We start from the raw sequence: 288358 nt of genomic DNA, 5'->3' as shown, positions 1-288358 counted from the left end.
ACAACTCCAGTAAGTGTTGATATGTCTGTTATGTGTTTTGTTTGCTGGTGATGTGTGATGGACTCCTGTGTGTTAAACACATAGTAAGGTATGATGCGCTGGCCCATCATTTGTCTTGTTCCATGAGTGGGATTTCATTTTCTAAGCATTTTGGAGTTTGCCAATGCTTATCCTATTGTCTTATCTAGGGATTCTAGGTCATTCCTGTAGGCCCCGCAATGTGAACTGGGGTGAGTCATGTGGATAACACTTGTATCAACAGAAGTCGCACTGGAACTAATCTCAGATTTAGTCTGCCTGTCAGACCCACATTCTTCCAGAATGTGGCTGCAAAATGCTTACCCACAGACTTCTGCTTCCCTATTCACCAAAGTACTTATGCAACTGTAGGGTGAACTTCCTAGCAGCATGTAGCTCCACATGTAGTGCTCCAAGTATGTGGCACTTGAGTGCATTGGCCTAGGTGTGCATGCAAATCATGGCCATGAGTGTTCTTGCAACTCTGTGTCTGTTGTAAGTCATGCCTTACTGGAAGTATATGATGTGGACAAAGGTCTGCATTTTCAGACGTGTGGCGCTGGGATTGGTCAAGGGTTTGCTGTCACCTATTTGTTGATACACCTTACCTGTGGTGTGTGTGTAGAGCCAAACACATGTCCAGCCTTCTATAGCTTCCTGGGTGTCCATGTTGTTTGAAATTATTAGTTGTTTCTCCACCCCCCACCCTAAAAAAACGGCATGGGTTTGTGAATAGTGTACCTAGGACTGATGATACAAGTATGTTACACAGACATGTAAATCAGTGAATGTTTGGTCGGAACCTAGTATACACACTCAGGTATAGCACATGAGTACTATACTAGCAAGTCCATTTACAACTTGCAGATCATGTGGCCCTAGATTTCCATCCCGTACACTGACATTTATAGCCTTGGCATTGGCACATGATGTGCTGCATGATTGTTAGCTGACAACTGGCAGAATTCTGATGCCAAATTAATGCCAGTTGTTACCCACCTTGTAGGGTTTGGATGTGCTATGTGTGATACGACCTTTGTAGGCTGGCCTGCCGTGTACTTCCTCAGGGACATTCAATGATCTGTATGATGATAGGAGCTGTTACAAGTACAGTAGATGTACTGACTGATTTACTTCTTGTGCCATTTCACACAATACAGTTCCTAATGTAATTTTTTGCCTTTTGCTTCACAGCTGCTAACATGACACCCATCCAGGTCTGTGAGTTCCAGAGGTGGGCAATGCGCTACCAGAATATCCTGCTGGTAGAGTCAGGGTTCAGATGGATGGCCCGAAGATACAGGAACGAACGGGCCACCGGAGCATGGAGGGCTTTCCCACAGGGTGGCCCTACTTTGCCCACCACAGTCACCACCAGCACAATCACCACTTCCACCCTTGGTGGCACCAACCACAGCTGGGACTGTTGTCCCAACAACATCTGCAGTAGCTCCAGGCCCTAGAAGTGGAACACCTTCAGGGCAGCTCACAGGCATAGACTATACACACCCACACACATCCTCAGCTGGTACCCAGACCGCCCCAGCTGCTACAGTTGACCCTGCAGCTTTTCAGGACATGCAACACAAAATGGACCGTGTCCTATGGAAAATTAGTCACCTGAGCCCGGATGTCCGCCATATGAACAGGCGTGTGCGGTCCATAAAGCGGACCCTCCGGAGGGCCAACCTCTAGACTTTTTATATGGACATGATTCCCTCCCTCCTCTTTCCTTGTTCTTATACTTAGTGGGCTTAGGGGGCTTAGTGTTAGGTTAGTATAGGCAGTTAGTTTAGTTAGTGTTAGTGTTAGTGGGTGAGGGTCCTGATTATTTGTAATTTTTCTTTCTGAGTGTGTGGGTGGGTGTGTGGGTGAGGCTATGTTGGGGTTCTTGTGTGTTTACAACAACAAAAAATACAAAATATCAACAAATACAAAAAAATATATATTTGTTGAGTATAGGATAGTATGTGTTTAGGTTAGTATCTGTTGTCCTCCATGTGTCCCAGCTCATAAGGGGGGTAGGGGGCTGATGTTTAGAACATTTTGTCACATGTGATAAGTAAGTTTAGCTTAGGTTAATCAGGGACAGTTGTGGGTAATGAGTAGTTAGGGTAGATTAGGGAAGGTAAGACTTTTCCCGTAGTTTCCTCTTCTGTTATTTCCGTTTAATAAATATATAATGAACCCTTTACAGTATGTGTTGAATGCTTGTTGATCAGGGCCTTGGCATAAGTGTACATGAATTTTGTTCTATTACATTTGTGTCCTATGCTACGAACAAATCACAACTGAGCTGCAAGATTGGCAGCTACCCCAGAGCTACCTTACAAAGATTCCACCATTCATTGCAACCACCAATCACAGTTAACATGGATCCCAGCGTGTTTTTTTCAATAAGTATGTTTTCAAAGTCACAAACAGTGCTTCCAGATTTGGTTTTGGGGGAACTGTTTTAGGTCTGACTGCAGTGTGATGTTCAAGGAAACCCTTATAAGGTGAGTGGTCGTAAGCACTCTTGTAGTATCATCTTCATGACTCACAGACATCATTTGTGACACTGTTCAGCATGATTACTTATTTGGATGGAAACTCAGACACCTTCATTCATGCAGTTTTTTGAGTGTTTGCTTAGATTTGTGGGCACTGCTATATGTGTTAGTATTGCATGGTGACAACATTTTGCTGCCACTATTTCATGACTTAGATATCCCTTGAGGAAGCATTATTCTGTCCAACACAGCATGATGGTGTATGTTTTCTCTTTTCATCAGATATTACTCTCAGGAAGGGCAGAGTATGATGCAATCCAGGCCACTGTGCAAAGTTATCTGACTACATAATTTCAGGACAGTTGTATTGACAAGCTATGTTATTTGACAGAAGGCACATTTCAGTTATCCACTGCACAGTTGATGTGTCACATTACACAAAGACAAAGTGGTTGTGTAAGTGCTATTTATTGAAAAGTGCCGTAGTGCTATATGTACATTGTCCATGATTGTGAGTCCATTATAGCGACATCTTCCATTGTGATCCTACACAAGTGGTAAAGGAAAATGCATTTGACATGCTGGGATGATGTGTCAGACAGTGCAGAGGGACAGGATTTGCCAATGAGTAAGTGTGAGACAATCACTGGGCAGGATGACAAGATAAACAGTGGTTTGCAGAACAGTCATTGAGTACAGTTGTTGTAAGACTGGCATGTTACAAAGCGCTGGACCTTGGTAATAGTTGGCCATGTGGCAAGGACTAGTGCTTCAGGGTACTTTTCCGTGTGAAGGTGATCTGTTCCATGTCTTCTTCTTCTGATGTGTGTGTTGCCTCCTCTGTTCTTGGTAGTGGTGGTTGTGAAGTGTTAGAAGAAGTGTAGTCAGACATCCCGGTCGCTGCTACCTCTGAAGGTCTTAAGGGCAGTACTGCTGCAAGAAGGATGTGTTGATTCTTAAGAATAGCAGCCACATCACGATGGTAGGCAGCCAGGTCATCCCTGAGGGGGTCATGAATGCATTTGTGCATGCTGTGGAAGGTTTGGGGTGCGAGGTGTTGTGGCAACTCCCTTACTGCAGTGGTGAATTCCTTGACAGTTTGTTGTAGTCCTTGCAGGATGGATGTTAGGGCTTGCATGGCTGCTACCTGATCTGCAGATGACATCATGCACGAACGCACCCCCTCTAGGCTGGCTGCCATAGTTTGCATCTCCACCCACACCTCCTTGGCCAGCTCCCGCTGTACTCCGACTACCGTTCTCTCAAACCTGGTGCTGGTGTCGCCTGAGTCCTCAGCTGTATTGGAGCTGGCAGGTCTCACAATTGGTGTTGTGGGTGGGTCCTCTGTGATGGCTGCTTGTTCTGAGCTCCTGCTTGTGACTGAAGGTGGGGTCTGGAGGGTGCCAAGGACATCTTGGATGGTCTGCTGGGTGATGTTTGTCAGCTCGTCATCCATGTCATCAGGGTAGTCCTGGACAGGCAAATCCGCAGGAGATCCATCATCCTCTGCAATGAAATAAGGTACAATTAGTGCGTCTGTGTTGTGGCATTGGTGAAGTGACATGCCTGCCTTGTGATAAATTCACATTGTGATCTTATTTCCTGTCCATTGCTCTAGTCTTTTAGATGGGCATTCTCCCAGGCCTATGGCCCACCTGCATGTCACATGTATTGTAGTTACGTTATTAGACTTGTCGGCATCATCTCCTCTAGTGTTGTTTTAGGCCAAATAGTGAAGTGCCACCTTCTTGTCCTACTCAAGCCTCTGTCTACATCCATTCTCATGGTGAGGCCTTTCACTGGCTGTGGGTGCTCTGATGGCAGTAGCAGCACACTTAACAATCTGGACCTGCCCCAGTCTCTGATCTTTCACATCCACTTATATGTAGTTGACATGTAGCGTATCCTATGCATAGCATTGTTATGGCACGATATGGATGTTACCATTGGTAATGTGTACAGCTGATGTAGGGGAATGTGTGGTGATTGGATTGCTCTGATAGTCGTAGCAGTGTCCTATTTCCTCCTCTGACTGTGCAGGTGTATGTCAGTGACCAGTTACATGTGTCCTCCCCTTCAATGCTGTTGTCTGAGCAGTATGACATTTGGGATGTTGTATTGTGACCCAGGAACAGGATGGACCCTGGCATATGCAGCATGGGTGTGCCATTAGTGCTGTGTAGCTCCTACTGTTGATGACATTGGCTGATGTTTGCAGCAACTATGATGGGCATTCACATTTGACAGGACTGGAGCCTTTGTCTTGTTTCAGGGGATTGTTGAAGTTGTCATCCTCAACCCACTAATTTAGGTGTGTATGATCCATGCGGATGTTACTGCCATTGGCTACTTGAGCTGCACACAGAGCGGAGGTGGTAGTGGCAACTGTTGTCACTGTCACATTCCAGTTGTTGGTATGGCTAGAGGTTGTTAATTGGGCCCTAGGTAATGTAGGGGGTATAGTGGCTGACGTGTGATGGGATGTTAGTTTGACGTTGTGCCCTTCCCTCCTGGCGTGGCTTTACCTTTGCTCCATCGTTGGCATGGCAGCATGCCCCCATGAGACTGTTGTTGGTGTACTGTAATGGTGTGCCCCAGCTTCTCTCTGTGCAGGCCATGCCCCCATGCCATACCCCTTTACCCATGCCACTCCATGTATCTGATGACTTCCATGCATTTTGTGGTCGGTATCCCCCCCTCCTGCTTACAGTTGACATTAGTGCATTTTAATTCCCCATGCGACTTACCCTGCATGTGCTATCTCCTTGTAGTCTGTGCTGTCCTGTCCTTGAATCCCTGTGACGATCTCCTCAGGGATGACGGCTGTGACAATCTCCTCTATGTGGCCCAGGGCCTCCTGGTGTGCTGGACTCCCACCTCCAGTCTGAAGTGCTGCCTTCCTGTTCCTGGCCATGTTTTCCTTGGTCCTGCGCTTGCAGTCATGCCAGCGTTTCTTGCACTCGACTGTTCTGCGTACTTCTGCCACACTGTTAATCTTGTCAATAATTTGTTGCCATATTGCCTCTCTCCTACTGATTGGCAACGATGAGGTGACAAACAGTTGGTGCTGGTGTTCCATCACCTCTTTAACCAGAAATTCCTGTTCCTCTGCACTGAAGCGACACTTTCTTTTCACCTTAAAACTGTCCTGGGTCTTTGTGTGGGCCCTCCTGACTGGTCTGTGGTCTGGGTCTGTACAGGCATATGGGATCCATTATGGCTCTCCTCTGCTGAAATGGCTGTGTTTGCGGGGAATTTTGACGCCATTGCGTCAAAAAACTGCGCATATCTGGTGTGCGGTGTCGTTAATCGACCCACAGTCATTTCCGCCGCGTTAACATCGTTTTGCTTTACGACTTGATGCTGCGCTGTGTATAAAAAAAAATGACTTACATCTGTGGTTTGCGACACCGGGCGTCAAAGTATAAATTTGATGCCCGCACTGCGCACAGAAATGGTGTTAGCCGGCGGTAATATTTTTGACGCAAAACTGCGCTGGCGCAGTTTTGCATCAAAAAGTATAATTATGGCCCAAAATATATTAAATACACATAAGGCCCTGATTAGGAGTTGATGGGACACATATTCCCAAGTGGCATACCGCTCTTCCCAATCCCAACTGCCACAGTGATCCCACACACTAATGCCCTCATTAAGAGGTTACCCCCATTGAACTACAATGTTCCTGCCAGGCTGTCCGGCGGGAACATTGTATTATGACATTCCCACCTGCTGACTGTTGGGAACAATGCAGACGGTGCGTATTCCGATGGTGCTGGGCATGGGGGCCCTTGCATTGACAATGCCCTGGGCATGGGCAGTGCAGGGGACACCTGTGGCCCCCGGCACTGGCTTTCCAACAATCTTTCCATGGCGTGGTCCCTACCATGGAAAGGCTGGTGGAAAGCTGAGTTGTAATCAGCCAGGCGGTGCTGAGTTCAGCGCCACTCTGGCTAAGTACAACTCAGACCGCTGTCACCCCGTCAAACCATGTTCTCGCCAGGGACGGCGATCATCTGGTGGGTGCGCGCACCAGGGTTGTAGTGTCAGTCAGATCGTCACTGAAATCCAGTTAGTGTAACTACATGATGATGATTTAGGAGTGGCAGGCACAAGAATAGGTCGGTATGGTGGGCTCCCTTGCTGGCACCAGCCTTCCCTGCTCCCTGATATGCCGACTTTTTCTCTATTTCTCTCCTTCCTTTATTTTGTTTATTCTACAACAACTTTCATTTCATAAGGTCCCGTTACACATTTCAAGGCAAAGGTATTTTAATGGGGAAGATGCTTACTCCTGTAATGTAAATACGTGAAGAAATTGAGAAGTACAGTACTTGGGTCTGATCCACAAAGTACAACATACTCTTTTGTGTAAGTGTGTGATTGTTTGCTATTCACAAATGTATTTTACTAGTATAACCTCACGTCTGAGGAGTCTCCTATCTTTTTATGCGCGGAGACTCCGCAGTCGTGAAGATACTACTAGTAAAATACCTTTATGAATAGCAAACAATCATAAACTTTCACAAAACTGTAAGTTTTCCTTTGTGAGTCAGGCCCTAAGTATTTCAACATATTTTTTTCTGTTTTGTGGAGGTAAGGATGATTTTCTTTTGACTAAGGAAAGCAAATTAGGCAGCGTCTAGAGGCATGATCATGATGGAGAATTATCTCTCAGGTTCTGCAGCCACAATTGAAACTGGAAAATGTAAATGTAACTTTCAACATTCTACATAACAGGTCTGGCAGTTGCTGTTGCCAATGAGCTGAATGCAGTGACTCCACAGGGTGGGGAAAAAACACAGGGCACTAAGAAGTTCAGCAATTAGTAATCGGTTATTCCGGATAGTAACAGTATCTGTTCTTTCCCAGCTGGCCATAATGTAAAGTTGGTAGCTCTGTTTGTTTCTATCACAGTATTGTCCCATCCCTGTCGCTTTTCACCTATTATTTCAGCGCCTTTTTTCCCTTCAGAGTGCCCCAGATGTCCTTAAGCACCATCATGACTGCTTGTCACTTACCTGTCCTCCATTAGCCACCAGCCTTCCTGGACAACCAAACAAATGTGGCATGTTTACGATCATACCAAAATTGTGATTCAACTGCTTAGTCAGACCTGTGGTGGGGCACCATAATCATGTTCTTTATAATTTAGATGTTCATACACAAGGAATGAGTAAACTATCGTATCAAAGAATGATCACAAATTCTGTGGTGCAGAAATAACATCAGTTGCCTAGAGACAAACATACGTACATTTCACAATTCAATGGACTGCTTACTGAGTCAGAGAAGTGCAAAGACAGAACCCCTGCACTACTTTATCATTAATTTCAGATGTCGTTATGGGGTTCTACTACTGAATATCGACCCTCCAAAATATCGCGGTACAAGACTATCAAGAATAGAATTTCGAGGGACAAAATATCGAAACGTAAGTGCATATAGAGGAGCATAGATTTACTGTTCCTAATTCTACATCTAGGTACCTTGAAGATATATATATCGCCATGATACATCTGTGGAGTTAGGTATAGAAAATCTAGATTATTTTACTCTCAATATTTTGCCCTTGATATTGTGTCCAATTGATATTCTGGTGTCTATATTCGGGGTGGACACCACTTATGGATGTTTCGACAAGGAGAGCATTTCAGAAAGCATCATAATATAGAACAGGTACTTCAGGTGGAATGTCATGTGTCCACTCATAAGAGGATGTGACTAAAAGCCCAACTCCGAGGCTACTTTATCCAACACATATACTGGATGTTGAGTCACACTTTCTGTTTGTTACTGTCAAGGTCATGCGATTTGTCTGTCCTTTGGGTCATTTTTTCCCTTCAGAGAGCCCAATATATCCTTTAGCTCATTCATGACCCAGTCAATATCACTTACATTTTTTCTGCATCTGCGATATAACTGCTTGGTTCATCAAGAACTAGTATATTTATCATTAGGAGACTTCCAGACAAGTCATGAATGACATATATGATTGAACAATGATTGTGAACTGTGTGGATAAGGAATAGCAAAAATTACATCATTTATATCTTTCATATAACTGGTTATTAAGTCTGTGTGGCTCATATAAAAAACAGCTGCGCTGTATTATTGGGAGTTCCAGATGGCATTGAGGGTACCATGACCCAGTGGGTATCACAGTGTGTCATAAGAGGGGCTGATTAAATTGTTCTTTCTGCTAGAATTGCATATATACAAGCATTAAGGACATAATAGCACATCCCTAGATCCTTGGGTTTAAAGCACTGACAGGGGATGAAATGAGACCCTCCAACTTCAGAGTTTGATAAATATGCACCTGAAGTCACACAGATAGGCAACATTACGGGGCCCACATAGAAAAAAGGCAAAGCATAATGGAGCCTATGCCAGTACCGTGAAAAGGGATATTTTACTAAAGATTATCCCAAGAAACCCACAGCAATGTCTCCGGAACGTGACAAAACATGATATAGCTAGTGGTTTGACAATGAGCAGAAGCAGATTGTTGCTGAGGCAGGGACATAGTGTCAAGCCACCTCTGACTATCACTCATCTCCTGTAAATATAATTTCTGATCTCACACTTCTAGGTTTCTCAAACATTTGTGATAATATGATAAATCATAAGACAATCATCAACGACTGTAGGGTGAGGTACATACTACGCAAGACTTTTACTATCCCTACTCTTATCAAAAAATGATCAAAAAGCAATAGCAATGAAACGTTACCTAGTTTTCCTCAGCAGAGGTAAAAACGCAAACTGATGTTTTGACTACGACGCACTGTGGTAACTATTTTGACAACACTGCTTTCAATGCACTCGAAAACTGAATGGACGATTGTGCACAGGTAAGACACAAACTGGATAACTGAGAAATTCGCACTCACATCACTTTTCTGCTTTACTCATTGCTTTGAGGTGTGGATTGCCCCCCCCCCCCCCAACACCCTGCTCAGCCATCTTGTTTGTAAGCACGAAGAGCACATTAATGGGACAGAACCCACCTAATTGCAAACAGTATATCCATATTTCTGGGAGTTGCTCAGCCAATGGAATCTAGTTTTTGGCTAAAAATAGATATTTAAATTGTGGAATTTACCTCTAGTGAGGAGAGGCTACTGTGTGTGCCTGCAGCCACACAGTGAGTGTAGCATAGATGGCAGATCTTTCAGTACATCCTGAAATGCCAGATCAGGTCCTCCCTGGACCTGAAACAAGCCTCCTGGGACCAGTTTCAGAGTATCACCCCTCATCAGCCATGCTAGCTTGAATCCAGTGGCACAGTGAGCCCAGGAACCATGACTGGGCATATCCACTGCATTTAGGGAGATAAATGCAAAAAAACAGCAAGGTGATAGATGGAATTCTTGCATTAGTTTCAGCCGCTGGCAATCACATGGGGCTGCATCCCAACCCATTGTTTTTTTGCCCACCATGCCACCTCAGTTTGGACTCCACCATTTGCAAATCAGTATTGACCCTGCTCCCATGGGAACAGCCCAGCCCGAATTGCCGGGGAAGGTCCTCCCTGGACTGAAAACTAGCATCCTGGGACCAGTTTCGGGTTATCACCCCTCATCAGCCAGGCTAGCTTGAATCCAATGACACAATGTGCCCGGGACCTACATCTAGGCATATCCTTTGCACTTAGGGTGCAAGTGCAAAAACAACAAGGTGATGCATAGAATGCTTAAATTAATCTAAGCCACTGGCAAGTGCTCCAGCCATATCCCAATCCATTGTTTTTTTTGTGATAACATACACCTAGCTTTGAACTATATTTTGATTAATAAATGTTGGCCAGACATTGTTAATAAAATAGAGTAGATAGTCTCTGTGCAAATATATTGGACTCACTAGATGCCCAAATGTTGTTAGATGACGTGCTGCATTACGGATGTTACAGGTGAAATGTAGGCTACAATGTGGATTATAGGTCCAACACTGAAGGTGCAAGACTGTCTGAAAGATGCACTATGTTACATTACAACTGGCTATGGCTAGTCACAAAGACATATGAGGCACACTCAGAAATTGACTGAGAGCCCAAGACCATGCTTGCTGATTCAAGAATTGCATGAATTGATTTAGGCCATGACATATATATCACACATAAAGTAAGACCCCCCTTATTAGACCAGATGTAGGAAGATTGTGGAGTACTGACAGAGAGATAAAGCATAGACCCATCTAGCTCAAAATTTATGGAGTTAAACTAATTTATTGGATGTGGAAACATACTTTGAGTCAATGAGATGCAAGGTAGGTGTTCCTGTGCAAAAAATGACTCTATAGCCTTAGCGCCATATTTATCCCCCCATGCTAAAATCACACACGGGGAGAGGAGGGGTCAAATAATGGTGCAAAGCTTGCTTTGCCCCATTATTTAACACCTGGGTCAGGGCAGGCTTTAGGGGACCTGTGGGCCTATTTCCATGGTGGAACACCATGGAATAAGCCCACAGGTGCCCTCCCCAGGCCCCAGGGACACCCCCACCCATACCAGAGGGATAGCGGAGGATGGGGGCCCCCTCCCAGGTAAGTATAGGTAAGTACAGGTAAGTATTTATCTTTTTTAAGTGCAATTTGGTGGCCCTAAAATAGGACCCCCTACATGGCACTGGGTGCAATGGTCATGCCCAGGGATCCCTGGTCCCCCGTGCTGGCCATTGGGGTGGTGGGCATGACTCCTGTCTTTTCTAAGACAGGAGTCATGTGTTATGGATGGTTTTGCATCAGAAAATGATGCTAGGCTGGTTAGAGTCATTTTTTTTACTGCCTAACGTAATTTTTTGGAGCAACACCCCCTTTTTCCATACTGCCATCCCCACCCGGCTAATGTAATTTTTTTTTACGCTAGCCTACCCTTTGCACCGGCTTGCACAATTGCATAAATATGGTGCCCTCCTGGTGCTCAGAAATGGTGCAAGCCGGTTCTAAACATTTTGGTGCAAAAAAAGTATAAATCAGGGCCTGGATGTCTTATTTAATACCATTAATGTGCATGCTTGTAGAACTGTACACACTTGAAAAAATGAGCAGTTACTGCAGTGTAGACAATGAACAACAGGAAACTAAGGGCCATATATTATTGACCCCACTTGCGTCTCACTTGCACCACACAATGTGGTGAATGCATGACACAACTCAAAAATAAGATTTATGAAGCCCCACATGGCCATGAGTGGCTTCATAAATCTTGAGTAAAGCACTGCAGCACATGTTGCTGTGTTAGCTTACTCTGCACCATCAAAGTGTTCCATGTGTTGAGTGGGTGTTTCCAAACAACATTCATGGATTTTGGTGCATTCCCAGATTTACCAGAAGTGGTAGACCTGGAAATGCACTAAAAATGCTTGCCTCTCCAGGTGAGGTATAATGGGGAGAAATATCTGTATTTTGCCTTGTTTTTTCCTCTTTCTATATGTTCTGCAGCGCACATAGAAAGAGGAAAAAGCCTCAGGGGATTTTTTTTGTGCAGGAAGTCACCCCTTCATGCACAAAAACAATCCTACATGCAATAAAGGCAACCTTGCTCCATGGTGCGAGGGCACCTGCATTAATGATAGACATCCCATTGTGTGCCAGTGCTGGACAAAAGACAGGAATGTGCCATATTGGGATAAAACACGCATTCCTGTCCTTTCCCTGTGATGCTGCATGGTGACTTGCTGCGCTGTGCCACTTGGCCTTTTCTGTCTGTTTGCTACTGGTCTATGATATTTGCAAAAAAAAACTAATAAAACAGTCTTAAAATAAAATATATAAAGTAAGGAAAGCCTAGCTGCCATCTTTATCTGATACCTCACCTTCATTTATCTTGGTAGCGAAGAATAGTGTAGAGTTACATTATTGTATAGATTTTGGAAAAGTAGCAACCATAAAAAACAAATATCAGCTGCCACTGATTTCCGGATTTCCAAAGTAAATGAAATCTGCTCAGATTTGTACTAAATTGGATCTCCAAAAACTTTACAATTTCATGGGTTTGCAAGAGGTTGATGATTAGAATACTGCTTTAAGCATTACAATGATATTTTGATATGAGGTCATCATGCCCTTTGAATTTTATAAGGCCCCAGTTCGCTTTACATCTTTTCATAAAACTGGTGTTACAAGAGTTTTTGGTTCAATTTGCTCTTGTTTACATCAACAAATTACTGATTCAGATCAGGAACAGGTCAACAATCACAGACTGATGTTCAACTGCAAGTGACATATAATTACATGAAGATCAAGAAGCAAAAGTATCCCTCTGGGATTCGTAGTGTTCCCACCAGGATTTCAAATGAACCTAAACAATTCAGGCACTTCTTGCATGGTCCAGTACTAGAATACCACCACTACATTGCCACCATTAGATTGTCTGACTAGTAGATTGAGGTTACGATCACATCATGGGCCACTACATTGTCAACGCTAAATGGACAAGAAATCAAGGTATGTTCATCCAATTAAAATTAAGAAAAAATATTTTGTGGGGTGTGGCCTGAAGCCTCAGGGTGGCTGCTAAAAGTGGGACCTCCAATTCCTTGCCCACAAAATCTGCCAGCATCCACTGTCCTATAGGGCCGATTCCTGCACACACTGTAGCCCACCATGAGGCAGCAGTTAGCCTATTGAAGTCAAAATTGTGGCCACTCTGCCCCCCACGGCTGCTGAATTTGACAGAGAAGGAGTTGTGTCTGGTGCTTTATGGCGGGAGGCCTGCAAGTCATCCTCCAGCCTGAAACTAATGCCGGTGCCAGTGCCAGTGTCAGTGCCTTAAAGAGGTCACAGCAAGATGTGGGGAGCCCAAAAGAGCCTACATTATAGGTCACTCCATCCTGCTGCCGCCAGGGGCATGATTGTTCTGGCCGGGGAAGCTGTGGGCTAGACCCTAAGGCTGACAGAAGAGGTGAGGTGCTGCATCTGGGCCTGCTAGTCTGCAGGGTGGAGGGCAAGGAGCTGGTCGGGAATACTCATGGTGGCTCTCTGCCTGTGCTGGCCTGGGGCTGGGACTGGGTGGTGGTGCTCACCTTGATTTGACACCGGGGGCGAGATGAGAGGTGGCTGGAGGCTTTGAGTCTGGCTACAGTGGGGACCAGTGGATGCCCTGGAGGTCCCTTGCTCCCTTGCGCCTGTGCTGTGTTGGACGGGCTGGAATGGGCACTGGGCACAATCCAGGTTTGGGCATGCAGCCTCAAGCAGCACCTGTGGGCCGTAGGACATGCTCCCCCTTAGCGCTGATGCAAGCCTCTGGAGAAGAGTGATAGACACACCTGTGGAGAAGACTCTGTAGGCCTTGGGCAGTGGGGGCCTCACATTTGTTGTATCAGCCTCTCCGGACTACCTTACTCAGTGCTAATATTCTCTGAAACCTCTCATTTTTCTGCTAGTCCACCCTACGCCACCTCAAATGTCAGATGCTGCAGGGTACCACTGATTATATGATTTGGGTCTACATTGCTAAACACAATATTTCCTGCATATTCAGTTACTGTTGTTATCGACCTTGGCGCTTGGATGATATGAACTATATTCAAGGTTGGATTCTGCTTTCATAGATGATTACAGTGGTATGGGTGCTGTGGTGTGGCTATGTCAGTAGTGCCTCCCACCTGCAATCCACTGCCAGACCTCTCTCCCACTGTGACTCCCTGAGGCCTCCCCTTGTATCAATAATGACCCGAGACTGGGTGCTGTACCCATTCATTGTCCTGACTTGTGGGCTGGAGTGGAAACTCCTAGAGGCTTTGTTGTACTGCTAACATCAATGCTAATCTTTCTGACTGTGTTAGAGGGAGAAGATATGGCCTGCCAAGACATTGTAACTGTTCTCTGATGACTCTCAGCTAGCTGATGGGCTTCAGATATGTGTTGACAGACCAGGGGCCTTGCTTGCCGACCCACAGCTCCTGGCTTCTTGGGTATGACAGATCTCAGGCAACCCAAGCTTGAGTTTGAGCCCAGCAAAGATACATTGTGCAGAACCAACAAATCAAGCACTCTGGTAATGACTGCTGACACCCTTGCCTCTGAATCAGACACACAATCTGTGTTACTCCAGATGAGTGCTAGTCTCTGGTGCATAGACTCTGCGCACTGAATTGCTAAATGTGGCTGCTCAAACTGAGGACCCGTAGGCCCACTCTAGGCAAAACAACCTGAGCCTCATAGACGTCCCTGAATCCACTAATACTCCAAATACTTTGCAGTGGAGTTTGTCATCGCTTTCTGGGCTCCCGCCTGGTCTCTGGTGCACCTCTGCTCCCTATTGTATTCTGACTCTTTAAGTATCATGACCGAGATGCAGTGCTTCGACTGGCTTGAGAAAAGGGCAAACTCATATACCAAGGCTCCACTCTGTCCATTTTCCTGGACTTTACCCTCAGGGTACAGGAAACCTGTGTGCTTTCTGAGAGGTCAAGACATTACTCCCTTACATAATGAGCCCTACGCCATGCTTTATCTAGCACGTCTCTGCTGTAAATTGAATGGGAAAACAACTAAAATTAATATCACTGGGGGAGGCCCTCACAGCATCAAAACTGCCTTCGGCCTGCGCAGTGTCATCACCACAATACTCAGTCCTTCACACCTGGCAGTGACACTGGCCTCTCGGTTATGACAGCTTCTGACACTTGAGATTACGGGGCCCTTTCCTCCTTATCTTCCTCTGGACTGAGGGACCAGATACACATCAAAATTAGACTCTTTAACGTATTGTTCCTCCATTATGTATGATCTTCATAACTAGTTGAAGTGAATTACAATGCTTGTGACTCCTTTTGACCATGTGCACTTGACCGCTTAGTGTCACCCATTGTCTATTAGTTGCCCCCTTAGCTCCCCTCCCACCTGTGGCTACTGACATCACAATGTTCTTTCATGGGGTAGGTGGCCGTTCTTGAATGTTATGTGGATGTGGTGGTTGGCTGAAATGAGACCCTCCTTGCTGGTGCACTGCACTTTTAATCTGTTCAATTTTGCGGATTTATTGTAAGGTGCTTTTTGTTAATGTATTAATGGCACAGTTTCTGCTTCTAGGGTATGCACTGATGATGGGGATGATCAGTGTCGGAGGTGAAGGGAGGGGGAGTGTTCTGTTTAGGCTTCTGTTTACTTTACGATTCTATATGATGGCTGCTGACCCCATATCACTTACTGGAGCTCTGGATGCTTGCCTGGGTGGGATTGATAGGTGCTACCTGGAGCCCTCTGGGACCTCCCACTCACCTGGGTCCTCACATATGTCCCATTTGCATGCTTGTATGCCAAGATCTCCCGTCACTTGGAATGTGTGAGACCTCAATGATCCATGGAAAAAGCAAAGTGTGCTAGCCTATTTGGCACATCATAATATTCAGACTGCATTGTTGCAAGAAACACATGTTAGGTGCCTTTTGTGGGTAATTGGGTAGCTCATGGGGTGTACACAAACTATTCAGCCTATGCTAGTGTGGTGATCCTGCTGGTGAGGAGGAGCCTCTCTGTTCACCTGTTGGTTGAGATTTCTGATCCACAGGGCAGACATGTCATACTGCAACTGGTCACTTTACCATAATTAAGACATATTGGCCCAACATTGATGATCCAGAATTTGTCCGGACTGTCCGGAGATGCTGTTGAACTGTTTAGTTTTATTTGGGGTTGAGATTTTAACCTTGTCCAGGCCAGAGATATGGGCTGCTCTAATCTCACATCTCACGCAGGCAGAGCTGCAGCAAGTGATCTGCGCGATCTTATGAATGTCAATGATCTGCACGATCTTTAGAGAGCCCACCACCCTGAGCTTAAAGAAGTCACACATATATCCACAGTGCACAAATGCTGGGATAGGCTAGATTATTGGCTGGGCACCCCTTATATTTATAGCTGGTTTATGAGATCTGACTACTTGCCACTCCCCGGAGATTCTTACCTTCACCCTCCCTGCCTCTACACATACTACCTTCATGTAGATGCTTTTCTCCCAGGTGCTATTAGACTGAGTATTTTGATTGATATCCAATGCAACATATTTGACTTCTTTGAGACTAGTGAGGACTCAATGGAATCAGCAGGAACGGTATGGGGAAAGTTTAAAGTTTACATAAGGGGTATGTGCATGTTCAAACAGTTCTCGATTCAGAAAGAACTTTGGTTTTAATTGGAGCTATTAGAGCTCTGCCTTCACCAATTGAAACATGTTCTGAAGTCTGCCTATCAGCTGTGGTTGATGATTTAGTTTCAAGCAGCTTTAACAGAATCCATTGCCCTGTTTAACCATGAAAGGAAGCATTTGCATCAATATAATACAGCACAAACCTATGGGGAGGGAGATAGGCCTAGCTCCGCACTAGCTCACATACTGAAGTGGAGGCGGGGACCCCTGGTTGTTACTCACCTGACTCGAGATGATGACACAATTGTTTCTGATGCTGACAATATTATGAAAGAGTTTGCATACTTTTACACTAATCTCTATTCTCCCCAGCATTTATGCAACCCAGCAGACCACATCACCTATCTCGACCGTCTAACATTGGCCTGGTTAGAGGGATCTTGTAGGACATTTCTGGTGCGGCTCATAACTTGGAATAGATTACTACAGCCATAGGGGGATTACCTACTTGCACATTCCAGGGGATTGACGGACTCCCCTCTGAACTCTACAAGCCTTCTTGGTCCTTGTCTTTTGCAGGTTTATAATGAAGCTCTGCACACTGGCGTTCTGCCCACCCTCTTTGTGTGAGAGAATCCTCGTGATGTTTTTAAAGCCAGATAAGGCCCCTGAGTGCCTAGACTCGTACCACCCCCTCTCATTAATAAACACTGATGCTAAAATCCTAACTTAAGTTTTGGCCATCCGGGTAACGCGTCTACTCCTTAATCTTGTCCTGCCTCACCAGGCCGTATTTATTCCCAATAATTCCACCTCACTTAATATCAGGACCCTATTTTCCCTCCTACACCAACTAAGACTAGATGAAAAAGCAGTGGCCATCTTCCTTGACGCCACTAAAGCTTTTGGTTCTCTCAAGTGGCCCAACTTATTTGCAGTTCTGCTTCAACTTGGGATCCCTGATCCTTTTTTACATCTAGTACAACTACCCATCATCTCGGATCCAGTTTAATACATTGGTGAATGAGCCAATGGTTTCTGCCATTTGGCAATTCCGTGGTCATAGGGGTCTAGCCTTCTCCATTTGAAATACTCCCCCACCGCGTCAATTCTTCCAGACCCTGAGTACTTTTAAGGTGCATCTTGCTTGGGTTGGGGGCCACACTCGACTCGGCTGGGAGAACCTGATTCTGCCTTATAACATAGGCAGCCTTGTGGCCTCTGATTTTGAGCTGTAGAAACCTTTGTGCTCAGGCCTCCTTCACTTAATTTGGGCTCAGACCTCCTCCTATATGACGCATGTGGGATGCATCTGAGTATGACCAGGTACATCCTACCTCTCTCCTGGCCCTGATCCGACAGGCCACAGACCAGTTCTGTGGGGAAGTAGATACGGTTGAGTGCACGCAACAAACCTGAGGTCACCTATAGACTGAGCTTGGTCATCAGACGATGTACTCCCTGAAAAATATTGTCCCTCTTCCATGATATCTGTTAGACTTGGCATCCTTAGCGTGGTCTCCCCTAACATTTTGCCTGTTTACCAGGTTGTTGATATGCACTGGACTCTGTTTTTGCTGTTTTTGTTACTTTGGGCACTTTACACTGCTATCGAGTGCTAAAGTGCAAGTGCTCCTATGTAAACTGTTTATGTGCAATTGGCTTTCCATGATTGGCATATTTGATATAGTAGCACGTCCCTCGTACAGTGCACTAGAGGTGCCCAGGGCCTGTAAATCAAATGCTACTCATGGGCCTGTAGCACTGGTTGTGCCACCCACATGAGTAGCCCTATATACATGGCTCAGACCTGCCACTGCAGTGTCTGTGTGTGCAGTTTTAAACTGCCAGGTTGACTTGGAAAGTGTACCCACTTGCCAGGCATAAACCTTCCCTTTTCTTACACGTAAGGCACCCCTAAGGTAGGGCCTAGGTAGCCCCATGGGGAGGGTGCAGTGTATGTTTAAGGTAGGATATATACTAATGTGTTTTATATGTCCTGACAGTGAAATACTGCCAAATTCGTTTTTCACTGTGCAAGGCCTATCTTTCCCATAGGTTAACACGTGGGCTGCCTTTAAATATTATAAAAGTACAGATTCCCTAGGGGAGCATATAGATATATGGAGTTTGGGGTGTGTGAACTCACAATCTAAAAATACATATTTTAGCAACTTTGTTTTTAGATTGTGTGTTTGAAAATGCCACTTTTAGAAAGTTTAAGCCATTCTGTGACTCTGCCTGTTTGTGGATTCCCTGTCTGGTTTAGTTTGACCGTTGGATTGTTTGCACCTCTCCTCTAGACAGTGGTACAAAGGGAGCTGGGGTGTAGCCTGCATATCCTGATGAGCCACTTGTGCTGGGAGGGAGGTGAGGAGTGGTCATTCACACCTGAAAGGGCTGTACCTGCCCTCACACAATGCAGTCTACAACCTCCTGGTGTGTGTCTGGGGCCTGGCTTGGGCAAGGTAGGATCTTACAAACAAGAGAGACTTTCCTTTGAAGTTTGCCTACTTCAAAGGCAGAAAGGAAAATAAGTAGTGGACCCAAATCCCCTGAAAATTAGATCACTTCTCTATCAAGAGGGCCCTCTGCCAAGTAGAAGAGCTGAAGAGCTGAGGAGAAGTGCTGCTTGTGCTTTGTTGGGCTATCCTGCAGTTGCTGCTTCTGCCTGTGAAAGAGGAAAAGGACTGGACTCTGTTTTGCATTCCTGCTTGAGAAGACTCTCCAAGGGCTTGAGTTGAGCTTGCCTCCTGTTGTTGAAGTCTCAGGGCTATCATAGACTTCCCCTACCAGCACCTGGACTCTCTGCCAAGACTCCTGCCCTGCCCAGGGCCCTATCAAGTCGCTGGGCCCTTGAAAGGTGAAGCTGGCAGACACAAATGGATAATCCATGCACAGAATGCCATGCGGGAAATTTACGATGCACCTTCCGCAACGCAGCTGATAAACGATGCACCACCGGCTTCGCGACTAAAATCAACACTTCACCTGCTTCGCAGCTGGGAGATCCACACATCATGGCTGGAGAAACGACGCACAACACCCACGTAGGGAGGCTGATAATGACACAAAACACACGTAGTGTGGTTTTCTCACACCCTGCGACTGGATTTCAACGCAACATCGCTGGCTTGAAAGATAGACGTAAAGCCTGCCTGGATCCGAGGTGCCTCATGCGGATAGCAACACATCGCTCTCTTCTGAGGGACAAAAACGATGCATCACCGACCCACCCGGAGAAGAAAATTACGCACGGCCTTGCATGCGAGGAAGGAACCGACGCATCACTGACTTTTCCGACGCAGGCTCGCCTGTGCAGCTTTTTTTTATGCTAACCAGGTACTTTGTGTAATAACAGCATTCTCACTGTTTTCTAAGGATTAAGACACTTGATTATGACCCTGGCGGAGGGTGATAAAGTGGCGGTAACACTGCCAGCAGGCTGGTGGTATGTATTGCCACATTATGACCATGGCGGTGATAACTCCCATAGACAGCCAATGTACCAAGACGGAAACAACAGCCACCACAGCGGTAGCTGCCAACAGCCATGCTGGAGACAAAGTACTGCCCACCATATTAAGACACACTAAACCTCCACCTTTTCCTGGGCAGTACCAACGCCAACAAAAGCCTGGCGGAAACAGAGCTTAGAAGTGAAAGGACTCACCATTGGAGGCACAGGGAAGAACTACACCACCATGGAACCCGAAATGCATGCTTTCCCGATGATCTTCTATGTTATGCTCCACTTGAAACACCAACGTCGATGAAGATGACAACAGTGAGTACAGCCATCTATCACACAAGGGAGGGTGGGAGGAAAACGAGAGTAACACACACATGCACAACACACACCCAAGACACACACACCGTACACACAACCAGCTGCACATGAAAATCAATTTGTCCCCGAAAAACGGCAGAATAATGCAAGGACAACATGAATGGACGAAAGTGATTGTAATCAGATAAAAATCAAAATCAATAAGTGGATTTGTCAATGAAACAGATATGTACACATTACACAAAGGGACACTGCCCAGTCCAATGTTCAAAGGGCCCACATGGCCACAGGGCACAGTCTAAGGCCCAACTTGAATCCTGACCACATCCGGATAGTGCACTGCAGGGGCTTCAGTTTGCAAATAGGCAGGCACCTCAGGGGGAGAGGGGTGCACCTCAGCCGGATGCGGGAACAAGCCCACTGGTTCTGGAGGGGGCAATATGCCCATTGCTTTGTCCTGGGGAGTGAAAGGCCACAGTCTCTGGAGTGGGTGTCTTTCCCACTAGTTCTGGAGGGTGCAACATTCCCATTGCTTTGTCCTGGGGAGTGCAATACCACAGTCTCTGGAGTGGGTGACTTTCCCACTGCTTCTGGAGGGGGCAACATGCCCTTTGCCTTGTCCTGGGGAGTGCAAGGCCACAGTCTCTGGAGTGGGTGACTTTCCCACTGCTTCTGGAGGGGGCAACATGCCCTTTGCTTTGTCCTGGGGAGTGCAAGGCCACAGTCTCTGGAGTGGTGGACTTGCCTACTGCTTCTGGAGGGGGCTGCCTGCACAGCAGCCCCTGGAGGATGGCCTACATGGCGTCCGCCGGCGGTGATGCCTGCACTGTGGTGGTGGGTGGAGGAGGCTCATGGGCAGTCCCTGTACTCACTGATGGCTGCATGGTGGCGGTTGCTGGAGGAGGCCCCTGGGCAGCCCCTGCACTCACTGATGGCTGCACATCTAAAGCTGGTGGTGGGGGCCCCGTGACAGCTGGTGGTGATGGCAGTGTTTGACTGACAGCTTCCGCTGGCATAGAGTGCCCCGTCTCCTCCTCTTCATGGGTCAGGGATCCCTTACTCTTCCTGGCAGGCGTGGATGGGCTCTTCCCCTCTCTGCCTGGTGATGCAGGCTCCTTCCCCTTCCTCACAGCTGGGTCCTTCCCCTTCCTCACAGCTGGTGCAGGCCCCTTCTGCTTCCTCACAGCTGGTGCAGGACTCTTCCCTTTCATCCCTGGTGGTGCTTGCTCCCTCCCCTTCAGTGTCGTAGGTCTGGTATCCTTACCAGCACGAGTAGGTGGTGCTACCACTGTCCCCGTGGACTGTTTGGCTGAGGTGCTGGGCTGTGTTCTTTGAACACTGCCCATACGTATAGGAATGGGGGGAGGAGTAGGGAAGAGGTCAAGTTGGGCATGGAAAAGTTTTTTAGGGGCGTTGGGGCAGGAGGAGGGAGGAGTAGTGGGAGAGGAGAATGAGGGAGTGGTTGTTGGAGGTGTATTCCTGCTGGATGTGTGTGCAGGTGCATAGGCTGTATGCTGATATGAGGTGGATGACTGTTGGGTGTCTGAGTGCTTGCGTTTGTGTTCTTTAGGAGGGGGGACAGACACGATGGGAGAGGACACAGGGGTAGCATGCATGGATGTTGTGGAGGTGTCTGCCGATGTGGTGTGTGTTCTGTTTGGTGATGCCGATAGTGGATGTAGTGCATGCAGGTGTGAGTGTGAACGTAACTGGGAGGGAGGTGGAGGAGGAGGGGGGAGACAGTGGAGACTGTGGATGTTGTTGTGTCTGCAAAAGTATGTTGTTTGTGTGAGTGCCTGTGGGATGAAGTGTGGTGCTTGTGTTTGCCTGTGCCACTCTTGGGTGTTTCCTTGTGTGCTTGCTCATCTGTCTGTGTGCTTGGGATGGGTTGGGGTTGAGGAGAATGGGACTGGGAAGTGGAAGTTGGAGTGGGGACGGTACAAACAGGGACAATAGCTGCCAACAGAGAGGAGGCCAGTGCCTGAATCGATCTCTGTTTAGCTGCCAAACCACAATGAATGCCCTCCAGGAATGCATTGCATTGCTGCACCTGGGATGCCAGCCTATGAATGGCATTCACAATGGTTGACTGCCCTACAGAGATGGATCTCAGGAGGTCAATAGCCTCCTCACTCAGGGCAGCAGGGCTTACTGGGGCAGTGCCTGAGGTGCCTGGGGCGAAGGAGATGCCACCCTCCTGGGTGAGCGAGCACAGGCATCTCGCTGAGGGGCTACAGGGAGGGCGGTGCTAGTACGGGCGTGGCGGCTGCACCTGCAGGTGGGGTGGTCACAGAGATGTCCGCCACCACCAGGGAGGTCCCATCGGAGGAGGTATCAGAGTCTGTGTTGTCCCCTCTGCCGTGGTGCCCCCCTCACCCTCCTTCCCACTTGTTCCCTCGGCGTCAGTGGCCTCTGCCTCCAGGGTCCTGTTGGATGCAGCTCTCTTCGTCGCCGGTGCCTCTGCCCCTCCACTAGATGATGCTAATGCACACAAGGACAGGATGACAAAACAAGAAAGGGGGGGAGACAGACAAAGGATACACTGAGTCAATGACTGCACCAACACCACAGTTGGCGTACACAGCACCCTCACACACAGGGAACAGGCCTACGCACTATGCATTGCACTACCAGTGAAATGGCTATTCACCAAGGCATGAGGAGGAGCACACACTGCCAACTGCAGCACAAGTGGGACCCACGCAGCCCTGCCTAGAAGTGAATACTAACAAGCTAGGTTAACTGTATTTGCCATGCAACCATTACCCTGCTGAGGTCCCACACTGCTATGTCTGGCATGGCCTTAGGGGCACCCGCTAACACACAACCACCACTCGGATACCAGTCCACCAGCCATAAATTGTAAATACCCACTGTACTCACACCCTTGTGGCTGCTGTGATTCTCTCAAGCGCCCATCAGCTCAGGGTACGCCACCGTCAGTATGCGGCCCATCAGGGGGGTCAGGATCCGACGGGCACCCGTTCCTTGTTGGGAGGCCATCCCTAGCTGGGACTCCATGGTGTTCCGTGCCCAGCATCTCAGGTCCCCCCACAGTTTCTGACAGGGGGTGCTCCACCTTCCATAGACGCCCAGGGTCCGCACGTCTTTGGCGATGGCATGCCATAATCCCTTCTTTTGATGGGTGCTGACCTGCAGAGGTAATACAGACAGAAGAACTCCATTAAACAAACAGTCCAACCTGTCACACACATGGCCCACCATACCCAATTCCATCACCATTGCAACACACATATGCCAGCTCACAACATGTACACTGCCAAAAGACATTCCCCCACCCCCACCCACCCTTGCACGATTTCTTCACACACATCTCCATGCATTCATGCCACATGTATCGTGCCCACAGTGTACTCACCTGTTAGTCTGGAGGCCCATATAGCAGTCCGTACTGGGTAGGACCCCATCTACCAGTCACCCCAACTCCTCCAAAGTGAAGGCTGGGGCCCTCTCCCCGGTCACACGGGCCACTGTAGGTTCCAGACACAGGTCACAGCAGCACATGCAGTGTAGGTCTTCTCCTGTGGAAGGTCAGGAAACAAGTGACAATTGAGATAGAAAATGGCAGTCACGTCCGCAGCGGTGTACACCGTTACCGCCTGTGTAGATCCCCATTGGCCACTGTACCTCATAGGGCCCAATATTATCCAATGAGGAATTGCACAGCGGTTCACGACCGCCCACCGCCACGGTGCACAACGTCGGCTGAATAACCTCACTTCCACCTGTCCCTCCACACAGGACAGGCGGTCGCAATTTCAGGGGAGGGTGAACAGGCCTATTGATAATTTCTGCGTCACAGGATAAATAGGCACATACTTTTAAATTACACTGTCCCAAAACATGATTGCACAATGTGGACTGCTGTTGTGGTTTTGTTGTTCAAATTGTGACAGCCTACTCACTCTTGTGTCCCTTAGATTCATACCGCTGCAGATGAAAAGGAGATGGAGACATATAACCCTGCACAGACCCCTGGTGTACTTAGCTACACTGGCGGACAGGCACATAATACTCACCTACAGACTGGACAGGGCCACAATCACAGAGCTGTGTGCCCAGTTGGAGCCTAACCGGATCTCAACTATCCGTCACCCCACTGGGATCCCCCCTCTTGTGCAGGTTCTATCAGTGCTCAATTTCATGGCAACAGGTTCTTTCCAAGTGACAATGGGCTTGGCAGCAGGAATGTCACAGCCAATGTTCTCAATCATGCTGACAATAGTCTTGTCTGCCCTGCTAAAACACATGTGCAGCTACATTTCTTTCCCCAGGTGGAACATGTGTCCACTGTGAAGGCCGGATTTTATGCAGTGGGACATATCCCCAATATCATTGGGGTGATTGACGGTACACATATTGCTTTTGTCCCCCCCGGCATAATGAACAGGTGAACAGGAATTGTAAGAGCTTCCACTCCATGAATGTGCAGATGGTGTGCCTGGTGGACCAGTACAACTCCCACGTCAATGTTAAGTATCCTGGGTTGGTGCATGATGCCTTTGTCCTGAGGAATAGCAGCATCCCAAATGTGATGGCCCAAATACAGAGGCACAAGGTGTGGCTTATAGTTGAGTCTTGGTCCCCAGCCAGTGTATGTTGGTATATGCCTCTGCTGTTAGCGAAATAGAATAGTGTGTGGCTAAATGTTGTACCGCAATACTTGCAGGTGACTTTGGCTACCCAAACCTATTGTGGCTGCTGACCCCTGTGACGAATGCCAGGACAAGGGCTGAAGAATGTTATAAAGAGGCACATGGGTGAACCAGAAGGATAATTTGATAGAACCTTCGGCCTGCTGAAGGCCAGGTTCAGGTGCCTCCATCTGACAGGTGGATCCCTGTGCTACTCACCCGAGAAGGTCTGCCAGATCGTAGTGGCATGCTGCATGTTGCACTACCTGGCCCTCAGATGGCATGTCCCTTTTCTGGGGGAGGAGGAGACTAGAGATGCCCCTTTGGCAGCAGTGGACCCTGAGGACAGTGAGGATGAGGATGCAGAGGGTGAGGATGTGGAAAACAGAACATTAGTGATCCGTCAGTACTTCTAATGACACACAGGTGAGACAATGTAACTTCACATTTCTATGACTATTGTTGTATTCTGTGGCATTGGCATGCTGGCAATACCCACTTGTTTCCTCTTCTTACTGTCACCTGTGGATTATCATTTTACAGATGTTGCTGATATGACAACAATGTCGTGATGTGATCACAACAGCCAGCAACAGGTCATTCATTCTATGATCTAACTATGTACAGTTCATTTGCAATGGATTTAGCTGTTTCAATCAATCCAAATTTTCAATACATGAAATACTAGTAGTCGAGTTTTGTCCAAGGGTGTTTATTGTAATGCTAAGAAATTGAGGGTTACTGTTAATGGAATGGGGTGATGATGGAGGAAAGTCCAGGATATTGTTCTAGTCTGTTTGTAGCACAGGTGCAGTGTTCAAGGGAAAATAGGAAAGGGAGCAATGGCAGTTCAAGGTGGACAAGATGACAGGGAGGGACACAAGGGGGACAATCAGGAGAGTCTAATTTCCTGTTGGTGGTTTTGGCAAGTGTCTCTGGCTCCTGTCTGGGTCGCAGGGAACATTTGTGGGGTGGTTCACCTTCTGCAGGGGAGGGATGCTGGTGGCCTGTGGGTCCTGTGGCGGGGCCTCCTGGCCACTAGCAGCAGCTGAAGTGGAGGGATGTTCATTTGACTGGCTAGTGGTAGGGGCCCGCTGATGTGACACTGCCTCCCTCATGATGTTAACCATATCTGCCAGCACCCCTGCAATGGAGATCAGGGTGTTGTTAATGGCCTGCAAGTCCTCCATGATCCCCTGATACTGTCCCTCCTGAAGCCGCCTGTTCTCCTGCACGTTGTCAAGGATTTGGCCCATCGTGTCCTGTGAATGTTGATAGGCTCCCAGAATCTCAGAGAGTGCCTCCTGGAGAGTCGGTTCCCTGCTCCTGTCCTCCCCCTGGTGCACAGCAGTCCTCCCAGTGTCCCTGTTGGCCTGTGCCCCTTTCCCCTGAACAGTGGGCCCACTGACTCCAGGTCCCTGATTGTCTTGTGGGCGAGGTGTGGCCTGGGGTCCCTGTACAGGTGGGCACACTGCTGATTGACATGTCCTGGGGACAGAGGTGTGGGTACGCTGGGTGAGTGCTTTGGTGTGGGATACTGAAGGGGTAGGCTCTGTGGTGGTCTGTGAGCAGGCTTGGGTGACCGGCTGTCCAGTGGTCCCTGCTGGGCCAGGTTGATCCTCCAGATCCAGAAGTATAGAGTTACTGTCATCACTGGGAGCCCCTTCTGTTGGGGTACTGGATATTGGTGGCACCTCCTCTCCACTGACATTGGCTGGGGTACCTATGGGGATGTAACTGATGTATTATGCTTCAAGTACCTGACATTTGAACTGCTGTAGCTTCCCCTCTGTGGTTGGTGTTACCCTGCCAGCTTTTGCTTGTGTATTCTGGGTATGTTAGTTTCCCTATGCTGTACATGCATTGGTGATAAGTGTCCATGCAGGGCTGGGAGGGCTGTCCATGCATTGGTATGGTATGCAGGCCTAGGCATTGTGGTTAGTCAGATGTGTAAGTGCAGTGTGTGGGATGTTTTGGAGTGATGGGAGTGAGGGTGAGGGGTTGTGATGGCATGCAGGTATGGGGGGGTGATCAGTGTTAAATGTTGACTTACACATGTCCAGGCCTCCGGCTACTCCAGCGAGTCCCTCAGGATGCAGTATTGCCAGTACCTGCTCCTCCCATGCTGTGAGCTGTAGGGTGGGGGTGGGGGTCCACCGCCAGTCCTCTGTATGGTGAGCTGGTGTCTTGCTGCTATGGAACGTACCTTCCCCCGTAGGTCATTCCACCTCTTCATGATTTTTTTTTTGTAAACATATTTTATTGTAGTTTCATTCAAGTAAACATAATACAGTATCATACAATACAGAATGATCCTGTTATCCACTGCCTAATGCCAATTTTAATCCTAGTAATCCGGTCCCCCCCACCCTACCCCCCCCTCCGCCCTTTAGGTGAGCCATCAGTGCTGTGTCATAGCTACAGTGCACCTAGCTGTGTATTGTCTGGGATTTGAGCTTCCACTCCCTATCTCTGAGGATGAAGATCTCCCTCTATACATTCATATCTCCTGAGCCTATACTCGTGGGTGAAGTCCCCTAGTAGTGGAACATAGGAGTGGTTCAGTTACCTATCCGACTGCCCCTCCGTCAGGGTCGGAATCCGCTCGGGTTTCCTCCCTAAGGGCTTCCAACACTATTTCCCAGCCCTGCGCCACATCTGGTGGTCTCAACCCTCTCCTGGCCTACCCATGAAGAATTATCCCCTCACACTCAGCCCACCTGGTCAATTCTCTTGTCCATTGGGGTATTCTTGGACCTACTGGGTTCTTCCAGGACATCGCGATTTCCCTTTTTGCCAACGTATAGGCTAGGTCTTGGAACTTGTTACTGGCCTTGTACATGGCAGAATGCGCGAACCAACCAAGCAGGCAGTGGCTCATTGTACAGGGGATGACCCTTACCATGGATGTGGCCACGAACCTGCACACCGTCGTCCAGAATATTGCCACCTGAGGGCAGTCCCAGAACATATGTTTAAATTCCGCTCCAGTCAATCCACATCTCGGGCATCCTACTTCTGCGGTTCCAAAATACCTATTGATCCAGCCGGGTGTAAGGTATGCTCGATGTAATACATAAAAGTTAATAAGCTTAAACCTGGCATTCCGGGTTGATTTTGGAATCCCCTCTAGTATGCATCCCCAGTCCGCATCAGTAATGTCAGTCCCCAGATCCTTTTCCCATGTCGATTTAAGTTGGGTCAAGGGTGGGGTCCTTGAATCCTGCTGTATAGATTTGACACTGCTTTATATTTGCCCGAGGATCTCGCCAAATATGTACATGTTGCTTGAGCCGGAGGCTCACCCATTCCTCCCCGCCAATGCTTACGAATACTGGCCGCAATGCCACCATACAATAAAAACTGACCTCTTGGCAACTCGAATTCTGCTCTGAGGGCATCAAAGGGTATTAATGTCCCCTCTTTAAACAATGTTCCTACTGTCTGAATTCCTGCCTCCACCCAAGTCTGAAGTCCCCCCAATCGCCGCGATGCGGCAGAGCCTGCAATGACAGTAAAGGGAGTTCCAGGGAATATGGGGTTTTAATCTTGATTTTGTGGAGGAAACTTTTCCAGCAATGAATCAGAATTTAGAGTTCTGGGGAGTCTTGTCTCTCATCACCCGGGCATCCCAGCAATACCTCAAATATCCTAGCCCCTGTAGGGGTGGGCAGATGTACTCTCGCCTCCGGTTCTGTTCTACCTGCAATCCGTTGTGCCAACCATTGGAGCTGCGCTGCCAAGTAGTAAGCTTCAAAATCCGTGGAATAACTCTGCAGTTTAACCAAGGTCACTCTCCTCCGTCCACCGCCCCACAGAAACGCAACGACCATTGATTCAAGCTCTTTAAATATGGCCTTGGGTATCCACACCGGGAGGACAGTAATGTGGTATTGTAGTTGTGGCAGCACTATCATTTTAAGGATCGCTACTCTTCCTGCAACAGATAAGGGCAAGGTTTGCCAAAAGGCCATACTCGACCTTAGTGACCTCAGTGAACCCCCCACATTACTCTCTAGTATATCCTGCGGGTCGTGAAAAATCTTAACCCCCATATAAGAAAGACAGCTCAGCACCCACTTGACCGCTCCCAGTCCCAGCGGAGGCTCCACTGATACTCTCAAAGGGAACAATCCAATTTTATCCCAGTTCACTCCTAATCCGGAGAGTCTACCGAACTGAGCAAGCATCTGCCGTGCCCGTGGCAGATCCCTTTGAACATCTTCCAAAAATATCAATAGATCATCTGCATATAAGGCTATTTGGTGTCTCTCCCTCCGCTAGTATTCCAGGACCTCCTCCACTGTTTCTTGCCATAGCCGCCAGTGGTTCCATTGCCATTGCAAACAGCAATGGCGATAGAGGGCAGCCCTGTCTAGCACTCCGCCCAAACATATAGTTTCGGGATATTGTCCGGCCAGTACGTACCCTGGCAGTGGCTTTAGTATACAACAGTCTTACCCAAGCAATGTACTCTGGCCCCAGTCTGAGCCTGGCCATCACTGCATAAAGAAAGTCCCATTCTAGACTGTTAAAGGCTATCTCTAGGTCTACTGCCAGAACCCCGGCTGTTGTACGGTCTACCTTCTGATCCCTCATGATTGCTACCAATCTGCGTATGTTGTCCGCCATATTCCGCCCGGGAACAAATCCTGCCTGATCTGGGTGTATTAAGGTTGTCATATATGGGAGCAGTCTAGTGGCTAAGATTTTACTGAGGATCTTATAGTCCAGGTTCAACATAGAAAGAGGCCTATACGCCCATGTCTCCGTATGATTTTTCCCAGCTTTTAGCAAGGGTATTATTATTGCTTCCCGCGCAGATGCTGGTAATACTCCTTGCTCCTTCGCTGCCCTATACAGGATTTCTAACTGCTGAACTAACAAGTCTATGTATGTGGCATAGAATTTGACAGGGAGGCTATCCGTCCCTGGTGTTTTCCCCTCGCTAGATCCCCAATGGCCTTCTTGAGTTCCGTCTGTGTAATAGCCCCACCCTGATGCTCTGCAACATCTGGCGACAGTGACTTAAGTTGCATCTGGGATAAATACCGCTCAGTAGCCTCTCTATCATATTGGAGTTTACTTGCATATAGTCGTTCATAGTAGGTCATAAAGTGTGCATTAATTTGTTCCTGGTCATATATTATGCTCCCCTTGTTCTGAAATCATGTCAAGTATGGTTGAGTTCCTATGAGTATGTGACACCACCCATGCTAACACCCGACCAGCCCTGTCTCTCTCCCTGTGTGCTCTGGTGAGGTAATTTCTGTAATCAAAGCATCAGACCCGCTCTACACATTCTGCAACTGTTACTCTAAGCTCTAATAAGGAATGCTGCATAAGTGGTTTTCAGGTATAAGTTTTTCCACCGCTCTCAGCCTAGCCTCTGCCAGCTCAGTGTCTCTAAGAAGGGTCCTACGCACCCCCACTACTCCCGCTATGCACCTCCCCCCTTATCACCACTTTAAATGCATCCCATTCAATCAAGGGACCACTAGTCGAGCCCTCATTATCCTTGAAGAATTGGGTGATATGTTGTCTCAACTCCCCCTGAAAGTGTGCTTCTTCTAATGATTCTGGCTTCAGTCTCCAAGTGGGGATGCAAGGTGGGGGCGAGCCCCATCTCAAAGAGAGCAGAAGAGGATTATGATCGGACACAGTACAGGCTAGGTACTCAGCATTAGATATAAGCAGAAAGGTCTCCGGGGTACAAAAAAACATGTCCAATCAGACATGGAGCTTGTGTAAGTAAGAGAAGTATGAGTAGTCCCTAACTAAGGGGTGCAGCCGTCGCCATGCATCTATCAGTCCCCAATTTGTTTGCCAGGATGAGAATTGTCGTGCCACCCTCATCATAGGGAAGTCATGCAGCAGGGGTGCAAGCAGTCCATATTGGGATTTACCACACAGTTAAAATCACCTCCCAGCACCGAGGGGCATTGTAAATAAGTAGCCAGGAGGCCTGATATGTGAGTGAAGAACTCGCCCTGGTCTGAATTAGGTGCATATACATTAATCAATGCTAACTCTCTGCCCTCTAACCGACCCCTAATGGCTACAAAGCGGCCTTCCCGGTCTATAAGACTGTCCAGCAACTGAAATGGGAGCCCGGCCCTTATCCAGATTAGTGTCCCTCTTGCAAATGCTGAGTATGTAGTGCAATATGCCTGTCCTCTCCAACGCTTTTGTAATGCCTTCCCTTCTGTGTGAGTTAAATGCGTTTCTTGGAGCATTGCAATCTGAATTCCCCGCCGCTGTAAGCATGAAAAAAACTTGTATCTCTTGGACATCTTGTGCACACCCCTTATGTTCCACGAGATGAGTTTGTATGTGTCTAACGCTGCCATTTCAATGTCTCCCATTCCTCCCTGGCTAAGCTCCCCATTGTGTGCTCTTCTGAGATTGAGATCTCTGCTCTCACAGGTTGTCTCTGCAGCTGCATTGTTATTACGTTCCGTGCCTCACCTAACCCTTTAGATTGGCCCCAACAAATAACATCCCAACTCCCCTTCCCCAGGACAAAAGTGTGAATGTCTCTCATCCAAACTCATTTAATATTTCAACTAGTCTATCGAAGTGGGGGGTGCTCCTAGTGTGTCAAAGGAGAATGCCAGAGCGCCAATCTCCACCCTCGGACTGCCGGTCTTCACATGGAATTGTGGACCCAGCTTCTTCCAGTTTGGGGAGTCTTTGCAACGTCGAAATAGCGTGCCTTCCTGCGGCGACAGTCATATTTGCAACGGTGCAGAAGATTTTCCGGGCCCCTCCCAGCTTGTGCTATTGAAGCTCCGAGGTGTGCCCCTCAGATGATACAGTCCGATGTGCCCGGTGTCACGCCTGGGCTGGACCTGTCCGACATGCGCAATGTTACTGATTCCTGATCTGAACCTGACTGGTCTAGCTCTTCAGATATCCGTACTGGGGCTCCAAATTCTGATTCATTCAGCGAGGCGGGCGCCTCCATTGCTTTTTGTCTTTCCTTTTGAATCTCAGTATGGGACAGCTACTTACTTTCTGGGGTTTAGTCTGCCGCCTTCCCCTTTGCCGTTCCGTGAGCAGGCCCCTTGCCTGGAACTCACCCTTTATTGGTGTTTGCCGATACAACCATTGCCATACCTCTTCGGACGTAGTGAAAAACTGTGTGCCCTCTTTAGTCACTACTCTGAATTTTGCGGGAAACAGCATCCCATATTGGAGCCCTAGTTAGCGCAATTTTTGTTTAGCCTCTAGGAAAGAGGCCCTCTGTCTCTGCACTTCCCGAGAGAAGTCAGGGAAGATGCGAATCATGTGATTATCCAAATTGCAGTCTACGTTTTTCCTGCTTTGGCTCAACAAGTAGTCCCTTTCTTTGTAATGAAGAAGTTTGCGTACTATTGGTCTCGGGGGGTCCCAGGGCGCACCGGGACCCTGTGTGCTCTTTCAATTGCGAAGAAAGGAGAGAGTCCTTCATCTGCCACTTTTTCTTTTAGCCAAGTCTCTAGGAACTCCACCAGTCTGGTCCTACCTACACTTTCAGGCATGCCGATCACCCGAGTGTTATTTCGCTGTGATCTGTTTTCTGTGTCGTCTACTCGTAGTTCCAGATCACAAATTCGCTTCTCCATCTGTTATGTCTTTGTAGTGGTATCTTTAACCTCTGGCAGCAGTTCCTTTAGTTGCCTATCTGTAGTGGTGACCTTTTCGGCAAAGCGGTGGTGGTCGTCCCTGAGTACTGTGAGGTCTGTGGCCAGGGCATCAATTTTTCCTTCCAGGGCTACTCGAGAGGCTGTTATGGCCCGCAGCACATCTTGAAGCGTGGGATCACCGCTCTGTTCTTCAGAAGAGGTGTTCTTTGATCCTGGCCGGTCCGTCATCTCTTCCATGCAATTCTCACTTCTTTGTTCCCCGTCTCTCTTTCGACCAGTCCGACCCATCTTCTGGGGCACCTTCCTAATCCCTCTCGCCGTTAGGGGTCTGGCTGTCACTTCCCCCGGTTCGTTATGGGTTTCTGTGCGCCAATTTTGGTCAGTGCTGATGAATGGGATGTGCTGTGTTCCCAGTCTTTTATATCGTCGTGGAGGCCGTCTCCTGTCGTCAGGTGGAGCAGCTTGTGTCTCCTGTGCTCTCCTTTTCTAGCCCGGGGCTTCTTCTGGGCCCTCCCCCTGACCCGAGCAGCAGCACTTCTTTACTGGGATGTTTGAGGTCTCAAGAGGCTTCTGTCCTCTTCTAACCAGTCCTCCTCATTGTCCGTCTTAACAGGTGCCCTGTCGCTCCATTCTTCAGGGTTCTCCCCTGCACTCCGGGTTTTTTACTCATAGCCCCAGGGGCCCCTCTTTCCCCGCTGCGCAGCTGCCGCGTTTCTGCCCAATGGTCCTGCCGGTGACAGAGGCAGGGGCCGAGGCGACCCAGACCAGGCCTGGGGGCTTCCCCCCCTCTGGTTCTCTATCTCGGGGCCCCCAGTTCAAACCGGGCGGCCACTGCAATGGCCGAGGATCTCTGCTCCCGGTCCTGCTCACTGCTGTCTTCCCCCTCGCCTCAGCTCACCTCGAACCTCTCTCTTCGCCGGGTCTCCGTCTCCAGGTGCGTGGAGACCCGGGCCCCTTCACCGGCCCCTCTCCTCCACCACCAGTGACGCCCTCGTGGGCCAGGTAAGCCTCGGCGGTCCCCTCCGATTTCAGCGGACCGCTGACTCCGTCTCGCCTATCTCGGCCACCATCTTGATCTCCGCGCCATTCGGCCGCGTGGGGTTCCAACTTCGTTTCTCTTGCTCTGCCCGGACCGATCGTTTCCGCAACGGAATCGGAGCCCCTCCGCACCTTCCGTCGCACTCCCAGCTGCTATGGGGGTCCTCTGTGACTCAGGATGGGCCGGGGTAAGAGATCATATGCGGGAGCCTCACGGAGAGGCTTCTTCCGCCATCGGCGCCAGGCCACGCCCCCACCTCTTCCTGATGTTGTTCCTGTCCGACGGCATTGACCCTGTCCACGATTCTCCACCATAGCTCCATCTTCCTTGCTATAGATATCTGCTGTAACTGTGCTCCAAACAGCTGTGGCTCTACCCTGAAAATTTCCTCCACCATGAACCTTAATTCCTCCTCAGTGAGACAGGGTGTACCTTTTGGTGCCATGGGTGTTGTGTGATGTGTTTTGGTGAGGGTGTGTTGAGTAATGTGGTGGGGTGTGTGATGTGGAGTGCGTGAGGGGTGTAAGGGTGTATGTGGTGTGTGTGTTTAGTTGAATCTGTGCTCTTCCTCTCAGTCTCCTGACAGTAATTTTTGTTTGTAAAGGGTTGTAGGTAATGTGGGTGTGTGTTTTATGGGGCTGTGGGTGAGTGTGTGAGTGTGTGTATGGTTGTCAGGTGTGTATTTTTTGTATTGGCCAATGGAGTGTTCTTTTGTCTGTGGATTTCCATTCTGAGCACGGCGATATGTACCGCCAATGGTTTACCTACGTTGAATGTCCGCCGTGGTGATTCGTGGGTCATAATGTGATGGGCGTTGTTTTGTTTACGTAACGGTATGGGTTTTGAGACCAACACTTTATCACTGACCTTTGGTCTGGCGGATTTGTGTATGTGGCTGAATTCTGTCAGACTGGTGTGTGTGTGTGTCATAAAATGGTGAACAGATATCCGCCACAGCGGCGGTAAGTTAGCGGTAAGTTGGCGGCCGTTAGCGTGGCGGTAAGCAGGATTTACCACAAGTGTCATAATGAGGGCCTTAAAATTCATATCTTGACTTTTGTATGTTGGATTTGTTTGTTGTTTTGGTCTTGTTTTGTTTAGATAAATATTACCTATTTTTCTAAACCTGTGTTGTGTCATTTTGTAGTGTTTTCACTGGGTTACTGTGTATGTTGGTACAAATACATTACACATTGTTTCTGGAGTTAAGTCTGCCTGCTCGTTCCAAGCTACCATGGGGGTGAGCGGGGGTTAACTGAGTATGATTCTCCTTTACCCTGACTAGAGTCAGGGTCCTTGCTTGGACAGGGGGTAACCTGACTGCCAAACAAAGACCCCATTTCTAACAACATCCACAAGAAAAGGTGGCGTATCTGAGGATGTTGCCATGCGGTGTGCTGGAGATGGATGATCTCTTCCCTGATGGGCACGTCTGTGATAAATTGGCCATCAGTGTGGTGAACCTCTAGACTCACTCGATCTATTCATCTTTTTTGCATCCGGGCAAAGTTCCGTGAGTGCTACCCAGAGTTCCCTGCAGCTCTTGCAGAATGTAAAACGTTTGCCTTTCTCTTGACAGCATCCTCCTTTCAATACCTCCTGTTTCACCTTTATGCATCTGTGCAGTGTGAGATGCCCCTGGGCTTGTAGCTCACTGGGAGATCTCCCTGGGCAAACCTATCTCTGATAAAGAGTGGACAAACATATGGTTTGACACAATCACTGTCCCCCCCAGGTAAATTGTGGTATCTTCATCAGAAATATTACACTCCATCTAAATTGTACAAATACAAATTGTGAGCCACTGATGAATTCCCCAGATGCCATGGGGTTGGAGCTGCCTTTGTGCACGGGGCCTGATTCTGTCCTCCAGTTTCTGCCTACTGGACTGTAACAAAAAACGAATTGCTTTGCCATTGTTGCTTGCCCGGCCTAGGGTGTCTTGCGTGTGGTGCCGTGGATGGGTACCCATGAGCCGGGAGCGGCTATTAGACGTGGCTTATTGTCAAGAGCAGGTAACACTCTATTGTACTATGCTCCCTCCCACTAGCAGGCCTAGAGACATCTGGGAGCCCTTCCAGACACATCTGTTGATGCAGACACTGCCCTCCTCTCCTGATCCTGCAACTGCCCCTGTAGCTCATTTATGTGATCATGTGCATGATCCTAGTGCAAAATGTTTTACTGAGACATGCACTTCCAATATGAATCATTGGGTAATGTCTTGCCACTGCTTATTCTGTTATGTGTGAATTATGCCATATGTGTCTATCGACTGCCCTAATGCGGCACCCAATGGATTCTAATTCACTGATTTATTATGTATGGCTATGCAGCTATATGTTGTTGTTATGCTGGTTTTAAGCTTGAAAATTATAAATACATTGTATAAAAAAATATTTAAAAAAAGAATAACTTTTTTTATTTACACATAAATTAAGTATAGAAAAGTGGCTTTGAGGGATCCCACCAAAGTATAATATTCATGACGTATATATTAATGTTGCTTGATGTGACCAATATGAGTATTAATATGAATATTATGATTATTTTTAATCATGATTTTTTTAAAAAATATATATATATTTATAGGTATATATATATATATATATATATATATATATATATCAATATATATATATATATACACACACATATATATATATATATATATATATATATGTATATATATATATATATATATATATATATGTGGCTTTAGGGAAGGGGTTACCTATGAAATATATGATTTATTCCTTTATAAATTAGTAATTGTGCCTATGTTAGCCATAATAATGAATAAGTATGATTACATATTTATTATTACATAATATTACATAGTTTATCAATGTATTTCTGGACACTTCTAAATAAGATAATCTGCAGAAAGAAGGAAGAATGTTAGACAAATGGATTCATTGAGAATATATATTTAATTAAGATAAAATGAATCTTACAATAAATTTGGGACGTGAGTATTATAAGGTTTAGAATGATGAATACATTGACAATCAATACAAATAAATATTTTATGGGTTTATAGCAACAGAGGTTGGTTAAGCACAACAAATAAAATCTAATAATTTATTTTTAATTACGTGCTGTGATAAACATGAACACTTGCAATTCTGCACTGGCCTTGGCTATCCATTGTACGGCAGGGTAGACAAGGTAATAGAATACTGGGTACAGAGCTGCCCAGGATCACACAGAGAGTCAGAGGAAAAAGGAATCCAATTTAATTAAAATGAAACGAATCTTAAAATAAATTTGGGGCATGATTATTATAAGGTTTACGTTTATAATGACTAATACATTAACAATGAATACAAATAAATAATTTATGGTTTTCACGAAAGAGGATGGTTAAACATAACGAATACACTCAAATAATGTGTGTTTAGTTACGAGCTGTAATAAACAAGAACACTTGCAATCCTGCACTGGCCTTGGCTATCCATTGTGGATATTTTGCCAGAGTGTGTAAACCCTGTTACTCCTTAGAGTCAAGAACTCAGTCAGTTACGGAGTAACTTAAAATATGAGTCAGATACTGTTGTTAATGCCATATAAACTTTTTGAAGTCAATAGGTACATTTCCTTAAGTAAAGTAAAGATTATCAGGGCTATTGACAAAAATAACATACACTTTCGAGTAATTTTACTTCTTTTGGCTACTCACAAAATGTGTAAAGTTTCTCAAAAGTGTAGAATCTTAAGCTAAATTTACAAGAGTTACTACTGCCAAAAGGAAACAGTAGGAAAGTCCAGCTCCACACATGCCAAACCACTGATACTGCAACACACTCCACAGAAAATAATGGAGCTGAACTCTAGGAGTTACTATAATTACATAACAAATGTTTTATATCTAGATTTTTTAACAAGAGATTATATTCACTTATATTTGTACATATTTTAAATAATTTCATTGACTGGAAAAAGATTAGTGGCAGGGTAGACAAGGTAACATAATATTGGGTACAGAGCTGCCCTATATCACACAGGGAATCGGAGGAGAGAAGGGATCCAAAGAGGAAGGTCTGCACAAGAGGACTAGAAGTTCAAAGATCAGAAAGGAAAGGCACGCAAAAGGCAATTTGGCAGCCAGACTAACACCCAGGACAGAGGTGCAAGACGTGTATATTACCAACATTAATAATAAGGGGAATGTCAGGTAAAGCACTCGGGATTTCCACACGATAAGATTGAAGCTCAGTAAGTTCTTGGCTCACAATTGTTGTTACAGATACTGACTGCAAATACCTACATGTAGGATCGACATGCAAAGACAGGGTCTGTGAAGCTGATAGTTATGATGATGTTGTGAAAGTAATTCAAAGACAATACTCATAGTGGACAAAGAACACCACCTTTCAGCTGTGTCCATGGTTCCTGGTAATCAAAGATGAACACACAAGACAGCAAAAGCAAGGGTGTAGAACTAAATGCACAGTCATGATAGCCAAGGTCATAACAAAGAGAATTACTGAACAGGAAAAGAGGGAAAGCAAATGGCACACTTGCCAGGAAGAAATAACAATCACACAAGGAAACTACAAGTGAAGACAGCATGAAAGGGAAGGTAGCAAACTAGAAACTGGAATAAAGGGAAAGGGAAAGAAAGCAGACTCAGGGAAAAAAGATAAATACAGAAGGAGAAAGAGGTCAAGGGTGCGCTTAAATCGTGCTGGCTCTTCATTCAAGGGAGCACTGCAGTCAGTGATATTTCAGGAACAAGGATTAGCCACAGCTCAGGTATCAGGAATCAGTAATTTGCTATAGCTGAGGAACTCTGGAATCAAGGATAGCAAAAGCTCAAGAATCAGGAGTCATGGAATAAGGATAGCAAAACAAGGACTAGCAAAACCTCAGGAAACAAAGAGTCAATCTAACAGAAACACTGCTACAATGACCAAACTCTGGACTTATGGACCTGGGGTCATAAAAGAGCTAACTGTGATCACATTCATCAAGCATGAGCAGGCTACCACCTGCCAGCCAAAGGTGTGCTGAATTCCGCCACCCATTCTTAGCCCACTAGGGTGGAGACAAAGCAGTGAGCAGGGAATTCTAGGTAAGCAGACTCACTTCTGCAAAACCCAGCATTGATCAAAACTAGATGGAAATTTCCAAAAAGTATTGAAGAGTCTGGAAATCAGTATACCGATACAGTGGAAGGCCTAAAAGCTTAATAGTACACTGGAGAGTCCTACAGATAGTCCCCCTGACGGTGGGCACGATAGTGACCGAATAGTGACATTCATTTTTTTAACATTATTTATCTACTTATTTTAAGTCCCTACCGTCAGTATCTTTTATGGGAGGGTGAACAGCATCAGTGGTTGGCCAGGTGTAGTGGTCGGCTCATTCCAGCTCTGAGATGGATGTCCCTCCCATAACCCACTTCTCACCATCCCTACTCCCCACCTTACTCCTCCCTAAACCTGTCTCATTTAGTAGCAAGAGTGCCCATGTTTCCAGTCACTCTTCTTGGTCCCTCCTACATGTACCACTAAGAAGTAAAAATACATATAGGATGATCTCCTGACAGAAAAGATAGAAGAGGTAGAGGCAGAGATTTATATTTGCAGGTTTTTGAATAGCATTTGTAGTACTTCAGTAGCACCATTATAGTGCTACTAAATATTCCCCAAAAATGCAGTTTGTCAGCATGCCCCCTATATTTTTCAAAAAGAATAGTGCCGCTTGGTCAATCAACTTTTTGTGTGTGACACATGTGCACCCATATAACCTTCGCCTAATCAACGGCGTAAGGCTCCCCTGAGCTCTCTGGGAACAAGGGGCAAGAAAGAGGCTTCAATTACCTCTTCCCTATATGGGAGCTTACTGACAAATTCTAGTGACCAATTTTTTCCGGCCAACAAAATATCCTAAATGTTAACTATGCAATCCAAAAAGATAGCATCTATTGTGCTCTCAATGTGTCCTTCAAACTGTATTGTTACTTTATATACTCTATCGGGTGTGGAGTCACCCATGTCGGCAGTCTTGACTTGTAAAAATTCATCAGTTGCTTTCACCTCAAGAAGCTCTTGAAGATTCCGGTGAGCTATTGTGACCTCTACTGTGCTGGCGCTGTCTAGCAGGGCCATTGCCCATTTCCTGTTCTTTAGTAAATCTCTCATCCTGAGTGGCATTTCGTATAGAAATTGCTGCCACTTTTTCTTTTTGAATTAGGGTTTTTGTTCAGGAGGTTTCTCTTCTTTCTTAACAGAAACTTCTGACAAGCGTTGTGACTCCTTTCTTGGTTTCATGTACTCTGTTCCCTGCTCTGACCACCCACCTCTCCCACTGGATTTATCCTGTGAGTCCTGAAAGGAACACGATTGGCGTATTCCAGTATATTGATAGCTATCAGATGTTTGTATATGATCTCTATTTCTAAGATTACAGTGGTTTTGAGGGGTCTCCGTATGCAGTGATTCTCCCCTTTCTTTTTTAGGTGTTTGTTTTTGTTTACCACAGTGATTTTTAGAACCCTCAGGTGCTTGTTTGGTAGAGTCCTTATTGGATTTACCCTGTAATTTTGGTTTAGTAGGTCTGGCTCCCAGACTGTCCCGACCGATACTAAAGTAGGTCTCAGTGATAATCTTTGGCAGCTCGAATTCTTGATCCTGTACAGGAACGTCCAGGAGCCGCATTCACACTGCTAGTGCTACTGTTTCCCTTTTAAGATTGCTTAATATTATTGAAGATACACTGGCAAAATTGCCCATTAATTACATCCGCAAATCCAGGGCCAGGACAGCCTAGTATTCATCTTGAATTTGTTTGAACATTTCCACGATATTCTCAAATGTTGGTGTGTGGTAGTGTAGAGCATGGCAAATACTGTGCCTCAAGTATTGCAGTTATCTACTGTGGGAAGCATCCAAAATGCCAAGCACATAGTGACAATTCTATGTTTATCCTGCGTTCCCGTATGGGGAAGGAATGCTTCCAGAGCGTTAATTTTTTGAGCTAACCAAAACAGAATTTCTTCTCGTTTGGCGGGTACCTTACCCATGATCGAATTACAGTCACAGGGTTAATGCCTTCTGTGACTATATGTAGTTGCGCTGGGGCTGCTTGTACTTGGATAGTATTTAATGTTTGCATTACAAACTGTACTAACAGTCTGTCAACTGCTGTGAGCTCAACGCACAAGAGGCAAACCTCAGCTACTGCTAAGGTTGCTGCATCAGGATGTGGTGTGTAGGTGGCCAATAGAGGCCAGTTAGGAACATCATTGCTCAGAGGACCTAACCTAACATGTAGTATTGTGTGTAGTAGGGGGTCATCAAGCCAGGTATTATGGTCTTGAAAGGATAGAGGACTCTCTCAATAGGTATAAGCTCTGTATTTTGCAGTTGTGTTAGCAGGAGTGTAATGATGAAATGTATTAGTGTTCCCATCGACTGCTGGAAAAATGACCAAAGAGTAAAATATGTCTGTTCTGTAGGCTGGATGAGCCTCAAATAGAAATGTTAAAGGACCCACCTGAGCTGTGAGGCCATGAGCTAGCAAATAAGTGGTAAGGAAAGGTGGCATGTTTACTGCAATTGCTAACCGTCGTGGGTTCGCCATGGTGGATATACCTGTTCAGAGATAAGGACACCAAAATGGGGATTGATCCTTTTAAGGTTCAAGCTACAGTGTTGGAAAGGTACTACCTACGTAGCTGAGGAGGAAATCCTCAATGCCACAGACGTTTCCATATATAGTATTGAGGTATCTTTAGTAAGTAGTGAGACAGAGATACTCAGGAGGATCTGAAAATTAGTGCCTGACCAAGCGTTGGTGGCACCATGTCATGTGGGCTCTCATTATCCTAATGAAGCTTCTGGATTTGGGTGACAGCATCACCTGAATTGTGGGGAACCAAGTCCAGTCCCACTCCATGTAACAACTGTCAGCCTAATCCATTTCTGGCCACCTACCAGCGCCTCATCTCTGCCCAAGAGCAGCAATGATTTGTGGCAACCGGGCACCTGACAAGATGACTTCTCAGGGAAATCACGATAAATCAGATCTCACCCTTTTCCTCTCAGTTACATTAGTCTCACACATGCAAAGACAAACAGAGGCAGATGGTTCAATACGATTTATGGAATCAGCTGTGTCTTAGATAAAATGGCATGAAATGCAATAATAAGAATGATGAAACACACTAAAAGCAAAATGGTGACAAGGAAAATAGAACACAAGAAGAGTCTCACCATACTGTCACTAAGCATAACAAAGTCAATCAGCAGTGGTTCTGGTCATCTGGCTGGAATTTCCCTCTGTTTTTATAATAAAACAGCTGGTGTTCTGGGAAAATGTCTTCACTTCAAAATATGTGTGTTTCTGTGTATGTTAGATGCAGTTTTCTACTTGTACTGACAATCCTATCTTGCGGCAGCCTTGAGGAATGCACAGGGTGAAACAGTGTCACGCTAAAAGACTTAGGCCCTCATTCCAACCCTGGCGGTCATAGACCGCCAGGGTGGCTGTCCACGGAAGCACCGCCAACAGGCTGGCGGTGCTTCAAGTGGTATTCCGACCGCGGCGGTAAAGCCGCGGTCACCCAGCCGGGTCCGGCGGTTTCCCGCCGGATTAGCCCGGGCTGGGAGAATCCTCCATGGCGGCGCTTCAAGCAGCGCCGCCATGGGGATTCCTACCCCCTTCCCGCCAGCCAAACCGCCAGAAAACAGGATGGCGGGAATGGGTGTCCTGGGGCCCCTGGGGGCCCCTGCACTGCCCATGCCACTGGCATGGGCAGTGCAGGGGCCCCCTAACAGGGCCCCAGCATGATTTTCACTGTCTGCATAGCAGACAGTGAAAATCGTGATGGGTGCAACTGCACCCGTCGCACCCCTGCAACACCGCCGGCTCCATTCGGAGCCGGCTTCTGTGTTGCAGGGCCTTTCCCGCTGGGCCGGCGGGCGCTCTCTTGGCGGGCGCCCGCCGGCCCAGCGGGAAAGTCTGAATGGCCCCGTGGTCTTTTGACCGTGGAGCGGTCATTTGGCGGCGTAAGTTTGGCGGGCTTAGAATGACCCCCTTAATGCTTTCCTAGGTGAAAGGACAAGTAGGTAAAGAAAATAAAAAATCACCACAAATGTGACAGATTCTAAAGTAATACAAATAAAGCAGAATAAAATGTTACTAGGCTAAAGGACACAACAAGCAGGCAGGCCTAGTTCCTAAAATAAGGTGCCAAGAGACATCATTAAAATGGCTATGCAACAGTGCAAAATAACTTGACTTATCTTGTCTCTTCTCTTCAGTACCGATGAGGTCACAAAGAATCACTTTTCGGATTCTGCCAGCACAGAGGTTTCTACAGTTAAATCGAAATGTACTTTTTTATGAGCAGACGATGTTAGATGAGGAGCAATGAGATGAATACATAAAATTGGCCATAACATATTAAGCAGGACAGCCAACAGAGTTAATGTGAAAAGATTAATAATTTTAGAATTAGAGAGGGAGTTCCTCTGTTGTCATTAAACAGTACTCTAGACAATAAAGATTTTTCCATGACATTTTGTCTGAATTCCGAGCAACCAATATGTGGATATTTTTCGAGAAATACCGTACTTGGCAATGAGAAAGAAAACAATGGACTGGTCTATTGACTACGTTTTGTTATTTTTCATTCCATGGTGGCCAAAACACTTGAAAAGAATGTCAACAGCCATGAATCTCATGTTCAATACACAAAGTCTTTATTTATGATGCGCTAAAAACTTGAGAACGTGAATAGCTCTCCATTGGTAGCTTCTGCACCTTCAAGAACTCAAATATGAATCCATCTATAATGATTTCACACTACAGCTATTCTCCAACCAAATCTTACTACTAATTTTGAAATAACGTAAACTACTTACTTTGAGATGGTGGTGGCAGGATGAAAGGAGCAGATGGGGCTCTGGGAGAGAAAAGTAACAGTACACAGAGCCAATAAGGATAAAAAAAGGATTTAGAAATTGGTGAAAATGTTAAAATGCATTTTACCAGGATCTGGATGTCTCCCTCTTGCCACAATGCACGTAACTGACATGCCCAAACCCTAAAGTTTGGTGATCTTTCGCTGACCGAAATCTGTCTGCACCTCCAATTTTCTGAAAAACAATTCCTTTATTAGCTCAGACTTGCACCAGTCTTCTTACCTGATAACTTCTAAAACTAGACCAAGGGCACTTGAGGATGGAGAATGAAAAGAAGTCACTTTACAAGCTTTTTCAGACCAGACCACTATCATTCTACTTTGCCAAACTTAGATTTTTAGAGAGAACATTCTCCTAATATTAATTAACCAGGATTGAGCAGGAGTTATACAGCCTAATGGAACATTTCATTACAACCAAAGAGTAATTATATCCAAATTGCAGATAATATACTCAGTAAACCCCCATAAATGCACACAATGTAGGAAATCAGGTAAACTTGTGATACCTAGAAGATGACTTTAAGAAATCTGGCTTAGGCCCAGCACTCACCAAACTGGTATTTATGAATAAGTGCCCCTTTTTGTGTTCACCCCAATGTATTTAACTTGATTTTGCTTATTTTGATCTGTGTACATGGACACTGCAAATCAGGTCTTGGTGCATGTGCTCTGACCCCTAAAATATGGTAAAATTTGATAACTCCTAATTGGCAGATTTAACTTTCCTATAAGATCATAGTACATGGGGCAGAAATAAACCCAAGGCATGGACTGCAGCACTTATTGTGCCATCAACTCGTATGGCACTGGAAAGCATGGCTTCAGATCTACAATTGTAGCCTGACTGCTGCCGTTTAAACCTGCAGTTCAGCTTTTCAAAATAACCTTTTTGACATGGAAAAACCTTTCTTTTGAATTTCATGGTCACTGTTATGTAGGTCTTATAGCTAACAAATTGGGGAGAATTGTATTTAAAAGTGGGACATATAGAAAGTTTATGTTGCCATGTTCCTACAGTGACAAGTCTGTAAATACCATTTTCACTATGGAAGGCCCTGGCTCTTCTATGAGGAAATCTAGAGTGCAGACTAATATATTAATTTTGCAATCTTGGAGTTGGGACACACACGAGAACTCGTTCAGCCAGTATTTTTAGGATTTATTAAAATCCAATTTAATGATGAACTTACATTTTTAATAACTATTTAGAAAAAATAACTTTTAACAAGTTAGCTTTCCCTGTCTTAAAGCTCATTGAAATGTATTTGCATTAGCCTGCCAGGAGATGCTGTACGAGTGCTTGACCTTAACATGGTGGAACAATTGCTGAAGACCTCAGACAATGGATTAGGCCTGGTGGAAGGATGGGCTGGGTGTGAAGCATGTGTTACCTATCATCTCTGAAAGGACCATTGGGGGAGGTTCCAAGACCTTAATTAACTTTAAAAGGACAGGGTAAGGCCTATTCATTCACAGCTAAGTGTAAGCGGAGATCTGAGAAACGGAAGGCCTTTGTTCTTTAGGCTCTCTGTAGACAGTTGGGCACCAGATGAGTAGGAGGTGAACGGATTTCAAAACCAGATACATGCAGCTTAGGGGACGGGACTGCTCATTTTCCTAGACACTCTCTTGGGTGGGATCCTGCACTCCTGTCCTGGTAGAAGGGGTCTAGCATCTTTGATTGCCCCAGAAGAGTGCATTCTGGGCCAGTTTGCAATTCCACAATTCCATTATTTTCTTATTGGTTAGGGAGTGTCCTTGCTCGCCCTCACCCACTGGGTACTGAACTGTACAAAAGCTGACTTTACCACCAGCCCTTCAGACACTTTCTGAGCCCGCAGAAGAACAAAAGAAGGATAGAACCTGCTGTTTAAGACCTGTGAGAAGACCTGAAGGGCTGGACATGCTCCCACCTGTACCCAGTATCAAGAAGCGGACTCCAAGGTTCAGTTGGCTGATCTGTGTGGCTACTGGGACAACACTAGCTGCAAGAGGCTTTTCTTTTAAAAGATCAGTTGACAAGTTGCAACTGGACATGGAATGCACCCTGCTGGTGGCCTCTGCTGTAGTAAGTGCTTTCCCTGAGGTCTTGGACTCTTGGCTGTGTTCATCTGGACTTCACCAACAAATTCCAGAAAGTTGGGACTTGTTTGAACTTCCAAGACCTCAGGAGCATTAGTCGGACTTCACAACAAAGGTGCCCTATTTTGCTGTGACTTCTTTAGATCCAGCTTCAGGCTTGCCCTGCTGGAGGATTTTGAGCTCTAGAAATAAGACTAGGGTATTCATTATGGCTTTGGTGGTCTTGTTTCAAGACCACCAAAGCCGCTGCAGACAGCATACCGCCACCTTATTAGGAGTTTTTCGCTGGCCCACTCCGCAAAAACAGTGTTTACGCCCGCTGGCACAGTGAAAACTCACCACAACATTGACGCCAGCTTGTAATCCAGCCGGCGGCAATGTTGTGGTGCGTCGGGTGCGACAGCACCCGTTGCGCATTTCACTTCCCTTAATTCGGCTGACCTCCCATTTCCGTCAATCTTTGCATGGTTGTGAGACCGCCATGCAAAGGCTCGTGGAAAGGGGACTCATGAGCCCCAGGGTAGTGCTTCTTGCAGCACTGCCCTGGCAGATTGTGACCGTCAAGACCTGCCAGGCTGTCGACAGGCGGCAACCTGGCGTTACCACGGTCATAATAGGGTGGTCGTATCACCCTTTCTGCAGCGGTCCAACCACCATCGCGAGTGTGGCAGTTTTGAGAACTCCACACTCGAAATGATTGCTAAGTCTGAAGAACTCTTGACCAGTGAAAGCACCTAAAGTATCTGCCCAATGCAAGGATTTAATCACCCAGGAAATTCGAATTTATCCCACTCTGAGCTTTTACCACCAAAACCAATGGCGTCTGCAGGACTATATGCCTTTGAGAGGACTTCAGTGAATATAATCGCAACCTTGCCCCTTGGATGATTTTGACTTTCGTCTCAGAAACTAACGGCCTCATTTAGAGTTTGGCAGAGGAATTACTCCGTCGCAAATGTGACAGATATCCTGTCCACAGTATTACAAGTTCCATAGGATATAATGGGATATTGTAATACGGCAGACAGGATATCCAACACGGTTGTGACAGAGTAACCCCACCCAACTAAGGCCCATATTTATAATTTTTTTGTGCCACATTTGCGTCATTGTTTAATGCAAAAGCGGTGCAAACGTACAAAATATAATTGTATTTTGTAAGTTTGCGCGGCTTTTGTGTTAAAAAGTGATGCAACTGTGGCACAAAAAAAGTATAAATATGGGCCTAAATGCTAAATCAGGCCCTAAGTCAGAAGGTAAATCACATGATTTGGCATTGTTTGTGAACACGGTCCATGTCTTGTTTTCCATGAGAAAAGTAGACATAGGGGGTCATTCAGACCACGGCGGGCGGCGGGAGCTGCCCGCCTGGAGGGAACCGCCATATGGCCGCTCCGCGGTCGAAAGACCGCGGAGGCCATTCTGGCTTTCCCGCTGGGCTGGCGGGCGACCGCCAGCAGGCCGCCCACCAGCCCAGCGGGAAACCCCTTCCCACGAGGAAGCCGGCTCCGAATGGAGCCGGCGGAGTGGGAAGGTGCGACGGGTGCAGTTGCACCCGTCGCGAATTCCAGTGTCTGCTGAGCAGACACTGGAATTCAAAGTGGGGCCCTCTTACAGGGGCCCCTGCAGTGCCCATGCCATTGGCATGGGCACTGCAGGGGCCCCCAGGGGCCCCACGACACCCCTCACCGCCATCCTGTTCCTGGCGGTCGGAACCGCCAGGAACAGGATGGCGGTGAGGGGGTCGGAATCCCCCATGGCGGCGCAGCAAGCTGCGCCGCCATGGGGGATTCCCAGGGCAGCGGAAAACCGGCGGGAGACCGCCGGTTTTCCTGGTCTGACCGCGGCCAAACCGCCGCGGTCAGAATGCCCTGCGGGGCACCGCCAGCCTGTTGGCGGTGCTCCCGCATCCCCGGCCCCGGCGGTCCTTGACCGCCGGGGTCGGAATGAGCCCCATAGTTCTTCTAGAAATACTACAGGAATTACTATGATTATTTTTTATCTTAGGGTCTTATTTATACTTGTTTTGCGCTGAATTTGTGTCATTTTTTTTTCTTGCAAAACCCGTCTAGCACCAAAGTTATGGAGTTAAAGTCAGTTTTTGAATATGGAAACCTACTTTGCGTCAATGAGATACAAAGTAGGTGTCCCCTTGCAAAAAATTACTCTATGGCCTTAGCGCCATATTTATCCTCACATGCTAATTTCATGCACAAGGGGGAGGAGGGGTCAAATAATGGCGCAAAGCTTGCTTTGCACCATTCTCTAACATCTGGGTGAGGGCGGGGTAAGGCGACCGGTGGGCCTATTTCCATGGTGGAACACCATGGAAAAAGCCCACAGGTGCCCTCCCCAGGTCCCAGGGCATCACTACCCACACAAGAAGGACAGCAGAGGATAGGGTACTTCATCCCAGGTAAGTATAGGTAAGTATTTTATTTTGTATTTAAAGTACCATTAGGGGCCCTGAAATAGGCCCCCCTACATGGCACGGGGTGCAATGGCCATGCCCAGGGGACCCTGGTCCCCTGTGCTGGCCATTGGGTTGGTGGCCATGACTCTTGTCTTTTCTAAGACAAAAGTAATGTGGTATGGATGGTTTTGCATCCGAAAATGACGCTAAGCAGGTAAGTCTTTTTTTTTTTACTCTAACCTGCCTAACGTCATTTTTTGGTGCACAACCCCCTTCTTCCATACCACCAGCCCCACCCGGCTAACATAATTTATTTTTACGGTAGCCTACCGTTTGCACCGGCTTGCACCATACCATAAATGTGGTGCCTGGCAGGTGCTCAGAAATGGTGCAAGCCGGTGCTAAACTCTTTAGCAGTTTTGCACCAAAAAGTATAAATCAGGGCCCTAGTCTTTGAATTCACAGAAAATCTAAAAAGCTTCATATAGCATAACATGAACTCACAATTGATGCCCTTAAAAAAAAGATAACTGACATAGAAGGTACATAAAATATCTACAAAGAGTATTCATTACAATAATAGTTCCCCTTGGGCTTGCTGTCACAGTTTTGTAAAGATGTGAACAGATGGATAAAGAATTAAGGGTCAGATATACAAACCAATTTCGATTCGGTAATTGGGTGCAAATAGGTTAGTGACTGTTAAAATGTAAATCTGGAATGTATCAACTCCCGTCGCAAAAATAGAGATGCGAACTGAATCTGAATGACTCACAGTTTTTGTTACTGGAATTAGCAGTTACTGATTACCAACCTGCATTTCTTATTTTGGAACGTACTATTTATTCACACATTGCAAACAGTTGCAAAAACTGTTTTTGCATTTGTGAATTAGCATCAAGTAGGAGCAGGTAGTAATCAGGTGAATCTTCAAGGGTCAGAAACATAAATATTTTCCCACAATGGGTGCTCTGCATGCTTTGGTGGGATAAGACAGATGAGACAGCTTTCTGAACACCAGAAGAGAGTAAGCAAAGAGAGTAGTGCATTTTCAGACCCAGGGTGACTTTGTTTCAGCAGACTGAGGAGGGGATACATAGCATACATAGGCTCAGCAGCACTGTTATTTTAGATTCAATAGCTGAGTTTGATCCTGTGGGAGTGTTAGTACACTAAGGGGGTTATTCTAACTTTGGAGGAGTGTTAATCCGTCCCAAAAGTGACGGTAAAGTGACGGATATACCACCAGCCGTATTACGAGTTCCATAGGATATAATGGACTCGTAATACGGCTGGTGGTAAATCCGTCACTTTTCCGTCACTTTTGGGACGGATTAACACCTCCTCCAAAGTTAGAATAACCCCCTAAATCACATTCAGGTACTTTGCTGCTTACACCTTTTAGCCTAGGGAAGCAATTAAGAAGTTGGTGCCACAACTGTAGGGTTCCCCACGGTGCTCTTTCATGATTTTTTCCCAGTTCTCTAGATGCGATGCTGCAAGTAATTCATAGATATATTTGCCCAACTCACAAGATTTGCAGCAAACAAAACTAGATTTTTTGGTGTGGCACTTTTCCCACAGGTTATACGCTGTGTTGATGGGACACATCTTAATTTTCCCTCCTATTGCTGCTGAGCTTTGGTATAAGAATTGGAAGAGCCAGCACACCTTAAACGTTCAAATAGTTTGCAGTGCTGACTGTTTAATTACTGACCATTTGGCAACATTTCCAGGTTCCACCAATGAATCCTATATATTTTGCAACTGTGCCCTATACAACCCTTTGGAAGAGGAATCTTTGGGGATAATTATGTTTTAGGTATTTCTACATTTTACATTCACATGTAATCATTCCTTACTATATAGAAGTGTTTTAATTGTATTTTCATGTGTGCTAGGTCACAGTGTTTATACACTATGCACATGGATCTTGACCCCATTGTAGGAGGCTGACTCTCTATGTAGTGTGCAAAACCAGATACACCGTGTAGAGGGTCTGGGCAACCACATGTTGGTTTACAATGGTACAAACTAGATCACCTAATGCTATAATTTTTATGGTAGCTTGGTTGAGCAATTAGGCTACTCTTGGACTAGGGCAAAGCATTTGTTGTACTCACAGTATCAATCAATCAATCAATCAATCAATCAGTAAATTTCTAAAGCGTGCTACGTACCCGTTAGGGTTTCAAGGCGCTGGGGGGGGGGTAGCTGCTATTGGTCGAAGAGCCAGGTCTTGAGGAGTCTGCTGAAGGTGAGGAGGTCCCGGGTCTGGCGCAGAGGGTTCGGGAGGGAGTTCCAGGTCTTGGCGGCGAGGTAGGAGAAGGATCTGCCCCCGGAGGTCTTGCGTTGGAATCGGTGAACGATGGCAAGGGAGAGGTTGGCAGAGCGGAGTTGGCGAGCGGGGACGTAGAAGTTGAGTTTGTTGTTCAGGTAGGCGGGTCCGGCGTTGTGGAGTGCTTTGTGCGTGTGGGTGAGGAGTTTAAAGGTGATCCTCTTGTCCACGGGGAGCCAGTGGAGGTCCTTCAGGTGGTGGGAGATGTGGCATCGGCGGGGTACGTCGAGGATCAGGCGGGCGGAGGCGTTCTGGATGCGTTGGAGACGTTGGATGTCTTTTGCTGGGATGCCTGTGTAGAGTGCGTTGCCGTAGTCAAGTCTGCTACTGACGAGGGCCTGGGTCACCGTTTTTCTGGTTTCCGTCGGGATCCACTTGTAGATTCTACGGAGCATGCGGAGGGTGTTGTAGCAGGAGGAGGAGACTGCGTTGACCTGTTTGGACATGGTGAGAGCAGAGTCGAGGATGAAGCCGAGGTTGCGTGCGTGGTTGGTTGGTGTAGGGGAGTTCCCAGCGCGTTGGGCCAGCAGGAGTCGTCCCAGGCCGTGGGGGTGCGTCCGAGGATGAGGACCTCCGTCTTGTCGGAGTTTAATTTCAGGCAGCTGTTTCTCATCCACTCGGCGATGGATTTCAATCCCTCATGGAGGTTGCTTTTGCCGGTGAGCGGGTCATTGGTGAGGGAGAGGATGAGCTGGGTGTCGTCGCCGTAGGAGAGAATGCTGAGGTTGTGCTGACGGGCCAGTTGTGCGAGGGGTGCCATGTAGACGTTGAACAGCGTCGGGCTTAGCGAGGAGCCTTGGGGGACGCCGCAGATGAGCTTAGTGGCTTCAGAGCGGAAGGGTGGGAGTCGGACTCTCTGGGTTCTGCCGGAGAGGAATGAGGAGATCGACTCAAAATAATAACTTGAGTTCAATTTACAAAAATACTTCTGATTTCTATAACATTTTTAAGAATAAGATCATCAAAATCAGGTAAGTACTTCTTAAGTTATGAATTTTCAAAATTTAGAAAATGTCTCCGTTCTGTGCGCAGTTACACACTATAGGAATCAATGGAGAAATACTTTAAAAATGCATATAGAATCAGGCAATGCACTTCATATTCAGCAATTTCTAGAAGAGTGGAGGTCATCTGTTTTTTTTTAGTGTCTGTCTGGTGTCCAACCACCCCCTCAGCAGCGAATGTCGAGTCCTGGGTCCAACAGGCAGGGTTTGGAGTATTTTTCTTGGTGCAGCAGGACTTCGGTTTTCGAGCCTTGGGTTTTCTTTGTTGCTGGTATTCTTGCACCCGTGAATCTGAATCTCTGGTCTAACGGTGCCCACTAAATACTGTATTTAGTGCTTGTTCAGGGGAATACCTAACAGTGACCAATGGGTCATCCTCCTTAGGGTGGATACACCCACTAAGTGACCACTTCCTATGGGCAGAGTTCACTTCTCTACACCTGATTGGCTATTTTGATTCCATACAAGATGGAGGAAAATGAAATGGAGGCGTCACCTTGCCTGCAACATCTGAAGGGTGGTGCAAGCTTGGGCTGCCCACTTCTCCTGTCCTTTGTGTGCTTTCCCGCTGTTTCTCCTTCCAAAATTGGGGGTTTGCAATCGGGGTGGCAATCTGCTCCTAGCAGCAGAGCTGGGGTCGACTTTCAAAGGCAGCAAGTCGTTTGAGCTTGCAGGCTGGGCAGTGCACATTCCTGAGGGGAGGAAGTCTAACACCTCTGCCCAGAAAGGGATTTGTTCTTTGGACCCACTGAGCACAGGTTCTCACAAAAAGGGTTCCAGAATCTTGACTGGTGATGGCAGGCTGGTTGTGACTGGCCAGCAACCATGCCAGGGCTGGGTAGATTTGCAGGGGTCACCTCTAAGGTGGCCCCTGTGTACATTTGGTGATAAATCCAATACTGGCACCAGTTTGGATTTATCATTCTGAAATGTTTGATACCAAATAACCCAGGTTAAGAGTAGCCAACATGTAGCTGGGAAACTTGTGCTGACCAGTGTCCATCACATACATTTAAAATGGTTGCTATGTTCACTTACTATGTCCCAGGTTTGGAAAGGGCACAGTAGCGGCATATTGATTATGCATCTATGCTCTCACATGTAGTAAAGGCACCCTGCCTTAGGGCTGGAAGGCATGCAGAGAGGTTACTTACTGTCGCAGGATGGGCGCTAGCAATCACACAGGACTCGTTGATTCTACAGGTAAGTGGTTTTTATTGTTTGTATATAACATTTTCTGGAGATGAAAGTCTTTTGTATTATGTTTCTGTTCTCCAGACAGGGTTTAATGATCTTCTTTCTGTATTCTTAGTAGGCCTCTCGGGAAGCATGTGTGGAAAGAAGAAGAAGATTAGTCTTGGTAAGTGACTGTGGAAGTCCCTTCCCTTATTCTCTTTTCTGTCTATGTCTCTGTCTTTCCCTTTTCCTCTTCTGGCTCTTATCCTGGTCTTTATGGAGGGTGGGGGGGGGGTTTCTTTTGTACTTGTCTCTTCTCTCTCGCTCTTCTCCTGTTTCTGCTTTTCTCAGTTCTGTCCTGCAGAGGTTGTTTCTGGGCTTTCTTTTATTTCTTTTCCTGTGTTCTCTCTGCTTTTCCTGAGCCTATATTCCCTATAGTTGAGGTTCCTCATCCTCACTTTTCTTTCTTTTACCGGATCCTTGTTCTTCTATTTTTCAATGCTTTCCTGCTTCTTCTATACTTCCAAACCCTTTTCCCTCTCTTGATCCTCCCCAATGTGTGCCCCAACCCTTTTGTGCTTTCCTTTATATCTCGTGTCCCTTATAACTTTCAATAGTGCAACCCGAAGTGCTGTCTCCCTTCCATCCTCCCTAACCCTGCCCCGGCCACAACCTGACTCTGCCACGCTTCTCCTGAAGCGTGGCGGGTGTTAGAGTTCTGCTTCCCGGAGCCGACTTTCCTTGTCCCTGGTCGGGACCGCAGCAGTCCTTGTCTTCTCTCCTGTACCGCATTTGAGGGGTGCAGATGGTACTAGGAGTCCCCTCGGTTCCTGGATCCTGGCGAACCTTCCAAACTCGTCCTCAGCGTCCTCTGTACTCGCCGTTCCCACACTTCCGATCCTCTTCCTCACACCCGCCGTCTCCCTTCTCTGCTGCGCGACCTGGCTCTTTGACCTCCCAGGTTCCCGCGGAGACGGACTCGAGCGCACTTCATTTGTTGAACCCGGAGACACATCCGGGTCAGCCCAAGAAGCGTCAGCGCCGGCCGGGATATTGTGCGGGTCAGCCCGGTCCGGCCCGTCACACTTACCTATTCTGCATGCAGTTTGTAGTGGATAGGTCACACAGGCTAATGGCAGTGATAGGTGCATCTGGATGCATGGCCCTCAAAGATGGCCCAGTCTGTGCTTCCCTCAGGGGCCTTCCCTAAGTACTCCAAGCCCTAAGTACCTAAATACCATTTTCTAGGGATTTACAATGAAGGTATTGTCAATTGTATCAATACCTTTGTAATTTTTAGGGAAAGAACACTGGCACTGGGGAACCGGTTAGCAGGATCCCAGTGCACTCCAGTCCAAGTTGAATCCAGAAACCAGTCAAAAAGTGGGGCAGGGGTACTGCAACAGGATGCCAGTTTCCCACACCCATACCTCAATGCAAGTACAAGGAGTGAATGCTGTTAAAATATTGCCCACAAGAGCAATTATAGAGCACACTTTTGGCCTGCTTAAGGTGAGGTTTTACTCCCTTCATAAGAGTGAGGGAACCCTTCAGTACTTACTTCTAGTTGCATGAAAGATTGCGGCAGTGTGTGCTATACTGCACAATATAGCAACACCTAAGGGCCTGTCAATGCAGCCTGATCAGGGCAGCTCTGTTGAGGAGGAAGACCAACCACCCCACCAAACATATCAAAAAATAGCAGTAGAGCTGCAATGAAAAAGAGAGATGCACTTACATTAAAAACAATTATTTGTAACTATAGTTCAAATAAACCAAGCAATGAATAGTGAGGTAGTCACAGTCAAAATGCAAAAAAGTAATTTTTATTTCCATGTTTCTTCTGCGGAAGTATAAAGCGTCACAGCAAAAACAGTGTTGGTTTTTTTTCACAATGTTTTTAAATGCACCTTAATGTAACAAAATAAAATTCTCCTTTGGCTTACACAAAGCATACATACAATACCTCTTTCTTTGTTTGCTTGGAATGGGCCTCTCTATATTAGTCTGTTTCTAAATCATCAGCCTTACTATGTGTAGACCTAGATCTTATAGCACCAGATATATGCATACTACTGCGGCCAGATGCCTCCGCACTCTCTATGCAGTGGTAGCCCTAGTCCTAGAACATGGTTGAGTAGTTTGGAAAAAAATTCAGGACATGATGTAATCTGCCTTAAACGTTTTGCTACATCTTTGTAAGAGTGGACCATTGCTTGCTGAATATATTTGGTGTGAAAGCTGAGTATCCCTTTTGCAGTTGCCAATTTTTCTATACCTGTGTCAGTGTCTTCTGTTTTGTTGCTGCGTCTTCTTTACAGCAGAATATTATAATAACCTAATTATTTCATTTAAATAGTCAATACTATCATTCATTGCAGACATGCCCTTATGTGTGTTTCATGAAAGCATGTTAATGGAATCTAATTCTTTTGTTTGAATATCTAACTTTGATTTTTCAGTTTTCACAAATTCTGATTTAGATATTGTAGCACCTGTATCAGCAGGTCTGGTTGGAAACAATGAGTGGAATGGTAAAAGCCTGTAACTCCTGAGTCTCTGGATAAAATATTGTGTTCTACATTATGTAGTTGCCTGCCATTTCTACTAGATCTTGTTTTGTCGCTTCTTGTAGGCAAAGTTGTTTCAGACAATATTGTTATTGGTGTGATGTTCATTTTTTGAAGAACATCATTTATGTTACACCACTGATCAGCAACATATTCCACAGTGTGAGCACCATGTTCCTCTGTAATGTTGTCTTCTGTTTCTGTATACAAATTGTCATATTAGTTTAAGTATATGCACATTTTTGAATGACACATGACAGCCTATGTTGAAGTGTAAGCCACTAAAATCCATGATGCCTTAATTATTTTTTATTCAATCATGATACAAGTGATTTCTGGTTTTGTCTTTAGTTAAGTAATTTCAGTGGAACAAAATATTTAAATTGGTAGTCTTTTGATCTGCTAAAACCCCTGAAACTTTATTTGGAATTGCGAATACCATAATGTATTTTATTGAACATAATAAATGACAATTGATTGACCAGTTTTGTGAGACCAAATCAAATTGTATCTGTTTAAAATAATTTAATTAGAGTTATAATAAAAATATTTTAATCTACAATATTTGTATTAGATTAAGCATACATTAACCTGTTTGTTGCTGAGGAGGGTCTGAGGTATCAATATTAGTAAGCCCAGATATGGCCTATGTAGTGAGGGTGCTTTCAATGGATTTGTCTATTGCTGTTGGTGGTGGCTTGGTAGAAGGCCCCCTTCCACTGCCAGCAGCTTTCTTTCTTCTACTGGACAACTTTTCCTCCATGCATGTGTGACGGTCTTACCACCAGTTCTAAATTTCAGGAACAGTGCAAGTTGTTATGCTCACAGCATAGATCCTTTCTTGGACATGGCTCCAAATCCTGTTTATGCGTGGAATAAGGCACAGTTAGAGAGGCTTTACCAAAATGTTTGTCAGATTTTACTATGCGCTCTTCTATCAGTATAGCTATCTCATCATCTGAGAACTTGTGCTTCTGCTTACGTGAGGTGTCCTCTCCCTGTCCTTCCTGACTTGCCATGTTTTAAAAACAAAAAAAAAGTAGGAGGTCCTCACTGCATGCTCACATGCTTCAAAATGTCAGTGCAACAATGTATTTCCTGAATGTGATGTCATCAGTATGTGTCTGGCACCGTTTGCAATTTGTGAACACATAGAAATCACTTTTTGCGTATCAGTTTTTTTTGGAAGCTAATTCTAAGATATTGCTAATAGGAACATGTATGTAATAGCACATTTCATTTACTGCGTCCCAAAATGTGATTCCTTACGAACCAGAAATTACAATTTGGTAAAAAGGCAATAGAAATCTGGCTCTAGATCTCTTTAAGAAACAGAACATCGAGCATAACTATAGACCTAGACCTCCACCCTGGATTGCTTTGTATGATGAAGGTCATCCTAATCCTACACATATGGAATTATTTGGAAAAAAAATTATATGATTTATATTACAGAAGAGAATGTCAGAAACATTGAGGCACATATTACCCATATCTCTTCAGATGTGTGGCCTGGCATTTTTGGATATTAAGATTTATCAACTTGCAGTCCAGTTATGAGCACAAATAAACGGAACCAAGGTTTCCTGGCAGACGATCTGAATAGCTTTAGAACAGGACAAGAAATGTGTTGTTTTTTCTCAACAGAGGAAGAGTATTGGCTTTGTTCCATTCAACAAGATTGTACAAAGAAACCTGGACTTCTTTTGTGCCACTATTACCCTATCTTGAGGCTAACTGAAGCCCAACACATAGAGGCCAATTAAATGGAGAGAAACAAAGACATACAGCTTATTGCCATTTCACAAGAACTTCAGATAAACTATGTTTTATAGACAGGTTTTTGACTTTGTTCATCCCCTGTAAAGAAGAGATTTGTATGAACTGTAAGCATGTCAGATGTGTCTATCTGTATGAGTAGTTACACAAATAATTATTTAAATAGCACTACTAATTGAATTAATTTTATTGTTATTCTTAAATAGCACTACTCATTCAATGTTGATTTTTTGTGTTCTACATCACATGCACTCTTTACACAGTGACAATAAATCATACAAGTGTGTAAATTAATGTACAGGAAATGTTACACATGACAATCAGGGTTACACTGTAAAGGAGTCACATATCATCCATACTAGTAGGCGTTAAATGTTTACAATGCATGATCAGAAGATCAGAAATTCAGAATGAAAAACATAAAGTTGTGGTTGCAGCTGTCTGCACTATTAAGACTTTATTACTAGCCAATGAAATGCTTTTAAGCAACATTAAATTATTACCAGATTGAGAAAATAAACAATAAGGTTCTAAATCTTTGCGTGCATTTGGCATGTAACTCCTTGAGGCCAGTTCATAGCTTACTGCGTCATATTTGAAGGACTGCAATTTATGAATGCAGGTGTCTCTGTATCAAAAGCAGTAACCCACTCATCTGTTTATACAAAATGTTAGTTTGTGATCTGCATGTTTCACAATATGCTTTGCAGTAGGCATATTAATCTGCTGTGCTACTTTTTAAGTCAACACATTGACTATATATACACACACACACAGGTTTCTCGGGAAAGTGCATTAACCACCAGAGCTAGCTTACCAGTATTATTCCCTCAAAATCACTGGAGACATAAAGATCTCACCAGCAAATCCACTAACCAGAAAATATATTTTAAAATGCAGCCTCTTTCAGACCAAGTAATTAAGGAAGAACAGATTTACTGGCAAGCTTGTCTTTGTTGTCAACTCCTTTGTGACAAAGGTTTTAAAAAATAAACGTATAAGTTAACCATCACTCTCTACTTTTTATGAGTACGTTCCTTGTGACTTCACCACCTGCCACATCTTCGCCACCTATTTTTGGGCTCCTGGAGTAAATATTCTCCAGTTCCAGCACTGGCACAGATTACGAAGATGCGTGCCAAATATACCTATAGTGTTATCTAACACTATGCAGACCAATTGAATGATTCTTACTTTGTCTAACATGTGTTGGAGAAAATATGGTACGGTTCACAAAATGGTACACATTTGGTGGAAATTATCAAAATAGAAACTACTGTGATACCACCCTGGGAACAGTTAATGACATCAAGCATATACAATTGCCAAATATATGTAGCCAGTACCACTGTGGGACATTAATTAATCAGGCACATGCACCAAAAGCCTATCACTCAAGATAAGTAATCAGCCACTTTGGACCCAGGTTAAAGCCACCTCAATGAGCCATGTTTTTGGCAAATATCTAGGAACTGTTAAGTGTGGAGAAGGTATTCTTCACCCTTAGAAATACATATGCAAAATAGATGAATAGTTCATCTTCTTGATACTGAAGAAGAAATATATTCTATTAAGTACATATAACTGAAATGGTATTCTCCTTTTACTTAAATTGCACTTAAATCAGGGAATAGAAAATCCAGTATACTTTGGGTAACCCAGAAAGTTTCCTGAGCTGAGTTAGTAGCCTATTGATTCCAAAGGTACAACTCTATGTCTTTCGCCAACAGATGAGTTGAGATGCCAAATTTGGAAATTTTAATTTACAGGGTAAGCAAGTAGATTTCTTTCTAAGTGCCATAGCAAGCCCTATCACGAGACTCACCTTCTGAACAATTGCATGTGTTGTATTCTCAGCTTCCTGACCATAGCCATCTTCCAGCAAACATCAAAGCAGGCTTTGCACTAGAAGAAAAATATCTTTAAGCGGGGTGTCAAGGAGGGTTGGATCCATGATAGATTTTTGGTATAGTCACACAATCTAAAAGGGACTAATTTATGTAGACTGTAGTTATCCAGAAAATCTGACATATCTTTGACCCTGTGAGACATATGTTACACACCTCTGTTTTATAGGAAACATTGAGTAGCATACCACTACACTGTGAAAATGGTGCTATCAAGGGCAATTTCAAGTCAGACAGAAGAATGTTCAGGGTAGGAATTAAGGAGTTATCAGCAGGAATCACAATATTTTATCATCAGAACAAAATAAAGGCAGAATTTGCCTTTTCTATGGTACATAATAGCAATGGCCATGAGAAAAGATGGAATTGTAAATTGTGTTTTCTTTCATACTATATTCTACAAAATAACTTATTGGCATTTTAGTTCGCACACCTCAACCACATAGGGACATTTACTCAGACAGCTCAAAAAGTGATGATTTGTAAGTGTGAATTATTCTGAGCCACTGGTAATCAACCAGGGCCCCATTTCATGCCATTGTTTTTTACATTGTCTGTGTCATTGCCGACAGGGACCAGCCATATTCAAATATGAATTAACTGTAACAGCGAGCCAAAGGCAATCGCACCTCCCCCTTGTCCACTGTGTCTCTTTAAGTTGTGCTCCCAACCTCCGCACCTGCTGCTCCAAAGGTATGACCAAGTTGATCCAATGTTACATATTAGAGATGGAGGGGCACCAACAAAATGTCCAAATAATATGAGATCCAAGTATGTTGCTCCAATGTAGCTTTTATTAGCTTCAATATGCCAAATAGAAACCAGCCAACAGGTTTTGTTCACCATCCGTGAACTTCATCAGGGCAATATAATAAAATCGTGAATCATGCAGCCATGATAAGCCATTGTTTAGCCTGCTCTCCAAACACTCAATGAGGTGCCATAGGGAATTGCTTAGCTAATAAAAGCTACATTGGAGCAACATACTTGGATGATCTCATATTTTTGGGAAATTTCGTTGGTGCCCCTTCATCTCTAATAAGGGACCAGCCACATGTAAGTAAGACTAGGCTCTGCCCCAAAAGGGATGGACCAGAATAAAATGCCAGGTTAGGTCACATCTAAATGGGAAAACAAGCAACCACAGGTGGGTTCTGTACTTTTTCAGCCTTAGAAATGAAAATGTGGTCAGTCACTACCCTTGTCTACCTCCTCTCAAAAATTAAAAGTTTAAATACTATGAAACACTCATGACTTAAAGCCAGTTTGAAATACGTGTCACTTGCCAATTGTGAATTTTGTTAAACTGTATAAATAGATTTGGCTTAACAGTTTACATCATTTTTGGAAATGTTGAATTCATGACCTTGAAATATGTAAATAACTAATATGTTTCTCTGACCACCTGTATTCTGTGAGTCAAATGCAATCACTAATTAAATGACAATTTTGTACATGCTGAGGTAAAATGGAATTGGTCACAAAGCTATCCATCTGCATTGCACCCACCTAATGTCAACGTACAAAAATAGTGTGTTCATATAATGGCTAAGAGCCTGATTTAGGGATTGATGGACAGGATTCCTTCCCACAAAACTGTTTCTGATTCCGCGCTCTTGGGTCCATGCACTAGATAGAACAGAAGCCTCATTTCTTTGACATGGAACTAGATACCGAATTGCACTACAACACTTCCAGAGGGGGGTATACGACGGGGGGATGGGCATGGCCAACACTTACTTATATTATTTAGAGACACAGCTCTTGGTTCTTCTTGATTGATTTAATGGGGGTTCGGCCAACCCGGCATATCAACTTAAATTAACCTCACTGAGATCCCCACAAATTTTAGATCTCCTCTATGGTTCCCCACTTCCTGCAAACTAAATCCAGTGACTAGAGTGGTTTTCACTGCCTGGCACACAGCCCTGCGTCATACACTTTGGGGCAATGTCATCACCCTGCAGACTCCCAAGTCACGTGGCTGAAAGAATCGGCTACCTTGTGAGGGTTCAGGAGATGGGACTTGCTGGGCATTTCACAGTTGGGAGATGTGTGGAAGGAGGGATCAATGCGGTCCTTTCAGGACCTAAAGACTGTGCATCAATACTTCCATACACATGTTCATAAATACCTCCAGCTTCACCATGCCCTGAGTGTAAACCTGTAACACACTGACACATTACCTGAATATAGTCCACTGGAAGCCAAATTGCTCATGGGGGCTTTGGGGAAAAAAGGTGTCTTCCACATTTATATAATGTTAATTGATCATGCCCCGTGTGACCTAGACCATCTCAGAGCTAAATGGGAGGGATGGCTGGGCTCCCTTGAAGAAACGGACTGTGACGATGCACTGATGGTGCCAAGACTAATAGCTATATCGTCTAGACTGCAACTGGTACAAATGTATTTTTGGTATGGGTCATACCTCTCTCCTGTCTGGCTGTATCGAGTGGGACTCCGTTCCACTTCCTGCTGTCCTAGGTGCTGGGAAGCCTCTGCAGACTTCTTTCACATGGTTTGGAAACTCCCCGCATATAAAAATCCTGGGGACAGATATTCCATGAACTTAATGCAGTGATGGGGTGGGAGCAACAGATGTCCCCCGCAATGGTCTTAATGGGTATAATGCAGGGAGTAGATTGTTCAAGGGCAGACCAAACATTTATAGGAACTGCTCTAATGGTGGCAAAAAGAGATATTGCAGCCAACTGGAATTCCTCCACTGCACCGTCCTTCCAGAAATGCAGGCGTGGGATTGACTGGTGTGCAAGTCAGAAAAAAATGGTTTATGAAAAGAGGGGATATCCTCACAAACATACAAAGGTATGGGGTAAATGGTTGGATCTCCTCCCATGAACAATCAACGATGTTGAATACTTGTTGTATAAAAATAACAGGTCATAAGTGTGTTTGGGTGTTGTACTGAGAATTTCCCAGCTGCCTATATACTGTTAATTTTATACTGACAGAAAAAGTGTCTTCCCTGTGTATTCTTTCTCTTACAAAACCCAAAAAAAAGGTGGTGTCAGGATCCTTTGATCCTGCCATTAGGTGGTGCTAATTGAAAACCTTATGTGATATTGCTTCCATCATGAACACTAGTTTAAAACCTGTGCTGCACTTTCATGTTCATTCACAGACTTTACAAATCCTTTTGGAAATCAGACCCTCTACAAGGTTTGCTTACCGACTCCTGATGCATTTTAGTACGTGTATTCCTATGCATTGTAGCTGGACAGGAGCCTTTTGATGAATCTTATTAAAATTGGCACTAAGGCCCAGATTTATACTCTGTTTGCGCCGAATTTGTGTAATTTTATTTTTTACGGAAATTCGGCGCAACCCTAACTCCATATTTATACCGTGGCGCTAGACCCATCTAGCGCCAAAGTTTTGAAGTTAGCGTCATTTTACACTTGCAGGAAACGACTGTGTGTCAATGAGATGTAAGGTAGGTGTTCCAGTACAAAACATGACGATATGGCCTTAAAATCATGCATGTGGGCTAAGGGGGCCTTAAATAATGGTTCTAAGCTTGCTTAGCACCATTAGTTAACGCCTGGGTCAGGGCAGGCGTTAGGGGACCTGTGGGCCTATATCCTTGGTCAGAGACCATGGAATGGGCCCACATATGCCCTTTCTTAGCCCCAGGGACACCCCCACCCACACCAGAGGGACACCACAGGATGGGGGAACCCATCCCAGGTAAGTAAGGTAAGTGCAGGTAAGTATTTTCAATTTGTTTTAAAAGTGTCATAGGGGGACCTAACTTGCCCCCCCCACATGGCATGGCCATGGGGGTGGTGGGCATGACTACTGTTTTTACTAAGACAGGAGTCATGCCCATTGGGGTTGTGTGTCAAAAAATGACGCTAGTCTGGTTAGAAGCATTGTTATGCCTCTAACCAGACTAGCGTCATCCTTTCAAGCACAACCTCCTGTTCACCCTACGCCCCCTCCTCCCGGCTAGCATCCTTTTTATGACACTAGCCTGGCCTTACCGCTGGCTACCATCATTCCATAAATATTATGCCCGGCTGGAGTCTTGGAATAGTGCTAGCTGGCGGTATACTTTTTGATGCAAAACTACTAAGTCTTTCTTTTTCCACCCTTCCCATGCACTCCCTTGTATGAATTCCTACCATACTCTGAAACACAATGCAATCCTTGTGCGAAGCTGGAGTTTCATTCTGCCCAGCAGTTGCTTCTAAGTACTTCGGGCAGTGAGGTAGAAGAGGAACGGATCTCACCTGTACTGTCCTGCAGCTAGTTCACACCTGTCCTGAGTTCCAGTCACCCTGTGTTGCTGTGAGCTGGAGGATGGATTCAAGACTGACTTTTGCATCCAGAACTTGTGCTTCTACTGCTGTTACTGGGAGCACCTGTGTTCCTCGCCTGGTGCGTGATCTACTGAACCTTTGAATCCTGAGAGGAATACTGTTTCCTGCCACTTCTTTTTGCAGTGTCCTGCTTTCCAGTGGAGTTCTTGCCCTCTAATAAAGAAAAATGATTGATCCGGAAGTACACCAAACTTGGCATGAAAGTAGAACTTTACCAAAGGACGTGCCTTTGCTTGGTTTAGTGTAAATTAATTCTGTACTCTCCACAAATTAGCATTTAATACTTTTTTGGGTGGCTTGTGTGTGTCAAAAAGGTATAGATATGTGGACCATTACTGCACATAGATCTGCAAACCCACTTTTATGGAGCTTTTTTATGGAATGCTTTATCCAGAATGATAAAACATTCAACTCTGATTAGACAAGGGATCTTTTTCTCCTATCATCCAACAGAGGTCCATGAACCCAAATTCAGATCAGCAGAATCAAAGCTCTCAGATTGTTTTGCCACAATTTGAGGAAACTGTTGCATCCACCGTATATGACTTCGGACTTGGCCCCCAAGTCTGAAAAACATATTTTAAAAAAGCCATAACGGGGCAGGAGCAGCATCACTTGATGCTCCTTCTCAGGTGGTTAGACACCAAAGGGCTCCCTTCTTCAGTCAAGATAATGAACAAAAGTTGCCACAGAGTTTGTGGAAGCCAGGGCAGGGTTCATAGCTCTAGCGCAGCCTGCACGAGATACATCTATGCATGGTATGGTCCACAAACCACCAGCAAGACCTCCTGAATTCTATTGTTGGACTGCTTGGCTGCCCACAGCAGATAGGGCACAGGGAACTGCCTGATGTGGTATGTGATAAAAGTAAATCACTGATACATCTTCATTGCAAAAATAAAAATTGCCAACAGCAGTATCCTGGAAGGTGCTATCACTGATGTCATCAATGAGGTAATTTGCTGTGTATTCAGTGATGTCGTAAACTATGTCATTGAACATATCATCAGTGACATCACACATCAGTTCATTAGTAGCATAAGTGGCAATGGCTTTCAGGTGTAGTTTTGTTACCATTAATTTGTCTCATCAATGTACTTTTCTTACAGTTTCTAACGTTAAAGCTGGAATGTACTTGCCCAAAACCTGCTGCCACGTCCCTCATCCAGTTTTCCCCATTCCTGCAAGACATTTTCTTCTCACAGGTAAAAATTCCACAAAAAAACATAAGTGGAACAACGTATACACTATACAAAATACTAAAAATGTATCTGTGATTTCGCATGCATAATGAAACATTTTGCCTAAGCCTAGACTGAATGTGTAAACAACCCTGTAAATGGAATCATTTCTCCCAATTGTTCTTAATATGTCATTATTATGATATCATCCCAGTAGACAAATTGTTGTGGGGAATGGACTGGAAAAACTCTAACCTGGTATCAAGTGAAGAAGGCAGAGCATTGAATGTTTACCACTCAAACTAAGAAACAAGTATGCATGGGTAGAAACAGTTGCCAGCTAAAACTGTGGGTAGTGGAAAAAGTACCTCATTTACTACTCAAGACAAGTAACAAAAGAGTTGGGTAGAGCACAGAGGATTTCAGCACCCCTCCTCCCACACCGTCAAGTTAAATAAGGTAAGAAGGGGATGGACTACTAAGTGTCTACCTATAATATCACAAGGCAAATGAAAGATGTACATGTGGATAAAGGGGTGTATCACTCTCTCAGTGACCTAAAGACAAACAAGGAATAGACAAGAGCAAGAAAGATATCAACTGATAATTGTGATGGCCAGTTGGGTGGGGAGGTTGTTTTGGGATAAAGTGGAGTGGTGGCATATGTACTAGGCCAAGTGATCAAACCTAAACTCTTAGGTTAGTGTTGGACAGGAAGAGCCTTTTCAGTTCAGTCATTAATTCAGAATTTATGTAGCTATTATGCTCACGACAATGACATAGGGTTATGAGAATAGGCAGAGAGCAGAAATAATACCACCTGGGTGTTATTTTTAAGGATGCTGGAGCTTTGTATCAGGCATTTTAAGAAGAAAGGGAATGTTTGGATAATTAGTTGTGATTCTGCAGAAATTGTGTTCCTATGTCTCTTCATTTGTCTAGAGCAATGTTTCCCAACCTGTGATCCGGGGACCCCTGGGGTTCTGCGAAGCCTCTTCAAGGGGTCCACGCTTGCTTAGAAAATCAAATAATATTAGCAGATGTATAAAGTGTATTTAAATAAAGTGGTCAAATGTGCAACTGAACATTTTTAAATGAACCAGAAATGTAAAGGAATTAGAAATTGCAGGCAAAAAATTAAATTAATATCCTCAGACTGATTTGTGTGAGCAGTGCAGGTGCATCAAACAGAATATAGTATGGGTGATGTCTGCCTTCAGTTGAATTTAGAAAAGCTCCAACCTTGCTATTAAAATTACATTTTATATTTTTTATTTATATTTGTATGCAAACTAAATAAAATGTTTTATCATTTGTGTATGTGTTTGATGAATGCGTGTTTCTGTATTTTTTGTGTATTATTTTGCATTTCAAATTACTGAAATGTTTAGGCCGGAGTCCGGCTTCCAGTAATGACTCGGTGGGGGTGGGGGCAGGATTCCAATAATTATTCAGTGGGGGTCCCCGGGTTCCAGTAATGACAAAGTGGGTGTCCACAAAAGTCAAAAGGTTGGGAACCACTGATCTAGAGCTATGGAATTAATTACTGACACCAACTCCCTCCTACATTAGAATTGCTATCATTCGAATGCACAACTGTGCAGATATTTGGCTACTGGTCAGTGTGCACCCTACCTTTCCTGCTCTTGAAAAATATACTTCTAGGTTCATGTAATAAAGTCCTGAGGGGTTGGAAATAGACAGATGTGAGATAGAGAGGGAGTTCACCTTCCTATGGGGCCCTCTGGACATAGGGTCAATGGGCAAGATTGCTCTGTTGCTCAAAGTTCAATCATAATAAAACAAATCATTTTTTAAATTCAAATGTATTGTTGATGGGGTGGCCCCTTTGCACAAATAGTCTTGGGATGTGGGATGGTGTATGACGTGAACAGGAGACTTTCAGAGCATGCACCTGAATAGTTTCTCTCACAGGCACTATTGTTTGATTGCACCTAAAGGAAATATTTGGCATATCCGAACACCTTACTCCTTGTGACTTTTCGGGAGCACAACTATGTGGGCTTTTTTAATGAACATTTTACGGTATGTGCTCTGCCAAATAAATAGCCGACTAAAGCAGCATGTGATCAATGAGCTGCACTCATAAATCATAAACCACTCATTCCTAAAGCAAATGGCAATTTCACGGGAGGTTGCCTTGCTATTATCCCCACGTTTATTACCAATATCCCTCCTAAAATGCGTGAAGAGAATGTTTATACAGATGCAATGATATTTCCCTATTTCAGGGTGCCTTATGACTAGCAATACTTTCCAAGACGTGAGCTTTATCATTACCTCAAATCATATATAATGATGTTTAAAGATGCTCGTGACCTTTTGATACCCCTCCTCACATCCCACCGCAGTATGATAGTTATATGGGTAGAAACAGTTCGCAGCAAGCAAGATGCACTAAACCCATGGTGCTATTACAAAAGCAGACATGCAAGTGGCCATGTTTGTTATCTAACGAACGGACTTTGCAATACATCAAAAATATTTGGCCCACTTTCAAGTGAAGGTTGTCCAGGCACTCAAGCGACGCAACTTAATTCATGTTGCGCATTTGGGTCTTTAAAATGGTAAGTAAAAGGATACCATCGTTTGAAAACTTCAGTAATGTGGGCCCTCGATTCTCAGATTAACTGTAGCCACTCTCCAAGTGGGCTTTCCCCCTGCTTGTGACCTGAGAACACAGGGGCTGTGCCGCTGTTTGTGAATTATCAGCAGGCCTGTAAACATCACGCAAATGCTGCATTGTTGAAAATGATTCTATAACCAGTCATCAGGCACAGTTTGCAAAGAGGGAGTGGCTTACAGTGAGCTTCTTCCACCTTACCTGCAAAGGCAGCCTGAATATAAGGAGTAAGCAGCATTTATCCTGGGATCCTGCCTTCTCCTCTTCTCACTTCACACTGTAGCCCTAGCTGTAACACGTTTCTTAAAGGGACAGGAATCAAAACAAAGGCATGTATTTCGAGACAACTGTATCACGTCCTATGCAAGTCGCTTATGTGCAGCCCTGAGCTCACAGGTTTCATCACGCTTGCTTACGGTATATATAGCACAGTTCCCTAAAGAAGAACGAATTCTCCCCAAACGGCACTGAGTTTTTCACTATATCTGAAGTAGACCACACACCCATCTCCCCAGAACCAGAAATGGGGTTTGGAGAGCCTAAGATCTTTCCAAACTTTCTAGCAGCTCTGGCCCTTCTACTGCTTGTGGTTTCAACTTTAGTACCCTTACCTTATATATATACCATATATATATATATATATATATATATGCAGAAGGAGCAAAGGTGACCCTTCCTGCACAAAAGCAACCTGTCCCGCAACCCAGCCATCCTTGTACCATGGCGCAAGAGAGAGATAAATAGATAGATAAATAGATAATATATATAGAGAGATATTTATATATATATATACATATATGTATATATATATAGCTCCTGTTACTTCTATAAATAGTCATAATAAATAGATATGTAGAGAGATATTGATATATATATATATATATATGTGTGTATGTATATATATATATATATATATATATATATATATATATATATATATATATTTCAAATAAAAAATACTTGTGTTTGTGATTAAATAGTGGTGTGCTTTTCCTTGAATCCTGAGTGTGCGATCAGTATTTTTTATTTGAATTATTTATTACCGGTCTGCTCGTGCCGGTTTCTCGCACCACCCCTCACGGGCCATTGCAGCTCGGAATCAAGCATTTTGGATGTGAATATATATATATATTTACATATATATATATTTATATCTCCCGTTACTTCTTCAATAAATAATCCAGGCGCAGACCACAAATCCAATATAACACCGGCGCACTGGAAAACACAAGGATGCACAGTATTATTTTAAATATTAACCGATTCTGTGCTGCGGACGTAATGGTTATGTCCCACGGCACAATGCTCCTTTGCTGAGGACGTAACCATTACGTCCCGGCACTGGAGCTCTCTGTGGGTTTCACCCCCAGGCCCGCAGGGCAGGGCTGGAAGGGGAATCGCTTCCTATTCCACCCCTTTGTCCCCCGCCCCTCCAGTTACATCTGATGACATCAGCATGCGATCGTGTGCCGTCCTCATTAGAGGTCACCTCCCTAAGCCACTAGACACCAGGGATTTTTTTTTCCGTGTTTGTTTTGTTTTATAAGGGGAGCGACCCCTTAGGCAAGGGTCACTCCCAAGGGGCAATAATTTTGTTAGGCCTTTTCTGCACCCCTGGGGGGAAGATCGGCCTATATTGATTAGGCTGATCTGCCCCCAGGGGGGGAAGAATCCATTAGACATCATGGATTTTTTTTTCCTTATGAAATTGGCATAAGGAGAGCTACCCCTTTGGCAAGGGTCGTTCCCCGGGGGCAATTTTTTATTAGGCCTTTTCTGCCCCACCTGGGGGCAGATCGGCCTATACTGATTAAGCTGATCTGCCCCCCCCGGGTGGGGCAGAAGCTACTAGACACCAGGGATTTTTTTGCCGGGTTTGTTTTGTTTTATGGGGAGTGACCCCTTAGGCAAGGGTCACTCCCCAAGGGGCAATAATTTTATTAGGCCTTTTCTGCCACCCCAGGGGCAGGTCGGCCTATATTAATTAGGCTGATCTACCACTAGACACCAGGGATTTTTTTTTTAGGTCAGCTTCACGCAAGGGGACCGACCCCTTAGGCAAAGGGTTGTTCCCCTGGGGGACACATTTATTTTAGGACATTTCTGCCCACCTTGAGGGCAGATTGGCCTATTTTTCTTAGGCCAATCTGCCCCCAAGGGGGTGGAGGCAGAAACCACTAGACACCAGGGATTTTTTTTTTGCACCAATTTCACGCAGGGGGAGCGACCCCTTTAGACCATTTCTGCTCCACTTAGGGGCAGATCAGCCTATTTTTGTAAGGCTCATCAGCCCCCAGGGGGCCGGAAACCCCACCAGACACCAGGGAAGATTTTTTTTCAAAAAAAGAGGGTGGGGGTTTGGCCATACCCCCACACTAAATAAATGGGGACAAAGTTGAGGGTGGGGGTATGGCCAAACCCCCCACCCTAAATAAATGGGGACAAAGTTGTTCTGCACACCGGTGGGCAGATGGGGCAATTACCCCAGATCCACTCCCGGGGGGAGAAAGCCTACTAGATGCGAGGGAATTAAAAAAAAAATACTGGGATGGTGGCTACCAACCAGTATGGGCATGGTTATACCCTCACCCCCACTGAAGGGGATAACAGTCTCTCAGCTCTCCCCCAGTACAATAAAACATCTTATTCCATGGCAAGCAAGAGGAAATTTGAATATTTTGGGTTTTGGTTTTGCATTTGGGCCATGAGAGCTTGCCTAACTCTCCAAATCATCTCACTTGGAATGGTGAGGGCTGAACTTTTTGGACTTTGGGTCTCTGCCATGTAGAAAAATCTACGAGACCTAGACACATCCGAAAACTAAACATCTGGGTGAGTTCAGGGCCGCGTGCTTCACATGCACCTTGCACCATTTCCTTACCCACAATGCCCTGCAAACCTCCAACTTTTCTGGAAATCACACATTTTTCCCACATTTTTGTGATGAAACCTTCTGGAATCCGCAGGAATCCACAAAATTCCTACCACCCAGCATTGTTGCATCTATACCGATAAAAATTCTGACCCACTTGTCATCCTAAAAACATTTTGTTTCAAAGTGCCCTTTTGGACCTGCTTTATTTCCCCCCTCATGTTTTTGGCTCTTTCCTGCCACAGGCACTTGGCCCACCTACACAAGTGAAGCATCATTTTTACTGGGAGACTGAGTAGAACATTGGGTGGTGGGAAATGTGTGCCGGTGCGGTGATCCCACACAGAAATGGGGGAACAATTTGATGTTTTAGCTAAATTTGAGGTTTCTGGGGAAAAAAACTGGGGGATCCATGCAAGTCATACCTCCCTGGACTAGCTCAGGTGTCTAGTTTTCAGTTTTCAGAAATGTTTGGGTTTGGTAGATTTCCCTATGTGGCTGCTGAGCCCAGGACCAAAAACTCAGGTGCCCCCCCAAAAATAGGTAGTTTTGTATTTGATAACTTGGATGTGTCCACATAGTGTTTTGGGGCATTTCCTCTCGCGGGCACCAGGCTTACCAACACAAGTAAGGTACCATTTTGATCGGGAGACTTGAGGGAATGCTGGGTGGAAGGAAATGTGTGGCTTCTCTCAGATTCCAGAACTTTCTGGCACAGAAATGTGAGGAAAAAGTGTTTTTGTTGCCAACTTTTGAGGTTTGCAAAGCATTCTGGGTAACAGAACCTGGTGAGAGCCCCACAAGTCACCCCATCTTGGATTCCCTTAGGTGTTTCGTTTTAAAAAATGCACAGGTTTGGTAGGTTCCCCTAGGTGTCGGCTGAGCTAGAGACCAAAATCCACAACTAGGCACTTTGCAAAAAACAGCTCTGTTTTCTTTGGGAAAATGTGATGTGTCCACGTTGTGTTTTGGGGCATTTCCTTTCACGGGCACTATGCATACCAACACAAGTGAGGTACGATTTTTATCAGGAGACTTGGGGGAACGCTGGGTGGTAGGAAATTCGTGTCTCCTCTTAGATTCCAGAAGTTTCTGTCACCAAAATGTGAGGAAAAAGTGTTTTTTGGCCACATTTTGAGGTTTGCAAAGGATTATTGGTAACAGAACCTGGTGAGAGCCCCACAAGTCACCCCATCCTGGATATCCCTAGGTGACTAGTTTTAAAAAATGCACAGGTTTTGTAGGTTTCCCTAGGTGTCGGCTGAGCTAGAGGCCATAATCTACAGCTAGGCACTTTGCAAAAAACAAGTCAGATTTCAATGTAAAAATGTGATGTGTCCATGTTGCGTTTCCTGTCGAGGGCATTATGCCTACCAGTGCAAGTGAGGTACCATTTTTATCAGGAGACTTGGGGGAACACAGAATAGAAGAACAAGTGTTATTGCCCCTTTTGTTTCTCTACATTTTTGGCTTCGAAATGTAAGACAGTGTGTAAAAAAGAAGTCTATTTGACAAATGGACTGTAATTCACATGCTAGTATGGAGACCCCGGAAATCAGAGATGTGCAAATAACCACTGATTCTCAACACCTTATCTTGTGCCCAATATGGAAATACAAAGGTTTCCTTGATACCTATTTTTCACTCTTTATATTTCCGCAAATGAATTGCTGTGTACCCGGAATAGAATGATGACCCATTGCAAGGTGCAGCTCATTTATTGGCTCTGGGTACCTAGGGTTCTTGATGAACCCACAAGTCATATATATCCCTGCAATCAGAAGAGTCCAGCAGATGTAACAGTATATTGCTTTAAAATATCTGACATCTCAGGAAAAAGGTACAGAGTAATACGTGGAGAGAAATGGCTGTTTTTTTACCTCAAGTTAATTTTATTTTAGCTGTTCTTTCCTGTAGGAAAACCTTGTAGAATCCACACAAAGACCCCTTGCTGAATTCAGAATTTTGTCTACTTTTCAGAAATGTTTAGATTTCTGGGATCCAGCATTGGTTTCACACCCATCTCTGTCACTAACTGGAAGGAGGCTAAATGTACAAAAAATAGTAAAAATGGGGAATTGCTGAGTAAAATGCCAAAATTGTGTCAAGTCAGCCTGTTCCTGAAAGCTGGGAAGATGGTGATTGTGGCACCACAAACCCTTTGCTGATGCCATTTTCAGGGAAAAAACCACAAGCCTTTTTCTGCAGCCTTTTTTTCCCCATTTTCTTTTAAAACAAAAATGTTGCTGTAATTTGGCTAATATCTTGGTCTCCTTTAGGGGAAATCACAAACTGTGGGTACGTCTAGAATCCTTAGGATGTTGGACAAAAAGGACGCAAATTTGGTGTAGGTAGCTTATGTGGACAAAAAGTGATGGGGCCCTAAGCCCGAACTGCCCCAAAGAGCCAAAAAAAGGCTTGGCACAGAAGGGGAAAAGGCCTGGCAGCAAAGGGGTTAAGGGCCTCATTTACTAGAAAATAGCAGAGCTCGTGCCACAAGCAATTTTGCTGTGCTGCATCATTTTCAGAATGCAGGGATGCAATGTATTACAAAAATACAAGGCGCCATATTTACAAGGCAGCTTTAAAGCACAAAAAGGGCTTTTGTCACCTTTTAAATATGGAGAAAGGCACATCATCACTGGAGCTACTGAAAGTGATGCTTCGGTGTCACTGCAGGCTTGTTAATGAACCACTAAGTGTTTTGCACACTTCTGTCATTGGGCTATACTTGGGCTACATTTGGGTGATATTTGTGCTACATTAGGGCTCTGGTAGTCATCTTGGAAGCCTTATTTGTTCCCTAATTTCTTAATTTACTGCAGTACCTCAGTGGGAAATGTTTTCAGTTTTCCACTTTTATTTTATCAAGATGGATTTCAGACGTGTCACACTTTTGGCATAAATTCAGGATGTCAGCACTCTAGATGCACCTTAGAACACTGTAGTAAAGCCGCTGATCACCAGAGAGTTAACTAGCAGTCTGCTGCTGGTGTTGGAAGTGCATGTTTCAGTCTGCATGTCAGAATGTTTTAATGAAATATAAGAGAAAGATATTAGAGAAATCACTTAAAACGTGTCCTAATTTTAATTTCTACATCACTAACCATAATTTCTATGACAAAATAAACCCCTTCATTTTGTTCATTTCTATATTAAATGTTTTATGTTCTTCCAGTTTGATTTAATCAAGATGGCTTCAGGTGCGCCACACTTTTGTCATAAGTAAGAAGGTTAGTGATATAGTTGTTCTTCAGAACACTCTTTGAGGCTGAAGTAGAGCACTAGGGAATCAAAGGACATGCTCTTCTGCAGTGTTGCCAGAATGGGAAATTTCCCCCAGAAATAGGTGAGAATTTTCCAATTTGTGTGGGAAAAAACACCCCAGGTGGGCTGGAGAAAACTGGTCGATATTTGCCCCTTTCTGTGCAGAATTTGCCAGTGCCCACGGACACTTTAGCAAAATGAAAGCAGGCTGTGAGGCTCTGCTGACCCCAAGCTCTTAAATGAGGGTTTTTGTTGCATGCCTCATAGTGTGGGCGGGCCTCAGAGTTCTGGTTACTGGTGAGCCCTGCCCGTCCACCAGTCCACACCTGTGCTGAGCCCAAGTGTTTAGTAATAGTGAATGGACATAAACAGCAGTAAGATAACTGGTGATTATAACTTTCCATTAACTGCACTGCAAAAGCAACCTTCATTTTCAACAAGCCTTTCCTCCTTTTGTATCAATTATCGGTTGTGCATGATTAAGCCAGTTCTAGAGCACATTTTAAAGTGCTTTCTTGTTACATGTACTGTTAAAGCTATGCACTGATGAGAGGAAAAATATAGTTTTTTCACAATTTTGCACATTTTTCTACTCACTGGGACCTTAACGTATGGCTCATGCTCGTAAACTTCCTACCTGCTGGCAACTCTTCTTGTAACATGCAAATCCTGATTAGTGATGCGTTTAGATCGCTCAGTGGTTTACTTTATTTGTGAGAGAGACCCCTTACTCACTTGAAGTTAACATCCTTGTAATGCAGCACAGTGAGCTGTGAACTGACATGCAGCAGATGCATGCAGACTGAAACTAATAGCCTTAGACCTTTTTTTACTCAAGCTTTCATTACTCCAAGCTTGTTAAAAAGGGTTCCTTTAGGTAAAAATAAAGTCTAATTAGCACTGGCAGCCACTACATCATGTTTTGAATCCCCACTTTGTGTTTCCCCAGACTAAGTTCTCTTAACCAGTGCTTAATTTCACCTGGTTGCTGCCAGTGAGGCCCAAACGGCACACGTTTGTGATGACTGTCATTTATATTTCCTCATCAGATATTGACTGTGAGCAAGACAGATAAAAACACACAAACTAGAAAGAGAAAGGGAGAAAGCAGGGGCTGACAAGAAAGAAGTAAATGGACAGCAATGTCTAGAAGTAGATTACAGAGGCCTAAGGTAAATTCTAGAGTATTCAGCCTCAGTATTTAGGGTGCCAATTTTTAAAAGTACCTTTGAAGCAGACCTTTGAGCACCGGACCTCATTCTTTTAAAAATTAAGCACTGCTCTTAACATATAACATTCTCATTGCATTATGTAAAACCTCTTGCACATTGATTTGCACACTTGTATGATTCATTGTCTTTGTATAGTATGCTTGTGTGAAGTGAAGCACTCTGACACCCTACACTAGGATGAAAAGCATTCTAAAATAAATTGAATAAAAAATAAATTAGTAAGCCATATTTATACCGTTAATGTAATTACTCGTTCCAACATACATTTGACATTCTTACAGTACATGTATATATCCTATATATCGGAAAAGAATAAAGTCAAATCCTCCCTCCAAATCACAGTTTTGGTTAAGCACCTATGTAGTGACAACAAGCTGTCTGTTTACCTCCATTGCATAAATATTTAGCTGTTAGGCTCCACATAGTGCAGAACCGGGACGGGACACCAACAAAAGGAGGGCTGATGACCCATTAAGTGAAGCCATAGTTTTGGGCCCAGATGGAAGTGAAAATAAGAACCCCCCCTATAAGTTGCTGCTCTCAAATTGAAGCAGACACTGCATGGCTGATGCCGAATGTGTCCTGGTGTCGGCAGATTACACCAGGACAAATTCAGTGTATTTCACTGATGTTGGCCCTATCTCAGAGCTACCTCAACAGTAGCTGCCAGATCCTCCTCATTTTCTACACCAATTAAAGGAAACTATGCACAAGGATAGAGTGGAAACTGGTGCTAAAGAGGAAAGAAGTGACGTGAGGTATGCAAATGGAGGATTTCAGAAAAATATGGGGATAAAATGGCCCCCACAGCCCAACCCTCACTTCATCCAGATGGGCAAGCAAAACTGGTCATGATCCAGCATCCTGTTGCACATGTGATGTGGTGCTTTCATTTGCAATAAGAATATATGTGACCATCAATCTGTGCACTCTGCAGAGAGGCCAAGATTGCATGTGAATTTAGTCTAAACTCTTTAGTGACCCATGGCAAGCACTATGAGAAACCCATACCACTTTCAGCCTCTGGGCTCGCAATTGTGCCCATCATGAACACCCACCCAAAATCTAAACTTACCAGACTCCAAGTCATGGGACTCAGTTCTGAATATGTACTTAATGAAAATAAAACTACATAAACGTAACATCTGGAAGAAGGAAATGTTCATATGGATAAGGTTAAGCATGTGCAATGTCAACAGGGACTGCTTTTCTGCCATGGATTACCTTAGGGTTTAAATAGTTATTGTTAAGAAATTGATCTGTGCATTTGCCTTTAAAGTTAAGAACATGAATGTAGGTATCCTTTTCAAAGTCAGTTTTAGGATCCACACCAGGTAAATTCCATTGTTGTTGATGGTTATAAAGGAGCTGCACAGTCTCATGAGACTGCTTAGGTCAGTGGTTGTGTGACAGCAGTAGAGCCCAAATGGTGAAGTGGTATGGATTGTGATGGGACAAGGTTAATGATGACAGGGTCAGCAGTGTTGAGGGTGCATCCATTTTCAGGTGTTGGGGAGAAGTTGTTGCAGTATGTTTTGAGAAAGGGGCTCTTCTAGACACCAAGCAAACACATTTGCTTCATGCCAAGCATTAGTCTAGTTTTTCAGCAACACAAAGGCAACAACACATGCCCTGTCTAGCTTTTAGTGCCAGTGCTTGTGGTCATGATCAAGGACTTTGAAGTGGAGGGCAGGGAAGGGAATTGGTCAGAGAAAGTTAATGTCTCTTTTCTGGCTTTTTCAGACATTTTAACTTAAGAGGTGTGGGCCTCTGCTCTTACTGCAGTGACCCTTGTAGATCTCGAACAGGACACTGCTCCTAGTCTTTTAAGTATGTTCACATGGTCACTTCATACTTAAGCACACTAGCTACTTATCTGCCTCAACTTTTATGTTTATTTTTTTTCCCAAAGTGCCGTATATACCTTATAAAAGATACTTCTTTGTTTTAATATCTTCAGTTAGATATAATGCAAACCTTGTCAGACAAATCATACTGGTATTATTTTAACTCAAAGGTCATTTCATTATACATGTATCATTGTGTGGTGTTAATCTGTTCAATATTCATTTTTTGGAGCCACATTGTTGAAATAGCTTTGATGTTCCTGTTCTTAGATTTAATTGAAAGTTGATTATAATCTGCTTTTGTAGATTTATTTCATTCCTAAATGAGTGTTTTTAATAGACATTTGGTATGATTGCAGAAGTCCATTGGTGTCCATTGTATCTCCTCTAACTATATGTATATTGAATAAACTTTAGAATGATCCTTTATAAAGCTTTGGAAGCTATTTCTGCATAATTTGAGAGTTGCATTTTCTGGGCTGGTTTTCAGGCTAATACTGCTCTGCATTGGGCTGAATTTGGGCTTGTACTCGGACAGATTTGGGCTTTGAACAGGTCTCAAAATCTGGCAACACTGCTCATCTGTTGGAAGAACATGTTTTACAGAGAATGCCAGACTTCATTCTCATATGGCTGAGAAAGACAGCGTGAATTTACAGAAAATATGCTCTCATTTCAGCTTCTGGAGCACCTCCATAACCTCTATGAGAAAATCAGGAGAAAACAGTTTTCTCTCTAACATGATTCATGACATCCCAGCAGGGAAAGATCAAATCTGAACACACAATTCCTAAAAACAGTATGTTACCATCAACAAATGATTTAGATTGTAAATAAAGAACTGTCATCACCCTTTAGATGTTCTGCTTTTTGTGCAAAACTTGCAATTCACCACAATGCATTTCACAGGGGTGCTATCATATATATTTGACCCAAGGTGGCTGTCAGCACTTCCTGGTTGAAGTGCTGACAGCCAATCACATCTCACTATGAGATCTGTGCTTAGGCTTTGCCCAGATATACAAATTCATTTTTCCTTTAATATCTTGAAAGCTACTGGGTGAACTTACATCAAATAATAACAAGTGTGCTTTCAGGACCAGGAGCTACCTTTCGGCCAAGGTTGGTGTAATTCTGTCAAGTGGTTTGGGCTGTAGTCGTGTTCCAAATTCCCATGGGCATTAACATGGGCAAAGCACTTTTTTTGACCTCCTCCCTTTTTTCTCACACCCCCGCTCGATGGATCATCCCAAAACTTTCCATGCACAACATGACCCAACAAGACACTTTTGTGGGAAAACTTCATGAAGATTCATAAAACAGAGTCAAAGATATAGCCAAGTCAAAAAACGCTTTCCCTATGGGCAATAGCTCCTAACTTTGACTATTATATATATATCTATCCTGTGATTAGGCTAGGCCCCAGGATATGGGGTCCCAAGGGCCAAAATTGGCCAAGGAAGGGGTCACGCAGCCTACCTCCACATTCCCATATTTGGCTGGGCCCCCCAGGGAATGGGGTCCCCAGGGCCAGAATTGAACCAAAAGCGGGGCCACATGCTCCCACTCCCCTTCATTATAAAAGTATGTTCCCCCCAGGACCTGGCCCACTAAGGGGCTGAAAGCAAAGCAAACACAGGAAACCGTGCTCACTTTTTAAAGAAAATAGCTTCCGATGGATTCACAGAACTGCCACAAAGTTGTGGGATTTTTTTTTTTAAAACACCCCATTTTTCTAGGTCCCCACTTGACGGATCACCACAAAACTTGAATGACAGCAGCTGAACTGACCAAAGTATACGTTTTGAAAGTTTTGTCAAGTGGTGCCAAAGTTATAGGCAAAACAGAGATTGCTCCGTCTATGGAAACTAGGTCTTAACTATAACCCACTGGCAAACACCAGTAGGTAATATATATAGATAAAGATTTAAACTTGGGAACTACCCAGAGTTCTTTCCTCTGTATTGCATAGTTTGTGCATCTCTCTAACCCTGAAAGGGTGTTGTTTTTACCTATAGTGGGTGCTCCATTGTGTCTGGACAAAGCTAACCCTCTCTGAAGAAATATAATAACATCAAAATACGTGTCAGAGGATGCTTGTGCTCATTCCAGGTAGGCTTGGATGGTATTTTACCAGTCCAAAGCTGTAATACTGTGCCTGGAGTGGTGAAAGGTTTTTGCCATTTTACAACTCAGCTAGGGTGGCACTGGGCCAATCCTATGCTTAAAGATTTTGCTGCATAAATGGCAAAAGATTTTGTCACTTCCTCGCTTGGTGTGGATGGCACTGTGCCAGTCCTATGCTTAAACTTTTGCTAGGAAAACAGACATTTGAGGGAAACAAATGTAGAGTGTTGCAGGGTGCTCCTTACTGGAGCTACTCACCACCTAAACTTGGGAACTAACCAGAGTTTTCTTCTCTGTTTTGCATAATGTTTGCATCACTCTAACCCTGAAAGGGTGTTGTTTTGACTTATAATGGGTGCTCTCATGTTTCTGGACAAAGCTAAACCTCTCTGAAGAGAGGCATTGACATTGAAACACGAGTCAGAGGCTGCTTTTGCTTATTCCAGGTTGGCTTGGATTGTATTTTATTAGTCCAAAGCTGTAATATTGTGCCTAAAGTGGTGAAAGGTATTTGTCATTTTACAGCTCTGCAAGGAAGGCACTGGGCCTGTCCTATGCGTAAAGATTTTGCTGTATAAATGGAGAAAGACTTTGGATGAAATTTAAGAAAAGTTAGCGTTGGTTTTGCAGAATTTTTTCATCCAAAAGCAGTGATAACGCAGCACCATATTTAGATAGTGTCGCTAGAACAGTCTAGCGACAAATTTCAGGAGTTAGCGTAATTTTTTTAGGAGTGCCTCCTCACCTTGTGTCTTTTTACGAGAATGTTGTACAAGGAAGAAGTTACCTCCTAAAAACAGCTAGCGCCAAATCTACAAGCCGACGGAAAAGCAATGTACGCTTAGGATCAGGCTGAAAAACAATGCTAATTCTGATTAGCGTAAAACATTTAACGCCTGGTCAGACCAGGTGTTAAAATGAGGCCCAGCCACAACTAGATAAGGAAAACACACAGAAGTAACTCTGGGAAACAACTGGACAACATGGACCTGTTAGTGCTACAGCTTGGCACACAGAGAAGATGACGATACCAAGTGGCACCAGCACCACGGCAGCAACCACAACCACCACCACTGCAGCAACATAGACAGCACCTAAGGAGGGAGAGAATATTTCAACCACGTGCATCCATCCTTGGCCTCAGGGAGGAAGAGGTCATCAGACTGTATCATCGCAAGCAGGAGCCCATCATATGGCTGCTCCTCCACATTGCTCCTAACATCACAGCAAGAGTGGAAAGTCCTACAACCAAAGCACCCATGACCAAACTCCTGGCTGTCCTCCACATCATTTCAAACCACTGCAGCAAAAGTGGGTGGTATCTCATAACCATCCTTGTCTGCGTTCCTCCCCATGGCCCTGGACGCTGTCATCTGCCTCACACCCCACCACATCAGGTACACCAACACCCAGCAACTGCAGCAGGAGATCAAACAAGGCTTCTACCAAATTGCTGGATTCTCTCATGTGCTGGATGCAGTGGACTGCATACATATCCAACTTCTCCCTCCTGCTGCAATGGAACACCTCTTCATTAACAGGAAACAAATACACTCAATTAATGTCCAGACACTGTGGACCATCAATGGATATTCACTAACATCCTCACCAAATTTCCAGGCAGAGTCCATGATGCCTACATCTTCCAACAATCAATAATTAACCAACGTTTTCAGGATGGACAATATGGCAAAGGCCTATTCATAAGCAGCATCATAACACAGACAACACACTTGACATGTGGGATGAACAATACATACACCACACTATACACATGGACAACAGATATTTGTACAACAACACATATGCCACATGCTTCATTATACCGCATTCAATGCACATCACCCTCACATACGCCCACATGTACAAGTCCTTAGCACCACTTGACTGACACTTTTAATGATGCACTGGTGGAGCAATGTCCCCTCTGCATTCAAAAACTAAAGTCAAGCCACTACATGTGCCCACATGTTTATTACAAAATACGGATCCTTCACACATAACACTTAGCATGGAATAGCTCAGCTATGTGTATTGCATTGGCCATGCCACCGTCAAACAACTCCCATTTTGGCACTGCCCCACATTTACCATGCTGTAGACACCTGAGGCAGCACCGACAATTAATGCCACACAGAAATACCTGATATTCTCATAGTGTTCATCTTTCCCATTTGTGGTGCATAGTTCAGTACACATTGAAATAGGGCATCGTCATCATTGATAGGTCATGCGTAGGAATGGACACCTCACAGCACACCAACCATCATACCCATAAACCCCACATCTCCCTACCATGATACAAGGGTGCCTACAGTGGAAAGTGGCAGATGAACCACTGGTATAGGCCAGAAACACACAGGGGCTGATTTATGGAAAGTGGTGCTGCACCCAGGGCAGCACCACTTTCCTTGTGCCCCTTAGCACCCCTCTATCGCCACCATGTGTGCGCCGTATTCAAAAATCGGTGCACCACGGCGCAGGGTAGGGGGCAATAGCATAATTGTTTTTACGCTATTGATGTACTCTGCAGAAGTAGTGCCAACATTTTGAGTACATAGGGCCCCATTGTATTCATTGGCATGCCTCCTTTTAATGCCTGCTCTGAGCAGGCGTTAAAAGTGCTGAGAAAAATGGTGGAAGGAAATCTCTTAGATTTCCTTGCACCATTTTTTAGACCCCCTAATGGGGGAACGCCCCCTTTGCATACATTATGACTGGTCCAGGCATAATGTAGCACAAGGGGGTTACAAAGTGGAGCAATGCATGCATTGTGCCACTTTGTAAATATGGCGTGGCGTTTTTGGCCATCTAACTCCACATTAGCATAAAACAATGACCCTAATGTGTCATTAGGATGGCGCTAGGGGCTCCTAAATCAGACCCATAATATTAAGATATTAAGGAGACATGGGATTGTGCAGGGCTGGAGTGGTGATGCCGGCAATGCAGAAAAGCACCTCATGTCCTGTCCTGTCCCACAGATGTCTGCAAACTTGTTGCATACATCACAACACATCCTATATAACTGTGCCAAACTGTGTATATGAACCACATGCACATATGCATGCTAGCCAGCAATTGGCAATAGCAACACTTTGTGCAAGGGAGGTATTTCAAGGCCAAGGGGTGGGATTTATAGGCAACACACAGCGCAACACCTGTCTCTTGGCACACAACACACAAAATAGGTACAAATTAAGCCAAAATCAATCTTCTGCAGGTCTAAAGTAATGGGACTAGGGGAGAAATACAGACACCACTACATATATTCTGCATGGGTGAACTGTCAGACCAGAAAATAACCAACAATCACCAGTTGCCTGAGGCACAACCTACGACTGGAAAGGGCACCACCACACACCAACACAACCATACATTCAAACAGGAACATACACAATACCAGTTGCAGATCTGAATCACCACTCTACTGAAAACAAAACTGTTTCATGGCATACAGAAAAAAACAAATATGCATGTCTGACACTTTTTCTCACATTCCATTGCAGCAGACAAAGGTTACGGCATCCAGCTATGGGTCCTGACCCTGTATGGAAACCAGTAACTGATTCTGAGCAGGCTCTGTGGTGAAGAGGACTTTTGGAATGCTGAAATTGCAGTTCAGGTTCCTAGGTCTAACACGAGGAAGCCTATTATATTCACCACCCTGTGTGTGCAAAATAATACTTGTCTGTGCAATTTGCACAACATTTGTGTCCGCACCAATGTCCCCTGGGATGAACAGGTAGATGTCCCCAGTGAGGAGGAGGAAGACAATGATGCACAACAGGAGGATGGGTGACACCGAAACTGTATTGCTGGAGCACGCAGACAAGACCATATTGTGCACAACCTTTTCACTAAGAGACTGTACGCCAAGCATTATAAAACAAAAATGTGTAAATAAATCACTTTAACTGTGATTTCTCATGGAGTACTTCTTTTCGCCATCACATACCTATTTAACTCACCCATATCTCGGATAGCATGACTAGACCACAAAAGATATAAATAATTTAGGAATATAGTCAGGAAAAAAACAGATACAAACAATGCACTACAACATGCAGGTGTGGGTGAAATGTAGTCATAGTCTGTAACGCTAACAAATGACATTGTCACATACATATCACACAAGTGTGTTGGGTTGACATATGCCTGCAATACAGGAAATACGCATGAAGACTGCTGTACCTATGTCTGGCCTAGGTAGAAAAAGAGTAGTATTACCTGCATCACTAGCTTTGTGTCTGCTATGTAACAAACAAAGTCTGGATGGCACTAACATATGTGACAACTGAAAACATACTCCTCAATGGCACTCATATGTTTGACCAAGAGATAGTGAAATAAAGAGACAGGAACACCTAAATGTCTATGTCTGTCACCCTCAATCCAGTTTGGAATGTGTATGCAAGTCAAGCAATGTCTAAATAAGTCACGAACCCTTGCCAAATTGTACCTGTGATGAAGGGCACAGATATGTTGCATGTCACATCTTCTCTACTGGTACCTGTCATGAGAAATCACACCATCTAAGTACACTCATGGTGGATGTGATAAAGGTTGTAGAACGCAGATGTGTGTGAGTGCCCACCTCAAATTATGTGGAAGGACAGCTGAGAGGCTTCCTTAATTTACTTTGAGATCTAATATGTGGAGGTCACTTGGACACTACACAAGTGCTGTGGCTGCTGTTCAGTGATGTATGGGTTCAGTCATGCGATCTTGCAAAGCCAGGGAAAGCGAGGGCAAATATTGCATAGCCTGTAGAAGAAGCTATGTCCATCTACAAAGCTCACAAGTCTGGCTTAGTATGCTGTGCATGAATGAAGGGACAATGTTAATGATAAAAATGGGGATTAAGGGTAATCTGCAGAAAGTATGCCAGCAATGTTGAACTAGAAGCATACCTGATAAAATATGCCCTCAATGTGTGTGAAGGAACACACATAAGGCTGAATTTAGGAAAGGCGGCACTGCATCCAATACAGCACCTCTTTTCTTGTGCCCCTGCGCCCCCCCTAAGGCCAACATGTGTGCGCCATATTTAAGATACAGCACTCCACGGCAGTATTAGGAACAATAGCGTCAACATTTTTGGCACTATTGTAGCGCTTTGCTCCACTAGCGTCAAAAATTCTGTTGCTAGTGGGGCAAAGTGCAAGGAGGCCCACAGATTCTAATGGGTGTGTCCTTTTAACACCTGCTTTCAGCAGGCATTAAAAATCATGCCAAAAATGGTGCAATGAAATCTTGTAGATTTCATTGTGCCATTTTTGTGGGCCTCCTTTCGCCGGAACACTCCCTTTGCATACATACATGCATAAACTGGAGCAAAGGGTCATAAAGTGGTGCAATGCATGTATTGTGCCACTTTGTAGATATGGTGTGGCGTTTTTGGTAATATCGCCACATTAGCGTCAGAAGCATTACCTAATGTGGCGTTAAATAGCGCAAGGCCATCCTTACATTTGGGCCATAGACTAATACTCACTGTACAACGCAACAATGTTTACATCTAACACCACACACATATTCACAGAGATTGTGTAGGTCTGTACATACTCCAGTCACATTGGTAACAACTACAATTATGTGCTTGGCCAGCACAAACAAAGGTGACAGAAGCAAGTGACAACTGACAGAATGTGTACCCTGGGTCTACAGATATGACCCAGTTCCATAAGCTATCATTTAACTAATCAAGCATCATAGGAATAATGTCATCTATGTATGCAAAGTCATGTAAACCCTAGCAAATGATAAGACATGTCCAACACAAACAAGCTATAAGTCTCTAGTAAATAACATGGCAAGCCTGACATCAACAACCTCAAAGACAGCAACCATAGTTGGCTAGAGGACCACAATTGTGCAGGAGTTTGTCTGCAGGTGACTGTGATTTGCAGTGCTGATGATTGATCTTGAGGATGGCAACTTCCCCTGAATACCTAGAGGAGGCTACATTGACTCTTGACACTGCCTGCTGCCTGGGGACAGTGAACTGTGCTGAGGTGACCACAGTCAACTTGGGTCAATACATGCAACAATGGGCCTACAAAGTGCCACTAGAGCACTGATGACTAAGCTGCCATCACTGCCGGAGAGCTGCCTTGCCATACAGATTGCATGCAAAAAGGGATATCGGGCAAAAAAATGGAGAGTCTTGTACAATCCAAGCGTATGTGCTAATCATATAATGCCTCAATTTTAGCACACATGGACCACCTAGGTGGACCAAGCTATGTGTGGTCTATTTGTGTACGGACAAAAGTAAACAATTTACATATGAAAATGTGTGTTTATAAAATATTTACTTACAAACTTATAGGCACAGTACATATGTATCTAAATAGGGAAACATAGTAAACACAGATATGAGTACACAGCTTTGCTACAACGATCTACATATATCCATGCTGGAATTGAGAATTGGAGTTGGCATATCCCTAATCACACAGTATACTATGCGATATTTATCACACATGATAAATATGTTTTCACACACAAAGATGTCACATACATAACAATTAAGACACAAGTTAGCACACCATCTTCATGAGTAAGCATGCAAGGGGAATTATATGTTACATGTGTTGCATTGCATCATGAAGTCTGGCCATTAGAACACACCACAGTGTGACATACAATTATAGTTACATTGTTATGGGTTACCGGATCATAACCCAGCATTAGTCAACAGCATCCTTAGGTACACATTTGTCAAGGGTATCATATGCATGAACATGTTTCGTACACAGCCCACCTATCTTATGCTGTGTTGTGAAACGAACAGTGGGAATTCTGACATAACAATGTGTTAGACCTACAATATTAGTTCCATCACCTATGTACACTCACAGTACACACACTGGACACATGTGGAAACTTGTATGTGGAAAAAATCTTCATACACATGCACATTTGCAAACGGTGTCTGGCCTTCCATGTATCACACACACCTACAAACTTACAGTCTTGCAGTCTGTGCTTGGGAGAGGTTGTGTGGTGCTTGTGCTGGTGTGAGGAGTGGTGGATTTGGAGACTTTTGTGCTGTGTGCTGTCTGTGTCTTGTTCATTTAGTAATTGTTCTCTTTGTATTAGTAATATTTGTGCTGTTATTTTGTCAGTATTGTGGGGTGTTTGTCTTAGGGGTAGATAAGTTTGTTGGGGTAGTTGGGTTAGTTGGGGAATACCATATTCATTTTTGGGGCTATTTAGTTTGCAGTGGAGGGATACTGCAACATGTCAGGGAAGGCAACGCAGACAACTAAGGATGAACTTGGAGGCTTCACCTGGTTGGTCTGCCACCACATCCCTAACATGGTGGCCGTGGGTGGCCGTGTGATAATGGGCTACGTGATGGAGGCACAGAAGCTGTGCTAGGTCAAGGTGCTGTACCAGCTGGCACGCATCTTCTCTGTGCAGCACACTGACCACCAGTTGAAGCACCAATGGGCAGACCTCATCTCCCGTGAACGGGATCTCCTGGACCATCTGGGGATTCAGGTTGGTGGAACTGTTAGTAAGTACCCCTTAAATGTTGCTACATCCTTATTTGCCTTAGTATGACAGTAGGACATAAGGATTACTTCAGCAAGTCATGAGAAAGGTGAGGGCAGCAAGTTCTGTGTCTCAGCAAACCTACATTCGTGAGAGGTTCACTGGGTACTGACAATTATCACATTCCTCTACTTGTACCTTGTGTATCGCATATACATTTTGAAGTGCAGAAATCTAAACACACATGTGTAATGATGCAAGGGTTCATGGTTTCCAGACACACTATCTATGTCCATCATGGGCTTGACACTGTGGAAATTTGCAATGTAATGTTTAAGTGATGACAAGCATGATGTTGGAGTATAGGTAGTCATGGATGTGCATGTTCCTTGAGCCATGAATGTGCAGAGTGGCACAACAAGGGCCCAAATGTAAGAAGGGCTTAGCGGCTCCTACTGCAACATTAGTGTCACATACTTAAAGGTAATGTGGCTGATAGAGGCATGTATTGCTGCACCACAAGTCAAAAGTTTCGCAATACGAGCATTGTGGCACTTTTAAACCCTGGTGCCCCATAATGCCTGCATCAGCCATGATGTTTGCAAGGGGTGTGTTCTGGTGGTAGGAGGCACACAAAAATCTAACAGTCAAATCTACTAGATTCTACTGCACCTTTTTTGGAGTTAAATTGAAGGTGTGCCTAAGGCAGGTTGGTAAAATGACACGCCCATTGTTTTCAATGTGCCTACATTCACTTAGCAGGTTTGGCCCCTTCATGTATGGTGTAAAGCATGCAAAATGCCACAATAATGCCATCGTTTACAATGGTAGTGTCCTCACATGCGCCATGGTGCGCTGTATGTCACATACATCACACACATGGTGGAGTTAGGTGTGATAGGGAGCCGCAGAAAAAGTGGAGCATCTGAGTTGATGCTCCATTTACACATAGATTTTCAACAAAGTCCTAACCTTCAGACAATTTAAAGTGTCCTGTCCCCAAGAAATTGTTACGTATGTATTTGAGACATTTAAGTATGGGTGAATCCTTTATCAGTAAGTGTTTTTGTAGGCGAATTGATATGTAAAATATGCCAGTTGGTCATTCCTAAACATAAGTTACCTAAGTCAATCAGCTAAACAAGTGGAATGTGTATAAGTTGTCCATGCTTTTCTTTGTTCAGTATTCACAACGCTATGTTTTTCTGTCATGTCTTGCATGAGAATGGTTGGTGCCGTGCACAAAGGGACACCTTCATGCATAACAACAGCTACAAGTGGTCTCATTGTCACACTAGGGGCCCAATGTAACAAGCCTGTGGTGCAACATTAGCATCATACCAATTGGTGCCAATTTGGATTCAAGCTGCTCATTCCCCTTGTTCTGCATTGACAAAGTCACGCAAAGCATGCATAGATCCACTTTGCATATCCTCCCACCACATTACGCCTATGCTAGATATGATGCATGGAAGGACATATCCCTTACGCAGGGAGGGAAGAACTAATGGGGCTAACAATCCATAAAGGTTGCACTGTGCTTTCTAATAACCTCATGTGTGAGGCCTGCTGAAGGCAGATGTCAAAGTGACGCAAGCATTGTAAGCAATGGACTTCCCCGTGCTTTGTTGCACTAATGCCATCATTTATGGTGCCAATGCAGTAAAGTACCACCATAGTGACAAAACTAATTAGACTACTGGGGGTATGTCCACCATGGTGACCAGTAATGTAAATAACATGCTTCCATGGTGTTGGTGGCTGGGACAAGGGGTCTGCAAGGAAAATGGTGGTGTGGGATCAATGCACCAAATGCATTGAAAGTTTGCCCTATGTGTGATGTGCAATGCAACACAAAATAAACAACTACAACCAGTAGAAATACAAACTTGTCATATGCCCACTTGTCACTCCCACACCACTCTGGGTCCCTCTTGCCAGTCCAAATGCACACCTGCATGAAGGAACACATCCTGCTAAATATACCAACAGGAATGCTGTCTGCTACTTATAATGTTTGAAAATGACTGCAACACACATTGAAAGTAGTCCACAATAGAATTACAACAATGTCAGTACTTAGTACAATAATAACAATGTCACTCCTGATGTGGGGTCCCAGCATGATACAGCCATACATCAACACACATCAACAAACCTCAAAATGTGTCAGGGCCGCCTCCCACAACATGTGTGTTGTCAGAGTGATAGAAGTGGGTGGGCTTTTCACATGCATCCCCTAGCCACTTTTAGTCATGTGTTCAGTGTCCTGCACTATTGGGCTGCCATCAACGAGGAGCCTGCTTCTGCTCACACTTCGCACCTCGCACAGCAAGGCAAGGAAAGAAACAGCCGCGGACATTTCAAGCTAAGGGGAGCTAACGGGAGGCTGTTCCCCGCTCCCAGGAGGACAAAGTCGGACAAAGCCGGTCAAGCGAAAACCATCGTGTCGGCGCAAGCTACGAGGAGCTCCTGGAAATAGTGAAAGTAACACTCCCGCTCTAGGGAGCGCACAGAACAGCAGCAGTGGGTGAAAAACGTGAGAAATGAGTGTGACAAAGCAAAGCCCGCGCCCATTGCCCCGTTCCCGCTTCTCCCCATGCTCCCGTCTAGCCCAAGGGGACTGTATAACACAGCGGTAGTGCGGGAGGAAAGGAGAAGGCAGAAGTCTGCAGTTGCAGTACCAGCAGAATTACCAGCAAAAATATAGCAGCACTAGTGGTACCGGCTCTATTTAAATAAAAAGGAATAAAAGACAGGAAACCGTTGTGGGAAGGCGGGTCCCCCCTTCTTTCTCTTTCTTTTCAGGGAGCATAAAGCGGCTGTAGTGGGAGCGGTTGAGCAAAGACATCAAGAGTCACTGCAAGAAAAGTCATAGGAAAGCCGCTTGTCCCCCACGTCACTCTTCCCCACTCCTGAGCCAGGATAACTTGGAAGCTTAGCGGAGCTTTTGGCGGTAAGGAAGACCATGTGAGAGTGGATTGTGAAAAAAGAAAGAAACCCCCAACAAACTCCTAAGGAAAGTGCCTGAACACTTAGGAAACTTCTAGGAGCTAGCTGCACAGAGGAATCAGGCACAGAGGAACAAGGCTAGCAGGCGATGAAGAACTGCTGGTCTGGCTGAGAGCTGGTTGAGTTGTAAACTGAAGGGAAGCCTGTCACCGGACACTAAGGTACAGTGATCTGCTGCTGACCTTATACTTACCATCTCTTTCCTCTGGTCTGGTTTTGACTCACCTTGACCTGCTCCGCTGCACCCTATTTTGTTGATCCTTAGCTTGTCTGCAATTGCGATTATAGGGTTACTTAAGGTCGGTGAACTGTAGACTACTCGTGGATCAAGTACCTCTAACTGAGTGTGTGCCCGCATTTTAGAGTGAAATAGAAAGGCATAGCAGGAAATTGCAGCCAGAATCATACCAGAAACATACTGGGTCCCGGTGGAGCATCAAACAACACTCTTGACCGGAAATTGGTTTGCTGGGAGAGTGGATCCAGGACAAAAGCTGATTATAGTATGAAGGGAGTAAAAAATCAGGAATAAATAAAAAATTACTTTTAAACGCACAAGAAGGAGTAGGACATTCCTTAGCAGGGCCTGCAAAAAAATAAAAAAAAGCAAACCCTCTTAGGAATAAGGGGGTGCAAAATCTAAATGTAAAAAGTTTGAACTCTATCCTCTCATTTCTTCTAAAAGACTCCTGTGAAAGTACAACTGTCAAGGCAGGAAACACATCCACTGTCAACAATAATATCCCTTAAGGTTCCTACCAGGGTTCTGCCCAGGGTAATGACTTGAATACCTTGACGGATGATGGCACTACTGTCAGGGAGGGATCAGCTGTTTGTACCACCTCCACCCCTCCAGAGTAAATTCAACCAAGCCAAAATCATGAAATTTACCCTTCCATATATTGATCTGGATGATGTGCCCGGTCACAGAATTGTCCCTCCATCCCCCCCAACAACACCCGTAATAGCTCAATCTAATATCAATTCCCCTATGCTAAAACTCTGTAGCAGTACGCCTTCCGACCACTTTCTTTCTGATTTAAGATGTTCAGAAACTTCGAACTTGGTGTGTCCACCAGAACAACACATAGGGGGTTATTCTAACTTTGGAGGAGGTGTTCATCCGTCCCAAAAGTGACAGAAAAGTGACGGATTTACCACCAGCCGTATTACGAGTCCATTATAGCCTATGGAACTCGTAATACGGCTGGTGGTATATCCGTCACTTTACCGTCACTTTTGGGACAGATTAACACTCCTCCAAAGTTAGAATAACCCCCATAGTTCTTTCTGAATCTTTTGATTGCCTCAAAAGAATCCTATAGTCTATTTTGGAACTGCTTGAAAAATCCATAATACATTCTGATCATACTCAAGATATTCTGGTTTTCATTTTAAAAGTCTTATTAGTAAATCAAAATGTGCACCACTCCCCTGACGAGTCAGCAAAGAGAATCAAAAAGGAGGTATGGAAAGGCTTGGGTCTAAATATAAATGGTACCCGTTTGCAGTTTCCAATTGCTGAAGACTTGACGTCCATAGATGATAAGTTCTCCCACTCCAATAAAGGAACCCAAGCAGGAAAACCACACTTGGATGAAGTAGTCTCCTCACTAGCGAATTTGGCCCCCGAAGAGAATGAGATTAATTCTCTGAACAACCTCTTCTCTAGTACGAATTCAGCACACAATATATCTCCATCAGCCATGATGTTCAGAAAAAGGAACCCCCCCCTAAATCCTTGTACAGCTCCATTTCCAATCTTTCTTCCTAAAGATCATACATCTCTAAGGTTGACGGAACAAAATGAAATCGAAATGGAAAAGGCTAGTAAAGCAATTAAAACAAGAGGGTAAAAGACTGGGGAAAAAAAGAACCGGCAACTTTCCAAAAAGAAAGCAAGGAAGGTTAAGTTTGAGGAAAGGGAACAGGTGGAACCTACGGTCGTGTTGGAACAGGTCCCCTCACTCGAGAACTTTCACAACAGGACTGAGGAGGCGACTCTGGTTGTACTGCCGCGAGATCATGGAAAGACAGATCTTTCCATGAGACCTAGCGCTATATCTGATTACATCAACGTAATTCCACCTGAGACTGCCCCATTAAGAGATTTGGACATTTGCCTTAGATCAATTTCTCAGAAAACGGGGGAAAAATTCAAAGGGGATAATGCCTTTGTTAGGCTTACGGAGTTACCGGACTGCTTGGAATTCTTGTCCATATTTGACTCAAATATATGCCTAAACTGTTCCTTTCTACTGTCATGCTTTTTGGAAATAGAAGAACTCAATCTAATTGAGAGCACTGATACTGTGAGGGTCTTTCTTGACCATAGTATAGGGGGCGTTAGGCAAAGGTATGGTTTTCCTCTAAAACTATTCTGAAACTAATTCTGGTTAACTGTGCCCAACTCCAATGCAGGGGTATAGATGTTATCCCCGTTCAGAAGAAGTCAACGTACCCTGGTGGGCAGTATATTACTCATGGTTCAGACTCCACAAATACTATCGTGAACTGGGGGGGAACGCTCTTTCACCTCAACTGAAGTTGTACAAGTGTCCCTATTTTAGGGTACAAGAGTGGTGAATGTCTCGGAAGGTTCCATATATCAGGGCCCCAGTCCTAATCAGGAAAACTGGAATTGGTTAGCGGGGGCCCTGAATAGATCTCAGTTGAAGGGTAAGCTGTTAAAATCAAGTTACTAACACTGATTTCTCATTGGTCTCTTGGAATGCTACAGGGCTAGGGAAAGATCAAGGTAAATTAAATGTACTGTGTTCAATGAAGATCGACCTGATTTGCATTCAAGAGACCTGGTGCTTAAATGACTTTTCACGTCCGGGTTACACGGTACTAAGTAAAAAAGCACTCCCCTCAAAAAAAGGGCATGCTAAGGGGGGTATAGCCATGCTTGTAAGTAACAGATATAACTGGGAATTTGATAGCCTCCCCGAGACTACAAACTTTTTTCAAATAGTGCGAGTACATGTTAGGGGGGAGAAGGGTGGGAAATTTCCCTGATTATTGTAAATGCATATATCCCCCCGAAGAGGAATTTGACAATACTTTGCAACAATTGCTCAAACAAGTCTGTGCTATACGAAATTCTGCCAACTTAATCATAATGGGGGATTAAACTACAACTACATTAAATTGTAAAATGTCTAACTCTTTGCTCCAAATTTTTTGCGATTCAGACAGGGGAAAAGCGCTGAATATTCCACCCTTTCTATACCCTCCTAGAATTAGGACCTTTTTTTTTAAAGGTTTGAGGTCTTGTAGCAGTATAATTTTGAAGGGGTGCTTCTGTTCGGATTCACCCGCAGCTTTCACACATAAGTCCTTTAAGAATAACTCCATTTTAGATTATATCTGTACCTCATACAACATCGCTCAACACGTCGAGGATATGGAAGTAAAAGATTCCCCTTACAGTGACCACATGTTTTGTAAAACTTACCTTAAAATTTCAGTTAAGGGCCATAGATTCATGGTCTATAAAAGGTACAAATCCCAGAATTAACCTAAAAAATAGGAGAATGTTTTGATCAACAGCTAAAAGAATATTGATCAAGCCATTATTGAAAAACAATGTGGGGAATATGGAGGTTTGGGGGAAAGACGCTCCAACACATTTTCCTAACTTCATGAGTTCCATTATTACGCATAAGCAGTTGAAAAGTAGTATAACTGGAATTAAAAAAGAAAAGCTCAGTCATCTATCATGAATCTGAATAGAGAAATAAATAAGTTAGTAAGGCGACAGTTGGAGCATAAGACTAAGGAAATGAATAGGAAATTATAAATACTTAAGAGAAAAAGAACACAGCTGAAACTGGCGATCCGAAGAAAAGATGAGGATGATAGGTGGATCACATTGAGGGAAGCAGCCGTAAAGAGAAATCCCAGTAAATTCTGGGCCATCATCTCAGAGGGGGGCGGAAACTGTAAAACCCCATTCCCCCACGCCGATACAGAGCATGACTGGAAGATGTATATCCAAGTGCTATACTCTGAAAACCGGTGTGCCGACCCTGGGAGAGAGGTGATAGTATTAAATGGAGGGGGAGTAATGGACAATACGGGTGCTCCTACTGTGGCTGACTTTGAAGAGATTATAATTTCAATGAGCTCATCGGGCGCCATGAGCCCTGTCGAGGTTCCGATGACTCTAATGAAAAGGGAGATTTTGCTTTGGGCAAAATTTCTTGATCCAGTATTTGGCGCCTGTTAGCCCCTGGCAATATCCCGAATCATGGACGGGTAGTATAATACTTCCCCTACATAAAAAGGGAGATAGAACAGTACCATCAAATTACAGACAAATTACCTTATTAGACGCAATAGGAAAGATATTTGCGAAAAGCATCTTACTGCAATTAAATGATTGGGTTGAAGAAAATGGTATTCTCCATTGGAACAGGCAGGCTCCAGAAAGGCCCATCATTCTTTAGATAATGTTCACATTTTGCAAACTATAATTGACAAATATGTCCAGACCAGGGGAGGAACACTGTATACCACATTTATTGACTATTCCATAGCATTTGATAAAGTGGATAGGAAAATCCTGTGGAAGAAACTTCAAGAATTAGGGGTCCCGCCTGCGATTGGTGATTGCCCTGCACTATTCGACCTGGTGTAAAATCCTTTTGGGCGGAGAGCAGGGATTGTCTTCAAAATCTGCAACTAAAAATAGCCTGAAACAGGCCTGTTTATTGGCCCCACTGCTTTTCTCCCTTCATATTCATGACCTCCCTAAAAATCTTAGGAGTACTTGTGGCTAAGCCCCCGTGGTGGGTTGTCAGCCAATCGCATGCTTATTATATGCGGATGACATAGTCATGTTTGATCTCACCCCAAAAGGCCTAAGTCAATGCCTGGCCACTTTAAATCTTCACTCGGAGAAGCACTACTCAAGAATCAATACATCAAAGTGTCAGGTTGTATGCTTCTCAAGGAGAAAAACTAGAAGGAAAATCTATACCCCCTGGGTTCTGGGTCAGCATAAGTTGGAACAGATTGAAACTTATCAGTTTTTGGGCAAGATCTTTTATGCCTCAATAAATGAGCATGACCATATTCGCAACAATATTAATAAGGCTATCTCACACGCCCAAGGTTTGACGGCTTTTTATAAAGCAAATGGTAAACGTCACTTTCTGCACTTATTGTCTGCCTATCAGGTTAAGATACCAGCTACGTTCTTATATGCAATAGAATGCATAGATATAAACAAATGGGAGTTCCTCGACAAGATGGAAGACCGTATCCTAAGACGCATGACTTCTAATCACTCAGCCTCAGGGGCAGCGCTAAGACTCGAATTAGGCATCAAGAGTACCTTTATGCAAGGCCTTGCGGCCGTGATAAGAAGGGCACATCGCCTCATCCATAGCGAGGAATCCACGCTGAGAAACCTGGCCTTCATGGACATTTTTAACAAATTTAACAATTTGAGAGAAAAATCTGTTTTTTTCAGAAATTACATATATGCTATTCGGCTCTTAGAGCTGGACTCAGACCTCACTCATTTAATACCTTCTATGACTTAAAAAAAAAACTTGTCAGAAGTGACATGGTCCAAAGGTGTTTTAATGGACCTTGAAGCATGTCGCCACAGAAGAGGTCTCAAGAAGTTAATCAATTCTGTTTCTTTGAAAATGGTGCAACCATACCTTTCCTGGAATCTACCACATGGTGTGAGGTGATTTTGTATCTTGATCGGACTAGATATAATACCGTTGAGGGATTCACTTCCAAGTGGGATGGTTCTACTAACTGCTGTGACTTGTGCCAAGGTGGGGTACAGAACATCAAACATGTTTTATTTGTCTGTCCCGCTTTACCAGCTCAAAGGAAAATCTGGTTGAAACCCCTCTTTCTGTGGCTAAATATTAGATCATTTAGAGAGCCCTTAGACTTATGTTATACGCCCCTAATGAAAGATTCTGTTATAGGATTTGTAATTTTTTTCAAAATTTTCTGCAGATATTTTCATCCTTTGTGTTCTAAAAGTGTATTTTTTTATTATGTATTTATATTGTTTTGTTTTCCATTTCTTAGAAAGCATATCATTTTATTGTGTATTTATATGGCTCTGTATCACTATACATGTGGACCTCTTTGGAGTTCCAAATCATGATAATAAAAACTTGAACTTGAACTTGGGTAGACCATGATGATACGGCCACCCATCACCACCATGTTTGACAGGTATTGGCACACCAGCCATATGAACCCTCGGAATTCATCACCTCTCATCCAATGCGCCCTTCCCTTCCCCAACATCTTGCAGTTTCCCTCCACTGCCTAATAATTACCCCAACAATAATAAAACTATGCCCCACCAAACCCCAAGTACCCCAACAAACTAAACTACTCCAAGACGGAAACCCAACAATACTTATACAATAACAGGACAACAACGTACAAAAAATTACAAAATTTACAAAATGGACTAAACACAGACAGGACACAGCACAAAACACTCGAACACCAGCACAAGCACCGCACAACCTCTCTCAAGCACAGACTACAAGACTGTAAAGTACAAGTAAAAGTAAGTTCACTTTTACATGTGCAGCAAGGAAGTCCTATTACATCACTTCCTGGGCATTTGTGTCACATTTTCTCTTATCTGTTTTCGTTTTAATGCATGACGACCATGCGTAGATTTTTCTTTGAAGGCTTAGAAGGCCTGCCAACTTAGATTAGGTGCACAGGTGGCAGGCATCATTTTTGTGATTTATGATGTATGGAGAAGTACCATATGCGCCATTTGTTTTGGTGCACGACGACCATATGTGGATTTTGGAGGGAAGGCTGACAAGGCATGATGATTTTGAGTAGACACGCATGGTGCCAGGTGTCATTTTTGTGATTTCCAATGTGTGGAGAAGTACCGTATGCATCATATTTTTGATACATGATGGCCATGCGTGGATTTTGGAGGAAAGGTTGACAGTGCACCCAGATTCAGACAACTCTTAGAGTGGCTATGTTTCTATGTTGTTTGTATAGTATGGCAACATGTGTATGTATGTGCATTTCTCTGTGTAACTGTAATATAGGAATGTGTTACCATATGTTTGTAGGTGTGTGTGATGCTGGGAGGACTGGTACTGTTTGCAAATGTTCATGCGTATGAAGACTATTTGCCACATTCATGTTTTCACATGTGTACTAGTGTACATATGTGATGCTACTCATATTGTGGGACTACCACATTGTCATGTCAGAATTCCATCTGTACGTTTCAAAACACAGCATGAGATAGGATGGGCCACGTGCAATACATGTTCATGCACATAATACACTTGACAAATCATTAGCAAAGGATGCTGTTGACTAAGGCTGGGATAAAATCCGGTTTGCCATTACAACGTGAGTGCAAGTATGTCCACACTCTGGTGTGTTGTACGAGCCAGACTTCATGATGCAAAGCAGCACGTGCAATGTATAGTTCCCTATGCATGCAAAATGTTGGAGATGGTGTGCTGACAAGTGTCATTGTAGGTATGTATGTGACATGTTTGTGTGTGAAAAGATGTGTTTCATGTATGATTCTCAGTTCCAGCAGTGATATATGTAGGCCATTGCCTCAAAGCTGTGTACTCATAACTGTGTTAACTATGTTTCCCAATGTGGGACCATTTGTACTGGTCAGTTTGTAAGTTATCATGTGACACACACACACATTTTCTCATGTAAATTGTACCCTTTTGTCTATACAAAAATAGATGGCGCCAAGCCTGGTCCACCTAGGTGGGACATGTGTGAAAAGATTTAGGTCTTATGTATTAATAACATACACTTAGAATGCACAATAACTCAAACTCTGTTTTTATTGGCAGATTTACAAAATTGCATACTATCTGAATGGCAGGGCTGCTCTCAGGCAGTGATGGCACCCTAGTCATCAGTGCTCCAGTGGCACTTGTATGCCAACACAGGCCCAATGTTGCATGTATTGACACAGGTTGACTGTGGTCATTCCAGCTCAGTTCACTGTGCACAATCAGCAGGTCCCTGACTGTGTTAAGAGTCAAAGTAGCCTCCTCTGGTGATTAAGGGGGGCATTGGGTAGTGATCTGCCATCCCCATGATCGATCATCAAGACTACGATGCACAGTCCCCGGCAGACATACACCTGCACATTTGTGATCCCAGGCCAAGTAAGTTTCGTAACCTTTGGGGTTCTTGATGTAAGGCCTGCCCTATCCTATATTGGGGACTGACAGCTTGTTTGTGTAGGGCATGTCTCATCTTTTGCCATGGTTTTACTTGACTTGGTATAAATAGGTGAGATTATTCCGATGATGCTTTGTTGGGTCAGTAATAGATTGGGAAAATGTGTCATGTCTGTAGACGCAGGGTACAGATACTGTCATTTGTCACTAGCTTCTGTCACATTTGTTAATGCTGGCCAAGCACAAACCAGGTCAGATTCCTGATACTCATATCCAACCCTAAAAGAAATTGAGGCTACAATAAAAGGATTGCATAGTTCTGCAGCAATGGGACCAGATGAAATCCCAATATTGTTAATAAAACATGACATATTCTCCTGGTGCAAGATTTTATTCTCGGTTTTCCAGTATTGTTATGAAGTCATGGAAATCCATCATTCTTGGAAGGGTAGTGTTATTGTCCCCTTGTATTAAAAAGGGGATCAAAACTGTCCTATGAATTATCACCAGATTTCACTCCTGGATGCAGTTGGAAACTTTTTTGCTAAATTCCTGCTGTCACAGATTAATGACTGGGCAGAAAAGTGCAAAATTATTCCCTTAGAGCAGTCAGGTTTTAGGAGAAATCATGGCACAATTGACAATATTATTTCTATTTTGCAAGTAATTAATGAAAAATATGTCTCTCTGAAAGGGGAGTAGATCTATGCAGCCTTCATAGACTTCTCCATGGCATTTGATAAGGTTGATTGTGTTCTGCTATGGGAGAAGCTTTTAAGACTAGGCATGCCTAGCATCCTCCTTGACCTCGTGGTTGCTCTTTACTCCTCCACCTGGTGCAGAGTTTTGCTAGGGGGTGAGCTAGGTCTATCCCATGTTACATTAACTAAAAATGACCTAAAACAGGCATGTATGTTGGCTCCACAGTTATTTTCCCTGTATCTTTCAGATTTACCAGCACATTTAACTTCATGTGAGGGTTTTGCTCCTAAATTGGGAGGCAGATCGTTATGCTCTCCACTTTATGCAGACGACATAATTATTTTAGATCGTACCCCAACGGGGCTTAATAACAGGCTAAAAGTACTTAAGCAATAAACTGAAGCGCACTTTTTAAAGATTAATTACTTAAAAAGTAAAATTTTATGCTTTCACTGGAACAAAAAATGAAAGTACAGCAATTTTATCCGGACCATGGGAGCTCAACAGCTTGAAGGAGTAACCTCTTACACATATCTGGGTAAAATTCTCTGTGGAAATCTCAAAGAAAGAGAGAATATTGAGCATAATCAAAGAAAGGCCCAATCTCAAGCCAATGGTTTGAATACCCTCTATAGAGTAACGGGCAGAAGGCATTTTAAACATCTCTTAGAGGTATATCGGGTAAAGATACCTCCATCGTTACTGTATGATATTGAGCATATTGCAGTTTCTAAGTGGATCTTTCTCGACAAACTCAAGGAAAGTGTTTTAAGAAATATTTTAACTGTAAACTCTGCCTTCTCTGCACCATTACTAAGACTTGAGTTGGGCCTGCGTAGCTCTTTTATACAAGGCCTGGCTGCAATAATCCATTGGATGTTGAGCTGTGATGACTCTTTGCGGTCACTGCTAAAAAAAGAAGTATTAGCTGGGCACAAATTAAAATATACCTTCAGTAGGAATTTCTTATGTGCCATGGACCTTTTACAACTAGATCCATCTACACTCTCACCAGCACAACTTAAATTTGCTCTCAGGAAAGCAACTTGGGCAGTGAGTTTCAGCCAGGATAGTCAGGCCTGTATACATAGACAGAGTTTCCATATAATAGCTGACTCTTTAAGGCCAGGGGTCATACAGCCATACCTTATCTGGAACTTGCCTCATGGGGTGAGAAGGTTCTGCCTCCTGCTGCGACAGGGGCAACTCCCCCTGAACACACTTCAATCAAAATGGTTTGTCTCTTCCGCCATTTGTAATCTATGCTACAACGGCATTCAGGATTTGAAGTATGTTGTCTTAATTTGTTCAACCTTATTGCCTTATCGTCATAAGTGGTTGCGCTCCATTTGTCTATCTCTTTCACTTAGATCTGCTTCTAATTTATCTCAAGCCTTATTTATTCCGCCTAATGAAATGTTTTGTGCTAGAGTTTTGAATTATTTTAAGTGCTTTTTAAGTTTTTATTAATTTATTTCAATCTATTTATCAAAGTTTAATTCAATTGTTATTTCTTATATTTCTTCTTCATTTGTGTATCTATGTTTTTATTCTTATGTGAATCTCCATCGGAGTTCCATAACATTAGAAACTTGAACTAAGAAAAAAAATACTGCCATTTGTCACTAGCTTCTGTCACATTTGTTAATGCTGGCCAAGCACATAGCAAATGTGACTGGAATATTTACTGACATTCACATTCTCTGTAAATATGTGTCTGATGTTACAAGGAAACATTGCTATGTTATACAGTAATAGTCTATGTGTATTCCTTCACACACATTGATGGCATATCTTGTGATGTATGGTACTACTTCAACATTGCTGGCATAATTCTGCTGATTAGCCTTAGTACCCGTCTTCATCATCAACCTTGTCCCTTCACTCATGCGCAGAATACCAAGTCAGACTTGTGTACTTTGTAGGTGGACACAGCCACTTCTACAGGCGAAGATGAGGACTCTGGCAGGTCTACTCCCCACCAGAAGCACCAACCAAAGAGTGTGATGCACCTGAAGAGAGCAGTAGTATTCGGTTGGAGCCAAGGTATACTCAGTCTATAGATCTAGGAAGGGAACAACCTGGGTCTTTCATCATAGGTCTTCCACTTTGATATGCCTATTGGATCCCATTTATCAAACCTGGGCAAATCTCTCAGATTAGCAAGTGCCCCAGAATTCCATAGGGTGTGGTCTGTGTAATTTCCCTAGCCCAGCTCAGGGCCCAAAGTGTGGTGCACCAGTGTGTGAGTGTTGTCGCCGTTGGCCCACTAGTGTGCATCATCTAGGGGTGGCCTATAGGGCTCTTAATTACCATTGGTTGCATCTGTAACACTGCAGACCACTGCAGCGTCCCTTTTGTGGGCCATGGTCATGCCGGCAGTGTGTGTTTCGGGACGGTAGAAACGCCTTGGCCCGTTTTCTGGTAATTGTCTGGCATTTTGTGCCGCGGTGGGCCGTGGAGTCGCATTTCGGGCCCCTGGCAGCCTCCCTGATTTCCCTTCCCACTTACCTTCACTTGAGCCCTTTTTCTTTTCCTCTTTTTTCTTATTTTGTCTTCTTTCTTCATGTCTTCTTTCTTCTTTTAAGTGTCCGTATTGTCTTCTTCTGTTGTGGTTGTCTTCCTTCGCAGCATGCATTGTTTCTTTCCTTTTCCACTTGGCTTTTCTTCCCATTCATTTCTATGTGGCTTCTCCAATCCAAGATGGTGCTGTGCGTTCTTTCTGTCTGTCACTTCCTGTCTGATGGGATATAAGCACTGCAATTCCCCCTTTCCTTGCATTGCAAACACTTCCGTCTTGGTGGTGATCCTCGTTCCTGTTGCCAGTTTTCCCTACTCGCTTCTTCTTATTTTTCTCTGTGGATTTTGACTTCTAGTTTTGCCTTTCTTCATTGTTTTTTCCTCTTTTTCAGGAATTCCTGCGATAGAGTTTTTTTTCCCCATTACTTGGATTTTTTCTCTGGGACTCCTTCTGGAGGGTACGGTCTGCCTTGGCATTTTCTAGTCAGCAGCACCGTGGCTCCTCAAAGGGGTAGCCCTTATCTTGGTCAATCCGGAACCACTAAGAAACCAGGTGTCCTCTCCGAGTACTGCAGCCTACAGCGCTAAGAGATGCGCAGACCGTGACAGCATCAGTCACCTCTCCATACAGTAGGCCGGTTCATCTGAGGATGCGTGCATCCAATAATTTATGGTTGTGAATTGTGCTGCCCAGTGATATTTTCAGATATCAGGAATCTCACCATCATACTAGCTCCTAGTAAGCTTGGCCAGAGCTATTCTTGCTGTGCCTCCATTCCATAACAGATTTCTGAGTTCTCTATAGGGCAATGGAATAATGAGGGCTCAGGGAAGGGGGTATTATGCAATAGATATACAAAGCATGGGAGGGGCATCATCTTCAAAAAAGCAGCCCAGCACTGCAATGCCCAGCAATGACAAGGGGAGAGCCCTCCATTGTTGAACATCTTGTTCAAGGCGGGTCAGGAGACGGAGGAGATTATGGGAGTAAAAGCCTGTCTGGTCTTTAGTTATATAAATGGCAAGGTATTTGAAGCCCTCAGTGACCACCTCGCCTTCACAGTTGTGCTGCAATCTGGGAGGAGCTCCTTTGAGGATATGGATAGTAGATTTGGTCCTTATAGCCTACATACTGGCCAAATTGAGTCACTTGGAGCACTATGCAGTCTAGGTACATACTGCAGAATATCATCAGCATACAGTGATAGTCTGTCTTCCCATTGGTCTTCCCAGCTGAGTCCATGAATTAAGGGGTCATGACATACTCAAGCTGCCAGCGGTTCTAGTAGCAAGGTGAACAGGAGGAGGGAGAGTGGGCACCCTTGCCTCGTGCCCTGGTGAACAGTATGTAGTTCACACCAAGTGCCGGTCACTACTACATGGACCTGGTGGCTGTATATAGGAGTAGTATCCAGCATATAAAGCAGGGGCCAAAGCCCAGACTCTCCAGCACTGCAAACAGGTACATTCCACAGTGTCAAAGATCATGCGCGTCAAGAGGCAAGATCACAGTGCCTTCCTGAATGGTGTTTGTCTGGCTTAGTACCCTGTGTAATCTATGGAGCTTAAAAGCAGTATTGCGTTGTGGCATGAAGCCTGACTGGTCTGGGCTGATCAAGTTGGTCACTTCGGGGGTCAACCGCGAGGCCAGGACTTTGACTAATATTTTTACCTTGGTGTTCAGCAATGAGATAGGCCTATAGGACCCACAGCGCTCCCTGGGATTCCCTTCTTTGTGGATGACCACCATGGAAGCCTGGTGCTGGTCTAACAGGAGTACTCCTCCCTTCTGCCTCTCCTCACACATCTGCTACAGATGTGGGGCAAGCTTAGTGGCTGTCAACTTATAGAGTTCTGGGTACCCCATGGGCCCTGATGCTTTGCCTGGCTTCAAATCCCTGATGGCTATTTCCTCCTGGGAAAGTTATTCTAAGGCTTCCCTATCCTCTGTGGGGAGGGTGGGAGAGGGATGTCATCCTGGAGCTCGGCTGCTTCACTTTTCGTGGAGAAACACATTGCTAAATAGATTTTAGGATAGTAGTGGGCAAACGTTTCAGCTACGGCTTCTATACTACTAACAAGTTCCCCTTATTCCTTCTGGATTCCAGCAACCCATCTGCTGCCTCTTTCCTGTCCAACCAGGCCAATAATTTTCCTGTCTTGTGCTCCTTTTCATAAATGTGGTGCTATGTCACCCTAAGGTGTATTTTTGCAGATTTCTGTACTGTGTCTCGGTATTCCTTTTGCTTAAGGGCTAGGATGTAGGCTCCTTCAAATCCCTCCTCATCTGGTAAGCCAGCCTAAAGGGACAATAATTCATGTTCAAGAGGCTCTGATTTGGTCCTTTTTCCTTTTTTCCTCCTGTGATCGTGGAGCAATCCACCCCTTTCACTACTATTGTTTTACAGGCCTCCCACAGCGTGAGTGCAGACTCGACTGAAATGCTGTTTTCCTTAAAATAATGGTCTGCTGTGGCTAACATGCCTTCTCAAATTTTTGGCACTTTAAAATACCATGGGCTCAATGTATTACACCTAGTTTTCGGCCTCTCACCCTGACCATACGCAAGACACAGGGAAGAATGGTCAGAAATACCCCTGTCTATGTTAGTAATCTCCCTGACTTTTAATAGCTGGAAATCTGGCATGAGAAAATGATCAATTCAGGAGAGACTAGCATGCACCCCGAGTAAAAGGTAAAGTGGGTTATTTGTATGCCATACATCTGCCAGTCCCCGGGCAGGAAGGAAATCTGCAAATGCTCATCTGAGTCCAGTGACCCGGGGGATGTTGGTCCATGCTATCACTATGCGCTGCGTTAAAGTTCCCTCCCATGACCAATTCCCCATCTGGAAGACTGTGGAGCAGAGCAGTCAGGGCCGGTAGTACTGAGTCATAAAGTCATGGTGGGATATATCCTAAAAGTATGTTTAAGAGGCCCCCTTTCCCAGGTCCCAGAGAGGGCCACATAGCGACCCTGCTGATCTGGCCATTTTTGCCGAATGACCAGGGGCAGCGATCTCCTCACCAAGATTCCCACTCCTCTAGAGGAGGTGGTATGGCCCACATGAGCAGCCACTTTATATTCCCAACAGTCCAGGGCATGACACCCATTACCCAGGAAGTGAGTCTCTTGTAGGGGAACTATTTCTGGGGAGTGTTGATTGATGTACTGGAGCACCATTCCCCTTTTGACTTTATCACCTAGGTCATTGACGTTCCAGAATTGTGTCCTTACGGTTAACATACTAACTTAGGCCATCCCACTGTATGGTCAACGGACCACAGCAGGGGGTGCCGGGCCAACACTGGGTGGGGTTCGGACTGTGAGAGTGAATGTCCTGTGTGCCTCAGCTATGTTAACTGGCAGTATGTATCTTGCCTGAACATAAACAACAAGAATCCAATAACCCCTCTTCAAACATGAATCCCCCTCCCTTCTACACTGCACTGCGAAATCCAAACTGCCCGCCTCCGCAACATATACTGCTAACTGGGAAGCATAACTACCGCCTTACGGCCCCCACCTGGCCCCTTACTGGATTGTCTTTACCTACTTGGTTTCTCATATCCTCAGTCTCTATCTTGCCCCCAATCACTGATTTAGGACCATCGAAGGCTGCTCCCAGCTGACCCACAAGACGCTCTGGGTGCTTTTCCAGTGTCACTTTCTCAAGGCTAGGCTAATCATTTTTTCCCCACGTCTGCACTTTGATTCTTCATTGCGGTGCCACCACCTCAGCGCCTCTTAGGGCGGTCACAGGCCCATATTTATACTTTTTTAGAGCCGCATTTGCGCCACTTTTTGACGCAAAAGCGACACAAACTTACAAAATACAATTGTATTTTGTAAGTTTGTGCCTCTTTTGCATCAAAAAATGACGCAATGCGGCGCTAAAAAAGTATAAATATGGGCCACAGAGACTTGTCCCTCCTGCCACCTGCCATCCATCCAGCCAATCCCGGCCAGCTTCTTGGGCTGAAAAAAAGTGAGTTTTACCTGCTGGGACTACTCGAAACTGCACTGGGAAATTAAGTGAATTCTTGAGGTCCCATTCCCTCAGAGCCTTATTCGCCTCGAGGAAACTGCAGAGCATCTTCTGGACCCAAAGGTAACCCGAGCACTACCTATATGCAATGGAGGGGCACTGCAAGCTGGTTGTAGAATCACATCTCGGACGTTGAAGAGTCTTGCCATGTGGGACGAGGGGGTGCGCAAGGCTTCGGTGGTGCACTTGGGATGCAGTGAAGAATTCTGAAAGTCCACATGGTTGCAGGTGTTTCTGGATGAGATCCTCCATGAACAGGCCCATGGCCGGCTCCTCGGTCTTTTCAGGTACCCCAATTATCGGTAGGTTATTTCTGCTGGACCAGCCCTCCAAATATTCCAACTTCTCCCTAAACTGCTGCAACTTTACATAATTTATTCAACATGGGCACACATTCACATTTGAATACCACGACCCATGTCACATTCACCATGAGGGCATTTTGGTACTGTGGTTATTCATGTCAGCTATTAGTATAGGAAATCCGACATTCAACCTTTCTGCGTCAGTGACTTGTTTGGACATTGCTTGACTTACGTGCACATTCCAAACTGGATTAGGTGTGATACACCTAGACATTTATGTGTATTGGTCCCTGTATGTCACTCTCTATTGGTCAAACATATGAGTGGCACTGAGAAGTGTGCTCTCAGTACTCACATGTGATATTGTCATTCATTGTCAGTCATTCATATCTAGCAGACCAAAACCTGCCATTTTAGGTAATTGCTAGCCTTTTCCTACCAAGCCAATCCATCTGTACAGCAGTCTTCACATGAATTTCCAGGACTGCTGCAGACATATGTCAAGCCAATACACGTGTGTGATATGTGTGACAATGTAAAATGTAGTTGCTACAGACTATGCCTACATTCCACCCACACATTTATGTGGTAGTGCATTCTTTTAATTTGTTTTTTGTTCCTAGCTCTAGGGCAGATTCAAGAAAAGTGGTGCTCCACCCAGTGCAGCGCCACTTTTCTTTCGGCCACCACGTGTACGCTGTATTTAAAAGATGGCGCACCATGGCGCAGGATAGGGGGCAATAGCATCAAGGTATTTGACGCTATTGATGTACTGTTCAGGATTATTGCCAACATTTTGGACTTAACCCTGAACAGTACATAGGAGCCCATTGATACCCACGGTGTGCCCCCTTTTAGCGGCTGCTCTGAGTAGGTGTTAAAAGTAGCTGCAAAATATGACACGGTTGATTATCTTAGATTCCACTGCACCATTTGGGCACTCCCCCTACCATGTGCATATTGTGGCACAAGGTATAACAAAGTGGTGCAATGCATGCATTGCATCATTTTGTATTTCTGGTGCATAGATTTTGGCATCGTGGGCCACATTAGCGAAGGATGTATGACGCTAATGTTGCACAAGGCGGCTCTAGGCCCTCTTAAATCTGGGCCTATGTTTCAATGTTGTTTACAACTGTTGTGGTGTAGACATGCTCTTTGAGATATGGGCTAGTTACAAATGGTATGTGATGGTGAAAATGAGTATGCGATGAGCATTATGGGGGTCATTCTGACCCTGGCGGCCGGTGGCCGCCAGGGCCACCGACCACGGGAGCACCGCCAACAGGCTGGCGGTGCTCCCACGAGCATTCTGACCGCGGCGGTTCAGCCGCGGTCAGAAGCGGCAAGTCGGCGGGCTCCCGCCGACTTACCGCTGCTCGGGGGAATCCTTCATGGCGGCGGAGCGCGCTCCGCCGCCATGAGGATTCTGACCCCCCCCTACCGCCATCCTGTTCATGGCGGGAAAGCCGCCATGAACAGGATGGCGGTAGGGGGGGGTCGCGGGGCCCCTGGGGGCCCCTGCCGTGCCCATGCCAATGGCATGGGCACGGCAGGGGCCCCCGTAAGAGGGCCCCGCAAAGTATTTCAGTGTCTGCCTTGCAGACACTGAAATACGCGACGGGTGCCACTGCACCCGTCGCACCTTCCCACTCCGCCGGCTCGATTACGAGCCGGCATCCTCGTGGGAAGAGAGTTTTTCCCTGGGCTGGCGGGTGGTCTTTTGGAGACCGCCCGCCAGCCCAGGGAAAAACTCATAATACCCTCCGCGGTCTTCTGACCGCGGAGCGGTATAATGGGGGCGGAATTCTGGCGGGCGGCCTCCGCCGCCCGCCAGAATCAGAATCACCCCCTATGAGTTTACGTGATTTTATATAAATTATTTACATGGTGAATCTTGGAGTACAGTGTCTATTTGACAAAGTTGTGTACAATTTCTTCCCTTTGGCGTACTCCAGCAGAAGATTTTTGCTGTTCCCCCTCCTCCTCTTGTGCACCATTATCATCATCCTCCTCATTGGGGACATCTACTTGGTCATCCCAGGGGACAATGGTGCGTGGACAAATGTTGTGCAAAATAGCACACAGAAGGATAATTTTGAAGACAAGGGGTGGTGCGTATAAGTGGCTTCCTCATGTTAGATGTAGGCACCTGAACCTTGATTTAAGGAGGCCAAATTTTCTCTCCACCACATTTCTGGTCTTTATATGGACTTTATTATAAGCCCTCTCTGCATAGATTGTAGATGCCATGACCCATAGCTGGATGCCATAACCTTGGTCCGCTGTGTCAATCATGCATATTTGTTATTTGCTAGGTACCATGGCACATATTTATTTTTAATGGAGTGGTGATTCAGACATGCATCTGGTATTGTGTGGGTTCCTGTTTGGATAGATGGTTGCATTGGTGTGTGGTGGTGCACTTTCCTATCATGTGCTTGTGATTGTAAATTCTGGTCTGACAGTTCACCCATGCCGAATATATGTGGTGTCGTCTATATTCAAGTGTGAGACCCAAATTAAGGAGGACTTAGCACCTCCTTGCACTATATTAGCCTCATTTTGATTGAGGCTATTGTGGCTCAACAAGGCCACAGTCACAGCTCCATGTTTACAAAGTGTCACTTCCCATGCAGTACGACACTTAGTGACCCTTGTGCCACATTATGCCTGTACATCATGTATGCAAGGGGCATGGTCCCCCATTAGGTGAAAAGCAAAAATGGTGCAGAGGAATAAACGAGGTTCCAATGCATCATTTTTAGCAGATATTTTTAACGTCTGCACAGAGCAGGCGTTAGTAGGGGCACACCATTGCTTTAAATTGACCCCTATGTACTGTACAGGATTTGCACCATAAATTTGGCAATAATCCTACACAGTTCATCTATGGCATACATTATCTTGACACTATTGCACCTACTCTACACCATGGTGCGTCATATATTGAATACAGCACACACATATTGACGGTAGGAGGGCGCTAAGAGACACAAGCAAAGTGGTGCAGCTTTAGATGCTACGCCACTTTTCTGACATGTGGCCCCTAGTGCCTTCACTTTAGGGTAGGTAACAGGTGTAGCACCCTGTGTGTTGCATGTGAATCCCACCCCTTTACCCTTGAAATACCTCCCTTGCGCATAGTATTGTTGTTGCCAATTACTGGCTGGCATACCTAGGTGCATGAGGTTCATATGCCCAGTGTGGCACAGTTGTATGGGATGTATTGTTATGTATGCAAGCGTTTTCAGACACCTGTGGGACAGACCAGGCCATGATGTGTTTTTCTGCAAAGCTAAGTCCCATGTCTCTTAATTCATATGCATTTCTGGCCTCTCTCTGTACACTGTCAGTAGTTCAGCTGCCACAGTCTACTGCTGGTACCCTTGTATCATGGTAAGGAGATGTGGGATTTATGGGTATGATTGTTGGTGTGCTGTGAGGTGTCCATTCCTACATATGATCGTTCATTGATGGAAATGTTGTATTTCACTGTGTGCTGCAATGTGCAACACACAAGGGAAAGTTGAACACAGTAAGAATATCTGTTATGTTTTTGTCATTTGTAGATGGTGATGGCACCATTTGGGTGGCAATTGATATTAGTGCTGCCTGAGGTTTCGATAGCGTGGTAAATGTGGGGCAGTGCCAAAATGTGAGTTGTTTGATGGTAGAATGGCCGATGCAATTCACATACCTGAGCTATTCCTTGGTAAGTGTTATGTGTGAAGGATCTGTGTCTTGTTGTCAACATGTGGACACATGCAGTGGCTTGAGTCCAGCTTCTGTATTTAAAGGAGGCAATACTCCACTTGTTCATCATATAATGTGTCAGCCAGGTGGTGCGAGGGACTTGTAGATATGGGCGTATTGGAGGGTGATGTGCATTGAATGTGGGACAAGTTGGACATGGGTACAGCCCATTGCTCCCAGCACATGCAGTAAGCCAGCTATTTGATAGAAACCTTGCTTGGTCCCCTGCTGCAGTTGCTGGGTGTTTGGGAACTGGATGTGGTGTTGTGTGAGGCTGATGATGGCGTCCAGGACCTTCGGAAGGAGGGCAAAGAGGGACAGTTGGGAGATACCACCAACTTGTGCAGCAGTGATCTGGAATGATCCTGAGGCCAGCATGTGGAGGACAGACTAGAGTTTGGTCATGGATGGAATTGTTGAGTGACTTTCCATTCTTGCTGTGATGTCTGGTGCAATGTGGTAGAGCAGGCGTACAATGAACTCCCACTTCAGACAGGAGAGTCTGATAACCTCTTCTTCCTTGAAGGCAAGAATGATTGCGCGCTGGCAAAATATCCTCTCATTCTTTCTGTGCTGCCTTTGTGGCTACTGTGGTGGTGTTTGAGGTTGCTGAGGTGGTGCTGGTGCCACTTGGCATCATCGCTGTCCTCTTTTCCGGGTGACGAGCTGTAGCAGTAACAGGTCCATGTTGTCCAGTTGCTTGCCAATGTTCCTTCTGTGTGTTTCCCTTAGGTAGTAGTGGGTGGCCCTCATCTTAACACCTGATCTGACCAGGCGTTAACATTTTGATGCTAATCGGACTAAGCATTATTGTTTGGACCCAGCCCTTTGCGTTCTTGGTTTTTCTGTTGGGTTGTCAATATGGTGCTAGTGCAATTGTTTGGGAGGGAAGGTCTACCTTGCATATCATTTTTGACAAATGATGCAAGGTGAAGTGGTGCTCCCAAAAAATGAGGCAAAGTCAGAAATGTTGTCGCTAAACTGCCCAAGTGACAAAATATAAATATAGCTCTGGGTTAGCGCCGCATTTGCACAAACAAAAATCCCACAAAGGCAGTGCTAAGTTTTCTTAAATATGGACCCAAGGGGCTTATGAATGAGATACTGGTGCTTCTCTTCTCTTAATGAATGAAGTGATGCAGCAGCCATGCAAGGAGCATTTTGAGATGGACAACAGTTAGTTGAGTCAACATTGAGAATTCAGCTTTTGTTCTGATGAGTGTGGTACATGTCTACGGATTGAATCAAAAATATGTGTGCAGGAGGACCTACATGATCTGCCGCAGGATGGGTAGGCGATACAAACGTAAAAAAGCATTGAGGTCGTAGAAGACATTTCCTCGTGGAGGACCAGCCAAACAGTCTGCAGCAAGAACACCAACAAGTCGAACGTCATCACAGAAGATCAAGGGTGAGTCTACAGGTTCCGTCCCCTCAACATCAACAGCCTCTACTACAGCGCCATCCCATCCATAGCCACGACCACCATCCCTGTGAAGGCCGCCATTCGCAAGGGGATCACAAATTGCGACCCACCTCTTGATTATTCATGAGGTGGGCATTTGCGACCCCCTTGCGAATCGTAGATGGTGTCAGGGACACCATCCAACATTCGGATTTGCGACTCACAAATTGCGAGTCGCTCTGACTCCTATTTGCGGATCGCAAATCTGAAATTTGGTACATGTGGCCCTAGATGTTTACACACTAACGGTTGCCCCTCACAATCTTACATATGCCTAATTTATTTGTCACATAAATGTTGTACTGGAACAATTATCAGAGATATGTCCAGGCACTTGGGTTCTTAACCAAACATGCCACATAACTTGCATGGTTTAATTCATGCTTGGAAGACTCCAAAATGTTGTGGGAGTTCACAATGCTTTCAGTCACCTTAATCATGTTCGAGTCTCTGTGTGTGGCTTTGTGTCTGACAGGATGCCACACATGTCCTTTTGTTCAGTACTCATTGTCATAGCTTCACACAATGCATACACTTGAAATAGTTAATGGAGCACTGAAAAATAATTAGAACATATGTGAATATTGTAATTTCTTTACATGTGGAAGTTTTGTTTCAGATGATGTACAGTGATAGTACATTGAACCCATGAGAGATCTCAAGCAGTTGAATGTCCAGTCAGAGTGCAAGTAGGAGGGACATGTCATGAGACATGTGTAGGAGAGGTGTGCATCAGTGAGAAGCAGTCAAAATTGACAATAGGTAGGAATTGAGAATATGACAGTCCATGCATGATAAGTCACAGTGGCAGAGTGAAGAGGACACATTGCCTACTATAGCTACTGGGTGTTTTTTCTGGTGAATGATGTTCCTTCAACATCTTCATCCTCTGATGTGCATGGTGCCTCTGTGCCAAGGGTGGTGCTGGTGTTGAAGTTGAGGGGGGAAGACACACATCAGCGGATAGAGATGTGGAGTCATAGATCCCAGCAGCTGACACTTATGGGAAAGTGAAAGGCATCACAACAGCGATATCACAGTGGTAGGCACCCATGTTTTCAAGGAGGGAGGCCAGATTCTGCTGCATGGACTCCAGGACTTTTTGGATAGCCCCCAGCCTGTTGTCAATCATCCAGCTGCCACTTTGGGATGACAATTGTTCCAGCCTCTGCCTCAGGACAGCAGCTATGTTGGCCAGGGACAGCTGGAGTCCACATAGCGGACAGTGAATGCCTCTGATGGAACATGAGTTGTCCTTATTGTCCTGAGGCATCTCTGCACTCCCTCTAGGCTGCCCGCCATGATCTCCATCCCCACCTGTACCGGCTGTGCCAGCTCCCACTGGACTCCTACCACTGTCTTCTGAAAGATAATGCCCATGGATGTGGCTGTACTGGTCGGTGCTGTGTTGGTTGTTGGGTGCGTCATGTGGAGACCCCGCAACGCTGTGTGTCCTCCCTGTGTTTGGAGATGATATCTGCAAGGAACCCAGGACATCCTGGAGAATGTCAGCGTGATGGTTGGCAGCTGGTCATCCAAATCATCAGAGAAATCCAGGAGAGGCTTGTCCCTTCCTGCAGAACAATACTCATCCGTGCATTGCAGATTTCCTTGTAGCATAGCTTCAATAATGCCTGCATTTCTGGACTCAGTGCTGTTTTGCTAGAAGATAGACCTTCTTGTTTACACACATACACATGAGGTGGTTCATCGTTACGATGTGTGGTGCAGGATGCTGAACCGATGACTCAAAGTGGCTAGGAGGATGCATGTGGAAAGTCCACCCACTTCCATCACTCTAACAACAGACGTGGGGTTGCATGACGACCTGACATACTTTGAGGCTTGTTGATGTGTGGCTACATCATGTTGGGACACCATATCAGGGTGGCATTGTAGTAGTGGTACTAAGGACTGACATTGTTGTAGTCCTATTGTTGACTACTTTCAATGTGTGTTGCAATCATCATCAATCAGTGTAAGTGGCAGAAAGCATTCCTGTTAGTAGAATTTGCAGGATATGTACCATCCTGGACATGTGCATTTGGACCAGCAAGAGGGGTGCCCCTACACCATGCAGATTGTGAGGCAATGTTGGTATTGTCCGTCATTTATTTTCCCATAACCAAGGTCAATAGAGGGATGCATTGACTGTGACAACTACACATCCCTGCACATTTGCAATGATGCTGCACAGCAAGGTGAGCTGTTGCACTGTGTCTTTTATTATAAATGGGTAAATATGTGCCACAATACCCAGACACAGACATCATAGTGCTAGACAAATGCATATTTTTATTATTTTTTTAACCTGACACTCCAGTGGTGGAGAGTAGTAGCTCATACTTACCATGCCCAGGTAAGGCACCTTGCATACCTTATCCTGGTCTAGTTCTTATGTCCCCCTCTCACACATGACACTGCATGTAGTTGGCGTTTCATGTGTATAGTTAGGATCTCCCCATGCAGCACATTTGTGACCCACCCAGCTACTGATGCCTTCAAAAATATACTCATCTGGGTTTGGTTCAGTGCAATTCAAAAACTCAAGTGTAGTGTGGGAGTGACAAGTTTGTATTTCCAAAGATTTCAGTTGTTCATTGTGTGTTGCATTGTACATCACACACAGGTCAAACTTTCTATTTATATGGTGCATTGTGCCCAAACCACCATTGTCTTTGCAGTCCCCTTGCCCCAGCCAACAACACCATGGAAGCACCTGATTTACATTACTGGTCACCATGGTGGACATTTCCACAGTAGCCTCATGTGGCTTGTGACTATTGTGGTGCTTTACTGCATTGGCACCATAAATGATGGCACTAGTGCAGCAAAGCACAGCGAGGTCCATTACTTACAATGCTTGCGTCACTTTAGAACCTGCTTTTAGCAGGACTCACAAATAAAGTTAACACATGGCACAGTGCAATCTTTAAGGATTGTCTGCCCCATTTGCTCTTCTCTCCCTGCTAAGAATTGTCCCTAGCATATATAACATCTGGCACAAGCATATTGTGGTGCAAGGATGTACAAAGTGGATCTATGCATGCATTGTGTGACCTTGTTAATGCAGCACAAGGGGAATTGGCAGCTTGAGTCCAGATTGGCATCAACTGATATGATGATAATGTTGCAGTAAGGGCTTGTAAATATAGGCCCCATAGTGAGACAGTAAGAGCACTTATAGCTGATGATATGCATGAATGTGTCCCTTTGTGCACAACACCAATCATCCCCACACACAGCCAACCTTGCTACATGGTGATATGGAAGCTACTTGTAAAGGAGCGCAGATGACAATCACAGACATGCCTCATCTGTTGTGTATGATCACTTTTGTGCCCATTCCCAATGCTGCATGGATGGGTATCACAGTTCTTGTTGGGCCACCATGTGTAACAAGTGTAGTATATGTTGCCCATTGAGTGTTAGCATTGGCAGGTGGTTCAGTTGCAACAGTGAAGGAATTGATGTGAGGGTTGACAAATGGTCTGTGCCTCCTCACTGCAACTTACCTTGCATTTGTGGTAGGTCTTGAAAGTCTGCACTGTCCTGCCCTGAGACTCCGGTGACCAGCTCCTCGAGATGATCACTGCCACCATCTCCTCTAGCTTATCCACGTCCTCCTGTGGTGCAGGACTTCCACTTCCAGTCCATATTGCTGCCCTTCAGTTCCTGGCCAATTTCTCTTTAGTTCTGAGCTTGCAATCGTGCCAGTACTTCTTACAATCGGTGACAGTCCTCTTCACCTCTGCCACACTGTTGACTTTATTGACTATGGACTGCAATATGGCCTCCTTCCTAACAATTGGCAATTTAGAGGTGACAAAGAGCTGATGTTGGTGCTCTGTCATCTCTCTGACCAAGATGGCATTCTCCTCCGCACCAAAACGACACTTCCTTTTCCTTTTCACCTTATCCTGTGATGTTGTTTGTCCATCCTGGCTTGTACTGGGCTGATTGGGGTCTCTCTGAGGTCTCTCCTGTCCTCTATCCTGCACTCTCCATCTTGGGTCCTTGTGGCTTTTTTGCATTCTTGCAGGCTTTTTTTACGCTTTTGGACCAAAAATGGCACTAGCATGATTAGCGCCATGATGTTGCGTTTTCTAAATACACAACACAGATGGCACTAACGAATGTTGTTATGCGACGCTAAATGTTTTGATGCACAACTGCACTATAGCAGTTGCTCGTCATTTTTCTTAAATTTGGGCCTTTGTTGCTTTCTAGTTTGGCGTGGATGGCACTGTGCCAATCCTATGCTTAAAAACTTTGCTAGAAAAACAGACATTTGAGATGAGCAAATCTAGAGAGTCGCTGGTGTTGCAGGATGTTCCTTACTGGAGCTGCTCTCCACTTAAACTTGGGAACTAGCCAGGTTTCTCTACTCTGTTTTACATAACTTATGCTTTACTCTAACCCTTAAAGGGTGTTGTTTTGATTAATCTGCTGAACATAATTACACCAAATTTGGCAGGAACCTTGATCTTGGTCCCGAAAGCAAGCTTTTTGTGATTTGGTATACATTAATTCAGTACTTTTTTTAATACTTAGGTACAAAAGTATTTGTATATCTGGATGGTTGGGTTCACCAGACTCTCGCATGAGTCCCTTAAACCCAATTTTAAAAAATCAGAGCATTATAATTTCCCCAGGGGGCTTTTTTCTTGGGCCAATTCACTCTCACAAGAGACACGCTTCCATGGGAGCAAGCCATTTAAAATACTGTCTGCATTATGGAGAAAAATGTTGAAAGCAGCCATTACAGGAGTATAAGTAAAAGGGCAGGGAAAGGATGCCCTGCTCTCTAACCCTTGTTGAGGGATCTCAATAGGCCACCCTGGACACAAGAGGTTAACTTTCTGAAGAGCTTTAATGACAGAGAAACACATATCAGGGGTTGCTTTTATTCATTCCGGGTTGGCTTGGATGGTATTTTACCAATCCAAAGCTGTAATACTGTGCCTTGGGTTGTAAAAGGCTTTGCCATTTTACAGCTCGGCATGGATGGCACCAGCTCATCCTATGCTTAAAGACCTTGCTGTATAAATGCCAAAATATTTTTGGCAAAATTTAAGAAAAATAGTGCTGCATCCAATGCAGCTCCACTTTTCTTACCACCCTTTTTCCCCCTAATGCCCCCATGTGTGTGACGTATATAAGATATGGCGCACCATGGTGGTATTAGGAACAATTGTGTTAAAATTTTTGACACTATTATGGCGCTTTGCTCCAGTAGCGTCAAAAATGTTGACGCTAGTAGAGCAAAGTGCAAGGAGGCTCATTGATTCCAGGGGGTGCATCCTTTTAACACCTGATTTCAGCAGGTGTTAAAAATGATGGCAAAAATGGCGCTATGAAATCTTATAGCTTTCATTGCACCATTTGTGTGGGCCTCCTTGCCCTGGACTGCCCCTTTTACATACATTATGCATGGCACATGGATAATGTGGTGCAAAGGGTTGCAAAGTGGTGCAATGCATACATTGTGCCACTTTGCCAATATGGAGCAGCAATTTTGCAAGCCTAACACCACATTAGCATAACAAATGACCATGGCACATGTTAGGGAACTACCATCAAAAATTTTGATACTAGTTTGGCGCTTTCATAAATACGGCACACACATGGTGTCGATGGAGGGGGCAGAAAAAGTGTCTCATCAGGTCTGATATGCCACTTTTTCATACATATGGGCCTTAGAGTATCCTTGGTGATTGGAAATTGATACCAACAACATAAATTTAGTAAATTCAAGGAGAAGTCAACATGTTGTCCAATTTTGTCACCAGGAAATAAAATTGATTCTTTTTCAGAACTTGTATTGGGAGATTTGGAAAAATTAAAAAACTCTAGACATCATGGAGTACGGGAGAATCTAACTTTGAAGGAACATTTGGCATTGAAAGATTTAGCAAAAAATGATTAGATTATAATAAAACCAGCTGACAAGGGGGGTAACATTGTGATTCTCAACACACAAGATTATATTAAGGAAGAGTGCAGGCAATTAAATAATGAAAGTTATTAGAAAAAAAATAATTTGCAATCCAATTAATCAGATGATTCATCAAATACATTCACAGTTAGAATCATGGCATCATCAATCGCTACTCAATGAGAATGAATATAAATTTTTAAGGGAAGAGAACCCAACAATTCCTACAATATATTTTCTCCTAAAAATTCTTAAATCATTAATTAATCATCCAGGAACACAAATTGTATCGGCATGTGAATCACTTTATGAAAGAATATGTGATTATGTGGATCAATATTTGGCACCCATTGTAATGACATTGAGCTCCTACATTAAGGATTCAGGAGACTTAATGAGAATTTTAACCAACATCAATTGGAGTGATGGGTACCTTTTAGTAACAATTGATGTAGTATCTTTATACACATCAATAAGGCATGAAACAGGATTGAAGGCCTATGAATACTTTCTGAGACAAAGAAGTATTGGAGAATTGGAACACATGAAGATGCTACTCTGATTTATGTCTCAAAAACTATATTTTTTGTTTAATCAAGAGATCTTCCAGCAGACATGTGGAACAGCAATGGGCACTTCTCTATCTCCGAATTACGCATATCTAGTAATGGGCTGGTGGGAAAGGGAAATAGCATGGGGCATGGCCAATGAAAGGTACATAGAGAAAATTGTATTGTGGGTGAGATTTTTTGACGATCTATTCATTATTTGGCATGGGTCACAGGAAAAATTCATGATGTATTTTTCAACTTTAAATTCTAACAATGTTGGATTGCAATTTACATGTGAAACAAGCTAAAATTCTGTAAAACTTTTGGGATTTGACAATTTATATTGAAAATGATCAAATAGAAACGACACTATATCGTAAAGAAACATCAACAAACAGTATATTACATGGAGAAAGTTTTCATACTAAGTCACTGTTGAAAAGTATACAATATGGAGAAGTTCTAAGGATGCGGAGAAATTGTTCAAATGATGAAGAAGTAGAAATCAAATTTAAAGATACAGTCCAAAGATTAAAAATGAGAGGTTATGGACACGGTATCTTAAATAAAAAATTGGAGAAAATGAGTACTATTAATCGTAATGATGTGTTGTTTCCAAAAATTTCTAAAAAAGACAACAGAGCAGCAGAACCATTTGAGGATGATAATTAATTACAGTAACGAAAGTGAGACAATAAAAAACATTTTACGCAAACAATGGAATGTGATTTCTAAAGATTCAGATCTGGGTCCAAAAGTGGGCTCCACATCTTTAATAACATATCGTAAGGCACCTTCTATTTGGGACATCTTGGTGAGGAGTCATTTCTCAAAAAAATCTGGCAATAACTTGTCAGTTGAACAAAAAAAAGGATTCACAAAATGTAACAGCTGCAAAGCTTGTAAAATTTGAACATCTACAAAGACATTTTTGATGCAGAATAATACTGAAATTCATATTAAGCATAAGATAACTTGTGATGCGAAATACACAGTATATATTCGATTGAATGCCATTGTGGTTTAAAATACATTGGTAGCACTATTTGTATGCTCAAAAAGAGAATTGTGGAACATACAAGAGTAATTATGCACAAGGATTTTACTTATGCAGTAGCTAAACAACTGAGAACACATAAAATGAATAGTTGGAGAACATGGAGATATTGTGGGACAGATCATATTCCAGAGCATGAGAGAGGTGGAGATAGGATAAAAAAAATGTGACAGTAAGAATCCAGATACATCATTCAGTTAAGAACTAAGGCCCCCTTAGGTTTGAACCATGACGAGAAGCTTCATGTATATTTATGACGAGGATTTATTGTAAATGTAGCCTTTTGATTAAATAGTATGCAATATTTAATATAGGTTCAGATTATATTGAATATGCTAATTTAGCAGATTTGAGTGGGATACCATACCTTGATTAGAATATTCATCAGAGTCGATTTGAACACTATAGTCGGAAAATCATGATTCATTAAGAACAAAATATAAAATATAGATGTTTATAGAAGATCATTCATATGATTGAATCATGATAATATATGATCAGGAATTTAATTCCGTTAATGTCATTGAAAAGCTTTCCATTTTAAAAGGATATTTGCGTTTATATATTTCCTTGTAAAAATATTTTTCTTTTGATATAATCACTGTTTTAATTTATGTTTCATTTATGTGGTCATGAGTGGTGGGGCCTCCCTCTTCGATTCACACAGGGCCACAGAGACCCCATCTCCACCGCCAAAAAAGGGGAGGGGACATGTGGCCCCTTCACCGAGCCTCTGTTGGGCCTTGGGGACCCCATCCCCATGGCCAAAAAAGCAAAAAGGGAACAGGGATCATGTGCTATCCACCCTAGAGACCTCAAAGGACCAGGCAAGATACAACATAGGTCCCAGGAAGCCCTCTCCTGGGACACTGTGGTTCTCCATTTAGGAGAGTGCTGGCATATGCTGCTCGTTTTCTGTGGCCTGGTGGGAGCAGAAGAAACATATTGCTCATGCCTGGCAAGAGCAAAGGAAAGGTGCCAAACTTTTTTGTGCTAATCCTGCAAAGTGACAAACTATCGTCAACATTTCTGACGCTAGTTCCCTAACGTATGCCATTGTGCATCGTATCACAAATACGGTACGCATATGGTGGCATTAGGTGCCATTAGGTTGGCACAGAAAAAGTGGTGCATCAGTTCTGATGAGCCACTTTTTCATAAATATGGGCCTAAGTCTCTCGGGTCATTAAATCCATGACTGATAGAAATAAAATTTTACTAATACATTAGAGGCATAGAAATCAACATTTGATGACATACTAATCTTCACTTAAAGTCTAACAGAGAATATTAATGTGAAATGTGAAAATTAACAAATTACCGAATCGCAAATTGGATTTGATACATACCAAAATGCATTTTTGTAATCGTAAAAATGTTTGATTCATCTGGCCCTTAGTGATTAGATTTATGTATTTAAGTAATCTTAGTGAGTCTTTGCCTGAAGATTCATGTTCGCTTCAATAGTGAGAGGTGCTAACTCATCATGTTTCCTTTGACCTGCATTATTGCCTAGGCTAACTACTATTTCGTTTATGATCCTGTATAAGCCTCTCCTGTACAGTCCTTCTTGTCTCAGAATAAAAAATTATCTGTTTGCATATGCAGCAAAAAAAAGGACTGTGTTCGGATATGCAGGGTTGTTATCTGCTTGAGACATAAGAACCTGGGCAGGCACACTGTCACCAGGTTGGAAAAAATGTGGATGCCCCTGAGGAGTAATCAAGCTCTGCAGCACAGGCTAACTCAGCCCAAGCAAGATGTTGATGGTGCATAGCCCTCAAAGTCACCACATCCTGAGCAAGGTGCTGAGGGTGAATTGCCCTCAAATTTCACCACAGCCCAAAGAAGCTTATGCTGTATTGCTTGTTTTTGCTGCCCCAGCTGAACTCCTTTGCATATTTTACAGATCACACCTTTGGCAGATACTTTTTCCTCCACAAGGCCATCATCTAGTGAGTGTGCAAGTTTCTTTCACAGTTTACGTAGTGGCGAATAACTGCCATATTAATTCTACATAATTTTGTACGTAGCTTTGTAGAGGTATAGAACACGTTATAAATGTTAGCTTTCAAGAGTAACTATCGGGAACTGACCATTCACTTGTATTCATTATGCTCCACACAACGTTTTAGTTCTGCAGAAAAAGTTTCCAAAAGACGAAAGATCCTACTTAGTGGATACTAACTTTTCTAAGCAGACTTGAGTTATTATGCAAAATCGTGTCAGCATGAAAATGTCGACATTACATAGCAGAGTGTGTGCAGAAGGTACTAACCTATACACATGAGCTTATTTTGCTTCAAAAGATGAGCCAGCTGTAACGTTTTCAGCACAGTATGAAGTATGAAGGGTGCACGAAGTATGAGCTTTAGCACCTTCAGATCTTATTTATTTTTGGGAAATAGTATCTTCTTTGACATCTGGTGCATAGAATGCATAGAATGTACACTGTTTTTAGCATAGTCTGTGTATTTCTCATGAGAGTTTCACTGTTTGCAAATAGTGTGGCATAGAATGAACTCCCTCCATACAGTAAATAATGTTTTCAGTATTCAAGCCCTTATTTATACTTTTTGACGCAAAGCTGCGTTAGCGCAGGTTTGCGTCAAAAAGTTTACCGCCAGCTAGCGCCATTCCTGGACGCCAGCCGGGCATCATATTTAAGGAATGACGCTATCCGGCAGTAAGGCCCAGTTAGCGTCAAAATTATTGATGCTAACCGGGTGGGGGAGGCATAGGGGAAACAGGAGGATGTGTGTCAAAGAATGGCGCTAGTCAGGTTAGAGACGCACAACCCCCAGGGACATGACTCCTGTCTTAGTAAAGACAGGAGTAATGTCCCCCATCCCAATGGCCATGCCCAGGGGACTTATGGCCCCTGGGCATGGCCATTGGGCACAGTGCCATGTAGGGGGGGCCAAAAACATACTTGGACTTACCTGGGATGGGTCCCCCCATCCTTAGGTGTCCTCCAGGTGTGGGTGAGGGTGTCCCTGGGTGTAGGGAAGGGAACCTGTGGGCTGTTTCCATGGTCTCTGACCGTGGAAAATGGCCCACAGGTCCCCTAACGCCTGCCCTGACCCAGGTGTTAAATAATGGCGCTAAGCAGGCTTAGCACCATTAATTAAGGCCCTCCTTCTCCCATGCGTGATTTTTGCACGGGAGGATAAATAAGGCACAAAGGCCTTAAAGTCATTCTTTGCCTGGGAATGCCTACCTTGTATCTCATTGACGCAGTGTAGTTTTCTGCTGGTAAATAATGACGTTAAGTCCAATATTTTGACACTAGATGGGTCTAGCGTCAAAATATGAATATGGAGTTAAATTTATGCTAGATTTGAGGAAAAAAAAAATTACGCAAATCCGGCGCAAACAGAGTATAAATATGTCCCTCAGTTCTCTACTGATAAGACATCATTTCTTAAAGTAGGTTTGGTGTGTGTCAAGATAAAATTTGTCTGTAGTATGACATTTGTTTTGATGTGGCATTCATTGTTTTGATTATCTCAGGCCAGTTGAATACAGAATGAATACCACGCCAATGAGGATTCTCATATACCTGTGGTTGATTGTTAATTTGAACTGTGCTACGTGCAAAGCTATAGAATTTTATACAGCAATATGTGGGAAAATGAAGCTTGGATGAAGTCATGAGTGATGTCTTCAATGGTGTAATATCAGATGTCATCAGTGATGTCATAAATGATGTAAATAAGTGATGGGAGGTCATAAGCAGTGCATGGCAGCACTGTAAATTATAGTTAGTGCTGATATCTATAACTAGTGAATTTCTGTGGTCTTTTTAGTTGAAAACGTTAACATTGTCACTAAGAAATTTATCTAAGTAGAAAGTTACTTTAACGTTTGTCTTTCCAGTGAAGATAGACAGATAGATAGGTAGGTAGATAGATAGATAGATAGATAGATAGATAGATAGATAGATAGATAGATAGATAGATAGATAGATAGATAGATAGATAGATAGATAGATAGATAGATAGATAGATTACCTTGTGGTGATCACCAATAGGTAGTTATGGTTAGTTATGCGTTTAATAAGAAATGCCTTTTTTGGTTTGCTAGTAACTTTGTCGTGGTTTGATTAATGTTTACTCTTTTTTGCTTACTAACTTAACGGAAACTTTTGGGATGATCCGTCAAGTGAGGCAGGAAAAAAAGGGGGCCCAAAACACAAAGGGCCTGATTACGATCTTGGAGGATGGAATACTCAGTCACAAATGTGACTGATATCTCGTCTGCCATATTACAAGTACCATAGGATAAAATGAAACTTGGAATACGGTGGACAGGACATCTGTCACATTTGTGACTGAGTATCCCATCTGCCAAGATTGTAATCAGGCCCAAAATCTTCATACATTTTCCATAGACTTTTTGGGAATGCGATACCACAAAAACTGCTGAACAGAATTCCATGAAATTTGTCAGGAAGCTTGATCTTGATCAAGAATGCGTGCTTTTTGTGACTTGGTGTAAATAAGTTTTGTAATTTTTGAGACACTGAGGTTCAAATATATTTGTATATCAGGACAGTTGGGTTTGATGGACTCTTGTGAGAGTCCCACAAGCACAACTGGAGCCCCTGGAGCCATTCTAACGCCACATAAGCATAATTTCTTTGATTCTAAGGTAGAGTTCGAAGGCCAAAAACGTTGAGTCAACTTTACAAAGTGGCGCAATGCATTCATTTAGTCACTTTGTAACCCTTTATGTTACATCATGCCGGCGCCAGGCATAATGTATGCAAAGGGAGCATTCCTCAATTAGGAGATTTCTTTGCATAATTTTTTTCTGCACTTTTAATGCCTGCTCAGAGCAGGCGTTAAAAGGAGGCTTACATTGGTTACAATGGGCCTCTGGGTGCTTTGCAGGAGTAGCGTTGACATTTTTTACTGCTAATCCTGCAAAGCGCTTGACTAACATAAAAAAATCTGACGCTAGTCCCCTAACTACAGCCATAGTGCTACGTATTATAAATACTGCGGAACACATGGTGGTGGTAGGGGTGCGCTAAAGGGTGCAAGAAAAGTGGCGCTACACTGTGTGCAGCACCCCTTTTCTTAAATATGCCCCAGAGTGTTCCAATGGGCCTAGCAGGATTTTACCCCTTTGGAGCATCTTGCTCCCCTGGAAGTGCAGGTCCTGTGGGAGCAAGTGCTCTGATTGGCTGACTGCAAGATAAACGAAAATGTTTTGGCACCTCTTACAGGAGTTTGGGGACTTAGTCCCCTGTCCTAAAAATGAATTTAAAAAAACAGACATAAGGGGACAGGGTGGGGATCCCCTGCCCCAGCCCTTGAGGGGTGGGCCACGACCCCCCCATGCAGCTAAGAATTTTAAAAAATGCTTTTTTGCTGTGATCCCACTGTGCTCCTGTGGAATCACAGAAAAATAAAACAAAATGGCAGCTTGCTATTTAAAAAAAAGTTAATATGACCTTCAGGGTGGAGCAGGCCTCGGGTATAAATATATAAAAAAAAAATTGGGAGGAGTAAGACTCCTTGATCATTAAATTCATGAACCCCAGGAGAACGTACCACATTACAACACTCCTAGCTGGAGTCCTGTGCTTTTCAACTGGAGTGCAAAGCCTTCTTGTAGTAGTTTTTGTCTAAAAAACAACATCTCTGAGTCTCTTCTTTTAACATTTTTGCAGCCCACACAATTCAATAATAGAAATTATGTTAAAAGACTCACATACACATTAATTTTGTTTTTTTATTAAAACTGTATCAATAATTTTTTTGATGATCACTGTTATTAAACATTGAATTGTGTGACTTACATAAAGATAAATTTGATTTAAAATATTGGGGATTTTTGGACAAGGATGATTGATCTGATTTATATATACTGATATGATCACTCCTTGATAAAGCCAATAGGCCTACTTTTTATTTTATGGTGTTGTGACTCTTTGACAACATCAGTACGTGTACAGGATCCTGAGTACAGCCAGGATCTGCAAGAGCAATCGCACGCTTCACATTCCAGAAGACTGTGCACTGCATGAGGTAGGAGACTTGCAGTGGGGTTGAGAGCAGGGCCTGGCCTCAGGCTCGACCCTGCACCCATACACACACTTTTCATGGCCAAAATTAACTAAAAAGCAAGGTTAAAGTAACATTAAAGTTAGGGTTGTAATCATATCCTACTTTACAACCTTACAAATTCACTGAAAAAAACAAAGGTTAAAGTAGTGTTTTAGTTAGGTGAATACTTTATTGGCAATGCAACATTTCAAACTCAAAAAACACTGAAATTCATCAGTTATAGCTATCCCAATTAACTATAGGCCTGATTCACAAAGGTAAAATATTTGATATTCACAAAGGTATTTTACGAGAAGTATCTTTATGATTGTGTAGACCCTGCAAACAAAGAGCTAGGACAGTTTTGTCTTATTATGTGCAGAGACTGCAGTTGTAACAATACTTCTTGTAAAATACCTTTGTGAATAGCAAACAATCGTAAACTTACACAAAAGTGTATGTTTACTATTGTGAATCAGGCCCTATAACTCATGCCCTAGGATAACCATAACGCTCATCCTTGCCAGGCACGGCCTATGACCTCACATATCACAACACTAATGACATGTTCTAGGACTTCATTGATAACATCCCTAAAGCAGCTGAAATTATTTCATTGAAGATAACACTGTATATGGGGAATGCTCCAGTTAAGGTACTTCCGATAACTACAACTGGTTGCAGTCAGTCCTGAGACGTGCTCGCTCCTGAGTTTCTGTGACACACACCAGCATCTCCGACACTCGTACTGCTTGCCGCACTGTTGTTACCACAATCCTCCCTTCTTCCGGGAGACGCTGTTGAGGAGGCCGTGGGGGACCGGTGAGGTCTGGAAAAAATACCAGGAGGCGCCGCAGGGGATTGAAACACCACAGCAAGAAGGTATGGATGGTTGCAGAGCAGCTAGAGGGGTACGCCAGCACTGCTGCTCGTTGCAGCTCATTCCTGTCTTGTCGCCCTGCCACTCCGCCATAACATCAACAGTTTGTGGCTGATTTGAGGAGGTGCAGCGAGACATCCGGCTGGTGAAGGCGCTAGAAGTAGGGTGTTGGCCGCTAGATGTACTAGATGCAACAAGCAAGCAAGGAGAGAGTGAGGACAGAGGAACAAGTAAGCAAGTAAACTGAGGCCATGTGAGGGCCAGGTAGTGGGTGTAATGTGGTGCGGTGCTACCACTGCACCCTCAGAGTTAAGCCAGATTGGCGCAGAGGTAGCTAGGTTAGTCCCTTGTGCAGCTTTTGCCACTCTGCGCTCCTGCCCTCTGCTTGGTCCTTGCATTGAAATGAGAACAGTTAACCGCGTCACGTCGCTTTGCATTGACTTTCGCAGTTTTACAAGAATGAAGGAGGTTTATGCAGAATTTGCCACCATGGTAGAGTGCATGCTTGTGCCCACTTCCTGGAAGTGACAGCCCACAACCTCAACAAGGGCATATTGCCAACTAGTGCCCTGGATGTAGGAGGGGTATGGCGGCGTTCCAGTGAGCCATGTTAAACAGCCTTATCCGACCTCCCAACATCCTGCCCTTTTGGGAAAAGCTCTCTCTGCTCATAGCACATTTGTGGCGTACCTGCAGAAGTGGCGTATCTGGCAGATCTAGGCAATTGCCTATGTACAGTACTCCAAACCAGCAAAAGACGGCTAGAAGTAAAAATTCTGAAGGAGTGGTGGCAACACTGAGAGAGCAGTTATAGCACAGGCCACCTCTGATTTCTCCAACCCAAACACTGTTAACTACCTTCGGAGAGTCAGCTTGCACCAGTAAATTCACCTTTTTAAAGGACCCAACAGCAGCTATCGATTCAGCTACTGCTAACATTGCAGGACTACAGAACCCTCTTTAACCGCAAAGAATGATTATATCAGCAAGCTGCCCTATCTAGGACAGCAGCTTAAACACAGAAGCAGAACTCAGTCATACCAGTGCTGCTATAAACCCTGGGCAACCAATGGGCAATTTAATCACCATTAAGATTCAAGTTCATACAGGCAATTATTTATATTCAACACCAGTGCCTGGCAAACAAGGCCTAACTAGTAACAACAATTGCATTAACAGCAAAACTAAATTCAGGGAGGAAACAAATAATTTGTGGCTTCACTCCATTCTCCCTAACACCGGGGATGTGAGCATATTATCACCAATGGATCTCGAGCACTTTGGATCTGGATCCGCCTGATGACCCTAGTTTCGCTTGTAAGTGTCAATCACTAACCTGCTTCTCCCACTGAGACACATTGTTGACCCAGGTCGCTTGTTCACAACTCCACCCAAACGTTACGTGCCTCCTACTTAAGTACACATGATTGGTACCAAATGTCAAGGGGGGGAGGGGATGGGTGAGACAGAGAGAAACAGGGAAGTCTCAGAGCCGGATCCGGGTGGCTAGTGAAGGTCCATGAAGTCCACATATCTCCCATGATAAATTAAAAAGCATTCAAATAACCCATATCTCATGACCCATGTACTACAACTACTCTTTCACCAATGACTGCAACTAGATGTACCTGTCAGAGCCCCCTTTCCCTCTTTATGGCTCCCTTTTTCTCTAGGAATTCTTTAGGAAACAGTATTGGATCATCTGTAACCCGATAAGCCCTGTAACCCCAATGAAAGACCTACCTAAGATGTTCGGGTAAACTCAGTGTACATCTTGCTTGCTGGATCTAGATGAGACCTTCCAAGATGCAGGTTCACTCAACATCATAAACATTTAAACAGATGATAAATAATGACAACAATTCTCAAGTGATAGATTTCTCAATTATTCAGGGATTAATTAGCGTAGCATGTTAGTTATTGGAAAGAACACAGTTCAGTGTTTTAAACACACTGGAAATACAGGGTTAGCATCAGAAAGAACACTATTAAGTGTTTTAATCACACTGAGAACATAGGGTTAATTTATTAACATTCACCTTCATGAGTAACCGGTTTTATCACTGTTACATCACAGTGGAAATTGAGCATTGAAAATACAGGGTTTTTCTATTAATGATTTAAAACTGGAGTGTGACAAGCACTTAGGCCCAGATTTACTAGAAAATGAAGAAGCGCAGGGCCAAATTTTGGCAGTACCACTCTCTGTCATTTTTAAAATGCAGGGATGTGCCGTATTCTTGTATTCTGGAGCTAAATTACCTGCCTAGCGCCAACGCAGCCACCCTTGCACCATAGTGCAAGGATGGCTGCATTGAGGGGGAGATTGTTTTGTGCAGGAAGGGACACCTTCCTGCACATAAACATTCTTAAATGGTGATTTGAATGCAGCACACATAGAAAGCGCAAAAAACGAATGAAAGCATTTCTCCTTGTTGCACTCCTGGGGTGGTGTTAAATTTTGGCGCTGCCTGAGGTTTATGAAATATCATAAATCTGGCACAGCGTCAAAATGCACTGGGTGTTGCTGGCATGCCCACAGAAATACCCATTACACACCCATTCCATGCAAAGTGCTGTGTGTGAAGGGGCCGTATTTACAAGGTGGTGTTAAGCCACAAAAAGTGGCTTAACGGCACCTTGTAAATACGGCGCAGGGCATTGCGCCACTGGAGCATCACAAAAAGTGATGCTCCAGTGGTGATAGGGCCTTGTAAATCTGACCCTTAGTGTTCTTTATCACCTGTAACGATTAGTATCATGCAGGGCCAACATAAAAGCTCAGCAATAACAAACATGTTCACAGCACATTGTTAAAATTACAATAGTTCAACTCCGATCTATAATATAATGGCAAAGCAACAACAATGAGCCCTATTGTTCGACAAGAGGCAAGCACACAAGTGACCTGGCATACAGATGATGTGCCGTTCTAGGGGCGACACACCCCTGAAAATCCAGCAATCAAAAATCAAATTTAGCACGCAAGATGCCTTTCAGGTGCGCCCAGCACGTTACCACCTTTTTCAGAAGCTAATCTTCTTGATCCCTTCTTACCCTCAAGAGGGCATCCAGATGCTGGGTCAAGATCCAGGAACAAGTGTAGCGGAGCAGAGATTCCCTGTCTGCAACCAAAGACCTTGACAGCACACAATTTACTCAAGCTGGGTGTGGCTTTAAACACCCACTTTGAGTCATGGGGTTGCCAGAAGCTTAAGCAACATGTGCCCAGGCCTAACCATCATTATTCTTCTAACGCAAGTTCCAACAAGCATTGGTGCCTGTAAATATCCTTTTCAGAGCTACAACAAACATTGTCCCATGCAAGAGCAAGGGCAAGTGCTTAGCTTAGGGGTTCCTTATCAAATACCAGGTGAGAGATATGGGTGCAGTCTGGAGATTATCCGGATTTGCAGACCTGACAGTAAGGAACCAAGACAACCACTTATTAGCCCAGCTCAGGACCAGCAATTGGTCCAGCTCTTTCGACCCCAGTTTTGAGTCCACAAAAATGGGCACTGGACAAGAAGAGCTAGGCAAAGGAGGGACTCGAGCTAACACAGCAACACAGATGATCCAAACATCTCTAATCTTTACACCTCTTTGCTAAGTATACTTCAAACAGTGATCACAGTGCTTAACATCCAATCACACAAACTTGACCTCCAAATTGGCCTCATGAATGGCATAGCAGCCAACATCTCTGCAATCAACATTAAATTGAAGAATCTGACGGACTTCATATTAGAAGAGCAAGATAGGAACCCTCTGAAGTCATCAATATGTGGATGCAGCCCTATTATTGACACATTAAGCTCAATTCAGCCATTCTTAAAAGTATTTTAAATTAAAGGAAAAATTGTGAGTTGGGAACTGTAAATGGAAGCCCTGCTGCAAGACAGTGCAAATATACCCAAAATCAGATAACTAGGCAACAGGCACAGAACCAATGTACGGTAAGGATCCAAACAACCAAATGGGCTAAGCAACCCAGGGTGGGCCAATGCTTCACTTACCCAATTCCTCACAAATTATCTGAAGCAGTCCCTTCACCAAACAACACAATTGGGCCCTGATTTATGCCAAAGTGGCGCAGCGCTGTGGTGCGTAAAAAATAGCAGCGCTGCACTGCACCACTTTTGAAACACAGGAATGTGCTGTATTTGCAGGAATACGGTGCACCCCTGCATTTCCCCCTGCACCGTCGCTGAATTAAGCTGCCTGCACCAACACAGGCATCCTTGCAGAATACTGCAAAGGTGTCTGTGTTAAGGGGATAGATTGTTTATGTGCAGGAAGGTGTGCCTTCCTGCACATAAACAATCTATAATGGTGATTTTACACTTCTATGTGTGCTGTAAACTGCAGCACACAAAGAAGTACCAAAGCGTCATTTTAGAATTATTGTTTATGTGCCGGAAGGGACACCTTCCTGCACATAAACAATCATCCATGGCATTTTGCTTCTCCTATGTGCGCTGCAGGATGCAGCACACATAGAAAAAGCAAAAAAACAAGGAGGAATTAAAGCATTCCTCCTCAATTTGCTGTGCTAACGCCATCTCCAGGGTAGGGTTAGTTTTTGGCGCTTCCACAGATTTACGATTTCTCGTAAATCTGGGGCACATCAAAAGCAATGGGTGTTGTGGTGAAACGCCCACTGTAACTCCCATTGCACACCCCTCTGACACAGAAAACTGCAAAGGCCCATATTTACAAGGAGGCGTAACTCCACAAAAAGTAGCATTATACCTCCTTGTAAATATGGAGCAGTGGTAAGCGCCACTGGAGTGTCACAAAAAGTTACTCTCCGGTGGCGCAGGGGCTCTAAAATCTGCCCCTTGGAGTCCAAATAAATAAACAGGTTAAGCAAAACATCTCGGACCAAGGCCTGAACATACAATTTCTGACAAACTATCTGCAGCTGATGACCCGACAAGTAAAACAATCTGAGCATCCTTCAAGTCACATACAACGGGTGCAGTGCAGCATGACATCAGGCCCACACTCTCACAAAACACGGCAGAGGGACAGGGTAAAACTGAACATTTATCTCATCCCCCAGACACACTGTATTCAATGGGGCTGAAGGATCACTAACCAATGACCCTAGTATTAAGAAAGAGGCAGAAGAAATGAGCAAGAAAGACAAGAAAAAATATTTTCTTCCTCCAGCATAAAGTGCTCAGAATAAGGAATTATATCAGATTTTTTAGCTCAAGCAGGATCAACAACATCTTGACAATGTTATTACCCTGAAATCAACAGAAAATGATACTGAACACACGGAGACCACTGCACATCTTGGGACTCTTTGTCCACTCTCAATTAATCACTAACAACAGCAGATACAGTGGACGTCGCTAGTAACGGGGTGAAGAAAGCTTGTATACAGCTTGGCTTGCACCAAAGCTCTCAAGATACAGCGTGAACTATGCTTTCCTATGCGCATACCTTATTGCAAGATTTAGAAAGGTCAGAACCCCAGGTATTAAAAAAGCACAAGCGATATCTCCAAAGCTCACCAAATCGTGGTGTTTTACTAGGCATAACATCTAAAAGTGGAGGCAGATCAGTCCTCATGAAGGTGCAAGCCTCTACAAGGCAATCTGGTATGGCTTATAGTATAACTATGGCTTCGCACCTTTGCAATAAGCCCATGGTGAACAAGAAAGAGAAAAGTATAATCAAGGCCGATTCTGACACATCATTTTGCTCTTCCACCACAACTGCAGCTACTTGCATAATGGAGGATGGAAGTCATTATGTGGTTTTATCCCCCAGTATACTTCTCAAGGTCCCCAGGATATCCTCAATAGAGGTAACATCCTAAGGTTGCTGGTGGTGATACCTACGTTGAGACATTTGAAGTCTTCTGACTTGCTAGAAATTAAATTTCTTTTGCAAGCTGATAACTTCCACCCTGAATAGACTGTGTCCATCTGGAGACTAGAAGAGATAGCAGTTTTAATACTAAAAGCAAGCCAGCAATTTTACACCTGGGGTATAACTCTTTTGAAACCCATGAAACCTTGTGATCCCACTCCTTTGTTAACTTCCATCACTGCCCAACTTGGCAAATCAGGCCTAAAACCATTTTTTTTCTGTGCTACACAGTGCACACGGCCCAACAGATTCAATTACACGATCAAACAAAACCTGGCCAAATGAGGAGAACAAGGAAGAATGTCACTGGGTAGCATCTACCTTAAATTCCTGGGTATACACGTGACACCCCCAAGGGAGGGTGAAATCACCCTTGTGGACATCGCTCAACATTCACTCCTGGAACATCGCAGGTCTGATAAAGAATCTTCACAATGGGGCAACTCTGCCTCAATGGGGCAAGTATGAGATAATTGCCGTACAAGAAACCTGGCAAATCAATCCTCTCCAGCTGCCAGCTTTTATTCTACACCATGTTGAGGCCAGAAAATTAGAGATTTGGTAGACCAGTGGGGGGCTGGCAGTCAATGTGTCAACAGTCTTGGATGTCAGCACAGAGCCGCTGCAGGATTCACAGATCATTAAATTCAGCTTGAGTCACAACAATCAATCAAAGATAGTACTGCTGTTTAATGTACATGCCCACCCTATAGCATCCAAAAAAAGGGCGCTGTTTAAAAAAGCTAATACCTACTATAACAGAGATTAAATTAGCAAACCCAAGGTGGGAAATAATTACAAATGATGATTTCAATACCATTTTCATTTTCACCCTGCCAGATGACGAACTTTTGCCAATCAAAAATGATCTTTGAGATGTCGAATTGCAAGCAGTTCAGCCGAATAAACTTAGAGATCGAATTGGTCAGGAGTTAGTTGTTTCACTGGAGTATCTAGTCTTAAGAGTGATCAACGCAGAACAAAAGAGGACAAGCCACCTAGGTACACTTATTTTAGTGCAAGTACCAGGTCAATAATTGATTATGCCATTCTCTTGCTCCTCTGCTAAACTTTGTGAAGAAATTCTCAGTTAAATATACCACAAGTAGTGATCACAAGATACAGCATCTGGCGCTAAGTCTATATCCACCTAGACATGAGCCTGCACTGCCCGATATCGCTCCTGCTGTACCACCAACTTGAAGCAACTTGAGTGGGCTAACCATTCACTTAAAAGGCTGGTCAATAAAGCAAAAGAAACAATAGAGGCCTGCCACACACTGCATAATACGAACATTGCAGCTTGGACTTATCTTTGGACTTGTTTGCTATCTGCTCCCTCATTTGCAAGTTCCACCAACAGGCGAGAGACTAAGGGGCTTAGAGGATTAACTTCAAAATGCAGAACCTTAAAAAAAGGTTTAAGAAGAGCCATCAGGCATGCAAGTAAATTTCCTGCCACTTCCCCACTATGGGGAAAAGCAAGAGACCTACGGAAGCCTTATGAGAAGCAAATTTGGCTTCATCAAAAGTGAAATACAGCACCTTTTGGGTGAAGTAAATTTTTGATGCCAAACTACCAAATTCAAGGGCATTCTGATTAACAATCAATGGCATTAACAGAGTCGTAATGCCTATAAATTTCTCAAGTATAACCGAAGAAGCCTGGGTATCCCATTTGAGCAAAGCATTTTCCAATAGCTCGCACTGGGTCACTCACAACAAAGCATGGAAAAGCACAATTGAGAAGAAGAAATTAAGGAAATGCTCATTGCTCAGAATGGGTAGTCATCTATCAGCATCTGTCCACCTGACACTGATAGCGATTTAATAGTTAACCCTTATAGAGCAGTAGAAGTGGCAAATGTGATATAAGCTGGTCACAGGGATGGTGCGCCGGGCCCAAATGGTATTCCACAGGACATCTATAAGCATGACCCTGAATATTGGGCTCAACAGTTATCAGCTCTTTATAACGAGAGTGGCATTAACTCATATGATTCCTAGCGACTGGAGAGGTTCAATATTTAGCCCAATCTTCAAGTGTGATGATCGCTCAAATCTGGCAAATTACAGATTAATTGCTCTTATTGACGCGGGGCAAAGTACTGCACCTCTCTAATTCTAGATGAATTGATAGAATGATCATCCTCAAAAGCTCTAATTCATGTCAACCAGACTTGGTTTCGTCAAGGGTTTTGTACCACTGCCAATATCTTAGCGTCAATAGCTGAGAAATTAAAGTGATCAAAGAACAAGTTGCATTTATGCTTCATTGACTTAAATGCGGCATTTGGCCAGGTGGACTGGAGCCTCTTATGGAAAAAACAAAGGCCCTCATTACAACCCTGGCGGTCCAAGACCGCCAGGGCTGTTTTGGCTGAAGCACCGCCAACAGGCTGGCGGTGCTTCAGAGGGGATTACGACGCACCGCCGGGGCCGGCGGTTTCCCGCCACATTTGCCCCAGCGGTGATAATCCACCAGGGCAGCGCTGCCCAGGGGATTACGAGTCCCCCTACCGCCAGCCTTCTCCTGGCAGTTTGAACCGCCAGGAAAAGGCTGGCGGTACAGGGAGTCGGGGTGCCCCGGGGGCCCCTGCACTGCCCATGCCACTGGCATGGGCAGTGCAGGGGCCCCCTGACAGGGCCCTGTGCAGCCTTTCACTGTCTGCATAGCAGACAGTGAAAAGTGCGACGGGTGCAACTGCACCCGTCGCACGGCCGCAACACCGCTGGCTCCATTTGGAGCCGGCTCCCATGTTGCGGCCCACATCCCGGTGGGCCGGCGGACGGAAACTCTGTTTCCACCCACCGGGACAGCGGGGATGTCATAATGGCCACCGTGGGAGTGCGGCTGCATTGGCGGCCGCACAGCGGTTACACCGCCGCCCGCCAATGTTGTAAAGACCCCCTAAGAGTGTGTGGGCTCCCATCAAGAACCCTGTGTGCTAAGGAGCAGTTAAATTTCTGCACTTGGATACAAATCAGATTGGCCCATGGCACAAGGGTGTCTAGGAAAATTCCCATGGCATGTAGTTTAAAGCATGGGTGTGTGTGCTAGCCCATCATCTGTTTAATCTGTTTGTAGCTGGCTTATTCCCAAGACTTGCTAGGGCCAACTCCCATCCACCTCGGCTGGGCCATTTAAGACTGACTCATCTTTCTTGTGCACATGATATTGTTTTACTTAGTCATGCAAGAGTGGGTCTACAGAACCTATGCGCAGAAATTACAGAATACACCAAGCTCAATAAATTAGAAATTAATACAGAAACAACTAAAACCGTGTCTTTTCAAAGCAATTCTGATTCATTCCCAAGGATCAGGTTTGGTGACACCATCATAGAGAAAGTTAACTGCTATAAGTGCCTGGGGTTGTACATAGATAATAAGTTGACTTTCAAGGCCCACAAACAGTATACTGCTAAGAAAGGGAACGCATATACATTTGCGTTCTGTGCCTTAGCCAAAAATCTGACTGGTCCTTCATTCACACCTCTTATGTTGGTTATTTCTCCAAAACTCTTGCCATCAAACACCTATGCTATTGTGATCATGCTTGGAAGGAATGCTCTGCTTCTGGGCAATCTTCAAATCAGGGCACACAAGCGTAAATTCGGGCTCCCACAGTACACCTCCCCATCGCAAGTCCACAAACCTGGGAGAGAAGGTACCCCACCATAAAAGCATGGCATAAGGTAAGAGCAACACAAGATCAAGTACTTTTCAACTCCCTTTGGCAGTCGGTGGAGTTGGACCACAAGTCATTTTATAGAGCATTTTATTATTCTGCATTGGAAAGAAGTTAAACAGCTCTATGGAATTCGAATTTATTTCATCATGTATTCTGTCAAGTATTGAAGAAAGCGGCGAAAATCCAGCCCCTTTATACTGATAAGCAAATACTCTCAACTCGTACCCATGCCTTGATGGTTCTCCACTCATACAGGAACTTGCACCCCACAGCATATCTACGCACAACCTTTTCATTACAACTAAAGAGAACATTTATGGCAACTCGTTTCAGTATTTTACAGTCTTTGGCTGACAAGCCTTTGTGGAAATATTCTGTCCGAAAGACTTGCAGGCTGTGCGGAGCTGCTAAGGAGGACGTGGTACGTCTAGTTTGTATCTGCCCACTATTAAAACACTTGAGTGCTGTATTATTGAAAGAAGCTTTTTATAGTCGAGGCATCAGAACCTGTAGGTCAGCTATCATTTTCACTCTTCATCCATTAGTACTGCAGATTAACTGTAAACTGATGAAGTATTTAATTGCATGTGACAGTATTCTGAGTGAAGTGCCTGCCAGTAGTTGACAGTAACCTTTTAAACTGCATGCATCCCAGAGATAGGCTCCTCAGTGTAGCTTCAATAGCATAGGCAGGTACTCTTCATCCAAGTCATTGTGTAAAATGTATGTCGAGTTCTTGTCCGTTTGGATAATACTTTATCGCTATCCGGATGTTGTAATTCTGACACCCTAAGGTTTTTTAGGTTGTTTAAGATGTTATTTGGAAAATTATATCTACTATTTAATGTTTCAACCATTTTTCTATGTAAAGATTTTTGAATCTTTAAGGTGCAAATATTGTGATGGTTTTAATTAATTGAAACAATAAATTAGTCGTTCATTCATTCGTACAGCTGGTAACTTTACTTCAACCTTTGTTTTTTTCAGTGAAAGTGCGCCGGCCTTGTTGATGGAGAGGCTCTGTTTGTGCTCGGAGGTACCAGTTTCTCCCTGCAAACTCCTTTCTCACAGCAGCATCTAAAGCAGATATTTGCCCAGCAGGGATGGATTTATTGCATCAAGGAAAGCTACGGGAAAATAGGCATTGCCTCCTAACACAGCTATTGAGACAAGAGTGGAACCTTTGTGGAGAGGTAGCGTGCAGAGATTTCTGAGTACTTTACAATATGAGATCAAAAAAAGCACTGTTGTGAATTACTGTGATAGTGGGAACCAGAACATTGGCTTGATTTATGTTCATAGAAGAGAAATAGATGCCAGGCACAGGAAAAACTGTTTACATGACCTAAATATCCCTTTCAATCTTGGCTGGTGTCATCGTGCTGAAAGCCGAAGCATTTTCCAATATTGTCATGAGGAATCTCAGCACACCCACATAAAACACTGAAGGCCTTGATGCACAGATTTATGCTCTTTAGTTTAAAATGGTTCGAGTGTTGCAAGTAATCTGAAAAACTCAAGGCACTCATGAGTTTACCACAGGCACGTCTTCCAGCATTACTGTTATTTGTCATCAAAAAGGAATTTTGGCTGAGATTTCTTTTCTGTATATAATATTTGGAAAGCAAGCTTAGCCTTTGTTTGTCACCATAGTCAGGAGTTTCCCTTAGTGCTGCAAAATACTCTAGAGCCTGGATTTTAATTTAAAACAGAATGCATATGCTGTTTCTTATTGTAAACTTTACTAATTTTCCAATATATTTTTTTATGTTGACTGAGGTTTAAAATTACAACCGTCTTTCCAGTCTGGTACAACAATATTGACTTTTAAATATTGGGACGAAAAACATCAACATCCACATGTTATTCTCCAAAACGTCAGCATGCGTGCAATTTATCGCACCCTATACATTCAGATCCCTGTAGTGTTGGATTTGATGGGGGTGTAGAAAAGAATACTCATGTAAAAATGAAAGTTTAGTACCAGGTAAGAAAGGACCAAAAAATCAAATTGGACTTTTTGTTTTTATATAGAAAGGTTTTTGTCTGGTACATTTTGAGATCCATTGTACTAATAGATTTGCACAACGGTGTGTAAGATATATATATATATATATATATATATATATATATATATATATGCACACATAATACATGTTGAAAAGGGACAGATTGCATGAAGGATTAGAATCTATGCAGGTAGTTGTGATAATGCATAATTGAGTTGGATGTATACTATTAGTTTGACAAATGTATTTTGTATAAAATAATAATTTTTTGAAATAATTTTTGGAATTAATTATTTTGGATTATTTATTAACGCTCATTTTCTTATAAGGGAATTATATATATTGTGTGCAGGGCACTATAGAGCTCAATATATAACATGTAGTAGAATTGAAGAAGTAGAAAAGCACATTTAAAGATGGCCGACATTTTTCTGAGAAAGAATGTGTTTTGATAGCCCTTTGTTTATTTTTTGACTTGTGAGAAAAAACACATGTGGTGGTCTTTAAATAAGTAAATGAATCAGGTATGTGTATCTACCTGTGAGCAAGGAGCCTCAGCTCCGAAACGCGTAAGTTTAAAAAAAAAAAAATACGCTGGTCCTGAATTTGTCTCGGTTCATTGTGGTGTTGAACGCAAATAAGGCTATGCGTTTTTCAACCGACGTGTTTCTTGGGATATATACACACATATATATATTTTTTTTCGCAGAAAAAATAAAGGTTACAGGGACGTTATACTTAGGTTCTGAATGTATTCGCACAACACCACAGAAATTCAGCTGTTATAGCTAGAGTTATGTCAGGTAAATATAACTTGTTCCCTCTCCTAATTACCCCGGATATTACAGAACTCATGACATGTTTTATAACATCATTGATATCACTGCATCATTTGCTGTAAAATTATACATAAAATACTATGCATGGCACGGTCTTGAATTATAGTTATCTTAGGACACGAGTTATAGTTACCTGACATAACTCTAACAATAACAGCTGAATGCTATGGTTTTGTGTGAGTAAATTCATGCCTATGTCAATGCCCACAAGGAATGATGAATGAGATATACAGTTTTTAAAACAGCATTACAATATAATGGATACTTGGTGTCAGTAACCCTAGGGACACCTAGGGTGAAGTCACAATTGCTAATGTGTCCATTCACAATCAAGCCCCAGTGGTCTACTCAAAAAATTGCAGCAAAGATTGTATTCAAACATAAACACTGAAATAAATTCAAATGTGATCAATGTAACATCCCACCCAAGTGGGCTAAACAAAAAAGGGGGCCGAGGCATATATAGCCGTACCTTTCCCTTCAGTCATGTAAGTCACATAAGTCAACTTCTAAGGACAAATTGTGCACAAGTCCAAAAGATCAGCCCCCTAATCCTCAATCACCAAAACCTTTGGTGCTATAATTGTGAAGCAAGACTCAGCACAAAAATTCATCCAATTGTAAAAGAGGAAAGATCTCCTTAAATATCTTCACATGTGCTATGGCATTTTTTACTGCACATGGAGTTACATATAGATATTCACAACTGAACTAATAAAACTATCAATGTTCAAAGAAGATGTGGTTGATGAAATAATATATATAAACAGTATTGCTTAAGGATGTGAAGATATTTGAGGAGATCTTCCCTCTTTTACAATTGGATGATTTTTTGTGCTGAGTCTTGCTTCCCAAAAAAGGGTAAGATGTCTTAGCTCTTTTGCCGGCTTCCTAGACAAGCAAAAGAAAAGTCTAATTTGAATATCTATTGAACAAACTACGTTTGGGCATAATCCGACCACATTGTGCCCCGCCCTGTTGTAAAAACATAAAACAATGGATGGTTGTGGCAAATGTTGCGGGACATATATTTTCCATTAATTTCATTATAGGGCTTTCTAAAAACAACTGAATAATAATATCAGAATGAAGATTTTCCGGGAAGTCATTGTTGACTACTGAGGTATTTTTATTGCAGTGACGAGAGCTATAACTTTTGGACACATCATAATTTATTACATTGAAGATGATGAGAAGCGATTATTATTTGGAGTATTAATGATTTTTCTTTAATTTATAAATCTAATCTTAATCTGATCTCCTTTTGTGTTGATTGTGACAATTTATGAAGGCTGGCTATACTAGTTGAAAACATTCAGAAATGGCCTCTGCCCTTCGCAGCACTGTCCAAGTCCTTTTTCTATGTTGTTGCTTTTACTTAATGACTTTTAAAAAATGGTGCTGGGATCATTCTAACTCACTCGTGAACAAAGAAGCAAGACCACTGAAATGCGTTGGGTTGCTGTTTGTAAGAAACACTTAATAACCATGAGCATTAAAGATTGATGGGATTTGATAATTTATTTCTATAGGACTGCTTGTTCCTTGCTTGAAAGAGTGAGGTGTCGTCTATAAGGTATCTCGGGTGCCTCACCCGGACATTCACAGATGCTGAGAGGTTCCGGGCTGGAATGCAGCATGAAAAGATTATAGATATATATATATATCCACACTTGGTCCAGCGTGCTCGACTGCTCCTGACCGCTGGGGGTGCCGAACATAACGCACACCACCGCGTTCCTCACTTGTCTTCAATCATCAAAGAAGGTGAAAGGCACTCCAAGAGCACTAAAATGCTTTTATTTTAGTTAATGGCGCATAGCACCATATATATATATATATATATATATATATATATACTCACTTGTCTTCAATCATCAAAGAAGGTGAAAGGCATACCAAGAGCACTATAAAATGCTTTTGTTTTAGTTAATGCATTTATATATAAATATATATAGATCCTCAGCTTTCACCCGGAGTTATGGAGGCTCTTCATTATGGCAGTCCATGGTGTGCTCCAGTAGCCCCAATAATTCCTACGTCACACCTTCTCAATCACAAAGAAGTCCCGGACACTCGTGGATGCATTTGAAGTCCAATTTAATACTGCAGATGGTAAGCTTCCAACGTGTTGCGGCCGTAGCCTTGATCACGGTATGGGGCACCGAACATTCTCTTTATTTTTATCATTACCATCAACACAGAAAAAAGTGAAAACAAAAATAGACACATTTGCTATCCCTGTGCAATGATTACAAAGATGGTTGCCATCTTAGAATGTAAAACAAATACTATTGCAATGCCTGGTATTCAGTTTAAATATTAAATATTGAGTGCTGTAACCCATTGCAACATTAATATATACAGAATTCATATCTTAAACATGTTGACAATATCCCAATATAATGTCGAGGTCTTTACATATTCGTTGAACATGGCCCGATTATATATTCCATTAATCAAAGGGCTATCAGTTCAAAGAAATGCACACAATTTTCTCCATTTTAGATTCACCACAATTTTAAACCAAGTGGAAATATAAAAACAAAAGACGGGCATAACAATTCCTAACATGATGCATTAAAAATGACAACGATCGCCATCTTAGAATGTTATATAAATGAAATGTTTAGCATACATGTATCATCCAAATTGAATAGCGGAACATTCATTGTTATGTCTAATCCCACCATAGTTGTATATGTGCTTTATTAATATCCCTGGAGAGATTAATACTATTAAGTCTAGCCCAAGTGGGCATAATTCATGTCGATATCTGTCTTATTGTACTGCACCTCCAGACACCTAAGTGTATAGTCACAAGTCTCAATACTTATGTGCAACATTAATTAATTAAATTAAAAATGTGACTATGTAAAAACAAGAATAGATCTTTTGTTGCTTTCTGAGAAAACTGAAGCTCAAAATATGGTATCATTGATGGAAGGGGCAAGACGTGTGAAATAGATATTGCGCCTTATGAGAAATTTACAGATTACACATGTTGCTATCTTACATACTCTTACTATGCTTGAGAGTGAAATGCCTGGTCACGAAGACCCGTATATTAATTTGATGGACCTAGGGTTGGAGGTTGCTCTGTCATGTCCAGGTCCATTCAAGCCTAGATTTAGGTTTATGCCAGCAATACAGAGTTATGCTCTTGATGTATTTGAAAAGATTGTTATCAAAGAATTAAGGAAGTTGCATTATTAAACAAATGGTCGGAGAAGTAGGAATTTGTCAGAGGTGCAAATTGAGAGTTCAGGACAGCCCCTGCTTGACATTACCCCAAAACGTTCCAGACAGCAGCTAAAATGAGTATTATATTTTTGGGGAAAATTTTGTGACGAGTCATCAAACAAAACCAAATTTATGAGCAAAACAAAAAATGTTCTTTCTATAGAAACTAGGTCCTAGCTATTACTACCTAGAGAAAGAGACAGACAGAACATGATGTACTGGCAGAACGATTGCTATTAAGTCTCATGAGCTGGTTCAATGCTCATTGGTGAGCAGTGTGATCAGTCAACAGCTTCTCCCAGCAGGGCTGTCACACCTTTAACTGGACAGCACGCATCCATGTCAGCAGGGCAGCCATAAATCTAGTAGGGTAGAGTTGCCACTTCCTATCAAAATGACATACTATTATAAAACAGTGCCCCTTTTTCTGTAGTGCTGCTATGCACTTAGGCCCATATTTATACTCTTTTAGCGCCACATTTGCGTTGTTTTTTCACGCAAAATCAGCACAAACTTACAAAATACAGTGGTATTTTGTTAGTTTGCGCCGCTTTTGCATCAAAAAATGACACAAATGCGGCGCTAAAAAAGTAGGAATATGGGCCTTAGTGGCACATTACCATCCAACCCAGCAGGACTGCTTTACTTTTAATGGCGGTGCACTGGAACTAGGGGTCCAGCAGGTGCTGTGGGAAAAATAATCTAGCATTCTGGATTGTTTATTTTTGCTGCAAAAGACAAGCAACACAGAATACTTTATAGATCAGGTTCAACCTACAAGCTGCTGCTTACTCTTTGATTTAAAGATGTATGTTTACATCTTTATGCAAAGTGATGGCCTTGTGTAAATTGAAGTTAACGGCAAGGAGGATACCTTGTCAACAACTATCTTAAAAGCAAATACGAGCAGATACTTTCTGGGAAAAACAGTTTTGTTAGCCTGCTTCTTTAGTTTACAAATATTTCAAAATATTTGAACAGAACTGGAAGTATACATTTTTCCTAAATTCAGTGAGTGATGAGAAAGACGATCTATAATAACAGTGACTTAATTATGAATAACCCTTCAAAGCATTCTTCTGACATTTCTAAGCACAGTGAATAACAGATATGAATTAGTGGTACTCCGTTTATCAACCTTCAGAAAGATGAAAGGCTGAGATGGCTTGGCTGGGGATTGAACTCATGACCTGCAGATCACAACATATTTCAGGTGTGAATGTTTAACGAATTGGCCCACCCACAAACTGAAATAATTTACCTGTAGTTTGATTTATAAACAAAAGGCTAAAATAACTATATATTATTGTTTTTGTTTAAATATTTTTCTCAATTAAAATAGACAGAATCTAAGGATCTCTTTGTGGATGTGCCTCTTGTATTAAATGTATACCTTGTCATTATCAACACTCTCTGATGCTGTATTATTTCTTGCTTTTCAAAATTGGACCTGATCCAGTTTTTTAAATGAGCTTTATGCTCTGTACTATTTTGATATTCTCTTTTACTGCAACCAATTTTTATCTTTGGTATTTTGTCAAGGCTGCTGCTGTGTGTCCCAATTTCAGACACACTGCGCAGCCAACATGGTGCCTGAGGAGAGGTGGGCCAGCACGAAAGATGTGGTCTAGTCTCTGGTTTGTCCTCTGCATCGGTCCACCCCCCAGAAACAGCACTGGATGCAATGGGCTTCCGAGTGCAGTGTATAAAGACTGAATTCAGGAGCCTATCTTTACCTGCAATTAAAGTTTACTACCACTTACCTGAAGAGCCAGAATTTCACTGCTTCACATCGGATGGCATGTTCCCTGGACATTGGCTATTTTCTGTTGCTTCTTCAGTAAAGGTCAGTGTATTCCCTGTTATTTTTGCCTGGGCAACCAAGAGAATTTTTTACCAAAAGAAATCCATCCCTCCATATTAGGGAAAGAGGTCTGTAAATAGAAATGTCTCTTACCCTCCTCCCCATGGACCCACACTGGAATCACTTCCTGGATCTTCCCCTTGGATCTTAGAGAACCTGTGTGTACCTGAAATAAGGAAGAGACAATTAGCATATTAAGAGATTTTAATGAGCTCATGCAAATTGACTTTTCTCTAGGTGTAAAACCTCTGATCCCCTTTCATTCTGGACAATTTGTGGGGTCTGATATTATGTAAATTGTTTATTTTGTTTTGCTTTATTTGCTTTTATTGTGCTAAGGAATTAAATAATTCCACTGTACAAAGATATTCACAAGGAACTTCTCATCTGATCGGTGGGCATATGGGAGGAGTATTGGATTTAGAAAAAACACTAAATGTATGTTCCTTTCTGTTCTTTAGGGTAAAAAGCTACGAAGTGAACCGGATTTGCCAGTGGGGAAAGTGGGAATTCTGGTAAGAACATTATTGTACTTTGTTTTCAGCATATATTCAGAAAAAAGTTGTTAAGAGAAAGTAACACTGCTCATTTCTGCATTCTATTTCCAGACATAACAATGCCTTTGAGGTTCCACTACCCACTCAGACACCAAGCTGACGCCCAGTGAACACCTTGATTTGTCATCTGTTGTTTCTCCTCCATTATCCCCTTTCCCCTGGGTACTGTTGTAACATGGTGATTGGTATTTTCTTCCTATGACAAAAGAGCTTTGAGGGTTCGGTATTCAGCTGCTGTATTTGCAATATCTCTTCTACGAGATCTTACATGACCATCTATTTCCTGGTTGTGTCTAGATGGAGGAATAGACCCTAAAATTCTTAGATGTCATTGTGGTGTTTTTTGCATTACCGATTGAAACTAAGGATTTGAGGCAGGCAGGTCCACAATCCCAAAATGAAACACAGAAACTGACTCAGTCATTAAATGAAATTCAAGGGGGTATAACTAACCCAGAGTCACAACCTAAAACCATGTCTTCTGATATAGGATCTAGGAAACCTCTGCAAAGACATTCTACTTTTGTCACACACCTGTCAGATATTGGTAAAGGAGACAAGAGGAGATGAATCACTAAACTCCATTGTGCAAGTAATCACTCCACAGAGTACCCCGTTGGCTACATCGGAACAGTTTTTTGAGAAATCATTTAAATTCACTACATTTCTTAATCAGTGTCAGTTACACTTCATGTGTAAATCAGTGTATTCCCAATGATCAATCAACGGCTTGCATTTCTGTGGGGAACTGCGGCCAAGTGGTCCAGTCTACCTGTAGAGAGGGATGATCCTATATTATACAATTACACTGAGTTTAAATATGAAATGCTAATTTTTTTTGACAGGCATATGTTTATAGAGAAAATTGATACTGAGCTATTGAATTTGAAACTAGATAATAACGGCCTTATTACCCATTTAACCATCTTTAATAGGTGGGTAGTGTAGTCAGGTTGGACCAAAGGAAAAGTGGCATCAACATTTTATAGAGGTCTGTGGGATGAGCTGAAGGATTTGTTGGCCCAAGTGATGGATCTGCTGGTGGATCTGTTGGTTGATTGTGACAAGTTGATTGATTTAGCAGTACACATACATCACATGCTGGGGAAAGGAAGTCTAACAAGTGAAGAACTGAACCAAGATTTCTTTTGTCTAGAGAGAGACGGATTGAATACAAAACAGTAGATGAACCTAATCCAATGCAAATAGGAGTTCTACATGGCCCCTTTACTCCGAAGAGCGGCAACTGGATAAGAAATTGTGCTTATACTGTGGAAAAGCAGGTCACTTCCTTAAAGCCACAGCAAAGAGAAAGAAGTAGTTAAAACTCCATCTTAAACACTCAAACAGTTGGGAAATGCATAAACCCAGTAATTGCGGAGACCAAATTGCCGGGTTCTTCTGATACAAGGGTCTTTTTTGGTTTAGGTAACCGTACTGGGAGTATCCTGTGAAGCAGTTTCCTGTGTGCCTAGAGTGCGAACCAAATGGCAAAATTTGTATTGATATCTTACTTGACTCTGGCACAAAAGGCTATTTTATGGACACAGCTCCTATTATCTCTAGACCTAAAGTGGAAAGTATCCGTACAGTAGGGGAAAGTTTGTCTGATTAATTCCTGTACTATCCCATTGAAACTTTCTATGTTTGAAAGGGAGTCATGAGTTCATTAGTTACAATATCATCACAGCCCCACAATTCCAGGCTATCCTAGGGGTAGCACTGTTGAATCAAAATAACCTACCATAGATTGGGTAAATGGCTCTCTCACATGTTCTTCTCCCTATTGTGGACAACATTGTAATAAAACTCCTCCAGTGCTCTCAGAACATTCCCTAGATCCCATAGGTGATTCAAGTATAAAGCTTCGTGGAATATCAGAGCTTTAGGGATGTGTTTGATAAAAAGACAATTAGGGCCAGATGTACGAATTTCCGATATTGCGACTCGGAAATTGCGAGTAGGTGCGACTCGCAATTTCCGAGTCACAATATCGGATGCAGAACGGTGTCTCAGACACCGTCTGCGACTCACTATGGGGTCGCAAAGACCCGCCTCATAAATATTAATGAGGTGGGTCGCATTTTGCGACCCCATAGCGAGTCCCTGCACTCACAGGGATGGTGGCCTGCTGAAGTCAGCAGACCTCCATGTCTGTGACTGCTTTTTAAATAAAGCAGTTTTTAAATTTATTTTGCAGCCCGTTTTCCTTAAAGGAAAACGAGTTGCAAAATAAAAACAATAACGAAACCATTTGGTTTCGTTTTTTCAGAGTAGGCAGTGGTCCATTGGACCACTGCCTGCTCTGAAAAAGCCTTTTGAGCAACATTCACAAAGGGGAGGGGTCCCATGGGGACCCCTTCCCTTTTGTGAATGAGTTACCACCAGTGTGACACTGGTGGTAACCGTGAATTGCTTTGCGACCGCATTCGCGGTCACAAAGCAATTCTGCATTGTAATGCGAGTCGCAAATAGGAAGGGAACACCCCTTCCTATTTGCGAGTCGCATTCACAATTTGCGAGTCGGTACTGACTCGCAAATTGTGAATGAGCATCGCATAAGGCTGTTTGCATGCCGCAAACTGCGATTTTCGCAGTTTGCACCATGCAAACGGCTTCCTACATCTGGCCCTTAGTGTGCTACCCCCAGCATAGACCTTATGATTGTAGGAATAATATATACCTAGGGCTCTGCTGCCTTGAAGTTGAATCTATGCCCTGACAGAGAGAGAGAAAATATGCCTCTAAGACAATATCTGTATGAAGTCTTAGAAATAGGTTTCAATCGTCCTTCTCATTCTCCAGCATCCTCCCCTTTTTTCATTCCAAAAAAGGGGGAGAGCTCTGGGTATATATTGATTACAAGGCCCTTAACCGTGTGACAATTAAGAATAGGTACCCTCTCATTTTCTCCTTGTTGGGTCGAGTGGGAAAGGCCACCATATTTGCTAAGTTAGATTTTAAAGGGGCCTATCATTTAGTATGGGTTAAAGAGGGGGATGAATGGAAGACCATCTTCCATACCGAGTTCAGTCCATTTAAATATTTGGTGATGCCTTTTGACCGCTGTAGTGCTTCTGTTGCAGTTCAGATTTTCATCAGTGAGGTATTATGTGACTACATTGATATCTGTGCAGTTCTGTATATTAATCACATCTTGATTTTTTCTGAGACATTGGAAGAACATGTGAGTCGTGTTAAAAGCATCTTAGCAAAACTAAGAAAAAATTAGTTGATTTTAACATTTGGAAAGTATATTTTTGATGTGAATGAGGTACAGTTTTTAGCAAAAGGAATGCAAATGGATATAAAGTAGGTAGAGACCACTCAAGGTTGGGAATCCTATAAGTCAATCAAAAAGTACAAAGTTTTTTAGGTTTTGCTAACTTTTATAGGAAATTTGTCAGTCAATTGTCTGCTTTGGTATTTGCAATTACCAGACTCCTAAAAAAAGGGGTGAATTCCCATTTGAATGATGAAACTGAAAAGGCTTCTCAAACCTCGAAATATAGTTTATCACATCACCCAATCTTCGACACCCAGATTCCTTGCAGCTTTTCATTGTAGAGGCAGATGCAACCCAAACAGCGGTGGGAAGGAGATTGTCCCAGGGATATCCAGTTAGTGTCCAAATGCCTCAAGTGGCCTACTACTCTCAAAAGATGAGTCCAGCTGAATCTAGTTATACAGTGGCAGATAGGGAGCTTTCTGTCATTAAGTATGGCTTTGAGGAATGGAGATCTTATCTGTTACGGGCACAACATACAGCAACCATTCTTACAGACCATCATAATCTGCAATTTCTTAGATCAGCTCTAGCTTTATCTGCCCACCAGTTACAATGAGCTCAGTTCTTTGCAGATTATGATTTTGTAATTATATTTCAACAAGGAAGAAATAAATGGAAAAGCAGACTCACTCTCTCAGTATGGCCATGACCCACAAGAGAGAAATTATGATCCTCTTACCATTGCACCTGCAGAGAAAGTGTTAGGTCTGGTAGCAACCCCTGATTGTGTAACTACAATGCAGCAGCATCAAAAGACAGAAGACAGTAAGAGAAAACTACATCAATATGATAGCGAAAACAGAGCAGCTACATTATATTAATTGGGTTTTGTATCTGCCAATGCATGATTTGTAAGAACAAGCACTTGACTGATGTCATAATAGCACAATAGTGGGTTATCCAGGTGAAATGAGAGCCCTAAATTTGCCAGGTAAGCATTTTTGGTGGCCCACAATGGTAAAAGATACACATCAACTTGTTTCTACCTGTGCTGTCTGCACTCAGAGTAAACAAGTTCATGTTGCCCCCCCCCCCCTCCACCCAGGGTTGCTGTTGCCTATCCTGGTAACTTCTCGCCTGTGGCATATGGTGTCCTTAGATTTTTTTGTTGAGTTACCACATACTGCAGAGGGGTTTAATACAGTCCTGGTAACTGTTGATCATCTGAGATGACTGCCACACTTTACCCCCATTGAAGGGACAATAGCTAAAAGATTTGCTGACGTCTTCACACAAGCTATCTTTCACCTACATGGGGTACCGTTTGTGCTTATTTCTGATCGAGATTCTTGGTTTATGTCCCATTTCTGGAAAGGTGTGAGTGAACCTATGGGTACTGCGGTATGCTTGTTGTCCAGTCATCATCCTCAGACTGATGGACATACAGAAAGGATGAATCAAAGTTTAAAACAATGTATTCAGTGTCAAACATTACATGACAGCTCATACTGGGATGAAGTATTAGGGATCTCTCAGTTTCTGTATAACAGCTGTTAGTCCTGGAATCCTTGACATGATTCCCCTGCTGAGCAGTGATAAAGTGCACGTGCATGGGCTTTTTCACTAAAACCTGGTAACCTTGGCATATCCACAATTGGCAAATTTAATTTATTTGTAAGTCCCTAATAAAGTACACTACCTGTGCCAGGGACCTGTAAATAAAATGCTTCTAGTTGGCCTGTAGCACTGATTGTGCCACCCACTTTAGTAGACCTTTAAACATGTGTCAGGCCTGCCACTGCAGAGCCTGTGTGTGCAGTTTTAAACTGCCATATTGGCCAAGCACGTTAACTCACTTGCCAGGCCCAAACCTTCCTTTTTAATATATATGTCACCCCTAAGGTAAGCTCTGGACAGTCCCAGGCGTACGGGGCAGTGTATTTAAAAAGTTGGACATGTACTTTTAACTTTTACATGTGCAAGTATGGAAAAACAATTCAATTTGTCTTTCACTACTGCAAAGCCTATCTCTCCCATAGATTAACATTGGGATTGCCTTATTACATTTTATAAGTGTAATTTCCAATGGGGCCCAGATAGATATTTCGAGTTTGGTGTCTTTGGACTCTCAATTTAAAATCACAACCTATGGTAAATTTGGATTTTAAGTAGGCCTGGGCAGAGTTTGCGTAGTCGCGATATGCGCAACTCCGCTAAGTGGTTAATAAAATTTGCCAAGCTATGCAGAGCTCCAGGGGCAGGTGGAGTTTCACATTGTGCTTATCTGCATTGCGTTTTATGTTAAACACCACACGGAGTATGTTCTTGCATTCAAAACCATATGTGAATGGCACCATGCGGCTAGCATGGGTGCAGCCATCTTGTTTTCTTACTCAGTTCATGATGCTAGGCCTGTCTTTCAAACCCTCCCTAATCTTTTCAGTCCTCTCCCCTCCAAATTAATCCACCCCTCATTGTTATTTATTGTATTAGTTTGTGATTTGTGTCTGTGTACGTTTACATTTTTTATTTTGTACGCGCTTTTGGTGACTTTTTGTGTTTTTGTTTATTTTTCCCTTTCCTTCCTTCCCTCCTTCTTCTGTTTCTTTTCTCCACCCACCAAGTGGCATGGCAGAGCGGGGCAGTGAACAGGGAAGTAGCGGTTCCAGACCTCCTCCCAAGCAGCCAGCAGCCACCTATCTTGCAGGTGGTGGCACCGCCAAGGGGTGCAGCCACAGCCCATCTTTTGTGAGGTGTAAGCATTGTTTTTTTTTGTGCAGTGCAACCTCTTCTCCATGCTGGCAGCAGGAGGCAGGCCTGGCAGTGGGTACCTTCTGCGGGAGCATCGGCTGAGTTGGGGGAGGGAGTGCAGGTATGTGCGGCGCACCAGCCAGGTCCAGCACACCACCCAACAGTAGATGCACTGCTAGGTAAGCATCCTCAAACTGGGAGAAGGACCTGCTCAACCTGCTAGATGTCGAGATTCCGGGGCTCAGTGAGTATTAACTATATTATTTTTTATGTTGGTGTTCTACAATGATAGCTTTTTTCCAAATAGCATGTTGCTCACACTCAGAGGTAAGTTACATTTAGTTTACATTAAGAATATTATTATGTGATCACATTTGAGCTAGACAGGTGCTCAGCGCAACCTTGTCATACTCGTTGGCGCTCGCTTTGACTGATTATTTAAAAAGCCATTGCAATGCAGACTCCTCTGTCATCCTTTCACCATAGTGAATTAGTGATATCAGCGAGTTAGCATTCTCTGTGATTTTCTTTATGTAGCTCGTACAGTCCCAAGCACTTTCACAGTGATGTGTAGTACTATTATGCCTCTGTGCATTGCAAAAAAGGAAGATTGAGTCGGTTCATCAAGGGAGTTGAGAAATGAGAATAGAATCAGAGATTATAGCTGTTAGTTTCAAATGTAGTTATTGTTAAGGAAATTTAGACTAGGGATTTTAGGATTAGTATAGCCAACTCAAAGATAGTCAAAACTAGTACCATGTTTGGCTGTTATAATAATTTTGTGGAGATTAACTGTACCACTAAACTATTTGTAATCTTCTTTATGTATTAGATTAGCACCAAAGGGCAAAAAGAGGGACAACGTAGATGCGCTGACCACCTAGGTCACTGCTGAGGGCTCTGCTTACTCCAGTAAGTCCTATTATTTAATTATTATTAGCTTTTTCCTGACTTTTACCTCTGCCCACTATTATACAACTTTTAATTGTGCATTGTTTATTTTTTTATACTGTCTCCTTTTTCCAATTACCCTATCCGATTTTTGTTTAATTCCTGTTATCCCTGCATTATCTTTCTTCCCTTATTTCCTGTTTTGTTTTTTGGTAGCTGACTTTTTCCGGTCTCTACTAGTCTGTACATTTCTTCTGCTTTGTTGTTGATATTTACCTCTCCCCTATTTATCTTGTGGTACTGTAAGACTAAGAAGAGATCTTTGGTATTCTACTTCTATTGTGAAGATTCTAGGCCCAAGTGTTGTAAATAATATTCACCATGCATGTTTGTTGAGAAGGCTTTCTTTTTCTTGCTCCTGCTCTAGCAATTAATGAGAGAGTGATCATGGACCGCCACCCCCAGTGTTATGCTGTTTAATTCATTAATACAGAATACCAGCAGTCCCCATGACAGTGCAGCATGGCTGGAAAGTATGAGGTCCTATTTCTTTTGCCAACCAACACCATATGCCTTTCATTGACCATTAATATTCCACCCCTTCTTTGTACTTCAATGATTCAGAGTCTTCATCATCATAGGCTATAGCTCTGCCCTTCCATTATGAAACATTTTTGATTGGGTTGACTACCTGCCTTTTTTAACATTAAGAAGCAACGAAATGCCCTTAGTAATATTTTTGATAGAAAATAATGCAGTGGTAACTGAACTGTAGTGATGTATTGCAGTGGTTTTTTTTTTATTAAAAAAATTAAGGGGAGGTGTATCTGGCATCGAAAAAATATATATATTTTTCTAGCCACACAAAGTGCCACCAGCTTAAGTGTCTCTCCAGGAGCAGAAGAGCAGTGGGAGAAGCAGCAGAAGGGACAGGTGGTGGTATGTAACATTGCTTGCTTATTGACAATTACTATTATACTCACTAGCTACAAAGGCATTGTTGACTCGTGATTGTGAGCCCCCCACTTTACCAGATACAGCGGTTGTTGAGATATGGCCTCTTCTACCTGCAACTCAACAAAAGATCACAAAATGAAATGTACGCTAACAATGATGGCTTGGTGGATATGGGAAAGAACGTAAGGTTAAAAGAAAGGATAGGTAAAATGAGGGAAAGAAAGCATTTATGGGTGGGTAAAAGGGTGTTGCGTAAATGGATGGATGGGTGAAAGAAGGGCAATTGAAAGAAAGGGTGGATACTAAATAGATGGATAATGGATCGGAAAATTTGGTGAAAGAAAGTAGAGCTTAAATCATGGAAGCTATGAGTGAATATACTTAGGAAGAATGAAATGATGATTGAATAATTGCTTGGATGAATAAACAAGGAAGATCTTCTAGAGAGGGGCATGCTGCTCCCCTACTTCACTTACTTTGTTGTATGATTATCAAAGCTATGGTTCAAAGTGGGGGGAATTTTAATTTTAGACTAATCCCTTGAATCACCGTATTTGTTAAGTGAGGCAGATGTATTCCACCCATCATTATTCATCAACCCTCTCCCTGCCCATGACATTTCACCACTCATGACCGAAGCGGAGTATGGTTTAATTTGAGACTGCAGTGTTGGGTGTGTAATGTGCATCTGCTTAATTTACTGCTGCATTTACAAAGTTTTAAATGCATTGCAAACTGATCAAATGAGGTGTGTTTCCGGTCACACACTCAGTCATCACTTAGTATTTCATTCCTTTATTCCTCCTAAGTTCATCCATCCCAGCCTACCAAAAAATTGAAAAATCAATTCTTAGCATGTGCCACATATTTTTTTACTATGTGAAGTGATTTCAAAATAAATGTCATAGTTTCACATGACAGATTTATTTTATGCCTGTTCAGCTTTTTCCATTTTGACTTTTGTCTATTATAGTGACTGAATAAGCCAAAGTTTAGGCACATGACGAATTGATGATCAGTGACACCCCTCGATTCTATAGCAAAAGCTATACCAACCTTCCCAATCCCTCTACCTTACCTCAAGTAGAGTAAGTAAAGTTTCCTTTCCAATTTGTGGTGGTGGATGAGGCCAGTGAGTAAAGAAGGACTAAGTGCATAATTTGAGTTCAAGTTTGGCATAGGGGATACTCTGTCAGGAGCGTGCCAAATACAATCTACATGGCCAGTTCATTTCCGTGTAGTGTGGTGCATCATTTTCCCCACTGTCTACTTACAACAGACTGGATAATGATATCCACATTTTGGGGGTCATTCCAACCTTGGCGGTAAAAGCCGCTTACCGCTGTCAGAAGACCGCCAACATAACGCCGCGGCCGCGGTAAACCGCCACGGTCATTCTGACCCACAACAGGCAAACCGCCAAAATACAGACATCCACAAAAGTCCGCCACACCAAAGGCCAGCGAGAAACTGGCGATGACCAAACCTCCATCGTCACGCCAACAGAAATACGCCCACACTATCACGACACACAAATCCACGCGGTGGTCTTTCAACCGCGGTATTCCATTGGTGGTACACACCGCCGCGCTCAAAATACACACACATTTACAAAACACATCCACATTGGACAATTACAAATACACACACCTGATACACATACACACACCACTCCCACACACCCAACACAATATAAAACACACACCCACATCACCCACAAACACCCACTTCTACAGAATCGGGACCACGCACTGAGAAAAAGAGAACTGAGCACCCAGACGCGCATTTAACTTTCACCCAGCAATATTTCCACGCACTTCACACAACACACCAATACACATCACCACACAATCCACCCCACACATCACCCACACCACCCCATGGCACCGCAAAGACACCCCAGGTTCTCCGAGGATGAACTCAGGGTCATGGTGGAGGAAATTGTACGGGTAGAGCCACACCTTTTCGGGACACAGGTGCAGCACACCACCATTGCCAGGAAGATGGAGCTATGGAGCAGAATAGTCAATAGGGTCAACGCTGTGGGACAGCACCCTGTGGTTCTAAAAATTCTGGACCCATGTAATTTACTTTGCCACAGCAGTACGATTTTAGTATCAAAAGACCGATAATGACTAGTACACTAAGCATGAGCATTTTCGCTCAATTCCAGCAGCGTTTTCACCTCGAAATCACCATTTTCGTCCTGCACTCGTGGCTCCCATTTTATACACGGCAGCCATTTTAAAAGTTGCCCTCACATAGGCTTATAATACAGTCAGATTTGATTCCAAGGACACGTACACCTTGATTGACTTTTCTCTGACCTGGGCAAGCTGGAACCATTGCCTCAGGCCAAACCTGTTTGGTCAGTCCCTCTCCCAGTGGTCGAATCAGATAGCATCAAGGCACACCATGCCATAAAACCCTTATTATCGCTCACACACCCTACCTAATCTTGCTCACACCTGCACCTGCTCTTTTCTTCTTCTTACTTTACGAGGGGGAGGTGCCCGTTTTTATTGGGGGTCCACACTTATCTGATGTAAAATACTAGGCCTTGCCAGGTAATTTATTATGGGTTGGATGACATGAAATATGAGGTTCATCATGACACTGTTTTTTCCTTTGTAGTGAAAACATGTGAATGACCAACCAAAATGTCAAGAATGTTTGCCTGAAGCTTAAAAAACTGTATATAAGGAAACCTGACTTTGCATTGAAACACAGTCTCCTGAGAACATACAAACCGTGCTGTTGTACTTCTAGGACGCTTGTTACTTGGCTGCAGCCAATAAATTCGATCTTTGACTTCACCTAGAAGACTCTGAGTTTCTGTGGTCTGAATCAGGAAAGTACCCGAGGTCTTTGGGTGTACCCTGGCACCGCTGGGTTACCGGATCAGTACCGGTTCTGAAAAACCCAGTACCTCAGTTGGCGCCCAACGTAGGGCGATACCAGCGGTACCGGTCCAAGCCTGAGGTCCGTGGGGAGCTTCGTGTGAAAATTCTGGAGGAAGGCCGCCACTTCATCGACCCCTGCATGTCGACGTGGTCCGAAAGTCTTTGCTGCGAGGTTCCCCGCTTCCCGACGGCTACGAAGGACTGCTGCCCTGGCTATCGCCCTGATTTGGTCCCTTGATGTTTGGTAGAGCGAAACGATAAGACGAGTCTTCTGGTGACGTCATCGATATTTTCAGTTAAGTATAAGTGGAGCGTCTCCCAGTCCTTAGTTGGACACTTGGTTTGGTCCTTAGTTGGACATTTGGTTTGGTATCCCTTCGGGATCACTTTGATTTGGAACTTGCAAGTACCAAAGCCGAAGGACTCGTGTATTCACAAGACTATCGTAAACGATAATCCTTTGAAGTTTGAAGCTAGACTAGTGAGCGAAGATGCCAGGTCTTAGCAGACTTGGAAATTTGTTTTGTCTTGGTTGTAAAAGGGACTCCCGGTTGGAGGACTCATGTCCGGTTCCTCCGATTGGAACTCCAACCTATGAACTATATGTGAAGCACGGCGTGGGCCCCATCACGTTTAATAAAGTATGGGTCCGCTATTCTTGGAAATAAATGTCTGTGAGGCTGTTTTTGCAGTTTTTTGGAACACTATTGAGAAAAGTTTTCTTTTCTCTTGTAAATATGACTTACAACTAGGATCTGCAAACGGTTCTGTAAGTAAATTGCGACGGCGCTATTTATGAAAAATGGCTAAAGCGCGCTGTATTGTGTGTCCTGAGTGTTTTCTGTTTATATCTGAAATGAGCTCAATGTGTGTTTGTGGGTCTTCTTGATGTTTTCAGTTTGTTAAGTAAAATGTTGGTTAATTAATATTAAGTAGAAACTTAGAAAAAATCCAGAAATGAACCATGTGATGTGCTAACATAGCTATATGTTGCTTTTTAATTTATAGAATGAGCAATTGTGCACATATACAAAACTGCCGTTAAATGCTTAATAAATTAGAAAACACATTCAATAGATATAAATAGGGCCCCCCCCAAAAAAAAAAAACGAAATTATCTATTTTTGCAAAAAAAAATAATACATTTACAGCATTTTTCTTAGATGCATTGTATTAGATGTTCACAGGCAAACTTTTCAACTGCAGTATATTTGATAGGAATGTTCAATTCAGCCAGCACTTTCCCAGTTAAACATGGGTGGAATTTTGCATAACCTTCCTTTTAAATGAAAGTGGCGCAAAAACGTGACGCATTTCAAGTTAGGCTTATGCGCTTAGGCTTGTGAGTTAATGTATCCCAAATAATAGGCAAGGGATGCAGCTTGCTTTATATGTGGAATTATCACAAAACAATATTTTTTTTTTTTTTTTTTTTTTTTTAAAGAAAATTATTAATTATGGAAAAATTATTTAAAAAATAAGTGCCTTTCAAAATCGTTTTTTAATATTTATAAAGCTTAATACCTATACTATGACCTCCTAACATTAAAATTTAATTTAAGTTATGTTGCACCGCTAAAATGACATTTGTATGTGCAATTTTCCCTTGGCGCAGGAGCAAACAAGCTCATTTCTATAAAGTATAAGTTAATATTTTCAATGGCTGACTCATGGATTGTGCAATAGACATTCTGGTAATGCATATTATGCAAGAAAATTGTAGGATATTGATTTTTTAATGCCTAAAATATCAAAGTCGATTTTGGGCAAAAGCACTGTTTAAACTGCATTTTCTTTCATTCAGAGTACTTTTTAAAGTGTCTCAGGCTTCAGTAAATGCATACATTTAGGTTTGATATATATTTGCAGGTTGTGCCTTCTTATGATTCAATGAGTCAATGTGCCAGTACAAAGGCTTGTTTTAATATCAAGGTTGAAGTTTCTAACTTCAGCTGGGCCTACTGAGACGTTCATTCATTCGAGGTTGATGAAATATGTACCATTGCATGGGATTGCAACAAGCATTTATTCTAACAACTGGTATGTGTGTTATTAAGGTTTGTGAATTATTCACAGTAAATGTAGTTTAATAATCTGGAAATAGAGATAATTTTTTTTAGCGCCTAAAAAGGAAAAACATTTTTTTTTTAAATAGAGTGAATTATTGCAGGTTAGAAGGAAAATAGGAAGGCCTACTGTCTTTGACAGATTCAGAGTGGCAGAAGCTAGGAGAGCTACAGAGGCTGGCTCAAGTCACGCTGCTGAGATGCTATCTTTAGTTTTCCCATAAACAATGGAGGAGGCTGTCATGTTGACACTTGTGACCTTTTAAATTAGGGCCTTGTCTCTGTGAAATGCAGAATGACCCTACAGGCCTCTAAAAGTGGGATTTCTGGTTTCTCCAGAAGAACATCAATACAATTAAAGAACTTAATTCCAAAGGGAAAATATAAAAAAAGGGGTTTCTTCGAAAGTCCCAACATCATGTTAAATGCTCTGCAGAACTGATACATTTGTGTCTCCGCTCTAAAAAAATAAAAAGATGCCTGCTAGTTGCTTTTATTTGACAGAAAACGAAGTGTTGCATTAAGTCTTAGACAGAAAATAAGATGCAGCCCTTTTCTAAAATTTTGAAGGCTACATGCCTTAATGAGAACGATTTGCCAAATTAAGACTTATTTTTCACAGTGGAAATTGTAGGTGCCAAATTAATATGGAGTGTCAGTGTAACAATTTTTACTTTTAGAAAGGTAAAACTAAGGTGGCTTGATGTTGCGAAGTAACTGACAAGAGGGTAACAGTTAAGTAATGGAAATTTATTTTCGTGTATTTGGTCCTATCATGAATTGTTCTTGCTGGTCCTGTATGTTAGAAGAGAAACAGTAAAGTTATATTTGACAGCAGATTTCCATTGCCTGGTGATCTTCTGTCAAAAGGAGGGTAAGGATTTTAAACCTGACAAATTAAACAGGCCCAAATATTGGGTTTTGGGCTGCAGGTTTACAGTGCATAAAGTACATGACATGGTGTTGTGTGTCACCGCTTATTCACACATGCTATTGTTTTGTCTATGCCTTTTGTGCTTGATACACAGCAAGTATATCTGATGGCTTGACGTTTTGTGCGTTTTTATTATTTTTATTTGTTTTTTGCATGTTTGTTGCTGCTTTTGATACTATTACAAGCTCCCCTGTGTTGTGAGGGGATGGTCATGACAATGCCCATCGCTACGCAACAGTTGGTTGAACTTGTTCTGGTTACTAAATTCCACAGATAATGATATTTCATGCTGTGAACATAAGAGACAACACTTCACCAGTGCATTTCAATTTGGCTATAATGGTATTGAAGGAAAATAAAAACAGATATACAGGATCAAAGTGTGTCACCTGCAGTTAGTCACGTTACTGCCCCTTCCCTTAAAGGAACAGGCAGCCCTACATTTATGTAGCCTTGATTGGACCTAAGGATGAAATTATAGATCTGTGACTCAAGGTGGCCTAATTTCTATATTACATTAGTTAATGATGTTCTGTTTCCTAAGTAGCATATGGCTTTCGTTCCTTAAAAGAAAACCAGGTTTTCATTTTTTCCTGAAGAAGGAACTGAAACATTAGCTAGGAGTACCGTATATGGTGTAGTCGCCAACGGTAGAGTTACAATTTGTGTAACTTTGGCCTTTGTGTATCACCCGTACTCTCGGTGTTGTGTCACATGCCTGACTATCACCCAAATATTTTTTTGTTGTTGTTCTTCCTATAGATTTTTTCTTTTGTTACTTCCCCTGACCAATGTCGCATCATGCTTAGTTATTGAGATTTTAGCTATGTCCTAGTCCCATTTCTCTTTTTCGAATTCCTTTCACCAGTCAGCCCTTTTATTATTATTGATGTATTGTTCAGGTTCAAATTTCCAGACTGCAGTGATGTACCAGGGACCTCCATGTTATGTATAATTCCCTTTGGTATGACCAGACTGGTTTTCAAGAATTTGCCTTAGGCCTGCTTCAATGTTTTCCAGCCTGACTGTCAGGGTAGCGATAGACTGGTTAACTGACTCAATATTATAGTAAGACAAGTTTTCCATCTCAATAGGAGATATCTTATGTTTACCTTTTTGAACATGACAAATTTTCAATGTCTGTTTTAATTTGGTTTTCGGTTCCCTTCTGTTCCTGTTACTTTAATTTTTGGTGGGATCAGATGTGTCCTAATCATGCAAAAAGTTCTTGTCTTTTTGTTTGCACATTTGACTATTAGCCTGTGTATTGCATAGTGCACCTGATGCACAGTTTTTAAAGGAAGGTTTCTACATGTCCCTGATAATCGGTATCATGTGATTTCTCTATTGAGATGTTCTAAGATAAGGAGGAACACCTAGACTTAATCATTGAGGAAAATATGTGTTTACCCCATTAGACAATGCCACTGTGCGGGGAAATCCATTCAGATAGAATTCTCATGTAGCTATAGATGGCAGACAATAATGGAGAGAACCCAATTAAAGATGCTAGAGACCCTGTTTTGCCCTTCTGCCTTTGTCTTTGTATTTTATGCCCATGGTGTATGGCTACTCCTTTGAAGATTGCAGACCACCTGCTTGCAGTCCCCTTGTTAAAAACCATGAACTGTTTTTTTTACTAAATTGAAGGAAACTAACAACTGTGGCACATTTCCTACGTCACTAGATTCTGCGGGTATCAAGTCATAATAACCTGCAGGACATTGATTTAAGCCTAATTCCCATCAGTGACAGCTACAGATGAAAGACGGACGTCTTGGCCCTACAGTCTCAGCACCCAGAAAGTAGCAAAGCTGGACAGCGATCGCCAGCGCATGGTATCGTACTTGCTCCATCAGACGGCGTTGGACATCGCAGAGCCAAAGTTTCAGTGTAAAGGAGCTAAAGAGAAGGATTCCTGTTGTTGATGGCAGAGTTGTTTTGAGGTTTCATTTCTCTACCTGTCATGTGCTGGTAACCTCTGACAGTGTGCAATCCCTTGAGCCCCTTGGCCTGAGTTTTGGCCACACCCCCCCTTTTCTTTGCTCCAACGGAAGAAGGGCAGTGCACCGGAGATTTCAAGTTTGGAAAAAGGCACTATATTGTGGTGCCCATGAAAGAGCAGCTTGAGCGTCCTCTGACACTAAATAATGAGTGTTGGAGTCTGAAAGTGCTGCTGAGCTTGAGCTATTTCCCAATTAATGGTGCTTGGGTCTGCACAAGATGATTTGTGCCCTTGATCAATGAAGAGCACATTGTTTGTAGTGTCTGCCACAGAGGAGAGACACTGGTGCATTGCTTTAAGACATTGAGACTTTCGAGTGAGCTGTGGGTGTTTGCCAGGAGGGCACTCCAACTAAGCAGTACTTTTCTCACGAAGAGGCCTGAATTGAGAGGCCCATGCGAAAGAAAACAACAAAAGAAAATTTGATGGACAATAGAAGCCTGCCAGAGAGGCTTTTTGAACGGACTCTGGGCATAGTTGGTTTCACAAGAGGTTTCCGTGTGATTGTATAGACTAGGTGTTAGGAGACTGATTGTTTTGCTGGCATTGTTTTAAAGTACTATTCTGTTTAGTAAAAGCAGAATAAAGTCCATTTTCTGTGGAAAGAGTACCCCCTTTTCACCTTAGAGCATTGATGAGAGTCACCACTGTTCCACCTGAACATACAAAAATTACTGAAATGCAGAGGAGCCCTAAAAATGTTACTAGATAATTTTAGGATTTGCTTTTTGGTTAGGGTTGTGAAAAATTATTATTTCATTTGTAATAGTGGTCACTACTTTCTCCCGTTGTCTATATGTTCTTAATAACGTGTTTTCTAGTGTCTTTTAAACATGACGTTGTCATTTATGGGTGGGATTGTTTTTCTCTACTCAATTGACTTCTGCACCCACTTCCCAACCTACGTCTTTTCCTACTAATGTTTCTTTGCACTCTTTTCACCCTTTTCCTGAACATGAGCAGGTTAGAAGATCAGAATTCATAAGCAATTCTTTTGTACAGCTTCTGCATCAACACTAGTTAGTAGTGAACATCACTAATTGTTGGGTGTGTGATCTTATGCCACCTACTGCAGATAGAGGTATTCCTTATTTTGTCCTGCCATATGTGGCCTTTTGTGCTACTTCATGTTCGAGGAGACCTGTGCAGAAGAGAGTTACCAAGTACTAGAATTTTGCTCCAGCAACATCTCAACGACTTTAGAAACATAGACCTGGACTCAGATTAGCATGAGAATAGGTTTATTGCCTATGTAAGGGCAAAAGGAGGGTTTGTGGTTCTAAAAATTCTGGACCCATGTAATTTACTTTGCCACAGCAGTACGATTTTAGTATCAAAAGACCGATAATGACTAGTACACTAAGCATGAGCATTTTCGCTCAATTCCAGCAGCGTTTTCACCTCGAAATCACCATTTTCGTCCTGCACTCGTGGCTCCCATTTTATACACAGCAGCCATTTTAAAAGTTGCCCTCACATAGGCTTATAATACAGTCAGATTTGATTCCAAGGACATGTACACCTTGATTGACTTTTCTCTGACCTGGGCAAGCTGGAACCATTGCCTCAGGCCAAACCTGTTTGGTCAGTCCCTCTCCCAGTGGCCGAATCAGATAGCATCAAGGCACACCATGCCATAAAACCCTTATTATCGCTCACACACCCTGCCTAATCTTGCTCACACCTGCACCTGCTCTTTTCTTCTTCTTACTTTACGAGGGGGAGGTGCCCGTTTTTATTGGGGGTCCACACTTATCTGATGTAAAATACTAGGCCTTGCCAGGTAATTTATTATGGGTTGGATGACATGAAATATGAGGTTCATCATGACACTGTTTTTTCCTTTGTAGTGAAAACATGTGAATGACCAACCAAAATGTCAAGAATGTTTGCCTGAAGCTTAAAAAACTGTATATAAGGAAACCTGACTTTGCATTGAAACACAGTCTCCTGAGAACATACAAACCGTGCTGTTGTACTTCTAGGACGCTTGTTACTTGGCTGCAGCCAATAAATTTGATCTTTGACTTCACCTAGAAGACTCTGAGTTTCTGTGGTCTGAATCAGGAAAGTACCCGAGGTCTTTGGGTGTACCCTGGCACCGCTGGGTTACCGGATCAGTACCGGTTCTGAAAAACCCAGTACCTCAACCCAAGAAATAGGGACGACATCAGGAAGCGGTGGAACGACCTACGGGGGAAGGTGCGTTCAATGGTATCCAGGCACAACATCGCGGTGCAGTGGACTGGCGGCAGACCCCCACCTCCTCCCCCAGAATTTACAACATGGGAGGAGCAAGTCTTGGCGATCCTGCATCCTGAGGGCCTCGCAGGAGTATCTGGAGGAATGGACTCTGGTAAGTCTCATCTTCACTACTTCATCCCCCCCACCCCACCAGCATGCCAACTCATACCCCCACCCTCACCCTCACCCCCATCACATCCTGCTCCTTGCAAATGTCTCCACATCACAGCCCACCCATCCCAACACCAAGCCCTGCATGCGACCACAAAGCATGGACACCCATCACCAAAGCATGCCCACTGCACATACCCATCCCCCACCAAATCACCGTCACAAAAGCCCCCACACAGGAATGCCAGCACTGGGGTACAAGGGCACCCACCCATTACACGCTATGGCACACACAAATGCAATAAACATACTTTTATACCCCTGCAGGACCCGAACGCCACGTCACCGCGCAGGAGGGTCCACAAATGTCCACTCCACCCCCAGAAGAGGCCCACAGTGAGGACAGCACCTCTGTCGACCTGGATCTAGATGACCAGCCCGGCCCATCGGGGACCTCGGGACAGTCGGTTCCCCTCAGACAGCCACAGCCCATAGCAGACCTTCCCCACTCTGGGAACACCAGCACAGCACCTACCCAGCGGGCCCATACCTCAGTCCCCAGGACACGTCAATCAGCGGTGTGTCCACCACTACAGGGCACCCAGGTTAACCCACCACCCCAACAACAACAGGGACCTGGGGGAAGTGGTAGTGGGCACACTGTCCAGGGGACAGAGGCCCAGGGAAACAGGGGAACTGGGAGGGCTGCTGTGCGACAGGGGGGGGACAGGCCCAGGGAACCCACTCTCCACGAGGCCCTCTCCTCCATCATGGGAGCCTACCACCACTCCCAGGAGACGATGGCGACGGTCCTGGCCAGGTTTCAGGAGACCCAGCACATGCAGGAGGAACAGTATTTGGGGTTCAGGGAGGAACTACGAAACATCAGTTCCGCCCTGGCCACATTGTAGGGGCTCTGAATCAGGTAGTCACCACATTGCGGGACACTGTGGCAGGACAAAGGGCCCCTGACACTAGCATGGACCAAGAACTGCCTACCACCTCCGCCGGCGCTAGTGGACAGGAGCAACAGGCCACCAGCACCCCACCCCCTGCAGAAGGAGAACCACCCCGTAAGCGGGCCCTGAGATCCAGGAAGAAGACAGAGTAAGATGCCAAGACCCCCGCCAGGAAAGGATACCTCCCTGATTGTCATCCCACTGTCCCACATTGACACCCTGTCCATTCTTATACTGCCCATGCTCCACTTTCCACAGGCATTTGGACATTGCACCTGTGAGACTAATAGTCTGGACTCTGCCATGGACAATCCTCCACCATCACCCCTCACCGATTTGCAATCACCCACCAATATAGAGCACTGAGCACTGAAATAAACACAGTTATTGCACAAAACAATCAGGAGTCTGGCTGTGATTTTGTACTAATGTATTAGACATTACCGTCCGAAAATGCATATTTACATTGTGATGCCAACATACCACTGTCACACAGCTGTAGTCCATGGGGAAACAAAGCAGATGTCACACACTGGGGGCCACATCTCTGAAATTGGAAGGGAAAGTCACAACTCAGTTACCATACACTGGGGGAAAAGGTCAGACAGTAGAGAGGTAGTAGGGGTTAAGTATATGTAATATGACGGGTTGAACTCTTACCTGTGTGTCATTGAAAATACTGCTGTATTACTGTGTTCCTGTTGTCTATGTCGTCCTCTTCGGCTTCCTCTTCTTCACTCTCCACAGGCTCCACAGCTGCTACAACACCACCATCTGGACCATCCTCCTGCAGCAAAGGCACCTGGCGTCGCAAAGCCAGGTTGTGAAGCATACAGCAGGCCACGATGATCTGGCACACCTTCTTTGGTGAGTACAAAAGGGATCCACCTGTCATATGGAGGCAGCGGAACCTGGCCTTCAGAAGGCCGAAGGTCCGCTCGATCACCCTCCTAGTTCTCCCATGGGCCTCATTGTACCGTTCCTCTGCCCTTGTCCGGGGATTCCTCACTGGGGTCAGTAGCCAGGACAGGTTGGGGTAACCAGAGTCACCTATTAGCCACACATGGTGCCTCTGGAGTTGACCCATCACGTAAGGGATGCTGCTATTCCGCATGATGTACGCGTCATGCACAGAGCCAGGGAACTTGGCATTAACATGGGAGATGTACTGCTCTGCCAAACACACCATCTGTACATTCATAGAATTATAACTCTTTCTGTTTCTGTACACTTGTTCACTGCTGCTGGGGGGTACTAAAGCCACATGGGTCCCATCAATGGCACCTATGATGTTGGGGATATGTCCAAGGGCATAGAAATCACCCTTCACTGTAGGCAAATCCTCCACCTCAGGGAAAACAATGTAGCTCCGCATGTATTTCAGAAGGACAGACAACACTCTGGACAACACCTTGGAAAACATAGGCTGGGACATCCCTGATGATATGGCCACTGTTGTTTGAAATGACCCACTTGCAAAGAAATGGACTACTGACAGCACCTGCACTAGAGGTGGGATCCCTGTGGGTTGGCGGATGGGTGACATCAGGTCTGGCTCCAGCTGGGCACACAGTTCCTGAATAGTGGCTCGTCAAGCCTGTATGTCAGTATGACATGTCTTTCCTCCATTGTCGACAGGTCTACCAGCGGTCTGTACACGGGAAGATTCCTCCATCTCCTCGCATGTCCCAGCGGACGGTGCCTATGTAGGACAACAGCGAGCACAGAGTCAATCAGCCCACAGGTACTTTACCACAGTTTGCACCAAACACAATTCCCAATGCATTGAATGGTTTGTATGAGTGTTGATGCAAGGCCAAGGTATGTGTGACGCAGTTAAAAGTAAGCCATGTGGGCCCTTGAAATGGCGGCTGCCTGACCTGTGAAGTGTGACAATGGGATGTGAGGTCAATGCGCTGGCGTGGCACACCGTGGCGGTAGGCAGTCGAAGACCGCGGCGTAAAGCAGCATTTATTAACATTGAACCCTATGGGTCTCAGGAGCCAATGACGATGTGCGCCGGCGGTCGCGGTATGCACCGCCGCGGTACGCACCGCCGCAGGCGTGAGCGCCATTTTCTATCGGCTGATCTTCGACAGGAAAGGACCTACACTGCAAGTACTGCTGTGACCTCGGTCTGGAAGAGACAATGGCTCATGCGACTGGGGAAAGGGCCCCTGCCTTCACTGCTCAGGAATTGGAGAAACTCGTGGATGGGGTCCTCCCCCAGTATGCGCTACTCTACGGTCCTCCAGACCAACAGGTAAGTACACTGGGACCATGCTTTGTGGGCAATGCCTGTGTTGAGTCGGGTGGATGAAAGATGGTGGGGAGGGGAGCGAATGAGGCATGCATCAGACGGCGGATGACAGGATGTGCCACATGGCAAGGGTAGGGATGGGGGCCACTCACATTGAGGGTGCAGAAGGTGATGACTCTTTTTCTCTCCCTGTACATTTCACATAGGTCAGCGCCCACCAGAAGATAGCCATTTGGCGTGCCATCGCCAAGGACATCCGGACCCTGGGGGTCCACCACAGGCGGGGCACCCACTGCCGGAAGAGATGGGAGGACATCCGACGCTGGAGCAGGAAGACGGCGGAGGCTCAGCTGGGGATGGCCTCCCAACGTGGGAGGGGTGCCAGTCGTACTTAGACCCCCCTGATGTCCCAGATCCTGGCGGTGGCCTACCCCGATTTGGATGGGCGCGTGAGGACATCACAGCAGACACAAGGGGGTGAGTACAACCTCATTCTGCTTACTTTGCGCGCAGTGGAGGTGTCTGGGTGGGGGAGGAGGGCTGTGGGTATCCCTAGGCCAGGGCGATTTCTGTAGGCTAGGCCCCTCCGTAAGGCATGGCCCTGTGCCCCCGCCCCCCACCTCTGTAGGGTGCCAAGTACAGTTATCCATGGCCCTGTGTCATCTATGTGTGCAGTTGTCGTCCATAGGCTTGTAGGCCATGTCACACGGATTGAGTAGTGGACCCCAAGTGCGTGGCGTAGTGCAGGGGGCTTCTGTGTCTGTCCTCTCCGCCAACTGTGTCGCCAATGCATGCACTCAACATGTCTTTATTTCCCCCCCCCTTTTTTGTGGTCTTCCTGTTCATGTGTGCATTAGCATCATCAGGCGGAGGAGAAGTGGCATTGGAGCACGAGGGAGCTGCATCCCACATGGCCCTGGAGGGCCATGCAACGGATTCCGAGTACACCAGTGGGACGGAGGGCGAGGGGAGTTCCACAGCGGGGACTCGTGCAGACATTAATGACACAGACTCATCCTCTGAAGGGAGCTCCCTTGTGGTGGCGGCAACATCCGTGCCCCTCGCAACAACAGGTACAGCCGCCACCCAGCGCACCAGCACCGCCCTCCCTGCAGCCCCTCAGTGTTTGCCCCGTGCCCGCTCACCCAGGAAGGTGGGCATCTCCTTCGCCCCCGGCACCTCAGGCCCTGCCCCTGTCACCCCTGCTGCCCTCAGTGAGGAGGTCATTGACCTCCTGAGGTCGCTCATTGTTGGGCAGTCTACCCTTTTGAATGCCATCCAGGGTGTAGAAAGGGAGGTGCACCAGAGTAATGCATACCTGGAGGGCATTCATTCGGGTCAGGCTGCCCATCAGCGATCGTTCAACACTCTGGCCTCAGCACTGATGGCAGCAATTGTCCCTGTCTCTAGCCTCCCCCCTCCAACTTCCTCCACCCATACCCTATCACCTGTACCTCTGAATATCCCAGACACACCATCAGACCAGCCTGCACACACTTCAACACCCAAGGGAAGCTCATCCAGACATAAGCACCACACATCACACAAGCATTCACACAAGCAACATCCACATACAGACATACCAACACCCACTGCCTCCACTGTGTCCCCCTCCTCCTCATCTCCCTCCTCCCTCCCTGTCACGTCTCCACTCACACCTGCATGCACAACATCTTCAGCCACTACGTCCATCACCAGCACACCCACCAGAACCCCCCGCACACGTGCAGTCACCACCCCCACTACCATTTACACGTCCCCTGTGTCCTCTCCCACTGTGTCTGTGACCCCCTCTTCCATGCTACACAAACGCAGGCAGCCACCCACCCAACAGCCATCCACCTCACGACAGCATCCAGCCCAAGCACCTGCACCCAAAGACACCAGACTGAAGACTCCTACAACCACAACCTCTTCCTCCACTCCCTTACCCACTACACCTCCCCCTCCCTCTGTTCCTAAATTGGTTTTCCTTTTCAAACTTGATCTCTTTCCTACAACTCCCCCACCCCATCCATCTCATAGGACTCCAGTCAGCACCTCAGCCACCACAAAAGCGGGACCTGGAATGACAGTGTGCCATGGACTGTGGAGTCCCCCACCCTCAAGGGCAGCCAGTTCAGGAAGGAGCCAAGGCACGGCCAGCCCACCCCCGGTAAAACATCCGAAGATTCTCAGTGGCCGGCGTGAGAGGCCGAAGACACCAGGGACCAAAATCCCGACCATGGCTCCGGCAGGAAGTGTGGTGCCACCTGGCACACCGCCAAAGGTGGGGAAGGGCCACAGGCGAACAGGGAAGGCTGGGAAGGGCAGCACGCCCGACAAGTTCGCCAGCAGCCCAGCTGGCCAGGAGGGCCCCGCCTGCCCCATCCCAGGTGGGCAGGAGGACACCCACAGGCCCGGTACTGCAGCCCAGGAGGGCCCCACCAACCACACGACAGATGGGCAGGAAGGCACCGCCAGCCACAGGTTAGGTGGCGAATGACCTCCATGCCATGGCCGGATCCGCTGAGCTGGACACTCATCCGATGCACTGCTGAACAGGGCACCGCCGTCTCAAGCACCGCTGAACAGGGCCCTTCATCTCAAGCACCGCTGCACTGTGCACCGCCGTCTCAAGCACCGCTGAACAGGGCACCGCCGTCTCAAGCACCGCTGAACAGGGCCCTTCATCTCAAGCACCGCTGCACTGTGCACCGCCGTCTCAAGCACCGCTGAACAGGGCACCACCGTCTCAAGCACCGCTGCACTGTGCACCGCCGTCTCAAGCACCGCTGAACAGGGCACTGCCGTCTCAAGCACCGCTGAACAGGGCCCTTCATCTCAAGCACCGCTGCACTGTGCACCGCCGTCTCAAGCACCGCTGAACAGGGCCCTTCATTCAAGCACCGCTGCACTGTGCACCGCCGTCTCAAGCACCGCTGAACAGGGCACCGCCGTCTCAAGCACCGCTCAACAGGGCCCTTCATCTCAAGCACCGCTGCACTGAGCACCGCCGTCTCAAGCACCGCTGAACAGGGCACCGCCGTCTCAAGCACCGCTGACCAGGGCCCTTCATCTCAAGCACCGCTGCACTGTGCACCGCCGTCTCAAGCACCGCTGAACAGGGCACCGCCGTCTCAAGCACCGCTGAACAGGGCCCTTCATCTCAAGCACCGCTGCACTGTGCACCGCCGTCTCAAGCACCGCTGAACAGGGCACCGCCGTCTCAAGCACCGCTGCACTGTGCACCGCCGTCTCAAGCACCGCTGGCCCATTGGCTGAAGGGGCAGGCCCGCCTCTGTGTCGCACTCTGGGCACCAGTCCCCTTCCAGAACCAGTGGAGACTGTTATCCACTTGTGAGACTGTGGCTTTGCAGTCCCCAGGATGGTACAGTGGGCAAGCCACCCACTGTAGAGACTTGAGAGACTGTAGCTTTGCACTCCCAGGATTGAACAGTGGGCAACCCACCCACTGTAGAGACTTGAGAGACCTGGCTTTGCACTCCCCAGGATGGAACAGTGGCCATGGAGGCCCATCGTGGATCTGGCGTCGTGGACTCATCTGGCTGAGGTGCCCTCCTTCCCTTCCCCCTGAGGTGCCTGCAGTTTTGCTATCTGATGCCCCTGCAGTGTTCTCTCCGTTGGAGTCAGGTATCCTGTGTGGGCTTTGCCCATGTGATTTGGGCCCAGTGGTCCACGGACAATGCCTGCTACAATGATCAGACTTTAAAATGTATGTATATAAAGGTTTTAGATGTGTGATATATTTTTAAGCCAGTGATACAATATATTCCAATGTTTAGAATCATTTCCTTTTGTCTTTGCATTCTTCCGGTGGGTTTGGGGGGGGGTTAACTGTGATGTGTTGCTATGCATTGATGTGTGTGTTGTAGTGGGTGAGGGTGGGGGTGGGTGTGTCGCGTATGTGTGCCCACGTAATTTTTTCCCTCCCCCCTCCCCTGTGTCATAGGTGCAGTACTCACTGTTGTCTTTTGTGCTGGCGTTCGTGCTCCTGGTAGAGGAGCAGGTAGACAATTGCTGGGAGGATGTGGAGTTTGGGTTCCATGCTGTCCAGATTCCTCGTGGGGTGTATGGAGGTGAGCGTTTTCCGTTCGAAATGGCTGTTTCCGCCGTGTTTTTATCGGCGGGGCTACCACCGCGGAAAAGGTGGCGGATTGGTAGGTTGTGATGGGGTGGGCGGTACATTGACTCTCGCCTGTCTGTTGGCGGTGACCGCCGCGCTGTTTGTTTGTCCCGCTGTGGCGGGCGGTGTGTTGAAGTGGCGGTCTCTGTTGGCGGTTTCCGCCAGGGTCGGAATTCCATTTTTTTTACCGCCAGCCTGTTGGCGGTTTAGCCGCAGGTTTAACACCGACCGCCAGGGTTGGAATGACCACCTTTATCTGCGACGTGTGTTACGTACTATCTTATTTATCATTCATCTGCCTCTTTGGAGTTAGGATAGCAAGTGAAAGGCATTTTGAGAAGAGCAGGGTCATTGAAATTTGCCAACTACAGCAGCCCTGGCTGCAGACAGTAGCAAAATACCCGCAGCACTGGCGAGCATGTCTCCATTAGTTTAGCGCACCAACTTGTACTCCATAGTGCACAACGCCATACTCATAAGTGAGAGGATATTTACTTTTATCTTTCCATTCAAAGTTACTAGAAAAGCCTTTAAAAGAAAATCAAATCACTATTCTTTTAATTCTTTTCTGCCTGACAAAATTGGCCCTGTGACTCTCCTAATCAGAATCGAAACAAATTCTGATATACCTAGGGGACAAGCAATGTACTGCTACTGTGCCATACATTACTTAATTTTAAACAATTGTTTGCACAGAGCATTGTTTACAATTTCACCTTTTTCTTTTTTTTTTCTTTTTTCTCGATATAGCCCTTTTTTGTTTCTTTGTTTTGGTGGGAAGAACTTGTTGTGGTGGAGAGAGTAGGAAGGGAATTGGGGTCAGGTTTTTCACTTTGGACTTTTTGGGACAGGGCCATATTTTGGGGTAAGGGGTAGGCCTGTTGTGGGTGGAAAGGGTGGGTTTTCTTATTAGTAAAAAATAAAAGCGGCTAATTTATTTTACTTCATTCATGCCTCCAATATTTACTTTGGTGTTTTAGTTTGAACTGCTATCTTTTAGAGTAGCCTGTTTTTTTTAAATCTCCTAAAAAAAGTGTATGTCATTTACTCATACCCTTGCTCCACAGCCCTCTGTAACTATATTGATCTCTAGGGTATGTCTGCATTGCTTATTTTGCCTACAAAAACCTAGCCAAACACAAACATCATATTCTTCAGTAGAAGTTAATTGCTAATTAAATAAGTTCACTTCAATCCATAGTTCTTTTTTTACCTGAATAGATGAAGCAAGAGCTAATACCTCATTCTTCTTACTGCAGGGTTTTCCCAAGGCAGCATCTTATCTTAACTTAAGGGAGTAGTAGTAGTAGCAGCCTTGTGCACTAACAGGGAAAATACAAGGTGCCACTCCCACCTACGTGAACTCAAGTTGAAGAATTAATCAAAAGGTTATCCATCACTGTCAACTAGATTGAAAGAAAACAGAGGGTTAGTGGGTCATATATTATATTGTAACTTTAGGCACACTGAGACCCGACTACCACAATGACAGTAATTGACACACTACAAAGAAGATCTGATGTCATAATAAAAACTAGCAATCTTCTGAGCAGTGGGGAGCTAGTATTTAAAAACTAAACTTAGGAATCATTGTCCTTGAGTCAGGAGAAATGGGCTCCGAGTTAAGAATGGTTGAACCAGGTTAAGTGTTTATGTCATACGCAACACAAGGCCTTAATGGTGATGTTGATGTGATGTGTGATGTCCACTGTAGAGAATTGCTCAGGTAATAGAAGGTCATGCAGTGAGTTGGTGTCGCTTTCACCACATCCGCCCAAGCAAGTGTGTGATCTATTTATGGTGTAAAATTAAGTCACACCTCAATAAATCACACAGCCCTGGGGCTTAATGAAGACATGGAAAAGTGGATTTGGGGAAACGCGTGACAAAGACAAACACTACACAAAGGAAACACCCAACATAATATATCTCTAAATGTTATGTCTTCTATGCTTGAAAAATATAAATTATGGAAGATTGAAGTTATCCCACCCAGTTATAAAACTTTTGATTGTTAAAAGGAAAATTATACTGTATTGCCAAATTCTGTCCATTCTTGGAATGTTCGTCACTCTTGGTTGCCTGACTGAACCAATCCAGTAGGTAAGCTTGAGTGTTGAGATTTCGCCAAGTTTTGTTCATGCAGGAGAGGACTTGGAGAAGGCCTTTACAATAGTAACTATTTACAGAGTAAAGGCAAAGGACAAAAGGAAGCATGGTAAGCTTCATGAGGAGTCAGGGGTATATAAAGAAGACTTAGAGGCAGAGCAAGAACATAAAGAGGAGTTTCAGGTTTGAGCCAGCAATGCAGCAAACACGCACTCAGCAGCATTTCCCAAATCAATGCACCTCTCTACAGTCCACAGAGCTGAGTGAGTGCTAGGCCTCAGAGTCTTCACCATCATCATGGTTTCTCTTTGAAGTCAATAACTTTTTCCTTCTAGCTGTTAAGGTAAGCCCGCCCTGAGTCCATTCATATTTCTCCTACTTCTCCTGATTCTGAGTAACTCTGCCCCAATACCAAACTGTGCAGGGTAGACCTGCGTAGTGCACTGCTGTTGGAGAACAAATAGAGAAACAGAATTGTAGTATTTTATGTAGATTTGTGTTTGGTAACTAAAGTGACTGGTCTGGTCTCTGAGGAACCAGAAAAAAAGGAGTGCACCTTGCAGGTACATTTTGCTAAGTTTGAAAGGCCAATCACTTTCAGGAAAAAATTATCACCCATCAGCCCTCAATCATTGCAAATCATTGAAATCAAGTTTATAATTTATTTTTAACTCTATCCCTCACTGTCAGCCACCACATACATCACCAATCATCACTCACAATCACTCATATATCAGCACTCATTGGTGCAATAGTTAGTAGTTACCTCTTCCAATCCAAGCACGGTGGTTGATACAAAATATTATCTCCTCTTTGACGGAAGTAACACATTGTAATTTAGCACTGGCACTGTCAGTCTTTTAATTAATCATCTTCTGGGGCAGCCTGGCTAGATGATGTATTCATAAAGGATAGACAATGGCATGTGAGGGAGGCAAGCATTGTCTCAAATGTCCTGAAGGGAAAGTAGGGGCTTCTTCACTGCACACGGGTCCAACTCCAATCTGGTCATATATATGATCATTAAATGATAGGGCAGCATAAGTCTTACACAAACAATGCACAATTAGCTATTTGTTTTGCAAACAAAAAAAAAAGAAGTTCAATGAGAAATTATAAAAACATTCCATGGTGGCACTGACATACTGAGTCCGGGAAGTAGAGTTTGTCCTCAAACTCAGGTCGTTCACGTAGAAGTTGATCAGCAAACACACTTTTTCTGACCAATCATCCTCTTCCTCCTCATGTGGTGTTTTGGGAACAGTGTAACTAGGTGGTGTAAAATGCTTGTTCATTTTGGTCATGGTTAATCCCTTCATGTTTTGAGGTGAGAGACTGGTTCTTCTGAATGTAACAACTGCATCAGTTGCACTGAACACAAGTTCAGCAGATACGCTGTCTACAGGACAAGCCAGATACTTCATTGTCAGCCTGCTGAGCTCTAACCATTGGCTCATCTTCCCATACCAATACACCAATGGGGTTTGATCCACATACACCTCTTTTGGGCCATCCCGATACTCCTGGAACATCCTCTGAAGTGTCACTGGTGCTGCCACTTGCTCGACCTCTTTTGCCTTTGCCTCTGCACTGGACTTAAGACCTGCCACTTGAAACCAAGCCAATGCAGAGGTTGGGTCTGATTCTCTAATGCTGTTGTTGGTGGTGTTCTTGTTGCTAGTACTGACTGCTGTGCTACAAGACTGCCCTCTCTGGAAATTGAAGTACTGCACAGTTGGATTCTAAGTTCCAGACATTCTTCCAGTTCTCCAGCTTGCTCAACAATCCACCTCTTGTGTTTTGAAAGATCCCCTTCAGCAAAAGGAATGTAAGTGGGAAGAATTTTGTTGTAGCATGGATCAAGCAGGGTAGGACAGATGTATTCTTTGGACAAGATAATGTCAGTTTGCAGCCTTGAATTACAAATTAAGCAATAGCTTAGTCTCTCAACTAAAGCATGCGCTTCTGAGTTTTCGTTCACACCTTCGAGTGCTAACCTTTCAGACACCTTCTTTAGCTGCTCCTGTAGCAGATGCAACAACAGAAAAAGGTTGGCCCATTGTACTGTCCTCCTTGCTAACTTCCTATGTGAAAACCTCAAAAGGGAGCAGCATCTGTGTCAGGCATTTGAGTAAGCCTCATTTGTCCACATTGATGGTCATAGCTTTGCCAATTGCATCACTTCCTCTTAGAATGACATAGCCATTCGTCTGTACTGCTCAACGTTGCAGCATATAATAGGTTGCTTTCCAACATGTTGGCACCTCCTGTATCAGGGCTTTAACTGGTACTCTGTTACCACGCTGAATAATTCACAGCTGCTACCAGGCTTTAAAAGAAAGGCTGAAATGAGTGTCAATTCATCTACGCTTGGTCAGTATGTTGTTGACTGTTAGAAATGGGGTCTTTGGTTGACAGTCAGGTTACCCCCTGTTCAAGCAAGGACCCTCACTCTAGTCAGGGTAAAAGAGAATCACCCTCAGCTAACCCCTGCATACCCCCTTGGTAGCTTGGCAGAGTAGTAGGCTTAACTTCAGAGCACTAGGTGTAAAGTATTTGTACCAACACACACAGTAACTTAATGAAAACACAACAAAATGACACAACACCAGGTTAGAAACATAGGAAATATTTTTCTAAACAAAACAAGACCAAAACAACAAAAATCCGACATATACAAGTCAGGTTATGAATTTTTAAAGTTTAAATAAAAAATAGCGCTTAGAAACACAAAATGCTTTGATGAGATGTTAACACGGGGTCGTGACGGAGTCGTTCCCAACAAGCCGGCACCAGCGGCGCCAGACACGGAGTTGCGTAGACCCCCAGGTACAGTACCTTTGGTGAAGAGTGAAAATAAGTTGATGTGCGAAATCGGGAATCGCGGCGTCTGTGCAAAACGTTGAATTTGCGCACTTCGAGCAGCATCGGTCACGACGTGGTGCCACGACTTCCACCGAGTTGCGGACTTTAGCGGGGCTGCAGCGCCGTTGGGCCTTCGAAGGTCGTCACGTTCCGGAGAAGATCACGGAGTTGGTTGCAGGTGGTATCACCGGATTCAGCAGCAGCGTTGGTCCGAAGTCGTCCAAAGTCGATTTCCTTGAATTTCCACCAGATTTCTTTCCAAGTGCCCAGGGACTGGATAGGGCACCACTTGTCAGAGCAGGAGTCTCTCCAGAGACTCCTGGTGCTGGCAGAGAGAAGTCTTTGCTGACCCTGAGACTTCAAACAACAGGAGGCAAACTCTAAATCAAGCCCTTAGGGATTTCTTCACAAGATGGAAGGCACACAAAGTCCAGTCTTTGCCCTCTTACTCTGGCAGAAGCAGCAACTGCAGGATAGCTCCATAAAGCACAGTCACAGGCAGGGCAGCTCTTCTTCCTCAGCTATTCAGCTCTTCTTCAGGCAGAGGTTCCTCTTGTTTCCAGAAGGGTTCTAAAGTCTGTAGTTTTGGGTGCCCTTCTTATACCCAATCTCTCCTTTGAAGTAGGCCTACTTCAAAGTAAAGTCTCTTTTGAATGTGAAATCCTGCCTTTCCCAGGCCAGGCCCCAGACACTCACCAGGGGGTCGGAGACAGCATTGTGTGAGGACAGGCACAGCCCTTTCAGGTGTAAGTGACCACTCCTCTCCTCCCTCCTAGCACAGATGGCTCATCAGGAAATGCAGACTACACCTCAGCTCCCTTTGTGTCACTGTCTAGTGTGAGGTGCAACCAGCCCAACTGTCAAACTGACCCAGACAGGGAATCCACAAACAGGCAGAGTCACAGAAATGGTATAAGCAAGAAAATGCTCACTTTCTAAAAGTGACATTTTCAAACACACAATCTTAAAATCAACTTTACTAAAAGATGTATTTGTAAATTGTGAGCTCAGAGACCCCAAACTCCACATGTCCATCAACTCCCAAAGGGAATCTACACTTTAATCAGATTTAAAGGTAGCCCCCATTTTAACCTATGAGAGGGACAGGCCTTGCAACAGTGAAAAATGAATGTAGCTATATTTCACTGTCAGGTCATATAAAACACATTACTATATGTCCTACCTTAACCATACACTGCACCCTGCCCTTGGGCTACCTAGGGCCTACCTTAGGGGTGTCTTACAGTTAAGAAAAGGGAAGGTTTAGGCCTGGCAAGTGGGTACACTTGCCAAGTCGAATTTACAGTAAAAACTGCACACACAGACAATGCAGTGGCAGGTTTGAGACATGATTACAGAGCTATTTATGTGGGTGGCACAACCAGTGCTGCAGGCCCACTAGTAGCATTTGACTTATAGGCCCTGGCACCTCTGGTGCACTTTACTAGGGACTTACTAGTAAATCAAATATGCCAATCATGGATAAACCAATTACATACAATTTACACAGAGAGCATATGCACTTTAGCACTGGTTAGCAGTGGTAAAGTGCTCAGAGTTCAAAAGCCAACAGCAACAGGTCAGAAAAATAGGAGGCAGGAGGCAAAAAGACTGGGGATGACCCTGCATAAGCAAAAAAGTCCAACACTGACTATGTCTTGTTTTTTAAGAAAGTCTTGCTCAGCCTAAGTTGATGCTGTGCGCCAAACACAGGACCCTGAAATAGCCACCCTCTGACATGTCCTTGACTATGTTACTGCCTTCGCCTGTGACAACAAGTCCAATTCAGAGACCTCTGGGTGGCAGCCATTCAGACACCTTGCTATTAAACTCATTCAAGATGTTTGCAACTGTTTATGATTCCTCCATGGCGAACATGGCTACTGTTGCATGCCAGCAAATGGGCGTAAAAAATTCTTCAGGCCAAGACCAGTGGGTATCCTTTACTTTACCCAAGCAAAAAGAATCCTGTCTGTAGTGATGCACATGTAATCAGTAGCCTGACAACTGGTCCACATGTCTAGCGTCAAGTGGACAGTGTGGACAACACTTTGCTGCAAAACTTGTCTAACCAACTGCAGCGCATTGTGATGCAGTGCTGGAACAGCAACTCTGGCAAAATAGATCCTACATGGAGCCTTCCATTTCAGGCAGATGGCGACCACTAATTATAAGGATCCCACTAATTCCACAAAAGAAAAAAGTAGGAGGTCCAGCACTGACATTTTTGCCAGATTCCCATTGTAGAAACATGCCATTGGGTGGTTGCAGTTGTGGGGCCTCTCCTGCCTAACCATGCTGGTATTAGTAGCATGGATTATTTTATTTTATGGGGCCACTGAAACAGGTGACTATTGAGATGTAGGCAGTGGTAGACTCAATGTGTTTCATCGTGCAGTCACCATATGCTATGGTCTCTCCATCTGACTCTGAGTCTTCCTGTGCCATTGTGAGGTCACTGAGGATGATGATTCAGGTGCACTGCTGGGAATAGGGCTGCTTTGTGTGAGGACGTCACCCTCTTCTTCCTCACTTTCCACTGTGATCTGACCAGTTGTAGCTGATTTTTCCCGGCTCTCCTCACCTTCACCACCGCAACCACCTACAGCAATTTTTTTAAGGTCCTCCTTCCACCGGATTGTGTGAGTTTTTTTCATATGGGTCATCTGCCCTCCAATACCATAATGTGAAGCAGACTTACCTCAACAAACACTTGTGTGACAAAATTCTCCTCCTGTTTGCTAATTGTAAAAAAAGTCCCAAACTGGGGAAAAATACTTCCTTACTGGGCCACTGTCAATGTTTGAAGAAGAATTGGAGGTAGGTGGATGTGTTGATTGCCTCTCTGCAGTGCATACTTCTGCTGAGCCTGGGGATGGTCCAGGTATCTTCTGGGGCCTTACAAATATAGGAGTTGGTAGTGCTGCCTGTGTCATCCCTCGGAGCAGGTTAGATAGTAATGTCGGACTCCTCCGTGCCAGCTTCCACAAGGAATGTCTGGTTGACATCATCCTCCTCAATATCATCCCCTTCTATGGTTCTAAGGCTTTCTGGAACTTTTGTTTTCCCTTCTCTCTCCTGATGTCTTCCAGACCATACCGGGGTCCACACCATGTTCCTATCATCGTCATCAGAATTGGTGCTTGGAGAAGATGGAAGAATAATACCCTCCCTTTTTCTTGCTGAAGATCTGGGGGCCATTGATTCCAAATGAGGAGGTTCATGCTCAGCAGAAAGTTCAACCTCCTGTTCTGCTTTGACTTTGGGAAGACGTACTATCACTGACTGTGGCTGATGTCCACTTTGCTCTGTTTTCTGAAACAATTGGGTACTACTTTGCAAAAGAGACAAATCAAATTCAGTGTCACTGCTCTTCAGCATCACAATGATTTAAGGGGCTGCCACACTGGCAGACATGGTCTTTGATCTGAGGTTGGGGTGATGCTGTTGATGCAAGAGTGTTGCTCCCAAGTTCCTCTCCGGAAGCTGCTGTGGCTGGTACACGTCTCCCGAAAAAAGGTTGCGGTTGGCACACCATTGGTGGAAAGCTGCTTCTTCTCACTGACCACTTTCTTGGGAGCAACTTCCTTTGGGGCCATTTTAAAGCTCTCAGTTGGCATTGACAGTTAGCTTCACAAGCAGAAGAGATTGGAGAACTAACTGTACAGGTCATCTCTTTGGCAGTACTGCGGGTGACGTGACATCCATTCTCTTGTGCACCTAAAAGCAACCAAGCAAGAAAAATCTGTAGTTAGTGAAATGTTGCATTGTTTCAGGTTGAAAGAGTACTGACAAATGCAATATTAGTGCAGTTGGTTACTTATGTAATAAATACCAATTTAATCAAACAGTGCAAACTTATACCATACCACTGCACCATAGAATTTCATTTCAAATGAGGCAGCACAACATGCAGATACAGCTGTTTTCTTTATCTCCATCTGTAAAGGAGACACCTGTCGTAGTCAGAGAGAGGTGCATGGGTAAATTAAATAATCCATAAAATACCTATGGTAGCAAGGTGGTCCAGGAGAAATAGAATAATCATTAAAAAATGAATTATGCTGATGATGTGTCTGCACTGCTCCACAGCCAGGGTGTCCAGTAGGAAATGGATTATACACCTAAAGAAACTGAGGGCATGATTTATGAAAACTTAGCGCCACCTTTAAGTAATATTTGACGCAAAAGCCGCGCAAACTTACAAAATATAGGGCCAGATGTATCAAGATTCCATTTAACGATTTCCAAATTGCGAAGTTCAAGAAATCGCAATTAAGAAATGCAAATCGCGATGTATGAAATTTGAAAATCACTAACAGCGATTTCTCAAAATTCGCAAACGCAATTTGCGAGCTGCAAATACTGAATCGCAAAAAAATTGCAATTTGGTAATTGAAAATTGCAAAAAGCAAAAATGGCATATCGGAACAGCCTGATGACATCACAACCAGGAAATGAGTCAGCCCATGCTATTTCCAGGAGCCACACCCACAGGAGCAGGAAGAGAGACACAGCCCAGCACCAAGGAGTCAGCATTGTGAGTAAGCCAGAACCAAACTGCAACATGGCCAATGCTGGCAATGGGAAGGAGAAGGGAGACAGGAAGAGGAAGCTAAATTTCAGTGAGGAAGAATTGGAGGTGCTCATTGAGGAGGTTGTTGGGAACCATGATAGACTCTTTGGAAAAAACTCACTCCAAGTACCTGAGAGTGAGAAGCGGAAACTGTGGTCTGACATCCAGACCAAAATGTGCGCAGTGGGTATTGCGCAGTGCTCTGTGGAGGAGATACGCAAGCGATGGTACGACTTGCGGTCCCATGCCAAGAAGAGGGTGGCCAGCAGGCTTAGGGAGGCAAGCAGCACCGGAGGCAGACCATCCACCTACACACCGTCCACACCTATGGAAGACCTGGTGGAGTCCACATTGCTGCCAGAAGTGGTGTAACTGAAGTTGGCACCTCAGGGACACCCAGCACCAGCAAAGGTAAGGCCAGTGATTATGTAAACATGCCCCGTAGGAAACAGAACATAGCTTGATGCACAGTGAAAAGTAGTCTATGTCACATCTTACGTACAACCCAACAGTGCCTTTTGGGAGTGGTAGTACACAACCCTAAGGTGAATACACAACATAAATAGCAAGATAGTGATCAGCCACAAAGAGAAACACCACAAACAACTCAGGGTGACACAATTTAATTGTACATTTGAAGCAACACTGCGGAAATCTGTGACAAGTGCTAGAACTGACATGCTGCACATTGTCCTTGCAGATGACTCGGTCCCTGCTGCTGCAGGATCTGAAAAAGTGGGGGAAGCAGAAACACAGCCACAGTCTGACTCAAATACCAGTGAGTCCTACAGTATTGTTCCGACTAGATGCAGGGCAAGGGTGTTACCACTGCGAGAGTACAACCTGGACTCAGATGAGATGCCAGAACACGAACCCACACAACCACCAGAGGCGAGTCCCACAGGAAGACAGCAGTCCCTGCACCAGCGCCAGCATCAGTCAGCTCCCCTCAGGAGGCGCCACGATGCAGGCAGACAGGGCACAGAAGAAGGAGTAGGCCCATCAATCTTTGGCGGCCTTGAAGCTTCCATGCTGAAGGTGCAAACATTTGAAGTCACTGCACAGACAGTTTGGGCCTTATTTATACTTTTTGGTGCAAAACTGCACTGAGGCAGTTTTGCCCCAAAAAGTTTTGCACCGGCTTGCATCATTTTTTAGCACCAGCTGGGCACCATATTTATGGAATGGTGCAAGCCGGTGCAAAGGGTAGGCTAGCTTGAAAAAAAATAACATTAGGCAGTTTTGAGTCAAAATAAATGATTCTGACCAGATTAGCATCATTTTTTGACGCTAAGGGGCATATTTATACTCTGTTTGCACTGAATTAGCGTCATTTTTTTTAAACTCAAATTCAGTGCAAAACTAACTCCATATTTATACTTTGGTGCTAGACCCGTCTAGCACCAAATTTATGGAGTTAAAGTCATTTTTTGGAAGTGGAAACCTACCTTGCCTTAATGAGATGCAAGGTAGGCGTTCCCGTGCAAAAAAATGACTCTATGGCCTTAACACCATATTTATACTCCCATGTAAAAATGGTGCAAGGGAGGGAGGAGCAGTCAAAAAATGGGGCAAAGCTTACTTTGCCCCATTTTTTAAGACCTGGGTCATGGCAGGTGTTAGGGGACCTGTGGCCCTATTTCCATGGTGGAACACCATGGAATAAGCCCAGAGGTGCCCTCCCTGGGCCCTAGGGGCACCCCCACCCACACTAGAGGGACTGCGAGGATGGGGGACCCCATCCCAGGTAAGTACAGGTAAGTGCATTTTGGCCCATATTTATACTTTTTGACGCTAAACTGCGCTAACGCAGTTTAGCGTCAAAAAATTTAGCGCCGTCTAACGCCATTCTGAAGCGCCATGCGGACGCCGTATTTATGGAATGGCGTTAGCCGGCGCTAGCAGACCGGCGCTGCCTGGTGTGCGTGGAAAAAAACCACGTAGACCAGGCAGCGCCGGCGTAGGGGGAAAATGGCGTTAGGGCGTCTTAAAATGGGGCAAGTCAGGTTGAGGCAAAAAAATCGCCTCAACCCGATTTGCGCCATTATTTTCGACGCCCAGACGCCATTTAAATGACTCCTGTCTTAGTAAAGACAGGAGTCATGCCCCCTTGCCCAATGGCCATGCCCAGGGGACTTATGTCCCCTGGGCATGGTCATTGGGCATAGTGGCATGTAGGGGGGCACAAATAAGGCCCCCCTATGCCACCCAAAAAAAATTAAAAAATATAAAAAATTATACTTACCTGAACTTACCTGAATGTCTCTGGGGTGGGTCCCTCCATCCTTGGGTGTCCTCCTGGGGTGGGCAGGGGTGGCAGGGGGGGTCCCTGGGGGCAGGGGAGGGCACCTGTGGGCTCATTTTTAGCCCACAGGCCCCTTAACGCCTACCCTGACCCAGGCGTTAAATAGTGGCGCAAATGCAGGGTTTTTTGACCCGCCACCTCCCGGGCGTGACTTTTGCCCGGGAGTATAAATACGACGCATTTGCGTCGCCGTCATTTTTTTAGACGGGAACGCCTTCCTTGCATCTCATTAACGCAAGGAAGGCGTTCACGCAAAAAAATTACGCGATTTGCCCATACTTTGGCGCTAGACGCGTCTAACGCCAAAGTATAAATACGGCGTTAGTTTTGCGCCGAATTTGCGTCGAAAAAAACCACGCTAATTCGGCGCAAACGGAGTATAAATACGGTCCTTTATTTTTGAAAGTGCCATAGGGGGCCCTGAAATGGGCCCCCATACATGGCACCGGGTGCAATGGCCATGCCCAGGGGACCCCTGTCCTCTGAGCTGGCCACTGGGGTGGTGGGCATGACTTCTGCCTTTTCTAAGACAGGAGTCATGTGGCATGGTAGGTTTAGCACCATAAAATGACGCTAATTTGGTTAGTCATTTTTTTTTACTCTAACCTGCCTAAAGCCATTTTTTGGTGCAAAACCCTCTTCTTCTATACTGCCAGCCCCACCGACTAAAGTCATTTTTTCAAACTCTAGCCTACCCTTTGCACCGGCTTGCACCATTCCATAAATATGGTGCCCGGCTGGTGCACAGAAATGGTGCAAGCCGGTGCTAAACTTTTTGGTGCAAAACTGAGTTAGTGCAGTTTTGCAACAAAAAGTATAAATAAGGGCCAATATTTTGTAAGTTTGCGCCACTTTTGTGTCATAAAATGACGTTAATGCGGTGCAAAAAAAGTTTAAATCAGGGCCTTGGTGCTAGATGCGTCTAGCACCAAAGTATAAATATGGAGTTAGTTTTGCACCGAATTAGAGTAAAAAAAAAAATGACACTAATTCGGTGCAAACAGAGTATAAATATGCCGCAGAGTATAAATATGCCCTTAAATATGGCGGTAAGGCCATAGAGTCATTTTTTGCACGGGAACGCCTACCTTGCATCTCATTAAGGCAAAGTAGGTCTCCACTTTCAAAAAATGACTTTAACTCCATAAATTTGGTGCTAGAGGGGTCTAGCACCAAAGTATAAATATGGAGTTAGTTTTGCACCGAATTAGAGTAAAAAAAAAATGACACTAATTCGGTGCAAACAGAGTATAAATATGCCCCTTTGTGTCTCACAATACCAATATGGGGTTACAAAATAAGCACTAGGAGACCCTGATTGAGGGCCAGCAAAGAGCTGCTGAAAACACCAAGAAGTTGATACAGGACATTGGGGAACTCTGAACTGAGATACGGCAGGAGCGCGTCAGCCAGCGCACGCGCTATCACCAATATTTGGGAAAGTTTGATCGCTTCTGTAAATCAGTCAATCGGCTTGCAAGTTCAGCAGCCCAGATATCACGGCGTGTGGTTGCCACACAGGTGGAAATGGCACATTGCAGTTGGGACATTGCACAGGGACTGGTGCACATTACCAACGTAGTGGATGCCATGCAAACAGCACGCAGTGCCACAACCAGCAAACTGGGTGCTGGGGACAGTGAGGAGTCCTCTAGCCTCAGCAGTCTGACAGTCCCTGTGATTGATCCGGGGCGTCGCAGTGCCAGACACAGTACTGCATGCAAACCTGCTACTAGAGGTGCCAGAGAGGGCACTGAGCAGTCAAGTGGAGTGCACGGATGTAAGAAGTGATGTTGAGGGCTACAGGGGACCACCTAAACATGTAGAAATAAAGTCATGCTATGATGCTAATAGTGTGACACTGTTAATAGTTCATGTCTGTCCATTGTGAATAGCTATGTCCTAAGACACATTGTTTACCTGAAGTCAAGGTAATAAAGATGCTAAATACTGAAATACATTTAACTTAAGTGGATTTGTCATTGCTTACATCAAAAATGGTTGCACGTGATGTCCGCACGTCTTTGCCTGCCTTCTGCTGCACTGGTCCTGTCTGCTGGTAGAAGGGGTGGTAAGAGATCATCATCCTCACCTGAGTCTGGCTCCGTGAGTTCCACTGGTATGCCCCTGGTGGTTGCTATGTTGTGCAAGATAGCACATGTGGCCCCAATTTTGCATGTTGTCTCAGGGCTGTACTGTAGTGCACCTCCACTCTTATGGATGCACCTGAAACGGCTCTTCAGCAGCCCAAAGTGCACTCCACCACATTGCGGGTAGCGCTATGTGCAGCATTGTACCTCCTCTCGGCTGATGTTGCACGGCTCAGGGAGGGCGTTAGCATATAGGTGCACACTGCGTAGGCACTGTCTCCTGAATGCACAGAGAGTAAAATGAGTACATTTCCTGTCTGACGTCATGCTTACATAAATGCATTTTTCTGAACTATCAAATTACCTAGTAGATATCCTTCCCCAAAGTCCCCAGCTAGCAGTCTTGTGTGTATCCCGCTGTTGCAAAAGATGTAGGAGTCATGTGTGCTCCCTGGGTATCGGTAATGATGTAGGAGGCATTGCATATCACCTGTATGTTCATAGAATGATGGTTTTTACGGTTGTGATACACATACTCGCTAGCCGATGGTGAACAAATTGCTACATGTGTCCCATCAATGGCACCTAGGACATGTGGGAACTGTGCTATCTGGTAGAAATTAACTTTAGTTTGTTGTAATGCCTGTGGAGTGTTGGGGAATCTTATGTACAGTTGAATTCTGCTCAGCATGGCATTGAGAAATGCGTTGAAAAATCTAGAGAGGGCACTCTGTGATACCCCTCCAGCTGTTGCTATGACCCCTTGATAGCTCCTTGAGGCTAGTAGGTGCAGGGAGAATAATTCCTACACATGGGTGGGTATGCTATTGGTTCTGTGTGTTGTGCGCTGCAGCATCGGTTGTAGCTCAGCTATCAAGTCAAGTATCATGGCTGAGCTTAACCTGTACTTCCCATAAATGTCCTCCTCAGTCTGGTCAAAAAGGGTTATGCGCGCTCTGAAAATGCGCTCCTGTCTCCTCCTATTTCTCCTCAAACCTGCCAAGATCCTCATTCTCCTCGCCATGACGTAGAGTGCAGCCATTGTGGAAGAGGGGCTGAAGCATTCTGGGCCTCTTTATATGGGTTGCACCTGGTTACCACCTGGTTTCAGTTCATGGTAAGTTGCATGTGCAAACAGCCATTCTGCGAACAATTGCAATTTGCAATTTTTTGCTACATCGCATTGCAAATCCATTTTTGCGTGTCACAATCTGCGTCTCGCAAATAGCGGCACGATTTAGGAGATCGTAATCTGCTATTCGCTATTCTGTATCGCAATTAGCGTTTCGCAAAATGCCATTAGGTAAATCACATCGCTATTTGCGATACTTTACCGATTTCTTATTTTCGCACTGGGAATGCCTTCATACATCGTAAAATGCATTTTTGCATTCGCAAACGGACATTCGCACCGTTTGCGAATGCAAAAACACTTGATACATCTGTCCCATGATTATATTTTGTAAGTTTGTGCCGCTTTTGCGGAAAAAAATGACGTAAAGGTGGAGCTAACTTTTCATAAATCAGGCCCTGAATGTTGTAGCACAGCTGTGAACCTTTGGTGGATGGATAAATAAAGACAAAATACAGAATTTTTAAAAATGGAATACAAAATTAAAAAATAAATAAGAACAAACATTTAAAAAACTAAAATTAAAATTTTAAAGTAATTCGATTTTTTTTTAAATAAAAAGCAAATTAAAAAGCAAAAAAAATAAAAATTCCAATAAAAATAATATAAACATTAAAATTAAAATACAAAATTAAAACACAAAAATAAAATATAATCTTAAAATAAACAAATGGTCAATAATTGCTGATGTTTGTATGCAAGCTTATGACAAAGGCACACTGGTTGCATGCACAAAATGGGTGTCTGCCTCGTAGTCAAACAACAACAAAAAGGAGCAAGGAGGAAAGGGGAACAAAGAACACATGCAGGCCTATGGCAAAGACACACTAGCTGGATGCACAAAATAGTTGCCAGCCTCATTGTCAAACAACAACAAGGAGCAGGGAGACGTGGCAAACAAAGAGCACATGCAAGCCTAAGGCAAAGGAACACTGGCTGGATGCATAAAATGGCTACCAGCCATTTGGTCAAACAACAACAAGGAGCCAGGAGGACTGGCAAACAAAGAACACATGCAAGCCTATGACAAAGGGACACTGGCTGGATGCACAAAATGTCCACCAGTCACAAGGTCAAACAACAAGGAGCGAGGAGGCATGGGGAACAAAGAACACATGCAAGCCTATGGCAAAGAGACATTGGCTGGATGCACAAAATGGCCACCAGCCACATGATCATACAACAACAACAAGGAGAAAGGAGACATGGGGAACAAAGAACACATGCAATGGATTGGATTAATTTAGCCCAATGCCATCCATGCCCTAAATTAAGTTTTAAAAACATATACAACTGAAACATTTATTTCATGCACTTATGACTACTAGTGCTGGGCCTACTGGCTGGATGGCCCTTTGGAAGTCTAGGTAACATTGTAAAATAATATTACATATGTTACAAACATGTAGAAAAGCTACTGAGCTTTGCAACAATTTTCCTTTACAAAAGTTGAAAAATAAATGAAATTAAAAGTAACATAATGACTATGCCCATACTTAAATTCCAGGCCACCCACCACCATAATTTTGTTTAAATCAAAGTATAAAGAAATACTGGTGCATTCATAAGCAAACAAACCACAATCAAAAGTTTTTTTTTAACTTACTTGTGTTATTTCGCAAAAACAAAGGGCCTGATTACGACCTTGGTGGAGGGGATTACTCCATCACAAACATGATGGATATCCCATCCGCCGTTTTCAAGTTCCATAGGACATAATGGAACTTGTAATGTGGCGAGCGGGATATTTGTCACTCTTGTGATGGAGTAATCTCCTCCGCCAATATCGTAATCAGGCCCAAAGTCCTTAAATCCAAAGGTATATACAGGAGATGAAGAGAGTGATCCTTCCACCTCAAAATCCAAGTTTAAAGTGACCAGGGGATGGGCAAAGCAGTGGGAGGAGCCAGCTGGATAGGAAGTTGTAGTCTTTGGGGCACTTCCTTCCTGTTAGAAAGAAAATAAAAAATGAAACAATTTGAAGGGTCCATTGGAGAAGAAAATCCACTCCAAAACCTCTTTTGACTACATTTAGATGTATCTTGAGTAGAAAACCTACTCTAGGTGCATTAGCGCTCGCAAACGGGACTGTTTTGACCGCCATTGCATCTGGAAGCAGCTCAGGTAAATGTGAAGTCTCACTGAACCGCCAGAAAAATCACGAGCGAACACAAATTCTCGCACACTCGCTAGTGGTCCGAGAGTATCATGGCGCTCGCGAGTGAGCACCATACCCAAATCTTGCACATGCGAATGAACACCGCTCCACGCCAGATTGCAGAATTCAGGAACTCTGTGCTACTCAGCGTAGCGTTAAGTGACCAAATATTGTAAACTCTACTGGCAGAGTGGACTTCTACACCTGGGCCTTATTTTCAGTTACAAGTCTGAAAATGCCACTTTTATAAATTTGCCATTTTCTTACTTTAACCATTCTGTACCTCTCCCTGTCTCTAGATACATGCCTGGGTGGATGACAGCTGGGCGTTCCCTCTAGAGAGCCACACTCAAATGGAACTTAAATGTGCCTGATGGGCCATTAACATCTTGATGGGTCATCATGGGCAGGAGAGGAGGGAGGAGCTGACAATCATACCTGAATGGGTGTTGCAAGCCACTCACCTGAACTCCAGGCGATTCCGATGAGGCAACAATATTCCTTGGATCCTCCTGAGAACTAACTAGGTTAGTGACTTGGTCCTCAAGGGGAAGGAGGGTTGAGAAGAGAAACAAGAAAAAACACGGGATGTACTATGGATTGGGTCTACGTCATCATTAGCAGGATAAATTGCAGGATGAATTGCCTTCGGAGGATGCGCAGCAGCTCAGGATATTGGGTATTCAAGGATCTCGGGATGGTGGACTTCAAAGGCAGGGGAGTGACTTGGAGTATCAGGTTTTCTAGGACGAGTTTACAAAAGAGTTGGTCATGCAATGAACAAACAGGAATTAACAAGTGGTCTTGAAATATCTAAACATAGAATAAAACATGTCAGGTCTCACAGCAATTATGTTCATACCATCACTGTAAAAGCCACAGCAATCCATGAATAATCATGAAACAACATATTACATCATGTGTTATGACCTTTAGGGATTCTGAACTGGACAGATGACAAGTTCAAGAATTATGACACTTCAACATTCAATGTCTCACAAGAGTTCTTTGCTCAGTTCTGTTTATACAGAAGTATATAAATCAATATTGTTCTAGGTATTGTCTTTATCATAGCAATGACGCTCAATACTTTTTGGGCAAGTTTGTAAGAAGCATTGCGCATGAACTAATGTCTTTATAAAGACAACTTCTTGGCAGGGTTGCAACGCAGAGAGGTTGATTCTCCAATAAACAGAGGCACTTTTACCTTGTTTCTGTGACTGTTTGGAATTCTAATACTGAATTGCTGAATTCCTTGTTGAGTCCTTTCTCTCCTTTCTTTCTTTTCTTTAAAGAAACCATCACTCTGGATACCCAGGATGCAGACTGTGTGCAGTGGAAGCGAGAACTCTGTAGCTGCCAACCGCCAAAATATGGAGCGTCTTGAGTCTGGGAATGCAGAAGATGTGCAGTGGAAGCCGAGTCTCAGGAGTAGGCGAGTGTCTCACAAGCAATGAGGCTAAGCATGCATCATAGTGAGCAAGCTGTTTCAATAGCTGCTTGAGAAACAGGTGTTCAAGGTATGCTTGCAGCAGTAACCACTTCCTGCCAGCCACACACTTGATTGAAACGAGCGATAACACATGTTGAGTATGCCCGTTTAGACAGGTGGTTTACACATGGAGTGTGAACACGTTATTTGGCATATGTTTCTCATGCTGCAGTGTAAATGCTTGTTAAAAGGTGTACCTTTATCTCAAATAGGAATCAAACCTTCCACTACCACTAGGGAACAGTGGAAACACGTTGCAAATGACAAGATGTCCAATCAGATAGTCACTTAATACACAAAGTACCACTGCTCAGACAATTATGATAACATGAGGAGGGGGCCACACCTTTAACATGTGTTGACAATCAGACCTGCAGTGGAGCAAACTATGGTTAGAGCCATGGGATTCATTACAATGGGCTGGGCCCTGAGCACTCAAAAAAGGCTGCATAACTCCTGTAGTGTCTGGAGCCAGGGTAAGAAGGGCAGGGACTTTGTGCACTTCAAAAGCCTCTCTTTGAAGTCTCACCCAATTCAAATGCCCAACTGGGTACAATAACTGGACCTAAGACACCATCAAACCTGTACACTTCTGGACCAGATGACATACTGCCAGGACGAAGGACTGCTGTGCTGAAGGGACTGTCACTCTGCTGGAACTAGGCTGGAGTTTGCTGGACTCCTGCTTTGTTGTGCCTGCCCTGCTGCCTGCTACCCTCCTTGCTTGGGAGTGAGAAGGACTGAACATGCATCTCTGTATCCCAAGACCCAAAGTCACTTCAAGGGTGTTCTAGCTTGCCTCCTGTTCTGAAGTCTCAGGGACATCAAAGACTTCACTAACCTCTGCTACAGCTGCTGGACTCTGCCAACTACAAGTCCTGCCCTGTCAATTGGTGCCAATTGAGTCCTGGACCCTAAGAAGTGGTTTTCCTGTGCTGATCCAGCACAATCCATGCTTCACTGTCACTGCGCAAACGGAATCGCCGCACCTCGTCTCAACGCCAATGCATTGCAGCTGCCACTGAGGACAAAGACAATGCATCACCGACTGCGTTACTGATGCATCACCACCAGCCCCGACATATCACCTTTGCATCGCTGGCTGTGCGGCTTGATGATGACGCATCACCATCATCGCAAAGGGTTTGACACCACCCCACTGCTCGAGGATTGACAACTGTGCAGCTTGGCAATGATGCATCCCATTACTGTACAGATCGGAACCAGCACATTGCCTTCACACATCTCCTCTACTCCTCGCATCAGATCTTTAACATCAACCCAATCCTCAATGCAAGGTACTCTTTTAAAAGGACAAGGTTGGTCCCTGTACCTTGCCCGTGTTCCATCACAGTCGGCCTGAACTCTTGACTTTACCCCAGTCTAGGGTGACCAGGCAGCCCCGGTTGGCACTTTACATTTCTAAGCACTACATTTGCAGATATTCTTTAAAAATTCATATCTCGACTTCTGCTTATGGAATTTGTATCAATTTGGTCTTGTTTTGGTCATTAAACTAAGATCTATTTTTCTAACTTGGTGTAGATTATTTTTGTGTCACTATTTTAAGCGTTGCACAAATACTTTACACATTGCCTCCTATGTTAATCCTGCCGATCTGTGCCAAGCTACCAGAGGGTGATCACAGGTTAATTTATGGTGTGCAATTGATTTACCCTGCCAAGGACTGAATTTCATACTTGGACGGGATGCATGCCTATGCCAACTAGAGACCCAATTTCTAACAACAGCACTTTGAGTGAATCTTTGGCTTTCGCTCCTTTTGTTTGTACTTACGGTTTACATCCCAAAATGTTGAGTAGTGTCACACATACACCTCTGATTGCAGATTGTCCCTGCAGCACACGAATTTCAGGAACAGCCAAGTAGAATACATCAGAATGCACAAAAGAATTTGCTAAGGACAGAAATAAGAAATATGCTGACAAACATAGAACCCCAGAAAAGGTATGTGATGTTGGTGATTTTGTGTGGCTATCCACTAAAAATAAATGCATAAAGGAAGGAATACATTTCAGCTGAAAATTGTGCGACCATTAAATGTATGTAAATCTGGAATTGCCAGTCTTTCTGAAGGTTCATCCTGTTTTTCATGTTTCCTTGGTAAAACCTGATGTGGAAAGAACTAGGTTACCCATTGCTCCTCTACCAATTGCTATTGTGGACAGCTCAGAATATGAAGTGAAAGCAGCCCTGGCCTCCAAGAGGGTTATAGGACAAATTTATTATCTCATTGATTTAAAAATGGTATGGTCCTGGGAGTAGATCATTGGAGCCTTCTGGTCATGTACATTCACCTCCATTAGTGAAGAGGTTTTTCCCCTTCTTCTGTCCAAATAAACCCAAACTGGTGGGAGGATTTTTGGGTGGGGTGTACCTTCACAGCTGCTACCATCCGGTCCAATTTCAGACGCATGGCATAGCTAACATTGCTCCTGAGGAGAGACGGGCCAGTACAAAGGATCCAGTCTAGTCTATGCTTTGCCCTCTGCATTGGCCCACCACCCTGAAACGGCACTGGACATCCTCCCTGGTGAAGAGTAGAAAGACTGTACACAGAAGCACATTTGACCTCAAGGTATTGGAACACTTTACATGAGCACCATGTACGTTACAAACAGATAAAAAAAAATTTCGCAGGCCCAGGGAGATTAAGGGGGTCATTACAACATTGGCGGTAAAAGCCGCTTACCGCCGTGCAGAAGACCGCCAACACACCGCCGCAGAATTCTGCCACGGTCATTATGACCCAAAGCCCGGAATCTGCCAAAATCTAGACACCCACACAAGTCCGCCACACCAAAGGTCAATGATAAACTGGCGATAACAAAACCTCCACCGTCACGCCAACAGGAATACGCCCACACTATCACGACCCACGAATCCACACAGCTGTCTTTCAACTGCGGTAATCAATTGGCGGTACACACCACTGCGCTCAAAATACACACACACTTACAAACCACTACCACATTGGACAATTCGAAATACACACACCTGATACACATACACACACCGCTCCCATACACCCAATACAATATAAAACACACACCCACATCACCCACAATCCCCTAAGACCACAATTGCGACAGAAAGCCAGAGAGAGACACCACCATCTACAAACTTCCATCCACAGGCACTCAAAACCATCACCCACATAACATCCACACACCTCACACAGCACACCTCTAAATATCACCCCACACATCACAACACACACCACCCCACACATCACCCACACCACCACATGGCACCGCAAAGGCACCCCAGGTTCTCTGAGGAGGAGCTCAGGGTCATGGTGGAGGAAATCATCCGGGTAGAGCCACATCTATTCAGATCACAGGTGCAGCAGACGTCCATTGCAAGGAAGATGGAGCTATGGCGAAGAATCGTGGACAGGGTCAACGCAGTGGGACAGCACCCAAGAACTAGGGATGACATCAGGAAGAGGTGGAACGACCTACGGGGGAAGGTGCGGTCTGTGGTCTCAAGACACCACATCGCGGTACAGAGGACTGGCGGCAGACCCCTACCTCGTCCCCCACAACTAACAACATGGGACCGACAGGTCTTGGCTATACTGCATCCTGAGAACCTTGCAGGAGAAGCTAGAGGAATGGACTCTGGTAAGACAAATCTTTACTACTTCATCCCCCACCCGACCTGCATGCCACACATATCCACACCCTCACCCCCATCACTCCAACTCCTCACACATATCCCAATATCACAAACCACACATCCCAAACCCAAGCCCTGCAAGCAACACCAAAGCATGGACACCCATCACCAAAGCATGGCCACTGCACATACCCATACACCCCTCTAAACCATTATCAAACAAGGTCCTACACAGGAATGCAAGCACTGGGGTACACAGTCATCCACCCATTGCACACCATGGCACACACAGATGCAATAATCATGCTTTTACACTCCTGCAGGACCCCTACCCAACGTCATTGGACAGAAGGGTCCAGATATGTCCACTCCATCCACAGTAGAGGCCCACAGTGATGAAAGGAGCTCTGTCCAACTGGATCTAGATGACCAGCCCGGCCCATCCGGGATCTCGGGACAGTCCTTTCCCCACACACTGGCACAAGCCACTACAGACCTTCCCCCCTCTGGAAACACCAGAACAGCATCCACCCAGCGGGCCCATACCTCTGTCCCCAGGACACATCAAGCAGGAGTGTGTCCACCACTACAGGGAACCCAGGCTAACCCACCACCCCAACAACATCAGGGACCTGGAGGCCGTGGCAGTGGGCACACGGTTCATTGGACAGAGGCTCAGGAACACAGGGGAACTGGGAGGGCTGCTGTGCGACAGGGGGCGGACAGGCCAAGGGAACCCACTCTCCACGAGGCCCTCTCTTCCATCATGGGAGCCTACCACCACTATCAGGAGACGATGGCAACGTTACTGGCCAAGTTTCAGGAGACCCAGCGCCTGCAGGAGGAACAGTATATGGGATTCAGGGAGGAACTCAGAACCATCAACTCCCCCCTGGGCACAATCGTAGGGGTGCTGAAGGAACTACTCAACACCAGGAGGGACACTGTGGCACTACAAGGGGCCCCTGACACTAGCATGGACGAATAACTGCCACCACCTCCGCCGGCGCTAGTGGACAGGACGTCCCGCCATAGGACCACCACACCAGCACCCCACCCCCTGCAGAGGGAGAACCACCCCGCAAATGGTCCCTGAGATCCAGGAACAAGACAGAGCAGTCTGTGATTTCGAAATAGTGTATTAGCAATTACAGTGACAAAATGCTCTTTCAATTGTAATGTCAACATACCTATGTCACACAGCTCTAGTTCATGAGGAATCTAAGCAGGTGTCACATAGTGGGACCCACATCTCTGAAATCGTAAGGGAAAGTGACAACTCAGTGACCATACACTTGGTGAAAACGACAGACAGTAGAGAGGTAGTAGTGTTAAAGTACATGTAGTAGGCAGGTCTGTACTCTTACCTGTATCTCACTGGAAATATTGCTGGATCACTGAGTCCCTGTTGTTCATGTCTTCTTCCTCTGCTTCTTCGTAATCACTGTCCACAGGCTCCACAGCTGCCACAACAACGCCATCTGGACCATCCTCCTGCAGAAAAGGCACCTGTCTTTGCAAAGCCAAGTTGTGAAGCATACAGCAGGCCACGATGATCTGGCACACCTTCTTTGGTGAGTAGAATAGGGAACCACCTGTCATATGGAGGCACCTGAACCTGGCTTTCAGGGGGCCGAAGGTCCGCTCGATCACCCTCCTAGTTCACCCATGGGCCTCATTGTAGCGTTCCGCTGCCCTTGTCCTGGGATTTCTCACTGGGGTTAGTAGCCATGACAGGTTGGGGTAACCAAAGTCACCTGCAAATGGCGAGGGACTACTGTTAGACACGCACTAACCTGGAGGGATATCCCCAGACAACCATTCCCACTGACTTGCTTCCAGGTGCTCACCTAATAGCCACACACGGTGCCTCTGGAGTTGACCCATCACATAAGGGATGCTGCTATTCCGCAGGATGTAGGCGTCATGCACTGAGCCAGGGAACATGGCATTCACATAGTAGATGTACTGGTCTGCCAAACATACCATCTGTACATTCATGGAATGATAACTCTTCCGGTTTCTGTACACCTGTTCACTCCTGTGGGGGGGGGACCAAAGCCACATGGGTCCCATCAATGGCACCTATGATGTTGGGGATGTGTCCCAGGGCATAGAAATCCCCTTTCACTGTAGGCAAATCCTCCACCTGAGGAAAAACGATGTAGCTCTGCATGTGTTTCAGAAGGGCAGACAACACTCTGGACAATACTTTGGAAAACATAGGCTGGGAAACCCCTGATGCTGTGGCCACTGTTGTTTGAAATGACCCACTTACAAGGAAATGGAGCACTGACAGCACCTGCACTTGGGGGGGGGATTCCTGTGGGATGGCGGATAGTTGACATCAGGTCTGGCTCCAACTGGGTACACAGTTCCTGGATTGTGGCACGGTTAAGCCTGTATGTGATAATCAGATGTCGCTCCTCCATTGTCGACAGGTCCACCAACGGTCGGTACACCGGAGGATGCCGCCATCTCCTCACATGTCCCAGCGAACGGTGCCTATGAAGGACAACAGCGAGCACAGAGTCAAACAACTCAGAGGTACGTACCCACAGTTTAGCCAGAACACCAATCATACACAAAGGTTGGCCTGTATGTGTGTTGAGTCTAGGCCTAGTCTAGACCTAGGTATGTGTGACGCAGTTGAAAATGAAGCCATGTTGGCCCCTGAAATGGCAGCTGCCTGACCTGTAAAGTGGGACAATGGGATGTGAGTTAACTGCGCTGGTGTTGTACACCGTCGCGGTAGGCGGTCGATGACCGCGGCGCAATGCTGCATTGGTTAACATTGGACCCTATGGGTCCCAGGAGCCAATGAAGATGTACGCCGGCGGTGACGGTACGCACTGCCACGAACGTGACCGCCATTTTCCATCTGTTCAATCACTCGATACTTGATCTTCGACAGGTGCTGCTGTGACCTCGGTCTGGAAGAGACAATGGCTCGAGTTTCTGTCACGACTCACGTGCTGCTTGCGCCTGGAATTTGCAGATCTGGTGGCGTGAATCTTCAATGTTCGGCTTTGGCCCAAAAAGGGGCGACTCTTTCTGGTAGCCACGGTGCTGTAGGCAATGGAGACACCAAGAACAGACCGTGCCCTTCAGAAAATAGCGCCAGAGGGAAAAAAACCCTTAAAAAGGGGAAAAAACCTCCAAACAGGAAGACTCCTGGAGAAAAACAAGAACAAACAAACAGGAATCCAAAAGGAGCAAAAATCAGAAAACACAGAATGCTGAATCCAAAACCAAAAGGCAAGGAAATCAGGAGCGAAGACACTAACTGAGCAGAAAGTGTTGCAGCGCAAAGAAAGAGGAAAAACACAGCCCTTATATACCAAAAAACAGGAAGTGACCCACAGGAAGTAAAAGGACACCATCTTAGATAGGGAAACAATACATAGAACAGAATAGTAGAGGAACCATAGAGAATAGGGAACAAGGAATGCTGGGAAAGCACAGGAATCTGGGAAGGAGGAAAAAACATAAAGAAAGGCACACAACAGACTGCAAAAAAGAAGAAAGGACAAAGAAACGAAGAAAAACAGGTAAGAGGGTTCAGAGACCCCTGGGACAGTGAAAGGCAGAAGGAAGAACGAGGCCCCAAGCAAATCTGGGGCCTCGAAACGCGCAGGAGAGGCTGGGGGCGCGCCGCGTCTTAATAACGCGGTGCGCGGCCCGAGCCGAACGCCCGGCAGAAGTCGAGCTCTCGGCTCGCGCCGCGCGGTGCGGCGCGACAGTAGGTCCCCCTCCCGAAGGCCCAGGTTTAAGAGGGAATAAACAGTGAAAGCTTTGAATCAGGAGAGGAGCGTGAACGGAAGAGGCATCTTCCCATGAACATTCACTGAGAGGATAACCCTTCCAATGAATCAGATACTGAAGTCGTTTATGAAAAAGACGAGAGTCACAAATTTCCTGCACTTCATATTCAGGAACATCATCCACAAGGACAGGAGGTGGACAAGGAAACTGACGTGAGTAAGGATCAGGCACATAAGGTTTAAGCTGAGAAACATGAAAAACCGGATGGATCTTCCATGTATGGGGTAAGTGAAGACGGACAGTGACAGGATTGACCAACTGGAGAATACGGAAAGGCCCATAGTAACGAGGTGTGAACTTGTTTTGAGAGAGACGTGAGGGCAAGAATTTGGAGGAGAGCCAGACTTTATCTTGCAGATGATAATTTGGATTGGTTGTACGTCTCTTGTCTGCAGCCTTCTTCATATACCTCTTGGTATGTAACAAATTAGATCGAATTAGTTTATGGAGTTGGAGAAGGCGTTTGGAGAAATAGGTAATAGCAGGTAGAGGAGAGTTGGATTGTGGAGAAGTAGGGAAAGAGGTAGGATGAAAACCATAGGAACAGAAAAAGGGAGTGACCTTGGAGGCACTATGGACTGAGTTATTGTAGGAAAATTCAGCTAAAGAGAGGTAAGTGCTCCAGTTACTTTGGGTAGAATTGCAAAAGCATCGAAGATATTGCTCTAGTCCTTGGTTCAGACGCTCAGTCTGTCCGTTGGTCTGAGGATGGAACCCTGAAGACAGGGCTCTATTTATATTCAGTGTTTTACAAAAATGCTTCCAAAATCGGGAGATGTACTGAGGTCCTCTATCAGATATTATGGTATGTGGAAGTCCATGGAGACGGAAGACATGATCTATGAATATTTGACTTAGTTCTTGAGAAGTAGGCAGCTTTTTTAGGCCAGTGAAATGAGCCATCTTTGTGAAAGAATCCACTGTGACCATGATAACCCGGTTTCCTGCTGATGGCGGGAGTGAACACATAAAATCAGTAGAGATAGTATGCCATGGGGCCGATGGAACAGGCAAAGGCTGTAGTAATCCTGCCGGTCTGGTGTGAGGTATTTTGACTTGGGCACATATGGGACAGGCCTGAACGTATTTTTCCACATCCAGTTTCCAGGTAGGCCACCAGAAAAATCGTGAAAGTAGTTCTTGTGTGGCTTTGATGCCTCTATGACCAGCTACAGGGGAATCATGGCACATTTGTAATGCTTTCTTTTGCACCTTGTTTGTAGGGAGGAATATCAGGTCTTGGTAATAAAAATATCCTTGTTTCTTGTACAATAATGGTCTTAGTTCTTCTATGTCATGGTCCGATAGGTTGGCGTATTCTTGTTGTACTTCTTCCAGGAAAGACTGAGCCACTCCAATGATCTTACTGGGTTCTAGAAGATACTGGGATGAGGAAGGAGAACACTCTGGATATCGGCGAGACAGAGCATCAGCCAGAATGTTTTGAGATCCTGGAATATATGTAATATAAAAATCGTACTGACTGAAGAAAAAGGCCCAGCGGGCCTGACGACTATTCTGGCATACAAAATTTCTTAAACATTGTAAATTACGGTGGTCTGTCCTCACCTCAAATGGTTCCTTGGAACCCATCAGAAACTGTCTCCACTCAAGGCAGGCTGTTTTCAGAGCCAATAATTCCCTTTCAAGTACGGAATAATGTTGTTCAGCTGTGGAAAGGATATGAGACAAATAGAAAACAGGATGTTCAAGGTCATCATCCTCTTGTCGTTGGAGTAAGACAGCTCCGATGGCTCTCTCAGAAGCATCAGTTACTACTATAAATTGTTTGGTGGTATCTGGATGTCTTAAGATGGGGGCTTGGGTGAAGGCTCTCTTTAAGCTTTGAAAGGCTGCTTCAGCAGCCTCAGTCCAGACAAACCCCTTCTTTAAATTGTCCTTCTTTAAGGTGTGAGTTATGTGGCTAGTCTGACTGGCAAAGTCTAGAATGAATTGTCGATAGAAGTTTGCTAAACCTAGGAAACATTGTGTTTCTTTTATGGTAGAAGGAGAAGGCCACTCTAGGATAGCTTGTACCTTTTCTTGATCCATAGCTATGCCGGTGGGACTTAAATGATAGCCCAGATATTTGACTTCCGTCATGTCGAACTCACATTTCTCTGGTTTGCAAAACAGTTGATGATCACGAAGTCTTTGAAGAACTTGTTTCACATGGGAAGTATGGAGTTCAGGATTTCTAGAATAAATAAGAATATCATCTAGGTAGATCACGACTGTCTGATTCAGTAGGTCTGAAAACACTGAGTCCATAAATCTCTGGAAGATTGCGGGGGCGTTAGTAAGACCAAACGGCATAACCCTATATTCAAAATGGCCAAATGGGGTCCTGAATGCTGTCTTCCATTCGTCGCCTTCTCTTATGCGTAAAAGGTGGTAGGCTCCTCGTAAATCCAATTTAGTAAAACGTTGGGCCCCTCTGATTGCTTCCAGTATGTCCCTGATGAGAGGCAAAGGATAACGATCTTTAATGGTAATTTTATTCAGACCTCGAAAATCCAGGCACGGACGAAGATCCTTAGTCTTCTTGGGCACAAAAAAGAGAGGGGCCCCAGCCGGAGACGACGATGGAACAATAAGACCACTCTGTATATTTTCGTCCAGATACTCCTTTAGAACTTCCTTTTCGGGTTTCGTGAGGGAGTACATCCTCCCAAAAGGAACAATTGTGCCGGGTTCCAATGGAATTGCACAATCATATTCTCGATGTGGAGGTAGCACAGGTTTTGACGGTTTTTGGAAAACATCCTGAAACTCCAAATAGTGGTCTGGGACCCCTTGGACCGTATTAATGGACATACCAGTGGCACCTTCAGTAGCTAAGGATCTTTTCGGAGACCAATACTTGTCGGAAGTAAAACAGTTCTCATGACAAAATTGCGAAGACAAAGAGACTGTCCGGGTAACCCAATTTATATATGGGTTATGTCTGATGAACCACGGAATTCCAAGAATGATGGTATGGTTAGGGGACGTAATAAGATCGAAGGAGATGTGTTCTTGATGGTTTCCCACCTGTAGACTTAACATCAAGGTAGTGGTGTCTACAGGACCAGAGGATATCAAAGATCCATCCACAGTGTGTACCTGTTCGGGTACTTCTTTTGCTTGAGTAGGAACTAGGTTAGCAGCAGCCCACGTCTTGTCCATGTATATACCACTAGCACCACAATCTAGTAATGCCATAGTCTTTTCTTGACGACCGTCAGGAAGTTGTAACAGGACAGGAAAGATGAACAAGGCAGTTGTATTGTCATTAAAGGAGCTGATGGAAGGTATAGCTGTAGATCCCGTCCCCTCCCTTCTTACAGAGGACGGGAGGTGGCGTTTCCCGAAGGCCTGGACGGACGTACTGGACAGGTACGGAGCATGTGACCAGCAGAACCACAATACAGGCACAACCCTCTCTTGCGTCTGTCTTCTCGTTCACTAGCAGAGAGCGGACCTCGGGTAGTATCCACCTGCATGGGTTCCCCTTCGATGTCTCTAGCAGGAGTGCGAGGTTCCTCGGAACGCTGCAGGTATGCACGTGAGCTACTTGGCTGGGCAAACCCTCTACTCCTTTTCTTTTCTGATCTCCGTTCCTGAAGACGATATTCGATGGACAGTGCTTGATCCATCAGGCCACGAAGATCTTCCGCTCTGGTAGAATGCACTAGTTCATCCTTTATTTCTTCTTTGAGTCCTCTACGAAATAATGTTACCAGAGTACGTTCCACCCAAGTGGTCTCTGCCGCCAGCTGACGAAAACGGGTTATATATTGCAGGACGTCTTGGGAGCCTTGTTGGATGTCGCACAAGGCTTCTTCAGCGGAGGCTTCCAATCCAGGACGGCTAAACATCTGTTTGAAGCGACTCACAAAGGCGGAATAGTCTGACAATACAGGGTCGTTGGAGGACACCATCGGGGTTGCCCAGGCCAAGGCTGGACCGGATAAGGCACTGATAAGATAACCCACCTTGGTCCTGTCGTGGGAGAATTGAGTAGGTCGGAAGGCGAAATACACCGTTAAAGCATCCAAGAACTCGCGAAGCTTGGTTGGTTCACCAGAGAAACAAGGGGTAGAAGCGGAGATTGTCGGAACATCACTGGTGCGGAGGGCCAAAGCCTGTCGTAACGCAGCATTTTCATTACGTAGTTGTTGCAATTCCTGGGCTTGTTGCTGAATCGTGGTCAACAGAGATTGCTCCGGATCTGCAGCAGCCGCCACTGTATTATCCATGGTGTTTGAGGACGTCGGAATGGTTAGGCGCTGCAATCTGTCACGACTCACGTGCTGCTTGCGCCTGGAATTTGCAGATCTGGTGGCGTGAATCTTCAATGTTCGGCTTTGGCCCAAAAAGGGGCGACTCTTTCTGGTAGCCACGGTGCTGTAGGCAATGGAGACACCAAGAACAGACCGTGCCCTTCAGAAAATAGCGCCAGAGGGAAAAAACCCCTTAAAAAGGGGAAAAAACCTCCAAACAGGAAGACTCCTGGAGAAAAACAAGAACAAACAAACAGGAATCCAAAAGGAGCAAAAATCAGAAAACACAGAATGCTGAATCCAAAACCAAAAGGCAAGGAAATCAGGAGCGAAGACACTAACTGAGCAGAAAGTGTTGCAGCGCAAAGAAAGAGGAAAAACACAGCCCTTATATACCAAAAAACAGGAAGTGGCCCACAGGAAGTAAAAGGACACCATCTTAGATAGGGAAACAATACATAGAACAGAATAGTAGAGGAACCATAGAGAATAGGGAACAAGGAATGCTGGGAAAGCACAGGAATCTGGGAAGGAGGAAAAAACATAAAGAAAGGCACACAACAGACTGCAAAAAAGAAGAAAGGACAAAGAAACGAAGAAAAACAGGTAAGAGGGTTCAGAGACCCCTGGGACAGTGAAAGGCAGAAGGAAGAACGAGGCCCCAAGCAAATCTGGGGCCTCGAAACGCACAGGAGAGGCTGGGGGCGCGCCGCGTCTTAATAACGCGGTGCGCGGCCCGAGCCGAACGCCCGGCAGAAGTCGAGCTCTCGGCTCGCGCCGCGCGGTGCGGCGCGACAGTTTCTGGGGAAAGGGCCCCTGCCTTCACTTCGGAGGAGTTGGAGAAGCTAGTGGATGGGGTCCTCCCCCAGTACACGCTACTCTACGGTCCTCCAGACAAACAGGTAAGTACACAGGGAGTATGTTGTATGGGCTATGCCTGTGTGGAGAGGGCTGGATGTAAGAAGGAAGGGGGGAGAGTGCTGCGTGCATGAAAGACGGTGAATGCATGTGCCACATGGCAAGGGTAGGGATGGGGGCCAATCTCTTTGACGGTGCAGTTAGTAATAACTTCTCTTTTTCCCCTGTACATTTCATGTAGGTCAGCGCACACCAGAAAAAAGATATTTGGCGTGCCATCGCCAAGGACGTCCGGACCCTGGGGGTCTACCACAGACGGAGCACCCACTGCCGTAAAAGATGGGAGGACATTCGCCACTGGAGCAAGAAGACGGCAGAGGCTCAGCTGGGAATGGCCTCCCAACGTGGGAGGGGTGCCCGTCGCACCATGACCCCCCTGATGTTCAGGATCCTGGCATTGGCCTACACGGAGTTGGATGGGCGCTTGAGGGCATCACAGCAGCCACAAGGGGGTGAGTACACTCTCATTCTGCTGACTTAGCACGCAGTTGAGGTGTCTGGGTGGGGGAGGTGGGCTGTGGGTTTCCCTAGGCCAGGGCGAGTTCCGTAGGCAAGGCCCCTCCGTAAGGCAGGCCATGTGGCACCCCACCCCACCTCTGTAGAGTGCCAAGTACACCTAGTCATGCCCCCGTGTCATCTATGTGTGCAGATGTCGTCCATAGCCTTGTAGGCCATTTCCCAGGAATTGAACAGTGGAGCCCAAGAGCGCGGCGTAGTGCAGGGGGCTTCTGTGTCTGTCATGTCCACCAACGGTAGCGGTAATGCATGCACTCAACATGTCTTTCTTCTGTCGTCCCCCCCTTTTTGTGGTCTCCCTGTTCTTGTGTGCATTAGCATCATCAGGCGGAGGAGCAGTGGCACCGGAGCATGAGGGAGCTGCATCCCACATGGCCCTGGAGGGCGAGACTACGGACTCAGAGTTCACCAGTGGGACGGAGGGCGAGGGGAGCTCCACGGCGGGGACAGGAGCTGACACCAGCGACACGGACTCGTCCTCTGATGGGAGCTCCCTTGTGGTGGCGGCAACATCTGTGCCCCCCGCATCTACAGGTACAGCCTCCACCCCCCCTACCAGCACCGCCCTCCCAGCGGCCCCTCAGCCTTTGCCCCGTGCCCACTCACCCAGGAGGGTGGGCATCACCTTCGCCCCAGGCACCTCAGGCCCTGCCCCAGTCACCCCTGCTGCCCTCAGTGAAGAGGCCACTGACCTCCTCAGGTCCCTCACTGTTGGGCAGTCTACCATTTTGAATGCCATCCAGGGTGTAGAGAGGCAGTTGCAACAAACTAATGCATTCCTGGAGGGCATTCATTCTGGTCAGGAGGCCCTTCAGCGAGCTTTTCAGACTGGCCTCAGCACTGATGGCAGCCATTGTCCCCGTCTCTAGACTCCCCCCTCCAACTTCCTCCACCCAGACCCAATCCCCTCTACCTCAGCCTATCCCAAGCACACCTACAGACCAGAATGCACACACTTCAACACATAAGAGAAGCTCTGGCAAACATAAGCACCACACATCCCACAGGTACTCACGCAAGCATCACACACATGCAGACACACCAACATCCACTGCCTCCACTGTGTCCCCCTCCTCCTCGTCTCCCTCCTCCCTCCCAGTCTCGTCTCCACTCACACCTGCATGCACTACATCTACAGCCACTATGTCCCTCTCCAGCACACCCACCAACACACCCCGCTCACGTGCAGTCACCACCCACACTACCATTCACATGTCCCCTGTGTCCTCTCCCAGTGTGTCTGTGACGCCCCCTCCCAAGATACACAAACGCAGGCACACACCCACCCAACAGCCATCCACCTCACGACAGCCTCCAGAGCATGCACCTTCACCCAAAGTCACCAAACGTACACCTCCTACAACCACCTCCTCTTCCTCCACTCCCAAACCCCCCTCCAGCTACCTGTCCCAGTGTGTCCCAAAAACTTTTCCTGTCCACTCTTGACCTCTTTCTCACACCTCCCCTACCCCGTCCATCTCCTAGGTCCCGAACTAGCATGTCAGCCACAACATCTCCGGGACCAGTGGTGCCTGTAGTAACCGGAATATGGAGTGCACCAGCCACCAGGGCAGCCAGTGTGTCACGGAGCCACAGCACAGACAGTCCCCCACCTGTGAAGCATCAGAAGTTGGCCAGTGCCCGGCGGGGGAGGGGAAAGACTCCAGCCACCAAAGCCACTCCCAGAGGTCCTGGTGTGAGTGTGGAGTCAGCTGTGACACCTTCCAAGGTGGGGAAGGGCCACAAGAAACCAGGCAAGTCTGGGAAGAGCATCACGGCGGAGAAGACCGCCATCATTCCCGCTGCCCAGGAGGCCACCTCCACCACCAGCCCAGCTGCCCAGGAGGCCACCGCCAGCACCAGCCCACCTGCCCAGGAGGCCACCGCCAGCACCAGCCCACCTGCCCAGGAGGCCACCGCCAGCACCAGCCCACCTGCCCAGGAGGCCACTGCCAGCACCAGCCCACCTGCCCAGGAGGCCACCGCCAGCACCAGCCCCGCTGCCCAGAAGGCCACCACCAGCAAAAGTCCCGCTGGGCCATGAAGGGCCGCCAGCAAAAGCCCCGCTGGGCCATGAAGGACCGCCATCTCAAGCACCGCTGAACAGGGCACCGCCATCTCAAGCACCACTGAACAGGGCACCGCCATCTCAAGCACCGCTGAACAGGGCACCGCCATCTCAAGCACCACTCAATAGGGCACCGCCATCTCAAGCACCGCTGGCCCATGAGCGGCAAGGGCACTGACGCAACTGAGTCCGTCACGGGGTGAATGATGCACTCTGGGCACCATGCCCCCTCCAGAACAGTGGAGACTGTCATCCACTACCTCTGTCCTTAGCAGGATGAAGCACTCTGGGCACCATGCCCCCACCAGAACCTGTGGAGACTGTCATCCACTACCTCTGTCCTTAGCAGGATGAAGCACTCTGGGCACCATGCCCGCTCCAGAAACAGTGGAGACTGTTATCCACTACCTCTGTCCTTAGCAGGATGAAGCACTCTGGGCACCATGCCCCCTCCTGTACCAGTGGAGACTGTTATCCACTTGAGAAACTGTGGCTTTGCACTCCCCAGGATTGAACAGTGGGCAAGCCACCCACTGTGGAGACTTGAGAGACTGTGGCTTTGCACTCCCCAGGATTGAACAGTGGGCAAGCCACCCACTGTAGAGACTTGAGAGACTGTGGCTTTGCACTCCCCAGGATTGAACAGTGGGCATGTGGCCCCCTCGTGGATTTGGCGTCATGCACTCAAGCGGCTGAGGTGTCACCCATTTCCCTCACCCTGAGGTGCCTGTTTAGTTGCTGTCTAATACCCTTGCAGTGTTCTCTCCGTCATGGTCGGGGATCTTGTGCGGGCCTGGCCCACACAGTGTGGTCCCAGTGTTCCACAGACTTTCTTAGAGCACTACCTGGACTACTCTGCTTGGTATATATTATGTACATGGTGTATATATATATATTTCTGCCTACTTGCTTTTAATATATTACAATGGTTACACTCATTTTCTATTGTCTTTGCATTCTTCGGGGGGTTTGAGGAGTGTAACTGTGATGTGTTGTTATGCATTAGTGTGTGTGTTGTAGTGGGTGAGGGTGGGGGTGTTGCGTGTGTCCCTGTTTTTTACCTCCCCCCTCCCCTGTGTTGTAGGTGCAGTACTCTCCGTGGTCTTCGCCGCCGGCGTTCGTGCTCCTGGTAGAGGAGCAGGAAGACTATTGCAGGAAGAATTTGGAGTTCCGGGTCCATGGCGTCCTCGTTCCTCGTGTGGTGTGTAGAGGTGAGCGATTTCCCTTCGGGATTCCTGTTTCCGCTGTGTTTTTATCCGCGGTGAATGCGCCCCGGAAAAGGTGGCGGATTGGCCTGTCATAATAGTGTGGGCGGTACATTGTCCTCCGCCTGTCTGTTGGCGGTAACCGCCGCACTGTTTGTTTGTACCACCGTGGAGGTCGGAGTGTTAAAGTGGCTGTCTTTGATGTCGGTTTCCGCCACGGTAGTAATTGCAAATTTTTTACAGCCAGCCTGTTGGCGGTTTTACCGCCGCTTTAACACCGACCGCCAGCGTTGTAATGACCACAAAGTCTTGTGATTTGAATTGAGCGCTGCATTTTACCAAGGCAATTTCATGAGGTAACTGAATCGCGTGCAACAACTCCTTAATTCTTTCACCAATTTTCACTGGAGAACCAGAAGAGGTCAGGAAACCCCTCTGTGACCATAGTTGGCCCAAATCATGAACAATCCCAAATCCATCCTCTCAACTCGGCAGTAGCATGGCAAGCTCTAGTAAGAGCAACCAATTCTGCCACTTGAGCAGAATATATTCTCTCAAGCCAAGACGCTTCCAGGATACCAGTGATTGTACATACAGCGTATCCGGCTCTCAGTATTCCTACGTCAACAAAGATAATTTTGTCATTTTTTTTCAATTGGGTATCTTTAATATCAGGCCTCGGTTTGGTGCACATTTCTGTTACCTCAAGACAATCATGTTCTACATCATCAGCATCCTCAACTTCTGTATTTTCATTTGGAAGCACAGTTGCCGGGTTCAGCACTGTGCATCTTTTCAATGTTACATTTGGTGACCCCAATATGATTGTTTCATATTTCGTCAGTCTTGCATTTGTCATGTGCTGCGTTTTGGTACAGGTTAACAAGATCTCAATTCATTGTGTGGGACCATAACTGTTAAAGGATGTCCCATCACTATGCATTCCCATTGTGCAAGGATTTGACCAACTGCTGCTACTGCACTCAGACAACCCGGTAGGGCTGCTGCAACTGGGTCCAAAGTAGCTGAAAAATATGCTACTGGTCGGTTTACACCTCCATGGGCCTGTGTCAGGACAGACAAAGAACATGCATCACGTTCATGACAAAACAGAACAAAAGGCTTCGTGTAATCAGGCATACCTAAAGCTGGAGACCTGCACATACTCTCTCTCAACTCGATAAACACCTTCATTTCTTTTTCTGCCGGGGTAAGGACATCTGGCCCATCCTTAACCGTCAGTCTCACCAATGGCTTGGAGATGACAGAGAAATTCGGGATCCACTGGCGACAGTAGCCCACCATTCCCAGAAACATCCTAACGTCTATCCATGTCGTTGGGGGATTCATCTGCAATAAGGCAGTCACTCTTTCCCTGGATAACTTCCTCAACACTTTCTCAATTAGATGTCCTAAGTATTTCACCTCTTTCTGACAATACTGCAGCTTCATTGGGGACACTTTATGCCCATTCTTTCCCAAGTTGTTCAGCAAGGCAATCGAATCATAGTTGCAGTCATCTCTCGTTTTGGACGCAATCAACAAATCATCAATGTACTGCACTAGACTCGATTGAAAAGGTAATTCTAAAGACTCCAAATCCTTCTTCAGTATCTGATTGAAGATGGAAGGTGATTCCGAAAACCCTTGAGGAATTTGACACCAACTGTAGACCTTGTCCAAGAATTTGAAACTAAAAGAAATTGGCTGTCCTCGTGAAGAGGCACAGAAAAGAACGCTTGGGACAAATCTTCTACTGTAAACCACTCTGCATCGCATGGAACCTGGAACATAATCACAGCTGGATTTGGCACCACTGGGCAACATTTCACCACTATATTGTTAATTTTCCTCAAGTCTTGGACAATTTGAACTTTCCCACAAGGCTTTATCAGTCCCATTATAGGTGAATTACATGGACTGCTCATCACTTCTTTCAAGACTCCTTGCTTCACAAAGTCAGCAATTAACTGTGCTACCTGTATAAGGACATCTTGCGCCATGTGTTACTGCGGTGCCTGGGGGAACACAGCATTTGGCTTCACACTGACTTTAACTGGTTCTACTCCTTTTATCAGTCCCACTTCTTTTCCTGTCAAGTCCCACACTTTCTCTCTGACCGTCCCCTGCAAATCTGCTGGCAGATCGGTCACTGTGAACATTGGGAAGAAGTTAATCAGAGGATACTCCTCATCTGTCGTCTCCGTCTCAGGTTCTGAAATCTGACCGTCATCCCCCTCATCACCACTGTTTGTCTGTACCTCAATTCCCTCATTGGAAAAGGTGATAGAACATCTTGTCTTGCACAGTAAGTCTCTTCCCAGTAGGGACACGGGACTCGAATCACAAACTACAATCCTGTGCAACCCCTGGAATTTACCAATCTCAACCTGAACCGGATCTGCGATCGGGTTAGTCAAGAGCTGATTCACCACTCCTACTACCTTGACTGTACGTCCCGAAAGAGGCAACTTCGGAACCTCTGCACTTCTGACTGTAGATCGTGTAGCTCCTATGTCAACCAAAAATGAGACTTTGTGACCCATCACTTTCCCTTGCACGTAAGGTCCCCTCTGATCTACCTCTAAGGACGCTGCAAGTCTACAATCTTCACCGTCTGATCTCTCATCCAACCATTCATCGTTTATTCCATTCTCACCACGCAACGGGAACTGTTGTACTGCGTTATTTTGACTCATTCCTTGACTTGTGACCTGTTGAGTAAGCATCACCTGTTGCTGTCCCATTGGCGCTAAGGGCAACTGCATTTGCTGTCTAGGTACCAAAGGAACCTGTTGTTGCATTTGCTGCATCTGCATTGGCTGTACACGTGGCATCTGCACTTGTTGCACGGGTTGAAGACCCTGCATCTGAACCATGTTATTCTGAAAATTGGTCCTTTAACATTTTGGAATACATTTACATCATTTCTTTGTTGAACAATACTCTCCTGCACCATCATCGGGTACTCCTGCTTCCAATGTCCGACACCCCCGCAAGCATGACAAGGTAACACCTTCTTCATCCTATGCACATCATTTTAAAATTAATTTACGCACTCCCTCCTGTTCTTTTAACCGTGAGGTTGAGTCCGCCCAGGTGGCACCGTCCTACCTGGGTGGGGCTAGGTGGTCATATGATGAAGCATGACACTATATAGTGTGTGAGACCACCTAGTCCGTAAAGGATATCCCCCCTTCAGACCACACACCACACCACAGTTCACCCACACTTCGCCTCTAGTTGAGGTTCACGAGTGGTCCAGTGTTACAATTGATACACTACCGACCCATTTACGTTACAAAAAACCCCGTACTCTCAGTTGTGATTTAGTATTGTTTTCGGGAGTCGAGTACGGTTGTGTTTTTTCCTCTGTCCCCCCTTCTCCCATATACTCTCTCTTAGTGTAGTGCTGTTGTCGTATTGCCATCAGTTCCCAAATTGCTAACGCCTCAAACTGTGCTGGCCTCGGAGGTGGCTTTTGCTCGTTTAACACCCTCTGCAAATTTTCCAAAATCCTTATATTGAACGTTCCGTGCTCTGGAAATGCCAAACACCCTTCTTTCTCTGTCATTTTGCACCATTGCTTTAGCCAAAGACATGGCGCGACTCCCCTCTCCTCCAGTATGGCATAAGCCGGTCTATCCTCTGGTGGTGTAGGCTCCCCTACACTCGCGGTAATGTATACATCTCCCCTCAAAGCGCTCTTCAAAGCCTTGAAAAACTTCATTTTTGCGTCTTTTATTTTGTTTACAATCGAATCAGGAAGTGACTTTAATTCCCAGAACTCTCTTCGCCTACCTTCCTAACCTGAAGGATTGGCAGCCTCTCACGGACGGCTGCCAATCCGTGCGCGACCCTTCTCACTAAACGACCTATCCCAGCGCGGCTCCAATGACGTCACACTCACACACTGCGGCTGGCAAAGTCTTGCGGCTTGTCTTCCTCACTCTCTATTCAGACAAGAACTATTGCAATGTATTGCGAGCACTAACAAAACTCAAATTTGCCGGTTCACTACAGGAAGGGTAACACAATCGCTTCCGAACTTTACAGAGATTTTGCTTAGCCTTGGCCGCTACTCTCTCCTTCTCAGATCTCGCACTCACAAGCAAAATTTGACCCGCAAATTCTACTCTCGACTTGTCAATGGGATGTCCTAGTGCACTTTAGAACTCACCAAATCTCCATCGAAGTTTTCATTCACTCATTTTGACACAAACTCAACTCATCAACCACGCCCGATTGACCTATTAAACTGCGTAAATTACAACATAAACCATCAATATACTCTGGAGTCTTAGACCATGCAGAGTCCGTACATCACCAACAACCACGTGGACAATTTTGAACACAAAGCGCCACACTTACATGAAGTTCGACGACTTCCCTACTCTCAGACTGCGGAGTACGCACACTCCTACTAAAACATTACCTGGCCTAAAATTCTCACAAACCTCACAATTCACCAGCGGTATGCATAAGCTGCGCAAGCGCAAACTCTACGTCACTCACTCTATCACTAGAACGCCGAGAACATACCCCAACTCACTTCAGCAAGCTCCGAGATTCCGGGAAAGTCATTTGGGACTTAGGGGCACATCATCTCTCCAATTTGCATTATTTCAAAAACTATTTTAAAACACTGGTCCCTGGTCCTAGGACCCCAAAGGGCCGAAAGCGTCCTCTGCTACCAGAACTGATAACACGTCAGAACCTTGATAAGGAAACTTACAAGGAGAGACGTCTAGGCCAATTAACCTTTTGACCGCATTTGGGGACTTCCCAGAACGAGATATCTTTTGGCATCACAATCAATAAACCAATAACCTCATTAATATTCACAATACTAATCAATAAAGCTAACCAATATCATTTGATTTAGATCAATACAACGGAAGCACCATGACCTTTCAGCCATGAATAACCACAACAAATCTAGTAAGTGTTAGGATATTTATTCCCTATTAGTAACAATCTAATATCATGTTTATTCGTCTCAACAATAGCAAACACATAAAAACCACTATAATTTGGCAACTCGAGCAAAACTTTATCAAAGCATAGATCATGAATATTAGAACAAAGCACAACATTAACATGAGTCAACTTTAGCAGAGTATCATTAGTACATTATTCAATAAAGCAAGAATTCAGTCATTTGTCTATTTGCATCCGATATTAGTGAACTCCTTAACTAACCTTGAATTAGCATCAGCATGTTGGGCTTCATGCAAAACAATTTGGCAACATGAATCTGGAAAACATCTAACTATGGTCTCTATCAAAAGAGCAGTTGGTACCTAGAAAGAAAAGGCAAACAGACAATTACAATTTATCATCAGATAGTTACCCATCCAAATGAGTCAGCAAACAGTGTCAGTCTTCATCCTCAGGACATGAGTCGATTCGCCATCAGCCAGGATAGAACAGGTAAGTCTCAGTAGGGCACAGCAAGAAAAGACTCTTCCCTCATAAGGAGAAGTGCATATCGGACAAGGGGGTAGGATGAGGATGGTTTAAAGTATCAGACAGCCGAAAGCAAAGTCTCTCAGAATGGCAAAGAATGGCTCAATAATGGCGAGGAAGAATGACCGATTTCTCTTCGGGTCACGCCGTTATATCAAATCTGTCGAACAAGTCTCTAATTTCCCATTGGGCAATATTTGGTGCATCGTTATCTCTGTCCAATAATCTGTCACACACCTTACTAGAATTTTCACCTAAAACAGTTCTCATGCAGTTAATTGGCTCCTGTGATTGACGTCTTCAACGGGTGGAATGTCAGGTAAGAAATGTTACACTTGTCCCTCCAGTCAGTAGTTCCATTGTCTTCTCCTAGTCCAGGCGACCTTGCACCTTTTGCGAATTATACTGTTGCATTCAGCAAGAATGTCTCCTTGAGCAAGTCGGTTCCCATGAGAAAGAATTTACTACAGCTACACACATATCTCTAGCTTCTGGAAAAGTATAGCTTCGTCTCCTTCAGGAAAACAGCACATTGCACGTTAGAAAACACAGTTAATATGAGACCAGGCAGCTAGGCCCCGACCCTTGCTAACTAAGGCTTAGTGATTAATTTAGCATAACCCTAATACATAACTCTTAAGGCTAATACAAAACCATACAGTAGTACATTGTTAATTCATTATTAGTCAGTTTCATTAGTCATCGTATACATTGGTGGCCACTCCTCGTGGGCACATTTCAAACGTGTACATTATTTTCTTCTAGGTTAACATATCTTCTACGCGGCTCCATTACACATTATATTGCAAGCTTTTCATGTTAATATTAATTTTAAAAGTCACACTCAACACCTTTTATTAATCTGAGTCTTGCTGGGTACTCTTAACCTGCTGCTTGCTTCATCTGCCTTATGCTGCAGCTGCGCAGTATGCGGGGTGGGCAAAAACAAAGTGGGGACACTGATTACTTTGGTCCGACTCGGGACACTTGACTGTTCAACACCAATGAGGAACGGGCTAATAATTATTTGCAATCAGTCACAGGATGGAATTACCGTGTGTGTGGTATGGCTCTTAACTGGGAGTCTGGGGACTGTGTAAAGGGAACCAATATCACATGTGACACATGTTGCCACCGTTTGAGTTAGCACTTGGCAGGTATGTCATTAGACCCAGCCCTGAGAAATAGGTGCCAGTGCTAAGTACCAGAAACCACCGGCACAAATTAAGCATTGCTAAGAGTGACAATGTGTGTTGATTCACCAAAAGGCAAGGGGTAGCAGAAATGAAATGCCACACCTACCACCAATAACATCTAAAGACTGGCCCACTGTTCTACATTTAGGGGTATATTTAAGAGCCCCTAGCGCCTTCTTGTGCCACATTAGACTCATTTTTTAAAATGCTAATGTGGCACAATGAGGCCAAAATCCCCACGTCATATTTACAAAGTAGTGCAATGCATGCATTGCACCACTTTGTAAACCTTTGTGCTACATTATGCCTGCGTCTGGCATAATGTAGGGAAAGGGGGTGTTCCCCCATTAGGGTGCCAAAACATTTGGTGCAAAGAAATCTAACAGATGTCTTTGCATAATTTGTTTCAGCCCTGTTAACACCTGCTCAGAGCAGGCGTCAAAAGGAGGCACACTATTTATTATAATGGGCCTCAATGAGCTTTGCAGGATTATCGTCAAAAGTTTTGACGCTAATCCTGCAAAGTTCCGGACTAGTGTAAAAAATTCTGATGCTACTCCCATAACTACCGCCATTTTAAATACGGCGGAAACATGGTGGCATAAGGGGAGTGCTAAGGTGCACAAGAAAGGTTGTGTTGCACACAGTTTCTTAAATATGCCCCAAAGTCCTTAATAGCTTATGGGACAGAGGAAGGAAAAGGAGTGAGCTGCAGAATGTAAATATGGCTATTGTAGTTCAGTTTACTTTCTCATCCTGTGCATGCCTACGTGATGCTTGAGACAAGTGGAATCAAGGGCAACCTCAGAAGTATCACATGGTTGATTTGTGTGTGATTACACGTATTGTAAGAAATAAAGTAATTCTGGAACAATAAGTCAAAAAAAGAACACAACCATATAACAAGCTTGTAGCGCAGACTCTTTCAGAGTTACCCATCTTATCAGAGCTTAGATAGAACAACATTAAATAAATTGGCCGAATATTGATAAAAAGAAAAAAAAAATCCTCCTTGATATTTCGCAGTGTAAAACACTCTTCGGTATAACTCTTAGGCATTTTTATCTAGCAAGTATAACTTTGTTAAATGAATGGTAACAGTTACTAACACATAGCTCTGAAAAGGCACCGATGATGCAGAGTATGTATCAGCTCACAATATTTCAAAATATTTCAAGGCCTTAAATAGCTCACTATGCTTGTAGGAGGGGATGTTATTTCAGAGTTCAGGACTATTCATGGGACATTATAATTGGGCATTAATTCTAATGTTTGCATAGTAACTATGATGGCAGTGATTTTCCTAAAAGTGTACGTTTTGCCGTTTTACAGTTTTATCACAGAATGCATTATATTTGATGTCCTTTAAATCATACTTTACTAATATTGTCTCCGTGGTATTCTCAAATTTAACACAAATCACTTGAGATAATCTCCTTTATCGGCACTGTCATACCTGTAGGCTTGTGGCCCATTAGAATTTTCGATTTCAGCCATTTGCATAACCCTATAAGTTTAGTGAACTGCAGTACTGGCCAGCTCCTTAACTGTTGTGAATGTCACAGATCCAGCAGGTTACCTTTATTCTGTTCTAGCTGGTCAGTTTCTTACTTGGGCAATTTGTTGCAAGTATTTGTTTTTAATTAATTAACGTCATATGTTTTTTAATATTTATAATGAATTTACATGCTATACGCTTAGGCATTAAATGATTGGAATAGTGCAAAGGGTGTGACAGTTTATAGTTTTCAATACTCCAAACGAGTTATTAGTATGCGAAATGATGGCACTTTGATGGTTTAAAATGTGCTCCTTATAATGTTTGATTCGTATTTATATGAATAACTAGCGGTTAATCATATCTCCCCATCAGGGTATGATGGTTATTGTATTTAAATTGATTAGAGTACAGGCACTTGAATGTCATTTAGATATGTGGGTATAAAATGGGCTCACTAATGTGACCTTGGGAAACGGAAAGTTGTAAGCGAAAAGTGGGTAGGGCTGTAGCTTCTTTCATTTAACCTCTCGCATTTTTTGAGCTCTCACAATTTGTGCTGGGGTACTATATAAATACACGTTTGTGCCCTTTGGGAGGCTGCACGCTTGAGCAGAGATTCCAGAGGTTCTCACTAAAATAGTCAAAACATCCCTAAACGTTTTCTACCTATTGGTAGATTTCCGTTTTTTCCATGGACCTGCGGTAAGTGGAATGCTTGGCAACTTCGCTGTGTGAGAGTCACAGCATATACCAATACATTTTTGAAGGAGCACTGCCAGCACTGTTCCTAAGAATGTCAACTCCTAAGGCCATGTATCTGCATTTCTGGGTTGGAAGTTCAATTATGTTTTAACTAAAAGAGTGCGAGAACTATATAAATTCATGTAGGAGACAAATTACCTATTGCCCAATCTCTGTGCAGTAAAAAGTAAGGTTAAAAACACCAAAAACAATTAGCAGTGTAAAGACATTTCCTAATAAAAGTTATATATTCTTGTAACTTGTACATTTTGAACTTGCAATTTTTTTAATAAAACGTATACAACGTATATATGAGTTGTAAAATGTCGTCACACGTTTGTTTTATCCTTCTAAAATTAAAGTATGCTATTGGAGAACAACAAAAGGTAAAGAAAAATCAGTTCAAGGTCCGTAGATCACAACATTTTCCGGTAACGCAATACCAATGGCATTTTCTTTCAGCATGCTTCAGGCATAACTCTCAACTTTCAAAAGCAACGAAACTAAATGACAGCAAAGCTGCAATGACCTCCGAAGTGCAAAGCCAGTATTACTAATTCAGGGCTACAAAGGTCCCTCTTGTCTTGCACCTGTGACTGATGTTTTGTATGACCTAATCTTTTAGAACGAAGATGTCTAAAATGTGCCCACAGTAGAAGGCGAGCTAAATGTGTGGGTATTGATCAGGTTGGCGATGCCATCTGCTTGCTGTACTGCTGAGTGTGCATTTATGAACTTTGTACGCGGTGGTTGCTGTGAATATATACAAACCATGAGCTCCTTGGAATGAGAGGTATGGAAGATTTTGTTGTACCTGGAGGCAGTAACATGAGTGTAACATACGTGTCTTATGAGTGGGCTCTGGCCCTAAAAACCTTGTGTATGAGGAGGATGAGGGTACGCAAAACATTCCCTTTGTCTCTTGTCCTTATTCGGCTTACAGGGGCCAGAGCACATGTGAGAACCCAACTTGTGAAACTGTTTTTAAAACATTTATAACTAAACTATAAATATGTACTGTGTATATGTTTTAACATTACATTGTAATTGTTTGTATTTAAGCTATTTTACATAATTTAATTGAATATAACAAAGTTCCCTACAGGTTTAAACTTAAGTCCTGAAACCCATTATTTTTTATGGGAGTATGTTGTAGTACCATTGGATGGCAACGTGCGATGCTGGATTTACTTCAGCTCTGAGCTAAAATAACCTAATATTGTCCTTTTGGCTGTAGTAACTTTAGAAGTGCAGTTTGTGAACAGCAAAGCCCTTACTCTTTAGTGGTTGGGTGAATGCCCCTCCATAAACCTCTCCTTACTCTTCTGAAATCCCCTTCCCTGTAGTCACAATTTTCCAGCCACTACCCTCTGCTCCTCCCGAACTTGCTACTATAACGTATACCTATGTATGTGAAGACTCCGCAGTTGAGGCAGAGATTCCGCACAGAAAAAACATGGGCAAGATTGAGGTAGAAACTTCACGCATAGATTTGTGAATAATATTATAGTGCTACAAAACCTAATGCAGTTTGTGAATAGGCCCCAAATTGTGGATTCTTGTGTGTGGCCATCCATTGTGAAAGGAGTTCAGAACTCATCATCACAAACTTATAATCTTGTAAAACCTACGGGACTGATCATTGCCCTCAATACACATCCTCATGAAGTGCACTGATAGTTTGTGGGTTGCACTCCACCAGGCTCCCTGCCTCCAGATAATAAGTTCATACTAAGTCTGCGCTTCGCTACAGGCGAAGGGGACTTAAAACTGGGCTGTATTTCGGAATGAAGGAAAACATGCCACCACTAGGCGAGGGGAAAAAAGAAAAAGGAAATCATTAATGCTTTTCTTCATCAGGTAATAGTGCCTGAAGTCTTAAAACAAGTAATGATAGCTGCCTTACTTAAAAGGCCATCAACTAACCAAAAAGGCCCACCAAAAGAAGGTCTATTTCAGTACTACATTTAATCAATAAAATCACATAGGGAGAGTCTATATGTCAATACAAGAATTCATAGTAGTAAACCACACCCTCCATAACATACAATTAAGCTGTAAACAATGGAAAAATACTGAGACTATGCTTTATGAGAAAAGAGCCTCCATTGAGGCAGGTGAATCAGAAATCTTGATCTTTCTCAACCTACCAGCAATATATAATATGCTGTCTCAACAATGTTACTAGAGCAACAGCTAAATGGGTCAGGATCATTAATAATCACATTCTGGCCTGTACATTAATAAAATTATTCTTGGCGAACAGAATGAAGCAAATCAGAATTAGATTATCCTCTTCATCTCTGAAACAGGTCTAATGTGTAGTCTCCATCCTCTATCACTTCTACTGTTCAATAACTATATGAAAACTTGGGCCCAAAGGCTATCAAAGTACCTTCTCACAGAAGACGATCAATTGCATATCCAGCTCAGCACAATAATATCACTACCTGCCTGAAGCCCCTACTCCACCAGATAAAGGAGTGCTTTCCTCCTTTCACTTGGCTCTACAACTGAAATCAATAGAGTAGGAGTACCAGCAGTTAACAGTGTCTCTATTCATCTGCCTAAGTGAGCTGGGAGCACCCTCACCTCCTATGGAATAAGTAAAGAATTCAGGAGTATGTCTCAACAAGTATACCTCTTCTGATCATTGGAGTACCATGGCTTTTATAAACACCAACTTCTATATGATTCTCCTGAAGAGGATAGTCACAATCATACATGATAGGTGCCAAACACCCAGCAGATTCACACACTTACGCAAATGCAAAACAGCACCGAGAGCTATTTAGAAGAAGTAGGTTTTCAACTCTTCTTGAACTGAGGAACATGATTTCACCATTACACTCCTGTAATCTGCAGTAATTACCACAAGTGCTCCTTTTTAAAGATATATTCCCCAGCGACTCTTTTCTAAGGCCCTAAATGCCCTGCATGTTTTATACATTCTCAATCTGACTTTCCAGAGTTTCAAGTACCTACACCACACTATCTTACTGTTTGTGGTACAAGCCCCAGATGTGACTCAGTCCTGCACTGGGAGGCATTGAAGCTTAGGTATGGTCAGACTGATATGCTGTTAATGACTCTGAAATTCTGTAACCCACAGCACAAGCCTTTTTAGTGGTATTGACAAAGAGAGAGCTATGCTTGCAAGTATAGAATTGGCCAAGGTAAAATTTTCATCTTCTAGAAGATACTGCTGAGGTTCAGTAATCAGTGGCAGATGTCATGACAACTAGTTTACATGACCCTCAATGCAAAGCTCACTGTCAAACACAACCCCAAACAGCCTGATCTTGCAAGACAGGCTAATTATATTGCCACTTCTGTTCCAGTGCCTATAACCTTCTCCCACTTCACTAAGGATGGTTTTAGGGTTCACCAGCAGCAACTCAATCTTATTAGTGTTGAGTGTTAACAAGATTTCCACCTCCATATCTGCACCATCTTCTTCAAGCTGGACAATACACCGAAGTCTGACTTAAAACCTCTACTTTGAGGAGCAATCACTGGCTGTTGTCAATGTAGATACATTGAACCCCCCACAGCATAGCCAAAAGATCAAGCAGTGGCTTTCTCTGGACAGCAAGCAAAATGTAGGATAAAGGAGATGTTTATGAATCCATGGCTGGAACAGAAATCCCACTGAGGAACATCTGAGATGTTAGGTCTGCAAGCACACGCTCAAACACCTGAAGGATGAAGAGGATACACCTGCTCTTTGCTGCATAAAGTTAATCAAAATTCTAAAGTCAATGGTATCAAGTGCAGCTGAAAGGTCAAACAGCAATAGCAGTGCTGCTTTCTTCCATCTGCAGTTTCTATTTGTCTCTCTCTGATATCCGAAAGTGTTGCTTGAGTGCATCAGTGGAGACTAAACTGTGATTGCTACTCCTCCAATAGATCATTCTCTTCCAATGTGTGGTCAATTGCCTCATGACCACTTTCTCAGGTATTTTCATGAGAGTTTCTGCATTGGGGCTGTAACTCGTTGGTTTGGGCAAACACATACAATAATTCTTTAATGATCAAAGCATGTCTCAAACACTTTCAGACCTTCGTTTCAACAGCAAGCTACTAAAAACATATCGGTTGTTACAGGAGTAAGGACATGACATTGATGCCAGTGCTCCCCCCAAATATTGACTCAAAATCTTTCTTCCCAGTTCACAGCATCAACTCCGTCCCCTGCTGGTCGGGCAAAAGGTGGTTTGTAGATGCTGATTTCCAATCTACTACCTGTTATCAATAGAAGATGTGTCGCTTCCTCTCCTTACTATCAATTTGTGTGACTGATCTTTAAGGGTGGGACTGATGTGATGATAATTTATTATTATAATAATGTGTTTGATTCTACTCATTGTGCTCTGGAAACGGACCTAGCTGCATTCCTAATCCAATTCAAGCATACTTGTCCAATTTTATGGGCTGGAGATTTTAATATCCAAAGGTGTAGTCGTCTGGCAAGATGGGTGTGTGATATTACTTACTGGGATGGGAAGGGTGCCTTACGTTTTCAACACAGTGAGTATGGTAGGGCCTAAATACTTTGATTAACAAATATGATTTATTACTGTTGGAAGAACATACTCGAACAGGCAATTCTCAGACCCATATGTTTGTGGGAAGGGATGCACATTATGCAATCGAACATCTTCTGATCAGCTCTACATTTGATCATTTTGGGGGTGATTCTAACCCTGGCGGTCGGTGATAAAGCGGCGGCCAACCCGCCAACAGGCCGGCGGTCCAAAAAATGGAATTCTGACCCTGGCGGGAACCGCCAACACAGCCCGCCACATTAACACTCCGACCGCCACGGCGGTACAAACAAACAGCGCGGCGGTCACCGCCAACAGACAGGCGGCAGACAATGTACCGCCCACACTATTATGACAGGCCAATCCGCCACCTTTTCCGGGGCGGGAGCACCGCTGATAAAAACACGGCGGAAACAGACTACGAACGGGAAAACGCGCACCTCTACGCACTCCACGAGGAAGGAGGACAGCATGGAACCCGAATTAAACATCCTACCTGCTCTCGTCTACCTGCTCATCTACCACGAGTACGAACGCCGGCGCAGACGACAACGGTGAGTACTGCACCTATGACACACGGGAGGGGGGAGGAGGAAATCTTACGGCACACACATATGCGACCCCCACCCCCCCAAACTATGTACACACCAATGCAGAGCAACAAGTCACAGTGACACCACCCAAACCCCCCAGAAAAATGCAAAGACATAATTAAATTGTGAATAAAAATTTATGTACAAAATAGGCTCTGAAAAGTAATGGTCAACTAGCCAAATAATCAATATCAAAATAATACCATATACAGTGCAATGGATAACCGAGGCAATTAGTCCTGCACATCAAAAGAAAATCGAAGTGTCCGTGGGCCAAAGTGTAACAACACAAGGGCAAAGCCCACACAGGAGACCTGAGTCCTCTGGAGAGAACACTGCAGGGGCATCTGATGAAAAAACTACAGGCACCTCAGGGGGAAGGGAAGGGGGGGGGCACCACAGCCACATGAGTCCACGACGCCAGATCCACGAAGGGGCCACCATGCCTACTGTGCCATCCTGGGGAGTGCAAAGCCACAGTCTCTCAAGTCTCTACAGTTGGTGGGTTGCCCACTGTTCCATCCTGGGGAGTGCAAAGTCACAGTCCATCAGGTGGATTACAGTCTCCACTGGTCAAGGAGGAGGCATGGTGGGCACAGTGAACCGTTAACAGTGCATGCAGGAAGGGCCCAGCGGAGCGGTGCTTGACAGGAAGGGCCCAGCGGAGCGGTGCTTGAGACGGCGGGGCCCAGCGGAGCGGTGCTCGAGACGGCGGGGCCCAGCAGAGCGGTGCTTGACAGGAAGGGCCCAGCGGAGCGGTGCTTGAGGCGGCGGGGCCCAGCGGAGCGGTGCTTGAGACGGCGGGGCCCAGCGGAGCGGTGCTTGACAGGAAGGGCCCAGCGGAGCGGTGCATGAGACGGCGGGGCCCAGCGGAGCGGTGCTTGACAGGAAGGGCCCAGCGGAGCGGTGCTTGACAGGAAGGGCCCAGCGGAGCGGTGCATGAGACGGCGGTGCCCAGCGGAGCGGTGCTTGACAGGAAGGGCCCAGCGTAGCGGTGCTTGAGACGGCGGGGCCCAGCGGAGCGGTGCTTGAGACGGCAGGGCCCAGCGGAGCGGTGCTTGACAGGAAGGGCCCAGCGGAGCAGTGCATGAGACGGCGGGGCCCAGCGGAGCGGTGCTTGACAGGAAGGGCCCAGCGGAGCGGTGCTTGAGACGGCGGGGCCCAGCGGAGCGGTGCTTGAGACGGCAGGGCCCAGCGGAGCGGTGCTTGACAGGAAGGGCCCAGCGGAGCGGTGCATGAGACGGCGGGGCCCAGCGGAGCGGTGCTTGACAGGAAGGGCCCAGCAGAGCGGTGCTTGACAGGAAGGGCCCAGCGGAGCGGTGCTTGAGACGGCGGGGCCCAGCGGAGCGGTGCTTGACAGGAAGGGCCCAGCGGAGCGGTGCATGAGACGGCGGGGCCCAGCGGAGCGGTGCTTGACAGGAAGGGCCCAGCGGAGCGGTGCTTGACAGGAAGGGCCCTCTTCAGCGGTGCTCTTCTGCACGGCGGGGCCCTGTTCAGCGGTGCTCTTCTGCACGGCGGGGCCCTCTTCAGCGGTGCTCTTCTGCACGGCGGAGCCCTGTTCAGCGGTGCTCTTCTGCACAGCGGGGCCCTGTTCAGCGGTGCTCTTCTGCACGGCAGGGCCCTGTTCAGCGGTGCTCTTCTGCACGGCGGGGCCCTGTTCAGCGGTGCTCTTCTGCACGGCGGGGCCCTCTTCAGCGGTGCTCTTCTGCACGGCGGGGCCCTGTTCAGCGGTGCTCTTCTGCACGGCGGGGCACTCTTCAGCGGTGCTCTTCTGCACGGCGGGGCCCTGTTCAGCGGTGCTCTTCTGCACGGCGGGGCCCTGTTCAGCGGTGCTCTTCTGCACGGCGGGGCCCTCTTCAGCGGTGCTCTTCTGCACGGCGGGGCCCTGTTCAGCGGTGCTCTTCTGCACGGCGGGTCCCTCTTCAGCGGTGCTCTTCTGCACGGCGGGGCCCTGTTCAGCGGTGCTCTTCTGCACGGCGGGGCCCTCTTCAGCGGTGCTCTTCTGCACGGCAGGGCCCTGTTCAGCAGTGCTCTTCTGCACGGCGGGGCCCTCTTCAGCGGTGCTCGTCCAGTAAGTCAAGGGAGCCAGACCTGGCCTGGACTCCCTGCTCAGTCGCCCTCCGACCGTGCTGTTGCTGGACCCTTCGGTGACGGAGTCCTGGGCCCTTTGGTGTCCTCCCTAACACCCGGGATGGGGCTTGTGGGCCCCTCCTGCTCCGCGCTCCTGCTGGCTGACTTCTCCGCCCTGCTGCCCTTTCGCTCCTTAGATGGGGCTCTCGGGCCCTTGCCTCCCCTAGATGTTGTGGCTGGTGAAGTGGGCGAACTTTGCTCCTTGGGGGCAGCCGTGTCAGTCCTCTCACGGCGGCCCTTTAGTTTCCTGGTCCTCTTGCCTGGGGGGGGCTGGCTGTCCACTTGCTGCTGATTGAAGTGTCACTGCTGGCAAAGGGTGGACTCCAGAACCCATACACCACAGTGACACTCGAAGCTGGGCTGGTGGTGGCTGAGGTGCTCTTGGGACTCTTTGCAGATGGAGGGGGTGGGTCAGTGGAGGGAAAGAGGTCAAGATTAGCCAGGAAAACTTTCTTAGGACCAAGGTAAAAGGTAGGAGAAGTGGTGATGGGAGTGGAGGAAGAGGATGTGGTTGTAGGAGAGTCAGGTGTGCTGTCTTTGGGTGCAGGTGCAGGTGCTTGTGCTGGAGGCTGTCGTGAGGTGGATGGCTGTTGGGTGGGTGTCTGCCTGCGTTTGTGTGTCTTGGAAGAGGGGGTGACAGACACAGTGGGAGAGGACACAGGGGACGTGTAAATGGTAGTGGGGGTGGTGACTGCCCGTGTGCGGACTGTACTGGAGGGTGTGCTGGTGATGGAAGCACTGGCTGATGGTGGTGTGCATGCAGGTGTGAGTGTAGACGTCACAGGGAGGGAGGAGGGAGACGAGGAGGAGGGGGACACAGAGGTGGTAGTGACTGTTGGAATGTCTGCATCTGGGTGTTGCTTGCGTGAATGCTTGTGGGTTCTGTGGTGCTTGTGTCTGGATGAGCTGCCCTTGGGTGTTGAGGTGTGTGCAGGCTGGTCTGATGATGTGGATGGGATAGGCTGAGGAACAGGAGACAGAGACAGGGTGGAGGCAGTCAGAAGAGGGAGGCTGGAAACAGGGACAATGGCTGCCGTCAGTGCTGAGGCCAGAGCATTGAACGATCGTTGATGGGCAGCCTGACCCGAATGAATGCCCTCCAGGTAGGCATTGCTCCGATGCACCTCCCTTTCTACCCCCTGGATGGCATTCAAAAGGGTAGTCTGCCCAACAATGATGGTCTGAAGGAGGTCAATGACCTCCTCACTGAGGGCAGCAGGGGTAACAGGGGCAGGGGCTGAGGTGCCTGGGGCGAAGGAGACGCCCGCCTTCCTGGGCGAGCGGGCACGGAGCGTAGGCTGAGGGGCTTCTGGGAGGGCGGGGCTGGTGCACTGGGTGGCGGCTGTACCTGTAGAGGCGGGGGGCCCGGATGTTTCCGCCACCGCTAGGGAGCTCCCATCCGAGGACGTGTCGGTGTCGCTGGTGTCACCACCGGTCCCCGTTGCGGTGCTCCCCTCGCCCTCCGGATCACTGGTGCCCTCGGTGTCTGTTCCTGGTCCCACCGGGGCCTTGTGACTTGCAGCTCCCTCGTGCTCCGATGCCAATTCTCCTCCGCCTGATGATGCTAATGCACACATGCACAAGAAGATGAAGAAGAAGGGTGGGGGGAGAAAAACGAAGACCAGGTTGAGTGCATGCAATGTCAACACCGTTGGCGGAGAGGACAGACACAGGAGCCTCATGCACTAAGCCGCGCATTCGGGTACACTACTCAGTACTTCTGACTAGGACAACAGGTCTAGAGACGACAAACGTGCACATGTGTGATGCTGGACCATCGATAGCTGTACTTGTCACCCTACAGAGGTGGGGGCCGGGAGCACAGGGCCATGCCTAAAGGAGAGGACTACACTACAGAAAGCGCCCTGGCCTAATGTCACCCACAACCCTCCTCCCCCACCCAGACGCCTCCACTGCGCAGAGAGATAGCAGAATGTGCTGATACTCACCCCCTTGTGTCTGCTGTGATGTCCTCAAGCGCCCATCCAAATCAGGGTAGGCCACTGCCAGGATCCGGGACATCAGGGGGGTCAGGGTACGACTGGCACCCCTCCTAGGTTGGGAGGCCATCCCCAGCAGTGACTCAGCGGTCTTCCTGGTCCCGCGGCGGATGTCCTCCCACCTCTTGGGGCAGTGAGTGCCCCGTCTGACGTGGACCCCCAGGGCCCGGACTTCCTTGGCGATGGCACGCCAAATGTCCACTTTCTGATGGGCGCTGACCTATTTGACATGTACAGGGTGGGAAGGAAAAATTCATCAATTTTCTGCATGTTAGATGCGATTGGCCCCCCCTCCCCAACCTTGCCATATGGCACATGCTCTCATCTGTTGTGCGTTGCACTCCTCATTCGCCCCCCACCACACCAACTTACATCCACCCCACTCCACACAGGCATAGCCCATTCAATGTGCACCCAGTGTACTTACCTGTTGGTCTGGAGGACCGTAGAGTAACGCATACTGGGGGAGGACCCCATCCACAAGTTTCTCCAACCCCTCAGACGTGAAGGCAGGGGCCCTTTCCCCAGTCGCAGCAGCCATTGTCACTTCCAGACCGAGGTCACAGCAGCACTTGCAGTATAGGTCCTCTCCTGTGGATGATCAGGTCTCGAGTGATTAAGCAGATAGAAAATGGCGGTCACGCCCGCGGTGGTGCGTACCGCGGCGGTGCGTACCGCGACCGCCGGCGCACCTCGTCATTGGCTCCTGAAACCCATAGGCTTCAATGTTAGCCAATGCGGATTCTTATAGCGGTCTTCGACCGCCTACCGCCACGGTGTGCCACGCCAGCGCATTGACCTCACATCCCATTGTCCCACTTCACAGGTCAGGCAGCCGCCATTTCAAGGGCCCACATGGCATAATTTGTACTGCGTCACACAGGCCTAGGCCTTGCATTGCCACACATACACGCCTTTCAATACATAGATAATCGTGTGCTATGCATGCTGTGGTGAACGTACCTGTGATTTGCTTGACTCTGTGCTCCATGTTGTCCTTCCTAGGCACCGTTCGCTGGGACTTGCGAGGAGAAGGATGAATCCTCGCGTGTACCGACCGCTGGTGGACCTGTCGACAATGGAAGAACGCCATATCATACTACGATACCGACTTGACCGAGCCACTATACATGAACTGTGTGCCCAGCTGGAGCCAGCCCTGATGTCCCCCATCCGCCAACCCACAGGAATTCCCCCTCTAGTGCAGGTTCTGTCAGTCCTCCATTTTTTGGCAAGTGGCTCATTCCAGACAACAGTGGCCATGTCATCTGGAATGTCTCAGCCTATGTTTTCAAAAATATTGTCTTGAGTGTTGTCTGCCCTGGCGAAACACATGCGGAGCTACATTGTATTCCCTGAGGAGGTTGATTTGGCCACTGTGAAGGGTGATTTTTATGCCCTTGGACATATCCCCAACATAATTGGTGCCATTGATGGGACCCATGTGGCTTTAGTTCCCCCAAAAGACGATGAGCAGGTGTACAGAAACAGGAAAAGTTACCATTCTATGAACGTCCAGGTGGTCTGTTTGGCAGACCAATACATCTCCCATGTGAATGCCAAGTTCCCTGGGTCAGTGCATGACGCGTATGTGATGCGAAATAGCAGCATCCCTTATGTGATGGAACAGCTACAGAGACACTGTGTGTGGCTAATTGGTGACTCTGGTTACCCCAACCTGCCTTGGCTATTGACCACAGTGAGGAATCCCCGGACCAGGGCAGAGGAACGGTACAATGAGGCCCATGGGCGAACTAGGAGGATCATAGAAAGAACCTTTGGCCTCCTGAAGGCCAGGTTTAGGTGCCTGCATATGACAGGGGGATCCCTGATGTACTCACCAAAGAAGGTGTGCCAGATCATCGTGGCCTGCTGTATGCTTCACAATCTGGCATTGCGACGTCAGGTGCCTTTCCTGCAGGAGGATGGTCCAGATGGTGGTGTTGAAGCAGCTGTGGAGCCTGCGGAGAGTGAAGAGGAGGAAGACGAAGAGGACGACCCAGACAACAGGGACAGAGTTATCCAACAGTATTTTCAGTAGCACACAGGTAAGAATCACCCACGCCATTTAACATTTACTGAAAGCCCCCTGCATCTTTACTTTGTGTATTTCCCCCCAGTTCTTTTAAACTGATGTTTGATTTTCCCTTCCCTTTTCAGTGCTGTATGACCCACTGCGTGACTTCTGCTTGGTTAGCCCATGGACTAATGCTTATTGACATCGGTATGTTGTCATCACAAAAATAACAGAACATTATTGATCAGTAATGTGTTATACATTTGTAAATAATACAGGCTGACTCCTGAATGATTTCAGTACAATGAGTGATTTATTTTTAGTGCTAGATATTGGTACATGATATTAAAACGGTGATGGGTGAGGGTGGAGTTATGTCCATGGCAGAGTCCAGTTCTCGGTCGCACAGGTGCATTGTCCATATGCCTGTGGAAGGATGGAGCAGGGGCAGTTCAAGGTTAGACAGGGTGACACTGTGGGACAGTGGAATGACATCCGGGGGGATATTAGGCTGGCGGGGGTCTTGGCATCCTACTCTGTCTTCCTTTGAGATCTCTGGTTCCTCTTGCGGGGTGGTTGTTCTTCAGCAGGAGGTGGGGTTCTGGTGGCCCGTCGTTCTGTGGGGGCCTCCTGACCACTAGCGTCGGCGGAGGTGGTAGGCTGTTCCTGGCTAGTGACAGGGGCCCTTTGTGGTGCCACATGGTCCCGCAATGTGGTTTCTATCCGGTTGAGGGCCTGGACTATGGTCCCCATAGCGGTAGCGATGTTCCTGAGTTCATTGCTGAACCCCATGTACCGTTCCTCCTGCTGTGCCTGGATCTCAGTGAACCTGGCCAGTACCGTCGCCATCGTCTCCTGGGAGTGATGGTATGCTCCCATGATAGTGGTGAGGGCCTCTTGGAGAGTGGGTTCCCTGGGCCGGTCAACCCCCTCTGGCACAGCAGCCCTCCCAGTTGCCCTGTTTCCCCGGGCCTCTGTCCCCTGGACGGTGTGCCCACTACCACTGCCCCCAGGTCCCTGTTGTTGTTGGGGTGTTGGGTCAGCCTGGGTGCCCTGTAGTGGTGGACACACCACTGATTGACACGTCTGCGAGACAGAGGCATGGGCCCGCTGGGTGGGAGCTGTGCTCGTGTTCCCAGAGGGGGTTGGGTATGCTGTGGCCTGTGTCTGTGTGTGGGGAACCGACTGTCCAGAGGTCCCCGATGGTCCGGGCTGGTCATCAGGTTCTAGGTCGACAGAGCTGCTGTCCTCGCTGGGGGCCTGTTCTGGGGGTGGGATGGACAAATCTGGACCCTCCGTGGCGGTGTGTTGGCGTTCGGGCCCTGCAGGGGTAAAGGAGTATGGTTATTGTTTCTGTGTGTGCCATGGCGTGCATTTTGAGTGCCCTTGTCCCCCAGTGCTGGAATTCCCTTGTGGGAGGTGTTGTGAGGGTGGTGGTGGGGGGGGGTGTATGGGTATGTGCAATGGTCATGCTTTGGTGGTGGCTGCCTATGGTTTGTGTTGGCATTCAGGGGTTGGTGTTGTTTAGGGTGGGTTGTGCTGGTGAGACATTGGCAGGGAGGTTGTGTGCTGGGGGGTTGAGATTGGGGGTGAGGGGGGGTTGGCATGCTGGTGGTTGGGGGGGAGTGAAGTAGTTGAGATTCAACTTACCAGAGTCCATTCCTCCGTGTACTCCAGCGAGGCCATCAGGATGCAGGATGTTTACCACCTCTTGATCCCATGCTGTGAATTGGGGTGGAGTGGGTGGGGGTCCGCCGCCAGTCTTCTGCACAGCGATGTTGTGCCTTGAGATCATCGAGCGCACCTTCCCCCGTAGGTCGTTCCATCGCTTTCTGATATCTTCCCGATTTCTGGGATGCTGTCCCACAGCGTTGACCCTGTCTACGATCCTTTGCCATAGCTCAGCCTTCCTTGCTATAGTGGTGTGCTGCACCTGTGTGCCGAAGAGCTGGGGCTCAACCCTTATAATTTCCTCCACCATGACCCTGAGTTCTTGGTCCGAGAACCTGGGGTGTCTTTGGGGTGCCATGGGGTGGTGTGGATGAGGTGTGGGGTGGTGTTTGTGGTGATGTGCGTGGTGATATGTGGTGATGTGTGCGTAGATGTGGTGTGGGTGATGAAGTTGGGTTCCTGTGTGTGTTGGGGTTTTCGATTGCTGTGCTCGCTCTCTCTATCTCTATCTCTATCGCCTTCTCTCCGATTTCCAACTAGTGGGGGTTTGTGGGTGATGTGGGTGTGTGTTTTGTAGTTGATTGTATGTGTGGGAGTGTTGTTTGTATGTGTGTCAGGTGTGTGTATTTCAAATTGTCCAATGTGGCTGTGTTTTGGAGCTGTGTGTGTATTTTGAGCGCGGCGGTGTGTACCGCCAATGGAATACCGCGGTTGAAAGACCGCCGCGTGGATTCGTGGGTCAGAATGGCATGGGCGTGTTTGTGTTGGCGTGACGGTGGAGGTTTGGTCATCTCCAGTTTTCCGCGGCCCGCTGATGAGGCGGCCTTCCTTGGATGTCGGATTGTTGGCGGTTTCACAGTTGGTAGTCAGAATGACCGTGGCGGTTTACCGCTGCCGCGGCGGTAGAATGGCGGACTTCTGACCGGTGGTAAGGGCCTTTTACCGCTGAGGTCAGAATGACCCCCTTTGTTTCTAATATTACAGTTACACTAAATGTAGTTAGTGACAACAACCCAATAGTGCTGTGACTTTATATGCTGATTGTTCTGTAGCCCCCACCAGGAAATCACAGATTGCTCCTGTTAGACCAAACAGAGTAAGTAATAGATCGTGTGGATATGACCCAACTTGCCTATTGTGGAACCTTTTAATTCAGATGGCAAATGAGTTTGACACTTTCTTAGCCCCTGTTGTCGATAATGATGACATGGATTCTGCCATTGAGCTTATCATGGGGATCCTTAATTATTTCTTGGTATGCCCTGATAAAACAAGATCATCTGTAAGACAGGATTGGCTTAATCATATGTGTACACAGGCTTCTAAAAAGCTGAGGGCTGCTTTCCATCCCAAGAGATCACGCTACTAAAACACTCGGGGAAATTGTACAATGAGGAGTTAGCAGCTAGAAAAAAGGAGCTAAGGTTTGAAACACCATAAAAGCCCCTTGAAAAGTCATTCTTGTCCCAATCACACGTTCCCTTATAAGTGTGGATAGGTCACTTTGAAAGGAATTTTGACCCTTTAAGCAACAATGAGCCAAAGTCTTCCCTTCATTTGGCCTGAGACAGATCAGAAAGGAGTCCCATTCCTATGAGCAGTGTAACCTTGGACTTCATGGTGGGTGAGGTCCTCGATGATTTCCTTGACGCAATGCATAACTGTGATAAAGGGAAAGTTCCTGGACCCAATGGGGTCCTGGCTGACACCTTTATAGGTATAGGTACGGACGAGCTGTGAGCTCCAATAGTCATTCAAGTTTTTAATGTATTGGCAATTGATTTTGTACATTCTTCATGGGCTAAATCCATTATTGTGCCTATTTAGAAGAATAGAAATAAAACTGACCCAAAGTGCTACATCCCATTTCCCTCCAGGATTCATCTGCGAAACTCCAGGATAAGGTTGTTCTGCGGAGACTGGAGGACTCGTCAACTGCATGCTGTCAGAGGTCCAGTATGGATTCAGAAAGGGATTTTGGACAGTGGAACAGTGCCTCAAACTTGAGCTCCTAATCGGGAAACATACAAGAGCCAAGCCAGGATCACTTTACTTGTGTTTTGCAGATCTTAGTAGCGCATTTGATTTAGTGGATCGTGCAATACCGTTGCATACTTTGCTTGCCTATGGGGCTCCTAAGAATATTGTTTATCTTATCTCATGGCTTTATGAGAACCTTTCAGCCAAAGTACAATGTGGTCCTAATAGAGAACTTTCTCCTTCTTTCAGAATCAAGTGGGTTTTAAGACAGTGGTATGTGCTGGCCCCTTTTTTATTTTCACCATTTTTAATTGAGGTTGATGATACCCTTGGCCCTTGCAGGCTGATGCGTCAATTGTTACTGGTCGTCCGGTACCTGTGCTTCTATATGCAGACTATGCAGTCCTATTGCCAAAGACCCCTGTCGGGTTGTAGTGATTAATAGATTTCTTCATGGGTTTTATGGATTCTAAGAAATTAAAGATTAATAAATCCAAGACATTTATAATGACTTGTAGGAAAACTCCCAAAAATGTATGAATGTTTCATTTAGAGGGCACTTCTATAGCTGAGGTTGAGTACTTTTGCTATTTGGTCATTCTTTTTTCTGGTAATAGATCTTGGGCTTAACACATAAAGAATACCCGGCTCAAGATTAAAAGAGTCTGTGAGGGCAAGTTTAGATTTTTTAGCAAACTTGGTTGTTGACCCATCAAGGATATAATTACCTTTTATAAAGCAAGAGCACTAGCTGTTGCAATTTACAGCAGGGCGTGTGGGGTCACAAGCCACGTAACCCTCTACACGCTGAGGAAAATGCCTTTTCAAGGCTTCTTTTTTGTACCCTTCTCCCCCACTTGACATCATTTACTATTATTCACAGGGAAAAAGGGCTAAGCCATCAGCAAGATGTGCTGGTATTTACACCTACTTCTTTATAGCGCTCAATATAAGTCAAATCTGAGACCAAATTTACCGGGGCCATAATACTGGATTGTACAACTCTAGATTATGCTCTCAATAATCTGTGGTTGACTTCCATTTATAATAATCTTAGGTCGGTGTTTGGTTTTCCTGGGCTTCAGGAATGGGCTAGTTTTGCTTGAATGGGCAAGAAAGAGGGCTTCTGCTGATGTGACAAAATAAATTGTAGTTACATATGTCTGAAACTCTGCCTGATGGATTTCAGTTTTACTTGTCTTGGGTGACAAATACACAAAATTGTTTAGTCTTGACCAGATTGCAGTTTGCTACTGTACATCACCTTGTTTTCTGCCCTAATATTAATCAGTGTGATAGAATGGCTGTCCCGTGTCTGTGTGACACTACACCCAAACAGAGCACTCTGAACGTTACACTTTTTTGCCAGTTTTATTTTGCTCTAAGGAAGCACTTTTTAAAACCCATTTTTATTGCATATGATACTTGGGATCATAAAGTTGCAATGTGTTTATTGTGTACCATGGAGTCCTCTGCAATATGTGCTAATGTTGCTTCTTATATTTGTAAAGCAATATGTGGTACACAAAGAATGTCTTATTCATTTTCGTATTGTATTGTTAGTTTATAACTGAGCGTTGGGTGCATATTGTAATGCTTTATACTGTTTTATGATGTATTGTATTATATTTTAAGATAATTGTGCTTTGATGGCCCATGGTGATAATGCCGAAATAAAGACTTTGAATCAAATCGAATCAGCTCAAAATTTTGTTTGACCATAATATCGGGGTCAGAATATCATGGCTAAAACATTATTGTAGATTAAATTAAAATGGAATTTTAAAATACAGTTTATTTTTACTCTAGTTTTAGATTGTCGTATCGTATTGTATAATGCTTTTATACCATTGTGTATGGTTTTATGAAAGTGTTTTAAAATTATTTTTAATAATATTGTAATGTATAAATCATTTTCTTTTTAGTTTAATTTGTTGGATTCATTCGGTGAATGGGTCTATTGTATTTTTGAATTTATATAGTAATTACTTTTAAGTTAATAATTTTACATGTATTTAATATCTATAAGTTGCATCTTTAATGCAGTTTTAAATTGTTCATTACATTTTCATTTCAGGGAATTATGGTGTCTTTGGGTTGATAATGTATTTTCTAATTATTCACTAAAGTGTTTTATTATTATTTGTTTGTTTATGTTTTTAATAAAGTTTTACATTATTTAATTTTAATTTCTGGTTGTGAAGTTTATTTAGGTATTGGGTGGGTAGTTTTATGTAAATGATAACTTTCTATTAATGTATTTATAATGTTTTATTCAATGTTGTATCTAAATATTTGAATTATTTTCATTTGTAAAAATAGGTTTACATTTTTTGGAACTATTACTTTATATTTTTTTATGGATTTTGTGTATTGGAGTTTGAACATGTTTTGGCAATTCTAAAGTACATACTAATTATTACAAATGTATAAAAATGTTGATTCTTTTAATATTACATACTTTTCTTTTCTGTGTTGTATATGTTTGGAAATGAGTGGGTAGTGTTTTCGTTAAAAAAAAAGCTAACCCCATTGTATTCCTTTTATTTTATGCATGTGTTGGGGTGGTGAAGGGATACATTTATTTAATTATTACTTATTTATTAAAATAAAAATGTGTACACTTCACTTAACTGTTGTTAGATTCCCCTCTATGTATGTACTTTTTTTCCATGTTTGTTAAATCGTAGTTAGAATAGTACACCTGTCATTTCCCATGCATACACTTTACCCAGTGTTTATTAGGCTAGAGTCCGAATGGTAAATCTGATCCTTACAATCTATGCAATTTCCCCAGTAGGTGTTAGCCTAGAGTTAAAATGTAAACTCCTTGCCCCTGTATGCATGTTCCTCAAATTTTCTTAGAGTAGAACTAGAATAGTAAATCTGGTCAATGTATGCAATTTCACCAGTGTTAGACTGGAGTTAGAATCCTACATTTTAGACCTCCAGTGTATATCTTGTTCCCTCATTTTGTAGGACTATACTTAGAATAGTGCATTTTAAGTTTTTGTTTTTATTTGAAGTTTTTAAAATAATTTTACATTGGAGTTATGTTACTCTATATCATTTAATTTTAGGGTGGGGTTTTATTTAGCCGGCCATGAGCATATTTAAACTAAAAGTATGTATATTTTATAGTGTTATTTTAAAGTAATATTCTAATTTCAATTTGAGGTGTGTATCTGACTTCCCTGACAAGGTTTGTGGTTCCTGCTTGGACAGGGCACATACCTCTGCTAACCAGAAACCCAAATTCTAGAAAATTAGTAATTGTACATTTATGTGGTGCTTTATTCTTTAACATTACAATAAATGTATATTTTATTTAAGAATTGTCTCACTGCATCAGTTTGTTTTAATTTAAAATGTAATATAAAATGCATTTTTAATTAAATATCTTTTTTATAAAGCTGTCTTTTTTATTTTTTAAGTTAATAAATTAAAGTTTTTATGTTATTTCTTATGTTTTTTTTTATTGGGAAGCATTAAAGAATTACAGCAAAGAGCAGATAGGAAGCAATACCCAAACAAATATGTAGAAAGAGAGCATGCTCACTATACATCCCAAGTGAAAAGAAAAAGAAAGAAGAACATACAACATTTTGTCATACCTATTAATAACAATGTAAATATAATCCAATTTGAATTAGTTCAAAAAGCAGAGATCTAAAACTCATAAAATTTAATGCAGGTAGCCAGGAAATATAGAGAGACGCCTTTTCCTGACTGGTTGCCACAACTCATGCAATTGCCACTGATTAGGATGTGTATGAATAGTAATACACTCCAACCCATATCCAAAAATAAACTCCTGTCACCAGGCGTTAGGGTCTGCAGGTGTGCTTTGAACCTAGGTCCTAGCTATACCCAGCCTGGCATAAGTAATACCAAAAAATAGACACCTGCCAGACTACCTTGTATATTAGGAGCATACCCAGCATTATCAGTTTCCAGTCCCAATAGACATCTACAAGTGTCAAATTATTCAACTGGCTGAAAACATTTGACAAAACAAAGACAAGACCGGACAGGTAGCAAAAATGTGCATGGTATCAGCATCAAAGCCCTGACAAACATTTTTTTTTTAAATAAGTGGCAGGGCATATGGTGCACATTGTAGGGAACTTTAAGGCCCATATTTAAGAAAAATTTGCGCCACCTTTGAGCCATTATTTCTGACCTAAAAGCAGCGCTAACCTATCAACATATCCATATTTTGTCGCTAGACCCATCTAGGGACAAAATTTCAGAGTTAGCGTAATTATTTAGGGAGCAACATCCCACCTTGCATCAATTTGCGACAATGATATGCAAGGTAGGCGTTTCCTTTCCAAAAAATGACGCTAGCCCTCTAGCACCATATTTACTGCTCGATGCAAAAACAATGGATGATAAGGAACCGGTATAAAAAAATGACGCTAAATTTGATTAGCGTCAAAATTTAACACCTGGTCAGACCAGGCATTAAAATTAGGCCCACACACTACTAGATAAGGAAAACACACAGAAGGAGCATTGGTTGCCCCCTGCACAACATGGATCTGTTTTGCTCATTCTCAGCACATGACAGCGACAACCACATGCCCTACCAGCACCACTGCAGCAACTCCAAACACCACCAAAGCAGCCACAAAGGCAGTGCAGAAGGCTGCAAAGGATACTTCAACAGTGCACAACTATCCTTGCACTCAGGAAAGAAGATGTCAGCAGACTCTACCGTCTGAAGCGGGAGTCGATTGTAAGCCTGCTGCACTACTTTGCGCCAGACATCACTGCAAGGATTGAAACTCCAACAACTATTCCATCCATGACTAAACTCCTGGCTGTCCTCCCTATGCTGGTGTCAGGATCATTCCAGACAACCGGGGCGCAAGTGGGTGGTATTTCCCAGCCATCCTTCTCAGCCCTCCTTCCAAAGGTTCTGGACACAATCATCTGCCTCACACCCCATCACATCCGGTTTCCAACACCCAGCAACTGCAGCAGGAGACCATTCAAGGTTTCTACCAAATCACTGGGCTCCCACGTGTGCTGGGTGGAATGGACTGCACCCATGTCCAACTTGTGCCCCCTGCTGAAACAGAACACCTCTACAAGAACCACAGACACACCCATTCCATAAATATGAAGGCCATTGTGGACCACCGTGTGCTCTTCACAAGCATCCTAGCCAAATATTCTGGCAGCGTCCATGATGCCTACATATTTCGGCACTCCACCATCAACGAGGGGTTCCAGGATGAACAATGTGGCAATGGGCTACTCGTAGGTAAGCCACCGTACCAATTATTACACAGACAACACACCAACCTTGTAGGACAAACAATACACACACCACATTAAATACACATGGACAGGGGAACACAAATGTACAGAAAACAACACATTTTCCAGATATCACACTGCACCGTATTCATTACACATCACACACACTTACACCCATATGTACATAATAATAGAGGCACAACCCGAATGACACACCAAGTGAAAGACAGGTGGAGCTATGTCCCCTTTGCATTCAGAAGCTGGGCCCAAACCACTACAAGTGCCTACAGGTTGACAACTAAATACAGATCCCTCACACACAACACCTGGCAAGGTATTGCTCAGCTATGTAAATGGCTTTGACAGTTATGTGATTAAGGAAGTCACATAAAGGCACAGCCCCACATTTGCCATGGTGGAAAAGCCTCTGGCGGCATCAATATCAAATGCGATCCAAGTGTTGCCATCACTAACTACGTATCACCAAACCATACCATACCATGCGTACCCATTGTATTCACCTGTCTAGTGCATTGTGCGGCACATATTAGAAAACAACATCATCAGCCATGAAATATCATGCGTAGAGATGGACACATAATAGCACACCTACAATCATACCCAGCAATTCCACAACTCCCTAACATGATACCAGGGTACCAAAAGGGGACTGTGGCAGCTTGAGTACTGACAATGTACTGGGAGAGGCCAGAGAAGCACGTGAATGAGAAGACTTGGGCTTAGCAGGACTGGTCATGCAATGCAGGGCATTGCAGTAAACCACATCATTCCCTCTCATGACCTGTCACACAGGTGTCTGAAAACTCATGCATACATCAATAAACATACTATACAATCGTGTCACACTGTGCTCATGATCCACATGCATATAAGTATACAAGCCAGCAATTGACAACAACAACACTTTGTGCAAGGGAGATTTTCGAAGGGAAAAGGGGTGGGATTCACATGCTACACCCAGGGCACAACACCTGTGTTATTCAACACAACACACAAAATAGGTTTAAAGTCTCAGAACTTCACTCTTCTGCAGGTCTAAACTGAAGGGACTGGGGGCCACATGTCAGGAAAGTGGCACAGCATTGACAGCAGCGCCACTGTAAGTGTGCCCCTTTGCTGCACCCTACTACCATCATGGTACAGAGTAGGTGCAATAGTGTCAAGATAATGGATGCCATTGATTGACTCTGTAGAAGTACTGACAACATACCTGACCATTTCATGCACAGTACCTAGGGATCCATTCAAATAAATGGTGTGCCCCCTCCTTACTCCTGCTCTGTGCAGGTTTTCAAAGTATCTGCAATAAATCATGCCCAGGAACCTTGGAGAGTCCTCTGCACCAATTTTGCAAGCCCTCCTATTGTGTAAATCCGCACAGGCATACTCTTCCACAAAGGGTCACTAAGGTGGTCATTCCAACCCTGGCGGTCCATGACCGCCGGGTTGGAGGACCGCGGGAGCACCGCCGACAGGCCGGCGGTGCTCCAATGGGCATTCCGGCCGCGGCGGTAAAGCCGCGGTCGGACCGGCAACACTGGCGGGCTCCCGCCAGTGTACCGCCGCCCATTGGAATCCTCCAAGGCGGCGCAGCTAGCTGCGCCGCCGAGGGGATTCCGACCCCCCTACCGCCATCCAGTTCCCGGCGGTTCTCCCGCCGGGAACCGGATGGCGGTAGGGGGGGTCGCGGGGCCCCTGGGGGCCCCTGCAGTGCCCATGCCACTGGCATGGGCACTGCAGGGGCCCCCGTAAGAGGGCCCCTAAATGTATTTCACTGTCTGCTGCGCAGACAGTGAAATACGCGACGGGTGCAACTGCACCCGTCGCACAGCTTCCACTTCGCCGGCTCGATTCCGAGCCGGCTTCATCGTGGATGCCTCTTTCCCGCTGGGCTGGCGGGCGGCCTGAAGGCGGCCGCCCGCCAGCCCAGCGGGAAAGTCAGAATTACCGCCGCGGTCTTTCGACCGCGGAACGGTAACCTGACGGTGGGACTTTGGCGGGCGGCCTCCGCCGCCCGCCAAGGTCCGAATGAGGGCCTAAGTGTTGCACTACTTGCTTATTGCCACATGGAAACATGGTGGCCTGAGTTTGGTCATTTAGGGCTACCGTAGTGTAAATACAAATGACGCTATTGTGGTGCAGAGAGGTTGTAGTTTCCACTAACATTAGGCCACAGCCTCAAATATGGACAACACAACACATATTTGGCAGTGTCGAACTGTCAGTTAAGTAATAATTAGACAAGGAAAGAATGCCCACATACCCAGGAATATAAGTAAATATATGTGTCAGAGGTGCTAATCTGATTAGCAAGCCTGTTGCCAACATATTTGTCACAGCACATGTTACAGCACTGTGTGGCAAACATTGCTTAAATTTAATCAGGACATGGTACAAATGAAGTACGTGTTGAGGTCTCTAGGGGACTTATCAAGGAAATACTTAACAGTCATCTGAACACACATTTAGATTTCAGCCCTGATCCAGATGGATGTGGGATATGTCTACAGATTGTAGCAAACAAGATATGTGCAGAATAACCTACATGGTCTACCCATCATGATGATAGTGAGTGAGCTTGGTCACATCACGCTTGCATAGAATGTGGATGGTGAGTGTTTACCTGGTACTTACGAGATGTAAAACATGCATGTGCATAGGTAGTGTAATAATAAGGAAAACTGTTGCTGCACCCAGTGCAGCGCCATTTTTCCTGTGCCCCTTGGGGCACCCCTACCACCACCATGTCTGTGCCGCATAAGAAATCTAGTACACCATGCCACAGCATAGAGGGAAATAGTTACAAAATCTGTAGTCAATATAGATGTACTGTTCAGGCTTAGGGCAATTGATATTTGCACTAACCCTGAACTGTACATACGGGTCCATTGTAAGCAATAGTGTGCCCTCTTGTAATGCCTGCTCTAAGCAGGTGTTAACCGAAGGAAACATAACGGATGCATTGGAATCTCTTAGAATTCCCGGGTCATTTTTCCTGTCCCACTAACGGGTGAACCCCACCTTGCATTCATGATGCTTGGCCAAAGCATAATGTAGCGCAATGGGTGTCAAAGTGGGGAAATGCATGCATTGTGGCACTTTGTGACTATGTCACAGGGATTTGGGGCTTGTTGGGCCACCTGACCCTCACAAGTATGATGATGCAAATATGGTGCAAGAAGGCACTGGTCCAACTTACCTCTGGGCCCTACTGGTCAACAATGGATAGCCGTTAACCCTGTGACATGAACATGATACCGTAGATGGCTGTTAGGAGGTTTAGGGCCAGATGTAGGTACAAAGCAAATTGCAACTTGCAATTTGCGAGTCCGAGCGACTCGCAAATTGCAACTCGCAATTTGCTATGCAGTGTCTCAGACACCGTCTGCGAGTCGCTGTGGGGTCGCAAAGACCCACCTCATTAATATTAATGAGGTGGGTCGCAAATTGCGGCCCCATAGCGACTATGGGCACTTACTGACATGGAGGCCTGCTGTAGTCAGCAGACCTCCATGTCCGTGACTGCTTGCTAATAAAGCTGTTTTTTTTTTTTCAAGTGTAGCCCGTTTTCCTTAAAGAAAAACGAGCTGCACTTAAAAAAAAAATCGGAAACCTTCTGTTTCGGTATTTTTTCAGGGCAGGTAGTGGTCCCCTTCCAATTTGCGAGTGGGTTACCATCCACTTCAAGTGGATGGTAACTGCGACTCCATTTGCATACCACTGCGAGTCGCAAATAGGAAGGGAACACCCCTTCCTATTTGCGAGTCGGAAATGCATTTTGCGAGTCGGTCCCGACTCGCAAAATGCATTTCTGCATAGGAAACTCCGGTTTGCGACTCGCAAACGGCAATTTTTGCCGTTTGCGAGTCGCAAACTGGTTCCTACATCTGGCCCTTAGTGTGGATTTGGCAATTGACATTGTTGTGGAATGTCTTGTGGACAGCATATGTCATCTGATGGTGCTGTGTATATTGCATAATTGTTCAACCTCTACCCGATGCAGTATTTGATGTTATGTTCTCCTCATGTTTTAGCTGCCAATATGACCCCAGCACAGAAGCGTGCTTTTGATAAGAGGGCCGAGCATTTCCGCCACATCATGAAGGTACAAACAGGGTACAGGAAGATGTCAAGGAGATATGGAGGGTGAAGTCATTAGGTGTTTGGCTTGCCTTTCCACATGGGGGACCTCCTAAAGAGGCCACAACAGGGCAGAGCACATCGAGCACCACATCAAGGGTCAGGGGTGCCTCAGTTGGTCCAATCCCATACACGTCCACAACACCAATGGCAACATAAGCACCGCTACAGCCACCTGCAGCAGCCACATCATTCAGCTTTGAAGTGGACATGAGGAGGGACATGGCAGCGATTGTGGCTCCAAACTAGAGCAGGACAATGCTCGCAATTTCAGAAGCTGTAACCCAGGATATGGACAGCCTCCCAGTTCCTTCCCTTCTCCTGTTCTATTTTGTAATTAGTTTTAGTTTTAGTGGGTTTTAGGTGGGTAGTAATAGGTTTGATAGCATAGCTTATGTAGTTGTAGAATAGAGTAAGTATAGTTGGGGGCTGGGTTTTAGTTTCATTTTTTGTTTTGGGGTTAGTTGGGGAGTTATGCAAGGGGCTCTATGTTCAGAAAAATAAAAAATACACACACAAAATAAAATAAAAAAACATTAAAAAATGTACAAACAATATATATTTGTTTAGGATATAGGTTAAGATAGCATATGTGTAGCTTTAGTTTATGTTGTCCTACTCATATCTTGTCTCTTAAGGGGTGGGGGACAATGTTTGTTGTGTGGCATTACATGTATAAGATATGTTTAGATTAGGAAACACAGCTGTAGGGATAAGTAGGGATAGGTTAGTATAGATTAGCTTAGTGTTGGATAGTGTTTTGTTTTCGCTTTTATAAGGTGTTGTTTTTAAGTACAAATAAATGCTGTTAGTTGTACTCATAGGTGCCCATGATGATTGAGTGTCTAGGTGTTCTCATGTGTGCATTGGCCAAGTTAGGGGAATGCCTTAGGGTATGCTTTGTGTATTGATTTACATGTGTGACTATGTGTATCACCTATGAACAAGGAGCTGTCTGATTGGCTGCAATATGACATCAGCTACTCAAAAAAAATTTCATCCCCAGTTCCTGACAATCACATTGTGTATGTATACAAAATCTTTGACAGAAAAGAATGGAACATCAACCGTCATCGCTGTGGTCTGTCATAATTATTTTTGTAAAGTGTAGCCCATTTTACTTCACCTTCTTTGGGGTATGCATCCTAGCACACTGACAGCTGCCCATCACTGACCAATCTTGCCTCTTCTGTTCCACACATATTTGTTGCACTACTGCTATCATCAGGAAAATTTCCGGACACTTGAGTTGTGACACCCACATGCCATATGTCAACTTGCATGGATATCTGTTCAATATATGTTTTTAAGGCTATGTAAGTTGGTTTTAGTCCACAACACTATCAGTACCTTTTTCATTTTAGAGTCCTAATGTGTGGCTTTGTGTCTGACAGTAACCCACACATGTAATTAGGTTCTTTTCTCATTGACATAGCTCCACACAATGCATATATTTTGATGAGTACAGTAAAAGATGGCATGTTACATGTGAATATGGAGATTTATTTACATGTGCAAGTTTATTCTCCAGTGCAGTACAATGTCCAGTTCACTGACCCCACGAGAGATCTTGAGCCATTAGATGAACATTAAGAGTCCAAAGGTGAGGGACATGTCATGAGACATGACTAGGAGAAGTGTGCATTAGTGAGGAGGTGTCCAAATTGACAATAGGTAGGGATTGAGACAATGATAGTCCATGCCAGATAAGCCAACAGTGGTTGAGTGAAGAGGGCACATTGCCAGCTGTCAGAACACTGGCATGAACTTAAGCACAGAACTAAGGAGTTACTGTCCAAGTGCCACAGACTGGTGCCACTGGTTGGTTTCATGTGTGAATGTTATTCCTTTCACATCGTCATCCTCTGTTGTGTGTGGCGTGTCCTGTGCCATTGGTGGTGCTGTTGTTGAAGTTAAAGGGACCACACACACATCAGGTGATAGAGATGTGGAATGAAAGGTCCCGGCAGCTGCCGTTTGTGGGAACGCATAAGGCATCACTGCAGCAAGGAGGAACTGCTGATTTTTCAACACCGCAGCTACATCATGGTGGTAGGCAGCCTTGTTTTCCAGAGGGAGGCCACTTCCCACTGTATGGACTCCAGGGCATTTTGTTTCACCCCCAGCCTGTTATCTATCATGCTGCTGCCACTTTGGGAGGGCAATTGTTGAAGCCTCTGTCTCATGACAGCAACTATGTCGGCCCCGGACTGCTGGAGTCCATGTAGTGGGGAGGAGGGTGCCTCTGATGGCAATTGAGTTGTCCTTATTTGGACTGAGGCACCTCTGCACTCCCTCTAGGCTGCCTGCCATGGTCTCCATCCCTACCCACACATTGCTTGGCCAGCTCCCACTGGACTCATACCACTGTCTCTGAAAGGTTATGTCTGGGTCTGCATACTCCAGGTCTATGGCAGAACTGGTTGGTGCTGTATGTTGATAGTAGGGTGGTTCATATGGAGACCCCGCAATGCTGTGTCCTCTCTGTGGCTGGAGGTGGTGTCTGGAAGGAACCTAGGATATCCTGGAGAATCTCTTCATTGATGGTAGGCAGCTGGTCATCCATGTCATCTGTAAAATCCTGAAAAAGGCAGGTCAGCAGGAGATAAGGCATCATCCTCTGCAATGGGATATTGACATGTCAATCTATGACTATAGTGGCAGTTGACAAGGGCCATCATTTACTTGCTACTGGTGGCTCTGTGACATGTTACAGACCCCAGGTTGTAGGTGCCTATTATGTGTTGGGGTGTGCATCACACATGGGGCAACCTTTCAAAGTATTTTGTGCATTGATCCCACACCACCATATTCCTTGCAGGCCCCTTGCCCCAGCCACTGACACCAGGGTAGCTTGTCATTTACATTCCTATTCACCATGGTGGACATTACCACAATAGTGCAATGAGTGTTGTCACTATTTTGGTGCTTTACTGCATTTGTCCCTCCCTACATTAGGGAAATTTACTTGCATACAGCATATCTGCCACAGGCATATGTTGGCTTCAGGATGGCAATGTGGATCTTTGCATGCATTTTGAGAGTTTGTTGATCTGGCACAAGGGGAATAGGCAGCTTGGATCCACATCGGCAACTATTTGCAGGATGGTACTGTTGCATTACGGGCTAGTGACATTGAGCATGTAGTGCAACATTGATGCCACTTGTGCCTATTCTTATGCATGAAATGTGTAGGGTCCATATTTACAAGGTGGTGTTAAGCCACTGTAGGTGGCTTGAGACCACGTTGTGTATATGTCGGAGTGCATAGCCTCACAAGAGCATCGCTAAAAGTGAGGCTCTGGTGGAGATGGGACCTTTTGATTCTAGCCCTATGTGTCCCAAAGCAACCCATTTGCATGCATTCAGTATGTCCCATCTGCTTCCTCCTTCTGCCATTTGTGAAATTCCAGATAGTCCCCCCTGCACCTTACCATGTATTTGTGGTAGCCCTTGGTAGTCTGCGCTGTCCTGCGATTCTAGTTTCCACCGCCTCAGGGATGACCACTGCCACCATCTCCTCTACCTCACCCAGGTGCTCCTGGAGTGCAGGACTTCCACATCCAGTCTGCAGTACTGCCTTTCACTTCCTGGCCAGTTTCTCCTTAGTTCTGCACTTGCAAGCGTGCCAGCACTTCTTACAATCAGTGACAGTCCTCTTCACCTCTGCCATGCTGTTGACTTTATCTACTAGTGCCTGCCATATAGCCGGTCTCCTACCTATTGGCAATTTGGAGGTGACAAAGAGCCAGTGTTTGTTCTCCATCACCTTTCTGACCAAGATGTCATTCTTCTCCTCAGTAAAGTGACACTTTTGCTTTCTCTTCTCCTTCTCGTGGGACTTTGTTGGTCCCTTCTAGCTGGTACTTGGATCTCTCTGGGGTCTCTCCTGGCCTGCATTCTCCATCTTGTCTCCCAATTTATTTTTTTTGCTCTCGTGTTTTTTTATGCTAATGCTGTTAAATATGGTGCTAACATGTTTAGAGTAAAAAAACGTACCACTGATCATACAAACACCATTTTTGCAGCATTAGCATCATTTTTCTTTTTGGTATGCCGCAAAGGTTAGTATCATTTTTTTTTTATGCTAGCCATTCCTTAGCGCCATTGTGCGTCATTTTATAAATATGGCGCAAAGATAGCTCTAAGGAATGGTATTATCTAGTGGTAATATTTTTGACGCACAACTGCGTTACCGCAGTTCTGCGTCATTTTTGTTAAACATGGGCCTAAAAATGTTTCACTGGATCCACAGATCCACTGCGAATCGCGGCGGAAATTTTAAAAACATCGCTTTTTAGTTCTGTGGGAGTCCCTCTGGGACCCCAGCCCCAGAGCTAAGGGGCCAAGGTGTCCCTACCATGGCCCCTTTTGTTTTTTTACATCTTTTTTTCTAGGACTTGGCTGAAGCCAAGTCCCAACATGGCTGACAACATTTCCTTGTTGAAGTGTTGGCAGCCAATCAGATCTCAGCACGAGATGGGGAGGATTCAAGGAGCCTTCACATCCCTTTATATGCAAATTTGAATTTTCTTTAATTTCTCTAAAACTACTCAGTGGTTTTACACCATATCACAAAAAGGTTGCTTTCATGAACACGTCCTAGTTTTCTGCCAAATTTGGTGTAATTCCATCCTATGGTTTCTGTGCTGTCGCTGTTCAAAATCCCAATGGAAAGATGGATGTGGAAAAAGCATCTTGGGACCCCACCTTTTTCTCTGCTCCCACTTGATGGATCAGCCCAAAACTTTCCAGACAGTAGCTCACGTGAGCGTTGAATTTTTTTCAAACATTTTGTGATGATTCTTCAAACGGCACCAAAGATACCGGAAAGTTAAAAAATGCTTTTTCTATAGAAACTAGGTCCTAACTATAGCTAACTGATGGGGGCATCATTCTTTCCATTATTACATTAATATTTTGGACCACAGTATTTTAGAACATGATATTTTTGTACTGTACATCATGATCTACTCAAGCCAGCCTTTCACTAATACCACAACACATAGATCCTTCACACCACACAATACTTTATCCTAACCCATGACCGTCTGCCCCCACACTGCAATGGATTCCAGACTTAGGCCCTCATTTTGACTCTGGCGGTCTTTTGACCACCAGGGTTAATGTGGCGGTATCACTGTGTATACCGCCACATTATGAGTGTGGCGGGTTGGCCGCTGCCAACATGCCACATCTCCATTCATACCGCCATGACGTTATGAACTTCTGGGCTGGAGATGTTCATCTCCAACCCGGCAGTCCACAGAAGACCGCCGGCGGCATTATAAGCCGGCCTACCGCCATGGTTACTGTGGCGGTAGCACTGCCACGAACACCATGGCTGTAGGGCTACCAGTGACAGGGGATGCCTTCCCTGTCACTGGTAGACAGCTCCCCCACCCCCCAGCAAGCACTTGCCCCACCAACCCTGTTGGACTTTTTTCCTTATGCAGGGCCATCCCCATTGTTTTTGTCTCCTGTCTCCTATTTTTTCTGATCTGTTGTTGTTGGCTTTTGAACTCTAAGCACTTTACCACTGCTAACCAGTGCTAAAGTCCATATTCTCTCTGTGTAAATTGTATTGTTGATTGGATTTCCATGATTGCCATATTTGACCTACTGGTAAGTCCCTAGTACAGTGCACTAGAGGTGCCCAGGGCCTCTAGTTCAAGTGCTACTAGTGGGCCTGCAGCACTGGTTGTGCCACCCACATTAGTAGCCCTGTAAACATGGCTCAGACCTGCCGCTGCAGTGTCTGTGTGTGCAGTTTTAAACTGCCAATTCGACTTGGTAAGTGTCCCCACTTGCCAGGCCTAAAATTTCCCTTTTCCTACATGTAAGACACCTCTAAGGCAGGCCCTAGGTAGGTAGCCCCATGGGCAGGGTGCAGTGTATGTTTAAGGTAGGACATAAACTAATGTGTTTTATACGTCCTGACAGTGAAATACTGCCAAATTCCATTTTCACTGTAGCAATGCCTATCCCTCTCATAGGTTAACATGGGGGCTGACTTTAAATATGATTAAAGCGTAGATTCCCTTTGGACATCTGGAGTTTGGGCTCTCTGAACTCATAATTTAAAAATACATATTTGAGTAAAGTTGTTTTTGAGATTGTGTGTTTGAAAATGCCACTTTTAGAAAGTGGGCATTTTTTGCTTAAACCATTCTATGACTCTGCCTGTTTGTGAATTCCCTGTCTGGGTCAGTTGGTCAGTTGGGCTGTTTGCACCTCTCTCTAAACAGTGACACAAAGGGAGCTGGGGTGTATCCTGCATATCCTGATGAGCCATCTGTGCTAGGATGGAGGGGAGGATTAGTCACTTACACCTGAAAGGGATGTGCCTTCCCTCACACAATGCAGTTTCCAACCCCTTGATGTATGTCTGGGGCCTGGCCTGGGCAAGGCAGGATTTCACAAACAAGAGAGACTTTCCTTTGAAGCAAGCTTACTTCAAAGGCCAAATGGGTATAAGAAGAGCACCCAGAGCCACAGACTTTAGATCACTTCTGGACATCAAGAGGAACCTCTGCCTGGAGAAGAGCTGAAGAGCTGAGGAGAAGTGCTACCCTGCCTGTGAGTGTATTTTGTGGAGCTATCTTGCAGTTGCTGCTTCTGCCGGTGCAAGAGGACAAAGACTGGACTTTGTTGTGCATTCCTGCTTGTGAAGAAATATCCAAGGGCTTGTTTTATTCTGAGCTTGCCTCCTGTTGTTGAAGTCTCAGGGCCACCAAAAACTTTTCCTGCCAGCATCTGGACTCTCTGCTGGGTCTCCTGCCCTGCCAAGTGGTGCCCTATCCAGTTCCTGGGGCCTTGACAGGTGAAGCTGGCAGACCAAGACTGAACGTCTACGCACAGACTGCTGTGAGGGGAAAATATCGATGCACCTTCCAAGACGCAGCTGAAAAACGACGCACCGCGGGCTTTGTGGAAGAAATCGGCGCTCCACCGGCATCACGGCTGGAAGATTGACGCACGCAGCTGGAGAAACGAGGCGCCACACCTGCGGAACCCACATTGTGCGGTTTTGCTGATACCATGCAGCAGGAATTTCAACGTAAACCTTGCTGGGTGCAGAAAAACAACACAACGTTTGCCCGGACCTGAGTGCTTGCCCGGATCGACGCATCACTCTCCTGCGGAGAGGAAAAACAGTGCACACCGACCCGACCGGAGAAGGAGGAATGACACACGATCTCGCTTGCGGGTGAGAAATCAACGCAACGCTAACCTTTTTTGATGCACACTCACTGTGCATGTTATTTTGATGCTACCCGTGTACTTTTCAATTATAACAGTGTTTTTACTGTTTACAAAAGGAGTTAAGTCTCTTTTTGCTTTTAAAATTAATAATTTTACTTGTGTATGTTGGATTTTTGTTGTTTTGGTCGTGTTTTGTTTAGATAAATATTTCCTATTTTTCTAAACCTGTGTTGTGTCCTTTTTCAGTGTTTTCACTGGGTTACTCTGTGTGTTGGTACAAATACTTTACACCTAGACTCTGAAGTTAAGCCTGCCTGCTTGTGCCAAGCTACCAAGGAGGGGAGTGGGGATTAACTTAGAGTGATTCTCCTTTACCCTGACCAGAGTAAGGGTCCTTGCTTGGACAGGGGGTAACCTGACTGCCAACCAAAGACCCCATTTCTAACAAACCCCTACACACATAGCACTCCCCACGCTCCCTACAGTCACTGCACCTTATACCCCCCTCCCCGCATACATGCACACAGACACCCACAAGTACCACGCATACACCCATTTACCTCCACTTCCAGACATGCATTCACTCACACACATCCATATACGCATGCACTCACGCTCATCCATAAACGCATTCACTCACACGCATTCAGGCACACATCCACACTAACATGTTCACATGCATACTCACTCGCATACATACTGACATGCAGACATGCACTCAATGCAACATTCATACACACATTCACTCACATGCATACAACCATGCATACACCACAACACTCACAGACGCATTCACACACACACACACACACACACACACATTGATGTAACACACGCAGACACCACACACTCACACACAACCCCCAATCCCCTGCTAGACGATCACGTTACCTGTTCCAGGGAGAAGGTCATCCCCCATGGCTCTGACCTCATGCAAGTACTTATGCATCAACATTGTGAATAACAACAGTCAAATATGTAAAAACATGTGATCTATCATCCTCCAGGTGACAACCTTGCATTCATTGAACAAATTATGGAAATAATTCCTACCAACTTGGATCAACATTGCACCCAGATCTTCCTCTGTGATTTCAACCTTCACTGGAATGACCCGGGTGAACCAGTAGTTAATAGCCTTAAAACCTTCCTAGCAGACCTCAACCTGACCAAAATCTGCAACAGCCCTACACACAACCTCAGCCCGACCCTAAATCTAGTCATTGTGAAGACCAACTCCATCCAACTTGAATCTATCGTCCCTTGCAACTGGACACACCAACACAGCATCACCTTCTTCATCACTGAACCCCTTAGAGCTTACAAGAATCAACTAAAGAAATCCAGACACTGGAAAAGGAGCATATGGAACATGAACAGTAACAAACTGACATCCCTCAGCAATGACTTTCTGCCTCCCCCTTTGGACTTGTTCAATGTACATGACCCTACCAACCGCTACAACAACTCCATGAGTAACATTCTAAACAAGGTTGCCCCCTTACAGCCAAAAATAATTTCCACCAAAGACTCTAAGCCATTCTTCAATGATATCCTTAATAATGAAGGCACATGAAAGTTAAAACAAGTGGAACGAATGTGGATATCCTCTCCATCTGTTGAACACCTTAAGCACCTGAGCTCATAGATGAGTATTTATAACAAACACATCAGAGATTTGAAAGATCATTTCTTTAAAAACCAAATACAGAAAGCCAGAAACTGCGCAAAACAAATGTTCAAAATCATTAAACTCCAATCTAACAAACAAATCAACCCTTCCACTGTTGAATTGAACCCCCTAACAAACTGCGAAGAATTTGCCTACTACTTCCTGCAAAAGATTAAAAAGATTGACTGTGATCTCTTAACAGCAATGGAACATCTTCGGGTCATACCTCTTTCAAACCCCCCTCCTCCTCTGAGTGATGGGCCCCCACATCTCCAAAGGCATACGCTCAAAAACAATGCTTCATGGAACACATTTAACACCTTTGAAGGGAGCAATAGTCTTACAATTCTAACAACACTGAAACCTTAAAACTACTAATGCAACCCTCACCTAACTACTTCAGCGAGATCAAAATATATGTACTTCCACTCTGAACCAAGATAGTAAGGGGCATATTTAAACTCCATTTGCTCCGAATTTGCATCATTTGTTTATGCAAATTCGGTGCAAAACTAACTCCATATTTTTATTTTGGCATTAGACACGTATAACATCAAAATATTGGAGTTTGCACCATTTTTTAGATGCATGAACCTACCTTGTGTCAATGAGATGCAAGGCAGGCGTTCCCATCTAAAAAAATGGTGCTAACCACATAGCCCCATATTTATCCCCTATGCTAAAATTATGCACCGGTGGGAAGAGGGGCTAAATAATGGTGCAAAGCCTGCTTTGCACCATTATTTAATGCCTGGGTCAGAGCAAGCATTAGGGGACATGTGGACATATTTCCATGTTAAACACCATGGAATGGGTCCACAGGTGCCCCCCTCAAGTGCCAGGAACACCCCACCCACTCCAGAGGGACACCCGAGGATGGGGGACCCCATCCCAGGTAAGTAGGGTAGGTATAGGTAAGTAATTACTTTTAATTAAAGTTCCATTGGAGGCCCAATATTGGGCCCCCTGCATGGCACAGGGTGCAATGGCCATGCACAGGGGACACTGGTCCCCTGTGCTGCCACTGGAGTGGTGGGCATGACTCCTGTCTTTTCTAAGACAGGAGTCATGTGGTATGGATGGTTTTGCATCAGAAAATTATGCTAGGCTGGTTAGAGGCATTTTTCTGCCTCTAACCAGCCAAACTTCATTTTTGGTACAAAACTTTCTTCTCTAATACCGCCACACCCACCCGGCTAACGTCATTTTTATTTTTTAAGCTAGTCCACTCTTTGCACTGGCTTGCAGCATTCCATAAATATGGCGCCCTGCTTGCGCTCAAGAATGATGCAAGCCGGTGCTAAACATTTTGATGCAAAACTGCGTTAGTGCAGTTTTGCATCAAAATGTATAAATATGCCCCTAAATGTCTCCTTACTTCAAGGTACTATTCCAGACTGCCTAAAATCTGGGCAGGTAACCCTTATTCTGAAAAAACCCGCTACAGATCATGCTGACCTCAATAATTTCCGTCCAATGTGTCCAGTTACAACTATGTAACCACATAGAACAATTCCAACTGCTAGACCGATTCCGATCCGGCTTCAGTCAGGGTCATAGCACAGAATCAGCTGTTACACACATAGTTGATGATGCACTAAAAATGCTAGACCAGAAAGAATCTTGCCCTCTAATCCTCCTAGACCTATCCTCTGCTTTTGATACAGTCAAACATGACTATCTCCTTGATTAACTGGAACGAAGGATGGGGATATCTGGATCAGTTCTACAATGGTTCACCTCGTTTCTCCACAACAGAACCCAAAAAACTAAGGTCAACCAATCCCTATCCAATTCCTCTGCGGTCACACTAGGGGTACCTCAGGGGTCCACACTCTCTCCCACACTGCAAAAAAAACAAAACTGGTTAACCCACAACCACCTCAAGCTTAATGCTCTAAGCAAGCACCACCCAAGCAAGCATGCGATATCGAAGAATGGTTGAAGCAACTAACAACTCTTAGTTGCCTTCCACACGTTATAGACTCCACAAGAATACTGGGAATAAATTTCAACAAGAATCTAAACATGCAGGAACACATCAGCTCAGCCACCAAAGGAGCAAATTTTCAAATGAGCATACTAAGAAATATAAAACCCTTCCTTCCTCTTGATGACTTCAAATCAGCTGTTCAAACTCTGGTGATCTCCAGATTGGACTCTGGAAGCACAACTCTTTGTGGCCTCCCCAGTTCTAAGTGGCCCCTTTAAGGGCTTTCCTGAACTCTCCTGCAAGAGTCATCACAAGATCCAAAAGAAACAACCACATCATTCCTGATCTTAAATATCTAAAATGATTCCCATACAAGGAGAGGATACAGGTACAAATCGCCTTCATGACCCATAAAGCCATTAACTTCAACTCACCAAGCTAAATGGCAGAAAACTTGAGCTCTCTGGCAGCTGCAGAGCTTCTAGAAGCACTAGCACATTATTGTTGAAGCCTCAGAAATTTCACAAAAAGAAAACCTAAAACCAGGTGTTTTCGGGAATTGCCCTGAGAATCTGGAACTCCCTGCCCTCTGAAATCAGACGAATCCCTTCAACTGCATTATTTAAAAAGAAGTCAAAATACTTCCCCTGAATACATTTCTGCCCTAGAACACGTGCTCTTCTCTACAAATACTGATGTAACTCAATGGTTAATTTCAGGGTTTTTATTCTCTTGCTTTGACCTTTTTTTTACTACCCACTGCCCTTCTACCTTCTGCCACACCTTGTGATGTTCATAAATATGTTAGCTGTATAATCTACCGGTTGCCTCTACTTGACACTTGTAAAGCTCGCTGATACCCTCTAGGGTTATGTTTATTCTAAATAAAACTTTATAAATAAATAAATTAACTAATTAATTAAATACAAAAATACATAAATAAATAAATAAATAAAATAACTATAAAGGTGTAAATTCAGTATTTTCTATTAATATTTTTACCACAATATTTCTGTACCATTATATTTTTGTGGTAGATATATCATCATGCCTTCATACAGTGTGCAGGGAAGCAGAATTTAGTGTAGAATGTGACTGCATGAGGGGAGATTGGTACTTTGCCATGAAGATGGCAAAGTAAAGGACAACATGTAGGTTGCAGGGGAAGGGAGCAAATGCAGGTGAAAGCAAAGCAAGGTGAAAGCAGTGAAGGGTTCACGGGGAGACTATCACAATGTGCCAGGATAGAACGGTGCATAGGAGATTGAAGGGTGCAAAGGGGAAAGCAATAAGGGGCAGAGCAGTGAAGAGTGCAAGAGGAAGAGGGGTGCTGACTACAAGGGGAACGCAGTGCAGGATTAAAGGGAGAATTGTGCAGGGAGATCAGTGTAGGTTGCACAGAGAGAAAAGCATGGGTTGCAAATGGTGTGGGGGAGAGCAGAGTGGACTGGTCAGAAATATCCACACGCATGGGGAGCACAGAGCAGGATGCAGGTGGAGTGCAGTACCTTGGTCAGCGTGAGGAGCAAGAGGAGAATGCAGGGTGTAACAGGAGTACAGTGTAGGTTGCAGGAGGAGTGCAGCACAAGATGCAGGAGGAAATTCTTACATGGTGCAGGAAGCGACCAGCCTCAAGTGCTGGGGTATCACAGAGTTGTATACAAGGGGAGCACAGATAAAGATGCAGGGAGTGCACAGTCCAGCAGAAATGAATCATGGGATGCAGGGGAGCAAAGTGCAAAATGCAGGAGGAGTCCATGGTGAGAGCGAAGCTGAGTAGGTGCTTAGGAAAGCAAAACATGCAAGAGGGAATGCAAGGGGAGTTTGCAAGGGAGAGGATCACAGCGAGCAGAGCGAGACCAGCAGTGTGTGCAGGGATAGATCAGTACAGAATGTAGAGAGCAATGGGAGAACCCAAGGTGCAAATGAACAATACAGAGTATTATGCAGCTTGCAGGGTGCAGAGGAAAGAGCAAAGTGCAGAGGTAGTGCAGGGTGCAAGGAATAGCAGTTTATAGTGCAGGGGGAAAGCAATTCTGCAAGGAAGGAGAGTACAGGCTGCGGAAGAGATATCAGTGTACAAAGGGAACCTTGCGCCTACCTCGGTACAGCCCAGACCTGAGCACTTTACAATTATCTCCAGAGTGAAATGGTGGATTAATCAGTCATATAGCCGTAATAGGCCTTCCCCCAAATAAATAGTGAATTGTTGGAGTTAAAATAGTAACTTGGCTTCTCAGTTTAAACACTGCTTCTGCTGCCCTGAAGCTGATGACGCAGAAATAGAAGGTCCGACATATATTCATGTACACCGTGTAACCGACATATATATTGAAGTGTGATTTTAAATTAACGAAATAATGTACGAGGGAAATTGTGCCCTCGGGGTAGTTCGCCATCATTATAAACGAGCTTTATTAATCATGAAGTATTAAAAATGTACTAATCCGTCATAATCGCAAATGTATGCCATGATTTCCTGTTTGAAAACTGTTTTGATTAGCTTAAATTTAGTACAGGCTTTGGCCTAGTTGCTTGGTTTCAAATTCTAGACTCGAGCAAGACGAGAGACACTTGCATGATAAGAAGGAACTTTCATCTAACGTTTTCTATCGCTTACTGAGTGAGTATGTTGAGACCATGGATGCGAAAGATTGTTATGTGTGTACACAAATACCTACCTCAGTAGTGGAAGGGGTAACGTATCACAGCATGCCTCTTACGTATGGAATTACATGTAGTATAGTAGCTTCCAGATTTTATGCTCAAAAAGACATTCATTATTTCTATACTAATTACGATGTTACTTTTGCATATGTCCCCATAATAGGGCACCTAAGTAAGATGCATTGTGTTTTCCTTTTAGGTACCAACTGCTAATTTGATAGGATCCTAGCTAGAAGTTTTCCAAATTTGTGTTGACTAAATTCGTTTTGCATGAAGTCCCACATGCCAATGCTAATTAGAGGTTAGTCGAGGTTTTTCATTCAATGTATCATGAAGAATTGAAATCTTGTTATGCTGACCGAATGAATGCAATTAGTCAAATACAGTTAGTCACATTGGTGATTTGCATTGCTATAACAGAGTGTATCATCATTCAGATCTTACGTAGATTGCGTTTCTTCCGCCGTTATGGACAGCTAGTAATGTTCATATACATATATCAATTGGTTTTGAGACACATATATATCGTGCTAGCTTTGTTAATATAGGGAAATAAATTCACTAACTTTTAATAAACTGGTGTGGTTATTCATGACTGAAAGGTCATGGTGCGCCGAAATACCAACTGTTATTGATTTCTGATGTGTTGTATTGATCTATTAATTGAGCACTGACTACCGATTACAACAGTTATTGATTATTGATTTGAGTGACTCGACTATTGAGGATGAGGAGAGCCCGACTCGGTTAAAAGATTCACCGACCTCCAACGTGTCCAGGTACAGGTAATTTATAAGGGCTGGATGCGTTATCAGTAGATGGTAGCAGAGATTGATGGTTTAGCGCTTTGGACCCCATCCGAACAATAGACAGAGTCAGGTTAGAATTTTCTTTGATAAAACAAGTTGGAGAGATGATGATGCCCTAAGTCCTCGATGACTTTCCCGGGATCTCGGAGCTTGCGAATGAGGAACATGGAGGTATGAGAATGGTCTCAGCGTTTCTAGTGACGGTATGAGCGAAGTTAGGGTTTCGCGCTTGCACAGCTTATCGCCGCAGATTAATTGAGAAGTTTGTGAGGATTTAAGGGGTTAAAAAGATATTAGAGGAGTGTTACTCCAAAGGTATGAGAGTAGGGAAGTCGTCGAACTTCATGTGTGTGTAGCGCTTTGAGCAGAAAAATTGTCCACGTGGTTGTTGATGTTGAGACGGGCCCTGCGAGGTCAAGAGACTCCGGAGTATGTTGAAAAGTGTATGTGACACTTGTTTGATGTTGTGATCTGGTCAGGTTTAATAGGTTGATCGGGCGTGGTCAACAAGTCGGTATGAATGTTGCAGAGTGAAAGAAAACTTCGACTTTGAGATTTGACGAATTCTAAAGTGCACTAGAATAGTTCATTGATCAGTTGAGAGTAAAGTTTGCGGGTCAAATTTTGCTTGCGAAAGTGGGAAACCGAGAAAGATGGAATAACTGCCGAGGCTAGTGAAAAATCCCTAAGGTTTCTGAAGCGATTGTATTACCTTTCCTGTAGTAAACCGACAGATCTGTTTTATTATTTTGGTTAAGTGCTCGCGTTATATTGCAGAAATTAGTTTATGAGTGAAGCCGAATGAAAAGAGGACAAGCCGCGGGACTTTGTCAGCCGCAGTGTGTGAGTGTGACGTCACTAGGAGCCGCGCTGGGATAGGTCGGTTGGTGAGAAGGGTCGCGCACGGATTGGACGCAGTCCGTGAAGCGCAATTGGAAGGGGAAAGGCAAGCGAAGAGTATTCCGGGAATTAAAGTCGCTTATTGATTACATATTTTAGAAAAACAAAAGACGGAAAGATGAAATTTTTCAAAGCATTTAAGAGTGCCATGAGGGGAGATGTTTATATTACAGCAAATGTAGGAGAAGAAACACCGCCTGAGGGTACACCAGCTTACATCGTCATTGAAGAAAAGGGTGTAGCGCCATGTCTTTGGTTAAAACAATGGTGCAAATTAACAGAAAAACATGGAAGTGTAGCGTTCCCTATACATGGGTCGTTTAACCTAAGGGTTTTAGAAAACCTGAGATTTGCGCTATACGACATGAAAGTACCTCCAAGGCCAGCACAGTTTGAGGCATTAGCAATTTGGGAGCTAATAGCTAGAAACCAACAGCAAAAGAAATTTGAGACAAGAATAAGAAAAGTAGAAAAGACACTAGCGGATGCTAGATGGGACAGCACACAAAAGGTTTGGAGATCAGACGTATTGCAGGGGATTAAATTGTTTCCAGCGATTACCGAGGAAGCGGAGACGGAAGGAAGGAAAGCCACCTGTAAGACAAACAGGAGTCAGTCCAGAGAAGGAGAGAGCAATAGAAACTCGAAAAGGGGAGACGAGTCAGATGATGAGGAGTTCATTATACAATTGCTGAATGATCTCCCACCACCATACGTGGAAAGCGAAAAAGGCTCAAGCATTAGTACTGCCCCTCCTGAACCAATACAGGGTAATGTAACACCAAATTTGAGAGTATCTCAGAGACCGAGCAGCTCTGACATGCCTTTCTCACCACGAATACCACGGATTCAGAGAATGTACCCAGACGTGCCAACATTGAAACCTACTGATAACTATCAGCCACAGGTTCAAAGGCACTGTTGCGATGAGCATAATGACTTCCGATTCAATGGCGCAGGGAGGACAAAACTATCAGAGACCGACATTGATTCAAGCTGAATCAACACAGTTCTCCATGCCCCAAAAGCAGACACCAGAAGTGCGAGTGGTAGAAAGCCAGTTAGGTATGCCAGCAATGATGAACCACAATGTGGGGATTAACATGCCACAGAATTCGGGGAACAGACAGAATCCAGATGCAATATCTCTACCTATCACTGTAGGTCCACCAGTACCACTGTACATACAGGCAAATTCAAGCACCAGCGACCAAGGGTTAATGATACAGAATGGGACAGGGAGAAGATGCATAGAAACCACTCCAGAGACGACTCCGATAGCTGCACTGCTAAATGGATCTGGGTCCTTGTCGGAATTTAGTCCAATTCCAATTTGTGCTCCGTCAACCGTGGTAAGGTCACATCCACCACTATTAGTACCGTTAACCTCACAGACTGAAACATTACAGAAACCGTCGATGGCAGTTGATGTAACTGCTACATTGATGGGACTGAACGCGCAACAGTTAACACAATGGTTCAACAGCCTGAATTCCCCACAGAGTACATCTAGTGGGAAGGGAGAAGAATACCTGAATAAGATAAGGTTGGGGATGGAGGCAGATGAACTGGTAGAAGGAACAATGGGTTTGAACAGATTAGAATCATACACAGAGGAAGAACTAAGATACATGTGCCCTAGGATTACAAGAGAAGTGAGCAACATACATAAGAAATTACAAGAAATTGCAGACAGAAACGGGATCGATATAGGTAAGACCAAACATCTAAGCAGAAGCTACAGGTTAGACTTTGAGACAAAAGATTTTGAACACATGAGATCCGCAGGGATGAAAACACACCTTAAAGAGATACTGCAGAGTGCACAGGTTTGGAGATGTTTAGACAAGTGGGAAAGCAGGTGGGTCAAGAAAAAGGATAAAAAGAAGGAAAACACTTCAGAACGAAGTGAGAAAAAACAACAGAATGACGATCTGATAACCATGCTACCAATGAGAGAGACAGCAGGGGGGAAACTTGTGCATGTACCATGGCACAGGTGCGATATTCAATCCTTTATGGATGACTTTCCCAAATTGAGAGAGAAGCCGATTGAGTGGTATCAACAAACGGATAGATTTGTGAAGCTCGCGAAGTGTCTCTGGGAAGACCTGAATACCTTATTTGAAATTGTGGTTCCGGCTGATTTGTGGGAAGATTGTAAAAGGGCTGTAGGTTGGCCGACGAGTGAACCAGAGAGAGATAGGGACACAGGTGCGCCATCACCTATGGTAATGAGTTTGTACCACAAGGTGATTGAGCACTTGAAAACCAAGGTTGCGTCGAAAAATGTGGATTGGCAAAGGATTGACAGGACCGCTCAAGAGGTTAAAGAATCTATACACGCGTATTATGAGAGGTTGTTGAAAGCGTTTAAAAATTACAGTGGCACGGAAACGATTGAGCCAAAAGACATGCTCCATTTTGTGTTCAGGTTTGTGGAAGGGCTGAGACCCGAAATTAGCCAGATGATTAAATCGCATTTGATTTGTTGGCAGTCAAAGTCGATCGATGAAGTGTTAAATTATGCAAAATACTGCAGTGATGAGATTGAGACGAAGCAGAAAAGATTGAAGGAAAAGGTGATGGTGATGCAGCTCAGAGCAGCTCAGACAGGTTTACAAGGTTTGCAAGGTTTTCAGCAACAGATGCCGCAGCAGCAGCAACAGGGAAATGCTATGTTTCAGCCGCAGATGAGAGGCAGAGGCCGAGGAGGGTTTGTGAATAATGGTCCGGATTTGAATACCGTTATGACTCCAAATGGTATACAGGCAAAGAAGAAGGTGATGCCATGTCACACGTGCGGAATGGTCGGGCATTGGAAACGGGAGTGCCCAATGATGGTGCAGGAAGGTGTAGGTCAGCAAAACAATGATGTCAATGCATTTCAGACTATGAGAGGACCGAAACTGAGAGGTCCGAACCCAAATTTTCAAAACAATATGAACCAGATGCAGGGTCTACAACCCATGCAACCGCAACAGGTGCAAATGCCTCGTGTGCAAATGACACAATTGCAGCCAATGCAACAGCAGTTTCCTATGGTACCTAATCAGCAAATGCAAATACCCTTAGCACCAATGAATCAGCAGCAAGCAATGCTTCCTCAACAGGTCACGGGTCAGGGAATGAGTCAAAATGACACAGTACACCAGTTCCCACTACACAGCGAGAATGGAATAAACGATGCATGGGAGAATGAAAGTTCAGATGAGGAGGGAAATTGTGTGCTTGCAGCATCTTTGGAAGTTGATCAAAAGGGTCCGTATGTGGAGGGAAGAGTCATGGGTCATCGCGTTTCATTTTTGGTTGACACAGGAGCTACACGTTCCACTGTTAGGAGCATTGAAGTGCCAAATTTGCCACTTTCAGGGAGAACAGTTCAAGTAGTGGGAGTAGCAAACAGGTACCTGACGAACCCAATCACAGATCCAGTACAAGTCAGAATTGGTAACTATCAAGGGTCACATAATTTTGTGGTATGTGACTCAAGCCCGATATCACTGTTAGGGAGAGACCTATTGTGCAAATTGGGATGTTCGATTATGTGTTCGAACGATGGAATAAGAATTCAGACGAGCAGTGATGGGAAAGAAGAGGACAGTGTAGAAGGGGATGAGATGGAAACTGTCGATGAAGAGTATCCTCTGATTACCCTTTTTCCGATGATCACTGAAGCAGATATTCCAGCTGAGTTACAGGAAACAGTCGGAAAAGAAGTGTGGGATATGACAGGAAAAGAGGTGGGATTGGTGAAAGGAGTGGAACCAGTGAAAGTGACTGTAAAACCCAATGTAACCTTTCCCCAGACCCCACAGTACCATATGGCACAAGACACCCTCATGAAAGTCGCCCAACTCATTGACGAGTTTGTAAAACAGGGAGTACTGAAAGAAGTGTTAAGCAGTCCATGTAATTCACCAATCATGGGACTAATAAAGCCAAGTGGAAAGGTCCGAATTGTGCAGGACTTGAGGAAAATAAATGACATCATAATTAAATGCTGCCCTGTAGTACCAAATCCAGCTGTGATAATGTTTCAAGTCCCTTGCGATGCCGAGTGGTTCTCAGTCATCGACTTGTCACAAGCATTCTTTTCGGTGCCTCTTCATGAGGACAGCCAATTTCTCTTTTGTTTCAAATTTTTAGACAGAGTCTACAGTTGGTGTCGAATTCCTCAAGGGTTTTCGGAGTCACCGTAAATTTTCAATCAGATTCTAAAGAAAGACTTGGAAGCGTTAGAATTGCCATTCGAGTCAACCCTAGTACAGTACATTGACGACTTACTGATTGCATCCAAGACAGAAAGTGACTGCACAGCCGACACCATTGCTCTATTGAACCATTTGGGAAGGAACGGACACAAGGTGTCTCCTTCAAAATTACAATTCTGCCAGAAGAAAGTGAAATATTTGTGTCACCAAATAGAGAAAGGGTCACGAAAAATTATGAAGGAAAGAATAACAAGTGTACTTCAAATGAGTCCCCCAAAGACGAGGAGGGAGGTGAGGAAGTTTTTGGGAATGGTGATCTACTGTCGCCAATGGATTCCCAACTTCTCAACCCTAGCAAAACCTTTACTGAAACTGACCCAGAAGGATGCATTGGATGAAATTGAACTGAAAGGAGAAGAAATGGATGCTTTTATTGAATTGAAAGAATGCATGTGTAGGGCTCCAGCTTTAGGTATGCCTGACTACACAAAGCCTTTCACATTGTTTTGTCATGAACGTGATGCATGTTCCTTGTCTGTCTTGACCCAAGCCCATGGTGGCGTAAACAGACCAGTAGCATATTTTTCAGCTACTTTGGATCCGGTCGCAGCAGCACTGCCAGGGTGCTTGCGCGCCGTAGCCGCAGTTGGTATCAGCCTCACTCAGAGTGAAGGAATAGTGATGGGACACCCTTTAACAGTCATGGTCCCTCACTCAGTTGAGATACTTTTGACACGTTCCCGAACACAGCACATGACTGGTGCTAGACTCACAAGGTACGAAACAATAATTCTGGGATCACCTAATGTGCAGCTGAAAAGGTGCACTACGTTGAATCCAGCAACCTTGTTTCCCAGTGAAAATGCTGAAATTGAGAACGCTGAAGACATCGAGCACGACTGTCTTCAGGTGACTGAATTTTGCACCAAACCAAGACCTGATATCAAAGATACCCGATTGGAAGAAAATGATCAAATTATTTTTGTTGATGGTTCATGTTTAAGAGATGCACTGGGTGTATTGAAAGCAGGATACACTGTATGCACAGTAACAGGTGTTTTGGAAGCATCTTGGCTTCAAGGAGTTTACTCTGCACAGGTAGCAGAATTGGTAGCCCTTACTAGAGCTTGCCAACTTTCTGCATTGATGAAAGTCACCATTTACACTGACAGCCAGTACGGGTTTGGAATAGTGCATGATTTCGGACAATTGTGGTCACAGAGAGGACGAATTGAAATCCCTACAGAATGATGTTAGTGAGGATGAGAAACTTTCTTGGACCAAATCACAATGTGTAAAGAGACTAGATGAATTATGGGTTTCAAGTGAAGGGAAATTCGTTCTTCCAAACAGCCTTTTGACACAGATAGCCAGATTTTACCATGGCCAAGCTCATCTTGGGAGAGATGCCATGATTAGGTTGTTCAAAACTGATTGGTTTAACCCTAAATTCCGTCAAGTTGCTGAAGCAGTTTGCCACCGTTGCGTCATTTGCCAACAGATGAACGCAGGGAAGGGAACAGTAGTAAATTTGAGCCACATTGGAAGAGCAGGGGGTCCATTCAGCAGGATGCAAATGGACTTCATTGAGATGCCTGTGCATGGAGGCCTGAAGTATGTGTTGGTGGTTGTGTGCATTTTTAGTCACTGGATTGAAGCATACCCTACACGCAGAAATGACAGTCTCACAGTTGCAAAACTACTCTTGAGAGAGTTAATACCACGTTTCGGATTCCCGATCTCTTTAGAATCAGATAGGGGAAGTCACTTCAATAATGAAGTAATAAAATTGCTTTGTGCAGCACTGAACATTGAGCAAAAGCTGCATTGTAGCTACCGCCCTGAAGCATCAGGTCTAGTGGAGCAAATGAATGGCACATTAAAATCGAGAATGGCGAAAATATGTGCATCAACAAACTTGAAATGGCCTGACGCATTGCCTTTAGTACTAATGTCAATGAGAAACACCCCTGACAGAAAGACTGGACTGTCCCCACACGAGATTCTCATGGGCAGAGCTATGAGACTTTCTGCAGTTCCTGCAAATGCGCTTTTGAATATTACAGATGATATGGTGTTAGACTACTGCAAAGGTCTAGCTGATGTGGTTCGATCTTTCTCTCACCAGGTGGAGGCAACCACCTTGCCACCGATCCAAGGTCCAGGACACACCCTGAAAGCAGGTGACTGGGTCGTGATAAAGAAGCACATGAGGAAGTCGTGTTTGGAACCCCGTTGGAAAGGACCTTTCCAAGTGATTCTGACGACTACCACCGCTGTGAAGTGTGTGGGAGTTCCCAACTGGATTCACGCCAGTCACACAAAGAGGGTGTTGTGTCCCACAGATGAGGAAGTTGAAGCGCTGAAGTTACCAGTACCTGATAACAAAGTACCAAGCGCTGAGGCAGAGCAAAACAGAACTAGAAGCGAACAGGCAGAAATAGAGGAGGGAGAAATATTCTCTGAGGACGAAGCAACTGATTCGCTTGGGGAAGACCAAGGAGGAGCCTCAGACAGCGACGAAGCAGCTGAAGGTAACAAAGAGCCTGAAGCAGCCGAAAGTGATAAAGAGCCTGAAGAAAGTAACGGTGACAAAGGGCTCGAAAGAGGTGAAGAAGCAGGAGAGCCTGATCAGAGGAGGGCTTTCCCAGAAGCAGACGATACAGAAAAGGAAAAGGAAAACCTGATTGACTCCCCAGAAGGAGGGGACAAGGCAGAACAGAACAAAACTGTTCAAACTTCTTCAGAAGAGATCGCAGGTCCATCAAGTGGACACAGTGCAAAGAGAAGACCGAGCATATCACCAGTAAAACTAAGAACTAGAGAAACGTTGAACGACAGTGAAGGGCCAAGAGTGAAAGAGAAAAGAAAGGAAGTGTCTGTCGTGGTACCAACACCAAGTGAAGAAAAGGACTTGGCCAAAGAGGAAAGTACCAGTGAGAAAGAATCAAAGAGAGATGCAAAACTGAAAAGAAAAAGGATACCGAGCAGGAGGTATTCCGGTCCGGAGTGGGCATACGTAGCCAATAACGATTGGTCAGACGAATTCGTATCCCTCAGCCTTGAGAACGAAGAGGCAGAACTTCATTTTGGAAATAAAAACTTTATGGACTCTGTTGATTGAAACCATTGATCACTTGATTGATTTTTTTAACTGGCTAAGACATTGCTAACTTGACATTGCTAACTTGATTGACTTTTCAACCGGCTAAGACATTGCTAACTTGATTGACTTTGAAACCGATTTTGAGACAACGCTGCTAACCGATAAGAGACTAAGCTGCTAAAGAAACTGTGTGAACATTGAACTCGTTCAGCTTTGTAAATACCTGCAACTTAGAAGAAAAAAAAAAACGCTTTGATAAAGTGTCTTCAGCTTTCTGATTCTATACAGATCATGACCAGCTTCACTACACAGGGGCGTAAAATGAAGTATTGTAAATACATGTGTATAGGCTTACTGACCGCATGCGTACTAATAATTGTAGCAATAGTTCTTGGAATGCATGGTAAAAGCGAGAGTGAGACGAATGATGCTTCTACTTCTAAACCTATTATCGTTACTGAACTAACAGCTCTGAAGAGACTCGAGCAAGACGAGAGACACTTGCATGATAAGAAGGAACTTTCATCTAACGTTTTCTATCGCTTACTGAGTGAGTATGTTGAGACCATGGATGCGAAAGATTGTTATGTGTGTACACAAATACCTACCTCAGTAGTGGAAGGGGTAACGTAACACAGCATGCCTCTTACGTATGGAATTACATGTAGTATAGTAGCTTCCAGATTTTATGCTCAAAAAGACATTCATTATTTCTATACTAATTACGATGCTACTTTTGCATATGTCCCCATAATAGGGCACCTAAGTAAGATAGCTAGAGATTGGTCTGCCAAATTAATGAGGGAATTTTTCGAACCAATGTCACCTTTCCACACAGCTCACGCACATAGGGAGAACCTTACATGCTTGCTTTCACCTGTAGAAATAGAATTTTTAGACCGCACTGATGACAGAAAGAACGAAATGAAGGAGAAATTAGAGAAGGAATTGCACGAAAGGACGTCTGTAGATAATTATGCTTTTGCCGCAATAAAGACACAAGGGAAAATAGCTTTAGATACATTGCATGTGGGAAGATTTTGTATACATAGATTTCCATCATATTATGACACAGTTTTCGTGGGAACGAGTGAATGTAAACACACATACGCATTCCAACAAAAGTGGACGTTCATGCTGAATGGACAAGACCCAGTTATTCCTGGAGTATATTATATTTGTGGACTCAACGCCTATTATCGTCTTCCTAAAGGATGGTATGGGAGGTGTTATTTGGGAATATTTTTCCCAAAGGTTTACCAATTAGATGACTTAAAGAAATTTCCAAGGCTGTCTGAATCACATCGTGTTCAGAAAAGGGAGACAGCTGCTGGTGTGGTAGGAGATATATTTGGAGCTATGATTCCTTCAGTAGGAGTCATATTGAATTCAATCAAAATACGAAAGTTGTCTACTATTGTGGATAACATGTTGACAAAGTTTTCGGGAGCTATAATCCTGATGGATGCTGAACTCGCTGCAGAAAGAGCTATGACTCTTCAAAATCGGCTTGCCTTAGACATTCTTTTAGCAAAGGATGGCGGCGTTTGCAAAATGCTTGGCACGTGTCACTGTTGTACATATATACCCGACAACAGTGGAAAAATTAGAACAATGCTTACAAATTTAACTAGAGAAAGTGTAGATTTAAAGGAATTGAAAGAACCCGGAGTTTGGGAGAAAGTTGGAAAAGGATTTGCTTCTGTGGGAAATTGGCTCAGCAACGTTTGGAACGGATTGTTACTAAAAATAGTAAAGGGAATATTGATAATATTAATTTGTCTATTAGGTTCTTGGGGAACATGGAAAGCTTTCAAAATGTTAAAAGCAAGGAACAAAAGAAAAAGAGAAGAGAAAATAGAGAACAAAATGGTGGAAATTTATAGGGAGAAGTCAAAAGGGACTAAAAGAAAAAGGGAATTGACTGAAGTGCCAAATTACTATACAGAATTTTAATGGAATAAAATTTGTGGGTAGATTTGATGTGATGACATAATTAGACATAATTAGTCATCAGAGGAGGGATTGATGACGCAGAAATAGAAGGTCCGACATATATTCATGTACACCGTGTAACCGACATATATATTGAAGTGTGATTTTAAATTAACGAAATAATGTACGAGGGAAATTGTGCCCTCGGGGTAGTTCGCCATCATTATAAACGAGCTTTATTAATTATGAAGTATTAAAAATGTACTAATCCGTCATAATCGCAAATGTATGCCATGATTTCCTGTTTGAAAACTGTTTTGCTTAGCTTAAATTTAGTACAGGCTTTGGCCTAGTTGCTTGGTTTCAAATTCTAACTGCGTGATTTTTTTTTCTTGAACTAATGAAACATATATTCTTGCTTGAAGTTGTATTTTTCCAGTAGAAACTGGATGGTACACTTATCTCCAAGGTTTCGTGCTAGGCCGGTTACATCCCCTTTGATACAAGGTCAGTCTCTGCAGGTGCGGACAATGAAGGTACAGAAAGTAAAATAATTGGCAAACCATGATACAATTTGTGTTCCAAGGCGCCAAGGACAGTGTATGCATAAATGGGCGCTAGTAAAAAACAATTTTGATTGGACAATTTGAAGCCAACCTATGAACCCTCCAATGGAAGACCCTACAGAATTTGGGATGTTTCTTACTTAAACCCACCGGACAAAGAGAAGTCAGCCATTTTTCCTCGATGCCAGTTTGAAGCCTGATGCCAGACTCCATTTTGGACGACACCCTGATGCCCTTTTCTCTATCTGAGAGAAAGAGACTTTAAGAATTCTCACCCTAGAGACTTTAACTTTGATTTGCCCCCGTCTTGCCCATGCAGTAACTTTGCCCCATTCTCCTTGCCGCTGCAGGGAAACTTGCCCTTAACTTTGCCCCTTTGAAATTTGCCCAATGCTGATCAACCGGTACCTGAAGGACGAAGACTTTTCTTGAATGCTGATTGTATTTGGTAAATATGAAAGGATAAATGTATTATGCATTGTGTTTTCCTTTTAGGTACCAACTGCTAATTTGATAGGATCCTAGCTAGAAGTTTTCCAAATTTGTGTTGACTAAATTCGTTTTGCATGAAGTCCCACATGCCAATGCTAATTAGAGGTTAGTCGAGGTTTTTCATTCAATGTATCATGAAGAATTGAAATCTTGTTATGCTGACCGAATGTATGCAATTAGTCAAATACAGTTAGTCACATTGGTGATTTGCATTGCTATAACAGAGTGTATCATCATTCAGATCTTACGTAGATTGCGTTTCTTCCGCCGTTATGGACAGCTAGTAATGTTCATATACATATATCAATTGGTTTTGAGACACATATATATCGTGCTAGCTTTGTTAATATAGGGAAATAAATTCACTAACTTTTAATAAACTGGTGTGGTTATTCATGACTGAAAGGTCATGGTGCGCCGAAATACCAACTGTTATTGATTTCTGATGTGTTGTATTGATCTATTAATTGAGCACTGACTACCGATTACAACAGTTATTGATTATTGATTTGAGTGACTCGACTATTGAGGATGAGGAGAGCCCGACTCGGTTAAAAGATTCACCGACCTCCAACGTGTCCAGGTACAGGTAATTTATAAGGGCTGGACGCGTTATCAAAGCCATTACTGAAGGTATAAATAGGACTATCCAAAAAAACGGATGGACTATAATGACAGCAGCTTCTGCTTTTATCTGTCAACGACTTCCTGTGTTTGTCTTGTGTGTGACTGCTTCTTGGCCTACATTGGGCAGAGCGTTCATCTTGTCTAGGTGTGTTAAAATGTTTTTTCTGTGATTAGTTGTCTGTGATTAATTCTTGGCTTAATTCTAACTTGCATTACTAAAACTTAGGCCCTCATTTACTAGGCCCTAACGGCACTTCGCCACTGGAGCGTCATTTCTTTTTACGCTGCAGTGGTGCAGTGTGTCAGCCCATATTTACAAGGTCATGGAAAGCCACCTTGCATGGTTTTTCATGGAGCTGTAAATACGGCAACCTTTCATGCATAACTCTGTGTGAAAGGGATATTCAATGGATGTTGCTGTGGGTGTTCCCATGCAACACCCATGGAACCTGACGGAATCTGACACGTTTATCCTTTCACCAAAAGGGCAACAAACGGCAGGGTGAAATTACAGGCAGATTAGTTTCCCCTGCTGGATTGAAAGGCAGGGACTATCCTGTGCTCTGAGGGAGGGAGAAACAGACCTTCTTGCCAGGGTGTCTCCTTCTCTAAAGAAATGCAAATGTGGGCAACTGGTACATCTGCAAATGCAAAGGGGCTTGAAAACCTGCATTGACTTTAACCAAAGAAGTCACTTGAAGCTTTCTGATGGCAAAGATATTTTCATTTAGAGGGGTACTGTAATGGTGTTCCAAGCTAAGCTGTGGTGTGTGTGGTTTTAATGGAGTGTTATAAAAAATGTTAGTACTAGGTATAAACTGTATATTATGCAAATCTGTATTTGAGAAGCACTTTTTTTTATTTAACCTTAATGTATTTGAGCATTTTGTAGCAGCCTATATTATGATGTAATTGTATTTATATAGCTCTTACTACCCCTGAGGCGTTGAATGTATGTTTAAAATAAGGACTTACATATTCACAGCTCTTCCAGGGACCTCTGTACCTCCCAGTACTAACAAACATTGGCATAGCCAATAGGTCACATCTATGCAAGAGTTATTGGCTTTGCCAATGTGTTTTAGCCATGTTATACGCCAGAGTGGCTGCTGTTCGGCATGGCTAAAAGTTAGTGGCATAGTGGTGTGGAGTGGAGTAGAGTGGCATAGTAGCAGTGGCGTAGAGCCCAGTGGTGCAGAGTACAGTGTGGTGGGGTACAGTGCAGTTGTTTAGAGTGCATTGGTGTAGAGGACAGTGGTTTAGAGTGCAGTGGCATGGAGTGGCATGGGACAGAGTAGAGTGGCAGAGAGTGCAGTAGTGTAGAGTGGTGCAGTGGCATAGAGTGCAGAGTAGACTCGCATGGCAGAGAGTGCAGTGGCGTAGTGTAAAGTGGTGCAGTGCAGAGTATCATATAGTGCTGCAGAGTGCAGTCACGTAAAGTGGAGTGATGCAGAGTAGAGTGGCACAGAGTGCAGTGGCATAGAATGCAGTAGTACAGAGTAGATTGGTGTACAGTACAGTGGCGCAGAATGCAATGTTGCAGAGTAAAGTGTCAGTGCAGTGATGTGGAGTGGAGTAGAGTGGCACAGAGCAGAGGGCAGTGGCGTACACAGCAGTTGTTTAGAGTGCATTGGCGCAGAGTGCAGTGGCATAGAGTGGCATGGGGTAGAGTAGCATAGAGTGCAGTGGAGTAGAGTGGCATACAATAGAATGGCAGTGAGTGCAGTAATGCAGAGTGGTGCAGTGTCATAGAGTGTCGAGTAGACTCATGTGGCATAGAGTGCAGTGGCATATAGTGGTGCAGAGTGGAGTATTGTAGAGTGGTGCAGTGCAGAGTAGAGTATAGTGCCTAGAGTGCAGTGGTGTAGAGTGCAGTGATGAACAGTGCAGTGGCATAGAGTGCAGTAGCATAGAATGCAGTAGTACAGAGTAGAGTGGTGTAGAGTGCAGTGTTGCAGAGTAGAGTGTCAGTGCAGTGGTGTGGAGTGATACAGAGAACAGTAGCATAGAGTACAGTGGTGCAGAGTAAAGGGCAGTGGCATACAGTGCAGTTGTTTAGAGTGCACTGGTGTAGAGTGCAGTGGCATAGAATGGGATGGGGCAGAGTAGAGTGGCATGGAGTGCAGTAGAATAGAGTGTACTGGTAATGAATGTAGTAGTACAGAGTAGATTATAGTGGCGGCCAGTGCAGTGTTACAGAGAAGTGTGTCAGCATGCAGTGGTGTAGAGTGCATTGAACTAGAGTGCAGTGGTCAGAGTGGCATAGACTGCAGTGGCGTAGAATAGATTGTTTCGGTGTACAGTGCAGTTGCACAGAGTGGAGAGGTGCAGGGTAGAGTGCAGTGACATAGAATGCAGTAGCAAAGAGTGCAGTGGCATAAAGTAGATTGCTTCACAGTAGAGTGAAGTGGCTTAGAGTGGAGAGGTGCAGGGTAGAGTGGAGTTGCATAGAGTGGCATAGAGTGTGATGGTATAGAGTAAAGTGGTGTAGAGTGCCATGGCACATAGTGCAGAGGTGCAACGTAGATTAGAGTAACGTACAGTGTATTGATGTAGAATGCAGGGGCATAGAGTTGAGTGTTACAGAGTAAAGTGCACTAGCATAGAGTGTATTAGCTTAGAGTGCAGTGGCGTACAGTGCACTGTTGCATTGTGGCATAGAGAGGAGTTGTGCTGACTAGATTGGTATTGCCTAGACTGGAGTCGTATAGTGTGCAGAGGAGCAGAGTGCAGTGGTGTAGAGAGACGTAAAGTGCATTGGCATAGAGTAGAGTGGTACAGAGTAGAGTAGAGTAGAGAGGCATAGCATGAAGTAGCATAGAGTGCAGTGGTACAATGTGGAGTGGTTCAGAATGGAGAAGAGTGCAGTGCAGTGGCATGTGGTGGCGTAAATTGGAGTGATACAGAGTAGGGTGCAGTGGTGTGGAGTGGTGCAGAGCAGTGTGGAGTGGAGTATGTATGGTTTGGTAACACACTGCCATTACAGACAACACATTGTTGATTGAAATGACCATTCCATTTGCAGAGATATACAGTTTTTCAAATCAAATTATACTGTGCACAGACGATGATGTGTGGAAATTGCATCACCTAATGCAATGATTTGTTTTAATCACATAAAGGTATTTGTTTCCAGCACAGTTCAGAATTAACAAAAATGTGCTTCATTGGAACTCCTAATTCTGATATATTGTGAAGTTTATTTAAATGTTGTCATGTGATAGAAAAAACTCTTTCCTAACCGCAGTATCCAGCAAGATTGTCGCATAAATTCTCTCACTTTGAAGTCAGAGAAAGAAAAGTAAACACTGAGTTGCCACCGAGGACGGAGCCTGACATGTGACTTTCTTCTTTGAATGAACAGCAAATGTGATGAGATAAGGACAAGATATATAGGCCTATTTACAGAAAGGGAGCACTTAGAAGGATACTGTAAATAAGGTTTTGGCAAGAAATGAACCCAAACTGCATAGCCTAAAACAAATAAAGCCACCAAATTGAAAGCAACAAAATGTGAGTTACAAACCACAAGGCCAAAGGCACGCAACGGGTGGAATGCATTCACAAGGAAGCACTATGAATGTACTTAAAGTGACAGCCGTGGGATACTTTGTGGGGAAAGTCTAGTATTTTAGTCCAGTCCATATTTTGCAGAGGTTTGGCCACATCAATCACCCAGGTAGTATGACAAAAAGACCAGGAGTGGTTTCCATGTTGCAGGAAAGGTCTGTACACCCAATCTATCAGTTTGCCACCAGTTCCTATGGTGCAGAGCCTCTGACACACCTCTTGTATGGTTAGTGCTAGGTGACAGACATGAAATAGGGCATTTAATGATTATTTAAGGTGGTTGTAAGTAAGGAGTTGACTGGGTGAAGATGGTAGTCTGCCACAACAGTTTGGAAATTTAGTAGCTCGCCGCCCAGAAACAAATCCCCCAATTTTAAGATACCTGCAGCATACCACTGATGGAGTTGCTCTGTGCACAGCCGTCCTGGGCGAGTGGGAAGGCTTAGCAAAGGTAGTGCAGAAGCATAGTGTTTCTTTGTGTCAGTGAGTTCACAGGTTCGAGCAAGGCAAGAGAAAGATGTGCATGATAATGCCAGATGGTGATCTGTAGAATGGTCAGTAGGAAACAATGTGCATTTGGCCTTCCTTAAAAGTCTTTACTGGTAAACCACATCTCATGCAGGGAGGTGGGAAGAAAAACCATTGAGACACCCACTGGACCTGTGCAGCTGAATAACAGCATTCTAAGTCCAGAAGACCTAATCCACCCGCAGTCACCGGTAGCTTTAGAATGAAAAGGGCTGCCCAACGTGGCCGCAGCGACCAAATCAGATGTGTGGCATGTCTGAAGAAGGACTGAAGGACGAGCAGGGAAAGGTTTGCAAAATAATACTATCATTGGGGCAGCACACCATCTTCACTAATGCCACGTGGCCCACTACAGAAAGCAGAAGAGAAGACCAAAAAGCAAACTGAGCTTGGAGGGACTGTGACGCTCTGACAAAATTTCCATCCTGCAAATCAGTGGAAAAATGGTAGATACTAATCACTAGGTATCAAAATGTAACTGGTTCCCAGTTCAATCTGAGATCTAATTGTATATAAAGGGGAAACCAGTGCCATATGTTAAAGAAACACTAATTGCATTTTACAATTCTTACATTTTGTATGTGCAATTTACATCCTAAATATTTTGTAGATTCTATGTGTACTTTACACTTAGGGATAATCCAGATCACTAGTTTGGCTTTTGCTCAATTGCAAAACCAATTAAAGACATCGACAAAGGGGGCAATTGCCTTGCACAACCTTGCAAGGGGTCTGACCCCTGCTCACCCTTCACAAGCACAAATTGCAGATCATTGCACCAGAAGAGTTTGCCAAGGTGGATGGGTGTCACTAGATATCAAAAGGTAACTGGTTCCCAGTTCAATCTGAGATCTAATTGTATATAAAGGGGAAAACAGTGCAATATGTTAAGGAAACACTAATTACATTTTAAAATTCTTACATTTTGTATGTGCAACTTACATCCCAAATATTTTGAAGATTCTATGTGTACTTGACACTTAGGGATAACCCAGATCACTAGTTTGGCTTTTGCTCAATTTGAAAACCATTTAAAGACATGGACAAAGCGGGCAATTGCCTTGCACAACCTTGCAAGGGGTTTGGCCCCTGCTCACCTTTCACGAGCACGAACAGCTGACCATTGCACCAGAAGAGTTTGCCAAGGTGGATGGGTGTTGCTTGTTCAACCACTTGACAGTGCCTCTTCTGTTTCTCTCCTGTGTGCAGAGACAACTCCCCAGATACCCAATGCATTCCATTTGTCTTGGTGGGCCCATCTTGTCTGATTTTAGGAATTGTCCCACCTTGTTCTTCTCTTCCTTATTTATCCAGTTCTTAGAAACCACCCTTTGAATCACTTGCCGTGGATCTCCCATTTGATCTCGCTTTCATCCTCCTCTTTTATTATCTTTGATTGCTCCCATTTCTGAGGTAAACGTAGAGTCTCAGACATACACTCTAGTGCTGTGAGACTACAGACAAGTTGTGGGTACCTTATATTCTGACATTAGGTCTGAGACTGTCGCCCACACCATCTGACCTGACTCTTTAATTATTTTTTTAGGGTGAAAGTCCATGGGCGTTTGGGGTAAGCCAGATGTTTTTGTTCAATTTGTTTAAACTAGCATAAGGTTAATTACCTTAATGTTTCCCAAACTGTTTGCCAGGGGTTTTAAAATGTTCAGAAACATAAACAAAATGTGGCTGTTACTTTCTCTTCAAGAAAGATTGGGTAGATTTGGGTAGGGGTGATGGCCTTGATGCAGTACTAAAGGGCATTAATTTACTATTGAAAAATGATGTAATGTGACACCTGAATGTAGCATACCAGGTGGCAATCACAAAAACACCACAGTGAATAAATAGTGCTGTTACAAAAGAGTAAATAAATGCATTGACAACATAGTGAGGCATGGCCTCTCTTGCGTGTGTCTGTAAAACTGATGTTTGTTCTTGAATTTTTGCCCTGGATTTTGACTCTTTGTCCTGAATTTTGACCCTTTGTCCTGATTTTTTTACAGTCCTGTCCAGAATTTGGCTCAATGCCAGGTGGTCACCCTACATCATTTTGCACCGGGTTTGTGTCACTTTTGGGATGTAAACCTGTTGAAATGTGTTAGTAAATTTGGGCCCTTGTTTGCAAAATCTATGCTCTTTCAATGGAGGTAACCGGTACTTTCTACAGAAACCACAAATTCAAGAGGGACGCTTTACTCAGAGAACTAAACTAGACAATCACAGAGACAACATTAAAATGCGTTTAAGAATATCATTGTGTCATTTTGACACACATAAGTGATGCAGCAGAATGCAGTTTTTGAAAGTAGGAACATTTGAAGCATTAAATTATCTACTTCCCACTCCAGACCAGTACTAAATATTTTGTTCTAGCGGAGTTAAAACGCCGTGTTGCGAATACTTATAACAAGTAGAGAAACATGATTATAACACGTCTCCTGCCCTCAACAATGTCATGAGTGTCTGATTGACTTACCCTTTCTTCGGCTTTTCTGCTTACTACAAGAGGGTCCATCGCCCTCCGGCTCCGAGGCTGATGAAAGATAAGTGAGTGAAGATGCACGGTTCAGCGACGACACAACTGAATGCCTGGTTTGCGTATAAACAGTGTCTCCAGCGCGCTGTCCTGTCACGCGCGGCTCTAGGGTTTTCTTATCAACAATGCGCGACGTGTATGTCTCTTTTAACGTGCTGACAGAAGGACCACGGTGTGTCTACCTACAAGAACATCAATGTCGCGTACACTGACACTGTGTAAAAGGGACAGAGTCACCTGTTGGTTTGTTGCGTCAGACGTAGGTGGCGAAGATACTGTGCTGCGGCTATAACTGGACTAAGAAACTAGATTTGAATCGGGCTCCGGCTCAAAGTCCTGTGATTGCGGCCAAATAACTAAATAGCCACGTACCCAAAGCCCTCCTAAACACATTTTGGTGCTCATATTTTGCCCTCGATCCAAGTTCACGCTATATAAAACTGCAAAAATAGTACGTGACAGTCAGTCACAAGCGGCGCGCGTTACAGATTTAACATGATAGCAAACTGATATTGGTGTAACACGCACTTTTGGCCTCAAAGAAACAGTGCGTACCTATCATTGGTGCCACAGGTGCAGTGGCACCTAAACCCAGACACCTAAGGGGCATGGGCGTAATTTAGGGGTCGCAGCTGCAACCCTTAGCTTGCCCCTTCAACCCCAGGCACTGCATTTGCGACCCCTGGGTCAGCGCCACTAACACAGGGGCACCTCTTGTTATGGACATCGGTTTGTGCGCCATTCTCCTTGTTTTTTGCCATTTTTTATAATGAAAACACTATAATATTCACTGTTAATGTAATAAAAAATGGAGTACAATTAGCTAGAATAGAACCCTCCCTGGCAGCTGAGGTAAGAAATAAAAATGCTTTTTAATGTATGTTGTGTGCATGCATGCAGGTGAGGGTGAGTTTATGTGGGATAGAGTGCCTGTATATCTCATTGTGCGTTAATGTGTAAGCATCAGTGGGTGAGTGAATGTGTAGGTCAAATGGGGTTTGATGTCACTTCCGCTACCCCTGAACTTTCGGTGAATTGACGCTCATGCGTGAGGGGCCCACTGAAACCTAAACATTGTTGCATTTTATCACTTAAATAGCCAGAGGACCCATTTCTTTCCTTGCACTAGGGACCATGACACGTTTGCTATGCTTCTGTAAAGATGAGGCCGATGCGGTAGTGGCATAACGTAAAATAATGCCCCTCCACTGCTAAATGTGAAGAGGGGCACCGTAGACTCCCATATCACACGGATATCATTTACTTGGAGCAGAATGTGGTCTCCTAAAGTGTTGAAGGCCCCCTTAAGGGGTGGGGGCCCTCTGCCCCATAAGGGCCTGCCTTACTCCCCTGCCACGCAACATTGTAAACTAGCAATATAGCTTAAAGGCTTAATGCACTTTCAGTAGAGAAAGAAATCTATGTGCAGCCCGAAAGCGACTGTTCAAACAGGGATTTGAGCTGGCTCTGCACCAGCCCACTAACCTTGTGTGATGGCTCAGCAGGCTCCCATTTACGTACCCAAATATAATTGGATCATATCATATAGCCCCAGAAGTCGCAATAATAAGGGGCAGGAGGTGCAGTGGTATGTGCCCAGAGCCCTGAGGGACCCACTAACCCTCTTAAAAGCTGTAATTTACTACAGCAGTCAAAGTGGCCATTTTACTTGCTTGCACAAGAGTACATGGCATGATTGGCTTGCTACTGGCAATAACTATGCTGTCCATTTAAACAGTGTACAACACAAGCTGGATTGCTTCGCAGTGCTTAAATATTAATGGTTGCCTTGTCCCTTCTCGGTGATACTCATTTATAACCTGTATAAAAATAAAAAGCTGAGTTGGCTGCGTAGGAATTCTAGTCTTAGACCTGTACGTTGTACAGAGATCTGCTGAAGGTATCCTAACCAACTGATCTTTCTCACCAGATTGATGGATTTATGTTATGATTTGTGTAGGGCTCTCAGAACAGTCACACAAGGAAGGGTTGCTTGCCACATCTGCCTCCATGTGAGCAAACAATCAAGTGTATAGGCAAGGCTTTAAGTGGGCTGGGTCCGTCCGGAAGTCAGATCCAGTAGTATTTTAGAGCGGACATTGAAGTGGGTCCCTAACGGGCCCTATGATCACGTTCTTAGCCCTACTGGAGAAAACAGTGACGATTTCTGAAGAATGAATGTAATAACTGTTCATGTGATCCATGTCAGTGATTTAGTTAATCTTTAAATTTCATATGTTTTACTGAATCTTGCAGTTAGTTAGAGTGTTAGCTCTTACCACGATGCTGTGTTTTTGTATTTTGTGGTTCTGCATATTACTCCTGCTGAGATTTCAACCTTTTGTTATGTTAAATCATATTTTTGGCTAGTAGTTTTCAAGATCAAACTGGTCCCTTCTATCGACATATTTACTTTTCTGTCAAAAACACATTGTACTATTCCTCTTGCCTATGCGTGCACACCCAACATTTTTATTTTTTACAAAGTTCAGGCAAACATAGGTGTGAGAGGCCCACATTCAGACAACGTGGCATTTATTCAGGGAAATATGTCGTGTCTTTACAGCGAACGAGTCAAATGCTAATCCGGTGAACAATGAATTCATCACTGTAAAAGGATTCACAAATTGCTCATAAGTGCAGGCGTGACAACAACCGAAAGCTCCTCGGCCATTACAGGTTCCCGCCTGCAGGTTTTCAACATTCATTTCAGTAGGTGTGCACTAACCAATCACATAATATTTGCACAGGCGTAAGTGTAGGAGGCAGAAGAGCGTTTACTGGAAGGGCTTCATAAACACACAATGGGCATACCCCAGTAGTCTCCAACTGTAAAGCCAATTGGCAGAGAAAACCACAGAGCAGGTAGGTAATTTATTGTTTTATTGTTCAAGTTAATTAGACCCTTTCCAATAATGATAAAAATCACTTCGATAAATACATATATAACTCTCTCTATATATATATATATATATGTATATATACCACTAGGTAGTTATAGTAGGACCATGTTTCTATAGAAAAAGCATTTTTTGACTTGCCTATTTCTTGGGCATCGCTTGATGAATCTTCACAAATGTTTTTACAAGTACCCTGGTGATTCTTATTGCGCACAGAAAGTTTTGGTGGGAATTCACCGACTCATTCATACACTGATTCATTCACTCATATGTGCACTCAGAGACTCACACACCCACTCACACACCCACTCAGACACCCATGCACCCACTCAGACCCATTCAGACTCCCACACCCACTTTCAGACCCACTTGGACACTCATACACCCACTCAGACCCACTCAGAGACTCACACCTACTTTCAGACCCACTCAGACATTCATGCACCCACTCACTAAACCAGACTGCCATGCACCCGCTCACAGACCCACTCAGACACTGATGCACCCACTTAGACACTGACACATCCACTCAGACCATCACACACCCACTCACAGACCCTCTCAGACACTCATGAACTCACTCATAAACCCACTCAGACCCTCATGCACCTACTTACAGACCCACCCAGACACTGATGCACACACTGACAGTCCTGGACCCATCATCGAGCTGATCTTCATTTGCATTGATATACCTTTGTCATTTATGAAATTTTGCAGGGGCAGGAATACCGGGCACATTCAGGTATCAGGCATGCTCTAAATAAAGCTTCCTTCCCCCCTAATTGCCACTGTCTAGTTCCCCACACACTTTTTAAGTCATCAACTTCAGCCAATATTCATAGCCTTCTATAGTCAACTGGGAAACAAAGTAATCTGAATAAATACATTTGGTATTTGTCAATAATATGCGTACATTTTCTATCGATGGCAGTTTAAAATAATATGACTCAGCATTTTTAACATTGTGCCCAGAAAAATATGCAAACTTTTCAAAGTATGTTTTAGACCTCCCTTGTGGTGGAGTCAGACAATGTTCCCATTGTGTGTAATTAAAAACAGTCTTTGGGATACTTGCTCTGTGGGTAAAATGGTGCCCATAATAATTATAGCAAAACGTATCACCATAATTCTCTTTAGATTAGTAAACATCTTTGTTTTCAGATACAGTGTAATACTGCAACTCAGTCATCATAGAATCAACTGTTTTCACATCCCAATCATCAGAAATAACTCCAGGTATTATTACATTGTTCACTGAAAGTTTAAACACATACAGTATTTGAATGACCTCTGTCGGGCAGTATACATCAAATGTTACTTTATCCCAAACAATCCCATCAGGAATTGATATAGCGGAAATGTTCACAAAAGACAAGTCTCTGCAGTCCTTATGAGAAGGAAAATGTGGTTTTAGGACCTCATCCACCAGTGCAACTATTGATCTTTCAGGAAGAAAATGACCATGTATTAATAAAAAGAATGCTATAACAAATCCAATCCAATGTAGGAAAGCCAGTACAGTCAAAGAAAGCCACAGATAGTACCATGGAAAAATAAAGTAATTTGCTTTAAGCCAGTTTATCAGCTTACGTGTTTTTGACAGTTCAGATGTAGAAGAGGCGAATGAGTTCAAGATAGTGTAGTTGATGTCGGCAAAGTATCCAGAAGCAGTTTGTGCAAAAGCTGGAGCCGTGTTTGTAGGTGGAGAACCGGTGGGTATTTCCTGCAGTGGGTCAGAATAAATGACGCCATCCGTCTGTGTTGAAGTTGTGTCAAATCGATCAATTGTTTCTGTATTATTTGTTGAAACAGATGTTAGTGGAACTAATGCAAGGTCATTTTCCACCCTCCCCAAGCTCAGAGAGGTGTCAGTGTTGCTGCTTACAACTTGTAAAGGAACTTCTTGACTAGTAATGAGAGGGATTCAGGAACTACTCGCTGCTCCTCTTTGTCTGCTGTGCAGGATCGGCCACATGGTGTAACTTGACATTGGCGATAGATACAAAGCGATTTTCTTTGGCACCAGCCAACGGTGGTAGAATGACAGTTCTGGTACTGTGCATTCCCAAGACTTGGACCGGTGCACGATAAGAAGGATCGAACTCCTTTTTCACAGCAACCTTTTCACGTACTAGATCCCCAAATTTAGGAATCCAACCTGTAGGCGCTATAGGTACATCCTGAATTCCTGTGGCGGCAGCACTGGTAGAAGCATTGTCATCACAAAACTGTTGCAATTCCTGTAAGACAGTGACACGTTCATTTATGTCAAAGGGTGTTTCTGCCGCCTCCACGCCAGGACCATTAAGATCTGGAACATACATTCTAGTTCCGAACAGGCACTCATATGAAGTATGACTCCCCAGGGACCTTCTAGGAAGATGGTTAAGTGCTCTCTGGACTCCATACAGGTGATTAAGCCAACTACGATCCGTACCTACGACTCTGGCTGTTAAGGATTGCTTTTTAGTCACAGTTTAGTTGCTCCATGACACTATTTCCCTCAGAATAAAATGGAGATGAGTGCTGGAGTTGGACCCCTAATGAAGCCATGGCGTCCTTGAATGCCCTTGAGGCGAAAGCAAGGCCCTGGTCCGAGTGGAAAGCTGCAACTGCATATGTACCGATAAAGACTCGCAAATCTTTAATAACAGTCCGAGCATCAGCCGAGCGTTGTGGCCACACCCATAGAAATCTGGAGCAAGGGTCAACAGCAACTAAAATAAATGTATTTGCATGCACTGTCCGGTGTTAGGGGACCACAATGGTCTAAGTACACACATTGTAATGGTTTGTTTGAAATTAGGAGGGGTGTCTGCGGTGGGTGTTTAGCAGTGGAAACTTTAATTTGTTAGCAGATGTTATAGCAAAGGACATACTGCTTGGCCTCTTTGTACAGACCTGGCCACAAATAACGTGCTTGTAACAATGATATTGAGCCGCCACACCAGCATGGGCAGATGCTACCCCCTCATGCGCTGCTTTAATCAACTCTGATCTTATGTCTTTGTTGGGAATTTCTCGAACCCCTACACCTGGTATCTTAACCTCAGCATTTAGGCAGCCTCCCATTCGGTGGGAGTATTTAGCAGGAAATGCTTTTGGGTAGGGCGCACCTTCAGCCGTAGCTTTCATGGCAGCCTACATGTCATCGTCCGGTTTTGCACCTAAGCGGGTTACTGCAGCAACAGTGGCCATAGCTACTGCTGACTTTGTGGCTTCATCAGCCAGTGTATTCCCAGCAACCTGTATTCCAACGCGCTGGTGTCCAAGTGTATGTACAACATGGGAATTTGGTAGCGTTTCCTTCAGATCCGCTACTTTCCCCCACAGAAGTCTGTGTTTGATGGTGTTGCCTTTAGAATCTCTGAACCCATTCTGGTGCCAATAATGTAGGTATTCATTAAAGGACTGGACAAAGTAGTACAAATCACAAACAATCAGTGTTAACTGTGCAGGATCCGCATGTTCCAGTGCCATCACCAGAGCCTTTAGCTCTGCAAGTTGTGCTGTTCAATCCCCTAGGGTTTGCGTGAATGTATGCTGGGGACAAAATTTATTGTCCTCCATGTAGCCACTTACGACTGCGCAGGAAGCGGAGTATTGATGCTTTGTGCCAATTGCAGGTTGCGCTGAGCCATTGGGTGTACATGACTCTTTGTTACTGATCAATAGGCAGTGTATTTACAGAAACTTAGAAGGGACTGCAGTAAGTGACAGTCTGTTTGACCTATGCCATTGTTTTAACACATAGACGATTTTTGGATTTTAAAGCACTTTCTTAACCTGTACTAGGTGTTTCCTGAATTGACATCTCTTGGCTAGGCCAGTCAGTGTTCAGATACCGACATTGCTGATCTCCTAGGCCACTATTTTTACCCCCTAGTTGGGGCCTGTTTTATCGCCTTCTCGGCTACTTTTAGCGTGTGATGCAGCAGACGCTCAGCGCTAATCTTTAGAAGGGACGGCAGTAAGTGACAGTCTGTTTGACCTATGCCATTGTTTTAACACATAGCGGATTTTAGGATTTTAAAGCACTTTCTTAACCTGTACTCAGTGTTTCCTGAATTGACATCTCTCGGCTAGGCTGGTCTGTGTTCAGAGACCGACATTGTCAATCTCCTAGGCCACCATTTTTATCCCCTAGTTGGGGCCCGTTTTACTGCCGCCATTTTGTGAGGACAGCACTCTAGCAGCTGACTTCTCATCTGCTTTTAGCGTGCGATGCAGCAGACACGCAGCGCTAATCTTTAGAAGGGACAGCAGTAAGTGACAGTGTTTGACCTATGCCATTGTTTTAACACATAGACGATTTTTAGATTTTAAAGCACTTTCTTAACCTGTACTCACTGTTTCCTGAATTGACATCTCTCGGCTAAGCCAGTCTGTGTTCAGATACCAGCACTGCTGATCTCCTAGGCCACCATTTTTACCCCCTAGTTGGGTCCCATTTTACCGCCGTCATTTTGGGAGGTCAGCACTCTAGCAGCTGACTTCTTATCTACTTTTAGCGTGCGATGCAGCAGACGCGCAGCGGAAGCGCGCAGCTGGCAAACAGCGGGCGCGCCAAAGGCACGCACAAGGCAAGCCCGTCTGCGCCCATCCGTGCCCAATCGGGCCCAGGGGCCAGCACCCCTCCCCGAATGGGCTCTAAGAGAATAGTCTATGGTGCCAATTTCCTCTATGCATATAGGCCCACCGCCTCCGAGACAATAATGGATTCGGTGGAAGACACCGAAGCTGTCCCGCTGTCCACAGACAGCCATACATTTTCTCAAGTATCCTCGCAGAGTAGTATCAGCATAACCCATACTCAGGAAGAATTAGTAAGCAGTTTTTACTTGGCCAACTGTAGATCCTTAGTGGCACACAAATTAGATATCAATCTTCGCCTAAGTACACAGAGAACCTTAGTCCTATTTTTAACAGAGACTTGGCTTTATGAGGGTTCAGGGCTTGATGTAGCACTGGCCCTGTCCAGTGACTATTTAATAACAAGATTGGAGAGACCCTCGGGGAAAGGAGGTGGAATTGCCATTATTTTCAAACATACAGTGAGAGTTTCCACTTACCCATTTCATCTGCCCGATTGTGAGATTCTTCTTTTTTCCATTTATCCGAATCCTCAGTATACCTTGTCGGGTGCCCTAATTTATCGTCCACCCGGTCCAGCATAACATTTCCTTGACACCCTTCCAGAGAAGGTCGAGGAACTGACTTGGTCTTTAGTAACTCTCCTGAGTTAAGGGCCTTCTCTCCTCCCCCATAGCCTGGTCAGATCATATGTTAATCGTATAGACTCTTACTCTCAAAAAACATGTCAAGACCTTTCATACTAGATTTCAACCTTATAGACGGTGGCACATGTTGAATGCCAACAAATGGACTGGCATCTTAAAGAATTCTATACCAACTCCTAAGTGAAACATAGCTGACTCCTCAGTAGCCTTTCACAAGTGGATAACCAACAGCCTTAATGCCACGCTTCCGTGTACATCATGAACAGCTGGCAATCGGAAAAAAAGGGCCCCTTGGTTCTCCCCTCAGCTTCAAGTGCTAAAAAGAGACTTCAGGCGCCTTGAAAGAAAGTGAAGGAAATCCTATGATAATTCAATTAAGAAGGAATACAGGGATGCTATCAGACGATTTCATGTTGAAATCAAACCAGCGCAGAGCAATTATTACGAGACGAAGACAGAACAAACAGCCAATTCCCCAAAAGAAATCTTCCGCATCCTCAAAGAAATAGTATGTCCTCACGCTCAAACTGAAGACATAGAAGCCTCTGTTGAACATAGTAACGAGCTCGGCTCTTTCTTTCAAAAAAGGATTGCAGACATCTATTCAGCTTTCTCTAGACAGTCCTACAGCCCCCAGGAGGGGCGTGGACAGGGTGTTACAGACACTGCCAGTCTAACTTGGATCTCAGCTCTCTCCATTGAAACAACGATGAATCTTTTAAGCACTCTCAAATCTGGATCCCCTCTAGACCCTGCTCCTCCTTCAATCTTAGTCCAGGGTGCATCAACTATAGTTCCCATTTTGACAGATTTATTAAATCTATCATTGACGTGCTGTTCCCTGCCACCTCAATGGAAGCATGCAATCGTAAAGCTGTTGCTTAAAAAACCCAATCTGGATCCATCAGTGCTGAACAATTACAGGCCTATTTCTATGCTACCTACCGCCGCATAAAATCTGGAAAAACATGTTAATACCCATCTCTCTAAGTTTCTGGAGGATAACCAGATTCTTTACCCCTCTCAGATGGGTTTTAGATCCTCCCATAGTACTGAGTCAGCCCTGTTAGGAATGACAGAAGAAGTCAGGAAGTGAATGGACCAGGGTAAGTCCTCCGCAATTGTACTTCTCAATCTTAGTGCAGCATTTGATACCGTTGATCATGGTATTTTACTCCATAGATTGAGGGAAATTGGAATTAGCGGAAACACCCTTAAATGGTTTACAGAATTTTGGGATGGTATAACTTTTCAGGTTCTCGATCGCTCTTTCTTCTCAGACAGTTTCAAGAGCCTTTGGGGAGTACCACAGGGCTCTTCATTGAGCCCTGCGCTTTTTAAAATTTCTATGATTCCTCTGGCAAGAATAGTTGAACCTTTCTGGCTCTCGCTGGTGTTCTATGCTGACGATACTCACCTTGTAGTTTCCTTCTCCTCCTCTCACAATTCCTTCAAATCTCAGCTTGCCCCTTGCCTACAGGCGGTCTCCAATTGGATGGCGGAGTGTAAGCTCAAGCTTAATTGAGATAAAACAGAGGTACTTATCATGGGATATCATTCACTCCCATTTCAAGTAACACCTTTCCCGGACCTATTAGGAGATCTTCCACCGCCTAAGGACCATATCAAGAGCCTGGGTGTATGGTTAAACCCTTGGCTCACTATGGACCATCAGGCAAAGAAAATATCCTCTACCTGTGTCGGGATACTCAGACTCCTCAGAAAAGATTTTAAAGTTCTCCCTTTCATCGCCTAGAGGCTCATTGTACAAGCACTTATCACCTCACGGCTAGACTACGGAAATGCCTTGTTTTTAGGCTCACCAAGCTATGTTAAAAAGAAGTTGCAGGTGCTCCAGAACACGGCAGCGTGCCTGCTTCTTAATTTGGCCAGACATCATTCGGCTAAACCTGCCCTCACGGGTCTTCTCTGGCTTCCCATCGAGCAATGACTAAAGGTTAAGACCTTCTGCTTTATTCACAGAGCTCTTTATGCTAAGGGTCCCCTGCTTCTACACTCCCTAGCTACGTTTTGCGAGCCAACTAGACTCCTTAGGTCTTCTTCAGCAGCATTAGCAGTATAACCGCCTATAAAAAAAGTCAACTGGGGCAGAAGATCTATGGCCTTTCTTGGTGCTAAGCTCTGGAATTCTCTGTCTCTTTCTCTTCGGCAGACTAGACATGAATTATCATTCCGTCGTCTTTTAAAAACCTGGCTGTTCTAAATTCTGTGCTTTATGCCTAACTGATGGAGATTTTTGCCTCAAAGCGCTGGGAAGCCTGAGGACAGCTATGTGCTATATAAATCTAACATAACATAACATTACTGGGTATTCTAGTTCATATTGCAAAAAACACTTGAGTTTGTAATTTTGGGTCAAAAATGTAGTCTACATCAGTGGCTGTCAAAGACATTGCCCATTATATCCTGCGTGGATGTAATGTTTTAGCGTTTGGAATGCTTGCTTTGGTGACAGCCTCAAGTGAAAAGAATTGGAGAAATGACAATGCGTTTGCCTTGGGCCAGAGGTCCTTCTTTAATGACAGCCATCTGTAAAGCAGTGAGAAGTTTCTCAGTCGGAGCAAAGCGTTGTTCTGCTGATGAGTACAAATGTGATTTGTATGCTATCGTGACTGTCTCATCCTCATTAAAGGTTACATAGGTAAAACCAATGGCACCAGCAATTACTCTGATGACTAAGGGGGTGATTCTCACCCTGGCGGGCGGCGGAGGCCGCCCGCCAGAGTTCCCCCCTCCAAAATACCGCTCCGCGGTCGTGAGACAGCGGAGGGTATTCTGGCTTTTGCACTGGGCTGGCGGGCAGCCGCCAAAAGGCCGCCCGCCAGCCCAGTGCAAAAGAGCCTTCCCACGAGGACGCCGGCTCAGAATTGAGCCGGCAGAGTGGGAAGGTGCGACGGGTGCAGTGGCACCCGTCGCGTATTTCAGTGTCTGCAAAGCAGACACTGAAATACAAAGTGGGGCCCTCTTACGGGGGCCCCTGCAGTGCCCATGCCACTGGCATGGGCACTGCAGGGGCCCCACGACAACCCATACCGCCATCCTGTTCCTGGCGGGAGAACCGCCAGGAACAGGATGGCGGTATGGGCTGTCAGAATCCCCATGGTGGTGCAGCGAGCTGCGCCGCCATGGAGGATTCTAAAGGGCAGCGGAAAACCGACGGGAGACCGCCGGTTTTCCGCATCTGACCGCGGCAAAACCGCCGCGGTCAGAATGCCCTGCGGGGCACCGCCAGCCTGTTGGCGGTGCTCCCGCCAACCCTGGCCCCGGCGGTCCATGACCGCCGGGGTCAGAATGACCCCCTAAATGTGTTTTGTTGTCCCTTGTGTGTAAGTGTTGTGCTGCAAGCATGTCTGTTTACAAAGTTCTGAGAATGCGTGTGTGTTCAACAGTCCAAAATTTTACTTGAAAAGTCAGGACGTATTAAATCATATAAGGGTTTTATGTGTGATGCATAATCAGGAGTGTAGGTTCTGCCAAAATTTAGGAAACTCAGTAGCGATTGGAGTGTTTTAAAGGTATTTTAGAGGTTGTAATTTTGTGCATTGTTTCCAAGAATTGTGGCGATAGGCTCTTTTCTTCACTTGATAGCTCATATCCCAGAAACAGGACACTAAGGAAGGCTATTTTCAGTTTTTTAAAATTGAATTTGTAGCAGAATTCGGCAAATCCTACAACAATGTGAGCTACCGGTCTTAAATGTTGCAGTAATTCATCATCCATGAGATAGATATCCTCCACATAGGACAATGCTTTAGGGTCTAAGTCGTGCAATATTGAAGGCACATGAACTGCAAACAGCCCTGGACTGTTCTTGGGAACCTAGTGCGCTGAAACTTGTTAAGTCTCTACTCTCAGGTGCTATATTTGGCAGAAAAAACCATTGGAGATGTCCAGTGTTTTTTAATATTTTTTACGCACTACGTTGTTCATGAGTGCTGTGCTCTGTGAGTTTTGTATAGCATATATGCGTGTATGACTGTTTAAATGTCTATAGTCTAAGACTATTGTGTATGAATGGTCTGGTTTAGCTACTGCAAATAGGGGATTATTCATAGGTGAGACACAGGGTTCAATTACACCCTGGTTCTCCAATTGTGTGAGGATTTCCCTCATGGGTGCTTTAGCATCATGTTTCATTGGATACTGGTGTTGAGGTTGGGGTTGATTTTTAATCAGAATTACATGGTGGGGGGAATCTTTGTTCCATCCTACATGGTTGTGATATAATGCTGGTGCCTGCACCAATGTTCAATCGATGGCATAGGATTCTGCAAGTTCCTAGGGAACCAGGGTTGAGAAAGAAGGTTTAATAACATCTTCCCTATATGGGCAGGTGCAGACAAATTCAGGTGGCCAATCTTGTTCGGCCAACAAAATATCATATATTTTTACCACGCAATCCCAAAAGATTGCGTCTATTGTGTGTTTAATGTCTCATTCTATCTGTAACGTTACTTTGTGCACCCTGTCAGGCGTGGAGAAACGCATGTCCGCTGTTCACATTTGTAGGAAGTCAACAGTTGCTTTCACCTCCAGATGCTCTAGAAGATTCCGACAAATTATTGCGACCTCTGCCGCGCTACCTAGTAGCTCTAGTGCCCACTCCTTGTTCTTTAAGAGAACCCTCTTCTTGAGTGGCATGCCTAACCGCAAATGCTGCCACCTTTTTCTTTTTAAATTGGGTTTTTTGTTGAGGAGGTTTCTCTTCCTTTTTAACAGATAACTGTGCTGAGCATTGTGATTCCTGTCTCGGTTTCACGTACTCAATTCTTCGCTCTGACCGTCCACCTCTCTCACTGCGTCCTTCCGATGAGTCCTGAAAGGAACGAGATTGGTGGGTATCAGTATATTGATATCTGTCAGGCCTTTTTAAATTATCTCTATTTCTGAGATCATGGCCCTCATTACGACTCTGGCGGTCGGTGGTTATATGGCGGAAAGTACTGCCAACAGGCTGGTGGTACTTTCCACCATATTATGACATTGGTGGTTTGGCTGAAACCAAACCACCAATGTACCACACTGACAGCCGTCACTGTACCGCCTGCGGGATTATGGCCCCGCCTACCGACATGGTTTCCGTGGCTTCCTTGCCGCCATGAAATCCATGGCGGTAGCACTAGAAGTGACAGGGAATCCCTTCCCTGTCACTGATAGAGGTCTTCCCCACCCAAACCCTCCTCTTCAGATACACCCAACCCCCTTTCCTCTCCAAACCCCCCAACATCCACGCCCCCTTCACGCACACACACGCATACACACACCCATTTCCACATGCATCCACACATGCATACATCCATTCACAAACACATCCGAACACACTTTCAAACATACACGCATACACGCATTCACAGAACGCAACGTACATGCACTCACACCTCCAGACATGCACACACGCATTCAACACGAAACACACACCCGCAAACACACATGCACACACATTCACACACACACACCCACATACACACACAACACCCCAGGCCCCTCCCCTGTCAGAGCACCCACTTACCTGTGTGAAGGGGGTACTCCGGCAGGAGATGGGACGAGGTGCTGCTGCCACCAGCTGCACCCACCAGCAGAACACCACCAGGCCGTATTATAGGTCATACTACGGCTGGCAGCGGTTTACTGGTGTGGCGCTGCTAGTGGCAGCAGCTCCACCTTACCGCCATCCGCTGGCATGGCCACAGCCGGATTTCCGCCATCCTTCTGGCAGAAATCCGTCTGTTGTCATATTACGGCAGACGACTGGTAGCCGTGGCAACTGTTGTTTGGCACCCGTCGCCACAGCGGTAAGTGGTTTTTACCACCAGTATCATAATGTGGGCCTATATCTATTCTGTGGGGTCTCCGTGTGCTGAGATTCTCCCCTTTCTTTTTTAGGAGTCTGTTGTTTTTTGCCCCAGCGTTTCTTGTTACCCTCAGGAGCTTCCTTGGTTAAATCTTTATTAGATTTACCTTGGAGTTGTGGTTTTGTTGGTCTGGCCCCCAGACTATCTCGATCAATGTTAGAGTAGGTCTCCGCGATATTCTTTGGCAGCTCACGTTCTTGATCCTGTGGAAGAATGTCCCAGAGCTGAATACGCACTGCTAGTGCTACTGCTTCCCCTTTGAGGTTACTTCAAATAATTGAGGATACTGTGGCAAAGTTGCCCATTAATTGCATCCCCAAATCCAGGGCCCGGGCAGCCCCGTATTCATCTTGAATTTGTTTCAAAACTTCTGGGAAATTGGCAAGTGTCCGTGTACCGTGTGCGGTAGTAAAGAGCGTGGCAAATGCCGTGCCCCATGTATTACAGTTATCTATTGTGGGAACCATCCCAAGCGGCACGCACATTGTTAGTATTCTGTGTTTATCCAGAGGTCCCATATGGGGAAATACTGCTTCCAGCGCATTTATTTTTTGAGCTAACCAAAACAGAATTTCTTCTCGTTTGGTGGGTACTTTACCCATAATCGAATGTACAGTCACAGAATCAATGCCTGGCTTTACTGCATGTGGTTGCGCCGGAGCAGCACGTGCTGGGTTTGTGTTTAATGTTTGCATTACAAACTGTACTATCCGTCTGTATATTGCCGTCAGCTAAGCATATAAGCGACGGACTTCAGCTACCGTTAGGTTCACTGCAGCTGGATGAGGTGTATAAGTGGCTAATAAAGGCCAGGTAGGACCATCATTACTTAGAGGACATCACCTAACATGTAAAATTGTGTGGGGTAGGGCACTATCAAGCCAGTTATTATGTTCTTGATGAGATAGAGGTATTTATAAATATGCATACGCCCTGTATTGTGCAGGTACGTTTGTAGGTGTATAATGATGAAATGTATTTGTGTTCCCATCAGCTGCTGGAAATAAAAGAGTTCTGTTCTATAAGCTGCATGTGCATCAACAACAAATGTGACTGGGCCCCCCTGGGCCGTTAGGCCATGAGCCATTAAATGTGCAGTGAGGGGTGGTCTCATATTGACTGCAATTGCTACCTGTTGTGGATTTGCCATATTAAATGGTAAATTTGTTCAGAGATAAGCACACCAAATGGGGATTATCCTTTTAGAGTTCAAGCTTGAACAACCTCCAGCATCAGTTAGGTGTTCCCTACTTAGCTGAGGAGGAAACCCTCAATACCATGAATGTCTCCCAAATAGTACTGAGGTGTCCTTGTGTATAGTGAGACAGAGATACTCAGGAGGACCCGAAGATTAGAGCCTGAACAAACGTTGGCGGTGCAATGTCACGTAGGCTCTCTTTATTCTAATGATACTATTGGATTTTGGGTGGCAGAATCGCCTGCGGTGTGGGAGACGGAGTCTTAACCCACTACCGGTGACACCTGTCGCCCGAATCGGGGTTTGCTCCGGATAACTAGCAGTGCCTCATCTCTACTCAAGAGCAGGGATGATTGGGCAGCGAGCACATGACACAATTGACTTCTCAAGGAAATCGTAGTGACTCAGGACTCATCCGTTTTCTCTCAGTTATATTAGTCTCACATTCACAATGACAAACAGAGGTAGTATATGTTTGAATAAGGTTTAAATGAGGCAACTGCATTTTAGATAACAACGCATGTACTGCAATAACCGGGACGATACAGCATGACAGAATTAGAATTGTGACAAGGAGAGTGAATCATAGAAATAACACTACCGTATTGTCACTAGAGTCAATAGACTAATTCCTACCTAGGTTATAATAGAGCACAGCATGTTAAGCTCTAGTTCTGCCCTTCAGGTTCGCCTGGGAAAACATCACCCCCATACCTGAGCAAAGGCCTGAAGTCTACATAAGCAGCTGTAGTGAAGCGTTCAGCAATCAGCATACAGTCAAGGTCCTCTTGTTGGAATGTCCCTCTAAAGTGAAAGGGACAGGGAAGTGTTTATATAATAAAACAGCTGATGTTCTGGGAACATGTCCCTATGTAAGGATGTGTGTTTTTCTATGAATACCAGAGATGAAACATTTACCACGTTCACCGGCAACCTATCTTACTGCAGCTTTGAAAGAAGCACAGAGTGAACAAGAATGTCTTGTTTGAGAATGTAGCACTGGCCTAAGCAAGAACAGCGAGATAGAAATAAATAAAACAAGACAGCAAAAGTGGCTATTGTGAAAATAATAAACTAAGCTGAATAAATATATCTAGGTTAAAGTGCACAGCGGCAGGCATAGTATGCTGAAATAACGTGCATGGAGCTATAACTAAAATAGCTACTCAACACCACCAAGCAAAAGCAAACAGTTCGCTTTCAGCAAGCGGGAGCTGTCAAAATGCTCCTGCTCCCTGAAGGTGGAGTTTCCATCTCTTTCCCTGCCTTCCAACATGCGTTGAGATGCACCCAGTCACAGACCCACTCAGACCCTCATGCACCCACTCACAGCCCCACTCACACCCTCACGCACCCACTCACAGACCCAGACAGACACCCACACACCTACTCACAAACCCACACAGACTCTCAAACACCCAGTCACAGACTCACTGAATCCCTCGTCCACCGACTCACAGAACCACACAGACACTGAGGCACCCACTAAGACAAAGATGCACCCATTTTTACACCCAGACAAACACTCACACATCTACTCACAGACCCACTAAGACACTGATGCACCCACTCTCCCACTCAGACAGACACTCTCACAGCAACTCCCACCCCCAGATACACTCTCTCACACCTATTCTCATACCCAGAGAGACAGACCATGGCCAACTCCCTCCACGCATGGCAAAATGGCCTTGCACAGCATCGGGTTGGATAGTTAGTGGCGTTGGCTGCAAGGTCTGGCCAAAGGCCATGTGCGGCGATGGTTGGATTAACTTATGTTGAAGCCTCCTTTTCTATCTGCCCTCAGGAACAGACCAGAGACCAGCCAGCCTTAAGGTACAAGCAGAAATATTTAATAATACGTGCACGGAGACTGTGGCTTGAAAGGCCAAGGCCAAGCAGTCTGAATTGCGGAACTCCAATACAATCTTTTATGCATGAAAACCACAAAAGGGAGAAAATAGATCATCCAATCAGAACAACTGAAAGATAATTTCTTCATCAAGTACATGGTGTGATGTTGATCAGGAGATGCATGGTATTACACATATATTAGGCATCTATCCAATCACAGTAGAATAACATTTCCTGGTTGCAGCGTGATACAAGATGACCACAAGCGTGACCTTCACATTTCTCAAACAGTTGTGACTTTCCAAGGTGTCACCAATCCAGCTTCCTCATAACCTCTCCTCAGACCTACGTGGACATCGAAATGTCCGTCTGTTGCTGGGCGAATGAAGCAATGCATGTCGCATGAGCTTTCTCTTTTAAGCAAGCCTTGCTTTACAAGCTGCCTGTCAGGGTTAATGTACTAAAGGTCATCCAACCTTCTGCATATGTTTTTCAGGCCTGTACATCACTGAGTATCACAGGATGAGGTCAGGCCTGGGGGGATAATAAAATGGATTCCTTAGCCAGTTTCCACACTTATAGTAATACAAATTACTTTATGTTAGAAAACCCATAGAAAGTCACTGAAAAACCCAAGGTCACAGGGATGTTACAGTTAGGCTTACATTTTAAACATACAAAACGATAGTAATTCACCTGTTTCAGTTTGAGTCATCTCAATTAACTATAACTTGTGCCCTAAGATAACTATAACTCACACCCTTGCCATGCACTGCTAATTACCCCAAAATTACGGCACTCATGACATCTTTGATAACATCACTGATAATATCAATGTAATATATGCAGTAAAATTTTTGATGAAAAAAGTGTTCATGGCATAGTTATAGTTACCTTAGGGCACAAGTTATAGTTACTTGAGATAACTCTAACTATAACAGGTGAATTTCTATGGTTTTGCACGTTTAAAATGTGAGCCTAACTATAACATCCCTGTAACCTTTAGTTTTTAATTAAAAAATATATATATACATTAATATATATATATATATATTTATTCATTCAAACATCAAAGGAAAGAAAAATGCTGCACTGCGTAAACTGATTTTGTTGTAGAAGTTTATTTAAAGGATAACAATCGCACTGACGAGTTTTGAGGTTGAAGCGCATCGATGCAATTCTTATGCTTTAAATTAACTCCTATAATGAAATCAGTTTACAGAGTGCAGCATTTTTCCTTTGATGTTTGAATGTTTGGGTGACCAGTCAGCCCCCATGCCAGCACCAGCTGTAGGGCACGCCAATTCTGGAAACCACATTGGGAGCATATATATATATATTCAAACTCCAACAGCTGCCAGACATCCGAGGCTACTTATATAGTAGCAGTCCGGGCGTGGATCTGGCTATCCACAAAATATTTTGCAATTCTTCTAATACCATGTAGAAGATTACCCAGACAACAAATGGAAGTCCAAAAATACTTTAATCACCAATGCTTCCTCCCAGTACAACGCGTTTCAGCCGGTTGTACGTGAGCAAGGCTACGGCTGAAACGTGTTGTACTGGGAGGAAGCATTGGTGATTAGAAGAATTGCGAAATATACATATATATATATGTAAATAAGGCACCACGCGGATATATGTGAACACCAATGAATCACACTCCTCCACAGAGTTCCATAAATGCTTTATTGGCAATGCGTTTTGATCTCCACGATCTTCTTCCTAAACAGTTTTTGACATTCGTGCCCAACTTTCCTTGAAAATCACTTCATTACACCAGGAATTTCTTTTTTTTCATCATTTCACACTTTTTTAACATGATAACATGATAAATATCCATTACATCACAGCCAAGTGGCTACATTTCATCATCTGTATCATAAATCTGCAATCTTCTTATCTTTTTTTCATCCTTATCACAAAATCTAAACATTAGTAATGAGTGCAAAAACATATCAAAAAGAAAAGGAAAAAGCAATTGGAGAAATTATATCATAAAAATCATCTTCCTCATCTGCTATCTTAAATTAATCACACACATCAATGCTATAATAATATTTAGGAAATGACAATTAACACCACTTCAAATGTGCACAAAAAGTTCTTCATCAGGGTTCAAACCTTCTGG

General features: G+C 44.7%; 1 long non-coding RNA gene across 1 annotated transcript; it reads right to left on the bottom strand.

Moving 5' to 3' along the window:
- Window positions 1-58843: 58843 nt before the first annotated feature.
- LOC138297365 (uncharacterized) lies at window positions 58844-269349 on the bottom strand. The gene is made up of 3 exons (XR_011204055.1): window positions 269097-269349; window positions 142056-142128; window positions 58844-58921 (listed from the first exon to the last, which is right to left on the bottom strand). It is a non-coding gene; the product is annotated as an uncharacterized lncRNA (long non-coding RNA).
- Window positions 269350-288358: the final 19009 nt, after the last annotated feature.

The sequence above is a fragment of the Pleurodeles waltl genome, chromosome 5 (genome assembly GCF_031143425.1).
Source record: "Pleurodeles waltl isolate 20211129_DDA chromosome 5, aPleWal1.hap1.20221129, whole genome shotgun sequence".
Taxonomy (NCBI): domain Eukaryota; kingdom Metazoa; phylum Chordata; class Amphibia; order Caudata; family Salamandridae; genus Pleurodeles; species Pleurodeles waltl.
Note: the sequence above shows the minus strand (reverse complement) of the source record. Positions and strands in the feature narration are given on the sequence as shown.